This window comes from Mustela erminea, chromosome X, assembly GCF_009829155.1.
Source record: "Mustela erminea isolate mMusErm1 chromosome X, mMusErm1.Pri, whole genome shotgun sequence".
NCBI lineage: Eukaryota > Metazoa > Chordata > Mammalia > Carnivora > Mustelidae > Mustela > Mustela erminea.
Window position 1 is genome coordinate 33,306,106 of NC_045635.1, and position 248,285 is coordinate 33,554,390.

The 248,285-nt window shown below is 40.2% G+C and overlaps 3 protein-coding genes and 1 pseudogene across 8 annotated transcripts; 3 read left to right on the forward strand and 1 right to left on the reverse strand.

Annotated features, from left to right (window-relative positions):
• Positions 1 to 54,437: 54,437 nt before the first annotated feature.
• Positions 54,438 to 57,449, reverse strand: LOC116582229 (annotated as a pseudogene).
• A 37,389-nt stretch (positions 57,450 to 94,838) lies between these two features.
• LOC116582804 (huntingtin-interacting protein M) lies at positions 94,839 to 95,438 on the forward strand. Its single transcript, XM_032330568.1, has one exon. It carries the CDS (start codon positions 94,954 to 94,956, stop codon positions 95,293 to 95,295), a length of 342 nt encoding a protein of 113 aa, XP_032186459.1. The 5' UTR covers positions 94,839 to 94,953; the 3' UTR covers positions 95,296 to 95,438.
• A 7,908-nt stretch (positions 95,439 to 103,346) lies between these two features.
• LOC116582803 (histone H2A-beta, sperm-like) lies at positions 103,347 to 103,913 on the forward strand. The gene has a single exon (XM_032330567.1). It carries the CDS (start codon positions 103,448 to 103,450, stop codon positions 103,832 to 103,834), a length of 387 nt encoding a protein of 128 aa, XP_032186458.1. The 5' UTR covers positions 103,347 to 103,447; the 3' UTR covers positions 103,835 to 103,913.
• A 9,625-nt stretch (positions 103,914 to 113,538) lies between these two features.
• Positions 113,539 to 243,467, forward strand: SYTL5 (synaptotagmin like 5). Of its 6 annotated transcripts, none has more exons than XM_032330561.1 (18): positions 113,539 to 113,632; positions 137,882 to 138,093; positions 156,311 to 156,520; positions 184,601 to 184,716; positions 185,933 to 186,041; positions 189,017 to 189,151; positions 200,715 to 200,856; positions 203,926 to 204,058; positions 205,653 to 205,759; positions 216,285 to 216,377; positions 216,988 to 217,053; positions 220,316 to 220,494; positions 222,303 to 222,402; positions 225,002 to 225,163; positions 234,204 to 234,312; positions 235,742 to 235,877; positions 239,242 to 239,450; positions 240,382 to 243,467. In XM_032330561.1, exons 2-18 carry the CDS (start codon positions 137,975 to 137,977, stop codon positions 240,522 to 240,524), a joined length of 2,268 nt encoding a protein of 755 aa, XP_032186452.1. In that variant the 5' UTR covers positions 113,539 to 113,632; positions 137,882 to 137,974; the 3' UTR covers positions 240,525 to 243,467. The 6 variants fall into 6 exon arrangements, with proteins under 6 accessions (XP_032186452.1, XP_032186454.1, XP_032186455.1 ...); XM_032330563.1 differs by having other exon boundaries at positions 203,929 to 204,058; XM_032330564.1 differs by having other exon boundaries at positions 185,942 to 186,041.
• The last annotated feature ends 4,818 nt before the right edge of the window (positions 243,468 to 248,285 follow it).

The following is a 248,285-nucleotide window of genomic DNA, read 5'->3' on the forward strand; positions in this document are numbered from 1 at the left end:
CAGGGTTTGGCACATGAGCCAGAACAGCCAATCAGCATACACTATGTACCTGGCCATGGTTTTAGGTTCAGGGCTGAGGACATGGCTGAAGACAGCCAATCAGAAAATACTACCTATCTAGCCATGTTGATTGGCGCTCAGGCCAGCCTATAAGAACAAAATACCTACTTGGCCATGGTGATTGTTTCAGGGATGGACATGTGACCTAGGACAGCCAATCAGAATATACTACCTACCTGACCATGGTGATTGGTACCCAGGACAACCAGTCAGAATATATTACCTACCTCACATAGGTGATTGGTTCAAAGATGAGCACATGACTCTGGAGAGCCAGACAGAATACATGACTTACCTGGCCGTGTTGATAGGTGCACAGGAGAGTCAATCAGAATATACTACCTATCGGGCCATGGAGTTTGGCTCAGGGATGGACACATGACCCAGTACAGCCAATCAGAATTCCTACTTGGCCATGTTCTTTGGTTTAGGGATGGACCATGACCTAGGAGAGCCAATCAGAGTATAGTACCTACTTGGCCATGGTGACTGGTACCCAGGACCACCAATCAAAATGTACTACCTACCTCGCAGAGGTAATTGGTTCAAAGATGAGCACATGACTCAGGAAAGCCAATCAGAATACTTACCTAGCCATGTTGATAGGAGCACAGGACAGTCAATAAAAATACACTACCAATCTCGCCATTGTGATTGACTCTGGGCTGGGCACATGACCAAGGATAGCCAGTCAGAGTTTCTACTTGGCTATGTTGTTTGGTTTAGGGATGGACCATGACCCAGGCCAGCAAATCACAGTACACTTCCTATGTGACCACAGTGATTGTTTTAGGGACAGACACATGACCCAGGAGAGCCAATCAGAGTACATTACCTACCTGGCTAAGGTGATTGGTTTGGGATGGAAACATAACCCAGGACAGCCAGTCAGAATACAGTACCTACCTGGCCATGGGGATTGTTTCAGCGCTGGGCACATGACCCAGGATAGCCAATCAGCATACACTATGTACCTGGCCATGGTGATTGGTTCAGGGATAAGCACATGACCAAGGAGAGCCAATCAGAAAATACTACCTACTTGGCCATGTTGATTGGCGCTCAGGCCAGCCTATCAGAATAAAGTACCTAATAGGCCATGGTGATTATTTCAGGGATGGACATGTGACCCAGGACAGCCAATCAGAATACACTACCTACCTGACCATGGTGATTGGTACCCAGGACAACCAATAAGAATATACAACCTACCTCACATAGGTGATTGGTTCAAAGATGAGCACATGACTCAGGAGAGCCAATCAGTATACACTGCTTATCTGGCTATGTTGATAGGTGCACAGGACAGTCAATCAGAATACACTACCCATCTGGCCAGTGTGATTGGTTCTGGCCTGGGCATATGACCGAGGAAAGCCAATCAGAAAATAGTACCTACCTGGCCATGTTGATTGGCGCTCAGGCCAGCCTATAAGAATAAACTACCTAATTGGCCATGGTGATTGTTTCAGGGATGGACATGTGACCCAGGACAGCCAATCAGAATACACTACCTACCTGACCATGGCGATTGGTACCCAGGACAACCAATAAGAATATACTACCTACCTCACATAGGTGATTGGTTCAAAGATGAGCACATGACTCAGGAGAGTCAGACAGAATACATACTTACCTGGCCATGTTGATTGGTGCACAGGACAGTTAATCAGAACACACTACCTATCTGGCCATGGTGATTAACACTCAGGACAGCGAATCAGAATACACTACATATCTCACCATAGTGATTGGTTCAGGGCTGGGCACATGACCCAGAACAGCCAATCAGAATACGCTTCCTACTGGCCATCGAGATTGGTTTGGGGATGGGCACATGACCCAGGACAGCCAATGATAATTCAGTGCCTACCTGGTCATGGTGATTGTTTCAAGGATGGACATGTGACCCAGAACAGCCAGACAGAATATACTACCTACTTGGCCATAGTGATTAACACTCAGGACAGCGAATCAGAATACACTACATATCTCACCATAGTGATTGGTTCAGGGCTGGGCACATGACCCAGGAAAGCCAATAAGAATACGCTTCCTACTGGCCATGGTGATTGGCTCAGGGATGGACATGTGACCCGGGACAGCCAATCAGAATACACTGCCTACTGGCCATGGTGTTTGGTTCGGGGATGGGCACATGACCCAGGATAGCCAATGAGAATATACTACCTACCTGGGCATGGTGGTTAGTTCAAGGATGGACATGTGACCCAGAACAGCCAGTTAGAATATACTACATACTTGGCTATGGTGATTTGTCACACAGACAGCCAATTAGAATACACTACTTACCTGGCCATGGTGATTGGTTTAGGGATAGGCACGTGACCCAGAATAGCCAATCAGAATACAACACCTACCTGGTCATTGGGATTGGGTCAGAGATGGGTACATGACCCAGGACAACCAATCGGGATACACTATGTACCTGGCCATGGTGATAGGTTCAGGGCTAAGCACATGACCGAGGAGAGCCAATCAGAAAATACTACCTATCTAGCCATGTTGATTGGCACTCAGGCCAGCCTATAAGAATAAAATACCTACTTGGCAATGGTGCTTGTTTCAGGGGTGGACATGTGACCCAGGACAGCCAATCAGAATACACTACCTACCTGACCATGGTGACTGGTACCCAGGACAACCAGTCAGAATATACTACCTACCTCGCATAGGTGATTGGTTCAAAGATGAGCACATGACTCAGGAGAGCCAGACAGAATACATACTTACCTGGCCATGTTGACTGGTGCACAGGACAGTCAATCAGAATACATTACCTATCTGGCCATGGTGATTGGTTCAGGGATAGAACACATGACCCAGGATAGCCAATCAGAATATGCTACCTACCTGGCCATGGTGATTGGTACTCTAGACAACCAATCTGAATACACTACCTATGTGGCCATGGGGATTGTTTCAGGGTTGGGCACATGATCCAGGACAGCCATTCAGAATACACTATGTACCTGGCCATGGTGATAGGTTCAGGGCTGAGAACATGACCGAGGAGAGAGCCCATCATAAAATAGTACCTACCTGGCCATGTTGATTGGCGCTCAGGACAGGCAATCAGAATACACTGTGTCTCTGGCCATAGTGATTGGTTCAGGGATAGACACATGACCTAGGACAGCCAATCAGTATACACTTCCTACTTGACCATAGTGATTGTTTCAAGGATGGACGTGTGACCCAGGACAGCCAATCAGAATACACTACCTATCTGGCCATGGTGAAGGGTACCCAGGAAAACCATCAGAAAATGCTACCTACCTATCTCACATAGGTGATTGGTTCAAGCATTAGCACGTGACTCAGGAGAGCCAGTCAGAATACATTACTCACCTGCCCATGTCGATTGGTGCACAGGACAGTCAATCAGAATACACTACCTATCTGTCCATGGTGATTGGTTCCGGGATAGACACGTGACCCAGGACAGCCAATCAGAATACACTTCCTACTGGTCATGGTGATTGGTTCAGAGATGGGCACATGACCTAGGACAGCCAATGAGAATTTAGTGCCTACCTGGCCATGGTGATTGTTTCAAGGATGGACATGTGACCCAGAACAGCCAGTCAGAATATACTACCTACCTGGCCATGGTGAGTAACACTCAGGACAGCAAATCAGAAGACACTACATATCTCACCATAGTGATTGGTTCAGGGCTGGACACATGACCCAGGACAACCAATCAGAATACATTTCCTACTGGTCATGGTGATTGGTTCAGAGACAGGCACATGACTCAGAATAGCCAATCAGAATACAGTACCTACCTGGCCATGGTGATTTGCTTAGGGCTGGGCACATGACCCAGGACAGCCAATCAGAATACACTATCTATTAGGCCCTGGTGACTGTTTCAGAACTGGGCACATGACCCAGGGTAACCAATCAGAATACATTATATACCTGGCCATGGTGATTGTTTCAGAAATAGGCAATGACCAGGACAACCAATGAGAATACACTGCCTGCCTGGCCATGCTGATTGATTCTGGGATAGAAACGTGACCCAGGATAGCCAATCAGAATTTGCTAACTACCTGGCCATAGTGACTCAAAATCAGGTCAGCCTATGAAAATACACTACCTACCTAGCCATGGTGATAAGTTCAGGACTGGACACATGAACCAGGGCAGCGAATAGGAATATACTACCTACCTGGCCATGGTGATTGGCTCAGGGAAGGTCACATGATCCAAGGAGAGCCAATCCCTGCAGCTTTGCTGGAATTATCAGGAAAGCCAAGTCTTTCATCTTTAGAGCTGTTTTAGGCAGTCACTGGCTAAAGAATGATAGATCTCAAGATAAAGGAGTCACAAATAAGAGTTCATATTAAATTATTCATCTAGTCTGTATTTCTCCTGTTATTTTTTCTTGGAAAACTCAGTCTTTTTAAAAGACTTTATTTAATTGTCATTTTACAGCAAAATATTTCTGTACACTCTCCCCACTCACACCCCCACCTTCTCCTATGAGGTCTGTGCAGTCTCTTCTCATTCCCGTGGTACTTTGTACATATCCCTATTACAACATTGTTGAGTGACTTTGTTTGTTGTCTGCTCCCCCCCTTTGCCTGCTCTTTGGTGTGTGGCATTCTTGATGGTATTGACTTTTCTATATTCGTCTCTATAAACCCAGGTCCTAACACAATACCTATTACATAGTAGGTGCACAGAAAATACACGTTGAATGGATGGATGATGATATAATTGTAGAAATACTTTCGGTTGATCACCTTGCATGAAAAGACACACTTTAGGACACACACACATATTTGGGGGGAATGTAGGAATTTTGGTAGGTAAGAATTTTGATCCAAGTACCTAACAGCTCAAAACATACACTTCATTGAGATTACACTTGAACATATGATAGTAAGAGAGAATGCCGAGATTACACTTGAACATATGATAGTAAGAGAGAATGCCGAGTAAGGAAGACTTGAGAAAAAGAGAAGAAATAACGTTGGAAAACATGACTTTCTAGATTTAGAGAGCAGAGGTAGAGAAACTGAGGGGTGATATTATTCAGGAAAATAGCTGTAGATAAGGAAGAAAAACAAAGGAACCAAATGGGAAAAGATGGAAAGTATAGAGGTAGACATGAAAGGCAGGGGTAGGAAGGTTCTGGGTGTTAGATCTTCGAGCTTTCAATAAAGATTTATTTTCCACTGTGTGTCACGCCATGTGCAAAGTTATTGGGACATCAAAATGAATGTCATAGTGTGCTCGCTTTGGCAGCACATATACAAAATGAATGTCATAGCACCTTTCCAATTGTGAGAAAGATCTAGGTTCATAATGGTGGTAAGAAAGCAATGGGAAGGTGAGAAGGAGTGTATGTTGGGGGAGATTGCCCACTTTCTTAAATAGGCACCAACCTTCCATTCTTGACCAGAGTTCTAAGAAGCGTGGCTGCTGAAATGCTGTCCTCAGGCTGGGAAAATGCTCCACTCTTTCCCCATTCTTGTTCCTTTCTCTGAATTCTGTATTCCTTCACTCTTGCTGAAACGAACAGGATTCTTATTCTATAGGCTTTTCGTCCTGGTTTGGATATGTTGGAGACCATGGAATCGTCACCCTCCTCTCGCCAGCAGAACAAGGTGACCTCTTCCAGCAAACTGTCAGGTCCCAAGGCAGATTCCCAGTCCATATTTGCAGATGTTACTTCTATAAATGCTGTCACTCCATTCCATCTTTACTGTCCCAAATAAAGCTTGCGTAGGGTTTTGGCTACTATTCCCAACCTAAGTGAGAATGGGAGGGTGCCCCCCGGCACGAGGGTTCCATCATCAATACTGCCTTCTTCCATAACATTTGAGGATCTGAGAGGGGAGAGGCTTATAGCTACCTCGGCGAGGTAGGGGACTCCAAGCAGGTGGAAATAATTTGGGCATTAGCTCTGATGGGCAGTAGGGGGGACCCTGGACATAGACGCCAAGTGTGGGAGGGTTTGGGCATTGCCAAATCCAGCTGGCAGGTAGAAAGTGTGTCACATGAGCAGCTCTGGGTGTACAAGTCCCTGCAGGGTAAGAGCCCGGGGAAGAGGAAGTCTTAAGGAAAAAGATTCTCCTGGGATCCCTAGGAGTCAGCGGCACCCGTCTCTAGGCTGGGTGGGTTCTGGCGCCACCGCAAGGGGGAGACCGAGGGTATGGGGGTGCTGTGGGTAGAAGGTTGTGCTTGGGTGATCTTGCGTCCTGGAGCCAGCCGGCACTGCCTGAGGGAGGGCCTTGAGGGTGCCTTGTCTAGATGGCAGGTGGAAGGCGTGTTGCGCCCAGGTGAGGAGCCTTGGGGCATTAGGTCCTGGGGTGGCGGGCGGCGGAGGAGAAGGGAGACCCAGCCCGGAGGCATGCGTCCTGCGGCAGCTGGTGGTTGTCTTGAGGGGCGGGCTGTGCGTGGAGCGGCTGTGGCTGGAGGGCTCTGGCGCCGCCGCCTGGGGGCGTCGGGCGGAGGGACCTGCGGTTGGGGCGGCAGGAGACCGCCTCCCAGCGCTCCGACCCGGTACCTGGAGGGGCGGGCTGGGAGAGGGGCGCGCGGCGGAGAGGCGGGCGCCGGGAGCGTGAGTCACTCCGCTCCCCGGGGTGCGGAGCGGGACATCGCCTCCGGCCTGGGGTCCGCATTTCATCTCCAGCTTCAGCGACCAGCCGCCTCTCCGTCTAGGTGAGGACCAGGTAAGTTTCTCGTCTTTTGATGCCTCGGGCTTGGGTGACTCCGGCGGTTTGTGTGTGTGTTGGGGAGTGGGGGGGTCTCCCAGCTTGTGTCTCTGTCTGCCTTTGCTTCTTCCCTCTGGTTCTCTCCACTGGAGACAGAAAGTTAGATTTTTAAAACGCAACGGAGGATCTCAAATCCATGCTGAGACAGCCAAACAAGCCAAACTCTGGGGCCATATTCTTAATTTCCCGGGTTCCTTCAAAGGTCCAGATGCGGCATTTATGGGGCTAGGAATGTTTGGTTTGTTTCCCGTGTTTCTCTCCTCCCCCCACTTTCTTCCTGGATGATTCTTAGAGGTTGGGGCGGGGGTGGGGGGTGGCAGGAAAGCTAGAGGGCTGAGCTGGAATCCTTTGCCAAGGTGGTTTCCTCATTCTCGGCGAGGTGGCAGATGTCTCACTGTGGAGCCTGAGTTGGGATCTTGGAACAACCCTCCCCAGCTCAGGACGTGCCAGAGCTATAAGGTAACTGCGGTTACTGCATCTTAATCTCGTCACCATCGACGGAATCGAAATGTTCCGGAGGCCCAGTTAATGTGAATGTCGCGATAATGTTGAGACATTTCAGTGAGGACTCTTGAGTATTTTATTTTTAATGTATTGTACTCCAGGAACATTTTAGGAGACTCCTGCTGGTCTTATTTTCAGAGATGTTTCAAAACCTATTATTTCCCTTGCAAGAAAACCAATGAGGACCTATTCGGTTTCTTATGAGGATTTAACAATGCAAAGCTACATGTTAGTTTTTTTCTCCCAGTATTTGTGTGTGTGTGTGGGGGGGTGGTTGCTGCCGCCAGCCGCCTTTAGAAAAACCAGGGCAGGGAGGTTGCATCTCCTTTTCTCTATCATTAAGTGCAGGTGTTTCTGTGATTATTAAATAGGTACTAATTATTGCTGTTGTCTTTGCTTAAAAGTAGCAGCCGAGAGGAATCTCCTGGAATGTGTGTGTTTGTGGCTTCCGTTGACAACTGAATGCCTTATTATCAATGTTTGGTTTGCTGCAATGTTAACAACAGGTGGTCTTAATTCACAGCACAGAATTCTGTTCGACACAAACATCCCTGCTGATGTGGGAGGAAAGCACTCACCTTCTCCCCCTGCCGCACCAAACCTTGTCTTTATCCAGTTTTGTTGGGAGAAGGACAGTTGGGGAAGCTTTTCTGGCAGTTGATCGAATGGCCTATCATAAATTACTCTTTCCTGAAATGTCATTTGGCCTACAGTCTGTGATTGTAGAAAAGAACCCCGACCCCTAACCTTGGAAGAAAAGTAAAACTTTACATGTTTCATCAGATCACAGGAGTAACTTTTTAGAGTGGGATGGAAACTTCCATGATCCTCTCTTCCAAAACTCTTTATGGGGAACCCCCCCAAATTGAGAGGTTTTTCACTTTCCTGATAACATGCCTCCTCTCCTCTACATTGTGGCATTTCCTGTCTCAGCCCTTACCATCCTGTCATTCTTGTTCTACATATCAGTCTCGTTCAAGAGAGGAAGATTTTATTCATCTTTATATCCTGGGAGCCTTCCAAAATGGGCTTCTGTTAAAAGAATGAATGAATAAATGACTTTGGAAGTGTAGACTGGGTTTACCATCCTTTGAGCACCCCCTGGGCTTGCTTTGTCTTCGTTCCTAGAAGAAATTCCTCTTAACTCAATATATCTCAAGGTGTGGGTACTCAGATAACCATGTGTCCTAAGTAAATGAGTCTGGCGTACATGGAAAACATATATGGTGGGTTCCCCCCCCCCCCTGGAAGTAACCGGAAAGCCAACAGAAAGTGGTTTTAACAAGTAGAGAAACCTGACAGGTGATCACTGGAGTTGGTGGCCCACTGGTGTCAGGGTTCTGGGTCAGTGACTTGCGCTCATGGTTTCATGATGGTTCTGACAGCTCCGGACATTACATCCTTAGTCCGTGTTCAGAGGTGGGACACAGGCAGTGGAAAGGGGTAGAATAATTTCCCTCATTCAGCTTCCTCTCAACAGAGAAGAAATACCTTTCCTCAACAGACTCTCTCTTGTATTTCATTGGCCAGAGCTGGGCTACAGAGCAGTGTTTAGTGGCAAAAGAGGCTGGGAAAGTGAGTATCAGGCTTTTCAGGTTCTGTTCTGGAAAGGAGACTGGGGAGAGGGAGGTTGGAGATGGCTTGGGGAACTAACTTGCAAGCATGCTAGTTTATGAAAATGGTTCTATTTTAACCAGTGACAGTATTAATGATTGGTTTAAGTAAAAAAATATTAATATAGCAAAAGCACATTCAGAACAGGGGTTTCCCCCCAAGATGTATAGTGTTTTAAGGGTGCTAAATAATGGCTTTGTGGAGTATGTTAACTTTTAGATACTCCAGGTAGAAACACACACACACACACACACACACACACACAACTCCTATGGTTTCCATCAGGTATGGGTCAGATCCTTTAGCTCCTGAACAGCATAAACACTAAATAGTTTTCTAGTGAGTAGACTGTGGCGTTTGGGAGCCTCACAACTTCACAGGGGCAAGTGGAAAGGGTTTAGCATGAAAAGACTAATTAGTGGTTTGGCACCTCTGCCCTGAAATGCTGGTTTGCACAACCTTAGAGTCTTAAATTTGAAGGCGAGGAACCTGGAGGGCAACTTCACAAAACAGACAAGAAGAACATAAGGAGAGGTACTGGGTACTGACAATGTAAGTTAACAGATTTCTTTGGCGGGGCGGGGGAGGCTTCCCTATATGTGTACTGTGGAATATTTACTACAAAAAATGTTAAGAACAATCCTAGCGCAAAACATTTTAAGTGGATGCATGAAATGAAGAGGGCATATGTTACTACCATCTTTCACTCTCGACTCTTTCACAGTAGGAGTCCTGAAAAATCTACAGAAGGACTAGGTTTGGAGACATGATGATGGGACATAAGCTAAGCACGTATCAAGAGATTGAAATTTAACAGTTGAAGGACCCTGTGTCTTAGATTTCTCTCCAGTCGAAAGAATGAAGCAGACCATCAGTGGTTCTTAAACTTTGTTGTCCTTTTAAAAAAAAAACAAAACACCTGGGAAGCTTCTTAAAAATCCAGATTTCAGGGCTAATTCCTCATGCTACTTAAACTGGAAACTTGAGAATCGGGATCCAGGTGTCAAGGTGTTAAAAACTCCCCAGATGATTCCAATATGCACCTGAGTTTGGGAACTATTAGTTTCCTTGGGCTACCATAACAAAGTACCCCAGACTAGGTAACTGCAATCCCATTTTTCCCCACTGTTCTGGAGGCTAGAAGTCTAAGTTCAAGGTGTAGGCAGGGTTGGCGATCTTCTGAGGTCTCCTTGACTCTTACTGCCTTCCCACTGTTTTCATGTGGTTTTTCCTCTGTGTATGTCCGTGTCCTAATTTCCTCTTAAAAGGACACAAGTCATATTACATTAGAGCCCACTCATTTGACCTAATTTTGCTTTAATCACCTCTTTAAATGTTCTGTTTCCAAATACAGTCACATTCTGTATTTAGGGGTTAGGACTTTAGCCTACGAATTTGGGGAGGGGACATAATTCAGTCCACCGGACAAGTAGAGCACTTCTCGAACTTTGTGTGCATGCTTATCACCTGAAGACTTTTTGATAATTTGGATTCCAGTTTAGTCCAGATGGGGGCTGAGAGTCTGCAGTTCTTCTTTTTTTTTTTTTTAAATATTTTATTTATTTATTTGACGGAGAGAGAGATCACAAGTAGGCAGAGAGGCAGGCGGGGGGTGGGGGGGTGGGAAGCAGGCTCCCCGATGAGCGGAGAGCCTCATGTGGGGCTTGATCCCAGGACCCTGGGATCATGACCCAAGCTGAAGGCAGAGGCTTTAACCCACTGAGCCACCCAGGCACCCCGAGAGTCTGCAGTTCTAATGAGTGGTTCTGGAGTTTTACCAGGCATTCCAATCACCTGGAGCACTTGTGAAAAGCAGATTGCCCAGTGCTGGCCTCAGAATTTCTGATTCCCTAGGTCTGGGGTCGAGCCCAAGAATTTCCATTTCTAACAAGTCCCCAGGTGATGCTGATGCTGCTGGCCTAGGAACAATACTTTGGGAGCCACTCATCCCTGATATTTTGAGACTTTATGGGATTGGTTAGCCTGGTTCATTACATACATCACTAGATGTGAAGTTTATCTGTGGTATTGGCTATCCTAATTGCTGATAGTGTTGTACATTTGCTTTTGCCAAGCTTAATGGCTTTTTCTGCTCACAGGACAAAGGATGAGGAAATGGGAGAAAATGCTACATGGAAGTCTCTCTTAACCTCTTACATAAATGGAGGTGAATGAATATGGAGACTATACATCAGCCCATTTGTTTCATTGTGTTTAGATTCCAGTCCCAGAGCTAAATTAAAGCTTGCCCTTGGACCAGCTCAAAGATGATTTTACAAGGCTGGTTACTTGTGATTTTTTTTCAAGGATTAACTATTCTATGGATGGAACAATCTCGAGGGGCATTGGAAATTTCTCAGCACACATTAATAGAAAATCCTAATTTAATTGCATTTTTTTTCCTACTTGAGACCAACAATGAGCTTCCTCACACAATATCCCCCCTCCAAAATAGAGATGGGAAAATCTTTCTCCTTCCCTTTGAGAGTTAAGTTCGTAAAATTCACATTCTGTGGATGTTAGCATTCACTTGTGGGAGTAAAACAAGAAATTGTAAATATGAGAGTAAATAGCTTAGAAACATCCAAAACTTGAAGCTATTGATCTGGGCGTAATATTAAGAATGTCATTGTATTTTAGAAAGTAGAAATCTGTCAAAAGTAAGAATAGCTATACAGTCTCCAGCTTAATAATTGTTCAACTTAGGATTTTTTTTAACTTGATGATGGTGCAAAGGCCATACACATTCAGTAGAAACTGTACTTCAAGTTTTGAATTTTGATCTTTTGTCGGGCCGGTGGTATACAGTATGATTCTTTGTCTTGATGCTGGGCAGGGGCAGTGAACCGTGACTCCCTGCCAGCCATGCCATCACCAGGGTAAATGACCCATACACTTAGAACCATTTCGATGTTCACTTTCAGGACATGACTCAATAAATTACCTGAGCCAGTCAATGCTATGTTATAAAGTAGGCCTTGTGTGAAATGATTTTGCCCAACTGGAGGTTAATGTAAGTGTTCTGAGCACATTCAGTGCAGGCTAGGCTAAGTAAGCTATGTTGTTTGGTTAGTGAGGGGTTTGAAATGTCTTTTCAATTTATGATATTTTCAACTTCTGGTGGTTTTATTAGGATGTAACCCGATCATGAGTCAAGGAAGATGTATATTTTTGATATTGTTCACTATGGTATGTTACTCATTATGCATAGTATCTCATTTAACTCTTGTAACTTATATCAGGTCTGTATAGCAACCAACCGCAAAATCGCAATGGCATATGACAATATGCATAAGCAATCATTGCTCATGTGTCTGGAGTCAGCTGGGCTTTGGCTAAAGTGCTTTGCTGATCTTGGCTGCAGTTGTTCACTTGTCTTGAGGTTCCCTGGATATTGGCTGATGTAGGGTAACCTTGATAGGAGAACCTGGTGTGCCTGGGCTCTCTTTCACCTGTTTCTCATCCTTCTAGTCATGTTCTCAAGGCAGTAGCAGAGGCACAAGTGAGAAAAAAAATGGAAATATACAGGCTTCTTGAGGCCCAAGCTCATCACAGGCATATCATCACTTCTACCTTATTCTGTTGGCCAAAGCAGGCCACATGGTCATGTCCAAAGTTAGAGAAGGCCCTACAGAGTTATATGGCAAAAGGCGTAGGTGGAAGGAGGGGTGAGGAAAATCAGTCATTTTTGGTAATCTATCTTAGAGGAAAAAAGGAAGTCCAGAATATTAAATAACGTGTTCAGATGGCATTACTTAGAAGAGGTGAAGCCAAGACTCAGACACAGCTTTGATGCCAGAGCTTAACACTCTTCCCTCTCTAGCACATTGTTTTTTTTCTTTATACTGTATCTTGTTTCGAGAAGAACTATGTCAACAGGAGGTTTATGGTTAGCTTAGAGGATAAAATATCTTTGGGGTGCCTGGGTGGCTCAGTTGGTTAAGCGACTGCCTTGGGCTCAAGCCATGATCCCGGAGTCCTGGGATTGAGTCCCACGTCAGGCTCCCAGCTCCACGGGGAGTCTGCTTCTCCCTCTGACCTTCTCCTCTCTCATGTTCTCTCTCTCACTCTCTCTCTCTCAAATGAATAAATAAAATCTTTAAAAAAAGGTTATTTTTGGACACCTGGATGGCTCAGTTGGTTAAGCAACTGCCTTCGGCTCAGGTCACGATCCTGGAGTCCTGGAATCAAGTCCCGCATTGCTTTCCCAGCTCCTTGGGGAGTCTGTTTCTCCCTCTGACCTTCTCCCCTCTCATGCTCTCTCTCTCACTGTCTCTCTAATAAATTAATAAAATCTTAAAAAAAGTTATCTTTGTACATTGTCACAATTGAGATTTTACATACATATACACACATATGTATGTATATATACACATTACATTTTTCCATTAGCTCAGTTTCAATTTTATGTTTTTAATTTTTATTAATGTGCTCTATTATGTCTCTATATGAAACAACTGAAATATTTCCATTTCAAACTTAAAAATGGGTTCAAGTTGCTGCCCCATTTACTCTGGGGCTGTTAATAAGACACTGGGTCTTGCTAAAATATTTCGCCTACTTCTGATGTTTCCAAAGCTATGCCAGGCACATAGGGCTTCTATTCAGAATGTATTTGCTGATGGCTTAAGTGTTTTGCGTTTACCTTCAAGGATTTCACACATTTTTCACATTCCTCCTGAGTTTGGCCAGCAGTTGATGCTGGATCTCCCAGCACGGTACAGGGGAGGACGTTACCCGTTATGTTTCCAGCCTGATTGTCTAACCCGCCAGATGATGCGGGCTCATTTGTAGAGATGGGTGCAGTAGGCCGTCAGAACCCCATGCCCTTAAACATTCGAAGTGTGTAACAAATTGGGTTTCTCCTGATTTTATGCTCAGCAGTCAGTCTTTTGATTCCCTATGTACATTGCCTTCAGGGAGAGAATAACCTGGTCAAGCTGTCTGGTCTGCCTGAAAGTTACATTTCTCATTGTAAATTACTAAGCCACCACTCTGGCTTTAAATGCTTATGAGTGTTGCAGCTGTGAGTCAGCGTCCAGCACCTTCGAGCCTGATAGATGCGGCGACGCTGATAAAATCAGTTCTCCAAAGTTATACTGTTCAATGCCAGGCCTGATGATGATGATTCACCCAAGCCAATTAACAGCAGCTAGCATTTATTAATCATTTTCAGCATCCCAGACACTGTGCAGTTTTACTTACATGATCTCATTTAGTCATCATAACGACTTTGGAGTTAGTATTTTATTTCCATTTTATAAATAGGAGGACGGAGGTAGAGGTTAAACACTTACCCCAGAGCAAATGGTTCCTTAGGCAGAGACTTCTTGTTGCCACTCATCCTTTCCTGCCTTCTCCCTTAGTGATGGAACCTAGTTTTATTCCTGGTGGTGATGCAGCGAGTGAACAGTCTCTGTTAGCCAGCATCTCTTGCACCGAGCTGGGATCCTGTGAGTTCTGCCAGTGAGCTAGAACTGTGTTGTGTTGTGCAGGACTTCTAGGCCCTTCTATATACTCTGTTGCCTCCAGCTACTAGCCCGGCATGCTGGCATGTTGGCTAGAGACCTCTTGGACTATGGAGTGGACTGCTTGGATGTACATCACCATTTAAGTTGTTAGAGAGGTAAGAAGAAGGAATCCAGGCCATGATAGCACCATGAAGCCATTGTGCAGGGTCCATTCCAGATAGGCCTGCCTGCTTCCTGAACATATGTGTGTTGTCTTAGCAGAGGTAGGAATGGCACCTCGGTAGGCAGTGGGCTGTGTTTACACACTAAGTGCCAACTGTGGTAGATGCACATGTTTTGGTTTCCATCTCTGCCGCTTACTGGTGTGTGGATTGGGTACATGTTATGCCTCGTTGTATGTCTTTTCAGCCAGCCTTTTGGTCCAGCCATTGGTCCAGGAACCAGTTTCATACAGGAGTCATCAGAGAGTGTCTAGCCTTAGCCTCACAGTGAATATTTCACTTTTCACCCCAGGACTTCTTCAGTGTTTCAAAACATAGAGGCCCATTGGACACCCCCACCCCCGACACCAAGTGTGTAGATTACAGAATGTGAGGGCCTTAAAGGCCTAAGAGTCGATATTTGACTAATGTGGGATGGGAGCCAAGGATAAATGTTCCCTTCTTCCATCTAGATGTTTCTGAACTTCATTTTAGTATTGTTTGCGTCTAAGATTCTTGGAGGGTCTAAGCAGGATTAAGTCCAAGCTGCGTACAGTTGTGGCCAACTCAAAATATATACTCCTATATTTGTTTTCTCTTTTTCCTATTTCCTTTCCTCAATTACCCACTTCTGTTCCCTGGAATCACTTCCCAAAATGAGGTACTTGCATCCAAATCCTTGTGTCAGGCTCCGAATTCCAGGGAGAATTCAGTTTAAGACATTGTATTACCTTCAGTTAAGCTATACTGATAAAACTTTGGCACTTGCTGACACCTTCATGCCCCACATGTGATGGAGCAGTACACTGTCTTTCACATACAAAGATGATAATACATTATGAAATCTGTATCAAGTTTTGGCATGGGCATGGATCAATAGGGATTGATATACCTTGTTGGTGGGAGTACAAATTTGGTAAAGTCATTTTGGCAAAGGAAACTTGACACAATCTTGTGAAGTTGAAAGTCCACATACCCTATGGCCCAGGAATTTTATTTGTAGGTATAAACCTTAGAGAAATCCTAATGCAGGAGAACCAAGAACTTTCCTGAGGAATGTTTTGAGCAATGTGGCTCATTAAAAAAAAAATACTGGAGTATCCTAATTTTTCATTGATGGGGAGAAATAGGCAAATTTAAAAATCTGATATGATTTCACAATAGAATAAAAATGAAATAACCACTATTATATGCAAGAACCCAGATGCATATTAAAAACAATTGAACAAAGAACTAAGTCACCAGAGGCTTCATGCAGTTGGGCATGACTTTTACAAAGCTCAAAAATAAACAATACTAAACAGTACTTTGTAAGGAATTATATATATATGAGAAACTATAAACCTGAAATTCAGGCTAACATTTTCCTGTCATAGGCAGGCAGGAATGGGATAAGGTGGGAACATACGGTAGATGCACCGGCATTAGTAACATTCTAGGTCTCGAACTGGGCGATGGGGTCATCGAGACTTATTATTATTCTTTATAATTCATTTAAATGTGACATTGAGGGCGCCTGGGTGGCTCAGTGGGTTAAGCCGCTGCCTTCGGCTCAGGTCATGATCTCAGGGTCCTGCGATCGAGTCCCGCATCGGGCTCTCTGCTCAGCAGGGAGCCTGCTTCTCTCTCTCTCTCTCTCTCTCTCTCTCTCTACCTGCCTCTCCATCTACTTGTGATCTCTCTCTGTCAAATAAATAAATAAAATCTTTAAAAAAAAAAAGAAATAAATGTGACATTGATTCTTGTGTATCAGATATTACATAATGATTTTTATAAAGGGAAACCACCACTGGTGAGGATGCCATACCGACTGACCCCGGCCCCGTGCGTGCCTGCTCTGGCTCTTGGTCCAAACTCACAGTTCTGAGTCCATGTTCTTCAGCACATGGGGCATTTTTTCCTTTGTGGTCTCAAGTGTACTGTAATCAATTAGGATGGCAGTGCACAAGATTCAGCTTTCCTTATGGCCATTAAGGGTCACGTCCTCTAGTATATTTAGAAAAGAACCGTCTGTTGTGCCCTTTCTGCTCTTGCGTCCACTTGCCCGTGGTTCCTGTGTGTCCTGAGGCTCCCCGGTGCTCTTTGCCCTGCACGATCCAATTGCATTTTATTGCTGGTTTCAGCACCGCATGCACGGGCTGCGATCGCCCTTGTTTCTGTGTGTGTGTGTGTGTGTGTGTACAGGGAGATAGTATTGCGAGGTACTATTATTATCCCAATACTAGTATTATAATACTCTGGTTTCTCTTCAGATCGCATAAATCTTTCGCCTTTTACCAATACTAGTATTATTATATATATAATATATACTATATGTAATATTATACATAATATGTACTATAATATAATATATGATATATATAATATATAATACATACTATAATATATTATTATGTATATATAGTATTATTATAGTACTAGTCTTATCCCAATACTACTATTGGGAGGTATCCCATACTACTATGGTAGGGAGTGGGGAGACTCTTAGCAGGACAATTCTCTTCATAGTTTCAACCTTCTTACTGTGAGGTGGTAGCAGATTTTAAATCCTAGGCTAGAGTTTATAACCTTTAAAACGTTTTTGTGCCATTGACTCTCTGATGAAATCTAAGGCCTCCTAATCAAAAGGATAAGGCCTCCTTATCAAAATAGTGGCGTCATTTGCAACGATGTGACTGGAACTAGAGGCTATTATGCTGAGGGAAATAAGTCAGTCAGAGAAAGACAATTATCGTATGATCTCTCTGATATGAGGAATTTGAGAGGCAGGGTGCGGAGTCGTGGGGGGCAGAGAGGGAAAAAATGAGACATGATGAGATCGGGAGGGAGACAAATCATAAGAGACTCTTAATCTCAGGAAACAAACTGAGGGTTGCTGGAGGGGAAGGGGGTGGGAGGAATGGGGTGGCTGGGTGATGGACACTGCGGAGGGCATGTGCTATGGTGAGTGCTGTGAATTGTGTAAGACTGATGATTTACAGACCTGTACCCCTGAAACAAATACTGCATTACATGTGAATTTAAAAAGATAAAGAAAATAGTGGCTTTAATACATAGAATCTAACACACTGGATTACAAAGGAAATGAATTCTATATCAATATAATTATCAGAAATACAAAACAAATTTGTGACATGGTAATGTATTTATTTATTCACTTATTAAACGATAAGTTCTCATGGTGACTCTAACGAGCACCCAAATTTTAAAGTGGTGATGAGCATAAAGGCTACTTCATAGTGTTTGCAGTCACTGCAGTATGACATGAGAAACATCTGTGTTTTCTACTGGTGACAGAGTCGTAGGTGCTAATGGTGTTGTGCTTGGTTGCCTACATTCATGTGTGAAAGAAGTGGACATTTTCACTTAGAGAGATCAGTGAACCCAAGAATGTAATCTTTTTTTCTCATCCAAGTTCATGGAACCTCTAAATTCTATCCATATGCTCTTGGGGGTCCATGGACCACAGGTCGAGGACCTGCCTCCAAGGTAACCAAAGAAAATGACAGAGGAAGGAAATCATTTTAAAGTGAACACCCAATATTATCTGAACCATAGTCCACAAGAGAAGCCCTTTACTCTAGCCCTTCGTGGGTGTTGGGGGAGACCTACAAGGTCCCAAGTCCCATGCTCATGTCAGAGACCTTTGAGATGAACTTGCCCTTTAGGTGTCCTGCACATGAGTCTCCATACTTCCATTTGGAGGTCCTGCCTTCTTCTCAGAGGAGGTGGACTTCCCCTTGGATTTATCAGTCCCCCTTCCTTATTTCCCCCACTTTTGAGTAAGTCCCTAGTGACTCCCACATGACAACATAGGGTGGGCTGTGGCTCCTCGAGTTTTCTCACTTGAAGGCTTTATAACCGTGGGGAGTTACAGTGAGCAGAGCACAGGCATCCCCCTTAACCCTCCACTGAAAACATTCTTCTCAGAAAGAGCCCAGTGTGAAAACATAAGGAAAAGGAGGCATTTTCCTCGACTGCTTCATAAATTAAAAGGCTGCCCAAGTGTGTAGTGAAGCTTGTATTATACAGTTATTTTGCAGATCAAGGATAGTTCTTTATTCATCCCACAGCCCCTTTCAGATGGGCTTATTACTGAGCTATAGACCTTTTAATGTCGGTTCTCTGAGATACACAAACACCTGGCTGCTGTTTGAAATTTCTGTTGGTACAGCCTGATTATGTACTTACGTAATATCATTTGTATCCCCCACAATACCTACTGATTGATTGATTCATTGATTTCTTTTAACTCTGTTTTGTAAGTAGTAATTTTTAACAAACTTTTTTGGAACAGTTTCGATTTACAGAAAAATTGTGAGTATAGCCCAGAGAGTTCTCCTACACCTACACGGAAATCCCTCCGTTATTATCTTACCTCAGTATGGTATGTTTGTTATGGTTAATGAACAGGTAGTACTGCATTATCATTAACTGAAGTCCATACTTTATTCAGATTCCTTAATTTTTGCCTAATGTCCATATTCTGTTCCAGAATCCCATCTAGGACTCCACTTTATATTTTGTTGGCACGTCTCCTGAGCCTCGTCTTGACTGTGACAGTTTCTCAGAGTCCTCCTTGTTTATGGTGATCTTGACAGTTTTGAAATATATTGGACCAGTGTTTCTAGCATGTCTCTCACTTAGGATTTGGTTAGACTGGAGGTATGGGTTTTTGCGAGGAGGACCACAGAGGTGAAGTCACTTTCTTACCACATCCTATCCAGGATACATACTCTCAACATGACTTATTGTTGTTGAGGTTGACCTTGATCACCAGGCTGACATAGAGTTTGTCAGGTTTCTCCACTGTCAGGTTACTCTTTTCCATACTTTCTTCTTCAGGAAGAAGTTACTATGGGCAGCCCCCACTAAGATAGGGGGAGTTATGCTCCATCTCCTTGAGGGTATAATATCTACATAAATTATTTAGAATTCTTCTGCACAGGAAAATTGTCTCCTCTCTCCGATTTACTTATTTATTCACTAATTTATTTATATCAGCATGGGCTCATGGTAATGTGTTTTTAATAAAATAATCCCAATCTTATTGATGACCAATGGCTTGAATTGCTCTACCTAACTATGGTTAGCCTTGTAGTTTCTAAGCACAAAAAGAGTACAATGCATGGTTACATGTGCTTTTTGTTTCCCTATTTGTCCGTCATTCCATTTTGGGGCCAAATTTTTGTTTTAATCCTTAGCTAAAAGAATAATTCAGTAATTTGGTAAAAAAAATCAACCATCAAAGAGCACGCAGTGAAAATTAAGACTACTTTTTACCATATATCCTTGTGTCCCTCTTCAGAGGCATCTTCAGTTAACTGTTAGATATTTTTCCAGAAAATTTTTTAAAAAGATTTTTATTCATTTATTTGACAGACAGAGATCACAAGTAGAGAGAGAGACAGGCAGAGAGAGAGGAGGAAGCAGGCTCCCTGCTGAGGAGAGAGCCTGATGCGGGGCTCGATCCCAGGACCCTGGAATCATGACCTGAGCCAAAGGCAGAGGCTTTAACCCACTGAGCCACCCAGGTGCCCCCAGAGATTTTTAATGCATATTGTACCATATATTTACTCTGTTCCTTTAAACTCTAAAGAAAATGGTCAGGACAGGGATGATGCAAGAGAAGTAAGAAAGGGAAGGGCAGGAGCAGACCAAAGACGGTTAAGTCAGTCACAGAATTCTGAATGCAATCAATCCCTATATTTGCTTGGAAAACAGGTCATTTTTAAAAAGATTTTATCTATCTATTTGACAGACAGAGATCACAAGTAGGCAGAGAGGCAGGCAGAGAGTGAGAGAGGGAAGCTGGTCAGGGAGTCCGATGCGGGGCTCGATCCCAGGACCCTGAGATCATGACCTGAGCTGAAGGCAGAGGCTTAAGTCACTGAGCCACCCAGGTGCCCTGGAAAACAGGTCATTTATCCAGCTTTGTTTCTGATGGAGTTTTGTCCCATGTGTGCATTTTAACCCCTGATTATCAAACAGGGTGGCTGTATCTGTCATTTCCTAAGTGAAAACAACCAAATTCTCTCCACCTAGTTTAAGCAGAAGGGTTTAGTCAAAGGTATTTGGTGATAGGGTGTTTCTGGCCCCACTTTTTTCCCCACCTCTACCCATGCCTTTTGGAATTGTGACTTTATAGTTTTTCTCACTATGGGAGAATATGTCTGTGTTCGTTGAGGCTGAGGTTGACCACATGACTTGCTTTGGCCAATGGAATGTTGGTATATCTGTGCCTAGAGGCTTACAAAAGCATTTGCATGTTTATGCCTTTGTTCTTGCTTGTCTGACATCTGCGAGAGGACCCGCCAAGGCTAGCTTGCTGGCAGATGAGAGACTTGGGATGCAGGGCCAAGTCATTCCAGTTGTCCCATTTAAAGCTATCCTGGACTGGCTCCCAGCCAGCTGGCCCCCAGACTTGTGGGCGAGCTGAATTACAGCTGGCCACAGACACGAACCAGCCTGGTCCAGCCTAGCCCATCTGAACCCCGCAGATTCACAGGCCAAATAAATGCTTATTTTTGTATGTCACTGAAATTTTGGGGTTCCTTAGGTAGCATTATCATGGCAGTGAGTAAATAATACCGGTAACTGACAGAATCCACAGGCAGGCCAGAGACCTGGTTTGGATGATCCTTGGCCAGGAGAGCTGCCAGTTCTACTACAGAATGTTTCTAGCAGCATCTTCCCACCTACTGCCTTGTAGTACTCAGCACTCAGCACCCAGGCTGCTACAGAACAGGAAGAACCTTCAGCAATGTTCTTCAGAGGAGCCGAGTATCTCCTGCCTGTTGCTTTTAAGAATCTCCGATACCTCTCACAAAAAGTTTACTTCCTCATTTCGGTCTTCCTGTGGCACGTCTGAATGCTGGAATCTAAACCATGTCCGGAACCTTAGCTGCGAGAGAGTCTGGAAAATGTGCTTTTTCACTCTCTGGCCTCCGCAGTATGGGAAGACCTGCTAGAGCAGGTTTGGAGTGGGTGTGAATGAGCCCGTCTCCAGTGTCCACCACAGAGGCAGAGCGAAAAGAACTCAGTACCCTGGGCACCTGGGTGGCTCAGTGGGTTAAGCCGCTGCCTTCGGCTCAGGTCATGATCTCAGGGTCCTGGGATCGAGTCCCGCATCGGGCTCTCTGCTCAGCAGGGAGTCTGCTTCCTCCTCTCTCTCTCTCTCTGCCTGCCTCTCTGCCTACTTGTGATCTCTCTCTGTCAAATAAATAAATAAAATCTTAAAAAAAAAAAAAAACCAGAACTCAGTACCCTGATCCTCTGTGCAAAGGGACATGCACAGTGTTGACACTCTCAAGACTTGTCGTCTCAAGGAGAGGAACCTTGGAGCCTTTAATTGCTCTCTACCAGACTTGCTGTGGCCATTTCAGTTCCAAGAAAGCAGTTTGGTTCTTCCATTGTTGACTGAAGGCACTTACTCCTTGCCCTTTCCTCCCCTGGCATCGGGCAGAGAAGCATGTGAATAATTCCAGGGGAACCAACAGTTTAATTATATTGGACACCGTGAACAAGGAGTTTGACCCATTTTCACTTTGTGTTTAATGAGTAAAAAGCCACAAGCAAGGGCATATAGAAAATCATGTTCATGCTCTCCTGGGTCTCCCCACTACTCCCACTAGAATCTTCTCTGTTAGCCAACTGGTAGAATTGTTAATCACTGAGGGTATCATATACCTTTCTACTTTTGTCTGTACCTTTTGACCTGCCCAGAGGACGTCCCTGGACCTCTCTATACGTCTTTGATCTACCATCTAAAGGCTGACCTAGACCGAGGTAAAACTGGGCCATAAATCCAGAAGTTTCCCGGTTTGCTCAGCCTTTGCCCACTGCTCCCTCCGCCGAACTTGTAACACATCTCTACTTTTTGCATCTAGAGTGTTTTGTGCCTTTGAGATACCTACTCACAGCTAAAATGTTAGCCCCTAGAGGATACAAACAGACTGACTTGGAATGCTGTGTATCCTCAGCCCCACGTCAGGGTCCTACGGATACAGTCAGTCTTCAGTTGATGGCGTGCAATGCCTTGGATCTCCAACACACAGCTGCAGAGTTTGGGCTGCGAGAGTCCTTGCATTTCCCCAGAGTTTCCTGCGCTGCCATTTCTGACTTGTGACTTCACCCTCATTTTTAAAAGGGGTATATGATCCTTTTGTTACAAAGGGGCTCAGGATTTGTTTATTGTCTCTTTCCAGTCATGGAGAAGGATGGTCTTTGTTCTCCCTGGTCTTTTGTCCCAAATGCCTGCTTATGCTTTCTGTGTATGAGGTACTGAAGCGGTGTGCCCTTTGGTTTTTGGGCTTGGCCAATGGCCTCAATTAATCCTCACTAGCCCTGGGAGGTTGGTACCATTATTATGGGAGATGGGGAAACTGAGGTGTGGAGAAGTTAAGGAATCAAATGTCACAAGCTATTAAGTAGAGGAGCCAGGATTTACATGGGTACATTCTGGCTTCCAGGTCTGTGCTGTTAACTCTTAAAAAAAAAAAAAAAAAGATTTTATTTGAGAGAAAGAGAGCAAGCAAGCAATGGAGTGAGCACGGGGGCAGGGGGCATGTGGGGTAGGTGCTGAGGGAGAGACAGTCTTTAAGCAGACTCAGCACTCAGAGGTGGCTCCATCTCACGACCGTGAGATCATGACCTGAGCTGAGACCAAGAGTCAGAAGCTCAAGCACTGTGCCCCACTTGGTGTTACCTTTTACACCCCCTGCCTTTCTGGATGCCTGGGTGGTGTCCATTAGATGAGCCTATGAGCCTCAGAGTTTCCCGAGTTAGAAAGTCTGAGCAAATGGGAGACATGGCTGATCTAGGAACTTCTTCTGTTCACTCTCGTTGTGCTACCCACAATCCTTGAACATCCTCGTGGTGGAAGAACTAAGTGGGGTGAAGTTAAGTAGGATGCTTTTCTAAAGCCACAAACTACAAGATTTCAGAAACATCCATGTCATTTAGCTCAGATCTGGTCTAGAAGTAAAGACAGAGCCAGGATGTGAATCTGCACCAAGTAAAGCCCAGAGGCCGGGATGCTGTCGTTGTCTAGTTATAACACGGGTGTGTTGCTTGATCTCCCCCACATAGCACTTGGTAAATGCTAAAGTGTTAGCTGTATTATTTCTATACCACAGGGTTTCCTCAGCCCTCTGTCCTTCCTTATAAAAAAAGCACAGTGTAATTAGGTTTTACATCAATTAGAAAGCTGCCTCTGCTTTGCACCTCACTGAATTAAATAAACATGTTTGTAAATACGAAACAGTGATGATGAACAAATGGATACCCCAGAAGTCTAGATGGTCAGGGTGACTTTGTCTCCTTTGCTCATAGAATGAAGAGTTGGATGGAAAAAAGAGTGAGTCACTCTAGTGTTGAAATGCTACCAGTTTGGGATTTGTTTTATTATTTTGTGACTGTTGCTTGTTTCCTGTTGCTATTCATTTCTTATTCTTTGGGGGAACAATGATCCTTCTTTGGCTCTTTGAATTTCATAGCTGAGCCATCCCCTGTAAAACACATTAACCAAACCTTTCCCCCTCCCCACCACCTCATCACCTGAGATCTCAAACATCAGAAATCAAATTTCCAAAATTGTCCAGAAGTATTGGGTGTGCAGAAACGTTGGCATGTGCTTTCTCTTCTTTCTCTTTGAGCTTCCTTCCTGTGGAGGGTTCAACATGGAATTATCACAGGGGCATGACCATCAAGGGTGTTTGGCGATTGTCACCTCCCCTCTCTTAAAATGATGTTGGCTGGAGAGTTTCTGTGTTAAAGAGTCTCACATTTTCTGCCATTATGAAAGCCAAGTATTGGGGAAAATTTTTCAAAGGACCATAAAACAAAAAAACCAAAAACGTAAAAACAGTTGATGATCCATTTTATAGGGGAGAGTTGGAAGTAATGACCTAAGTAAATATTACCCGAGGGAGAGTGTGGGTATACTTTACAGAGTGATTAAATACACATTTCCTTGGTGCTGTGCCTTACCTGGGACTCTTGAATGCATTTCCCTTTTGCTCTTACATCAAGCGCCTTCTGGCAAGGCCCCTGATTAGCCCTGGAAACAAAGACAACTCTTCGGTGATGTAATTCAGATGTATCTAAGTTCTTTAGTCCTCAGAGACCCAGCATTACCTCTCCCTTTAATAAATTGGGAAGTGGTTTTTTAGGATGTTGAGAGTCCGTCTCCTTTCCCAGTGTGCTCGAGGAGCCCTGGCTATTATTCTGCGGGTCACTTGTTTTTTGGGATGGTCCCTTGTCCCTCACGTGGCTCAGGAGGCATACAGCTTCCCTCTCAGCGCCTCTGCTGTCTGTTCACTGAGCCTCCATGCTGATGCCTCTCCCGGATCCATCCTGTCCCCGCACCAGACAGAGGTTTCTTTCTTCCAACCCCGCTTACAAAAAAATGGCTGGATTAAGGCTTGGACAAAGAATTGGGGAAGTACAAGGGAGAAAGGAAATGTTATTAAATTTTTATTTAAAATTTTAATTTTATTTATAATTTTATAATTCTGGTATAGTTCTCACACAGCGTCGCATTAGTTTCGGGTGTGTAATAGACTGGTTCAGCACTCGTGTACATGAGTCAGGCTCATCGCGATAAGTGCACTCTTGATCCCCTTTTCCCATTTCCCCCTCCACCACCACATCCCCTCTAGGAAACTTCAGTTTCTTCTCCATAGTTGAGAGTCCACTTCTTGGTTTGTCTCTTTCTTTTCCCTTTGTTCATTTGTTTTGTTTCTTAAATTCCACATATGAGTGAAATCATACAGTATTTGTCTTTCTCGGACTTCTCTTAGTATTACACTCTCTAGATCAATTTGTGTTGTTTCAAAAGGCAAGATTTCATTCTTTTTTATGGCTGAATAACATTCCACTACACACACACACACACACACACACACACACACACACACACCACGTCTTTTATTCATCTATCGTTGGGCAGCTGGGTTGCTTCCGTAATTTGGCTGTTGTAAATAATGCTGCAGTAAACTTACGGGTGCAGATAACCTTTCCAATCAGTGTTTTTGGACTCTTTGGGTAAATACCCAGTAGTGTGATTACTGGATCGTAGGGTAGTTCTATTTTTAATTTTTTGGGGAGACTTCATATTGTTTTCCACTGAGGCTGCACCAGTTTGGATTCCCACCAGCAGTGCAAGAGAGTTCCTTTCTCTCCACATCCTTGGCCACACCTGTTGTTTCCTGTATTTTTAATTTCAGCCATTCTGACAGGTGTGAGGTGACAGCTCATTGTGGTTTTGATTTCCATCTCCCTGATGCTGAGTGATGTTGAGCATCTTTTCATGTGTCTGTTGGCCATCTGGGTGTCTTTGGTGATGGGAGTGCCTGACTGGCTCAGTCGGTAGAGTGAGTGACTCTTGATCTCACAGTCTTGAGCTCAAGCCCCACCTTGGGCATAGAGGCTAGGTGTAACAGAAAAAAAAAGTAGGAAGTCATGTCTTTGAGTCTGAGGGTATTAAAGTTTTATGACATACTTCAAACTTTGTTTATCATGACTGCTCCATATAAAATAATAACATGATATCCCTGACTTCTTTTCCACTTTATTTTCTCTCTTTTGTCTGAATTATTACATTGAAATATTACTTGTTTCCTGGCTGTCCACCCCACCTCCGCCCTGAATAGGATGTATATTTCACAAGCCCAGGGGCTTTGCCATTTAGCTCACTGATACAGCCCTGGCACCTAGGACAGTGATTAACACATAGCATGTAAGAAACATTTATTAAATGAATGATCATAGGGATAGCAAATTGTGATCCAAGCACATTTAGTTCTTTTCCTTTCTATTGGGTTTTGTGGAAGCATAGGAAACTTATTGGCATGTGAGCCAGTATCACTGGTACATTGGATACTGAGGCTTTGTAACTCCATCATGTGTGTTATTGATGGCCATCTCTACGCTATTTTAAATTTCTTCCTGTGTGTTATTCGCTCTACCCTGAACCTTATCAATCTTTGTCAACTTTGGTAATTTCTTTCCTGCCAGGGGTATCCCCAATTTCACATTTGTAACTTCAGATCTTTGTTTCTTTTCGCTCTCGGACACAGTGGTCCCAGTGTAATAGCTGCTTTGCCACATTTTCACCAGTAGATGCCAGTATCTGATATGACTTAGTAGAGACAGAGCTACCACTTATGGAGGACCCTTTTTCTGGAAAATGTTCTATCTTTTGAGAATTGAGAAAAAGCAAAACATTTTCTCTGCTGATAGGAAGATTTTTCTCGCATCTTCTTGACCTCTTATAAGATGGCATGATGGGAGGTGTTATATTTCTGAACTAAAAGTTCTGACACAATTTCTTTTACATCAATAAATGCAAATTCTTTATGGAATCTTTCCAATGGATACATCTACACACTGTAAGTTCTTTTTTAATTTTTAATTTTTTATAAACATATATTTTTATCCCCAGGGGTACAGGTCTGTGAATCACCAGGTTTACACACTTCACAGCACTCACCAAAACACATACCCTCCTCAATGTCCATAATCCCACCCCCTTCTCCCAACCTCCCTCCCCCCAGCAACCCTCAGTTTGTTTTGTGAGATTAAGAGTCACTTATGGTTTGTCTCCCTCCCAATTCCATCTTGTTTCATTGATTCTTCTTCTACCCACTTAAGCCCCCATGTTGCATCACCACTTCCTCATATCAGGGAGATCATATGATAGTTGTCTTTCTCTGCTTGACTTATTTCGCTAAGCATGATAATGTATACTTCAGTCAGCCTAAAAGGCCATTCCCTTTCTCAAATATCCAAGGAACTCTTTCATATATTTGGGCTAGTTATCAACAAATCAACAATTATGATTCCCAGTTTGCCTCTTTGTTTTAGAGAGTTTTTTTTCAAGGCTCTCTGGTTTGGAGAATAGTTTAATGTAAGGCAAGCTCACCCAAATCGAGGCACTTCTAAGAATGAAAGGGATTGCTATTAATGGTACCAGCACCATAGGCATAAATCGAGGCCGTTGCATGGACGTTGAGATAGATATATAGTTCCCCTAGTTGGGTGGGACATGTGAGGGGAAACTTTCCAATGACAGTAGCATTTGCCTAGGAGACATCAGAAGTACATGTTGTGTTTCACTACAAGTGGTCCTACCCATGTTTCCAGACAAAGAATGTGAACTTTGAATGACCTAGAATACTAGACCCTTCCTTGACCTGACTTAAATCTCTTTATTGACCAGTGAACAAGGGGACCTCTTTAAGCTAATTGTACTGTCAGACACCTAAAGACTTACTCTGTCCTATCCTAAGGGCTACCTTTGAATTTGATCCTTAATTAGCATAAGCCACCATGAAACTCTCTTCCTAGCCCTTAAAAACTACCGATTTTATCCCCTGCTAAAATAGTCAATGAATTCCTTCATGAGCATGAGGTCCTTGACCAGCACTGGTCCTCTTTGTTTTGTTACATGACACATGAGTTCAAACCTTAGGGTCTTCTCTTTTACCCTTCAATTATTTGGTGAGAGCCAGAGACACCCTGGCTTGTGATACAGACTCTCATAGCTTGATTTTAAAACTTCTAACTCTTCAACTGTATTTCCTCATCTTAAAATCTCCCAAGGAATGGCAAGAAGAGGAAAGTGTATGCCGATGTAAAAGGCAGGAAACTGTGTCCTTGCTCTAACTCTAAGATAACCAGTCTCTCCTGTCTTACTAGGACTGGTCCTTCTGGGAGACCAATGCAGGTAAATGAAGGGAGCCCAGACAGATAAAATACCTGTTTGGCTGTGTAGGAGGGAGAGTCAGTTGTATTCAGTGATATCAACCTGGCAGAATTCATTCAGAAGGACTCCTCGGGTGTTTTCTTGTGTTTCCTCTGGATTCAGTTCCCCAGGATGTCACCCCATCCTAATTTTTAATTTTAATTTTTTTAGTTTTTAATTTTTTAAAGATTTTATTTATTTATTTAAGAGAGAGAGAGTGAAAGAGCATAAGCAGGGGGAGCAGTAGAGGGAGAGGGAGAAGCAGTGAACAAGGGGACCCGTTGGGCAGAAAGCCCAATGCAGGACTCAATCCTAGGACCCTGGGATCACGACCTGAGCCAAAGGCAGATGCTTAACCATCTGAGCTACCAAGGTGCTCCCCACGCCATCCTAACTTTAACAGGAAGTAAAATGGATATGGAAGTGAAAAATGGATATGGCTAATCCTTACAACAATTTTAGAATACTTTCAAGAACAGTGTCAGAGAAGACACAGTGGAAATGCTAAGGCTGTATAGGTCTGGCTTAAACCTTGCACAAGCTGAGTATAGAAAGGGAAACTGGATTTTTATTACTTAAACATTTCACACATGTTGCTAAGAGAAAGTGGAAGTGTTGTATATATACTTGTCCAGAATTTTCCCCTGATTTTTTGACATTGCTATGCTGTATAGCTACCTGTCCACTGTGTATACACAGGGAAGTATCCAGAGTTTCACGTCACCTGAAGCTTGTCTGATTTAATTGGCTGCCTTTGAGAAAAAGATGGCAGAATAAGTACCTCACCCATTTAATCGGGCTGGTGTCCCTGCCCAGAGAAGGAGGCTTCTCATCCACATACTCACTGTGGTCTCCCCCCTAGTATAGTGCTTTACACGGGGGTCGGCAGAATAGCTCCTGTGGCAAATCTGGCCCACCACGGGTTCTTGTATTGGAACATAGCCACAGCTGTTTGTTCCACATCATCCACGGCTACACTTGTCCTGCAGCCTCTGAGTTCAGTAACTGCCAACTCCAGGTGTGGGTTCCAGCCCCCTTGTCTGTGAACCAATTCAAGAGGATCTCGAAGGACCCTTCAACGCATCATGGTAAGGGATATGGCATGTTAGATAACATCAACTAGCCGGACGCTCACATTGGTCTTTTGATCTCATCCTTTAAGAAGTCCAGAAACAAATTCAATCTTCGATATGATAACTCATCCCTGGTTACTAGCACAATTACCTTTTGATCTTATTTCGTGAAATGTCTGTTTTATATTTATCTTAGCGTTAGTTATTTGGAAGGTAGAATTTAAGTGGTAAGTTAATAGCGCCATGCTTAATTGTGCGTTAGACTATATGAAGCTGGACCAAACTGCTATTTTAAAAAGGTATCTATAGTTTGTGCTTATAACTTCCAGGGTGAAGATGGAATTTATCATCGGGATGTCTGAGCTTTTGTGTATGGGGAAAAATATCACTTTAATCCATGGCTTTGTTGTTCATTGGCAAGGCCCAGGCCCTATTATGCATAAAAATGTAAAATGCTGTCTTCTTTGGAGCGGGGCTTTGTCTCTGAAGGATTATTATGCTGTTAATGGACATTTCTCCTTTTTCCCTTCCTTTAAGGGAAGTGAGCTGTGGGCCTAGGGATTTCTGGGAAAGAATACAAGATGGAGATCTATGATCTGAGTAGGAAAGGGCTTTCCTCCTCAGCAGCAGGATAGCACACTGAGTGGCTACGGAGGAAGGGGGTCAGTATGAAACTCCTGGGAATGGCTGTCAGCTGTGGGTTCTAGGAAAAAATATATCTAAGAACAAGTTCTCAGGTTTTCTAGATTTGGGTAGAAATTCCCCTCCCTCTGTTTGTCACAAAGCTTTAATAAAGTTAGTGAAACAGTGGCTTGGTGTCTACTCTGCTTTAGTAAAAACTGGATGGGCCCATGTCAATGGTTTCGAGATAAGTGGAAGTGAGGAGAGCAGCGGGTCAAGGAAAACTGAATGGAACAATTATAAGTTGGATGGAGGTGGTCTGGGGAGGATGAAAGAGGTCATCCTCTGAAGATCTAAGACAAGTGACCACCTTTGGGGGAACGTCAGAAGCGTTTCAGAAGGGAGCTGGCTATTTCCTTTGGGTAAATCAAAAGGGATCTCCGAAAGCTGGAAAATTGGAATGCAGACATAAAGCACTTTCACATACGGTTATTAGAATGGCTTTGGCGTTACAACTGACAGATATGAAAAATTTAACTGATTAGGTTTTGATCCCTCTAAAGAGGAAAAATGTGACAGAAATTCAGAATTCAGTTGAGCTGCGCAGAGATGATCTGAAGAAAGTTAGCTGCAAAAATAATTGGAATTCCCTGTTGACTTCTAGGGAAGACAAACAGATCAATTATTTTAGGGTAAAACCTGAAACCAGCAGAGGCAGACCCCCCTCAAAAAAGTATTGAGAGTCTCCTATTTTGTAGCAGGTATAAAAAAGGCTTAAGACATCTTATAGGGCCTCACACAGAATGATTACCCTAAAACTTGGATCTTGTATCCTGACTGCCCGTGTGCTGAGCTGGTAACCCCAGTTTCACCAGTTGGTAATCTCAATATGGTTAAGCTTTGTAACTGTGACATTGAGATAAAGAGTTATCCATAAATGTTCATTTTTTTCCTTTTATAAGTTAACAGTTCCCCCAGCTTTTTAGCTGAGAACAAAGATGTTCAGAATAAAGATTACATTTCCTAGCCTTCTTTGTAGTTAAATTTGACCACATGAATACACTTTAAAATTTTTAACTCCAGTGCATTAACATACAGTGTTATGTTAGTTTCAGGTGTACAAGAGAATCAACACTTCCATACACCACCCGGAGATCATCATCAGAAGTGCCTTCCTTAATCCCCAACACCTCTGTCACCCATTATCCACACCCCCACTTCCTTTCTGGTACCCATCAGTTTGTTCTTTATAGTAAAGGGTCTGTTTCTTGGTTTGCTTCTCTTCTTCCCTTTGCTCATTTGTTTTGTTTCTTAAAATCCACATATGAGTGAAATCATATGGTCTTTGTCTTTCTCTGACTGTATTATTTTGCTTAGCATTATACTCTAGTTCCGTCCATGTCATTGCAAATGGCAAGATTTCATTCTTTTTATGTCTGAGTGATATTCCATTGTGTATGTGTGTCTTCCTTATCCATTCATCTATCACTGACCACTTGGGCTCCTTCCATAATTTGGCTGTTGTAAACAATGCTGCAATGAACATAGGGGTGCATGTATCCCTTTGAATTAGTGCTCTTGCATTTTTTTGTGTGTGTCATTAATGGACTGTAGGGTAGTTCTGTTTTTAACTTTTTGAGGCCTCCATACTGTTTTCTGCAATGTCTGCATCAGTTTGTTTTTCCACCATCAGTGCAAGAGGGTCCCTTTTTCTCCATTTCTTTGCCAATGCTTGTTTTTTCTCTGTGTGAGATGGTAGCTCATTATAGTTTTGATTTGCATTTTCCTGATGATAAGTGATGTTGAGCATCTTTTCATGTGTCTGTTGGCCATTTGTATGTCTTCTTTGGTGGAATGTCTGTTCACATCTTCTGCCCATTTTTAATTGGTTTATTTATTGTTTGGGGTGTGAGTTGTATAAGTTGTTTATATATTTTGGTTACTAACCCTGTATTTAATATGGCATATGCAAATACCTTCTCCCATTCCATAGGTTGCCTTTTAGTTTTGTTGATTGTTTCCTTCACTGTGCAGAAGCTTTTTATTTTGATGTAGTCACAGTTGTTTATTTTTCCTTTGATTTCCCTTGCCTCAGGAGACACATCTAGAAAGATGTTGTTACAGCCGGCATTAGAGTAATTACTGGCCTGAGCTCTCGTCTAAGATTTTTTTGTGGATTCAGGTCTCACATTTAGGTCTTTAATCCGTTTTGAGTTTATTGAGGTGTATGGTCTAAGAATGTGGTCCAGTTTCATTCTTTTGCATGAAGCTGACCAGTTTCCCTAATATGATTTGTTGAAGAGACAGTCTTTTTCCCATTGAATATACTTTGCTGTTTTGTTAAAGATTAATTGACCACATAGTTGTGAGTTTATTTCTGCGTTTTCTATGCTGCTCCATTGATCTGTGTGTCTGTTTTTGTGCCAGTACCATACTAGTTTGATTACTACAACTTTATAATATACCTTAAAGTCTGGGATTGTGATAGCTCCCATTCTGCATTTCTTTCTGAAAATTGTTTTGGCTATCTCAGGTCTTTTGTGGTTCCATGCAAATTTTAGGATTGTTGGTTCTAGGTCTGTGAAAAATGTTGTAGGTATTTTGATGAGGACTGCAGTAAATCTGTAGATGCCTTGGGTACTACAGACATTTTAACAATAATTTTTCTTCAATCCATGAGCATGGGATGTCTTTCTGTTTCTTTGTGTTGACTTTGATTTCTTTCATCAGTGTTTGATAGTTTTCAGAGTACACGTCTTTCACCTCTTTGTTTAGGTTTGTTCCTAGGTATCTTGTTATTTTTGGTGTAGTTGTAAGTGGGATTGTTTTCTAAATTTCTCTTTCTGTTACTTTGTTATTAGCATTTAAAAGTGTAACGTATTTCTGCATGTTGATTTTGTATCCTGCCACTTTACTGAATTCATTTATTAGTTCTAGTAGTTTTTGGGTGGAGTCTTTTTTGGGTTTTCTATATAGAGTATCATGTGATCTGCAAATAGTGGCAGTTTTACTTCTTACTTACCAATTTAGATGCCTTTTATTTCTTTCTCTTTTTCTGATTGCTGTGGCTAGGACTTCCAGTATGACATTGACTAAATGTGGTGAGAGTGGACATGCTTGTCTTGCTCCTGAACTTTAGGGGAAAGCTCTGTTAAAATTTTTTATTTCTTTCTGCTTCAGTTATGGTAGGTTATATGTTTCTAGGAATTTAGTCATTTTTTTCTAGGTTGTTTAATTTGTTGGCATATAGTTTCCCATACTGTATGGTGACTAATATAACATATGAAAATAGAATATTCGGGGCACCTGGGTGGCTCAGTTGGTTGAGCGTCTGCCTTCGGCTTGGGTCATGATCCCAGCATCCTGGGGTGGAGCTCTCCATCAGGCTCCCTGCTCAGCAGGAAGCCTGCTTCTCCCTCTCTCACTCCCCCTGCTTGTGTTTCCTCTCTTGCTGTGTCTCTCTCTGTCAAATAAATAAATAAAGTTTTTTTTTTTTTAAATAGAATATTCTCTTAGAGTTGTTCATATGTCTGTCGTGTTGGTTCTTATTTCTCTTTCATTGGTGATTTTGCTTGAGTCCTTTCTCTCTCTCTCTTTGATGAGTCTGGCTAGAGGTTTATGGCTCATGGTTTCATTGATCTTTTCTTTGAGGTTTTTGAGGGGTTTGCTATATCATTTATTTCTGCTCTAATCTTTATTATTCCCTTTTGCTGGTTTGGGGTTCTGTTTGTTATTTTTCTAGCTCCTTTAGGTGTTAGGTTGTTAATATTTGAGATTTTTCTTGCTTCTTGAGATTGATCTGTCTTGCTATAGACTTCTGTCTTATAACTGGTTTTGCTTTGTGGGTTGTTGTGTTTTCACTTTTGTTTCTGTGTACTTTTTGATTTCTTCTTTGATTTCTTGGTTGATCCAGTCATTGTTTTTCATGTTATTTAACCTCCATGTACTTGTAGTCCTTCCATATTTTTTCTTGTGGTTGATTTCTACTTTTATAGCACTGAAGTCAGAAAAGATGCATGTTATGACTTTGATCTTTTTGAATTTGTTGGGACTGGTTTTGTGGCCTAATACATGATCTCTTCTGGAGAATGTTCCATGTGTACCTGAAAAGAATGTGTATTCTGCTGTTTTTAGGATGAAGTTTATGATTATATCTGCAAAATATATCTGGTCCAATGTGTCATTCAAAGGTACTGTTTTCTTGTTGATTTTCTGTTTGGATGATATGTCCATTAATATAAGTGGGGTGTTATAGTTCCCTACTATAATTGCATTGCTATCAGTTAGTTCCTTTCTGTTTGATTTTAACTGTTTTATGTATTTGGGTACTCCCATGTTGGGTACATGAATATTTACAATTGTTATGTTTTCTTGTTGGATTGTCCCCTTCATTATTATGTAGTGTCCTTTGTCTCTTTTTATAGTCTTTAACATCTATTTTGTCCGATACTGTTACTCTTTCTTTTGACATCCATCTGCATGGTAAATGTCACTGTACCCTCTCATTTTCAATCTGCAGGTGTCTTTAAGCCTGAAATGAATCTCTTTTAGACAGCATAGAGATGGGTGTTTTTGTTTGTTTGTTTGTTTTCCTCTTTGTCACCCTATGTATTAGATGGGAGTGATTAGTCCATTTACATTCAAAGTGATTATTGATATGTATTGGCATTTTGCTACTTGTTTTTATAGATTTTCTCATCCTTTCTCATCTTTCTCTCTTCTGTGGTTTGGTGGTTTTCTTTAGTGATTCTCTTGGATTCCTTTCTCTTTAGTTTTTGCATATCTATTACTGGTTTTTGAAATGTTGTTACCATTAGGTTTATATATAATACCTTATGCAGAGCAGTCTATATTAAGTTGCTGGTCACTTAATTTTGAACCCATTCTTTATTCCTGTCCCCCCACGTTTTGTGTATGATGTCATAATTATAGTGAAAAGCAGCATCCTAACAGCTGCTAGAAGGTATAGAACAGAGTTGGAATACTTTCAAAGCCACATTTCCAGAGAATTACCATTATTTGACCTGTCTCGTAGTTACCTGGAAAGCTCCACTTTTTACCTGCCCAATGTGCAAAGGGTTTTCTTCACAGCACTTGTTAAAAAAAAAAAAAATCCAAGGTACTTGTTGATCCTTGTGGCTACTTAAAGTGGTAGATGACATCTGGGGCAAGTGGTTAACCAAAAAGCTTCAAGGGAAAAACTGGTAAATGAGAGGTCTGTAGGGAACTTTGAAAACCTCTGACACATTTATGGAAAGCTAGAAAGCCATGCACATACAGAAGGCTATGTACATGCTCAGGAGAAACTTGAGAAGATGCTAAGCTCTTCTGTCTGACTAACCTTGAGGCCCTGTGCAAACAGGAAGTGAAGACTAAGGTGGAGCTGGAAACTGGCTGAGCATTAGAGGCTTGCTCTGCAGGCACATGTAGCCCCTCAGCAAAGCCTAGGAGACATTGGTTTCGGGTCTCTAAGGAAAATTTTCTGCAACCATTAACTGAACCCTAAGCTAACAAAGGCTTAGTGGCAACACATGACAAAGAAGACAGAATTCACAGAATTTGTTCATGAAAGTCACTAAACTAAACAAACAGCAAAAAATCCTGGGAAGAGGAGAAATTGACTTCCAGAACTGCCATGTTATACTACTTAAGGTATCCAGTTTCCAAGAGAAGTTACGAGGCGTGCAAAGAAAGAAGAAAGCTTGGACCATCCATGGGAAAATTGTAGTCAATAGAAACTGTCTTTAAGGAAGCTGAGATGTCAGAGTTACCAAAGACTTGAAAATAGCTATCTTAAATGTTTTTAAAAAATTAAAGGAATCCAGGGGGCCTGGGTGGCTCAGTTGGTTAAGTGTCTGCCTTCGGCTCAGGTCATGATCCCAGTGTCCTGGGATCAAGCTCTACATCAGACTCCCTGATCAGTGGGCAGCCTGCTTCTTCTCTCTCTGCCTATCGCTCTGCCTACTTGTGCTATCTCTTTGGCAAATAAATAAATAAAATCTTTTTTTTTTCTTAAAGAAACTTAAAAACACTCAGAGCTGAGTTTGATACTTAACCCATGGAAGAAGAAATTTTCCTTCTCTTCTTCTCTTTTGCCCCTTCCTTCCTTCTCCTGTTTTTAATATGTATCCCTCCCACACCTTGATGCCAAATGGCTTTAAGCTGAGCATAACTGTCACTTGGGCTTTCCTCTTTTGCCAATGAATTTCAGAAATTTTCAAAGATAAAATATAAATTACTTTGAAATAGTGAGGCACAGTTTTTTTGCAATAATCCTTACATCCAAAAGAAGGTTGAACTTTTGAACAGTTCATTTACAAGGGGGGAACCTATTCAAACTTACATAAACATTTTTTTGGCATGAGGTTTTGAGGTTGAGAGATAATAAACCCATTCCATGAGAAAAATCCATTTCCTTACTAAAGGATTACTTAGTCTCTTAGATAGAGTTTTATCCCTCAGGCTTAACTTCTTTCCATGTTTTATTCCTCCAGCCTTCCTCTGCCATGCTAGTTCTGATATAGAAATTATCTGGGGGAAGGTATTTATAGGACAGAGGCAAGACCTGACTCCAGATGGGACCAGAGGAATCTTGCTAGGACAAGAGGAAGCAGATTGACAGTCTTAAATTACTTCATGTGCTGTACCTGTTTGTCCTAGACACAGTGGCCGAATTCCATCAATTACACTCACGAATGCATTCAGTAAAGTCCTAGAAACCTGTATTCCTGGTGAAAATTCTCTGTCTGAAGCATCTGTTTGCATAAAAGATGTGCTACATTTCCAAAGCTTTGAGTCCAAAATTACACTTACTATGTTTCATGTGGGTCACAAACTTAAATGCCTCCAGAGGCAAGGAAGGTAGACAATAGAAGATAGTGGGGACTATGATACATTGAGAGCACATACTCTGTCTTCCCATTTTTGGGAAATGTAGCAAGCATTTGCAGTAAGCAGCCTTTGCATCTGAGGGGAGTACTGGAGGAATAGGGAACACCGCACTGACTGCCACTGCTATGGTCCCCAAAGCTTTTATGAGAAAAATCTAAAATTTTATGACCTCAGTCATCGTCATCATGTTAATGTGAGTGATAAATTCCATGATCAGAAAGGGATAAGGGGTCTTAGGTGGTAGCTCATGTATTACATTACAAAACGGTAATCAGCCACTTTTCATTTTTCTCTGTGACTATCCCAGCACAAACTGGGTGGCATTAGGACTCAGTCGCAGTTACTGCTGGGCAGTGAATCCAATAAGCATGACTTTTTAGCAGGGAATCCCTGAAGTTGAGGAGCTTTGCTAGTCCTTCTGAGACTTAAATTTAATAACTTAGTGATTCTAAAACTTTATTTAAATATTGTTTCAGAGCATAATATATTGTACTCTTGATTTAAAACAAACTTCACTCTATCCAGTCAACAGTGATTCTAACAGTGATTCATAGCAACCCCACAAACTGCCAGCAGGAACCAGAAAAGTTTTCTTCAGTAAGTCTCATTTAGGCAGCATCCTTCCCTAAATTTTTACTTCTAAAAACACCCTTGGAGAATGGATATCCTCAAGGAATAAATTTTTTCCTCAGACTCTGTCATTTACCCTCTGTTGGGGTTTAGTCAGGCTTTCCAAGTAAGTCTCCTATCATTGTCCAGCTGCACCTCATCAGAACTCTTTCTCCAGAGTCATCATACAGTATAATAATAATAATTAAAAAAAAAACAAGAAAATACAGTGCCCATATGTATTACTGACTTCCCATACATTTTCCAGCCCCAGTTTATACATTCAGGTTAATGTTGATGTAAAAGATCACATCCTTGTTCAAATTATATAGTCCGTTATGTACCTATTCTTTGCTCAGATGACTTGTTTTTATATTCAACATGCACACCTTCTAAGAGGGCACTAGCGAGGAAATGAGATCACAAATGAACCCTTTGTTTCAATCAAAGTTCACCAACTCATCCAGTTGCTAAATCCAGCTTGTAGGAGTGAGTGTTTTGTCTTGACCATTGCTTTTAATTTTTATGAAATAATAGCAAACATTTATCAGTGGGGGAGATTTCATAGGAAAATCCATATTTTTGCTTCCTCCTTCAAAAAATCTGGATCAGTCAATACTGGTCTCAAAATCTGCATGTCCTTCAGTGTTTTCCTCAGGTACAGAAGGCTGCTTACTGCAAATACTTGCTATTCTCTGAAAGCTTGTGTTTGGGAGGCGGGCAAGAAGGCAAGCTTACCTTATGAGGGCAAGGTCCCAAGAAGTAGCCTTCGACCAATGACAGGTGGGCTGTTGGTAGATAATAACAACCCAATTTCCTTGTTGATCAGCTGGAGTATAAGGTGTGTTCTCACTGCTTCCAAGTATTCTCCAGAAGGACTGAGCCCCAGTTGCCCACAGTAGTAGGTAGCTGGCTTGATAAAATACCCTTTACTGGTTTTCTTTCCTTCCTTATCCCCACTTCCCTACTTCCAAACTAGTGTTTACATACTTCCTAAAGAAACTACCTGAACACAAATCTTTGTCTTAGGTTCTGTATTTTTTTGGGGGGTGGGGGGGGCCTAAACTGAGACAGGAAACCTAGTGCTTCAAAATTCATTTTGACTAAATTAGGTCTAGTGCTAAAGAAGACTTGTTTACAGTTTAGAATCACTTTACAACTTTAAAATAAAAGTCTGTGAAAGACTTCCTGTGTCTTTTATACTTATTGATGTTAATAAAATGCAGTGTCTGGATTTAGGGTATAAATCACTGTTGAATGCATGTGAGATTTCTGGGATACAGAATTCCTAGTCGATGGCAGGAGAGCTCTTAATACAAGGTCCATATCAGCAAGGATGGATGCTTGAATACAATAATGTGGAGCAGGTCCTTGGCACAGAATAGGGGCAAAATACAGCCTATGGAACAATCAACAAAATGAAAAGACAACTTAATGATTGGGAGAAGATGTTTGCAAATGACACATCTGATTAAGAGTTAGTGTCCAAAGTATTTAAGGAACTTATACAGCTCCATGCTTGAACAACAACCCAACTTAAAAATGGACAAAACACATAAAATTTTCTGAAGAAGACATAAACATGAAAAACAGACACATGAGAAACAGACTTAACATCACTCATCATCAGGGAAATTCAAATCAAAACTACAATGGGGTATCACTTCACACCTGTCAGAATGGCTAAACTCAAAAACACAAGAAGCAACAAGTGTTGGTAAGGCTGTGGAAAAAGGAGCCCTCTTGCACTGTTGGTGGGAATGCAAGCTGGTGCAGCCACTGGGGAAAACAGTGCGGAGGCTCCTCAGAAAGTTAAAAATAGAATTACCTATGACCTAGTAATTGAACTACTGGATATTTTCCCAAAGAATATGAAAACACTAATTCAAAAGGGTATCAGCACCCCTATTATTTATAATAGCCAAATTATGGAAGCAGTCCAGGTATCCATGGAGAGATGAATGCGTAAGAGAAGATTTGACATATACACAATGGAATATTACTCAGCCACTAAAAAGAATGAAATCTTGCCATTTGCAACAACATAGGTGGATCCAGAGACTAAAACGCTAAGTGAAATAAGTTAGTAAGAGAAAGAAACCATGATTTTACTTATATGTGGAATTTAAGAAACTAAAAATTGAACAAAGGGGAAAAAAGCAATAACCCAAAAAACAGACTCTTAACTCTAGAGAACAGATAGTTACCAGAGCAAAAGTAGGTAGGGAGATGGCAGAAATAGGTGATGGGGATTTAGAGTATGCTTATCTTGGCAAGCACTAAGTAATGTTTAGACTTATTGACTCACAATATTGTACCCCTGAAACTAATAGAACATTCTATGTTAACTAACTGGAATAAAAAGCTTAATTTAAAAAAGTCCTTGGGGAAGATTATCATCAAAAAATAAAAATGCAATTAATTGATCATGAGAAAAACCTTTTCCTTGTTCTTTTATATTTTTCCTGTCTTCCTACCTGGAAAATGGGAAGATGTGATGAGTGGAAGTACAGCAGCCACCTTTTGACCACGAGGGTGAAAGCCATACACACCACGTGTGGTAAGGCAGGAAAATCAAAGGAGCATGGGTGCTTGAAAAGAATATGGAGCCTCCCAATACCATAAATGACCTATTCCTAGTCTTTTTGTGCATGAAAGCCACTGTTCAGAGGGTTTTCTTTAGCTAGCAGCCATGTGTAATCCTGACCCATTAATCCCTTCCATTTGTTTAAAATATATCTCTATCTCTATCTCTATCTCTATATCTATACCTATCTATGTCTATATATATGTAGCCTCTGGGCCAAATCCAACCTGCTGCCTGATTTTATGAATAAAGTTTAATTGTGCTATAGCCCTGCTCATTTGTTTATATGTGGTTTGTAGCTGCTTTGGTACAACAGCAAATTTGAGTGATTGTGACAAGAGATCACATAGCGCACAACGCCCCAAATACTTACTCTCTGGTTCTTTTTGCAGTCAAATGCTCTACCACTGAGCTATACCCCCATCTCTCTGGTTCTTTTTGGAAATATTTTTTCCAGTCTCTGATATAGAATACTTTACAGCACTTGTATAATATTTTAACTTTTTGTTTTTTTTTAAATAAGCTAGTAAGGGATCTAATTGGTCATGGCTTGCTCTCACTATCTCATACCAGAGGATAGCTTAATAATCTCACCCTTGGTGTGTCTACAATAGCTTTAAAAAATAAGTGGTGTGTAGTGGCTGTGTGGAAATGCAGCATAGAGCATGGGGTTTTGGCTAATTGAAAGAATGAATGTTAATTTCTGCAAAGTTTAAAGATACAGATATGATTTTGCTTATGAAGATTCAAGATGGTGGTATGTAGAGTGAATGCCTAAGAATGTGGATGTATGGGGGCACCTGGGTGGCTCTGTCAGTGAAATGTCTTCCTTCAGGTCAGGTCATGATCTCAGAGTCCTGTGATCAAGCCCCTTATTGGGGTCCCTGGTTGGCAGGCAGTCTGTTTCTCCTCCCCACCCCTGCTCCCTGCTGCTCCCACTTGTGCTTGCTCTCTCCTTTCTCTCTCAAATAAATAAGTTTTAAAAAAAAGAATGTGGATGTATGTGCATGTCTGTATCTATTTAATAAATCTGTTTTGAAAATCTCAAACCTGTAGAATAACTGTAAGAATCGTACCATGGGCACTCATGTACCTTTGACCTAGATTTACCAATATTTTACATTTGACTGAATTTCTCTTATGTCTCTCTCAAGAATGAAGACATTCTTTTTTTTTTTAATAGAACCACAAAACATTTAACAAATTCAGGAAATTTATCCTTGATAAAATATTATATAGTCACATTTCAGCCATGGTCCCAATTTTCTCCTTTGTAGCAGTGCCTCTCAAATGTTAGCATGCGTCAGGATTACCTGGCAGGGGCTTGTTAAAGCACAGATTCCTCCTGGACCCCATCCCTAGAGATTCTGATACAGAAGATCTGCAGTGGGACTCCAGTATTTTCACTGTTACAAGCTCTTGAGATTTGGTCAAAATGCTTCCATCCTCCGTAACATTCCTGATACACTTTCCACCACCCCCACCCCACAGATTCGGACTACTATCCAGGATCCCCTATGGTATGCAGTATCATGTTTCTTTAGTCTTCTAGAAGCTGGAACAGGTCCTCAGTCTTGCTTTTCTTTGCTTTTCATGATACTGACATTTTAAAAGAGAATACGCAAGTTTTATCCCCCACCCCGACATTTCAGTTTGGGTTTTTCCTGATGTTTTCTCATGATCAGACTTTGATAATGCAACTTGTGGTAAAAATGCTACAAAAATGTTAATTAGTTTGTCCCCTTTGATGGTGATTTAACTTTGATCACTAGGATAAGGTAGGGTCTACCTAATTTCTCCCCCATAAATGTACCTTTTTTACCTTGTAATTAATATGTAACTTGTGAGGAGATAGTTTAATTCCATTCTCCAACAAACCTGCATCTAATTTACTTATGATTCTTGCCTAAATTTTCAGTACATTAAATTGCTAAATATTGCTCTTCTAATATTCCCTTATATTTGTAAGTTTTCATTTTATGGTAAAGAAAGCTTTCCCTCCTTGTCCCTTACTTGCATTTTAAAGACTCAGTATAAACTGATGGTGTCTTATTTTGTTCAGTGGGTTAGAATCCTTTGTTTTCATTATTCATTTTTGATGCTCAGATTGTCTCTGATTTGACTAGCGCTAGTTTCTGTGTCCTTTTAACATGGCTCCATCTATTTTTTGACTGTTCTAGGAACAGGAATTATAAAATATCTTATTAATGTGTACATTTTATCTGCCACTAAACACTTGATGTGTCCTTATTAGTATATATCTCCAGTACTCTTTGGTGTATGGAAGGGTAATATAAGACACATCTTTCTCCACCAGAGAATGAAAATCTCATTTAATACAGTAGTACCAACATAGATAAAGCAATTAGAGACTAATTTAAGATGGTATATAATATAATCCAGTTTTATTGATTATTTCTAGTTTATTACTTCTAAACCTGATTCATATCACTTACAATAATAATGCATCTAACCGTTGTGAAATAGGAAACAATCCTTGTCTGTAAGTAAGGCTTATTTCTTACTATATGGGAAAAAGTTAATTAGCAAGCTACCTGAGATTTGTCTCTCTGCCTTCAGTGTATAAAATGTAAATTTTGATATAGTTGGATAAACAATTTCAGGTGTTACAATGTCACATAGCGCATAAGTTTGTGGAATGCTATCTGGTATAGTAGATGTTTGACCAATTTTGTGGTTAGCTGGTTAATTCATGCAACCAGTTCTATACACTCCAACTTTATATAGCTTAATTACCTAAGATTGTCTTCCTGTATCCTCTATGTCTCTCAACCGTCTCTTTGTATTTTTCATCCTTTTGTCCTTCTGTATTTTTTTTCTAGAATAGTTTCTTCTGCTCTCTCTTCAAGAATACTAACTCACTCCCATTTTATCTGCCTTATAATACTCATGTATTGAATTCTTCATTTTGGCTATTGCCATTTTTTTTTCCTGTTCTAGAAATTCTCTCTTTTTCAAATATGCTGTAGAACTTACAGTTTCCAGTTCTCTCCTGAAAATTTCAGTTTCATGTTTGTTAACATCATAAACATAGTCATTTTAAGATCTATATCTGATGTTAACTGGACCCAGTATAATGAGCATTTCACAAAATATACAAATATAGAATTCTTATGTTGTACACCTGAAACTAGCATAATGGTTTGTGTCAATTATACCTCAATTTAAAAAAAGGCAAAATAGTACAGGTCTATGATTCCCAAACCTACATTTGATGTGAAATGTTGGGCACCTCTGTCTAGGTTCTAAATTTGAACTCAGTTCTCCTATGCAGAAGGCATTGTACTTGATCGACTGGGAGAATGGATCCTTCTGTAGTCTGGCTCTAACTTTCACTTTTTAAAAAAGTCCAGGGCTTTTCAGTAGATACTAGTTTTCCTTGGAGTTAATGGTTAGAACAGGGCTACACAACAGTGTTTATACAGGAGGTGAAGACAAATTGTTACTTGGGGAAGAAAAAGAACAATGGCAGGAGTTTTAAGTGGAACTGAGTGTGCAATAACAGCTCTGTGCATATCTAATCAGGCTACGATTGATAGGTTGATTAAACATGGCAAGTGAGCCAATGTATCAGAAAGACAAATTCCTCCCTGTCCTGAGCTAAGATGGCAACATGAGTAAATGGGGCCAAAGAGTCATAACATTACACTATCACAATGATAAATAGTGTCAACGATGTTGTGTTACTTCGAGGTGCTTGCTTATGTTCTAAGTGTGAAATGAGTAATAATCTTAATGATAAGCATTATTTTGCTGATGTGGTTGGTGATGTGTGTCCTTTCTGGGTTAAAATAAGGAGAGCATTTCAAGACAATTTCCTTTTTAAGGCAAAGGAGATCATTCTTTATCTTAAATATGAAGTTGGTGGATTTTTTTTTTATCTTTTGAAATTATCTAGATAAGACCCAAGTGCTCACTGTGTGGATCTAGGTGGATAGGATGATGATAAAAGATGCCGCTGAAACTCCTACGCATTTGCCAGTTCCACAGTGGGAAGAATAAATCACAGAGGGGGACTCAGAGCAAATTCAAATAAACCCCCAAACTCTGTGGTTTCTTCAAAGTCATCACAGATGTCAGAGTAGTAGAATAATGTTCTTCTAAAATAGAAGAATTCACGGTAAGTCAGGTCAGGAGCCCTAGCTGGGGGAGAATTGTTGGATATCATTACTTAAGTTTTTTTTTCCCTTCTTCTTTATCCGTAATGTCTAAGATGAAAGTATTCTCTACTAACCTTCCTCTCAGCTGACCCCCTATCCTAAAAAAAAGGAAAAGACCTCTCTGTCTGGTAATTGTAATACCTAAAGCTCCGTGGCTCTGTTTCTGTTGTGTGATGTTTGTCTAAAGATGTTTGTAAAGACTTGAGTCTTTAGCAAAAGCCTCAGTTATTCCTGTTTGAGGATCCACACTTCCAACAATGATGTTAAAAGAATCCATTCTTCTCCTGGAAAAAAAAGTGTGTTTGTATGTGTGTGTGTGTGTGTGTGTGTGTGTGTGTGTGTGTCTGTGTGTGTGTGTGTATGTGTGTGTGTGTGAAGAATGAATGGTAGAATTACAGTGGAGTAGGATTATACTCTATAAAATTGCAGTCAAACATATTGGGGAAGGACAAAGGACTAGATCCATGCTGTGTCCAGATTGCAGCTTCTTAATACCTAAATGATACTTAATAATAAATGAAATATTAACAGCAGTTACTTCATAGAGTTGTCATAAGAAGTGGAAGAGGTAATACATATAAAGGACACAGCCCCAGAGCCTGGCAAGCACTCAGTAAATGTTAACTGTTCTTTATCTTAGATATTCAGAAGAGAGTCTCAAGTTTTGCATGTAGGAAGTACTTGAGATGGCATTGGCAAATGTATTCATGTATTCATTAATTTTTTTGAGATTTTATTTATTTATTTGACAGAGATTACAAGTAGGCAGAGAGGCAGGCAGAGAGAGGAGGAAGCAGACTCCCCACTGAGCAGAGAGCCCGATGATGCGATGATGCGGGGCTTAATCCCAGGACTCTGGGATCTCAACCAGAGCTGAAGGCAGAGGGTTTAACCCACTGAGCCACCCAGGTGCCCCCATGTATTCATTAATTTATTCATCAGTTATTTTGTTTGAAAGATATACAAGAAATAGTTGTTGAAAGAAAGAATTGGAGCAACTGGTAGAGAAAAACAAGGGTGGAATCATAGAGACAAGCATAGAGGTGCATAGAAAGAGCCAGGGCAAAGCTGAGAGTCAACATGATTCACATGCGGGATAATGGGAAGATTGGGATGTTCCAGAGAAAGATAATAATCTACAGAAAAATGATGGGCGAGTGTAAGATCTTGTAATGGTCTGTGATTATCTTCAATACGTGGCCACTTCTGGGTCATCTTCTCCTGTTCCTAACCCAGTCCTATGATATTAAGCTGATTATGTGTACAATAATGCTGCTATCCCCTATCAAGTAAACGAATGGGCTTTTTCGCCTGACATAATAGGTACTCCTTGAGTAATCCGAAAGGCTCCGTTCCATTAAAGTCTTTTAGCTCGCGTGCCCTGTGTCTTTCTATATACGAGGAGAAGAATCTTTGAGAGCCATTTTATCTGAAGCTACGGAAGCAGTGATTCTCAAGCTTCTGCATTCATTAGAGCCACTGGGAAGAGAGCCTCATGCTGAGAGACGCCGGTTTCTTGGGGTGGAATGGAATGTATAGAATTTGCCTTTCTAATCAGTTCCCCGGGGATGCTGAGCTGCTGGTCCAGGGACTATGCTGTGAGAGCCACTGGACAAATGACATTAAGGTACATCAGGTACTGAAATTGATAGACTTAGAGCGTGTTTTCTTTAGGTAATTTTCTAAAATCCATATTTAGTTGTGCCTCCTACTCATGGAAGACAATTATTTGAAATAACTTATAAGGAAAAAAAAACCTTTTAATTTATATTTTATCTTAGCCCTTCCCTTGCTGTAATTTTGATTCTGATTGTCTTGCTGTTAAGGTTAACTGTTTTGAGAGGTCTAAGCTACCATTGAACTCCATTAGCAGTAAAAATTTTCTAATACTTCAGAGAGATCCTGTTGCATTATTCATAAATCTGAATGGGTTGAGTGGGAGTTTTTCTACAAGTGATTTTTATAATAGGCCTTTCACAAATGTAAGCATGGATTCTTTCATCAGTGCATTTTTGCTGTTCATAATATGTCAACATTTTAAATAAAACACATGTGCAAATTTAATGGCATTTTTCCTTTATGATCGTATATCTCTTTAAAGGAAAATACACACCTCCCTTCAGACTCCTGCTAATTGTACGTGCTGTCACCTCCGACCTAAATGAGTCACACCAGGATTTACATGCCACTTCTTCTGACAAGTACCTGAAAGTTGAAGTAATTTTCACACATTCCGTGTCATTCTTCCCTCACAGTTCTTGAATGCATTATGAGCAGGAAATTACTTTGACTGATGAGAAGAGTTCGGGGGAGGTTTCCCCAAAGGGTGCCCTGTATATCCACTCGCCTCCAGTCTTCTCTGTCACTTCCTCCCATTTCCCTATTGGCTGGGCCTCACTTCATCTCCTTCCTCAAATAAAACTAACAGAAGGCTTTGGGGGCCCCGTATGCCTCAGTTGGTTAAAATGTCTGACTCTGGATTTTGGCGCAGGCGATGATCTCAGGGTCTGGAGTTGGAGCGGGTTTAGGGCGGAGCCTGCTTAGGTTTCTCTTTTTCCCTCTCTTTGCCCCTTCCCACCTTCCAGGTGCTGGCTCTCTCTCAAGCATAACAAAACAAAACAGAAACAAAAGCTAAAGGCTTTTGTGTGTGGCAGACTTCTAAATCTTGGTAATAATAGGGAAGGGAATAGTGACAGCCCAGCCCCGCACCACAAAGAACTTCTAAGTGACTCTCCTACTGCCATGTTCCCAATTCCTCAGCTGTGCCCTGTCATGAGGAATTTCTCCTTAGGCCTCCATATTGCTTATGTTTAGTACCTCCTCCCCCCTCCCCTGCTCTCATCCCTACTCCCCTTGCTACAGGCCTCCGTCTCAGCTGCCTTCATGTCTCTTACTCTGTTTCACAGACTCATTCAACTCTCTTTTCTGGCTCTCAAACTTTGTGCAAGGGCCCTTGTAGTTCTCCATTACAAAAGCTAGTCAAAATCCATCACCATAGTATTCTTCTTAACAAACAAGCTATCTGCCTCTGTGCTGATGTGAGTCATTGCCCTAAAGAGAAATAAGGGGCTGCAGTCAGTATTCTTTTCTGTACCATTTTTTAAAATTTTATTCCTGCCACATTGGTTAAAGGAAAGATGATAGGGCTGCTTGCCACCCAGAGTGTTTCTGTGGATTGGCATGAGTTTGGAAAAGAACAATGAAGGTGAATTAGGAAGAGCACTCCTGGCTTAGAATTCAGATTCCTGGTGCTAGCCTTGCTTTTCTGTGGCAGCGGGGTCTTGAAACAAGCCACATGGTCTGTGTTTCTTCATTTGTTCATTGAAGGAGTCCGGTCAGTATAAGCTTAAGCAGAAACCTAAAGACAAACAAAACCAGGGCCGCCTGGGTGGCTCAGTGGGTAAGCCTCTGCCTTCGGCTCAGGTCATGATCTCAGGGTCCTGGGATCGAGTCCCGCATTGGGTTCTCTGCTCAGCAGGGAGCCTGCTTCCTCCTCTCTCTCTGCCTGCCTCTCTGCCTACTTGTGGTCTCTGTCAAATAAATGAAATCTTTGAAAAAAAAAAAGATAAAACCAACTCACAGTAGGGCCTCCTGAAGCAGGGTGGCCAGACCCACCCCTTTAATTCTCCCTCCTCCTCAGGCCCCTTGAGCTCCCTCACAGCACAGTTCGGAAAACACTGATCTGGATGGTTTTCATCCACAATTGTTCCCGGCTTTTCTCATGTTTCTGACCAGAATTCACAGTTGACTATAACTGCTCCTTGTAAGTAGAATGAGAGTAGGTAGATGGGAGCCTGAGAGAGAAATGTTCCATGGCCTGACAGAGCTGAGGAATTTTGGAGTTGTGTGATGTTCAGTCATGAGTTAGTTGTCTGTGGCCCTGGGCTAAGCCCTGACCAAATCTCCTTTGTCCCCACCCTATGTATTCACCATATTTGAAGGTAATCCAGTCAGAACTGTGGAATCGCTATATTGTATGCCTGAAACTAACGTAACACTGCTCGTAAACTATACTGTAATTAAAATTTAGAAAATAAAAAGTCTGTCACAGATCTAGCCTACTTAAGAAAAGATGTCCCTGTTGAAAAACACTTATCTAGAAAAAGAGGCTGGGGATGATTTTGATTGAAATTCGACCTTTGGAGCACTGGGTGGCTCAGTCAGTTGGGCACCTGCCTTCAGGTCAGGTCATGATCCCAGGGTCCTGGATTCGAATCTTGCATTGGGCTTTCTGCTCAGCGGGGGGCCTGCTTCTCCCTCTCCCACTCCCCGGGCTTGTGCACTCACATTCTCTCTTTCTCTCTCTGTCAAATAAATAAAATAAAAAAGAAAGTTGACTTTTGGTATTTGACAATAACTGATTAACATTTTGTTGTCTGATAATCCCTGTGCAATCAACACTATTCTTAAAAAAACCCATTGTCTGACCGTTGTGGATAAAATTTCCAGGACTATGTTTAACAAAAGTGTAAGAGAGGACATCCTTGTTTTGTTCCTGATCTTTGGGGGAAAGCTCTTTGTTTTTTCCCATTGAGTTTTAAGTATGCTGTGGGTTTTTCATACATGGCCTTTATTATGTTGAGGTATATTCCCTTAAATCTACTTTGTTGAGAGTTTTTATATTGAATGCTTTTTATGCATCTATTGAAATGATCATAAGGTTTTTATCCTTCCTCTTGTTAATGTGAGGTATCATGTTGATCGATTTTTAAATATCAGAATGCCCTGGAATAAATCCCACTTGATCGTGGTGAAAGATTTTTGAAATGCATCAGTGGATTCAGTTTGCTGATATTTTTTGAGGATTTTTGCATCTATGTTCATCAGAGATACTGACCTATAAGTCTTTCTCTCTCTCTCTCTCTTTCTGTTTGTTTTTTGATGTTTGTATCAGAGTAAGGCTGGCCTCAGAGAATGAATTTGGAAGCTTACCTTCCTCGTTTAATTTTATTTATTTTTTGGAATAGCTAGAGAAAGAATAGGTATTAACTCTTCCTTAAAAGTTTCATAGAAAGTTTAAAACTTTCTTTAAAAGATGGCTTCACAGGTAGAATTCACCTGTGAAGCCATCTGGTCCTGGATTCTTTTTGTTGGGAGTTTTTTTTTTATTACCGATTCAGTCTCCTTGCTGGTGATCCATCTGTTCAAATATTTCTATTTCTTCCTGTTTCAGCTTTGCTAGGTTTTATGTTTCTAGGAATTTACCATTTCTTCTAGATTGTCCAATTGTTAGCGTATAATTTTTTATAATGTTATCTTATAATCCTTTGTATTTCTGTGATGTCAGTTGTTATTTTTCCTCCATTTCAGACTCTGTTTATTTTAGTCCTCTATTTTTTCCTTGTTGAGTCTGGCTAAAGGTTTATCAATTTTTCTGATCTTTTCAAATAACCATTTCCTTGTTTCATTGATTGTTCTATTTGCTTTTTTTTTCCTTTTTTTTGCCTCTATTTCTGCTCTAATCTTTATTATTTCTTTCCTTCTACTGGTTGTGGGTTTTATTTGTTCTTTTTCTAGCTCATTTAGGTGTAAGGTTAGGTTGTTTGAGATTTTGTTTGTTTCTTGGGGTAGGTCTGTACTGCTATAATTTTCCCTCTTAGGATAACTTTTGCTGTCTCCCAAAGATTTGGGACCATTTTGTTATATTTATTTTTCTACATATTTTTAACTTTTTCTGTAATGTCTTGGTTGTCTCATTCATTGTTTAGTAGCTTTTTATTTATTCCCCATGTATTTGTGTTCTTTCCATATTTTTATCTTATGATTGATTTTCAGTTCCACACTATTGTGGTCAGAGTAGATGCATGATATGATTTCAGTCTTTTTTCATTTTGCTGAGTTGTTTTGTGGCTTAACATGGAATTTGTTCCAGAGAATATTCTATGTGCACTTAAAAAGGATGTATATTCTGCTGTTTTTAGATGGAATGTTCTGAATATTTCTATCAGGTCCATCTGGTCCAATATGTCATTGAAAGCTACCGTTTCCATGTTGATTTTCTTTCTGGATGATGTATCCATAAGTGCAGTGTTAAAGTCCTACTGTTACTGTATCACTGTCAATTTCTTACTTTATGTCTGTTATGGGTTGCTTTGTATATTTAAGTGCCCACATATTGGGTGCACAAAATTTGTATTTGGTATATCCTTTTGTTGGATTGTTCCCTTTATCATTATGCAGTATCTTTTGTCTCTTGTGACAATATTTCTTTTAAAATCCATTTTGTATGCTATAAGTAGGGTAATTCTGTTTTTAAAAGAATTCTATATTGATGTGGATATGAATTACATGATTTTTAAATTTACCATTTTATTTCCTGGAAACAGTTTGTTGAGTATTTTTAATTCAGGGGAAGTAATAATATGATGTAGCTTTATTTTAACAGTCAACTGTCCCTCAACTGTGTTGAAATTTCTTTCCCATAGATCAAATAGTACCATTATGATATCTTAGCTAGATTCTATAATTCTCATCTTACTTTGCATTCCTGGGAAAGAAGATTCATTTCATTTCAGAAATTAATGTCTTCCCTATTGGCCCTATAGGGAATAATCTATCTTTCCTAGCATCCTTCAGTAGGCCTGAAGGAAAGAGACTGGCCTCCAATGTTGTTGGCTTACAGGTGGTTTAATAAACTTAGAGTGTGTCTTCAACCTGGTGGCTTAAACTTTCATCTACATCCTGCTATAGTATGTTTACTTACTCTAACAGTAAACTAATTTTTGCCTCTTGAGTTCACATCAAGAAACCTATTATTGGGATATGTCAATTTGAGTTTTTAAGATTTATAGGTATAACATACACATGAGTCAGTGTGAGCTGGCTCAGGTTCAGAATAAAGGGAATGATAAAATCAGAATATCAAAAATCATGGCTAGAATAAGACCACTGTTGGTATAAGTGCTGAGAACTACAAACAGGTTAAGATCAAATTCAGGGATATTAAGGATTAAACAATCAAACAGTAAAATGCTGGACCCATGGACTTACTTGAGGGATGACTGGCAGAGGTGAAATGATTATCTCCAGAAAAGTTATGTTAGTGACAGCAGTACCTGATAATTGAATGTGGGAGAAATGTAACAAATTCAACCAGGAGAGTCCTTGCAGCCTCAGATTCTCTCTGGTATTTGGCCTATTAGGACTGCTCTCAGAAGACATACAATAGGGAAGAATTACTTTTGTTAGTAGAAAATTGATCTTTCTTACTGCAGATGATTTCATCTTGGTCATCGTGACACAAGGTCTTCTGCCAAAAGTAGCTTTTTGCTTGTTGGAATTTTCTAATGGTTTTTTTCTTGCCCAGCCTTTCTCTTCTTCTTCACTCCATTGCTCTGACCCCTCTTATGTCCTACTTCCTTCTTCCCTTCACTTCCACCCTTACTTCACTGTCTCTTCCTTCTCCCTCATTTTTTAGGGACTAAATTAGCTGTCTTCCTATTACATGGTTCACCACCCCCACCTTTTTCTTTTTTTGGGGTAATCTCTGCTCGGTTAGTTTTATTTGTGATTGCTTTGTGAACTGCTCTGTGATTGCTCTGTGCATGATAGGACATTTCTTATTTCCTTCAGAGAACTGCTACCATTTTAACTGGGCTTTACATCTTTTTTGTTTTATAGAACCCTTCTGAGGAATACACTTATTTTGGGTATGTGTGATGGTTACGTTTTCCCTGTTTAGGAGAAGTGAAAGATACATAGATTTGGCAGGCAGACTTTGGTGTAGATTTTTCCATCTTGTAACCTTAGTCAAGTTATTTATGTATTCTTTATTCAGTTTTTTTTTTCTACAAGAAAGGATAATAATAACTGCCTCCATAGAATGTTATGATTAAATAAGATGAACTATTTAATGATTAACACTTTAATTTGAAAACTTTAATTTTCTTCTGTTTCCACTCTAACTTGTATTCATTTTTCTCGTACTTGAAAAGATTTTCAAACTAGGTCAAGGTACCAAACAACCCAGTCAGTTTAAGTCCAAACACACACAGTTCCAAATTTCCTTCTTCATAGTTTCATTTTTTTTTTTCAACTGAAGGACCATTTCTTAAGTGGACAAGACTTACTCCAAGAGGTTTCAGTTTTATTTTCTTGAACTTATTTCATTTAAATCTTGAGTAATTTTCTTCCAATTTTATCCTATTATCAAGCAGTATAAGGAACAATAATGATAATGAAAATCATGTAACAGAGTAGTAAAGGTTAACAAGAACAAGAAGTGGGGCCCTGGGGTGGCTCAGTTGGTTGAGTGTCTGACTTTTGGTTTCAACTCAGGGCATGATCTCAGGGTTGTGAGATCGAGTCCCGGGTTGGACTCTATACTCAGCGGGGAGTCTGCTTGAGATTCTCTCCTTCTCCCTCTCTCTCTGCCCCTCCCCCCAGTCACATTTTCTCTCTCTCTCTCTCAAATAAATAAATCTTTAAAAAAAATAAGGACAAGAAGTAGAACACGAGCAGCTCTTGTTTCTATGAATATTAGTTATTCTTCTGGAATTTTAGTGTACAAAATCATCCCTGAAATCCATTCTCTGCATTAGTTTAATATATCATTTTGACTAAATGTTGATTCCCTAGGTTAATCACTTCTCAGCCTGGCAATACTTTATAAAATACCTGTCCTCTTCTCGAATTCATACAGGAATCTTGATACTTTTTTTTTTTCAGATTAAAATATCCTGTGAAGGCTGGGTATATTGGAGTTGTGGAGCATGAAGTGAATTCCTGTGGAATTCATTTGAGGAGATTTTCATGTTTTATCTTCATTTGTTCCATGAATATTTATTAAATTTCTGAAGCAGAAATAACATGAATAAGACAGCCTCTATCCACCTAAAATCCACAGTTGGGTAGGAAAGAGAGATTTGCAAACCATCACAGCTTTATTTTAGTTGTTGTTGCTCCTTTTTGTTCTGTAAACCCTTCCAATCTCTGTTTAGTCTCAAGCGTAGCCTCTGGTGTGGCAGCCACATTTAATTTGCTTCCTAGAAACCACTGCCGATTCCTTTCTTTTCCAGCTCCCCTCCACTGTAGAAGCTGAACAAGCCTGAGACTCACTTTCCTATACTCCCTTGTCTAATGAAATACAAGGGAAATTTTTCTGGGGCTCATGAAAATTTGTGTCTTCTCATAAAAGGAACAAGGTACATGAGGAGAAAGTCTGTTTTGATTTCATTTCTATCGCATCCCACATTCAAATGTTTTCTTTTTATTGTGTTGCTTGGAACTGGGAAAGTATCTTGCAGTCATGAAGCAACCAGCCAATGGGTCAAATTCCATATGCTAAGTATGGTCAAACATAACAATAGTAAAAGCCTAGATATTTGGTGACATGGGTAAGCCACCAAACAAACTTGATGCTGCTCTACCTTAAGTAGTTCATGTCACTGTAGTTTTTTATCATTGTTGTTGCTTCTGTTGTTGCTGGTATTGCTGTTACTTGCTGCCCAAAGCATTCCTCATTGATCAATCTGGAAGGTGTTACTTACGTCATTAATATTTCAGCCTTAATAATCTTAATTTGTCAGACCTTGCAAGGGCTGGGCAAGATTGGTACATTCTGATTGCAGTTAGGGAGTAGAATAGGAAAGAGGTAAAATTAAAAAATGATCACCATGTTGAAGGAGGGTTGTTGGGCACTAGGGAAGAAACAGTGCCTTAAGAACAAAGAGAAGAAAAAAACTAAGAGGGAATGCCTAGTACACATTTTGCCCTTATAATTGAGCCTGGAGGGATCCTGAGTTCAGCATTAAAAAAGGATGACTTCACTCATGTGGAATTTAAGGAACAAAACAAATGAATAAAGAATACAAAAGAGATAAACCCGACTCTTTTTTTTTTTAAAGATTTTATTTATTTATTTGACAGAGATCACAAGTAGGCAGAGGCAGGCAGAGAGAGGAGGAAGCAGGCTCCCCACCGAGCAAAGAGCCCAACGTGGGGCTCGATCCCAGGACCCTGGGATCATGACCTTAGCAGAAGGCAGAGGTTTTAACCCACTGAGCCACCCAGGTGCCCCCAGACTCCTAAATACAGAGAGAAAACTGGTGGTTGCCAGAGGGGAGGGGGCGGGGGATGGGTGTAAAGTAGGTGAAAGGAATTAGGAGTATACTTTTTTTTTTTAATGGATCAGTTATTTAATTAGGTTCTTTGTAAGAAATTTAGACCACCAGTTTGTGAGGATAAACTCCATTTGGGAGAGAAAACACAGAGCACAACAGCCCTGGAGCCGAGGGAGAGCTTTGATTTTGGGCAGGATTTGCGAGACTGCAGATTTGGGATCAACCTTGCCCTGCTCTGTAATCTCTTTTTTCTCTTTCCCTGTGAGGAGGATCTCACTTTCCCGGTGTCCGGGTTTCTGCATCTTCTTGAAGTGAGAAGGGTCAGTGAGAACTCTGGGGATCTTCACAAGCCCCGGTACAATTTTGGTGGAGGTGGCAATGACAGATTGGTGTTGTGTTCCGCACGGAGGAGCTCTGCTGCGGCCAGAGGTCCGATCGCAAGCAGCGCGCCCCTGCTCAGCGGCTTCTGGAAAACAACCCGCTTGCCTCTGTGGCGCCCAGTCAGAATGATCACACTGGCCCCAGGAGTGATGCCATTTCCAGTTTTCCCACGTGCTAACGGGGAGGTCTTTTTGCCGAGGATCAACAGCTTTCGAGACACAACTTGAGTAGGATCAAACCTTGGCATTTTGTGAAGTTTAACCATTCAGGCTCCACCGTTCTTGTCGCCACCAACTGGTTTTGTGACAGTAGCAAGAATGAGATTAATCCTGGATTTAACTCCTGAATACTTCCTCTTGTACAGGAACTTTCTAGAATACATATCGGATGGGGGAAATCTGCCAATTCCTCTAACTGGGACAGGGGTTGAGCTGCAAATAGGGCTGTTGTTTCTTGGCGTTTTAGCCTTGGAGTTACCCTTCTTAACCTTGCCACCAGCATCAGTCTTCTTGGCTTCAGATTTCTTCTCCTTAGCATCTGAATTCTCAACTTTCTCACTGGCCACCTTGCAAGATGGGAAAGGGCAAGAGTACACTTCTCTTGGTGAGCACTGAGAAACGTATAGACTTGTTGAATCATTCTGTTGTACACCTGAAACTGACACCACACTGTATGTTAGTTATACTTGAAAAAAAATGGAAAGGAAAAAAATGTAGTGTTTGGTTTATAATTCATTCTTTGCTGTTTAACATCCTAATTACATGTGAACTGTGGTAGATTTTTAATTCTACCCTGGATCCATCCTGTTGTATAGATGGTACATTGAGTAATTAGAGCATGGAAATCAATTCTATGACTGGTCTTATGTATAGATCATGAGAAAAGAATATCTGTTGTAAAAAAAAAAAGTAAAAATATGAGCTGTGATATTGTTATTACTATTTTGGACTATTGATTATTAATGATCCCAACATTTTTGAGTTTTTAGGAAGTCTTCACTCAATGCCTATTTTGAATCTTCAAGGAATGCCATTTTAATGAGGTTGGAACTTCAAAAAAATATTAGAACACTTCTCTAAGTAGATTGAGTTACAAATATCTTTCTCTTGTTTTTCACCTTTCTCTCTAGTTAAGGAAATTTCAGTTATGGTTTTGGTCATCCTCTTGCTCTTAGATAAGTTATATGCTGGTGTGACTTTCTGTTAACACCTGTTCTACTCTATTTCTTATTTAGAGAAAACTTGGCAAATGTAAATTTAAAAGATATCACTGTATTCTGTTTATGTATTTTAGGGAATAATTATTTGCTCAAAATATCTTTAGAGGAGTTCTTTTAGGTAGAAAGATTTTTGAATATCGTTTGATAACATATTTGAATTAAAACGTTTCAGAAAATGATGTAAAGCAGAGTAGATCTTCATCTACTTTTACCCTTCTGAAGGTTTGGTATATGCTTTCGGCAGAATTTATATTTAGAATTCTCTTTACAACCAGGAGATACATAATGCTTTCCAGTAAGATATTCAGACCAGGGGAACCTGGGTGGCTCAGTCGTTAAGCGTCTGCCTTCAGTTAAGTTCATGATCCCAGGGTCCTGGGATTGAGTCCCGCATTGGGCTCCCTGCCCAGCAGGAAGTCTCCTTCTTCCTCTCCCACTCTCCCTGCTTGTGTTCCCTCTTTTGCTGTCTCTCTCTGTCAAATAAATAAATAAAATCTGAAAAAAAAAAAAAGAAAAAGAAACTGAGACCAGCATGTTGCTATCTTGGTGGCTCCAGTAGTGATTGAAATTACCTTTAATGTGTGATGTGTATTCAGTTGGTTTACATAAGCTATCCTTTATGCCATAATAGTTTTATTACAGAGGTTAATAATTTAGCATGTACTTTTGACTAAATAAGTACTTTTTCTAAAAAGGTACCAAGTAAGTACCTTTTTATGGTATGATAGTTGTAAAAATATTTGGAAACTTAACCTTGATTTTGTGTGGTGATTTTCTGGTCTATTGAAGTTTTTGAATTGTTTGATCAGTGGTGTACATGATGGATATTATGTATCCAACATGTAATACTAGTTTTACTTTTATAAGAATTACCAAAGCTGAGTAGAGCTTGGGAAAGAGTCTGAGTAGAACAATAACCATGGAAGAAATTGGAGTAGGTAGAAATTGACATGATCTGGGAGGGTAGAAAGGTTTTCAAAGGAAAAAAAAAACAAATTATGAATCCATAAAGTAAAAAAAAAAAAACAAAAAAAACCGACCTGTAAGTAACCATAATTTCAGAAGTTTGGTACATGGGTATATACCAAAGAAAAATAGAATCTAAGAGGCCCAGTTCTCTTCTTACCAAAATACTGTTTAGATATGAAAATAAATGCACGCTCCCAGCCTTGAAGCTTTTGCAAATAAAGAGAAAGAGAGATTTTAAAGCTCTTTAGACAGGAGGATTTATAGATATGTTAGTCAAGGTTCTCCAGAGAGAAAGAACAAATAGGAGACATAGACATACGTATTATATATATATATGTATATGTCTATATGTGTACATATGGAAATGTATGTATGTACATATATACAAAATATACATTTTACTATCTACATATGTGCGTATGATTTATTGCAAAGAAGTGCCTCACGTGACTGTGGAGGCTGAGAAATCCAGACCCTGAAGAGTCAGTGGTACCCTGAAGTTCCATTCTCAGTCCAAAGGCCTAAGAACCAGAACAGCAGATGGTGTAGATTCCAGGTCTCGCCCAAAGGCAGAAGAACCCTTATGTTCTAGCTTGAAGACTGTCAGGCAGAGAGAGAATTCTTTCTTACCCAGTCTTTTATTCTGTTCAGGTCTTCAAGTGATGGGATGTGGCCCACTCACATCTGGAAGGACTACCTGCTTTATTTAGCCTACCAATTCAAATGCTAATCTCCTTCAGAAACCCTGTCACACATTCACCCAGAATAATGTTTAGCCACGTATCTGGACACCCTGCAGCTGGCAGTCGAGTTAACACTTAATTTTTAACTACCTCACAGGACTTAGTAATTGACTGGTAAAGTAAAGTGTAAAATCTAAGTGGGATCCCGAGTTTCTGAATGGGGCAATGAGGTTAATCTTATTATTATCTTGCCTTCATATCTCTAATATCAAATCTACTTAAGGAGCCTATGCAAATACATGGATTTGTTTCAGTGGTAATTTTTAATCGTATGTATTCATAGCAAGAAAAAATTACATAATTTGAGGTTAAGAGGAGAGAGTATTAGAGGAGTGTTTTAATAAACAAGTTTTATGTATTTTATATAAATATGTTTTATGTATTTTACCACACTATTCACTCATTCCTTCATTTACTCATTAAATATTTGTTGAGCACATTTCATGTGTCAAGTTGTGCCCTAGAGTAAGATTCTTAATTAAACATGAGTAAGACAGTCTTCCCCCAAAAAGCCAGTGGGAGAGAGAGATCGATAGGTCATTATACTGTGGGTAAGTACAAATGAATGTGTACAGTATATTGTGGGAGGCACAGAGGGGAAATGCATAATCAGGGATAGATAAAGGGGGCAGGGAATACTTTCTGGAAAGATATTATGAAACTGTAAGCAACATTGCTGTAAAGTATATTGCAGGATGGGAATGGGGAGTGGTGAGTATGAGTAGGGGTAAGACAATGAATATGTTAAGGAAGTTTGATTTTGTTCTGTAGGTGATGGAGACTCATTAAAGGGTTTTTAGAAGGTGGAAGAAGAGTTAAAATGGGCGGAAATGGTTAACGTTCCATATAGGAAGAACTTTTGGTGCCTATGTGAATCACGTACTTAAAGAGGACAGGACTAGACACAAGGAAACCAGGTCAGTTTATTTTTTTATTTTTTTTATTTTTTTTTTAAAGATTTTATTTATTTATTTGACAGACAGAGATCACAAGTAGGCAGAGAGGCAGGCAGAGAGAGAGAGAGAGAGAGAGAGAGAAGGAAGCAGGCTTCCTGCGGAGCAGGGAGCCCGATGCGGGGCTCAATCCCAGGACCCTGAGATCATGACCCTAGCCGAAGGCAGCAGCCCAAACCACTGAGCCACCCAGGCGCCCCCCAGGTCAGTTTATTGAAGTAGTTTAGAATCAGAGAGATACAGGTTTGAACCAGGAAAGTGTCAGCAGGAATAGAGATGGACTCTGGATTCAAGAAACGTTTAAAAGATAGAATTGTAGGGCACCTGGGTGACCCGGGTGGCTCAGTTGGTTAAGCATCTACCTTTGGCTCGGATCATGATCCTGGGGTCTTGGGATTCAGCCCTGCTTTGGGCTCTCTGCTCAGTGGGGAATCTGCTTCTCTCTCTCCCCCGCTCCTCCCTTTTTCTCCTCCCCTCTGTTTGTGCTTGTGCTTGCTCTCTCTCTCAAATAAATAATATTTATAAAACAAAACAAAAAAACCCCATTATTTATTTGTAAGACATAATGACTATTGGAATGTGAAGGTCTGAGTGAGGCATAAGAATCAAGGATGACTTTAGATTTCTATTTGGGTTAATTCAGTACTTTGATCTAAAATAGGGAGGGGAAATTGTGCCAGTCAGCTAATGTTTCATAACCAATCACTCCAAAATTCTGTGGCTGAAAACAACAATATTTATTTTCCCTCATTCTTCTGCCATTTGGTTGGGATTAACTGTTCTAGGCTGGACTTGTCTACACTTGGCTATGAGTTGCAGATTGGGTCTAGTTTTTTGCTGACCCAATTCTCTTCTTTCTTGGACCTATGGCCTAGTGAAGCAGTGTTTATTTTCTTTTTGAAGATTATATTTATTTATTTGACAGAGAGAGATCATAAGCAGGCAGATAGGCAGGCAGAGAGAGAGGGAGAAGCAGGCTCTCCACTCAGCAGAGAGCCTGACATGGGGCTCGATCCGAGGATCCTGAGATCATGACCTGAGTGTAAGGCAGACACTTAACCCACTGAGCCACCCAGGTGCCCCGAAGCAGTGTTCTTTCATTGGCAAAGTCAAGAGCCCAAGATCAATCACATAGTACATTTCAAACCCCTGCTTGAGATCTATCTATCTATATATATTTCAAATAAATTAGTCTTAATTTGGCACTCTTTTTTATTTAAATTCAATTACTTAACACTATATGTTAGAGGTAGAGTTTAGTGATTCATCATTTGCGTATAATACCCAGTGCTCATTCCGTCAAGTGCCCTCCTTAATGTCATCATCCCTTCCCCCCAACCCTTGGGTTATATTTTTAAACATTCAGTTGGTTAAAACAACCCACATTGGTAAGCCCAAAGGGAAGAGGCAGGGAAATATAGTCTATCTTTAGTGGAGGGAACTTCGAAGTCATGGCCAAGGGCATGGATAGAGAGAGAGGTAAAGAATTCGGGTTAAAAATTTAACACCCTAATGGCTATGCGGATGATGTATATGAGGAGGATAAGACTGGAAGTTAAGAGACTACTGCTGTACTTCAGAAGTGATAAGAGACCAGGGCATTGGCAGTAGGAAAGGAGAGGAGATGGTGAATTCAAGAAATGTTCAAAGACTGGATATGGTTGTAACCTGGAGGCCAGATTTAGGAGGAAGAGTCAAGGATGACTCTAGGCCTCTAGTTTGTATGACTACAATATAGGAGGAATAATATTGGGTTCAGTTTGGGAAACACTGAGTTGGAGGTAGGATGATCATGTACTTTATCATTCAAATCAGGATACTTTTGAAAATGTAAAAGATTGTTACTAATAATTATGCCTCGAGGATAAACCTGTCCTGAGACTGACCTCAAGAAAACTGGTAGATAGTCATTCCATCATAAGTAATCGAGGTGAAGTTTTCTATTTTTATTTTTTTATTTATTTACTTATTTATTAAAGATTATTTGTTTATTTATTTGACAGAAACAGATCACAAGTAGGCAGAGAGAGAGGAGGAAGCAGGCTCCCTGTCGAGCAGAGAGCCCAATGTGGGACTCAATCCTAGGATCCCAAGATCATGACCTGAGCTCAAGGCAGAGGCTTAACCCACTGAGCTACCCAGGCACCCCTGGAGGTGAAGTTTTTCAGCATCAAGGTGATACTTCAATGTGAAGGACCAGGGAGAGATCTGGTATAGAGATAAAGACTCAGGAGTCATCAGTACACAATGAAAAGTTTGAAAGCCAGAGCCCAATTGAAATCATCCAAAGGAGCATATGTGGAGTAAAATGAATAGAATGAAAAGAAGATAAAAATTTGGAGTAGAAGATGGATGAGAAGTTTAAGAACAAATAAGTATTGGGTTATGCCAAAGAAGAGAATTTAAAGGATCAAATAATCATATCAGAACAGTCAGGGTCACAGTTGGCTTTGAGTGTGACTGAAACCAGGAATATGAACATGGTTAAGTTTTTTTTTTTCCCTCTCAGGCTCTGTATATATTGGTTTTTTTTTTTCTTTCTTTCTTTCTTTCTTTTTTGTGAGCCTTTGAGGCTGGAGCCATGGTATCAGGCAGCTCCAGGCTCATATTTTTTTAGCTCCAAAACCAGAAAGACGAGAGCATTTCCTTGATAACTCCAAATACAAAATATCCCTGGAGGAAGGCTCTGATTGGCAGAGTGTAAGTTGTATGCTCATCCCTGTACCAATCAATGTGGCCAGGTGCCATGATTGGCAGCCCCACCATAACTAAAAAGTTTTGCTCTCAGAAGAATGATGAGAGATGTACTGGGTGGAAAGAATCAGTGGATATCGTCCACAGTGGAGATTGGAGAGCATTACAGAGGCACAAAGGTCAAGGGAGCAGGAAGTCTCAAGAAAGAGGAATTAAGTACAACTTCAAATGCAGTAAACAGGTGCAAGAATACAAAGACCTGGTCCCTTTGTAGTTGACAGTTGCGATTTATTATAGCAGTTGCAGGAGAGCAGTGGGGTAAAAGTTAGATTATAGCAATTTGAGAAGTGACTAGGTGGGTTAGACACAGAAGGTGTAGACAAGCATTTCAATAAATTTAGTAAATGTGAAAAGAGACAAAAGGACAGTAGACTGATGGCAATGTATGAGTGTTTTAGACTTGTTTTTAGGCTAAGGTTTAGGATTGCAATTAAGAAGAGCATGTTTATGTGGTGCCTGGGTGGCTCAGTCATTGAACATCTGCCTTCGGCTGAGGTCATGATCTTGAGGTCCTAGGATTGAGCCCCACATCAGGCTCCCTGCTCAGTTGGAAGCCTGCTTCTCCCTCTCCCACTCCCCCAGCTTGTGTTCCCCCTCTTGCTGTCTCTCTCTCTCCCTCTGTGTCAAATAAATAAATAAATAAAACTCTTAAAAAAGAAAAAAAGAAGAGCATGTTTGCTGGAACAATGCTGTAGAGGAGGGATGAGGTCAAGGACAAAGCAATGAAGAGACTAGATTTGAAAAGGAGGAAGGACATTTGATCCTAGTGAGGAGGTACAGCTAAGAGAGGACATGGAGAAGTTAAAGGAAGTACATGGAGAGGAAGAGCTATCTTCTGAGAGGGAGGACTTCAGGACATGAGTAGTGAGCATGAGAGCAGCACTGGAAAAGTCACTGGAGGAACTGACTGCAGGAACTGACCAAGCTGAGGAAAACAGTTCACAGGTGATTCTGGGGCCTCGCTGATTTGTAGACCATGAGTCTGTAAGACTGAGTGATTTTTCTCCAGTTGTCCTGGATGTGAATACGAAGAAGGCAGCTTGAGCCAGGGTTGGAACTTAAATGAGATCCCTTAAATGGAGACAAGATGTTCTCCTCAAGAAACTTAGCAGATTTAAAGTCAAATGGAAGGTCTTAAGAAGATATAAACAAGAACAAGAAGGAAGCTTTTTTTTGTTGCTCTGGTGTTCTGCCACGGTCATGGTAGATCTCTTCATGAGATTGCATTACAGTTTATCTTTGCTTTGAATTTCTGTTGTGACAAAGAGTTTGTAATTCTCAGACCATGGGAGAGTAAATTGGACCTTTACAGATGTTTCACAATTTGCAAAGCTGATTTCATGTTGTGTGTTTCATGTTGTGTTATGTTTCTGACAGTTAGCCTCTTCCTTCCCAACCCCCAATGTACACACACAGATGGATGTTACAGCAACATTAAGTGCACAAAGCCCTCTTGGTCAGTATCGCTCTGAAGCTCTATGGAATTGATCAAGTCCGTGTAACTAGCTAAGTGTCAGGATAGAACTTCAGGTTTCCAAGTTTCAGGTCATTATGCCATATCAGAAAAAGATTTATTAAAACTGTAACAAATAAACCTTTATTCAGTGATGCTGAAAGTCTTAGAGTTCCTTGAAACAAAGTCTTCTCAATAGCTAGAAATATTTTAGGGCATAGTGTAAAGAACATGGAATACCTTTATAACAAATTCAGTATGAGATCTAGGGCAAATGAGTCTCTCCCTATCTGAAATTGGGGTACAGTTTTTTCTTATATGTCTCACAGCATGGTTATAAAAAATCAAAGAGAGAATATAACAAAAACTTTAAAAATAATAAGTGAGATTATAATTTATTGAGTAATATTTTTTGTTGACACCACATTTGTATCCATTTGGTATCATAGCATAGATTATTTAGAAAACTGTTGATTACACATTGGTCTCTTTCCAGGGAAACTTGGAGGAGCAGTGTAAATTGGCTACCCACTATATGTAAATTTGTTTTAAAATACCTAAAGTCTCCAGACTTCTTTAATTTATGTAACAGATTTTAGCGGTCGAAAGATAAGGATTCAAACTATTTACTATGTTTGTAAAATTAATGAGGAGGATGACTGGAATTATCTTCTACCACCCTCTGTATCTCTTTATCCTGGAAAATATAATTAGACTAACGTCTTTTACTTGTTTCTGTCCTTGGTAGGATTTAGAGATGCTGGCCTCAATTTTTTTCAAGTACAAGGGAATTGCTCACATCTTGAGTCTCACCTTTATTTTTTTATTTTTAAAATATTTTATTTATTTATTTGAGAGAGAGAGAGAGAGAGATCACAAGCTGGCAGAGAGGAGGCGGGGGGGGGGAAGCAGGCTCCCCACTGAGCAGAGAGCCCCATGCGGGGCTCGATCCCAGGACCCTGAGATCATGACCTGAGCTGAAGGCAGAGGCTTAACCCACTGAGCCACCCAGGCACCCCTTGAGTCTCACCTTTAGCCAGTAATTTCCTGACTAATCAGTGTCAGGAGGGGGCTTAGATTTCAAGTAAGTAAATTTATGATTACTTTTCCCCATTATTATTATATAATTGTATGTAATTATATATCATTATTACATAATTGTAGCCAGACTGCTCAGAGTTCCTGATTCTTGTTTATACTCAGTACAGTTTGGGGCACCTTTCTAAAAATGTGTTCTTAAGTCATTTTAAATGGAATAGAGAAGTTTACTGTTAAAGTAAATTGAGTGTGAAACTTTTTATGAAGCAAATAATCACTTAATGTGCATGTCCAAAATTTCATATATCAGGTTTTCTTAAATTAAGATTTTTTTCATTTAGACACATAATTTTATCTTAAGGTACCTCTATTTTTAATATATTTGAATCGGAGAATTTCTTTTATTTTACTTAAAGAATGATTCACTTTGTAAATTATAATGAAATACTGCTCATAAATCCTTTGTTTTTAACAGTTTTTATTTTGGGACTATGTTGAATGTTATTTACACTGATCTTATTCACAACCAGCTTTATGATAATGTTAAATGTTTTTTGAAGAATTGTACATCTTAAAGTTTCAGTACTCCAAAATTTGCATTTTTTAAGAAAATCAGACAGTTGAACCGTTTCTTCAGACGGAACCCATAAATGATTGTTTTGAAAAAGCAGCTTCACTGACGTATATATTGCATACATTAAAATTCACCAATTTAAATTGTACGGTTAGATGAATTTCAACAAATGTATGCAGGTATTTAATCACCACGAACAAGATATAGAGCATGGCCATTACTTCAGAAAGGCCCTTCCTGCCAATTTGCTGTCAGTCCTCTCCACCCTAGGCCCTGGTAACTACTGACATGCTTTCTTTCGTCGTAGTTTTGCCTTTTCTAGAATTTTGTATACAAGGACTCACACTGTATGTGATCTTTTGAGTCTGGCTTCTTTCACTTTAAATGCATTTGAGATTCATCCATGTTGTTACTTTCATAAGTGGTTTGTTCCTTTTCACTGCTGAGTAGTATTCTCTTATATAGGTCTATTACCTCGTACTTAACCATTCACTGGTAGATTGGACATTTGTGCCGTTTCCGGTTTGGGACCATTATGACTGAAACCATCATGATCACTGGAATACAGATATTTCCATGGACATACATTTTTGTTTCTCTTAGATAAATACCTCCTAGAGGGATTCTGTGCCTTATGGTACTGTAAGTTTTAGCATTAAGAGAAACAGCCCGATTGTTTTCCAAAGTGGCTATACCATTATTAATTCCTAGCAGCAAAGTGTGAAAATTTGATGGCTAAACTACAGTACGGTCAGTCTTTTTAATTTTAACCATTCCTGTAGGTGTGTGGTGGCATCACATTATGGTTTTGTTTTTCCATAATGAATAATGGTGTTAAACATATTGCCTTGTGCTTATCAGCTGGCTTTGGTAAAGTATTCGTCCAAACCTTTTGCCCATTTTTATTTTATCATTTTTCCTTTTGCCCATTTTTAAAAGTTAATTTGTTGCTTTCTTATTATTGATTGTAATATTTAAAAAAAAACATGTTTTGGATACAAATCCCTTATTTAGGGCTACTACTCATATTCCAGTATAATGCAAAGCTTGAGATTATTTTTTTTCCATATGGGTATCCAATTGTTCAAGCACCAATTGTTGAATACTATCCTTTTCCCACTGAATTAATTTGGCACATTTGTTGAAAATCAGTTGAGTGTGCATGTGTGTGTGCGTGTGTGTGTGTGTGTGTGTGTGTGTGTTGGAGCGGTTCTGTTTCTGAACTCTCTAGGTCCCAGTGTACACATAAAATAGTTTCTGAGCTGTGAACTTTGTGAATAACTCATCTACACCATATTGTTTCCTCTGTTCTCTGTGCTAAGACTGTATCTCATATGCATTTCTGTCACTGGATATATGTAATGCATTGTAATTATTTGTTTACATAGTCATCTGATCTAGTAACTTATGAGCTTCTTGAGGGCAAGGACAGTGTCCTCTTCTGTGTTCTCATGTGCTAATACTGGGCATGTAATAGACATCCAAATATGGTTGTTGGATTAAACTAAACGATATGGAAATTAGAGTATTAAATATTTTACCTATTTGAGTATAATTGGTGCTATTTTTGTAAAATCTAAGCAACTTTTCTTCCTTTGTTAGTTACCTAGTATTGATACGTAGCACCAGTGTCAGTGTTTGTCCTGACATTATGGACAGCTGATTTTGACCAGTCAGTTAAGATTTGCTTCTTAGAATCTGTTCTTTGACCCGATAATAAAAACAACTCATATCTGTTAGTACATGTCAGTCACATGTATTATCTCACATAATGTTCAGGACAAACCTGTGAGGCAGGTACTATCCAGATGCTTATTTTATAGACGAGGGAACAGAATTAGGAAGCTCAGTATTTTGTTCAAGTTCACATAAATGATCAGTGGCAGAGAAAATGCAGGTATCCTCTACTGCAACAGCATGCTATAATAATTGCCTGGCTTCATTCAGGAAGGTTCGGATGTAAATTGATCTTCATCTGAATTAAGTGTTGGCAGCCCCTGGGGTCTGGAATATGGCACAGTGTCCTTGTTCAAAATCAGATGCTGAATTTGTTGTCTTTGAATATACATGCAGTTATTTCCTCAGGCAAAGTTAGTCATTTCATATCCTATTTCTCAGCAAATAATACCAAATGTCTTTTACAACTTGCTCAAGATAGTAGAGAAAGTGTAATGATGTGATATGTAGCCTGACATTTTTCCTTTGGAAAGACCATCCTTTGGGCATGAAAGCTGTTTATCCTCCTGAGCCTGGTTTGAAATACAGATGCCACAAGGCCAACTCCCTCCTTATCAACCAATACTTCATCTATTTTCTTACTTTACTAACAGAAACTGGAAGTGGAATATGCATTTGGATGGAGAGTAGATCACTTTGGGAAGGACGGGTCTTACAAGAAAAAAAAAAAAAGGCCTGGAAATATCTGCAGTTTGTATCTCAGTTTTTCCAACCCCAACTCTAATACAGACCCAAATCCCAGCCCTTCTCAACTCCAATCTTTCTGACAGGTGTGAGTTTCAAACCCATTTTCTCTGATCCCAGGACTGGTGCTTCTTAGGCTATTCCAAGACTGAGGAGTTCTTGCGTCTTGCTCCCATTCTCAATATGGTACCCGTCATGGTTGGGAATTTCTCAGCACCTTCCTGCTTTACCACACCAGTCTCTGAAGTCTGGCTTCGTGGTGATGCATTAATTCTAATACTTAGGACGGTGATAAGAGGAATATCCAAAGGTAACTAAATCGCATTCACCATCTTCTGTGTGCCTCCTACTGCATTTATCTTCTTTAATCCTTACAACTTGGTGAAGCAAGTACTGTTATCACCTCCATTTTACACATTTGAGAAATTCGAGGCTTATGTGCTTAGGTTTCTTGCCAAAGGTCACATGGTCCTTAAGTGGTAGATACAGGGTGTGAACCTACCTTTCTCTGATGGAGGAATGGGTAGTTTCAATCACTACCTCCTAATGTCTCCAGAAACCTTGAGAAGGCCTCAGAAATGGATCTGGAACCAGTTTTTGAGCCAAACTGAACATAGCGTTATAATAGTCAAAACTTTCATATCATCCATTCTTGTTCATAAAGCACTGTTATATCCGTTATTGGCATATGAGTCATATGCTTCCATTGTTTTGTCAATGAAGCTACATTTGCAGCTTAGCAGAAATATTAGGAAGATACTGGGGAATTTAGGAAGTGTCTTCTTCAGGAGTAAGAGGAAGGATCTGACAAGGTGACCTTGAGATGAGTGACAAGATCAATTTCTTTGCAATTACTTTAATGGGGCATCTCCCTACGTTGCTTTGAAATAAATAGACTCAGCTTCTTTACTAAGTGATAGGAGAGGGAACTTGAGAGATAATAATTTCATTAAATTTATTTCTAGCCTTTCTGATTCAGAATGTGTCAGTTGATTTCGAATGTGTTTTCACAGACAGATTCATTCTCATGTCCCCAACACATCTGTATGGTTCCACCTGAAGGTTAAAGAATGAAATGGATGGTCTGTGACAGGACTTTGTGAGATTCAAAAGAAAAAACAAAAAAACTGCTAAACATTTACATGTCCTGTGTTCTAATCCTGCCCTTTCGTTTCCTACCTCTGTAAGTTGGAGAACAAATATCTCTGAATGCCATTTTCCTCACCTACTGAAATAATGATTAGGTAACAACTATAGGCCCTTCTACCTCTAAAATATTTTGAGTTAAATATATTCTTAATGTTTCCTAAAGTTATCTAATCTTTATTTGTAGTAGATGCCTTGCATCAATATTACTGCTGAAGTATACCATAGAACAGTGATTCTCAAACATTTTACCCTTGGACTTGTTAAACATTATTGAGGACGTCAAAGAGCTTTTGTTTATGTGGGTTCTCCCCATCAATATTTACCAGATTAGAAATAAAAGCTGAGAAAACTTGAAACATAAGAACACAAAAACACATGTTCCACTAGCTGTCAGAGTGATGGCATCCTTGCAGGTCATATAGCCTCTGGAAAATTCCACTGTACACTCATGAGAAAGTGAGGGCAAATAAAGCAAATAAAATCTTGGTGTTATTATGAAAATAGTTTTGACCTCATGGACTTACTGAAAGGATCTTGGGGATCTCTAGGGGTTTTTGAACCACATTTTGAGAAATGCTGCCATAGAACTTACGTATTTAACTTCTTTATGAATGAAAGCAGATTGATGTTTAGACTATCCAGTTCACTGTTCTCTGCCCCACATCCATTCTTGGTTCCTCCCTCCATTGTGGGTTACTGTATTAACAGGACAGACCTTGTTCGAGAACTATTTTATCACAGTGCTCTTCATCTCTTCTCTGGACACCAGAATCCAGATGGCAGTTGCTGGTTGGATGCAAAGGTTTTATTAACACTTGGAGTTCCTTTAAGAGTTTATAATAATAACTGAAGGATTAATTTGAAAAACATAAACACATGTTGTGGGGTAAACAAAACAGTATGCACTACATAATTTGAGATGAATTTAGATATAACAAATTAGATACAATGTAGAACATCACTGTAATATCCAGATATACTGTACTAGAAATGGGTGAAACCAACAACATATAAGAATAATGTCTCTTTGGTTCATCTTGGAATGTTCTTCTCTTTTAGTCATCTGGATTCTAAGACACCTGTTAACCCTGTGCTGTGGAACCTCCCCATTCATTTCTGCATATAAATTATTTTCTTTCAGTTTTAGATGATTCTCATTCTTTCTAACTGTAATTGCTTTGGGTTCAAACTTGAATTCCAGAGTTTTTCCTAATAATTTTATTGTTCTAGCCACGTTTTTCTTAACATTCTTTTACGCAAATTTCTTAATGTTTCAATGTAGTGACACTCACTGCCCTTCAAAATTACTTGCAGTGGGTTACTGGAGAATGACCTCAGTCTCCACTCCAGTGGAATGCTACAGGGGTATGAGGATACATCTTGGCTTTTGGCTGGAAAAGAGCAATCTGAGGCTGAATATCCCTAGTCAAGTGTCTTCTCCAATGCTGAGTCCATGCCATTAATTTCTTTGTCATATTATTTTTTTAAAGATTTTATTTATTTATTTGAAAGAGAGATCACAAGTAGGCAGAGAGGCAGGCAGAGAAAGAGAGGGGGAAGCGGCTCCCCGCTGAGCAGAGAGCCCAGTGCAGGGCTTGATCCCAGGACCCTGGGATCATGACCTGAGCTGAAGGCAGAGGCTTAACCCACTGAGCCACCCAGGAGCCCCTCTTTGTCATATTATTATCCTTCCTTAGCAGATACTTACTATTCTTCTATGGGCCAAATGTTTCTTATCATAAGCACATGTGATTCTCCAAGAACTTCTCCTGGCTACAGATGTGTGCTTTGGAATATAGGGATAGTTAAAAAAAAAAAAATCTATGGACACAAAGCCCGCAGAAACAGCTTAGTCAATGTTAGGTAGGAGTTGTGGATCAATACCTCAGCTCCCTCATGTTCTGTTGAAACAGTTCTGAGGCATGTTCTATACAATCTCCTGTGTATGTCCAGTGGAACTGGGCCTCAGGTGCCCATAACCAACAGCAGCTCATTAATGTGCCTTGCATGGGTTTTCTTCCCTTGTCTGACTTACACTGGTGTTCCCCTGGATCACCTCCCAGCTTCACTCAAAGCTGTGTCTCAGAGTCTGCCTTGAGGTAATCCTAAACTAGAATATACCACCATGAGAGACTGTGGACTCTGAGAAACAAGCTGAGGGTTTTGGAGGGGAGGAGGTGGGGGGTTGGGTGAGCCTGGTGGCGGGTATTGTGGAGGGCACGTATTGTATGGAGCACTGGGTGTGGGGCATAAACAATGAATCTTGGAACACTGAAAAAAACCCCAAATATTTGATAAGGGGAGAAAAATAAATATTTGGTAAGGGGGAAAAAAATAAAATAGACCATCCCAGACCTGTTTTTTCCCCCTCTTTTTAGTGTTCCATGTTGTCCACTTATAGAGTACCTACATCAATGCTTCTTGCTCCACATAACACTAGTGCTAATTTTTAACCTAGGGCTGGTCACTGTTCCATGGTAGCAGCTGGAGCTTACAGTCAGTGGTGTCCCAGGAAATGTTTAACAATCAGTACCCCCAAAACTCCTTCATTTACAACTTTTGTTGATTACTGTGGTATATGGAATCCTACTCCGGCTGATTTCAAACTACCAATATGATGTCACTGAACTCAAGGTTGAGAAGGGATGCCCACAGTTGACTTGAGAGAGCCCATAAAAGCTGGCTTTGACACACCATTGTTTACTGGGGTAAATTGTCACAAAATGGGGTGCTGCAGATAGGAGTGTTTGACAGAATTTCGAATGCTAGAGTGTCAGTATCACCCCATCATATTCCCTCTGGTATAGATGAGGACCCTGAGGGCAAGGGGAAGAAGGGATCTGTCCTTTATGTTACACAATTAGTTAAGGAGACCAAAAGTCAGGGCTTTGTGGTTTTTGTCCAGTGGTACAGATGGTAAGGAGCAGAGAGCTTGGGTCATGGGCACAACAAAAAAGATCTGGTTTTCCAAGTTCAGTGATAATGGTGAAGTGTGTGTTGAGGGTATAGGATCAACTAGGAGATAGGGTGAGGTAAGGAAAAATGTGACTAGTGCCTTAATAGGTTGTTTTTCTACTTCCCTTCCATACTTCAATTAATATTGATTGATTGCTTCTGATATGCCTAGAATGACATGAAGTACTGGGAATTCAACATTGAACTAAACAAAACAAATCCTGCCCCTGAAGCCAATATTGCTCTGTATGTTACCTAGATAATATTTAAATTGAAAAAACCAGTACCTATCCTCACACATTTTATGTACTACTAAGAATAAAGATGCTAAACTATCAACTGCAAATAAATACTAAGGAAAGAGAATTACAAAGTGTTCTGTGTTCACAGAGGCCTAATCTAGTCTAGGACTTCAGAGGAGGAGGATTCTAGGGAAAGCAAACAGGTCTGGGGCTCAGAAAGACTGATTTGCAGAGTCCAATTAAAGGCAGAAAAACAACACTGGAAGTATAACAAGATAGAGAAAATTAAAAGAATTCTCAGAGAGATTACTGTATATGATTGTAAGGAATATTTAATTTGCTTCTTGGTGTGGGCTGGGTTTGGGGAGTGAGAGATGTGGAGTCATTGAATGGATTTAACCAGGCAAACAGCATGCTTTTGCTTACATTTTTAAAAGGATCCATCATGGGGCACCTGGGTGGCTCAGTGGGTTGGAGCCTCTGCCTTCAGCTCAGGTCATGATCCCAGGGTCCAGGGATTGAGCCCCGCATCGGGCTCTCTGCTCATCATGGAGGCTGCTTCCTCCTCTCTCTGCCTGCTTCTCTGCCTACGTGTGTTCTCCGTCTGTCAAATAAATAAATAAATAAAATCTTTAAAAAAAACAAGGTCAAGGACACATAGATAATAAGCTAATTGGGAATCAAACCTAGGCAATCTGGCAGTGCCATACTTGCAACCTCTAGATTGCAGTCTTTCTTACACAGAACAGTTAGTACAGCCTAATCCTAAACAATTCTATTTTGTTGAATGGTGCGACAAAAATACTAGACAAAATACTGGTCCTTGACAAAATACTTTGAATTCTTCCCATCTTTCCTGATAGTACAATTTGGCACTTAGGTGCACTGTTATTTTCAGTTTGAGATAGGAAAGACAACATTAATAAAGTGAAAGCAATATAGTATTATTCTGAACTCTTAGTATAGACTACTTGAAAGTTAATTGTATAGCCTGTAGTTCTTTAAACTTCCCAGAGACCCCAGGATGAAGGAGCCATTATAAATGCTCCATAATTTGCTTCTTGATTGATTGATATGTCTTTGATTTCCATACGAGAACTGATACACTGACAGTCTGTCTAATTTTAAGTCCTATCACATGAATAACAACAAAAGCCTCTATATTTTTTTACCAGATATATCTAAATATGAATTACAATGACTTCTATTATAGTTCTTTTCATACCAAGTATATAGGCTAGAAAGCAGATATCATCTTTTAAAAATTTTGTAGTTAACTTTTGTATGTAGCTGTAATGGCTTATAATTAAGGAAAATCACTTATCAATGTCATCCATCAAATTAGCTCTTCATCATTGTTATTATTTCTTGAACAAATACATGAAACAAGTGCAAATCTGCCCCATGCATTCTGTGACTTGATGGACTCGGGTAATAAGAATATCACTTTGGCTTTAAATAATATTTCTAGTTTTGGGAACATTTTCAGATGCATTATCTCTTTGGATCTCTTCTGACATTTCATACTGCTTTCACTTCATTGACGTAGTCTTTCCTATCTCAAACTGAACTCTAGGCGTTGTTGCAATAACTGGAGAGGATGTGATGTGGGATTGTACTGTAAATATGTCAGGTTGAGCTTCAACTCCATAAAATGCAACCCTGTACATGCTGTCATAAAGGACAGCATGACTCATAGTATTTATACAGGTGACTAATGCTTCTCAGATGTGTGATTGTTTGGTGACTACAATTACAGAGAATGATGTCGCCCCCTTCCCTGAATTTAATCTATTTCTTCCTTCTCCCTATCTCCCTTGAGCTTGATAAGATCCACGGTGGCTGTATAACTGTTTTCGCTACCCGGATTCTTCATATGGCCTCCTGGCTGGCTTTTGTTTTTCTTGTGGTTATTGTTGAACTACCCAGTGGAAAAAATGAGCTGCTTGAGTTGAAGAACCATCCAGAACTTTTGGGGAAAGGCACCCAACCAAGATCTCCTGGGTCACTTAATTATTCAGCAAACAGTATTAAGAGCCAGTAAGTTCTTGGCACTGAGCTTGACATTAGATATTCAAAGATGAATAACTGACCAAACCTCAAAGGGCTCTTGGTCTTGGGGAGTTTGTGAAACCAGAGTGAGAAGTACTTGAAATTGATATCTGGATGTTCTTCTCATTAGTTGTCTTTCATGTATAAACTGAGCAGTAAGAGTATTAATAATTATTAAATATTTAACATAAACTACATGCTTGATACATATTATCTTATTTAACTTTTCCCCAATTTTTCAAGAAAGGTATTTTACAGATGAGGAAACTTAGAAAGGTTGTAGCAGCTGAGACTTAAAAAGTACAGAAATGTCAATCAATGGAACAAAATGTTATTTTGTACTATGGATTAGCCTATAGCATGTCATGCACATCTGTGTGCTAGAATGTGAGATGAGAAAATGCATAGAGTCTGAAAGTTGGAACTTTAATGACCTTAAGTCCCTTTTACATTGGTATGGTTGGCATCATCTGCTATTTCATGGCAGAGGGTCAATCAACTATTTCCAGCAGTTCCAGAGACAGGAAATGCATATAATATTTGAGAGAGTTGATCCCATTTTTGAACTACTTTCATGGTAATAATGAGCAAACATCTAATACCGGTGATTTCTACTTATGGGTTTCAGTTCTGTTTCTTTTTTTTTTTTTTTTAAAGATTTTTATTTATTTATTTGACAGACAGAGATTACAAGTAGGCAGAGAGGCAGGCAGAGACAGAGAGAGGGGGAAGCAGGCTCCCTGCTGAGCAGAGAGCCCGATGTGGGGCTAGATCCCAGGACTCTGGAATCATGACCTGATCCGAATCTGAAGGCAGAGGCTTTAACGCACTGAGCCACCCAGGCGCCCCCCCAGTTCTGTTTCTAAAGCAACATAGAATTTCCTAATTGAGTAAATTCTTTCTACCCATGTCCCAAGTGTGAATTGAAGACAGTTTTTGGTCTGCAAGGGAAGAAAACCTGCTGGTTATCTCGATTTGTGGTATTTTGGTTCCTGAGATAGTTTTTTCCTTATTATGTCCTGTGAACTTGAATGTACTTTTAGTGTGCTGACAAAGATCATGTTTCTGAACCTGGGCTAAAGATGAAATCCTTGAGATATTTTTACCAGAGTTATAACTGATACTCTAGGAGATCTCTCAGTAGCCAGGCTGTTGGGACTCTGGAGGGAACTCACCACGCTGACTTTGATAAGGGGACAGGAGCTTTTTATGATATTCTTTCTCCATGTGTTGATTAGGTTCAACACAGAATGCTATGGGAACAATTAGGAGGGCTGCTAGCTCACATTTGGTTGAGAAAATGTTTTCAGGTCAACAGACATTAGAACTAATTTTATCTTATTTTTTTAAAGATTCATATTTATTTATTAAAGATTTTAATCTTTAATAAAGATTTATTAAAGATTTTATTTGTTATTTATTGGAGAGAGAGAGCAAGCAAGCAAGCATGAGTGGGGATAGGAGGGGAAAAGGAAGAGGGAGAAGCAGACTACCTGCTGATCAGGGAGCCTGCTTCATCCCAGTGGGGCTTGATCTCAGGTCCCTGGGGCTCCAGTTAACTGACTGAGCCCTCTAGGCAACCTAGAACAAATTTTAAAAGAAGAAGAGTTAGCCAGGCAAAGCTGGATATTTGGGGTGAGGGGGTTAAGGGCATGTCCTACGAGAAGGAAGACTATGTATGAGGACACGGAGGCATGAGAAAATATGACATGTGTGAGCAACTGCAAAGGATTCAATATGACTTCAGAATTTAATGTTTTTTAACTTTATTGAAGTATAATTTATGTTCAATAAACTATCCATTTAAAGTATTGGTAAGATTTTTTAAAAAAAAAATCCATTTATTGTTTTCAGAGGTTTTCAATTTACTTTGCCCAGATCCATCAGAGGAATCACTATGTAGGGCAGGTAAAGTCTTACAAAATGAATTTTTTAAATAATAAGACTTGAAAGTCAAAATTCCTCCTTGATTTGTGTGCTTCAGAATGGGTGTGGTATTATCTGGCACAGAAACATTGAACTTGTTGTCCATCTCCATTGGAGCTCTTGCGTGACCAGGTGCATTGTGAGTAAGCAGTCATACTATGAAAGAAATCTTTGTTTCTGAGTAGTAGGTCCCATCCATGGGCCCAACATATTCAGTAGACCATTTGCAAACAAATCTGCTATCATCCAGGCTTTGTTCCATTTATAGAGCAGAGGTAGAGTAGACTAAGAATAATTGCCCTAGGATATTTGGTATGGTAAGTGAGCATTGTCTTCAACGGCAAGTCCCCAGCTGCATTAGCCCCTAACATGAGAATCAGCCCATCCTTGAAAGCTTTGACACCAGGCATTGACTTCTCCTCTCTACCTATGAAAGTCCCAGATGACATCTTCTTCCAATTTCATCTACACTGAAAATCTGTTGTTTAGTGTAACCACCTTCACTGATTACCTTAGCTAGGTCTTCTGGATACCTTCCTGCAGCTTCTCCATCAGGACTCGCTGCTTCACCTTGCACGTGAATGCAACGGAGATGGCTTCTTTCCTCACACCTCATGAACCAACCTCTGCTAGCTTCCAACTTTTCTTCTGCAGCCTCCTCACTTCTCTCAGTCTTCATAGAACTGAAGCAAGTCAGGGCCTTGGTCTGCATTAGGCTTTGGCTTAAGGGAATGTCATGGCTGGTTTGATCTCTATCCCAAACCACTGAAACTTTCTCCGTATCAGCAAGAAGGCAATTAGTTTCACTTTGTGGAAGGAGGAGGAGTGCTCTGGAGGAACACTTTAATTTCCTTCAAGAACTCTTCCTTTGCATTCACAACTTGGCTAACTGGCACAAGAGGCCTAGCTTTCAGCCTGTCTTGGTTTTCAACATACCTTCCTCGCTAAACTTAAAATCACGTCGAGTTTTTTATTTAAACTGAGAGACACGCAACTATTCCTTTGAGCCCTTAGAGGCCATTGTAAGATTATTAATTGGCCTAATTTCAATACTGTTGGGTGTCAGGGAATAGGGAGGCCTGAAGAAAGGGAAAGAGATGGGGAAATGGCCAGTTGATGGAGCAGTGAGAGCACACGTAGCATTTATTGACGAAGTTTGCCATCTTATGTGGTTTATAGCACCCCCAAACAATTACAGTAGTAACATCGAAGAACCCTGATGACAGATCACTATAACAAGTATAATAATAATGAAAAAATTTGAACTATTCTGAGAATTAACAGAATGTGACACAAAGACATGAAAAGAGCAAATGTTTTTGGAAAGTTGGACTTGCTCAACCTAGGGTGGCTGAAAGCCTTCAATTTGTGAAAACACATTATCTGCTAAGCGCAGTGAAGTGAAGTACAATAAAAAAACATATGCTGGTAGTTTTTTTTTTCTTTGTCCAATATGGAGTTTGAGCCGGCTTCACAACTTTTTCTCATCGCTTGTAGATAACAGAAAATCTTGTTACTATAAGGCCAGGGATACAGAAAACTTTAATAAATTATTTGTGGTCAAGAAATTAGTAGGTAGGACAGGCCATAATCAATATGAAATTCCTTTGATTCTGTATGGAAACCTTTTCCACACTCTTTCTTAACACTATTTGGCACTGAGAATAAATCTGAAGAAATCAGCAATCAGTGAAAATTGTCATTGGCTTCTGGAGCTGATTCTCCATTGATAGGGTATGGTTTAAGGAGTTTATTTTTATTGCTGAATAAAGTTTCATGATATAAGCATAGCACTGTTTATTCACTATTTTTGAAGAACTATCAAATATTCTGCCACATCAAAAAAAGACTGCAGCAAACTTTTTTTTTTTGGGGGGGGGAGCTTAGGGCTTGTGCCTGTGTGTGCGAGTTTCTTAGATAACTGATCACAGTTAAATTCCTGGGACCTAGGGGATGAAAATCTTCAACATTTAAAGATATTGCCCAGTTGCTCTCTAGGAGTTTTTCTGTTACTGTATTTACAAAACCCTTTAAATGTATACCAGTCTGATGGGTATGCAATCATACTTCAGTGTCATTTTAGCTTGCATTTTACTGACTATGCATGATACAGTAGCTCAGGCTGCCATAGCAAAATCTCACAGACTGGGTGGGTTAAACAATAGAAAGTTATTTCTCAAAGTTCTGGAGGTTGAAAGTCTGAGACCAGGATGCCAGTATGGCCAGTTATGATGATAGCTTACAGATAGCTGCCTTCTTACCACACCCTCACACAGCAGAAAGAAAGAGAAGAACATGGTGTATCTTTTTATAAGGGTGCTAATCCCGTCATGATAACCCCACCTTTGTGACCTCATCAAACTCTAATTACCTCCCAGAGGCCCCATCTCCAAATGTCATCATACGAGGGACTAGGACCTCAATATAAGGCAATTCAGGAAGGTCTGATCCATGTGTACACCTGTGAAATCACTGCTACAAAGAATTTACAGAATATTTCCAATTTTCTAGGACCCCTGGCCGCCTGTCCCTCCCTCCAGCCCTGGCCCCAGGACAATGATGATCTACTTTTTGTTTCCATGGATTCATTAGTCTTTTCTAAAATTTTATACAAATGGACTCCTACAACACATACAATTCTGTGTCTGGCTTCTTTCACTCACCAAAATGATTTTGAGATTTATTCATATTGCTGTGTATGTCAGTAATCTGTTCCTTTTATTGCCAAGTAGTATTCCATTATAAGGATATTCCACATGTTGTTTATCCGTTCATCTGTTGACAGACATTCACTTTGTTTTCACCTGGGGACAATTATGACTAAAATGGGCATGAGTATTCAGGTATGTGTCTTTCTGGGTTCATGTATTTTCTTTTCTCTTGGGAAAATACCCAGGAGTGGAATGGCTGGACAGTATAAGTGCTTAACTTTTTAAGAAGCTGACAGAAGTTTTCCAAAGTGGTTTTACCATTCCACTTTCTCACTAGCAGTGTGTAACAGTTCCAGTGTTTCCAATGCATGATGTCGTTCTTGTGGCTGTTGACTTTTTATTGTGGTCCTCCTAGTGATCATGTAGTGGTATCTCATCATAGTTTCATTTGTGTTTCCCGAAAATTCCGGATATATTTTAAAGATGTTAAATATGTTTTCATGTGCTTACTGGCCAATTGTTTATCTTCTTTTATAAAGTTCTTGTTCAAGTCTTTTGTCCATGTTTAATTGGGTGGTTTTCTGATTTTTTGAGTCATAACATATTTTTGTATATTCTAGATCTAAGTTCTTTTTCAGATGTTATGTATTATATTTTCTCTCATCTTTTAGGCTTACCTTTTAATTTTCTTAATGGTGTCTTTGATGAGCAAAAGTTTCTAACTTTGTTAAAGGTCAGTTTATCCATTTTTTAAAAAAGATTTTATTTATTCAACATAGATCACAAGAAGGCAGAGAGGCAGGCAGAGGGAGAGAGGAAGGGAAGCAGGCTCCCCGCTGAGCAGAGAGCCCCATACGGGGCTCGATCCCAGGACCCTGAGACCATGACCCGAGCCGAAGGCAGAGCCTTTAACCCATTGAGCCACCCAGGTGCCCCTATCCATTTTTTTAATGGTTTGTGTTTTTCATGTCTTATCTAAGAAATCTTTCCCTAAAATGGAATCACAAAAATTTTCTGATATGTTTTCTTCTGGAAGTTTTGTAGTTTAAGCTTTCACATTTCCATCTGTGATCCATTTCTAATTTATTGCACATCATATATATATACAAATCATATATTATTATACATATAAAATTACATGTATAATACATTATTCATATGTACTATGATCTAAAGTGATATATTACATAATATATTAATATAATCAGTATAAAATTATTCATAAATAGCATACTATAACATAATATAGTATATATTAATGTATATGTATTTGTTTAGATCACATTGTATATGACGTGTGTGTATATATATGTATATATACATATATATACAATCTGGTAAGATTTATTATAGATAAGGACTGAGCTTTATTTATTCATTAAATATATTTCTTTTTTTAAAATTGTTTTTATTCAAACTGAGGGTTGCTGGGGGGCGGGGGGGAGGGAGAGGGTGGCTGGGTTATGGACACTGGGGATGGTATGTGCTATAGTGAGTGTTGTGAAATGTGTAAACCTGGCGATTCACAGACCTGTACCCCTGGGGATAAAAATATATTATATGTTTATAAAAAATAAAAAAAATTATTAAAAAATAGTTTTTATTTATTTGACACAGAGAGATAGAGTGCACAAGGAGGAGAACAGCAGTTATTTTTTTTCCCCATATGGATACCCAGTTGTGTAAGCACTGTTTGTTGAAAAATATTATCCTTTGTCCACTGAGTTTTCTTGGAGACTTTATCGAAAATCAGCAGACCATATATTTTGGGTCTATTTCTGGACCTTTAATTCTGTCCCATTGATGTGTCTACTGTCTTTATCATTCATCTCATCACTGTCTTTATCACTATAGCTTTATAATAAGACTTAAATTCAGGTAATGTATGTCCTCCAACTTGTTGTTCCCTTTAAAATTGTTTTGGCTGTTCTAGATCACACTACTTCAGCATGTGATGCTGTAGAGTGAATTGCAAAAGATTAAAGCTGAGAGTTAGGCTAGTGCCACATAATGTAGGCTCTTATTAGGGTACAAAAAATACAGTGGAGGGGTATTAAAGAATTGTTAACAGAGGACTAACATGGTTATATTCACATTCTGGAAACCATTCTGGGAAACCAGTGGAACATAGACTGAGGAGTTAGGATTAATGGCTGAAAGGCTAATACCCAGGCCATTTCAGTAGTCTAGGAAAGAGATGATAAGGATCTGCTCTAGGACATTGAAGCTAGAACAGTGCTGTCCAGTAGACAGCAATAGACAGTGACAGTGATGTTCTAGAGCTGCTCTGATAGCCCCTGGTTACATGTTTCTACTGAGTTCTTGAACTATGACCAGTGAGACTAAGGAACGGCATTTTAATTTTCATTAATTTAAATCTAAATTCAAATGGCCACATATGGCTAGTGACTACTGTATTGGGCTGTGCAAAGTTCAAGGACGGAATCGACTTTAGAGATAGAAAAAATAGAAAGGATTTGATCACTCATGGAGGTCAGATTAGGGAATAAGGATAAGGGAGAGAGAAAAATTAAAAGTGACACCTAAGCTTGTATACTGTAGTGAATTATTTAACATCTGTGTTACCCACGAGAGTATAAATCTAATGAGGGTTGGGATGATCTGTCTTAGTGTTTTCTCCCTAGCACCTAACACAGCACCGTGCATATAGCACGCATTTAGTGAGTATGCGTTGAAGGACGAAAGGGAGAGAGGAGGAACAATCTGATAGGGCCTTAGCCACGTTCAATAAGATAAAGGATGAAAACGAGAAGCAAACCCAGAAGGAAGGAGCTAATTGTCCTATCTGCAGTTTATCGGGGACCTACTGGGGTCAGGCATTGCTTCAGTACTCCCACTTGCATTGCTTCATTGAATCTGCCCAGGACTCCTCTCAGTCAGCTGTTATTCCCATTTTACAGACACAAAAACTAGAAATTAGAAAAGTTAACAAAACCAAATAAAGTGACTTCACTAGGTGGCAGTCAGAATGAGGTTAGTTTGGGCCAATGTGTGGGACAAACTGTAGCTCTAAGAAAGAAGTTGCGGCTCCAGATAGAGATTTTGGAATCATCAGTAAAAGATGTCTACTGAAACATGTGAATGGAAGTGTTCACTCAAGAAGAGAGATTAGAGAAGGGAAATAGGAGTCTCTGGGGACAGAATGTTTGAAAGGAAACTAAGAAGTCCTCAGGAAAGATGAATGTAGGTAGGAGGAAACCCAAAAGGGAGAAGAAAGGTTGAAGAAGGAGGGGCATGGCCCACTTCTCGAAAGTTGTAGAGAAATCTCACGAGGTAAGGACTGAAATGTGGCCCATGTATTTCATGGATGCAGCATCTAGAAGGTCACTGGGTTTGCTGCAGAAACAGTTTCCTGAACGATGGAGACAGTAGATTTACAAGGCACCAAGGAATGAGTTGAAGATGCAGTGATAGGAAGTGAAAACCTTTGTTCATAGAGATAAAAAGACAAGATGGTACCCAGAGATGGGACTGTGAGTTGTCATTGTTGTTTTAAGAAGGCAAATATTCGAGCATGTTCATGAAAGAAAGGGTTATTGTGGTCAAAGGGGAGGCTGAAATGTCAAGGTTGAGGAGTGCGAACTCTGACAATGGATGTTCACAGCAGTAATGCCGCACATGGTGGTTGGTGGACGCCTGCCAGCCCGGGAATTGTGAGTTACTGGTCTGAAACATGATAAATATGGAAATGGAAAATAAACATTTAGAAATTTTTAGAACTATTTGACTGTTATTTGATACCCAGGGAAGCTAAATATTTAAAAACTAGGAGCTTGTATCTTGTTTATCTTCTTTGGTCATGGTTGCTTTTCTGATTCATTTTTGTTATGTTGTATAAAAGCATAAAACAACAAGATTAGTCCTCAATGTGTTGGATAATTTTTAAAAAGGTCCTTCCTCACAGTTTAAAAAGAAATCCAGTGAGAAGGGTACCTGGGTGGCTCAGTCATTAAGTGTCTGCCTTCGACTCTAGTCATGACCCCGGGGTCCTGGGATGGAGCCCTACATTGGGTTCCCTGCTCAGCGGGAAGCCAGCTTCTCCCTCTCCCACTCCCCCTGATTGTGTTCCCTCTCGCTTAAATAAAATCTTATTTATTTATTTATTTAAAAGAGGGAAGGAGAGAGAGAGAGAGAGAGAGGGAGCATGAGAGGAGAGAGGTCATTGGGAGAAGCAGACTCCCTGCTGAGCAGGAAGCCTGACTAAGGGCTGGAGCCTAGGACCTGGAGACCATGACCTGAGCCAAAGGCAGTTTCCTAACCAACTGAGCCACCCAGGCGCCCAAATAAATAAAATCTTAAAGGAAAAAAAAAAAAAAAGGAAAGAAATCTGGCAAGAGAGTGATGAAATAAACATAGTACACTGTTAACATTTAGGAGATCTGGTAGAAAGGTATATGGGGATTATTTATACTTTTAAAAAAAGCTATAAATCTGAAATTACTTCAAGGTAAAAAAAAAATTCTTTTTAAAAAACTCTACATCTGGGTGCCTGGGTAACTCAGTGGGTTAAGCCTCTGCCTTCAGTTCAGGTCATGATCTCAGGGTCCTGGGATCGAGCCCCGCATCAGGCTCTCTGCTCAGTGGGGAGCCTGCTTCCCTCTCTCTCTGCCTGCCTCTCTGCCTACTTGTAATCTCTGTCTGTCAAATAAATAAAATCTTAAAAAAAAAAGTTTTACATCTAATGAATGTAAATAACATACCAAGGGAGTAATGTTAAGTAAAAGAACAGAAACCTCTTCTACTGAAGTTGAAAGGTGGGAGGGAAGTATGGGTGTAGGTTTCATTAACTGGGGTACCAGGGTTATAAGACCACGTCTGCCAGGATTGGGCTGGCATGTCTGTTCTCTCTGTGGAGTAGGAGATAAGTGCTTTCGCTGAAAGGGAGCATCTCAGCTTTGTACTCCCAGAGACTGACCCTGAGACTGGGTTTGTGTGCGGGTAGTTTATGTGAAAGTTAATTCCAAGAATGACCATTAGGGTAATTAAGGGATTTGAAGAGGGAAGAGAAGTAAGCTGGTGAAGTATGTGTTATGGACCAAGTTCCTGCCATGAGCCACTGGGACTTAATCCTGCTGGGAAATGGTAGAAAACAGTGCAGAACATGGATCAGAATTATTCCGTCTTAGGGTCAAGAGAACTATAATATTTATCCTTCACTCCCATATGCCGTTGGCTGACAACGGTTCCCAGGGGGCATCGTCTTCCCTGAACTCCCAACCTTTCCCAGGCCAACTGAGAGAAAGGCTTTCGGTTGAGAATTGCAGGTACTTGCAGTAGAGTGACGCTGGGAGCTGTGGTGTCATTTGGAGGCACCGACAACACCTGCTGTGATGAGAGGAAATACAGGTGAGAATGTGGTTTGAAGAGAGTGAAAAGCTAAAAAATGGTGCTAGTGGAATGAGCCGAGGAAGCAGTTCGGGAACATGAGCTGGATTGCCATGATGCCATGCAGGCTTGGGAACTTGGTGAAGGTTGGAGGCCGCACATTTATCGTGGTATCGGTCTCCCAGTTAACCATAACAATGGGTCATTGATAGAAGTTGTGAGAGGAGTCAGGGATGTGACTGTTCCCATTTACCTTAACAACTGCACAAACCTATGAGCACATCTCAAAAGAGACTTTGAACCAAGAAAAAATTTGCGCCTATCTTTTCAGATGAAGGACTCTTTTTTTTTTTTAAAGATTTTATTTATTTATTTGACAGAGAGAGATCACAAGTAGGCAGAGAGGCAGGCAGAGAGAGAGGGGGAAGAAGGCTCCTGCTGACCAGAGAGCCCGATACGGGGCTCGATCCCAGGACCCTGGGATCATGACCTGAGCGGAAGGCAGAGGCTTTAACCCACTGAGCCACCCAGGTGCCCACGGATGAAGTACTCTTCAGTTGGTTCTTTCTCCTATATGTATTTAGGTTGTTGATTTTGTGACCCTCATCAGAGAAGCTTGTATTTATATTATCCCATTACTTTCAGAATTCCCAGTCTTTAAGTATTAGGAAGTCCCATAAGGTGATGAGGCCAAATCTCCTTCAGCACTGGACCCATGTGCCAACCCAGTATGTAATAGCAGATATTACATGAAAATACTATATAATTCCTGCCCTCAGAAGCTCCGAGACTTGCAGGGGTAGACTAAAAAGAGAGTGAAGAGATAAACAGGGCACAGTGGATTGAGTGCTGTGATAGAGATATATAGTAGATGCTCGATTAATATTTGCTGTGTAACTGAATGAAATGTGGTCCAATGTACCATTCCTCTAGTCAGGCTAAGCTTATCCTCTAGGTTGTTATCTAGGTTCTTGATAAAATGTTATAAAAGCCGTGTCCTTAGATGAAGTTGGCAACTATGAATTTAGAGTGATTTCAAGGAAAGATGGAGGTATTTGCAATCAGATGGTGAGAAGTTTTTCTTAATTCTTCTGTAAGCACACTGGCTAAAACAAAAAGCACATTTGGACTCATAGTTTCCAAATTTGTTTTTATGAGAGTGGAAAATGAGGCACATAGTCCTTTTCATTTCTGTTCATTAATTATCTCATGATTATTGAGCCATAGAGGTCACATTGCCTTTTTATGGCTATTAATCTTAACAGAGAAACATCATTTAGGTTTCAAGGAATCTAGCTCAGTAGTGATGAAATGTTTATGATCTGAAAATGATAAATAACTCATCTCACCTTGCTACTTCCCTAAAAAATACAAATCTTTAGCAGCTAGATTTTAACTACTTTGCGCTTATTTCATTAGCTATGCAATAATTTCTTAACATTCATTGGCATATAACTCTAGAAACAAATATAGAACAATTCTAATTCTTGCTCTGTCTCAAAGAGTTCACAATATTGTGTTTACCAACATCCTTTCATCCTTAAGATTTTCACTTTATTTAAAAAAAAGTAGTCAACATTATTCACCACTGATGACATTCATAAGAGTGTACTAGAGACAAATCATATTAGATGAAGAGAGGAAGGTCTCTGCCATCAAAATGTTCAGAGTCTTACAGGGGAAGACAGGCCTATAAGCAGGAAAGAACAGTGATTTAAATATCATTGTAGACCAGGAAAAGAAGAGAAGAATCTCTGCCTAGTAAAATTAGTGGAGACTTTAAGAGGGCATCACATTTTACTTGGTCGTAGGGCATGGAGAAAACATTTTGTAGATATCAGAGAGAAAGAAGGTAGCTTGGAAGTTGGAAAAGGAAGGGAGAAGTGGAAGCAGGAAGGACATTCCAGGCAAAGGTAAAGCAGATGTACAATCAGAGATCGTGACAGAGCACAGAATATTCTGGAAATAGATAAGCAGAGGCAGAAGCATAGGTTCCTGTGGAAAGGAAGAGCCAGGAGAAAAAACTAGAGCGGTAAGATAGGAAAAGATGATGAAAAGCCCTATGGGATGTGCTACAAGCTTTGTACTCCACTTTGCAGTGCAACAGGGACTCAACAGTAGCTGAATACTGTTGACTACGCAGATACAGGATTGATTCCCACCCAAAACTTGGTTGAGATGCTGATCTCTCTCTCTCTCTTTCCTTTCCTCTCTCCCTCCCTCACACCACATACACACACACCCCAAGAGGATATGAAAAGATGTATCACTTACATAATGAGGCTTTCTGGGTAGAGCAAGGTAGCTCCAAAATAGGTCCCAAAAGGGCATGAGAGCACAGGAACAGAAGACTGACTTGCCAGTTTTGTGGTGGTTACGGAGTGGGGTGGGGGAAGTTTCCCATGTATTGGAAGCAACTTGTATGGTTTGAATTTCTCACTACCACCAAAGGAAGGTTAGGAAATATGTCTTATGCTTAGGAAAGACCAAATTGGGTGTTCTTGAAGCAGGTTTCTGAAACTGCTGTTTCAGAACCGTGAGCCAGCCTGCCACAATGGCAGTGTGTTATCACCAAATCCCTGTCAGGTTCTGAGTGTCGAGCTTGCTGGCTTTTCTGCTGACTTAGGACCTAGAGGTCCACAAGCGTGATTGCCTGAATGGTTATTTCTCCTCATATTTGAAAATTCTGACATTTTGATAAATACTTCAATGTTTTCAGTTGTCATAATTGAAGATCTCTGTAGATCAAAAATTAGAATTCCCTAGGACTCAGAAAGTTATCTGCAAGTTTGGCTATGTATGTATTATTTTTATTTTAAAAGAAAGCTTTTAAGTCACTATCATTTTTTAAATCTTACACTAAGATACATTAAAACAAATATTCATATCCATTGGAATACCACTTAGGACTCTCTCCCATATCCCCAGAGGTACTCATTCCACATGTTCAACTTTCAGCAATATACTTAAACCTCAACTCTTCCTCTGTGTATTTTTTAAATTAATTAAACTATTAATTTTTTAAAAAAGATTTTATTTATTTGTCAGAGAGAGAGAGAGAGAGCGAGCGAGCACAGGCAGGCAGAGGCAGAGAGAGAAGCAGGCTCTCTGCTGAGCAAGGAGCCTGATGTGGGACTCGATCCCAGGACGCTGGGATCATGACCCGAGGCGAAGGCAGTTGCTTAACCAACTGAGCCACCCAGGTGTCCCCATTCATTAACTTTTAAATGTTAGTATAATTAATGTACAGTGCTATTAGTTTCAGGGGTACAATATAGTGACTCAGCAATTCTATACATTACTCAGTGCTCATCATGATAAGCATATTCTTAATTTCCTTCACCTATTTCATCCACCCTCCCACCCACCTTCCCTCTGTAAGGGGAGCTTGTTCTCTAGAGTTAAGAGTCTGTTTCTTGGTTTGCCTCTTTTTTTCCTTTGTTCATTTTTTTAAAAAAATTCTACATATGAATGAAATCATATGGTATTTGTCTCTCTGACTGATTTCACTTAGCATTATACTCTCTAGATCCATCCATGTTATTGCAAATGGCAAGATTTCATTCTTACTGCTGAGGCAAATTTAAGTTTTTAAACAATTTGAATACATTTTGGCACAGAGGTCAACTGCCAGGCTATGAGAACCTTGGGATGTGTACTCTTGTAGGTCAAGAAAAAAAAAATCTTGTGATGGAAAAACATCTGTTGATAGTGCTCTTGGATTCTTTAGCTATCCTTACTGGAAGATTCTGTTGATAATTAGATGTAATTAAATTCCTGTTCAGTGATTGTGGCTTTTTGTTTGTCTTATGGGTGAGGTATACCAGATAGTCTATATTTCTGACTCTGGAATTAAAGTAAGGATATTCTTAGATGTGACACTATTTATTCCTCTTTACTTTCTAAGTTAGACTTGATCAAATGTTTGGAGGAGGAGTATATCACTTTACAAATTCAGTTTTCATAAAATGATGTTTTCAAATGTAGTGTTGACTCTGCTCTGTTAAAAGCAGATAATCGATCTTATTGTTTTATGTGCCACTGAATTCTGAGAGTACTTTATTCTATAATGTAGTAAATGATAGGCCATTTCTTACTGACTAAAGAATTACACCTTATTTAAGCCTCTTCATAAGTCAGATTCTTCCAGTATGACTCATTTTATGAGAATTATTTTTGGAAACTGTATGCTGAAGTGTTTTTGGTATTATGGTATTATTTACCATATAAGTGGTTTATCTCACTAAATCCCTAGGGTGGGTTTCAGTTGCAATGGAGGGAATACTCTGGATCCCATAAGAAGTACTGAGAGGCCAGTAACTGAGAGGAGCTGTTCCAGCAGCTCCCTATTGACCTGTATGCATCATTTATCTATTGCTACAGTAATGCTTTGTAATAAACTACCAAACCTCAGTAACTTAAAAATCACAACCAGAGATCTGCTTCCAGCATGAAAGTGAGACATCTCCATAGACCAGTTCCCTAGAAAATTGGTGAAAATTATTTCTAAAATATTAAAACTGTTGGAAGTCTTTGGAGATGGTCCTAATGGCATACTGCAAATGAAGAAATATTTAATCAACAAAATCTGTTAAAACTTAGGGGTTGCAGCAAGAGTGTATGGTGTCTGTACTGATGCCCACTCCATTCTGCCCACCCCCCCAGCTCAATGAAATGGAAGCCACACTCAAGACTGGTGTGGCAAAAGCACAGGGCTCCTTCTCCCTCCAACTCCTTCCAACTCCTATCTTTGAGGGATGGGCACAACAACTTTTCTCATTCTGCCCCCCAGCTACTTCTTGCTAAGACTGAATTCTGGGCAGGTATGGCTGAGAGATGGGGGCTTGCTTTTGCCTCCCAACCCCCACTCATGGGATGGAGGTTCTACGTTGGGTGTTGAGTGTACTGGGACCTTATCACCCTTACAAGTACTGTCATCCACATGTGAGCCACACTAAGAGTCAAGGAAAGAACCGAAGCTACTCGCCCTCCATAGGGGTTCAGCTCTTAAAGCAGGAGTGTCACTCAGAGAAAAATGTCCTGTTGTCCTTACCCCCAGCTTCAAGGCCAAGGCTCAGGAATTTTTGCCCTGGAGGAGAAGCAGGCCTTAAAACAGAGAGTGCTGAATCCCTTATTGAGGGAGTTGACTTCCTTTGCAACAGAGTATGGAGATGTTTAAACACAAGGGCACTCTCAAAAACAGTGGAAGTTGTGATGAAAAGCCACTGGGAAGAGATTGGCAGATGGATTGGAAATACAGGCAGAACCATAGACGGGCTGGTTTTCTGGAGAGTGACTGAGAAAGAGACACCTGGGAGGAGCCCTCTTGGGGGCAGAACAAATTTAAACATTGACCTTAGGAACTGATCCTTCAAGAGAACCTGGGTTCAGTCTGTGGAACAATTTACACTTCAGAGCATTTGTTAAAAACAATAGAACAATCAGCTAGTAATTTGTGGAGCTTAACAGTTGGGTGTGTTCAGAGAAAGAAACGATGCTACCAAAACCAGTGTCATCACAGGGTGACAGGGATCATACTCAGGTCTGCACCCCATGAGGAACAACATAAAAGGCTTCACAGTGTGAAGGGAGGCTGTAGACTCCACGATGGTAATCCAGCCAGTCACTAAACAATTCAGTAGAGAAATCATAATAGGCCTTTGGTGGTGGAACCAATACTCAGAGTTGCTACAATATATTATCTAAAATTTCCAGTTTCCAATAACAAATTGTGGGACATGCAAGAAATAGAAAAATATGACCCATACACCAGAACAAGGGCCCTCAACAGAAACTTGTGAGGTCATCCAGAGGTAGGACTTAACAGACTTCAAAGTTACTCTTGTAAATGTGTTCAAAGGACTAAAGGAAAGTATGATTAAAGAATGATATGATTAAAAGAAGATATGATGACACTGCTACATCAAATAGAAAATACCAGAGAATCATAAAGAGGAACCATATGGAAATTCCGGTGGTGTTGAAAATTACAGTAACTGAAATGACAAATTCATTAGAGGGTGGACTAGTAGGTTTGAATTGGCAGAAGAAAGAAACCATGAACTAGATAGAACATTTGAGATTTTTCAGTTTGAGGAGCAGAAAGGAAAATGAAGTTTTTCAGACTAAAACAAGCAACCCTAGGCAGTAATTAAAATCCACACTCCACCCCAGCAGAAAAGTCCTGGTTAAGGTAACTACGTAATTTTAAAAGACAGTAGAAATGCATATTTATTTTCCTTTCTTCTTTTAATTGGTTTTAAAATTAGTTGTATATTGTGCACAAAAGATAGAAAACCATATTTTCCAATAACACAAAGGGCATGGGTGGAAACAAAGCTGTATTAGGTTAAGAAAAGGACTCCATATGGTGACTAGAATAGGCAGGAACAAATGAAGAGAACCATAGGTGACAAATAAGGAGGTTAATATAACAAAATCTGTATAAATACATGTTTGCTCCTCTTCTCTCAGCTTCTTTAAAGACACAAAGACATAAAATAATATAATAATTATGTCAATGTATTAGTGAGTCTATGAATCTACAATTTTAATATGTGTAATAGTAATAATACCACAAAAAGGGGATGTGTTGACTTTGCGGATCATGGCCAGGCTTACATAGATAAGGCCTTAGAAGGGACAACTAGGGTGACTTGACTCAGCTCAGTATGGTCTCTCATCCTCTAGCTGGTAGCTTATGCTTATTGACAAACAGAAGTAGCTGTTTTAAGTGAGAATGAAAGAATACAAAGTTTCTTGAGGACCAAGCCCATTACTGCCTACTCTTACGCAGGCAACTTTATTTCCCCAAGTAAATGGAATGGCCAGTCCAGATTTTAGAAGTGGGGATATAGGCACCGTGTCTTGACTGGAGGGGCTGCAAAGTCACATTTTTCTTTTTTTCAAATGTGGCCACACAGAGTGAATGCGGTGAATGGGATCATTGTGGCCACTTCTGCAAAGTCTGCCGTACAGTATGACAATCATTCATCCTGCACTTGTTCGGTCTTTCCGAACCGTTTTCTGTTTTATCCTTGGTTAATTAAAATACAGTTGACTCTTGATCAACATGGGTTTGAATTGTGCGAGTCCACTTATATGTGAGTTTTTTTCAAAAAATGTAGTACAATAAATATTTTTTCTCTGTGATTTCCTTAACCTTTCTTTAGCTTTATCTTAAGAACACAGTATGTCATACATATAACATACAAATGTGTGTTAACTGTTTTTGTTATCAGGAAAGCTCTCAGTCAACAGTAGGCTATTAGTAGGCAAATTTGCAGGGAATTAACGTTATGCATGGATTTTGTACTGCGAAGGGGTCTACACCCCCAAACCTCCATGTTGATTAAGGGTCTTCTGTGTAATAGATACAAAAATCATGTTCATCCAGATATGGGAGATGGATCCAAGTTCCAAGAAGTCTGTTAAAGTCCAAACTTTTCATTGTTTGTGGGCAGATAGAAGGTCATCTTTTTTTTTAAGATTTTATTTATTTATTTGACAGAGATCACAAGTAGGCAGAAAGGCAGGCAGAGAGAGGAGGAAGCAGACTCCCCACTGAGCAGAGAGCCTGATGCGGGGCTCGATCCCAGGACCCTGGGATCATGACCTGAGCTGAATGCACGGGCTTTGCCACCCAGGTGCCCCAGATACAAGGTCATCTTAACCCCCACTCTTTTCTACAGTCTTGTTTGGTCACATTACTTTTATTTAGCATACCCCAACTTACCCTGCCAGTTTAGGAAATAGCCATTCCCATCTTTCTTAAACGTTCATTCTCTCACCTCTTCTCTGCCTCATTCCCCATTCTTGTGCCAGGTCTCTGTTTCATTGTCCCTTCTTTAGAGGATATTCCTTGATTACTCCATCTAAGTAATATCTCCTCCTTGTATCTTAGAATAATTCATTTTTAATATACATTTTTTATGTAATGTGGTTCTTCATTGAGGATACTTTTGCCCTTTAGGAGACATTTGATAATGTATAGAGATACTTCTTTGCATCATGACTGTAGTGTGCTATTATCATCTAGTGGGTAGAGGCCAAGGATATTGCTAAATGTCCTGCTATATACAGGAACAGCCCTTGTGCCCCACAAGAAAGAATGGTCCAGCCAAAAACACCAGTAGTGCAGAGGTTGATGATCTCTGCTTGAGATCATGCATGACAACTTGGAATTACATATTTCTTTGGGTATCTTTCTTTTCCACAACTTGATGCTTCACAAGGGCAAGATAGTGTGTTTTGTTCAACATTGAACATCTAGCATCTCAGTGCTTGACATAAGGTAGAAGCACAATAAATATTTGTTAAATGAAAGAAGAGCAGGCAGGAGATAAGGATGAAAGGGAAAGACTTGATAATGAAAGTATATGAACGTGACCGTGTAGAGGATGCTGCCAGAATCCTCCCCACATGGTCACATCACAAGCCCATTGCATGCATATTTGCCTGACTTTCCAATGTCAGGAGCTGCATTTCTTTGTGTGAGGGATTTTATTAGGCTTTCAGAGCCCACTGCCCAATAACATGACAGTCCAGAATGCTGGGGCAGTATCTTCCCTTGTTATCTTCTCTTGTCCCCTTAAGCTCTCCAGTGACAGTAAGGTGATCAATAGTGGACATTTTGTTTGCTTCCTTCCCTTCCCTGTCTCAATTCCTCACTTCCCTGTTAGTTTCCTGGGAATACCTCCCATGGTAGGCTGAAAACTGGTCCCCAAAGATAACCAGATCCAAGTCTCTTGAGCTTGCATATATTACCTTCTATGGCAAAAGGGAATTTACATATAGGATTAAGATCAGGATCTTGAGATGGACCATGATTCTGTATTATGTGATAGAATCTAAGTGCAAATTCACGTGTCTGTGTAAGAGGGAGACAGGGAAATTTGACACAGAAAATGGAAATTGGACCACTGAGGCAAGATGAAGGAAGGGAGCAAAGACAAGAAATGCAAGGAATGTGGCTCTGGGAGCTGGAAAAATCCAAGAAACAGATTTTCCCCTATAGCCTCCAGAGGCAGCATAGAATTGTTGGCAACATGTTTTCAGCCCAGTAACACTGTTACGGACTTCTTCCCTCCAGAGCTGTAGGAGACTAAATATGTATTCTTTTAAGCCACCAAATCTGTAGCAATTCCTTAGTGGTCATAGGAATCTGATACAGATGTTGGCACAAGGAAGTAGTTTACTGCTGTAATGAGTGTCTAAAAATGTGGAAGCAGCTTTGGACTTGGATAATGGCCCTAGGCTGGAATAATTTTGAGAAGCATGATAGAAAATGCTAGATTACCTTAACCAGTTAGTAGAAATATGGATGTTAAAAATGCTGCTGGTGGGAACTCAAAGAGAAGTAAAGAGCACAGTGGAGAAAACCTACATTGTCTTAAAGAAGACCTAATACATCATAAATAACCAGCTGATGGAAATATGAATGCCAGAGGTGTTGCTGGTAAAGATTTAGAAAGAAACTGGGAACATCATACTGGAAGCTAGAGAAAAGGGGATTCTTTTTTTTTTTTTAAATTAATATTTGTCAATCCTGGCCTGGGCCTATATATATATATATATATATATATATGAAGATTTTATTTATTTATTTAACAGACAGAGATCAAGAGATCACAAGCAGACAGAAAGGCAGGCAGAGAGAGGAGGGGTCCGGGGGGGGGGAGCAGGCTCCCTGTTGAGCAGAGAGCCCGATGTGGGGCTCAATCCCAGGACCCTGAGATCATGACCTGAGCTGAAGGCAGTGAGCCACCCAGGCGCCCCAGAAGAGGGGATTCTTATTATATGGTGGCAGAAATCTTGGCTGAATTTTGTCCTACAGTTACACAGAAAGCAGAACTCATGAATAGTGAATCAAAGATTTGGTTGAGCAGATTCGAAGGCCTGTCCTTGTTTCTTCTTGCTACTTAGAGGAAAATGCTAGAGGAAAGTAAATTGAGGGATCAGCTGTTAAGCAAAAAAGAACCAGGACTTGAAGACAGGAGCCATTCTCAGACTTTCTAGATTGCAAAACACAGTAAAATGAGAGGATTTGCTGTTAAGAAAGCATCCTGTGGAGATAAAAATCGAGCTTGTAGCTAGACACATCTTTTCTCTGAGGGATCAGATCAAAGTATTCAAACAGAGGGTTCTTTGAAGCGACATGGGGTGTGAAGCATGGGTAACCTCAGCCACCTCAACAGAAGCAAGGAGCTGAGATGGCATTTTCCTGGCGGGAATCTATGAACACGTCTCTTGTCTATGGGCTTGAATCCCCATGACGTACAGGGTGACTACACGATTTCTGATTATGTTAAGTCAGCACAAACAATGCCATCTTTAACTGGGAGGGTAGATGAAAGGCGGCCATGGAACTCCCAAGATTTGCTCAGAGGAAAAGAAGCCAATAGAACTACTTAGCTGCAAACATGTGTTGCACTCAGAATAAAGGGAGGATAATTTTGAGGACAGAGCCCAGGGGCTAGAGGGCAGAGCTAAGGACGAAGGTCAGAGGGGGGAGCCACAGTTATTCCCAGACCTTGAAACGTGTCAATGTCTGTAGGTGTCCCTGCTTGATCGGCCCTCTTGGATCAGAGACTCCTTGTTTCCTTATCCTCTCTTTTGGATTGGAAAAGTCTGTTATCAGCTATAAATGAACCAAAAATAAGGCAGAAACACAGACTCAGTGGAGAGGAAAATTAAAATGAGAAAAGAATGATGGGGCGCCTGGGTGGCTCACTCAGTTAAGTATCTGACTTTGGCTCAGGTTGTGATCTCCAGGTCCTGGAATTGAGCCTGGCAAGAGGCTCTGTGCTCAGCGGGTTGTCTGCTTCTCCCTCCCCTTTGGCCCCTCTCCCTGCTCATGCTCTCTCTCTGTTTCTGTTTCTCTTTCTCAAATACATAAATAAAATCTTTAAAAACTGAGGAAAAAATGAGAGGAAACATCTCTTAGTGCTTTGGCTTCACCTAAGACAGCCAAGAAGTCATGACTGAGATTAAACTAAGCCCAAGGTAAACTTCTCTCTCTCAACAATGTTTACCTGATGCTGATAGATAACTCCATGGTGCATCTCATTATGACTTCCAAAATGATCAAGAGATATTTTTCAAACAGTGTCAAATGAAGACACTTAAAATGGGTATGAAATAAATGTGTTAAAAGATTCTGTTTAATCAGTGAGGGAATGGGAAGATGCTCTGACTGGTTCATAGAGAATCCAAGAATTAGATACAGGGATATTAATCAAGAATATTTAAACGAATGTGTAAATGGAGGCGAAACTGGTTTCATTCCATCATGTGGTGGGGGGAACAATGTGGTCTCTACTAGCCAAGACATTTTACATATTTATCACAAAACTGCAACTAACAAAGGATTGTAAAAGACCTCAAAGACCTAGAAGGCTAGAATCAGATCATGTGGAATGGTGTCCTAAGACAGGGAAGAGTTTTCCACTGAAATATGTATTTATCTGTACAATGTTAAAATCAAGCAGAAAATGGCCATTTTCTCAAAATCAGGGCCCAGTCATTAGGGTGACCAAGTTCCTGTCATGGACATTTCTGGGCTGAGGCCTGATAGGGGCACAATGGGTACTGATGACATCTCAAAGTCTAGGATGTCACAAAGGCATCTCCCTGACCAATGAGGGGCCAGAGCATGGGGATATAGTGGGCGGATGTGACTGCTGGTGTCTTGAGAGGCCTAGTCCAGCTGAACAATCAAGTAGAGCTGATTGGAGCCCAAACCAGCCAACATCATGTCAGGAAAGAAAAACCATGGGAGCTCCCGTCAGACTCAAGCCCATCTTATAACAACTGAGCTCCGGTTCCCTGTGAGCTACGTGGACCGCCTCCTGCAGGAGGACCAATACACACATCGCCTGAGTTCATCCACAACTGACTTCCTCCTTGCCATGCTTGACTACCTCACTGACTACATCCTGGACCTGGTCGGCACTGAGGCCAACAACAACAACATGGTGACCGCCCCACAAGATGTGGAGAGAGCAGTGAACAGCGGTGGAGACCCTCATCCACACTTGAAGGATACAGCCTTCACACTGTTCGATGAGATGCCTGGATCCAGAAGAAATGGCTAAAGCCTGAGTTCCTGGAGACTTGTGGCAGTCCTCACAGCCTCAGTCCAAGCCAAGTCTTCTCATAGCTGAGGAAGTCTGGCTTCTGTCATCAGTAAATGATAATAAAGGTCTTAAGATCCAGCACAATTTTTCTGACTGGTGTCTGTTTCTGTGCTCCTGAGTGGGCGGTGTCTGTGGGACGTCCAGGAGGCGATCTCCCGTGGGGAGTGGAGGGTGGACGGGGCGGTCGGTGTGGGAAGCTGGAGTCCAGCATTTCAGGGAGCGGTTTCTCTGGGGACAGCACGGGGAGTGGCCATGGCCGGAGGGGCCGGTGGTGGGGCAGGAGATCTCCCACGGGGAGTGGAGGGTGGAAGGGCGGTCAGTGTGGGATGCTGGAGTTGGGTATTTCAGGGAGCAGTTTACTGGGGACAGTGTTTGCGGGCGGGGGGGTGGTGTGTGGCCATGGAGGGAGTAGGTGGCTGCGGGGGAAAGATCTCCTCCCTGGCTCTGAGCAAGTCCACGCCTGGGAGGCCAGGAGGTTGGCTGTGGGGGCCGGGGGTGGGAGGGCTCCTGGGCATGTTGAATTCCCAGAACAATGGTGGTAACCAGGGAGGGGCTGAAGGCTTTCTTCGTGATGGGGGGAATGTGTGGAAGTCAGGAGGAGATGGCGGTGGGGGTGGGTGGAGAGGGTGGCGTAGCAGTTGGCGTGAACCTAATGGGACAGGGGCTTTCCACGAAGATGGAGGAGCGACGGGAAACCGTGTAGAGGCATGTGGAAAGGAGCCATGCTCAGGGTGATTTCATTCGTTTAGACCCAACCTCATTCCAAAAAAGGACTTGAGACACGGATTATTAGTGCTGTGATGCTCTGTGAAGTAAATCCTTCTTTCCTCTCTTGTGGACGCTGGTAAACAGTATCATCAAAGGTATTATCTGGCCTAAGACATGCAGTTCCAGAAGTTCTTAATGGTTATTAATAGATTTATATTTTATTCATTTATTTTTTTGAGAAGAAGGGAGGGGGAGGGGCTTAGGGAGAAGGGGGAGAGAGAATCTTAAGCAGTTTCCACAGACATTGTAGAGCCTGACTCGGGGCTCTGTCTCACAGATGTGTCTAAACACCTAAACACCGAGTTTAGGCTGTGATGCTCTGTGGAGTATATACTTCTTTCTTCTCTTGTGGATACTGGTAAATTAAGTGGATATACACACACACACACACATATATATATGCATGCATACATACACACATACATACATACATACTACTCTCTGGCCTAAAACAGGCAATAAAAAGATTTCTTAATAGCTGCCTGTCTCCCTCCTCACCCTCCCTCTGCCTCCTTCCACCATCTGTCAAAGTGTGGAGCTGGCTTTGCCTTTGTCTACTTCACAGGAGTGTCCTGACACTAACAGCATCCCAGCTGTGTTTAGAGGTCATCAGGATATGTGCTTGTAGAAATCCAAGGAAATTTTCTTGCTCCCTAATGCCACTCAGCCCCATATTTTCAGAAACCTCACCGTCAAGACGTCCACCCCACAAAGTTGTGGTATGTTATGGAGAGCCAGGACTCCCTCCTAGCCTTAGCCAAGTTCAACGGTTACTCTTCTGTTCATCCGAGTAGCCAGCAGGCCTCTCCCAGCAGCTGCAGGTGAATCTCTTTCCCAGGAGGATCACAGGATAGCACCAGCATCGGCACCCCATCCCTGAAGGGGCACATCTTTGCACCCCGGGCATGGTTTCTTGTATTTGGTGTCCTTCAGCCAACAGGGAGTGCCTCCAGTGTGAGTGATGCTAGGGAATCAGTCGTTATGCTAAGATCTTGGTATGTTGGTTACGCAGCTGATTTTTAGAAGCTGTTGGTTTTGGCTTATGGCAGTGGCTTGTTTTGGCACAAAATAGTCTCCTGGGACCTCTACCAGAAGGCACAGCTAAGGAGGAATTAATTCATTAAAGGCCAGAGATGTGAGAGTATGTGCATAAGTTATGTCCGTGGAGCAGACCCGTGTGGTCAGGCGGTCACCTCACGGTCCGTGCAGTAGTGGAAACTAATGGTCCCTGTGACACCTGTAGGGAGCCAGGCTTCTTGGGCTCACTCGGACGATCTGATGTCCAAGGTCGAGTTTGGAGTTTGAGCCTTAGTGACTTTATGTTGGCGAGCCCTCTGCAGTCACGAGGGCATGGTAGAACCTGGCAGGGCAGTGCCACCGTCCCTTTAAGAGCTATGCCTCTGCTGTGCTTGTGGGTTTCCCAGGAAACATGGAGGCCATGATCAGTAGAGCGTGGGTGTAAATGCAGCACCCTGCCATGTCCCCCTCCTACATGGGCACAGGAATCCTACACTGGGGGAGGAAGGCAGGCAGAGACTGACAATCGCTGCCCTTGGGAAAGAATGAGCCACCCGAGTTTAGGCCCTTTGTGCATTTCCAAAAAGTGGGAGGTGGGGGATGGTGAGGAACAGTTAACTCTAGCTTAGGCCCTGGAAAGAGGACACCATTGATGGCTAGTGCCCTGTTGGGAGTGGAGAGCGAAAGCTGGAGTGAGTGGGGATGGTCTGGGAAGGATGTAGCTGCCAAACCAGGTCTGTGATCAAGGCAGTATCGGGACAGGCTGGGGTCAGACACGTTACCACAGCAGAAAACATAATGTTTGAGAAGAGATGAGCCCAGAAACCAAGCTGAGGGGAAGCTGGAGGGTTGGGGGGCCTTAGGGAGGGTCATGTGGGCTTGGGATTGGCCTGAGCACAAGGCCTGGACACTAGACTGGCCTCTTACTGAGAACAACCTTTGAGAATCGTGGCGTTTGAAGGCCCAGGCTTCCTTAGTCCCTGAATCTGACAGATCCTACAGAAAGTGGTCAGAGGGAGACCACCTAACTATTTGGAAAGAGCCTTTGGAGCCCCAAAATAAGATTCAAGAATGATAAGATTATCTATAAATATCAATAAATCATTTGCCTAAAGAACAAATTACAAAAGTGACTGCTCGCAGACATAATGGAGGTGTGCAGATGGAATCATTAGGCCTATAATGACTCTTTCAAAGGAAAATCAATCAGCTGCCAGCATTTAAAAATCAAGAACTTTTAACCTGAAAACTCCTCTGACTCCTCTGGTGAAATCACAATGTGTGGGCACATATGTTTGTGTGTCATGTGACACTGACTGGCTGCTGTCCCATTCATACTGGGTCTCTCTGTTTTGTCCCAGTACTCACCCCTCCTTGCCGGATCTCATATATGGCCCTGTTCACTCATTTACAATACTCATCTGGCTTTTAAAGTTCCTTGAGTTCATCATCCCCATCATAATTTAATTGTAAAACCACAGTTTTCTGAAGGAGGAAATTTTCTCTTTCAATAAATATGAACAGCACAGAGCTCGTCAAAATTGTCTTTGCTATGGGGCCAATATATTCTGTTGTTCAAATTCACTGCGAGCTGACAGGCGGTCATGTTTCAGTAGGACTATAGAAGAATTCACATTAGACTCTACTTGAGTTCGTCATCTGAACTAGTATAAACTCTGTTCAGCGAGAAGACTCCACTCACTTCAATGTTATGGCAAAACCTGACTGCTCTAAAGGTTACTGAAGGCCGACCATTTCCCACCCTGCTGTAGCTGATGGGTAACAGATACTTTCATGGCCTACAGCAGCCCCAAATCACATTTGAATAGCACTATCAGAATGATTTTTATTTTATCTTATTCTTTAAGGATTGTGGTTTTGAATCTAGGGAAAGGCAATGAATAGGACATGAATTTGGCTGTTCTGTTTAGTGTTTCTGCTTTCAGAGTCCTTCATGAAAACAGTAGATTGGTCTGTCATGTATTTAGTATTCCAGAATCACTGTGGGGAAATCCTTCCAAACTTCATGTGTTTAAACAAACTTTACTAAAGGAAATCAGTGTGCAGCAGGAAGGCAGGTTAGATACTGTGGTTGTGTGATATCTTGGCTTCTGCCACGTAGGATGAAAGCAGTTGACCAACTTGACCGTGGAGGAGAGGGTGTTCATGACATATTGGGACAAAATAGTGACAGAAGAGGGAGGGAAGTCTGGTTCTGGTCTCCCATAGGTGTGGTTTACTTGGGGTGGGGGTTGGGCACATCAGCTTCCACAGCTGTCAGATGAGGAGGTTGGACTAAATTGTTTCAAAGGTCTACTCAAGGCGTACAATTGCCAGTCTGAGCTTTTCCTAAGAGAAGTCCATACTGACAGTGGAGAAATGGGGTTAAAGGACAGGGATTCTTTCTGAGCATCTCTAGGTTACAGCTGGGGCCACTGAGGCCCAGAGATGATACTCCACTCTCCCAACATCACACGGCAAGTGGGTAGAACAGCAAATATGACAGTCACGTTCTGGTAACTTCGCTGAGGCCCTGCTGCTACTGTACCCTGAGAAATGAGCCTGAAGATAGAAAGTGTTTAATGTTCTCCTCTGGGATACAGAAGCTAATCTCTTCAACACAGTGTTGTTAAGGTCTCTTGGACTTCTAGGAAAGCACAAGGAACAACTCACTCCCTAAAATTGTCCTTTCTGTTTTGTTTGGAAAAGGCCAGACAGGTTGGGATCAGAGGACTGATCTTCTGCTACAGGTCTTTGAGCTTGGCGAATCCTGGTTCCTTTTGTTCCACTTGCAAATCTTGTCCCACTGAACATTGTGAGAGCCATTCCATGAACCCATCTCCTTCTCAAATAAGGTGTTCTCGAAATTCTCACTCTGTCTCCTGACGGGGTCTTAAGAGTGATTATGTGATGACATCAGAAGCCTGTGCTTAATAGTTTATTCTGGAAGCATCTTGAAGTTACTATCTTTTTTTTTATGGGGTTCTGAGACCATCCTTATTTGTTGAAGACAGTCTCTGGGCTGTAGATGATTATAGTGCCTTTAGAGAAGCCTCAGTGTAAAGCTGATGACAAACTGGAGGAGACAGATACTTATGACTGAGATTAACTTACTGATAATTTTTGTAAGTAAAAATTTGTGATGGCACAAGAGTAGTGAAGCTACAGGTGGAATTACCTTTTTTTTTTTTTTTTGTCACGCATGAAAGAAGATGACAAGACAAGAAAAGAGTTTTTGACCCAGTGTCTATAAAGGGTAATGATGTAACCAAAAATGTATGGTATAGGTCCTAGACTTAAGGATTTTAATAAAATCCCATTGGTGTATTAGAGTTCTCCAGAAAAAAAAAAAACTGAACCAATAGGATATGTGTGTGTGTGAGAAAGAATATGATTGGGTCGTGCAGTTATCTGGTCTGACAAGTGCTAATTCTGTAAGGTAGGTCAACAGGCTAGAAACTCTAGCCAGGTTTCTTTGTTACAATGTGGCTAAATGTTTCTCCAAGAAACCCCAGTTTTTGCTCTTTGCACTTTCAACTGATTGTATGATGCTAATTTCCTTTTCTTATAATAAACTGATAGTAGATGTTAATCTCATCCGAAAAGTGTAGACCTGCATAGGCTAGCAAAGTTGACACATAGAATTTAACCATTATTATAGGTAGGTTTGATGCGTGTACTTTGTCAAAAAGCACTGGCCTATAAGATGCTGGATTGAGATTTTATGAGGAAGGTTGCAACCAAATATTTCAAAGTAATTTGAAAATATTTCAAAGTAATGATGGCTGATAGCACTATTGTTTTGTTACCCAAATCACCAGCAGGACTCTGATAATTAGAAACATCTCATGGACAGTAAAGCCACTGACAGATCTCTAGAAACTGCCCATACAGAATAGAACATTTGAAACACTTATATTAGTATTTTCTGTATTAATATTTAGCCTAGGGAAGTCTGAGCACATCTTTTGATTTGGGAATTTTCTGTGCAACTCATCAGTAGCGATATGTCCAATAAATCTAATTATTTCTAGCGCTTCTCTTTTTTATAATGTGAAAAAATAAATCTTTGATTTTCCAGGGGCCCTGTGAGAAATCAGTTGAAAACCAAAGGCAGTTCTCAGTGCAAAAGATACTGCAAAGTATTATTTTATTTCAATTTTCATTTAAGATTGTATTTCGGGAATGCTAAAATCGAATGCTATGTGGACATTTGCATGCTTAAGGTAGAATCATGAGGGCCTGAGAAGGTGAATGCTTGTAGTTTGGCTATCTACTAATTCAGTGGCAAGGTATAAGTAAATATAGAATAGTCCATTAAGTAAAGTCCGTAAAACTTTAGAAATGCAGAACTATTGTTTCTTTTATTTTATTTTTTAAAGATTTTATTTATTTATTTGACAGGCAGAGATCACAAGGAGGCAAAGAGCCAGGTGGGGGGGGGGCAGGCTCCCTGCTGAGCAGAGAGCCTGATGTGGGGCTCAGTTCCAGGACTGGATATCATGACCTGAGCCAAAGGCAGAGGCTTAACCCACTGAGCCACCCAGGCACCCCTCTTTTATTTTATAGAGAATAATCAAAGACATGTTGAAGTCAGAACAAAGGGATATTCTGTCGAGATACGGAATCTCTGCTCCTTAGGCAGATTTTATATAAAGTAAAATGGGAGAGTGAAATAGGGCTTTCTAAAATACTCAGGTCCTATTCGGTGGAATCTGGTCATGTTCCTTTCTATCTTGCAAATGGGACTTTGTAGTTGTAAGTTAAAGACAGTGAGGTGGGAAGATTATCCTGGATAACTGAGGCTGGCCCTAGAAATCAAAGCGCCCTTCTAAGAAGGAAGCAGAGGGAAATTTGAATACAAAAGCAAAAGGCCATGTGACAGCTGAAGCAAGGCACAGCTCTGCTGGCTTTGAAGATAGAAGAAGCTGTGACTCAAGAAATTCAGCTCTAGAAGCTGGAGAAGGCAAGGAAATGGATTCTACCCTAGATCTTTCAGAGGTCAGGCAACATTGTCTACACCTCGATGTTAGCCTGGTGAAGCGGATTTCAATGTATGACCTAGAAGAAAATAAATGTGCATTGTTTAAAGCCACTAAGTCTGTGGCAATTCGTTACAACAGCCATAGGAAACTAACACAGGTGAGGAGTAATACTGTCACCTCCTCTGGAGAACAGACCCACACTCCAAGAAAATTGAGCCTTTTCCACAGAGAACAAACTGAAGTCTCATGGCTTCAATGTATCACTTGGTTCTGAAGGGCCCAGGAGCTCTTTCTGAAGATCTTGTGAACAAACCCACCAGAACTGATCCAGATTTTGAAAAAAAAATTAAACAGCAAGAAAAACACAAAGTTAGAGAAGAAAATGACCATTATTAAAAATTTAAATTAGAAAAATAACATTAACAAAGTACTATCTGTACTTTGGATTCACCTAGAAGAAATGCAACACTCAGCTGAGAACAAGGTACACTTCTGTGTCAACGAATATGTACCTGGCTCTCACAGGTGAACCCCCTGGGCATATCAGTGTGATCTTCAAAACAGAAGGTATTTTTGAGAGAGAGAAAGCGTGCGAGCATGACTGAGCAGGGTTGGGAGCACCTGAGGGAGAGAACCTTCCGCAGGCTTCACGGAGTCTGACGCAGGGCTTGATCTCAGATCACGACCTGAGCCAAAACAGAGTTGAATGCTGAGCAGACTGAGCCACCTACCCGCCCCCAGGAGATATTTTCAGAGTAAAATCATGACCCTTATGCGGATATGAACTGGAAATGCGTTAGGTTTTTTTTTTTTTTTAACTCATGAGGAACTGGCAGATATTGTAACCAATTCAAAAGAGAATCCAAAGAATATAGAAATATAATATTTAAATGTGTACATGGGGAAAAGTGGTTTTATTTTGGACCTCTACTGGACAGCATTCCGTATGTCTGTTGGTTACCAGCCATTTACAAAGGGCTGTAAGAGAGCTCAAAGATGATGCAAGGCTAGAATCCGGTAACCAGGAGTGGAGTGTCCTAAAGACAGGGCACTGATTATATTGAACATTCATTTCCTTTTTAAAGCTAGGCTATTAAAGTCACCTAGAAAATGTTCCCTCATACAGAGGGTTCAATAAACACGGAGACCAGGTTTCCATCATAGATGTTTCTAGGCGGGTCCTGATCAGGCCCCGTGTCATCAATGACATCACAATGTCCGAGTTGCCTTAAAGGCAGCTCCCGGGCCAGTGAGGGGCACAGTGGGCAGGAGCGAGCACTGGTATCGCGACAGACCCAGGCCCGTGGCACCATCAGGCAGGGCCAAACCCAGCTACCATCATGCCTGGGAGAAGAAGCCCCTGGCACTATCCTAGACATAGGAGGCACAGTCTGTCCCGCTCCATGAGAGCTGAGCTCCAATTCCCGGTTAGCCGCGTGGACCGCCTCCTGAGACAGGGTTGCTATGCTCAGCGCCTGAGCTCATCTACACCGATCTTCCTCACGGGCGTTCTCGAGTACCTGACGGCCAACATCCTCGAGCTGGCAGGCCAGGAGGCCCGCAACAACAACAAGATACGCATCACCCCAGAGCACATACAGAGGGCCCTGGGCAGCCACCAGCACCTGAGCCGCCTCTTTGAGGACAGCGCCTGCCCTCAGGTGGAGGGGGTGCCCCAGCCCAGAAAGTGCGGCGGCCTGGGTCCCAGAGCCAACAACCTCATCTAGTCCCTGGCCCCGCGCATAGACGAGGGAGGCCTGCTCTCCTGTCAGCAAAAGCCATTAAAGGACTTACGATCCAGTGCAATTTTTCTGACTGGTGTCTGTTTCTGTGCTCCTGAGTGGGCGGTGTCTGTGGGACGTCCAGGAGGAGATCTCCCGTGGGGAGTGGAGGGTGGACGGGGCGGTCGGTGTGGGAAGCTGGAGTCCAGCATTTCAGGGAGCGGTTTCTCTGGGGACAGCACGGGGAGTGGCCATGGCCGGAGGGGCCGGTGGTGGGGCAGGAGATCTCCCACGGGGAGTGGAGGGTGGAAGGGCGGTCAGTGTGGGATGCTGGAGTTGGGTATTTCAGGAGCAGTTTACTGGGGACAGTGTTTGCGGGCGGGGGTGGTGTGTGGCCGTGGAGGGAGTAGGTGGCTGCGGGGGAAAGATCTCCTCCCTGGCTCTGAGCAAGTCAACGCCTCCCAGGAGGATGGCTGTGGGTGGGGGGGGGGGGGTGCTCCCAGGTGTGTCGAATTCCCAGAACGATGATGGTAACCGGGGTGGGGCTGAAGGCTTTCTTCATGATGGGGGGAATGTGTGGAAGTCAGGAGGAGATGGCGGTGGGGGTGGGTGGAGAGGGTGGCGTAGCAGTTGGTGTGAACCTAATGGGACAGGGGCTTTCCACGAAGATGGAGGAGCGACGGGAAACCGTGTAGAGGCATGTGGAAAGGAGCCATGCTCAGGTTGATTTCATTCGTTTAGACCTGGCCTCATTCCAAAAAGGGACTTGAGACACGGATTATTAGTGCTGTGATGCTCTGTGAAGTAAATCCTTCTTTCCTCTCTTGTGGACGCTGGTAAATAGTAGCATCAAAGGTATTATCTGGCCGAAGACATGCTGTCCCAGAAGTTCTTAATGGTTATTAATAGATTTATATTTTATTCATGTATTTCTTTGAGAAGAAGGGAGGGGGAGGGGCTGAGGGAGAAGGGGGAGAGAGAATCTTAAGCAGCTTCCACACACATTGCAGAGCCTGACTCGGGGCTCTATCTCACAACCCTAAGATTATGACCTGAGTCACAGTCAAGAGTTGGATGCTTAACTGACTGAGCCACCCAGGGGCCCTTTAACAGGTTATTTGTAAATGTATTCCATTTACAAACACATTTGTTAGTCTCATTCTCAGCTGAAACACCTAGCCTGTGTATGGTCATATTTTGATGGCGACCTAGAGTTCTCAGTGGCTGAAAGCCTGTTTGGAGAGGTGTGAGTGTGTTCTGTGTAAATTCCCTCCCAAATGGTGAACTCACAAGTACGGACGATTCTTATAAACAGTCTTGTGCTGTTTTGGGTTAAAAAATAGTTGTCACATCGAGTGTTCTGGCAGTTTGTCCCCTTCCTGTGACTGTCGGCATCTGTCATTTTCTCTTGTTCGTCATCTGCTCAAGAGCCCCCCTGTCACTCCCGGCCTGTCATAGAGGGCTGCTCAGAGGTCATCTTGGTGGCTTCAACAGTGGGATCAGAGGAGCTAGGTTGGCCATCCCCATTCACCATTTTGTGGCCATGTGATCTGGGACAGTCCTCTCTTCTCTCTGAGCAGCACTGTCCTCATGTGTGAAACGGGGACAATAAGAGTTCCCCCATCTTTGGATTTTCGCAAAGATTAAGTTAATGTGTGCCTGGAAGCTGTGGCAGAGCGCCGTGCCCGGTACCGAGTGTGTCCTTAATGAGTAGCTGCCTGTCTCTCCCTCCCTGTAGACCAGAAGCTTAGGGTGTTTCCCAAGCACCCCTGGGCCTGGCTCTCCCGTGATGGCGGGGTGCCTGGGCCTCTGGTGTGGAAGCACAGCCTGCTGCCACCTGTGGAGAGACAGGAGAGTGCCACAGAGAGGAAGAAGCCAGAGGCACACACCCGGGAACCAGACAGGCCTCAGTCCCGTTTCCTCTCTGCTCTCCTCTGCCTGGTGACCCGCCCTCCGTCTGCCTCCTTCCTCCGCTTGTGTAAGCAGAAAGACCGGTTTGGCTTTTAGCACATTCACAGAAGTATTCCGAGAAAAATAGTATGAAGGTTGTACTTACAGCATGTTAGAATATGTGTTTTTATAAATCCAAGAAACCTTTCTTGACACATACTGCCCCTTCAACCCAGTATTTACAGAAACACCGTCAAGGTCTACCCCATGATATTATTTTCTAGACTTCATTACTCTCTATTTTAGTAAGAGTCTTCTGAGGGGGCTCAAGGAGCTACCACAGGCAGCTGTGGCCTCTCTATGAGCTTTCTTTCTTGTCAGCATCCTCTCCTTCTGTTTGGTCCTCAGTGGTCTTGGTAGGCCTTGGCCACCTGTGTGAACTTCTCTCGCTCCTTGGTCATTTGTTATGGAGAGCCATGAAGCCCTCCTAGCCTTTGGCAAGTTCAGCTCTCTCTCTCCTCTTCATGTGAGTTGGCGAGCAGGCCTCTCTCCAGCAAGTGGAGGTGGAGGTTTACTAGGTTCCGGTAGTTTCCTTGGGGACACATCATCCTCCATAGCCATAAAGTGCAGAGGTTGAACCAAATTTCTTTGAAGGTCTCCTTGAGGGATAAGTCCAATTATCAGTCTGTGAACTTTTCCAAAGAAAAATTCTGTATTAACAATAAGTGGGGCACAGGGGACAGGGCTTTTTTTAGGGCCTCCATTTTATTTCAGAGGCCGGTTTGGCCCCAGCATGGTAATCAGCTCTCCCAACATCACAGTGAGAAGGAGAATGTGTCTCTCCTACCTGTTGAGGTTCTTTCTGATATCCTGAGAAACAGGCCTTGAGATAGGAAGTGTTTCATGTTCTCCTCTGGGAAAAAGAAGCTAAACTCTTATTGTCTCTGGGATCTAGGGAAGCATTATCAACTTAGTTGTATTTTATTTGGGAAATCTGATAGGTTAGGATAAAAAGACTGATTTCATTCTTTGTTTTGATTTAAATCCAGTTAGCCTTCATATCAACATCAAATCAACATCATTAGTGTTTTATCTTTGTACTTTGCAAACACAGGTCTTGTTCCTTCTAATGTTGAGCAACATCAAGAACACTTCTGCTTCTCAGTTAACTTGTTCTCAGAATTCTGAGTCAGTCCACTGACCTTGTCTTTTTTTTTTTTTTAAAGATTTTATTTATTTGACAGACAGAGATCACAAGTAGGCAGAGGCAGGCAGAGAGAGAGGAGGGTAGTTTTCTCCGCGTGGAGCAGAGAGCCCGATGCGGGGCTCGATCACAGGACTCTGGGATCCTGACCTGAGCCTAAGGCAGAGGCTTTAACCCACTTAACTGCACAGGTGCCCCTGACCTCATCTTAAAGTTCATTATGTGATGACATCAGAAGCCTGTACTCAAGGGCCTATTCTTGGGAATATCTGATCTCTTCCTGGGGATTCTCAGACAGTCCTTCTTTGTCGAAAACAAGGTCTCTGGCGCGTAGCTGATTGTATGGCCTTGGCGGAACCACCAGAGTTAAACAAAAAACAATCCAGAGGAGACAGATAGTTGGCTGTGGTTAACTTATTACTGATAATTTTCACAAGTGAAAACTTTTGTGGGAGGCATAAGAATAATGCAAATGAAGGTGAAATTACTCCCCCCCCATGGTATGCAAAAGAAGATAATAAAGTCATCTCAAAAGAGATGAGTTTTGGACAAAAGGCCTACCAACCTAATTAAGACTATTTTGGAAAAAGTCTGGAGTGGGCTCTGAACATCTGTATTTTAATAAAATCTCTAGGGATAAGTTTTATATACATCCTCCATTTGAAAGCACTTGCCTAGAAGATGCTAGTTGCAAATTAAAATAGTAAGATTGCAATCAAATATTTTAAAGTAACTGAAATTACACTGATAACACCATAGTATTGATGCCTTAATATCATCAGGGGAAGTACCACCAGGACGTCAGTAAGTAGAAACAATGGACAGCGAGAATACCGACAAATCTCTAGGAATTTCCTATATATGCTATGGTTTCTAAAATATTTATGTTGATAATGTTATCCCTATTCAGATTTAACCTAGAGGAAGTTGATAACCTCTTTTGAGAATTTTCCCATGCAATTCATAAACAGTAGTATATCAAATAAACCCCATAATTCTATCACCTCTCTTTTTACAAGGTGACAAAATTTTCTGACTTTCAGGGCCTTCTGGGAAATCTCAAAGGGAGTTTTAAGTGCAAAATGTCCTTTGAAGTATGAATTTATTTCATTTTTCATTTAGGATTCATTGTGGGGAAGGAAAAAATAAAATTGCCAGAATATTTGAGCACTTAAGATCAGATTTTGGAAGCTTCAGAACGTAAATGGTTGTAGTTTGGCTACCTGTTTCTTAAGTGGCAAAGTAATAACCATTCAGAAGTTATGTAACTTCTTTTATTTTTTTTATTTTAAAGAGAATAATTAGGGTCATGATGAAGTCAGAGCAAATGGTAGAAAGTTTTTCTTTTGAAGTATAAAATCTCTGGTTTGGGTGGCAGATTACAAAGAAGGTAGTTCAGAGAAACCAATTTTGAACTTCTGACTTCCTGAACTGTAAGCAAATACATGTATGTGTGGTTTTCGTTTATTGTTTTTTAAAAATTTTTATTAACATATAATGTATTATTTGCCCCAGGGGCACAATTTATGAATTGTTAGGCTTACACACTTCACAGCACTCACCATATCACATACCCTCCCCAATGAACGTATGTGTTTTTAAGGCCATCACGGTTTTAGTAATTTGTTGGAGCCGTCATAGGAAACTCCATACAGCTAAGGAGTGACCTTTTGCAATCTCTTAGTAAGAGCAGATCCATACTCTTAACACAACTTGGTCTGTCTTACTGAAAGCAAATCAAATTCTCAGATTGAGTTAATATTCAATATACTGTTTGGTATTAAATTAGCTACACCTTCATTTTGAAAATCTTATAAACTTGTGAAAATTGAGTCCAGTTTGGAAATATTTTGCACAAATTTGTGTTCCTTTGGAAATTCTCTTTTTGTGACTTCTCTGCAGCTTTCTGTCCGTGCTCTCTTTTGTCTTTCAGCATCCTCATCCTCATTCCAATTCTGGAACAAAAAGCCATTTTACCTTAGAAAAGCAATACTTTCTGGGTTATAATGTATCCAAAATAAAATAACTGAGAGAGTGGATCAGAAAATGAAAGCTAAAGAAACAGAGGTCAGCATTCATTGCATTGGTGCTTTGGATTCACCTGAACCACCAAGAAAAGACATGCCTAGGCTTAAACTCTGCATGAGACACCCTTCTCTGGCAGTGAACTTTAACTAGCTCTGGTAGGTGAATGTATTGGGAATTTCTCTTTGACCTCTAAGATGATTAGAAGATAATTTTCAGAACAAGATAAAATCATGATGTCCATACAGATATGAAATGGACGTGTTAAAAGGTTTTTGTTACCTCAGGAGAGACTCAAGAGACGTTATACCCATTTAAAAAGAAATAGAAAGAACAAAGAACCTAGATGTCTATTAACAGATGAATGGATAAAGAAGATGTGGTGTATATATATACAATGGGATATTATGCAGCCATCAAAAGAAATGAAATCTTGCCATTTGCGATGATGTGGATGGAACTAGAGGGTATTATGCTTAGCGAAATAAGTCATTCAGAGAAAGGCAACTTTCATATGATCTCCCTGATATGAGGAAGTAGAGATGCAACGTGGGGGATTTGGAGGGTAGGAAAAGCATAAATGAAACAAGATGGGATCGGCAGGGAGACAAACCATAAGAGACTCTTAATCTCACAAAACAAACTGAGGGTTGCCAAGGAGAGGGGGGTAGGGAGAGGGTAGTGGGGTTATATACATTGGAGAGGGTATGTGTTATAGTTATAGTTATATAGAGGGTATGTGTTCACATACACATATAGCTGTATGTGAAGTGTGAGTTCTATGTGAAGTCTGTAAACCTGGCAATTCACAGACCTGTACCCCTGGGGCTAATAATACATTATATGTTTATAAAAAAAAAATAAATTATAAAAAAAGAAGTAGAACAGACACAAGAATACTGTTCTGTAATATTACCTGGAGTTTAGAGTCACATGTCCTAGGATGGAAGCCCTGTCCCAAAGGGTTGAGCCATAGGCCAAGGCACAGCTTTAAACCACAGATGACTATTTTCAGGCCTTCAAACCTAATGGATCTTGCTGGTTGGATTGAGAAATTTCTTGGAGATGGTGACTTTTCTTTCTTAGTTCTTCCTAGTTAAAACAGAATTCATGTAACTATTCTTCTATGCCTGTCCACCACTGTATTTTGAAGATAAATAATTTTTTTAGTTTCACAAGCCCACAAATGGAGAGGAATTTTGCCCCAAGATAGGTTGCTCCAGAATCTCACCCACACCTGATTTAGGTAATAAGATTTTAGACTTGAAGTTGGTACTCTAATGGGTTGAGACTTTAGGGGTTGATGGGATATTCTGAACGTGGAATGGACATGCATCTCCCGGGGCCAGGGGGTAGAATTTGGTAGGCTGGATATCCAAGTGTTAATCCATAAACTCATGAAAGTTACTTTATATGGCAAAAGAGATTTTATAAATATGATGAAGTAAAGAATTTTGAGATGGGGAGAATATCTTGGATTATATGGATGGGCCCTAAATGCAATCACAGGTGTCCTTATGAGAGGAAGCTAGAGGTGGATTCAGTACAGAAGAAGAAGGCATGGTGACCACTGAAGCAAGATGCTAGGCTTTTGACTTTGGAGTTGGTGGAAGGGACCACAGACAAGGAATGCATCCTTAGGTGTTGGAAAAGATGAACAAATTCTCCCCTAGAGACTTTGGAGAGAGTGTGACCCTGTCAACACCCAGAGCTTAGCCTGGTGAAAGTGATTTCAAACTTCTGACCTCTAGAACCATAAGATAATAAATGCATGCTGGTTTAAGCCACCAAGATTGTGGTAATTTGTTACAGAAGCCAAAGGAAACTAACGCACCTCCCGAATAAGCTTATATCCACTCACATCAGCGTCTGCTCCTAAGGGAACCCAAACTAAGACATTAGGTGAAGATAAAGGGTACAGCAGCTAGCTAACTTATCCCATCTCCACTGAAGTTGTCCCCCACTACTTCCTTTTCTGTGATTCATATGATTATGTTTTGAGATGGGTTAAAATTGTGCAAGACTTGTAAGACTGAACAGCAAATAGGTTTTTCATAACACTTAAATTTGGTAAAATGAATCCCTTGGGAGACTTTAATTTTTGATGGAGTAACTGGTACCATACTAGCCCTTCTGCCATAAATGACCATAAAACTGGACAAAATATAGGATCTCATTGTTTGGGGGGCATTGTACCAATAGGCAGCACAGTGCTGTAATCCCATAGAGAAAGGAAACCCACAAGGTAGCTCAACCATCCTTCCAGTTCTCTGCTTGTGGAAAACATCCCACTGGCATATTTTGCTCAATTTCAGACAGAACGACAGTGACGCTGCTGGGCTAAGAAGGCAGGAATCCGAGTTTAGTCAATTTGAAGAAGCTGGAATTTTCAAGACAAGGCATCATAGAAGAAAGAGCTATATAAAGAAAGGTCTTCATAAGTCCATTTGGGGGATTTCTAAGAATTTCTGGCTCAGAACTGGGTGTATGTTCATAGGGGTGGACTACCTAAGACTGACCAGAGGGTACAGATTTGAGAAAGGACAGAGATATTACCAGTTGACCCATGCTGGGGGATGTTGGAGTTCTAAGCCATAAGAGTGGAGAGACCTTGAAAATACCTCACTAATATCCTGGGCATCCAGCTGAGACACCAGAAACCTTAGCAGTTAAGACTATACCCTAAACTAAAACCTATAATAGATCCACCCTTAAAAATTGTAAGACCCTACCCTTATAAGATAAGGAGAGGAGATAGAATTTGGAGTCTTCTACAGTAAAATTAATTGGGTGGGGAAGACCTTAGGTTTTCTATATATCTACCTTAATAAAGCATAAAATCAAACCTCCCAAACTACCTACTAGAACAAAAATCAGTACTCTTCAGAGGAAGATAGCAAAACCCAGAAGCCCCATACATATCCACACTGTCCAGTGTACAGTAAAATTATTCAGCATGCAAAGAAATGGCAAAATATGGCCTATAGTCAAGAAAAAAAAAGAAGCCAAGATGCCCAGTTGTTGGACTTTTTAGATGGTGATTTTAAAGGAATTATTCTGTGGTCAAAGAACTAAAGGAGAATATGTTCAAAGAATAAAAGAACATAAACTTAATGAATGAATAGACAAGGAATTTCAGCAGGTAAATGAAAACTATAAAAAACCAAATAAAAGCTTTAGAACCCAACTGGGAATTGAAATGACTCACTTTTCCATAGCAGTTTCCTCCAAACTGCTTCCCAGTTTTTATACCCTGGATACAACTATGTCAGCTTCTGCACATCTGCCTGCTGTTTGTCTTACTTGCCTATTAAAATTCTTTTTAAATGCAAAAAACCCTTTAGAACTAAAAATTATAATAACCAAAATAAAAACACACTACCAGGGCTCAACATCAGCGTGGAGGTGGCTGAAAATAGAGTCTGTGAACTTGAAGACAGATTGATAGGAATTATCTGATCAAAAAAAAAAGCAAAAAGCTAAAACAAAAAACAAACCCAAAAAGATATCCTTGAGACTTTTTTAAAATGACGTATTGGCTTTTCCTGCATGACTCTTTGAACATAAGAAGTAATGACTCTCTTGGTACTTAAAATTAGACCCATCTTCTGCTCAATTTCCTGGGACCCTGAAGGGGTAAACTGTAACTAAAAAGAAGCCTGGTCTGAGCGTATAAATGAATAATTATGTTGGGGAAATAATCTTCCAGAATTTTTCCTGGCTCCAACTTAAGATGTAGTATAGTACAAGCATTAAGAAAATTTCACTCATTTTCCAGTGTTCAGCTGAGCAGCCACATTCTATCACAGTTATCTTTTAAAAATCATACCTACTGGGGGTGCCTGAGTGGCTCAGTGGGTTAAAGCCTCTGCCTTCAGCTCAGGTCATGATCGTGGGGTCCTGGGATTGAGCCCCACAATGGGCTCTCTGCTCACTGCTCAGCGGGGAGCCTCCTTCCTCCTCTCTGTGCTTACTTGTGATCTCTGTCGGTCAAATAAATAAAGTCTTTAAAAAAAATAAAAATCATACCTACAAAAAATGAAAATAAAAATCTTACATATATACTGTGGTGTCACGGTTAGACTCATGGACTGTGGTGCTGGAGTGCCTGAATGTAACTTCTGGCTCTACCATTTACTAATTGGGTAACTGTGGGCAAAATACCTAGTATGCCCATCTGTAACACGGTGGTAGTAACAGTTCATACTTAATAAGTTTTGGAACTTCTGGGAAACAATAGGCGTAAAGCACTTGGAATTGCACCTGGGACTTAATGTGTAAGTGTATGTTTTTCTCAGATCGTTTCTGAATAGAATATCAAAAGGAACAGAATATCGAAAGAATGAATCCCCTTTAAAACATTAATTTAAAAAGTATCTCATTTCCTTCCCAAATGTGCTTGAGAGGAAGAAACAACTCTCACCTTTCCCCTGCTGATCAACATAGACATTCCCTTTTGAAAGTGGACGTACTGCCTGCTTCTTGGACTAGCTGTCCACCGCAGGTAAACACCACTCTGTGCTCCTGGGTGTGTTTGGTGTGTAAATAGATTGTGGGAACATGAGAGGCTGGTTTTTCAGGTTCCTGCGCCTAGCACTGCTCGAGGGTCAAGTAGACCAGCGTTCTACCGTTGGTGTGTCTGAAAGAAAAGTGAGTTTACAAAATGTTCTAACCATCAGATTGAGGTAAGAATAACGTGTTTAGGGGTCTTCAGCATGATATCTGCTTTCTAGGTTTTTGTATTTTTCCGTGGTAGGGCTTTGGAATTTGCTTATCAGGAAATGAATGACTCCTTCCACCATTTGATATGAGATCTTACCATGAGGGGAAAGAGAGATGGATATATACAGAAGGGACATTTTGGCTGTTGGGCTGCTACGTGAGTTTGATGGCTTGAGGAAGAAAATCGAAGTATCTTCTTGTTATTAGCGCTTACTTTAATCTATAGATTGAAACACTGCACTAGATCCTACTGAAAAAAATGAGTGCCTCCACTTATATCCTCCTGACATAAACAAATCAGGTTCACAGCAAAAGTACTGTCCTTTTGGCAAAAACCTCTCACATCTCTCTGTATGAGATAGCAGTCCTTTTGTTCTGAGTTTGTTTCATTTGCTGGAAAACTCACATGTTTTATTTAGGATTGTTGAATAACAGTTCTGCTCTTGAAAGGGGTAAATATCCACTGTGGTTATAAATTCAGTAGTAAGATTGCCAAAGCCTGAAATCCCTGGAATAATTTCAACATGAATGTGATGTTTTTAACACCACAAGGAGACGAGATACTGACTGAATATGAATATACCCTAGAAAGAGCCATCACATTTTTTGAAAATTGCTCTTTAATGTGGATTGTTTTAATTAGCAATGTGATCTTCCACATTTAAAGGAGAAATACATTTTGCAGCATAATGTATCAAACTCTGTTCTTGGAGGAAAAGGAGTTACATATTTCCAGCATTCAGAATTGTGAGTAGCAAACATTACTCGTATATGATAATGTGTTTAAAAATATACCTTAAATCTTAGCCTCTTTAAGATGTCTTTTAAGCACAGGAAGTTAGTGTTTAGGGTTTGGGGTTTGTTTTTGTTTTTGTTTTTTTGCTTTGTAATAAGTTGCTTATATGTTGTTTAGGCAACAGCTTAAGCACAAGACTGTTATAATTTATACCCCACAACTTAAGTGCATGAAGACATTGGACTTGGGTGAAATCCTTAAACATCCCTGAGGCCGTGCGCACGCACGTGCGCACACACACGCACATATAGACAGCTAACACTGGGAAAATAGATAAGGGAGACTACAAGAAAATGTCTTTTTGTTGCCAAATCATATTGATTCCATGTGCTTATGATTTTCTGAAATTCTCTGCCAGCCTGAGTTTGGGAATTAGCTTTGTGTTGTCGTTCTGTTTATTCTTGTTTGATACTGTCTTCTCATAAGTTTAGGGGATAAAATAATGTTTCTACCTCTTTGTGTCCTGGAGATCATTTAGTATATTTGCTGAAACTACTTTCTTCCACTCATTTGGTATGTTAAGGAAATGCAACTTTGTGTGTGAAATGAGCCGTTTGTTTTACCTCACTGAGCTCTGTTACCCAATGGTGTATGTTATGACTGTTCAGCCAACATGTGCAAAAATTTAGCTCATCATCTTCGATAGTTTCTCTTTAGAATTCTTCAAAACTGTGTTTTCGTACATCCCATATTCTGCTTGTGTACATGCTCTCACTCTCACGCATTCACCCTGATGCGTACTTTCCCACTTTGGGATGATTTCACAGGATTCTGTGACTTCTCTCCACCTTGGTGCTGTTCCCAGCTCTGTCTCTCCGTGGGTAGTGTCATTGTTTCCTCTGACGTCTGCTCACCGTGCTTTCGCCACGTCTTCCATCACGCCCAGCCTATAGACTCCTAATTCTCCTGAGTACAGAGGTCATAAAAGAGGTGGTCTTGTTCCATCACCTGTAGAGCTGGTGACTCGAATGGCTACCTTAAGTTCTGGAAGATCCTCTAGAAGTCAGGCAGACATCTTAGAGGTACAAAATCTGTTAAATACACAGTGTTCTAGGATAAGTTTTCTCGATCGGTTGCTCTCCCCTTTCAGCAAAACACATCTCTAAGAGGTGCTTGCTAACATCTGCCCCTTCTTGCCTTACTACACATTTTCTCCCTTTTAAAACCCCACTTTCTTTCAGTTTCCCTGTGATATGACATCTACTTTCATCACTTGATTGCTATCCTACTTCCAAGGGTCACTTGGGGGTTGCTCTTAGGAGACCTAATGCCATTCTTTCATTCACTGATCCATTCGTTACGTATTTGGTGACAGCTACATATCACACGCTGCTACCAAGTGAAGTTACAGTATGTGGCACTCTGTGCCTTTAAGTGCCTCTAATTTACTTAGGAAAGATGTAAATTTCCCCAAATAATTCATTTCAGTTATGGTAAGTGCTGTGAAGGATACTTTTCCAAATCTTCACTCTGTTTGACGACTTTGCTCATTGTGACATTCACGATCACTTTCTACCTCTTGAATTCTCCCTTTCTTCTTATCTGTGACTCTATGTTATCTCTTGAACTACTTTTTAACCACTTTCCCTTTTGTCTCCTTCTCTTCCCTACTTCTTCACTCCCCCAAAGGCTTATTATTTGGCCCATAATCTATTACTTATTTTTCCTCGCCTGTGATGTCTCAGCAACCCATAGTTTTAAATACCATAGTTAAAAATATCATTTTCAATCATGCCTCTAAGATCTCCATTTCCAGGTTTTTCCATCTACTATGTGTGTTCCCACTTCTAGGTCCAGCTGTCGCCCAATATTTATCACAGTTGTAGCCAAACCCACTGTCTTTTATGTCTTTTATGTTCTCCTCTTTCATCCATGTTTTTGCTAATGGCATCAATGTGCTCCTGGCTTCTCACAGTTAAAAACTTGGAGTCACTTTTTGCTTCTGACTTTTCCTTTGCTTTCAATACCCAAACTATTAACAAGTCCTAGCATTCTTTTTATGACAGTATGTCTAGAATCTACCCTCTCCCCTGTGTCTTTTCTGTAATTTTTTTTTCTTTTATACTTTATTTTCTCATTCTCTCCTCCCTCAGTCGCAGAACCATCTAGAACTCAGGGTCTGAGTCAGACCCCACCTCTACCAGAAAGTGAAACCTCATGCATATTTTGTTTTCCCAAGCCCTGGGGACAGAATTATGAGTGTGATGGAAAGAACACAGACTTTTATAGCCAAAGATCCAGATTTAAGTTCTGATTTTAACATCGAGTGCCTCCTGTACATTTTCTCTCTCTGTGAGCCTCCGTGTCCTCTTACTCATCTCACACAGCAGTCACAGGGAACAAATGGGATCATGGAGGTGAAATAATTTTAAACTGTGAAGCACTCTAAGTATTAATGTAAGATTTGAAAATAGAAGACTGAGTTAGGGACACGGACCAGGGTTCTGGATCTTAAATACTGGGGCAGTATAGGGGAGGGGTTGAGAGCCTGGACCCTACAGACAGACTCCCTGAATTTGAATCCCAGCTCTATGACTTAACAGCTATGGGAAACTGGGAAATTAGTAACCTCTGTTCCTGAGTTTCCTCTTCTGCAGAATGAGGGTACTAAGAATTTCTATCCAAAGGGTTGTTGTAGGATTGGAAGGGTTAATAGTTGTACAATGCTTAAAACCAGTGCCTGGCACATTGGAGGTGCTTGCTAAGTGTGAAAGTGGTGGTGAGGGCCAGTGTGGCAGCACGTGGGTACAAGGTGGGAATGATTTATTAGAATGGAATCACCATATGGGGATTAGGTGACACATCGAGGTTGGAAACAGAGCCAGAGAGTACATACCTATACCTGACTGAATCTTTCATGACTCAGATAAAAAATGATCCTCGCACCAGGGACAGAAGCGAACAAATGCACGTTGAGGAGTCACGTATATTCTGAGCAAACATTTGAAGTTCAAGGATGGGGATACCGGTCTTTCAGACATTTTGGAGGGGCGTTAAGGAAAAAGGAATGGTCAATAGTTTGCCCTTCAGAATCCTGAAATGTGTCAGTATTTTGTGGAATCAGAATATCAGTATCCAAATGTCCAAATATTAAGAAAGCAGACTTAACTATTCCCTGTATTCTAGAAATTTCTTTCTGTAACAAGCATAGGTGTATAACACTGAAGAGTGCAAGGGACCTTAGAAATTCTATTCCTCTCTATCGACAGGTTCATTGACCAGAGTATGTAGTTTTACTAACACGGTAGTAGTTCGCTTTGTATGAGAGTTTTTCTTTTCCATGTTAAGAAAAGACAGATAATATCTAGAATATTCCAAGAGTGGTTCTAAGTGCTTCAAAATATTTTAATCATTTAATCTTCCCAAGAACACCAGGAGCTAGATCTCACCATTAGTCCATTTGCTTAAGAATAAATTTAGGATCACTGAGATTATGTACAACCGATGGATAACGGAGCTGGGTTTCAAACCCAAGGAGCCCAGAACCAGAGCCCATATTCTCCACCACTGAGTCCTATCATCTCAGCAGCTCTGTGCCCTGGCATTTGGTTAAGGGCAGCAGGCTCTGGAGTCTTGGGCAGCTGTTAAATGTTGCAGTTTGTTTTCCTTGACAACTGCTATTAAATGTTTGAGAGTTTTTCATAACATATAAAAATTGCTAAAATAAGATTTTTAAGTTTTTAAAAAGATTTTATTCATTTGAGAGAGAGACAAACAGGGAGAGGGAGGACAAGCGGGGGGTGGGGAATGGCAGGCAGAGAGAGAAGCAGACTCCCTGCTGAGCAGGAAGCCCTAGGCTGGGCTCAATCCCAGGCTCCTGGGATCATGACCTGAGCCAAAGCTCCGAGCTTAACCAACTGAGCCACCCAGGTGCCTCTAAAATAAGATTTATACTGTTTTCCAGTATCTATGTAAGAGGATTCTGATTTCTCTCATCCATGAATCTGTATGTGAGCATCAGAGGTCTTGAAGAGTGATCCCTCTTTTTCCTAGATAGCATATTGTACTGTAAATTGGCAGCCGCTTTGCATTGTACTTCATTGTGGCTTCTAGCCACGGGGACTTTTTCCTGAATGTGTGTTAGTTTCCATCTTTGCTTTTGCTGACATTTCAAAAGTTCAGGCGCAATGTTTCGAGTTGCCGTTTGCTTTCTATTTCCTATTTTAACTACTACTTACTCATTTACGTGTTCTCTCACCATAGAGTTTTTCTATTTTTACTTTAAGCGTTATCAGCTACAAAAATAATCGAAGAGGTTTTTACTTCATTTTCTTCTCCACTGAATTAAAATATTGAAATCAGTCTTACAGCCACTGAACCCCTTAATAACCATATTCATTTCCAAGTAGGCATAATACCATTCGTAACTCACATTGGAGTTTCATTTAGCAGTTTCCAGTCCTTGTAACAGTTGACTTATCCAGGCTAATTTGATTTCATCTTTCTAATCAAATGCCAGGAAGCACTCTCTTCCTACATTAGGAACACGTCCAATTCATTTCAGGGTTTGTGGTTCATGTAAATAGACTTCAGTGGCATTTTCACTATGATGTTGTGCGGTCAGAAAATATTTCCAAAAGGGCATCAGGGCTTGGAGGGAAATTAAGAAGATGCATAACCAAGCAAGTGTAAGGGGTACTTCATTTTAAAGCAAGTAAAATTTCCAAAACCAAACAATATATTTTTTTAACAAAATCATTGAACATTGAGAATGTATTCTAAGAACGGAAGTGTTGGATCTTACCAGAAAATATAGTTGAGATGAGATGGCAGGTGTGTGTAGAGAAATCATACTTGGGATGTAGCCATCAAATAATGACGTTCCAGGATTCAAAAATGGACTTTGAATCTAAACATACTTTTATCTGGGTCATAAAAAGTTCAGCAACAGCCCACTTGGCAAACACAGACCAAGACAGATCATAGCAAACATATTTATTTACTTCACCTATCAGACTATAGACAAATCCATTGATAAATTCTCCCAAGAGCTATATATAGACAGCGATAATGTTTAGTCTCCTGGCATAAAATCACATTAAAATCAATATATGACTAAAATTTTTGAAATTAATTTCATTTAAATCAATCGATATATCAAGGGTTTGTTTTCAAACAAGGCAGTAAGGACCTCATACAAAATAGACATTTCCCCCCCAATTTTCAGCAGTAATAGTATATCCAAAGATGTCTGTGCTTACGAACAAATATATATAATTTTAAAGTTTTGTATTTTGACTAGAACTAGATATATATTAAAACACATTTTGTGACAAAGAATCACTATCCTTTAATTGAGAGACCAGCCCAGGGAAAAACACTACAAGGAAGTCTAGTCAGTAACTTGGAAAAAGGAAAGGCAGGAATGTTTTGTTTGCATTAGCCATGTATAAGAAGGAAGAAGTCAGCTTACTTCAGACAACTCATAACTGTCATCTAATTTCATTGGCTGTTATCAAGTTTGAGCTCCAAACACAGGCAGGTCATTTCTAAATCAGTTCTACGCTACAAACCAAATAGCTATTGATTTTCTATCAAGTGAATTCCCGTTTGACTCTCTTACTGTGTTTGTGGGTAATAGTGATGTGTTTGGCTTTATACTTAGGCAGAACAGGATGTAACAAATATTCGCACCACACAGGTTCCTGAACAATGAGGTGAAAATCCATGGGTAATATTTGGTTGGTTATATTGGGAAACTATTGACCCTGGCTCAGCAAACATAAACTGTAGGTCCAGGGTTGCCACGAAGAATCTTAGTAACCGCTCACATTTTCCATGCATTTACTATGCCCCAAGGACTATTCGAGTGTTTTCCATGTAACCAAGGTGATGTCTTGGTTCAGTCATGTCTCCAAGATCCCAGAGCTAACAAGTTTCAGAGTATAGATTTGAACCAGAGTCCTTGCTGGCTGTGAGTTATCTTGGTCAAGTTAAGTCCTTCTCAAGGTGTCTCCCTGTGGTATTTATTTCCTCCTCTTCCAATTTCTACCTTTCTTCCTGGGTCACAGACTCACCCAATCTGCTGGCAGGTACAGAGCTGTTGCTGTGTTGTCCTTGTTCCCAGTGTCTCACCAGTTGGCCTCCTCTCTCTGACCTTTTGTCCAGGGTAGAGGGACCTGTGTTCTCTGGGTCCTTAGGTCTACCAGCCCCTGTAAGACTTCCTGTTGTCTCAGCCATGCTAGGTGCCCCTGTCCCAGCTGAGCTCTTTGGGCCATTCCCACGGGAGCCGAGTAACACCAGGCCCTTTCTAAGCTAATTCTCTTCTGCCCTCTCCACACCATGACCCACTGCTGGAGCTTTTATTTCCTTTCTCAGTCAGGGGAAGCTGCTCCTGTGTCATATCCTACATCTTTTCTGCATTGTCGTGTAATAAAACTTGACCTTCAGAACCCCAGGCTCTTTTTCTTGGTAGAGAGAACACCTAGCTTGAGGAACGTTGACCTTCAGAACCCCAGGCTCTTTTTCTTGGTAGAGAGAACACCTAGCTTGAGGAACATTGAAAGAAAACGAAAACAGATTGAGAACAGTGTCTCTGAAACAATCTGCGGCAAAGAACCAGTTTCTTTGTTTTTCATTTTCCAAGCCACCTCAGACCAGTGCTTTTGTAAAAAGGCATGGTAGGAAGAGATGAGTCCACGGATTACATACTTCTTTGTCATGTCAGTGTCCAATTCCTGTGACAGTTTGCAAATGCTCTCAGTTCTCTACATATCTTGTCACAGACAGTAAGAGTCTGCAGACCAGCACAAGTCCCTGAACCCACCTCTGCCCTGAGCCCCCCTCTCCCAGGGGCAAAGGGATCTGTATTTACAACAGTCCGTCGTTCATTTTTCTGGTGTGCCTACATGTCCATCTTTGTGCAGTCTTTCGGTCCATACATATGTGCACCCTCAAAAGCCAGAGTGCTGGGATTGGTACAAGATTGAGCAAGCCAAAACTATACGTGAGTATGATACATCTCTGAGTTACATATTTTATATATATAGCATTCTATATATAATTATATATTATTTTATAATTTATTATATATGTCTTTAAATACAAAATATAAAATTTATTATTTCTTTAAATGTGAAATATAAAAATTTTTAACATATATTAACAATTATATATGTATGTATGTATGTACATATGTATGTATATATGTGTACATATATGTGTATACATATATACATACATATGTACATACATACATATGTACATACATACATATGTATATATATATATACATATATATAAAATTCTACAATACCATATAATGGTCATGAACACAGTCACTGGAGGAAAACTTCTTTAGTTTGAATCCTAACTCCACCACTTATGAGCTGTGTGGCTTTGGGCAAGTTTCTTAGTCTCCCTCTGCCTTGTTGTGCCTATCTGTAATATGGTAATAATAAAAATAACTAATTCCAGCTGTTGATGTGAGGCCTGAATGAGTTAACATATGTAAACCAGCCCCACAGGACAATGACCGGCATATGTATGTAAGTGCTATGTGAATGTTTGCTGTCATTTTTACCATGAGCCATAAGGAAAAGGAGTTAAGGCAAGTATATACTAATGAAGCAGGAAATACAGAACCCAATATACAATAGAATACCTCATGGGTAATCGAACAGTTATGATTACTTATGACTCAGATAACGTAGCTTAGCTTCTTTAACATGGTAGGTAGGAAAGCTGGGATTTGAACTCCGAGCTTCCTGACTCCAAAACTTGTAGTTCTTGCAGTTATCTCCTTGAGTTGTCCTTTGGAAACCCACAGAAAGTTTTGAAAATCTAATGCCTTGGGGCACCTCAGTGGCACAGTTGGTTAAGCATCCAGCTCTTGGTTTTGGCTCAGGTCACGATTTCAGGGTCGTAAGATAGAGCCCATGTGGGGCACCATAATCAGAGTCTGCATGAGTTTCTCTCTCCCTCTGCCCACCGCCCCCATAACTAAATAAATCTGGTTTTTTTTAAGATTTTATTTGTTTATTTGACAGAAAGAGAGAGTACAAGTAGGCAGAGAGGCAGGAGGAGAGAGAGAAGAGGAAGCATGCTCCCAGCTAAGCAGAAAACCTGATGCGGGGCTCAATCCCAGGACCCCGAGATCATGACGTGAGCCAAAGGCAGAGGCTTTAACCCACTGAGCCACCCAGGTGCCCCAATAAATAAATCTTTAAAATAAAAATACAATGCTTCACCACCAAACTCAAATTCTTTAATTTGACTTTAAAAAGAGTTTTAGTAAGACATAATGCACATACCTTAAAATCTACCTATTTTGAGTATGCAATTCAATGTTTTATTCCTATATTCATAGGTTGGACACCATCCCCATAATTTAATTTTAGAACATATTCATCCTGAGGTGGGCCTGACAGCAGAGTTTCTGAGGTCTTAACTTCAGGGCTACAGACCCTATAGGAGTTCTTCAATGGACTTTGAATGGTTCGTGAACCTTTTCTAGGATCCATAGCTTTCCTTACCTTTCCGAAACTAATAGAGATGGAGCCCAGATAGTCTTACAAAACTTTAGACTGGTGGGTTCTCAAACTTTAGGGTGCTTGCAAATCATTGCGGGCGCTTATTAAAATTCAGGTTCAAATTTAGTAGGTCTGGGACACTGTCAGACCTACTATGATTTTGATTATAGGAATACCAACATTAGATAAGTGAAATATTATCTGCCCTACAATCCCATTCCTCTCATTAGTGGATCTGTGTTACCAACTAACCAATCAATAAACAAAAACCCACAACTCCCCCGCCGACACAAATGCAATCATTTTTTATTATTTTTTAAATTGTGTCAATAAAACATTTGTGGGCATTTTTTTTCTCTCTTGTTCAGTAAGTATGTACAAAATAGTCATGATTTTGCATCTTGGACCGAAAAGCCTAACGTATTCACTGGCTGGCCCTTAGTAGAAAAATTGTGTCAACCCCTAGGGTAGACCATGGTGTAAGACCTTGGAGGAGCGTACATGCTGTTCATCTTACTCTCCATAGCTCTTCAGGGCATTTGGCAGACACAGCATTACTCATCAGACTGAAAAAATACTAAGTATAAGAGGCAGCAAGTTGGCTGTATTTATGGATAATTCCTCCTCTAGAAGAGAGGTCTGGGCAGGTGAGAGTCAGTTGCTGGTTTAGTTTAAAAATAGAGCTTCCTGGGGGTTGCAAGCGACTTGCCTGAGTGGAAGGAATAGCTTTTCACAAAGGACCTAGTGTCTTCTCAGCTAGGTCATGTCATCAAGACATGGGAAGCAAGATTCCCTAGGAGTAATTTGCCGTTCTCAAGAGAGCTTGGTTAATTGGGGTTGGAGGCTAGTTAGCTCAGTTTATGGGTAGAATATTGCATCTTCTTATATCAGTCTTCAAGCTCCTTAAGACTTCAGAGTTTGAACTTCAGGTTTTGAACTTGCAAGAGCTGTCTGACTGTGTGTTTTACCTGTAGGAAGACATTTCTGCTTAGCTCACTTTGACTCCTGTGAAAAGGATCTACTGGAACATACATGAATCTTCAAACTTCTCCAGGCTTCTAGTAGTTTCCTGCACTATAATCTCTATTGTAGAACTTCTTCTCAGATGTCCATCTTGAAGTCTTCTTTCCTTTGGTCTTGATCAGTAACTTCAAATCTCCTAACCAATGGCTCATTTCAAGTTAGGTTGTCTGTCTATCTATCTATCTATCTATAATGCAAGAGGTTGTCTATTCTCAACACCCATCCCGAATAATCTTTGTTACTGCAGGATCCATAATTACTGGTGAGATTTTAGCATGTTCCAGGGGGACGAGTACAAAGCATGACCTTGAAGGAATTGGATTATACACTAAAATAATTGCAAGACTTACTAATTTATGTATTACTAGAAACTAGGATATTAGGGCAAGGAATATTTGATATAACACTGGATTGTGCTAAATTTATTGAGATAATACATTTTCCAAAGATTCTGGGTTTAGTATGGTATTTCAAGTAGCTGGAGGTGTTTGTAACAGTTTACTCAGTTGGTTAATTAAAAACTTAATGGTGGCCTATACAGACTCCAAGTGATATATTTGACTCCAAATCATTAGACTCAACTGCATCCACCACTGTATCGATAATCCCTTCTCAGTTTTCCATCAGCTCATTTGTTCCTTTGTCTCTTCTTTAATCATTGTTCCTTATGCTCCTATCCATGCCCTCTTATGTTCTCCCTTGCATAACTCTTGCCACCATATAGGCACCAGTGATTTCCAGTTAAAGGCTTCTAGTGTAGACTTCTCTGATAAACTCCAGTTCCATATTCCAGATGCCTTTCTGGACACATCTTTGTTGATGTTTGCCTTATAAGCACTTGGACCTCAACATGTATGGATTTCCATTTTTTTTCTCTCAACCTTTTTTGTCTTGTATTCTCAATCTCTGGCAATGGTATTACCATCAGCATTCCTAGGCGTTACTCCAGTCCTATTGAATCAGACTTTCTGGAGATGGACCCCCAGGAATCTGTTTTTGAACGAACCCTGTGGGTGATTCTTACATACACTAAAACTTAAGACCCATTACAGTTCCCCATGGTGGAAACCTTGGAGTCACACTCTTCTGTTCACCACTCACGTCTAGTTGGTGGCTGGATCTTATTGGGATCATTCCCAAATATCTGAAAAATGACCCTTAGGTTCTTTCTCACTACCACAATTTAGTTCCTGATTTCTCCCTCGCACCCCCTGCAGGAGCCTCCACATTGTCCACGGAGCTTCTGCCCTCTTTTTCATATGATCACTGAGAGCTGATGTCGTTCAAAACCCAGATCTCAGCTAGAAAGCTGACTCTGCTATTTCTTGTCTTAAAAGCATCTGACAGCTTGATGGCATGGGAGCAGTTTTCAGACTTGTTAAGGCCATGGAACTCTTTCTTCAAATAAAATCGGGCCAGGAAACCCAGCTTATAGACCTGATAAAAGCAGAGCTCCTCTGTTTGAAGCAGGGGTCGGCGCCACAGCCTTGGCCACTCAACTTGCCTTGCTGTGTTTCCTAAGAAACCATTCCCAGAGACACAGTTTGCAAAGCACTGCATGAAGTCCAGATGCTTTATTTGGATACCGTGTTCCTCCCTCGCTGGCATCCTCCTTCCTCGCACCTCTCCACCATTAACTCAGCCCCCAGCCCGCGGATTATTCACTATTCCCTGGACTAGTCATGTGTTCTTCTGACTTGTCCTATTTACTGTCTTCACATCCTCAAACAGTCACTCTCCTCTCCCTAATTGTTCTTTGCTTTGTGTTCTCAAAGCCAAGTTGGCATTTATAAAACTTCTTTTTGTGTTTATGTCTGTCTCCATTAGAAAAGAGACAAGCTCCTTGGGACAGAGCCCATGCTTTTTTCATCTGCGTATCTGCTAGTTCCAGCTCTGACACATGGCTTTATTCATGTTCATTGCATGACCATTTAAATAGTCTGTAACCCATTCTGTCCATCCTTTGGGTTGTTTTGTTTTGTTTTCCAGACAGAACATACTGTAATGAATTAAACATAACTTTAAAAAATGGCTTTACTAACCTCAATTGATTTATTAACCTATATGACTCTACTAGTGAAATATTTTCCTGTTCAATAGCCAAGCATAATAATCCATGGATATATGCATTGTATATCATGGTGTATGAAGCTGAGTTAATATTGGTAGAATACATTTTTGACAGCAATGACATTTGCTGCATTTTTTAGTGATGTTGTGTCGAATATGTGTTCATTGTCAAAACATGGAACTAAAGACAATTATAAAGAAGAAATTAAAATACAGCCATAATGTAACTCCCCAGAGATAGACATAATGTCTTGACTTATTTCTTTCCATTCTTTCTTCTGTAATATTTAGGTATGTATGTATTTCCTTTAAAACTGAAACCGTACTGCCTAAGTAGTTTTATATCCTGATTTTTTTCATTTCATATTATGAGCCTTCCAGCATGTTACCATATATGAGAATCTTAATATTGTTAAAAATCTTATTAATAAAAACTGTGGACTTTCTAAGCAATTTCCAAGAAGTTTGCAAATTCTTAGTGGAAAGTCTGGGAAGCTAGAGAGAGACCTGTGAATATTTTGTAACTCAAAAGGAATAGAGTAACATTTTGACTGATCTCTCTTGATGACGTATTGAAGTTAAGCAGAATGAATGGACAGGTCTCAAATGTTTTGAGCAACTGTTAGGTGCCAGATATTGTGCTTTAAGGACATTTCACATTTTATATACATTTTAATACATTTATATACAGTTTATATATTTTAGATACATTAATTCATTTGCATATTCACAACAAACCAAGGAAGTGGACATTAACATTCTCATTTGACCGATGAATCAACTGAAATGCGGAAGCTTAAAGTAACCTGTCCAAGTTATTCTCTCTGGGGAGCAGAATTTTAATTCCATTCATTTCTGAAGATTGACACTTTCTCCAACCCCGACTCTGAGGTTGCACTGAGCCTGCATTTGATTCCAAGGGCTTCGTATTAGCAGTGATTGAGTCTGGCATATAAGCTTTTGGATAACCGTAGTTTATGAACCCCTGAAATCTCTTTGTTAAAACATATGTATGCTTTTTTAAGGTAGAGAGTCTGTTGTTCTTACTGGTTGTCTAAGGTATCCTTCAGAAAGCTTTATGAATCTCTACTGCAAATAATGGAGCATCCACAAGTCTTGCAGAAATCCTTCGAGGAGACTTTCATTTTACTTGCCAGGCTCTGCATTGAGAACATTATCTTTTCTTGCTCTGTTACTCCTTCATGTGTCCCTGGAATCCATGGCATCTGTTTTCTCTGGATACCCGCCAGTACCCTCGTTCCTGTTTGTTTATAAGAAAGTCTCAAATAATTTCCATGTCTGCCAACTGTGCTACCATGTCACTGATTCATGTGCCTGCGTGTGTAAAATAATAATAACTCTTGCATGCTTCTCTCTTAACTGCTGAGCATTGCAAACCCTTTTTGCTTCTCTTTGCATAGCTAAAAGTGCCTCTATTTGTACTGATCCAGTACGGTAAATAGGCAGTCATGGTGCACAAGCAGTTTTTTTCATTCCTATCAAAGAGCTCAAAGAATGCATGACCCTTGATCTGCAAACCGCCCAGTAAACACAGTCTTATACATCTTATATATTAGGAAGTGACCTATGCTACATTTGAGAAGGCTACAAATTCTTCCCTACTCCCATTCCATTGGAATCGAATCCACCTCCTTTAATCTGGAATGACTTTAGCAATTTGTTTGACAAAATATGGTGGAAGTAATGTTCTGGGTCTTCCAAGGGCAAGCCTTAAGATGTCTTGCAGCTTCTGCTTAGATCTTTAGAATTCTTGGTCTATGGGGGCGGAAGACAGCTGCCATGTAAAAATTCTGCCTATGCTGAGACTACCATGAGGGAGGAATCACATATAGGTGTTGTGGTCAACATCTCCGGCTGTGCTCCCAGCCAGCAGCTGACATCAAGTGCCAGACATGTGAGTGTGTTGTCCTTACCATCCCACCTAGGCCACCCTTCAGATGACTTCAGCCCCAGCTGCCACCCGACAGCAGTCTCATAAGAAACCCAAAAATGAGTGCCTTCCAGTTAAGCCCAGTCCACCGATGAAACTACAAAAGATAGTGATAAATTTCTGTTTTAAGTCACTAAATGTTGGGGTGGTTTGTTATTGAGCAACAGATAGCTGAAACATGAAGGAATGAGTGCCCTTACTGTATGCAGAGATAATAAGCTCCACTTACATAGAAGGTTTCCAAGGAAAATTCCAATCATTGCTTTCCCTCTTATATTTTGTATGATGGATCTTTCCCTTGTCCTTATGTCCTCACTGACAATGTTTTTTTTTAATTAAGTGAAACAATTTTCTGTTCATTTTGCATACATCTGTTCTAAAGATGGAAATTTTTTATGACGTTCTGTAACAGAATTATTGGCAGAGAGTTAACTGTCTGATTAAATAGAACCTACCACAGTTTAAGAAGATGGCATCCGTGGTCAAGAGGCCACCATTATGTCATGTACAGTGATTTCAGTGGTAAATTCCACTCTAAACCCACTAACAGTGCAGTGGTTCTCACTGAACTGGAACCTTGTCCACTTTCTCCATCTGAAGCATCTGCCCTGAGTTTGGTTTCTTTTCCCCCTTCCATTTTTACATAGAGCATCACCTTAGGCTGATTCAATGTTCTCTCCTGAGATGATATTTTTATTTCAGTCATTGATTCTTCAATATTTTAGTCTTTATCTCATTCATTAGAAGTCAAAATGGGTCTCAAGTCTAAAATCATGGTGTTGACAGGACTTCCTTCTGGAGGCTCCAGGGAAGAATCCATTTCCTGGCCTTTTCCAGCTTCTAGGGGCTGCCTGCTTTTCTTGGCTCATAGACCCTTCCTTCATCTTCAAAGACCATCACTCCAGCCTCTACTGCTATCATTGCACCTCTTGTCCTGACTTTTAGCTCTACTACCTCCCCCTCCTAAGGACCCTTGTGATTACATTGGGCCCATCTGGATGATCCAGGATAATCTTCCCTTTTCAAGATCCTTAACCCAGTCACCTCTGAAAAGGTTCTGATGACTAGTACATGAGCCTCTTTGAGGTTATTATTCAGCATATCACAGATACCCCAGTTAGACCAGGAGTCAGTCCTTTAGGCAGATGCATGTGGATACTTAGGAGTGAGCAGGTGAAGAGAGGAAAAGGTGTTCCAGTCCGAGTCTTGTAGGTAGGAAGATGTGGAGGTAAAGAAACCATGGCTTCTTTAGAAGAATGAAGTGTTGAATGTGGTTAAATGGTAGATGCGTGAGAGAGGGGTAGGCTAGAGTCAGATCATAAAGGTTTTTTTAAACCATATTAAACAATTTGAATTTTAAGGAACAAAGGGAAAATATTGAAAGATCCTAAGCTTGGGAGTAACAATGATCCAGTTTGTGTTTTGGAGGAAATCTGAGGTAGGAGAACAAGATAGAAGCAGGAAATTGACACAGAAGAGCCCAAGTGGTATCACTTAATTCACAATATGTCTGAAACCAAAATTCATTATTGCCTATCAAAACCAGCACAGCTACCCAACTTCCCTATCATTGGCAATGTCACCTATATTCTTTTAAGGTCAAATTCTTAAAATTATTTTTGGCTTCTCTCTCTTCCTTCTAACCACACTCAGCCACCAAACCTTATTGTTTCTTGAAATTTTTTATTTTATTTTTATTTTATTTTTATTTTTTTTAAACATAAAGAATATATGATTACATGAATGTGTCTAAAATAATAAACAATATCGGGGGGTACCTGGGTGGCTCAGTTAAGTATCTGACTTCAGCTCAAGTCATGATCTCAAGGTCCTGGGATCAAGCCCTGCATTGGGCTCCAAGCTTAACTGGAAGTTTGCTTGTCCCTCTGTGACTCCCCCAACTTGTGATCACCTGTGCTCTCTCACAAATAAAATGTTAAAGAAAGAAAGAAAAGAAAATAATAAACAATATGGATATAAATTTCATTTCCTCTGTAACCCCCTAAGCTTTCATTGTTATAGGCAACTTGATTAACAGATCAATATGTATTATTCTATGCCTTTTCCTTTGCATTTGTGTATATTATAAATATCCATATATTGATGGCATTGTGTTAGACACATACATATTTGAAAGCATAACTAGATCCCTTTTTTCAACTAGCAATGTAGTTTAGACATCCCCATGTTGGTACACATTTTTAAATATCTCACTTTAATATAGAACCATGGTATTGCTGTAACATGAGGCAATTTCAAAAATTTCACTGGATAATTATGCTACCATGAATATCAATACATAATCTTCACATATACACACAAGGTATTTTTCTATCAGATGGATTCTTGAAAGTTGTCAAAAATGCACATCTTAAATTTTTTTATTTGAAAGATTTTTATTTATTTATTTGACAGAAATCACAAGTAGGCAGAGAGGCAGGCAGAGAGAGATGGAGAAGCAGGCTCCCTGCTGAGCAGAGAGCCCGATGCAGGGCTCAATCCCAGGACCCTGGGATCATGACCTGAGCCGAAGGCGGAGGCTTTAACCCACTGAGCCACCCAGGCATTCTGCACATCTTAATTTTTAAAACTTCGCTGAGGTATGATTTAAAAAAGCTGTACATATTTAATGTATACAACTTATTGAGTTTGGAGATAAGCATACAGCCATGCAATTATCACCACAATCAATGCCATAAGCATATTCATCACTTCTGAATGTTTCCTCCCATCCTATGTATGTACATACATACATGGATGGATGGATGGATGGATGGATGGTTAGTTGGTAAGGACACTTAGAAATTTTTTAAGTATATAACACAGTGTTCTTTTTTTTAAGATTTTATTTATTTATTTGACAGATAGAGATTACAAGTAGGCAGAGAGGCAGGCGGGGGGGGGGGGGGAAGCAGACTCCCTGCTGAGCAGAGAGCCTGATGCGGGGCTCAATTCCAGGACCCTGAGATCATGACCTGAGCCAAAGGCAGAGGCTTTAACCCACTGAGCCACCCAGGTGCCCCTATAGCACAGTGTTCTTAACTAGAAGCACGATGCTGTACAGTTGAACGCGGAATTACTCATCTAACATAACTGAAACCTGGTACCCTTTGACCAATTTTCAAAGATTCAACTCATCCTCTAAAAAGGGTGATGAGAGGGGCACCTGCGTGGCTCAGTTGGTTAAGCAACTGCCTTCGGCTCAGGTCATGATCCTGGAGTCCCAGGATCAAGTCCCACATCAGGCCCTCTGCTCATCAGGGAGCCGGCTTCTCCTTCTGCCCCTCGCCCCTTTCATGCTCTCTCTCTCTCTTTCTCTCTCTCTCTCTCAAATAAATAAAATCTTTTTTAAAAAGGGGGCTAAAGGCTCTGAGATTTTGCCTTCCTTTCAGGCTAATGAGTATAGGCCTGACATGGTTTTACAGATGATAGTTAAAGACCTGCTACTCTTGGGTCAGATGCAATGGACTTTTATTCAGAGCACAGGATGTCTCAAGGGGTTTCATGTTGGCATTGCTTGCTCTTGTCCTCGAGTGCTCGGGTGAAAATAGTCCATGTAGTGCATTTGTGTAATAGCTGAGGGACCCTGAACTTAGGGAACCTCAATTTTTTTTTTATTACAATGCCTTCTTCCCTGGAGAGAGACTTGCTTTGTTCAACAAATCATAAGCAAATCTGTTCCTTAATCCATACATAGACACAGTGTCTTCCAAGGCTGGTCACTAAACAAAGGTCCTTGGAAGGATTGTCCAGAACAGAAGGCCAGCTAGTGGCTCTGCTCACAAGACATGGTGGATATGGAGAAGACCCACAGAAAATGATCTCACCCAGGGATTGAACTTATCTCTCCTTCTGCCAGTGGGATATAAGCTTACCTATTTATGCACACCCTCATTAAACACTGGATGGTACAGATTTTTATATTTTACATTTTTATAATTGAATGGGAAAGCTAAAATGTTTTCTCCTTGCAATTTGCCTTTATATAACTAGTGAGCTAAGTGAGCATCTTTTCATGTTTGTGTGATTTACTTGTGAATTGCTAATACTGTATGATGCCTGTTATTTGCCCCTTATTTTATTATTTTCTTGTATTTATCTTATTATATTTTCAAGATATTAATATTTTCCTGGTTTATATTAAGGCATCACTTGGTTCTTTTATGTGTGGCGGTTTCCTTCGTACAGTTATTTTAAATTTGTATGTGATCCTTTCTATGATGCTTTGGGGGGACGTTATAGAATTTCATAGTCATAGTAGTTAAAAAGCATTTAGGGGAGCTGCCAAATGAGATTTAAGTATATCTTCTGATTTTTCTTTTGAATTTTTCTCTCTTCAACTTATTTAGATTTTTTCCTAACCATTTTTAAAAGATTTTATTTATTTATTTGAGAGAGAGAGAAGGAGAGAGAGAGAGAGCAGGGGAAGGGTCAGAGGTGGGAGCGAAAGGAAGAGGGAATGAATCCCAAGCAGACTTGTTGCTGAGTGCAGGGCCCAACGTGGGGCTCCATCTCACAACCCTCATGACCTGAGCTGAAATCAAGAGTCAGATTCTTAACTGACTGAGCCAGCCAGGTGCCCCACCTAACCAGTTTTTTTTTTTTTTTTTAAACATGGTTGTAGTCCTGTGAAAGAAGTAGGAAGATGTTTTCAATTTAGAAATAACAAAGTAGGGGCACCTGGGTGGCTCAGTGAGTTAAGCCTCTGCCTTTGGCTCAGGTCATGATCTCAGGATCCTGGGATCAAGCCCCACATAGGGCTCTCTGCTCAGCAGGGAGCCTGCTTCCTCCTCTCTCTCTCTGCCTGCCTCTTTGCCTACTTGTGATGTCTGTCTGTCAAATAAATAAATAAAATATTTAAAAAAGAAAAGAGCAATACCAAAATACAAGATGCCAAGATAAGAACTGAATAACATTAGACATTTTTTTTCCAAACTGAGTGTTCCATGAAACTTCACAGTTAACAATAGAACATCAGACACCCTGAGAAGTTCCGTAGGAGAAAAAATATTTAATTTGATTTAACTGGACAAATATGAAATTTTGTTGGACTAAAGAACTTTTTAAAAATTCTATATAATATCTTACGACATCTTGTGGGAGGCTATTGGTCAATGGAGGGACTGGGAGGCAACCTCATTAATCATTAGAAGCAGGGTCCCTGAAGCCAAACTGCGCTGAGTTACTTACTACTCGGGCATGTGAATTAACTTCTCTAGGCCTCAGCTTTCTCATCTATAAAATGGGGGTATTAGAACTTATTTAGTGAAGGAGTTCTAAGGATTAGTTGAGCTATTTAAGTGTTAGTCATTACTGTGAAACATTCCACTCTTGGAACATTGCTATAAAGCTGCTAATATAATTGGCCTCCCAATTAATGTTCAGAGAATCAATAACATTGTGAAATTTAAAAAAAAAAAATTCAGGGGCGCCTGGGTGGCTCAGTGGGTTAAGTCTGCCTTCGGCTCAGGTCATGATCCCAGGGTCCTGGGATGGAGCCCCACATCAGGCTCCTGGCTCAGCGGGGAGTCTGCTTCTCTGACACCACCCCCCCCCACTCATGTTCTCTCACTGGCTTACTCACTTTCTGTCTCAAATAAATAATAAAATCTTAAAAAAAAATAATTCAACTACTGCACTGCCATTGAATGTGCCACACAGTTGTCCATGTAGGAAAAAACTGCGCTACTGAAAATAAATGCATGTGATTCCATACCACCAGCCCTTGAGTCTTTCATCGTGAAAAGAACTCTTTATTTCACTCTCCACGGCATCTTTATCTCTGTGGTCTTTGACAGACACGTGGATTCTTGCTGGCTCAGCCATTTGAAAGGCACTCTCAGGTGCATTTTGCATGTGCTGTTTCACGTGTATCCTGAGCATCTCTAAGTGTGCCAGAAATCTCCCTCACTGTTGTGTTGTCACACCGTGACAAACAAGAAGCTGATTTTATTTTTATTCATTTCATCCTAAGAGCCCTTCCAGAAATAGTTCACTTTTAGAGCTGCATTTTAAGTACTACTTAATAGGCTGTGTTCAACTCTTTCCTTTGACTAGAATATCAATCGGTATTATATTTCAGTGTGTGTTGCTCAAAACATATTTGTGGAGCATAACAAATAGCATGGAGGACATGGGGAGTTAGAGAGGAGAAGGGAGTTGGGGGAAATTGGAAGGGGAGATGAACCATGAGAGACTATGGACTCTGAAAAACAACCTGAGGGTTTTGAAGGGACGGGGGGTGGGAGGTCGGGGTACCAGGTGGTGGGTATTATAGAGGGCACGGATGGCATGTAGCACTGGGTGTGGTGCAAAAATAATGAATACTGTTATGCTGAAAGTAAAAAATAAATTAAAAAAAAAAACAAAAAAAAACTCCATATGCTTTAAAAAAATGATGACTTTTGGTGATGCTGTGAGAATTTTTTGAAGATTTAGTTTTTTAGAGAGAGAGTCAGCGGAGGGGTCGAGGGAGAGGGAGAGGATCTCAGGCAGATTCTGCACTGAGCACAGAGCCCAATGCAGGGCCCGATCCCACGACCCTGAGATTATGACCTGTACCAGAATTGGGAGTCAGATGCTTAACGCCTGAGCACACAGGCGCCCCAAGAATTTTTTGTTGTTGTGTCTTTTCTGGTGCTCAGTAGTTAATGATCTGTCCAAAGCTGCCTTTGCTTAAAGGCAAAAGAATGACTTAGAAACATTTTTGTCATCTTTTTAAATAGTTTAGCTCAGTTTGGCAAGGCTGCTGGGCAGAGAGGGGAAAATTCACCTCTGAAATGTTCACGGAAAGATTTCTGTTTAAGTGAACATATTGAAAAATAAAACAAAAATGGATTTCTTCTGATCAGACTAGTGTTTTACTAGGCATGTTTAACTAAATAATAGTAATAATAATAATAATCTGGTATTAAAAGGCATTGCTGATTGTTTCACTCTTTTTTCTTACCTGATGAAAGTGTGAGGGGGCAAAGGATTCTCCAGAAGGATCTTTGAACTAGCTGAAAAGAGGCATTAAACAATTATAGAGATTTAGGTGAATTCATCCCAGCCCAGATGCTGTCCTCCAAAGGCTCAGAAATTTCTTTTGGTTGTTGTACAGATAACAGATTAGCCATAGGTTCAAATACAACCAAACACAGAGTGTTCCATTAGCAGGGCCCAGCATCCACTCCCCAGAAAGAGCTTTATGGCAAGCCAATTTACAATCAGAGGTGTCCAGGAGGAAGTGAAATTCAATGAGGAGGAAATAGAAATGGTTGTATGATTCGCGTGATTAATGTCATGAAATTTGCTAGATGGAGGCCCCATCACTCAACATGGACCATGCATGACAGGGAATAAATGGGTTACCTTCGTTTTAAGGCCCAAGTGCTTTCCTTTTGGTCAGCGCCTGGATGGACATCATGGGCATCTAGCTCCTTAGCTCTCCTTTGTCTGTGCCCAGGCTCACCGTCTCCTCTTCCTCACCCCATCTTTCTCCAGAAGGACTATTATCAGTTAGATTCCATGTTACTAAATTAAAATCACAATTCAGTCCTACTTCGTGGAGGAAACACCCTCATTTTCTAGATAAAATTTTAGCTCCTTCTAATCTCCTTGGCCACTCATATATAAATCCATTCTGTTCAGTCTTGGTACAGATGAGTAAAAATCTATTAGGGCTAATTTTGTTAATGAAACTCTCCCAGGGCCATTTCCTTTCCTTTATATCCTTGTATGATTTCCCATCTTCTCTGTCACTTTCAGAGGCTACCTTGAGGTGTTACTGCCTTCCCTTCTTTTATTCTCCAATGATTTGCATTTACGATCCATGGCAAGGAAAGCCATAAGCTTCAACTCAAACATTTGGTGGCTCCTATCCCCTTGAATAACTTCTAATTACAATTCTACAGAATATTCACACAGGGCATTCAAATCTGAGATTTCAAATATAAAATACATTCTAGGGGTGTCTGGGTGACGCAGTGGGTTAAAGCCTCTGCCTTCGGCTCAGGTCATGATCTCAGGGTCCTGGGATTGAGCCCCACATCGGGCTCTCTGCTCAGCAAGGAGCCTGCTCCCCCTGCACCCCCCTCCGCCTGCCTCTCTACTTGTGATGCCTGTCTGTCAAATAAATAAATAAAATCTTTAAAAACATACATTCTAAGTGAACCTGTCTGTAATGGTAGCATTTTCATCCATGAGTTCCAAGTGGCTTTTCCATTTCAGTGAGACCAGATGTACAACGAAAGGGGTGAAGAACCAGTTGTGTTCTTCATCTGAGGAGACCACAGTTGCCGATGATGTGAAAACCAAACCATTAACCTTTCTGAAGGCCCCCTTTGCTCTAACCTTGTTGCTTCCTATTCACGTCAACTTGGGACTCTCAGATCTCTGCTGCTTCTAGGATTTTGAAGATGGAGGAAAGGCCTGGAGTCCATCTGGAAAGTCTGTAGTGACCAGGGCAGTTTTCTCAGAGGGGGCTAGCTCCTGGCCATATCAGAAGAATTTCAGTTCTGAGTTATTTCAGCCAAGTTATGGTTTGGTGTACAACGTATAGAACAAACACCTAGGGACTTTGGAAAGTTAGGCTTTGGACAAGACCCTGTCCTTTCTGATCTCCTGAGATTTTGATGTCAGCCTAGCCTTGTGGCAACTGGGATGCCCCAAAGCAGCCTTTGGGTATCTGGTTATGCTTGGAAACCTAGCTATAATCAAGCAAACCAAGTGTAACTTGCACATAGACTCTAATTCATAGACCTGGGAGGGCGATTAAGGGACACTGTCAGGGTAGGAGGCCGTAGGCCTAGAATCTTCATTTTTATGGGGATGTACAGAGAGACTCTATCTACCAAGCTAGTAAAAGAATGCGCTCAAGAGTTAGGGTGAGGAACAAGGCCCGGTGAGCTTCTTATGTTGGTAAGGGGAAGTTTTGGAACAGCTACTTTGTGGTATGTAATAGATACCTTGAATAATTCACATATATGTACATCATGAGATATAGTCATCCTCACAGTAAAACATTATCCAATATGGTTGAAGTACCTGCATTCTCTTTGATCGTACCTCCGAATTCCCCTTGAAATCCCTTGTATCGATACTACAAATGTATATATTCCTAAATTAGACATAATGTTGCTACAGTTTTTTTCTTTCAGATATATGCTGTCATTCTGCATGAAGTCTTCTCTAACTTGATTTTTTTTTCATTCATTGCTACGGTTGTAGGAAACCTTCCAAGGGATACATGTAGCACTGGTTCATATTTGTTTTCATATTCATATTTGTTTTGCCAGCAGTGCTTTTCATGCAATCATCTCAGCTGTGGGGAGGAAGGGAAGCAATAGGGGGAGGCAGTTAAGGAACAGTCCAGACTCTGCACTTGGTGTCCCACAGTGGTAACTCAGTTCACCCATGGGTCAGCTGGAAGGGTGGTAGCAGGACCAAGCTAGTAAAGGAAACTAATTATAAGGCAGAAAAGCTGAATTTGCACAGAGAACCTGGAATCAACTAAATATAAATAATATTTCATGATAATAAGCCATAAAATAAAAAATAATTTATTAAATAAATTATTTTAATAATTGCCTGCTTACGATTAACATTTTTTTTGAGTTAAGTATATCACTATTTCAAACAGTAGACACTGTGTGTGCTCTTCAGGAAATGGTCTAATTAATGTTCCTACCTAGTTTTTCTCTCCTTTGCCTTCTCTGTCTTTCCTGCGTTTTCTGGATTCTGCCCCAGCAGATATGATTCCTGCTCTGTGCTATTCTGAAGGATTGGCTTTTGTCACCATTGGTGAAACTTAGCTGCCCCCTGACCGGACACTATAGCAAAGGCTTTGGTGATCTTTGTCAGTTAGAACAATAAAGACTTTCTTGGAATGTAATCCCAGTGGTGTCTCTTTTCTGTGTAGCCTGGAAGAATACCTGATTAGCATCCATAACTGTGGATATCAATTTTCCTGGAAGATTCAACCACCGCTGTTCAGAGCTGCTATTGGAATACCATGTCTAAGAACTCGGAGTTTATCAATCTGTCATTTCTGTTAGATCATGAGAAGGAAATGATCCTGGGAGTCTTAAAGAGAGATGAATACTTGAAAAAAGTGGAGGACAAGAGAATAAGGTAATATATTTTTTAAAAATTTTTCTGCTTTTCTTGACTACTGTCTCTTTGAAGCAGGTTAGATCAGAAATTGGGCAACTGTGACCATGCTGGAGACAAATGTTGGTCAGTGACATTATGGGTCCCCAGCAGTAGCCCACACATCAGAGAATGTCTTGGATATTTTATCATTAGCTAGACGGGAGGATGGAATTGAGCAGATGATATGGTGCTGATGAAAATGCCGTTTGCTAATAATATCGTAATAATACCGTTTTTAGCAATTATTTGCTAATAATATAGTAAGCGGTAGTGAAGTAGAAGGCCTGCCCGTGTTTGAATACCAGCTCTGAGATGTATTGTGTGACCTTGTTCGAGTGACTCAGTTTCCCCATGCCTTAGTTCCCTCATCCCTAAAACAAGGATAATAAAATCGCCCACCTCATCGTATTGTTGCGAGGATTAAGGGAGACAATACATGTGTAGTGCCTGGTACGTAAGTTCACAATTATTTATTTATAATGCCTTTCTCAGGTCAGTCTTTCTGAGAATTCCTTCCCACCATAGCTGAGAGCAGAAGGGGATCTGGAGAGATGAAAACTCTCATTTTATCCCATACATAACCTGAATTTTTAAAAAAATAAGTCTCTGTGTGAGTAATGTTGAGTAGAATGGGCCCAGTTGAGATTCCCATCCGTTGTAGGCAAGGCTGATATTTAGCTGGATTCCCAGGCATGACCTCACCTGTATTTCAGCTCACAGCCATTCTGATTGGTTGCACCACCTCTTCCGAACGAACGCTGCGAGCATTGTTCTGATTGGCTGTCACACCCACTGGGATGGGTTGCTGCTTGGGATGGGTTGCTGCTTGCGCTGGGTTGCTTGTTAAATATATTTGGCTATTCCATCTCACCCCTGACTAGAAGAGCAGAAATAAATATTAGAGTTCCCTTCTCAGTGACTACCAGCTGTGCAGCAGGTAGCTTCTGTGTCTTACATGTCTCCCCAAACTGTGATCATTTTGACCACAACGCTGTGAAACTGAAAGTCAACCATAAGGAAAATTCCACAAACGTAAGGAAACATAAGGAAAAGACCATTTCCACAAACATAAGGAAAAGACCACAAAAAGCTTAAGTTTATTGTATTTCATTTTTTATTGAGGAGAAAACTTGTCATATGGTTATCTTCTTATGTTGCAAATATATTCAATGTGCCTAAAGGAACTAGGATCCTAGAATTGGAAATACACTGAAATATTCTTGATTGATGCTTACTTCATAGTTAAGAGCCCAAAACTTTTATTTCCATCCTTCATAAGAATTCAAGCAATCTTAAAGGAATAAAGGCTTGGATGAAAATTATTGTAGTTTTTCTAGGCCTGGAATTCAGGTTAAGGCAGTTAATGATTTTTAAAGATATCAGAAATGATTTTTTTTGGCATTTGTATTCCAGTCACAAAAAGTGACTAAATTTCCTAATGGGCTGCAAAAAGTTATATTGTTTATGGGAGGTGAGGTACTAGCTGGTAACTGATGACATGCCCGGGGGAATTAAAAATCACTCTACTCAGGAGAACACAATTTTAATAGCCGCAGCCTCAGAAACACCGAAGTACAATGTATACGAATTTCTTCAGAATGTTTGCTTCTATCATTCCCAATAACTTTCCCTAATAATCTGTTACGCTCTTTTTCCCCTTTCCTGTTTCTTCTGTTGTCCTTTTTCCTTATTCTCCGTAAAGAAATTTAGTGGACTGTGTAACATACAACAGAGCTATTGTGGATGAAGCTGTTGATTTCCTGGTTCTTCAAACTTATTTGACGAAAGCAAAAGAAAGGCTCTGATAGACCCAAGTGATACCTTTATAGAAAATAGATTTTTTAAAGCTGCTGTATGTTCTTCTCATCTTTAATAAAAATAGTGGCTAATATTTTATTGAGGTTTTTTTTCCCCTGCACCAACTGTATTAAATATGTTATCTCTTTTTGTTCTCAGCTACCAACATATGAGCCCAGGCCAGATGACTTGGGTTCTGTCACTCTTAACAGTTTTGTATATTGAGAAGCCACACCGAAGTGAGTGGTGTGGTGTTTTGGGTACATGCTGTTGAATCACAAGCCACGTTTGTTGATTCACATCTCAGTCACACCGTGAAGTCTTTGTGTCAGTTTAGATAGGTTGTTTCCATGGATAAATCTAGTTCCCTCATTTGACAAAACAGAAATAATAGCATTAGGCACCTCATAAGATTGTTGTAGGGATTAAATAAACTAATACTATCAAGGACTTAGAAGAATGCTGGCATACAGCAAGTACTTAATAATTACTGGCTAGAATCATCGGCCCTATTGTTGGTATGTATTGTAGTGAACACTAGCAGTGCTCTACTGAGCTCCACTCAGGTCCCTTGTGGGTCTGTGCTCTCGTCTCCCAGTTTTCACACGTTTACTGCTAAGGATGGTGTCTAGTACCGTCTTTAGAGGACTACCCTTGGGGAACTAGTGTTGGCGGTAGGGCTAGAGAGCCACAAGTACCAGGCAAACTGGAGTTTCTGTCCCTGCTGGGCAGCCCCAAGCCAATGGCTGACAGCCTTTGCCGTGGAGCTTCTGTCTCACAGTTTGCGCTGGAATCTTGCTGAGATGGGACTTCCCCTAAAGACCACACCCTCACTTAGCCCCTCCCCGCTTTTCTCTCCTGCCTCCGCCCTTTCCTTCTGTGTTCCTCCTAAGGGTACTCCGTAAGTCGCTTGCACACAAATCTGCATTCCAGAGTTAGCTTTTGGAAAAGCCAACCAAGAAGTTTGCCAGACCAAACAGGGATCTTAATTACTGTTGTGGTGATTGTTTTTACCGTGTTATAGAAGTGTAGGTTGGTATTTTGTCAGTGTCCAGAGGAAGTGCAATTAATTATGAATAAGAAACTGAAGGAATGGTTTTCACAGAAGAGCTAACGCTTGAGCTTGGCCTTGAAATGTGAAAAAGATTTGACATTGGCAATTACCTGTCAACTGTGTTTTAGCTGTTTACCATGAACCACAAAACTGCCTTCAGAGTCTGCTAATGAGTTTCAGAAGGAAATGGAAGACCAAGAAAAGTTTTAAGAATTAGGATGATTATAGAGAAGTAAGTGATATGGAAAGTAAGTCAACAAGACTTTGGAAAGAAGTGAATTTATTGTTTCTTTGTGTGTTTATTCATTGCAGTAGGTTATTCTTAAAATAGAAACATAGAGGAATGTCAAAATTGTGTTGAATCAGTGCTTTAGGCCTGATGCCTGGCTGTGTACTACAGCCCACGTAGCCCCAAAGTGTGGCATTAATTAAAATGAGATATGTCTCTGGGTGTTCCTGAAGGTGCTCTGCACCCAGAAGGCACATGGCAAGCCTGATAATTACCTCCAGGCATGAACTGTATTCTGGAAAGAGGTGTCTACCTACTAACAGAGCATTTTAGGTTCACCCAAAAGGCTCCAATATATTTATTTTCCTTCAGCACAAGCAGGAAGAAATGGTAGGAGATATCTAGACCCAGGTTTCAGCTATTACAGACTGAGAGTATTTTAAATGTTCTCTGTGAAGAACAAATTACTTTGCTTTAATGATGGCTTTCATGCAGTGAAAAAAGAGGAAAGAGGTGATGCCAATAAAATCGAGCTACCAACAGTGAATGCAAATGGAAAAATAATAGAGCACAAAAAGATCTTTGTTGATCATTTTGTACCTTAGATTTTTCTAACTTTGGAAGAACTCGCCCTAACATAAAAGAAGACATGGTTCATAGTATCTCCTCCTAAAAAAAAAAAAAAAATCTTACTAACAAAATATTACTCTACCTGATCTTCCACGCCTAAAAACAAACATTGTTAAATGTCTACTTTGTGACTTCGCCTGACTAAGAAATCTTCAGTTTATAATTTTAGCAGTTCATTTGGGCTTTACTCTTACTGAGAAGATGTCATTTCCATTTGGCCACAGTACATGAAAACTTATCTGGACTTAATGTTCTCTTTGGCACCTACTCTTGGGCTTGTCTCAGTAATGAACTCTGCTGGTCTGACAGCATACATTTCTCTTTTCTTTCTCCCTACACAAATTTCAATTTTCTTCACCTCCAGCAGTGGATTTTTAAACATTAATTAATCATCCTTTGACTAATAGTCCTCAAAACAACTGTAATTGGTTTAGAGGTAGACATAAGGCCAACGGTGACCCACTCAAACATACAGCCCAGGTTTCTGGAAGGTTCTCTTTCCCACTGTACATATTCAATGAAACGTGTTATCGCAGTTGCTGTTGAGGATGAAAGTCAGCACAATGACGAAGCTGAGCCAAAACAATGGCAGAGAATTGTTGCCAACATCCTGGTGTCCTAGAACCTGCTATACCGCTGGGCTTCTTCTCTAAGCACTATACTATATTTCCATGTTGCTTATAGTGATGTCAGTCTGATTTTCTGTTACATGGAGCCCAAGGCATCCAATAATCTGTGATTCAGAAGTAATCAACATTTGCTGAGAACTTTCTGTAGGCCAAATGTGTATTTATTATTGGGGTAATAAAGGTGAGCAGAGGGGAGCCTGGGTGGCTCACTTGGTTAAGTGTCTGCCTTCTGATCTCAGGGTCCTGAATGGGTATGTGGGCCCAGCTAAGGATGTGCCCATGGTTACAGCCGCCCCTTCTGAAAGCCCAGCCCAGCAGGTGTAGCTGCCTCTAGCCACTGCCTGAGCCCAAAGCACCTGCTGTTCCTGGGAGCTGAGGTCAACATGGCCTGTGAGGATTCTTCTCCAGCGCCCGCCCTCCCCGAGGCTCTGCTGTCTCTCCATTCCTGTCTCTGTAAGGTTGGACCTCCCAGCTTCACAGAGCACTCCCCCAGTTACACACACACATACACGCGCGCGCGCGCGTGCCCGTACACACTGGCATGGAAACAGGACTGCCCTTGGTGCCTTGGAAACATCCTCCACCGTTGCCTGCTTCTCTCTCTCCCCATCCCCCCACTCTTGCACGCATACTATCTCTCTTTCTCTCTCCAATAAATGAAATATTGAAGAAAAATAAAGGTGAGCAGAGACACAATATTAATGTTCGTTGGACCCAGAAACCTAAAGAAGTTCGCAGTCATGAATCAGGCTTTATCCATGGTATAGACCAGAAGTCAGTACAATTTTTCTGTAATGGGCCAGATAGTAAATACCTTAGGTGCTACCGGGTATATGTTCTATGTGATGATTGCTTCAGTCTGCATTTGTAGTCTGAAAGCAGCAATAAACAACGTGTAAACAAATGGGTATGGGCCACGAAACTATATTTACTAAAACAGGTGGTGGGCTGGATTTGGCTCAAGGGCATAATTTGTTCACCTTTCCTGTTGAAAATACCACCTTGTAGATTTTAGCCTTGTGAATAGCATATACACCTGAAAGCCCCGATAAGCCACCTTCGTTGAGCCACAGGACATTTCTAGCCTAAGAGATAAGATGGAGTTGGACTGGAACCCACCAGCTATCAGAGATAGAACTCTGGCTTCTGTCTGTGAGGTTAGATGGTCTCACAGGGTCCTGCCATTATGGTCCTGCCATAACTACCAAGGGGTGATTATGCCTTACTCAGTCTCTCATGGCTCATGCTGGAACAGCGGAAATGCCTTTCATTGCCTCTCTAAAAGAACTGTACAGTGCATCCGGAGGTGGGCAAAGTTCCAAGAACCAGCAGAAGGGTCTGCAGAATTGTTAGGGACAGTTTACAAATTCATTTTCCAGACAAGATAAGAATTATTAATATCCCATTTTACAGATGGATAAACTGAAGTACCATGTTAAATAACTCATCCCAGTTTGCACAGCTAGTAAGTGGCCCTGCTCTGGTGTGTAGCCCCACCGGCTGGTTGTAGAGCTCACATGCCCCTCTTAGGTCAATTTTAACTTCTAGGGGGATGTATCTGACCCTTCAGGAGGTCAGGGAAAAAAGGGAATAGTAAACTCTTCACTGCCAGCCAGCCTCACACCAGAGAAGGGATTACTCATTCTCGAGTGATCCTCATTTAATTCCCGTGTCATCTGTATGATTCTGATAGCTGTAGCAACTGAAACTTAATTTGCCTAATAATTTCTCCTAAATAATTTGCCAAACTGGTAAACATCAGCAGTGAGAGTCTCCTGTCCCACGTTGATTCTCTTTCCTCTATGTCGTGATGTTTACACTATCAGGGTACCTCTTCCGACCCTGTTAGAAGTCCCCCCATCGCCTTCCTCTTGGAGAAATGGAACAAAACAGAAAACATTCCTTCAGCCTGGTGTTTATGGGTAGTTCTGACCTATAAGCTGCGTAACATTATCCAGAGTTGCTCTGACATTTACTGAAGCATCGCTTTCACGCAGTGAAAACTGACGGGAGTTCCTCGTGCTGTTCTAGTCTTTAGGCTGACTGAAATCCAAGTGCAAGTGTGTTATGTTTTGTTCCACACAGCTGGCTCTGCTGAGACCATGAAACAAGCCAGAGCTTAGTGTCGTCAGGAGACCCCCGATCCCAGCCTGGAAACTGCCATTACGGCTTTATTTTTATGTGGTTGATTCCACCATTTTAGAACAGAATAGGGAAGGAAAGAGGAGGGAGAAACGGAAGGGCAAAGCGTATTCAAATTGGCTATTTGGAGTCCTGCGGATAAGCTAAATATTCAGTTCAGATGGATTTGAAGTGATTTCAAGAGTTACACATTCAGCCTGGAAGTTAGAGTGACCAGTAAGTACCAAGCAATAATATCCTTTTAATACTCTACAAATGTTTGATCTGTGGGGCTGTTTGTTTTTCCGAATCTTATCACTACCACTAAGAACAAAATTAGTTTGACCTTCTGAAAACTCTAAAGGCTCACTGTCTCCATAAAACACCAGGAGAACTACTAGAGTGGACTTCTGGTTTGGTAAACATTTTGTTTCAATCCTAATGGGATTGCCACAAAGCTTCTTAGTGGATTAACAGAAACTCCCAGCATGAACATACTGGCTCCCTCATAAAACCCAAACTCTTTCTGAGTCACAGAGAAATGAAAAAAGAAAATCCAGTTCTGCTTTAAATGAATTTAAAACCTTAGAGCTTTTATTACTGGAGAACTTAAGAATTTCCATATATACACCTATATAGGGGAATGAACTTAAATTTGGGTTCTATAGCTCTTTCTTCCAAGTAGTTGTTACTTGGAGGGCTCACCCTGGGAAAGGGCCACACATACCTCTATTTGGGGACATGCCCAACATTGGATTATCCAAATAAATAAATATACTTGCCAGACCATATTGTTTTTTGTTTGAAATAATAGGGTCACTGTAGTCATAAGTAGAGTTGTCACTTATGTAGAATGTGTGTGTTCTCTCTTTCGTCTTTGACCCCTCTCCAAATTCCTTGCCTGCTGCTCTAGCCATGATTGGCATAGAGGACATGCCTCCCAGGCAAGCACGGGTTAATTGACACTCACATCCAAGAACTACCATTCTTTTTTTACTGGAAGTTGAAGAAATAAAGACCCATAAAGCCCATGTTGTTCTTGAGGGAGGATGTTGGGGCTGGGAGGGTGAGTGAGAGCACTTGTCCTCCAAAGGTCGTCAGTTCAGCAGGGAAGTTCTACTTAAGCAAATACCTACTATATTCTTGGGAAAATAGGCATTTTATTTCTAAGGAAATAATACAAATGAAAACTTCACTAGCAAAAATATCACGTCTGACATTTTAGATTTTAAGCACATGACCATTTTATTATATCAAGAGTTTATATGAATGTTTATATGTTAATAGGAATTAGGGTTTAATTGATTTAAATCTGTAATATTAGGTTGATATGCATTGACTGATTTTTCTTTTTTTTTTTTTGAGATTTATTTATTTATGGGGAGCCTGGGTGTCTCAGTCAGTTGAGTGGCTGCCTTCAGCTCAGGTCATGATCTCAGAGTCCTGGGATCGAGTCCCGTGTTGGGCTCCCTACTCAGCGGGGAGCCTGCTTCTCCTTTCCCTCTCCCTGTCACTCCCCTGCTTGTACTCACTTGTGCGCTCTCTCTCTCTCTCTCTCTCTCTCTCTGTGTCAAATAAATAAATAAATAAATAATCTTTAAAAGAAAAGAAAAAGATTTATTTATTTATTTTAGAGAGTGCTTCAGAAGGGGGGAAGGGCAGAGGGAGAGAGAGAAGCAAACTCTCTGCTGAGCACACGGAGCCCATCGCAGGCCTCAATCCCAGGACCCTGAAATCAGGACCTGAGCCGAAGTTGAGTCCGTCCCTTCACCGATTGAGCTACCTAGACAGCCCACATTTACTAATTTTTCTAATCATTCTTTCACTGCAGAGAAATTAAGCGTAATTCATAAACACTCCATGCAAATGTCAAAAATGAATGAAACTTCTCTATAGTACAGGATTTTTCAAAAGTGTTTAAACTCACTAGGATCTGTAATGAGCATCAGTGTCTACAATATATTTAATATCATAAATCTTCAATCCAATTAAATATTTAATATTTTCTTGTACATTTTCACTATAGAAGTGAATATCTTCATTATAGAAAATTAGCAAATACATGGAACTTAAACTTTAAAAACTCACACTCTTCCCAGAGACAATTTCCGGTTGTTGAATTTCTTTTCTGTCACATGACTGTACTTAGCTGCAAGGGAGCTTGAATATGTCACTGGGAAATGTATTCTTCTGCGTGACCATGTAAGCAACTCACATTTCGGGTTATTATTAGTATAAAAGAATAGAAGGAATATTGGGAAACAACTAGCAATCTGAAAAAAATGGGTATAATTAAGAACTATTAATTAGATTTGTTTATTGCTTAACACAGATCTCATCTTCCTTTTCATGGACTCTGAAAGCAATTGTCAGAGGTGAATTTCAGTGAAACAAACATCATGATATCTCTTACTGCAATTAAATGTAATAAAGTCAACTTTGGTTTAAAAAAATAACACATAAAGAAAATAATATTTGTATTCATCCTCCGTGAATTTTGAAGAAATGGTGGCTTGACATCGCTTATACTATGTACTGCTACTGATAACCAGGAAAATTGTTGGAAGTGGTTTGTATGTAATCACCTGTAGTTATGAAAATATGAGTTCCCATAAGTACCACCTAAAGAGGTAAAATGGGAAAAATTAAGTACTGACAATTGTCTTTGCTGAGCATGTAAGTCCTTCCTTGCTGCATTTAAAATAATTTAGTTTACCCAAATTCAATTTATAGATATTTTAGAATAAATGTCAATTCTGTGTTCATCAAAATTAAAACTAGTGTGTGCCCATATTCAGTAGCAGAAGCAGTTTTCAAGAATTTTTCAAAGGGCAGCATGTTCTCTTGAAGTTATCTTTCTTTACATATGAATGCCCAATTTCCTCCCATCAAGATAATCCTTGCAATGTTAGAGCAGTAATGTTGAAAAGCCCTGTAATTTGTCTGTTTTTTTTTTCTTTTTTGCTATGCTGATTCTGTCCTTACCCCTTCTTTTTCTGAGTGATTTGCCACATTGATAACAGAACTTTCTGAAGTTCTGGTACCAAAGGTATCTGGTACCAAAGGTATACTTTGGGTTTCAGATGAACAAAACACATCTTTGTTCCTCATGGGGCCAGGAAATTAAGATAATCATTATTAATAGTTATCCCAAGGTATTCCCAGACTTGGTTTGGTCATTAAATATGAGATCCGTTTCTGTTCTGATTTTCAGACCATAGCTAATAAACGGTTCATGGCTTTGTGAGATCTCCTGGTGTATTCCTGTGAGCTGAATGTTTTATTACCAGGAAGTGCTTGGCGTCATCTGCAGACATGAAGGTTCCACAACGCCCTCAATCATTGCGACAATTTTCTAAACTCATTAAATTGGCACAATTCCCAAGGTTTCTTTGTCTAGACAAGTGTTGTTTCAATCCTGTTCGTTACTTGCTCTGAAGCGGCTTTCTATCTAGACTGAACTTGTCCCCATTTCTCAGATGGTCTTGATTCTTTTTAATGGTCCTTGATTTGAAAGCTAATCAAAAGCTAGATAAAGTTTATGAGGACCAGAGGGGTGTTTGTTGAAGAACAGCCCCACTGGGGAATGTTTGACTTTGTGATAAGAGGCTACTTGGACAGATGGCTTTTGGTGGGAGAGGTCAGACAGAAGCAACCCTTCATGTTTACTGAGGTTTAACTCTGAGTGTGCTTTTTAGCACACTTTGCACAACTAGGAAAGAAATAGCAGTTGTTACGTGCAGTGTCCTTTCTGAGCAAAAATATGTTAACAGAATAAGAATCAAGAGGAATCTGGGGGGAAGAGTATAGATCTTGAAATCTAAAATGATGGACCTGAATCCTGATGGTGACACTTACATACCCTGTGGCCCACAGCAAGTTTCCTACCTGAGATTTCATTTTCTTATTCTAAAATGGAAATCATAATGTCTTTCTCATAGGATGTTGCCAGTGCTTAATGACATGATGTTAAAACGGAGTGTTTATGGTTATCTTGGCTGTGTTCTGCTGTTTAGGTTTTAAAAATAGGTTCTGCACACGGAAGTGACAATCAAAATGAAAAAAATGTGTTTTTCTTTTTTTAATCAGTACAGAAAGGAGATCTGATCGCCCCTGGATTTTTCCTTAAGTTATTATGAGCTAGCCCCCGTCTAGCACTAATGGCATTGCCTCTGGATGCAAATGGAAGATGGGAATGCTAGGAGCTCTGCAGTCCTTGGCATCAGGCTGCGGTGACGTTATTTTGCCTATTTTACGTATATTACATATATTATTTCAGTAATTTTTATCTCACTGTTTCTGGTTTGACAATATTTCTCATCAGTCACTGTGGTTTTGCTCTCTTAAAGGGATATCAGGCTCTAGTTCTAGAGAAGGAATAGCGTGCAGGCCTTGCAGCAGAAGCTGAAGCAGAACCCAATAGCAACATTTTTGTAAGTGGACAGTACTGAGAAGACCTAATATTTAATGAGTTATTATTATATGTTGGAAAATGGTTTTGGCAGTGGGTGACAGAGACATGTTATAATAACAGCTTAAGTAAGATGGAAATACATTGCTCTTTCTAGAAAAGCCTGGGTTATTTGGTAGCTTCATGATACTGTTCTTGTGACTCCATTATAAAACGGGTCTGGGCACCTTGTCTTTTTTTGTTGTTTCATTGCCTTGATGGCTTAGCTCATAAACCAAGATGGCTCACTCCTCTGTTCTCATCCCAGCCTCTGGGAGGAAAGAGGGGTTCAAGGGAAAGGGATAGCCCTTTCCCATTAGGGTCTTGACCTAGAGATTGCCTATATCATTTCTGATCACATCCTATCCACTAATATTTAGTCTCATGACAAAACTGAACTGCAAGGGATACTGGGAAATGTAGTCTTCATTCTGAGTGGGCACGAGTATAGCTAGACATGCCACTAATACAGAAGAGGAGAACAGGGGCTCCTGGGTGGCTCAGTGGGTTAAGCCTCTGTCTTCGGCTCGGGTCATGATCCCAGGGTCCTGGGATCGAGCCCCGTACCAGGCTCTCTGTTTAGCAGGGAGCCTGTTTCCCCTCTCTCTCTGCCTGCCTCTCTGCCTACTTGTGATCTCTGTCTGTCGAATAAATAAATAAAATCTTTAAAAAAAAAAAGAAAAAAGAAGAGGTGAACAGCTATGGAGAGACACCTACCAGAACTGCCTATTTCATACTCATGACACGTCAAGCTGGGCTTAGCACTTTACGTTCACAATCTTCTTTAATGCACACAACAACCTTACAAGATTGCAGCTATTATGATTCTTTTCTACAGGACTATTTTGAGACACTGAGAGGCTAAGTAATTTTCTTAAAGTCTCTCAGAGATAAAAAACAACAAGGTCAGGATTTGAACCCAGGCGGTCTGCCTTCAGAGCCCTATGCTCTGGGCCATGATACAGTCCATGCTTGTTTGTTACCTCTCTTGGGCCTTGATGTGCTCTGCTAGATGAGATGGGGGATTGTTGAAGGCATCAAGGAATCAAAGATGTTTTATGAATTGTTATTTATAGCTTCCTCTTCCCAGCAGCTAATTGCTTCCATTCCAAAATCCCTATCTTCTTTGGTGCAAAATAATGTGCAGTACAATTGAGTCTAGACAGGGTAACAAAAGAAAAAGAATGCCACACAAATGTGACAGGAATTTTAATGAAAGCAATTCCCAATTTGAAAGGAGTATGTCTATGCAATGATAAAGCAGGCAGTCTTTGTAATGCATTGGACAGTTTTGATGACGGGATGGGAAAGAATGAATTCAGTGTGTCACCAGGATATAGCAGTGAAAAGATTGTATCATTTGAGTACAGCTGACATCGTTCATCTGTTCAGTCTTTAAGATTTCAGTTAGGTATGGGTCATCAATTTGCATGTTAATATCAGCACATCTGTGTAGCAACAAGGAAATCTAAGGAATAAACTGATGTTTCAAAACGCAAGAGCATCCTGAATTCATCTCACATAAAGAATTGGTGTTAGCTGGTATTAAATGTCTTCAACATTTTTGTGTGTGTTGTTAGTCACCATATAGTACATCATTAGTTTTTGCTGCAGTGTTCCATGATTCATTGTATAACACCCAGTGCTCCATGCAGTATGTGCCCTCCTTAATAACCCATCACCGGGCTCTTATTTTTATTTTTCATCAGTTTTTAACAGTTGATTTGGGGCCATATTTACCTATACTACCCTTTTCCATTCATCTCCCGTACTCTTTGCTTATCTCCAGACAAGAACAAATAGAGTAATTGGTTAGATTGTTGATATCGGCAAGAATCGCAGTGGTTTTGCTTTCTGAACAACAGTGTAGGAATGAAGTTAAGGAAGATAGAGAAAGTTCTGGAAGTCCTTAACGAGTAATTGAGAACATTCTGTATTTTTCTCAGGCTTGGATTTCTTTTTCAGAGTGTGTCTGATCTCAGTTTTAGCCAATTTTAATTTGACTTTATTCTCAACAGACCCAACATTGTACATTTTTCTCTTCTCAAATTTCCTTTTAATAATGATGGCTTCATATTGTAAAACCTTTGTAATTTACAGAACACCCTACCACACTTTATTGCCTCTGACTCCTATAAACACCCTTGGAGGAAGATATAAAAGGAAACATTATCTTTATTTTGAGTTTTCCTTCCTTCCTTTCACTCTTTATTGCTTTTTTTTCCCCGCCTTCCTTCCCTCCCTCTTCCTCTTCCTTCTGATGCTTACTAACATCTGCTTCTGCCTTCTTTTATTCATTCAACCAAATGGTGTCTGCTAAGTTCTGGGCCCTAGGTTACGTGCTGTAATGTGCATAGCTAAACACACCAAATACGGTCTTGCCCTCACAGAGATTACAGAGGAATTGGCAAGACAAACACTAAACCAGCAAAAGCAGCCAAATAAATGTACAATGAAAAATTACAGTAAGTAAAAAAAATTACAGTAAGTGCCAGAAGGAAAAACAAAAAACCAAAAAAACAAAAAAACATGGTTCTTTGAATGAGAGTAAGACGGGAATCTGCCGAAGTTTGGTGGTCAGAGAAAACCTCTCTGGGGAAGCAGCAGTAAAAGTAGAACAAAATGACATACGGAAGTTAGATGAAGAACCAACCAGATGCAGGATGAGGCTGGACTTACCCATGAGTGCTCAGTGATGCTACAGGAACAGCCCTAAAGTCTTTGTGGCTTAAAACCATGAAGGTTTGGGGTGCCTGCGTGGCTCAGTGGGTTAAATTTCTGCCTTCAGCTCAAGTCATGATCTCAGGGTCCTGGGATAGAGCCCCGCGTCGGGCTCTCTGCTTAGCAGGGGACCTGCTTCCCCCTCTGTCTGCCTCTCTGCCTACTTGTGATCTCTCTATCTCTGTCTAATAAATAAATAAAATCTTAGAAAAGAAAAGAAAACATTGGGAAAAAAAAACCGTGGAGGTTTATTTCTCATTTGTGCTCCCTTTCCACAACAAAATGGCTGAGGACTCTCTTTCACAGCCTCCTCAGACCAGGACTCAGGCTCACAGAGTAGACAGTATTTGGGACTTTGTCATCTTCCATGAAAAGTAGACGGAATGTGGTAAAGCAAGCACTTGCTCTTAAACATTTTACTTGGAATCCTATCCCACATTTCAGGGACCAGTGCTAGTCACAGGAATCAGGTCCAGAGGGCAGGGCTATGCCATCTTTCTCCTTCCCCTTTCCTAGCCTCCCTTGCAGCTAGCGGTGTCCGATCAGCAGAACCTGAGGAGAAGTCTGATGGGGCCGGGGGAATGCCATGTCAATTTTCATGTTCTTGTTAAAAGACAGGTATTATAGAGGGCACGGATTGCATGGAGCACTGGGTGTGGTGAAAAAATAATGAATACTGTTATGCTGAAAATAAATAAATTTAATTTAAAAAAAAAAAGAGGTGTCGCTGACACAGCTTGCCCCTTCCTCCAGTCTTAAACACAGATGCTGTCTGGGAGCTCGCTGGCCATTTTGCATAAGAATGAGAAGCCACCACTTGAAGATAGGGAACCTTCAGGATGAAAGGATCCTGAGTCTCTTAGTGACCTGATTTGTAGCTGACCTAATGCAAGAACAACTACTTGATTCTGGATATCTTGTTATGGGACCAAAAAAATGAAGTTGATTTCTAAGCTTGTTGCTTGGAACCAGAAGCATTTCTAGCCTGTGTAGGTGCGGGAGATGAATAGGTATCATGCTTGAAGCCCAGAGAGTCACCTTCCTCAGATACGTTTCTCAGACTGGGTCGGTCAAGGCAGGAACCAAGTCCAAGGAAGGCCTACCCTGCTTTATTAATAAGCAGAGGGTTAGTAAAACAGAAGGAAAAGACATCTCCTGTCCTATTCCTCTCTCCAGGTTCCCTAGGTTCCCTTTCTCCTTGATACCAATTCTCCACTTACATACTTTCTTTCCTAGTTCCAGTTGCCCTCCCTTTTCAACCTTTTTCCTCTTGAGTGTCTGAAAATGGCTCTGTTCATTTCACGCACATCATCCCAGGCACGATTAAACTAGGTCAGTTTCTAAGAGCGATCTGAAAAAGCAGGCCACTTAGTATTTTGCCAGCCTCTGGGATTCTTCCCAGCCTCTCCCACAGTCTCAGAGATGGCTCCCAGAATATGTGCAACCATCAGCACCAATTGCCTTAGCGATGTCCCAACTAGTGTGTTGGGACCTTGAAATTCTTGTTTCCTTGTGGCCTGATTTACATGGGGCCCCAGGTCTTTTCCGATGCAAGAACTGAACTAGGTGAAACCTGATTGCTGAATAGAGTCCTGTCAGTAGAGCACAAAGAAAGATGCAATGAAAATGTTTCACTTTGGGGGATGCCTGGGTGCCTCAGCTGGTTAAGCATCTGCCTCTGTTTCAAGTCATGATCCCAGGGTCCTGGGATCGAGCCCTGTGTGAGCCTCCCTGCTCAATGGTTGAGGGGGTCTGGTTCTCCCTCTCCTCCCTCTGTCCCCCTCAACTTGTGTGTGCACTCTTTCTCTCTCTCTCTCAAATAAATAAAATCTTAAGAAAAAGAAAATGTTTCAGTATATGACCATAATTTCTCCAAGTGATTTCACCCAGTCTAAGGACCTGCTAAGTGATTCGGATACCTGCTCATGGAATTGTTTTCCAGAAGAGAGTTTGGCTCTGAAACGTCCTGGAATACCCTGTTTTCTCCACTTATTACTCTTTAGCCCAGGAGCTTATTCAAGTAGGACTGCTATTCATGAGTGGTATCTTTTTTTTTATATAAAGATTTTATTTATTTATTTGACAGACAGAGATCACAAGTAGGCAGGGAGGCAGGAAGGGAAGCAGGCTCCCCCCCGAGCAGAGTGCCTGATGCGGGGCTCCATCCCAGGACCCCGGGATCACGACCTTTACCGAAGGCAGAGGCTTTAACCCACTGAGCCACCCAGGTGCCCCTCATGAGTGCTATCTTTGTTCTTTGACAATGTTGAATGCATTGTTGTAGATTTCGAATAAGCAATGTTTTATGTCCCTTTCGCCCCGAGGTGTTCAAACATCTCTTGTCATTCTCCAGATAATACAATTGTGGTTTTCAAATGAGAACTCATTCTGTTATTTGAAAGCCTGTAGCTTCTACAGGTTTCAAAAGTAAATTGTGTGGAGCTTTTCTTACATTCAATTTCATAAGCCAGTCATTCATGAAAAAAAGGGCACAAAGACCCTTTGTAAGCTCTAAACCAGGAATGAGGAAAACTTGTTGTGGGTTCTTGCTTGTGGTTCTGGTGGATAAGAACGAGTTCTTAAGAGCAATCTGTATCTGCCTTTTGTATCCCATGTATCATCTTTCTTGGTTTTTCCCCTTCTTGACTAACATGAGGATCATGGGAATTTCTTAGCAAATACCTGTTTTGATTCATTCTTGTCTCTAAATGCCAGAAGGCCTGACACACAATATACACTCAGGAAATGGTCATTGGATAAATGGAGGAGACAGTTAAAGGTTTTAGAAACCTTCGCATTTAGAAATCTCTCATAAGGCTAGGAATGAAAAGACCTAGTTTCTGGTTTTATGTACACTACTCACAATCTTGAACTTGAATGACATTGTAATACTTCACAAGTTATTTTGAAGACCCCAAAGAAGCAGTAAATAGTTTATAACATTTAAGGACCTTAGAGTCTAGCACGGAGTTGGGTCATAAACAGTATATTCAAGAAACTAAAGTCATCATTCCTGCTTTTGGGGACATGCTAGTCTAGTCTGATATAACGAAGTGCAGTATCACAAATGTAAAAGGAAATGGTAGATGTGTACACTGATTCTGGGCTGTTTGTTTTTTCAGGAACATAGAAATATTGTGTTCAAGAAGAGACTGAAGGGGCATCTAGGTGACCCAGCTGATTAAGTCTCCGACTCTTGGTTTTGGCTCAGGTTATGATCTCTCAGAGTCCTAAGATCCAGCCCCACTGCACTCAGGCTCTACACTCAGCAGGGAGTCTGCTGGGGATTGTCTCTCTCTCCCTCTCTCTGCCCCACACCCTGCTCATGTGCACGATATCTCTCTCCCAAATAAACCTTTAAAAAAAAGAAGAAGAAGAAGAAGGGACTGGAGACGGATAGCATAAAGGAACAACGTGTCTCTGAAACTTTAAAGTGGAGATGAACCTATCTTTTAGAGTACTGTCTTCCAAATTTGGCAGTATATTAGAATAAATAGTACCACTTTAAAAATAATGCCATCAGAGTCTGGCAGAGAGAAGGGTGAGACTCGAGAATCACTATTTTTAAAATCTTCCCAGGTGATTCCAGAGTATACGCAAATTTGAGCTCAAATGTTCCAAAGCTTTGCTTCTCAAACTCTGATCACCTGGAGATTTTGTCTGAGGTGGGGCTTGAGATTCTGCATTCCCATAAGATTCCTTAATTGCTTTGTTGCATCCCTTTAAATAGCTCAATTCTCATGTGTGTATCTAAACAGATTGCATGTCAGGTAGTAAAAGAAGGGACATGGAACTAGCATTCACTTCATAATTGCAGGGCACCATGCTGGTATCTTTATATCTATCATCTTGTTGAATCTTTTTTTTAAATTACATTTTTTTTTCAGTGTTTCAAGATTCATTGTTTATGCACTACACACCCTGTTGAATCTTCAAAACAATTATGTAAGAACCTTATTACCCCCATTTTAAGAAATCAAGAGACCAAGGCATAGTGGGTGAATTGTTGCCTCCAGCTGCACGGCTAATTCATGACGGCACCTAGCCTAGACATATCTGACAGCAAAACCAGAAGTCAGTGGGAGTTGTTAGAAAGCCTCAAATGCAAAAGCACAGGTATTGAGATCTGAAATGGTGGGACCTGTCCTTGTAGAAAACTCTCTGTTGGATCACTGAAGAGAAGTTATCAGTGTTGCCAAATTTGATTTCAGACTCTTGCATCCTGTCTGTTGTGCGAGCTGCCAGGTCAGTGGTGTTCTAGTGTTATGTTGTTGAAAGTCTACTGGAGAAGTTTGCATAGAATGGCAATAAGTACTAAGAGCAAAATCGTAGCACTAGTGGAGGATGTTAAAATTCAAATGCAAGACACAAGCACTATGTTTTTCAACTACTGGTATCAAAGAATTGTTGATTCAAGAGAGAGAAACTGTGTTTTCTGAAAGTGACTGGCTCTGACTACTTGATTCTTTCAAGTCTTCTCCCAAATGGAAATACCCCTTCAATGAAGAGAGCTCCACTCCTGTTTGTTTGTTTTTTAAGTGATTTTTCCCCCTCTCTCCTGCTAGGAAGCTGAAAAATGAACTCTTAGAAGCAAAACGTAGAAGTGGGAAGACTCAGCAACAAACGAACAGAGTCTGTGTTCACTGCCAGAGAAACCTGGGCTTAATATTTGACCGAGGAGATCCATGCCGGGCCTGCTCCCTGAGAGTGTGCAGCGAGTGTCGGGTCCCGGGCCTCGATGGCAGCTGGAAGTGCACTGTCTGTGCCAAAGTCGCGTGAGTTTCTCGCCTGTGTGTGGAAAGCCAGATTTGAGGATTGAAGGGTTTGGTGTGGGGAAAGAAAGAAGGAAAAGCATGTTTAAAATTCAGGGATAGAGAGTAGAATTAAAATCTAGCCCCACCCAGGGTTAGCAATGCCTTTGTAGAATTCTGGGGGAGTAGGGGTGAGCATGAGCGAGCATACACGAGCAAAATAGAGACACTGAATGGTATTTTTAACTTAAAAAATTTTTAGTTTTAAAATTGGAGGCTTCACAGAATGAGGTCTCTTTCTACATGTGAAAACCACCCACAAGCTTTCTTCACTTCTAGCCCCACCTGACTTCACATGTCTTCTCGGAGCCACAGACAACTCCCCAAGGCCATCCTTAGATGTCTGGGGTCACTCGCAAGATGAGTATGAAATTACCAGCCTGCTCTCCCTAGCAGCTGGGGGGGGGGGGGCGCAAAGCTTTTTCTGCCTCTACTGAAATGATCATATGGTTTCTGTCCTTTCTCTTATCTATGTGATATATCATATTGATTGATTTGTGAATATTGAACCACTCTTGCATCCCAGGAATTAATTCCAGTTGATTATGGTGAGTGATTTCTTTAATTAAATTGTTGGATTCAGCTTGCTAGTGTTTTGTTGAGGATTTTGGCATCTTTGCTCATCGAATATATTGGCCTGTAGCGTTCTCTCTCTCTCTTTTAGTATCTTTATCTTGTTTTGGTGTCAGGGTTAAGCTGGCCTCATAGGATGAATTTGGAAGTTTTCCTTCTTCTACTATTTTTGTAGTACTTTGGGAAGACTAGGTAGTCACTCTCTGTAATCATCTGTGAAGGCATCTGGTCCTGGACTCTTGCTTATTGGAAGTCTTTCAATTACTCATTCAATTACAATTGCTGATAATCTGTTCAAATATTTTATTTCTTCCTGATTTAGTTTTGGGAAGTTACATGTTTCTACGAATTTATCCATTTCTTCAAGATTGTCCAGTTTGTTGGCATTTAATTTTTCATAATATCCTCTTATAATCTTTTTGTATTTCTGTCATGTTTGTTGTTATTGCTCTGTCATTTCTGACTTTATTTTACTTCCCTCTCTCTCTCTCACCTTTTCTCGACGATTCTGGCTAGAGGTTTATCATATTGATTGATCCTTTCAAATAACCAGCTCCTGGTTTCATTGATCTGTTCCATTGTTTTTTTTTTTTTTTAAGCTCCTATTTCATTTATTTCTACTCTAATCTTTGTTATTTCCTTCCTTCTGCTGGTTTGGGGTTTTATTTGTTCTTTTCTAGCTCCTTTAGTTGTAAGGTTAGGTTGTTCATTGGAGAGTTTTCTTGCTTCATGAGGTAGGCCTATATTGCTATAAACTTCCCTCATCGAACAGCTTTTGCTGCTTTCCAAAGGTTTTAGACCATTGTGTTTTCATTTTCATTTGTCTCCATATACTTTTTATTTCCTCTTGGATTTCTTGATTGACCCATTTGTGGTTTAGTAGCTTGTCATTTAACCTCCATGTATTTGTGGTCTGTCCAGGTTTTTTCTTGTGGTTGATTTCTAGTTGCATATTGTTGTGGTCGGTAAAGGTACGTGGTATGACTTCAGTCTTTTTGAATTTGTTGTGACTTGTACTTTGGCCTAGTATGTAGTCTCTTCTGGAGAATGTTCCATGTGCACATGAAAAGAGTATGTATTCTGCTGATTTAGAATGGAATTTCTGAATATGCCTGTTAAATCTATCTGTCCAATATGTCTTTCAAAGCCACTGTTTTAATTGTTGATTTTTCTGTTTGGATAATCTGTCTATTGATGAGAGTAGAATGTTAAAGTTCTCTACTATTATTGTGTTACTACTGATTAGTTCCTTTATGTTTGTTATTAACTGTTTTATGTATTTTGGGTGATGCCATGGTGGGAGCATAAATATTTACAATTGTTACATATTATTGGATTGTCCTCCTTATTATTATATAGTTTTCTTTGTCTCTTATAACAGTCTTTGTTGTAAAGTCTCTTTTGCCTGATAAAAGTATTGCTACCTTGGCATTCTTTTCACATTCTTTTGCATGATAAACGCTTTCCTATCCCTTCACTTTCAATCTGCCTGTGTCTTTAGGTCTGAAATCTGTCTCTTGTATGCAGCATATAGATCGGTCTTTCCTTTTTTATCAGTTCTGTCCCTCTGTATCTTTTGATTGGAGTGTTTAGTCCACTTACATTTGAAGTAATTGTTGATAGGTATGTACTTCTTGCCATTTTGTTATCTGTTTTGTGGTTCTTTTTGTCATTCTTAGTTCCTTTTTTTTTTCCTCTGTACTCTCACGGTTTGCTGGTTTTCTTTAGTGATGTACTTGGATTCCTTTCTCATTTTTTGCATGTGTATTACTGATGTTTGGTTTGTGGTTACCATGAGGTTTGCATAGAACATCTTGTGCATATAGCCATCTATATTATATTAAGTTGATGGCCATTCAAGGTTGAACCCGTCCTTTGCCCCCCTCCTACAATGTTTTAGGTATGTATTGTCATACCTAACTTTCTATTATTTTGTGATTCTCTTGACTGATTTTTATAGATGTGCTTAATCTTACTGCTTTTATGCTTCCTACTTTTCTTACTCCTGCTTATGGTCTTTGTTTTCCATCTGGAGTCCCCTTTCTTGTAAGGCTGGTTTAGTAGCCAGGAATTCCTTTAAATTTTGTTTGTCTCGGAAACTCTTTATCTCTTCTATTCTGAATGTCACAGCCTGGCTGGTTAGAGTGTTGTTGGCTACAGGTTTTTTTCCTTCCGGCATTTTGACTGTATCATGTCACTCTGTTCTGGCCTATAATGTTGCTGTTAAAAAAGTCAGCTAATAGCCTTATGGGATTTCCCTTTTATGTAACAGTTTTCTTTTCTGATGCTGCTTTTAAAATTCTCTCTTTATCACTGCTTTGTGCCGTATTAATTACTACATGTCTTGGGTTGATTTTGTTGTGGGTTCTCTGTGCCCCCTGGATCTGGATTTTTGTTTTGTTCTCCAGATTCAGGAAGTTTTCAGCCTCATTTCCTCAAATACATTTTCTGCCCCCTTTTCTGTCTCTTCTCCTTCTGGGATCCCTGGAATGTGAATGTTATTATGCTTAATGGTGTCACTGAGTTCCCTAAGTCTGTTTTTCCTTTTTTATTATTATTTTTCTCTTTCCTGTTCAGCTTGATTGCTATCTACTACTCTGTCCGCCAGGTCACTAATCCATTCTTCTGCTTCCTCTAGTTTACTGTTCCCTGTAGTGTATTTTCAACTTCACTTAAATTCTTCATCTCTGATTGGTTCTTTTTTTTATGTTTTCTATCTGTTTGCTAAAATCTCACTATGGTCCTCCACTCTTCTCAAATCCAGTGACTGTCTTTATGACCATTACTTTAAATTCTCTATCAGGCATATTACTTATCTCCAATTCATTAAGCTCTCTTGCTGTGATTTTGCCCTGTTCTTTGATTTAGGACCATCCTCTGTCTTCTCATTTTGTCTGACTCTTTGTGTCTGTTTCTGTGTTAAGAAAGTCAGCTACATCTCCTGCTCTTGCGCACGCTCTCTCTCTCTCTCTCAATCTCTCCCCCCCTTTTTAAAGTAGGCTCCATGCCCAATATGGGGCTTGAACTCATAACCCCAAAGATCAAGAGTCACATGATCTAAGAACTGAGCCCCCTATATCTTCTTCTCTTGAAAGTAATAGCCTTACAAAGAAGAAATATTCTAGGGCCCTACAATGTAACGTCCCGTGTTCACCAGAACCTGGTTCTTCACAGGTGTCTCCTATGTGTGTGGTGTGTACACTACGATTGTGACTGAGCTGCTTTTGCCTTCAGTCAAGTTGTTTGCAATGGTGCTCTCTGCTTGTGGGCAGGGTGTGGTCCCTGTGGTGTCAACTGACCAGTCTGGGGCCCCCCTGGACTTGAGTTGGGTCAGACCAGACATTTGCAAGAAGTATAGTAGCCCTGAACAGCAGGGCACCTTCCCTGTGTTGTCTCCCTTGCTTTTGTTGGCGGGCAAGCTCTATAGTCATACCAGGTGTCTGCCGCCAGCCCACGTTTGGGGCTGCCGTGGGACTGAGGTGTATGGTTATCTCCCCCTCTCCATGGGGTGGGAGTCGGTTTGGAGTGGTGCTGGTCCCTTTTGGGACTACTTGCACACTGCCAGTCTTACAGAACCACTTTGAATAGGGCCTGGTTAAAGAGCTTATTGGAGGGGGCAGGTTCACAGGAAGATGCAAGGGCATGGCCCACTGTTAGCAAGCTGGCTCTCCCAAGTGTCTGTGTGTCTAGGTTGGGTGGGGAGTGATGGAGGGGGAAATGGTGACTGCCAGCTCTTTTGTTCTTGGAGAAATCTCCCAGTGATCTGTACCCCTCTAGCACACGCTCTGAGATTAAACAGCTCATCACCCTCCCCTATACCCCCAGGCACTTTTCAAACTGCTGCTTCTGTGATTTATCTCAGTGGGGCTCTTTGTTGTGCTGTCTCCTCAAGGATGGGGATTCAGGGTCCTTTTGCCCTCCTGGCTGCTCCAGAACCAAGCCCTCTGTGTCTTAAAGTCCCAAGAGTTAAGCCCCGCTGATTCTAAGACCTCACAAAATTAGGTCCCTCTGGTTTTCAAAGCCAGATGTTATGGGAATTCGTCTTCCTGGTGCAGGTTCTCCATGCCTGGGATGCCTGGGGTGGGGAGCTCTGTTCCTCTCCCCTTTCCACGCCTGCAGTATCCCTCTCTCCCAGGGACAGTCCTATAGGTCCATTTAGCTCCCAACTGCATCTCTGCCCTTCTTTCTCTATTTGATGTGTCCTCTTACCTATATTTAGCTGTGGAGAGTCTGTCCTGCCAGGCTTTGGGTCATTCTCTTGGTTACATTCACTGATGTGGGTGTTATCTAGTTTTTTCTGTGGGAAGAGGTGAGCTTAGGGTCCTCCTACTCCACCACCTTCCCCAGAAGTCCAAAATGTGTTTTCATTTTCTAAGCGGAATTTAATCATCTGCAAGTTAGGATGCAAAAAGTAATTTGGATGTCTTCTTTTCCCATGAAATCAAATTATTTCCTTTGGCTATTTCTCCATCTACCTATTTGGAAAAACTACCAATAATGCACTTTGCTTTCTGGTTAAAAGTATCATGATACATCTGTGAGTCAAGTAAGTAATGTACAAATTGCTGTTTTCAATCTTGGACACTTCTTAGCTTGCCTGAGTGGGTTGTAATAGCTTTCTGCTATAATGGTATTATAAAGATTCTTGTACTTGTCTCTTGGTCCACACGTGTATGCATTTCTGTTGGATATTGACGTGGGACTAAAATGGTTGTGTCATTGAATATGTATGTGTTCAATTTCACTAGATGATGCCAGATGACTTTCCAAAGTGGTTGTGTCATGTTACCATCTTGCTAGCAATGCACCAGAGTGGTGGTTATTTATATTTTTACTTTTTGTTTTTTGTTTTTATAATTTTGTTGGGTGTGTCGTAGATTTACATTTCATTACTCATGAGAATATTATCAGATATTTGTCGACCATTTAAACATCTCTTTTTGTGAAGTGCTAGTTCAAGTCTGCTTATGTTTCTATCGTCTGTCTTTTACTAACTCAGTGGAAGAACCTCTTTATATATGCCGCATACAAACGATGTTGGTTCTTTCTGTTACAGATACGATTTGAAGAACAGAAATCTCTAATTCTTAGTAACTTAATTTATCTTTTCTTATTTGATTAGTGGGGGGGGTTCTGTATCCTGTCAAAGAAATCTTCCCCTAACTCCCAAGTCATGAAAATATTCTTCTATGTGATCTTCTGTATTGTTACTGAGTTAACATTTACCTTTAGACCTACAGTCTACCTGGAACTGATTTTTGTGTATGCTATGAGCTAAGGATTTATTTTTCTGTTTGAATATATATATGCACATGACTCAGGACCATTAATTAAAATGACCATCACTTTTTCACTGATCTACAGTGTCACTTTCATAAACCAAGTATTATTTATGCCTGCTCTAAAAGGTGTCTAACATTGTGCCAGTGCCACAGTATTTTGATTATTGTAGTTTTATATAAAAGTTTTATATCCAGTGGACTTGCAACCTGTTTTTTGTTCAGGTTGCCCTGGCAGTTATGGGCCCCTGGTATTTTCATATAAATTTTAAGAATCAACCTAACAATTTCCACAAAATAAACCCTACTGAAATTTCTTATAGGGATCATATTATATCAATAGATACTTTTGGTGAGTATTGACATCTTTTAAAACTTAGTCTCTCAATATGGAAACACTATGGCCTTTCCATTTATTTGCTTTTAATTTCTTTCAATAATATTTTATAGTCTTGTGGTACAAGTCTAAAACATTATTAAATTTATTCCAGGTATTTGGCTTTTATGTTATTACAGATATAATCTTTCTTAAATTTTATTTTTTAACTGTTAGTGTGTGGAAATGCAATTGATTTGGGTAGTCTGACCCTGTCTTTAGAAATGTTGTTGAATTTACTTCTAATCTGTAACCATTTTTGTGGAGCCTTGCAGATTTTATTTATATACAATCCTATCATCTGTGAAGAATGACAGTTCTATTTCTTGTTTTGTAACATTTGTATCTTTTTGCCATATTGCGTATTTGTTTTTAATTTTATTGCTTTCTGCCTTCTTTATTTCCTTCTTTTTACTTTCTTTGGGTTTATTATATTTTTCATTAATTTCTTGTGTCATGGATATTTAATTTAAAAATTGTGAGTATAATTGATATGTTTAAGAAAAGTCATTCTAAGCATGGCTAATCTATAAGAGAAGGTTATCTGAGAACACTGTCATTCAGCTTTTCCCTATGGTATTTGATGAATTTTAGGTGAATAAGTATTATATCCTCATGTCTCCATATGGAATCCTCTCTATGACTTTTGCTCTGGACTGAGATTTGGATCCCAGATTCTTCTCAAGTAACTCTAACACTGTGATAACTCAAACTTTTCCAGTTTCTATATTCCCTGATATTTCAATGGATATAGTCTTATCCTTTTGGTATATCCAGGTTCCATATGTTATATCTCATTCTGCTTTTTCTTACATTAATTATGTTTAGATGTTTGATTTTGTAGCCTTTGTATTCTCTAATATATGCATTTAAGGACACATATTTTCCTGTTTTCACTGCTTTAGCTACATCCCCTCCATTTTTATATCAATCATATTTCAGAAATTTATTTCATTCTGTTGTCTAATTTCCATCTTTTTCTTTAATTATGAGTTCTTTATAATTGTCTTTTGCTTCCAGTTCTGTGGGATTTTTCTGTATCTCTTTTTGATATCAATTGCTAGCTTAATTCCATTGCGTTCAAAGAACATACTTTATGTGATTTCAATCTTTGAAATTTGGCCCAGCGAATGGTCAGTTTTGCTCAGTGTTTCTTACACCATTGAAAAAAGAATTCTGCAGTTGTTTATTTGAATAACCTAGATATGTTTATAAATGATGTTTGTTAATTGTGTTGTCCAAATATCACGTATCCTTACTGATCGTTTTTTCTCTGTATTCTATCTGATATTGAGAGGTATATACTAAACTCTCTCAATAATGATTGTGGGTTTTCTATTTGATCCTTTTAGTTCTGGTAATATTTTCTTTATATATGTTGAAATGGTAGTCTTGCATGCTTAAATATTTTGGATTGTGATATTTTATGGGTGTGCAGAAACCTTTTTCGTTATGAAAACTCCATCCTGATGTCTAGTTCTGATTTTTTTCTTCAAGTTCACTTTGTTTGTTGTTATGGCAGCAGCAGCGTTGTGTGTGTGTGTGTGTTTCTTTCAGTGTGTGTTTGGTAAATCCTCTTTTATTCTTTTATTTTTGACCATTCTCTTTCCTTATATTTAAGGTGTATCTCTTATAAGAAGCATGTAATTGTGCATGTATGTGTTAAATCCTGTCCAACAATTGTTGTCATTAAGATATTTATTCCATTTGTACTAACAAAATTACTTATATATTTTACTTAAAATGTGTCACCTGCATACTCACTCTCTGTCCCATCTTTTCCATTGTTTTTTATATTTCTTTTCCTTCATTTCAGTTGTCTATATATTTTTTCTGTTTCTCTCCTCTATTATTTAAAAATTTTTTATCACTTATGTAATGATTACTCTAGAAATTACAACATACACTCTTGACTTATTAAAATCTAGTATAAATTAGTACCTTTGGCACTTCTGACACAGTACCAGAATCTTAAAATCCTTTAACTCCTTTTACTCCCCTTCTAGTGCTATAGTACATTTTAAATATCTGTATATCTGTTTGTATCTGTACACATGTACATACATATGGATTTATACTTAAAGAGATTTGCACACATACATACTTTCTCTTAGTCCATTCAGACAGCTTTAAGAGAATAACATAGGCAGGGTGGCTTATAAGCAACAGAAATTTATTTCACACAGTCATTGGACTGGGAAGACCAAGATCAAGGTTCTGGCAGGTATGTTGTCTTCTGAGGGCCTGCTTCCTGGTTCATAGATAGTTGTGTTCTCATCCTCACATTGTGAAAGGGGCAAGGGAGCTCCCTGTAGTTTCTTTATAAGGGGAGCAGTCACCCGCTAAAGGCTCCACCCTCAAATACCATCACATTAGGATTATGTTTCAACATGAATTATGAGGGGGACACAGACATTCAGATTGATATGACTAACGTATAACCTATACTAATGTAATAATACATCATGTAGACTAACAATAATATCCCACAAGATATTATTTTTTTATAGTCAGTATTCACTTAGATTTCCATTCCATTATTACTACATTTCTGTGTTTCTTTCTGGTTAAAGGAACCCTTCAGTATTTTTTTTTAGTGGAGTTCTCCTAGTGATAAATATTCTCAGTTTTTGTTTTTCTTCACAATGCTTTATTTTACTCTTAATTTTCAAGCATGTTTTTGCTTGTTATTGAATTCTAGGTTAGAAGTTATTAAGTTTCACTCATTTGAAGACATTATTCCATTGGCTTTTTGTTTCCAATGTTTCTGTTAAGAAATCCAAAGTCAGGGGCTCCTGGGTGGCTCAGTGGGTGAAAGCCTCTGCCTTTGGCTCAGGTCGTGATCCCAGGGTCCTGGGATGGAGGTCCACATTGGGCTCTCTGCTCAGTGGGGAGCCTGCTTCCCCCTCTCTCTCTACCTGCCTCTCTGCCTTCTTGTGATCTTTCTCTCTTTCTCTCTCTCTCTGTCAAATAAGTAAATAATCTTTTTATAAAAAGAGAGAGATCTGATGTCACTATGCTGTTGCTTTTTTGAAAGTACTGTTGACCCTTGAACAATGTGGATTAGGGACACTGACCCCCCACACACACACATAGTCAAAAATCCATGTATAACTTTTGACTCTGTGAAAACTTAATAGACTTTGTTGACCAGAAGCCTTACCAATAATATGAACAGTTCATTAGCATATACTGTGTATGTTACCAGTATTATATACTGTATTTTGACAATAAAGTAAACAAGAAAAAAAGTTTTATTAAGAAAATCATAAGAGAAAATACATTCATAGTACTGTATTGTATTTATCAATAACATAAATTTCCATCATCTGTTTATAGGATGAACCATCTGTCAGTCCCTATACCAGTATTGTCCTCTATGATATAAAATACTGTAGATGTTAGGGGCATATGGGTGGCTCAGTTGGTTAAGCAGCTTACTCTTAATTTCAGCTTGGGTCATGATCTCAGGGTCCTGGGGTCAGGCCCTGCATCTGGCCTCACACTTAGCAGTGTTTGCTTGAGGATGCTCGCTCTCCCTCTCCCTCTGCCTCTCCCTCTGCTCACATGTGCGCTCTCTCTAAAATAAATAAATCGTTAAAAAATACGGTAGACATTATATATCTTATTAACATTAGACCTCAAAAGATAATGTGAAAAAGAAATTTGCATTTATTTATAGGTATGATGACTCATGCATTGATAATGAGGAAGAAGCAATATGATTGCTTTTTGGTGGCCTAATGTAATTGATACTCTTGCTTTGTGGTAGCCTAGCCTATACAGGAATGAATGAATTGTTAGACAATTTTTTATGGTGTATGGTATTAGAGTTATATTAATAATACAGCTTGGGGAACATTGTTACTTTTTTAAAACCACTTACCTATAATGATAGGCTGATACACAATTTCTCCAACTAGGAGAGAGAAGCTTAATGTAAGGTAATATAACAGTAAGAAAACTAATGAAAGGCTTCTCCTTTAACAGTGATGGCATCTTCAGTGGTGTAGTTCTCTCATGCTTTCATGTTTTCTCTATCAGGGTTCTCTTCCATAATGTTGACAGTCCATTCCATAGAGTACCATGTATAACAAGTCTTAAATGTCCTTATGGCCCTCTGATCTGAGGCTGAAGTAGAGACATTGTATTTAGGGGCAAATGGACCACTTCAGTGCCCTTGGTGTTGAACTCATGGGATTCTGGGTAGCCAGGGGCATTGTCCAATATCAAAAGGACTTTAAAAGGCAGTCCCTTACTGGCAGGCTATTTCCTGACTTCAGGGACAAAGCATGGATGAAATCAGTTTAGAAGTAGGGTTCTCATTGATCAGGCATTCTTGTTCTACAACCAAAACACTAGCAGCTAATGTTTATCTTTTCCCTCCAAGTTTCTGGGGTTGCTTTATAGATAAGGGCACTCCTGTTCATAAACCAAACCGCACTTTCATAAAACAATACAGTCTGCCTATTTCTTCCTGCCTTAAATCCTAGTGCTTGTTTCTCTTCATTAGTAACAAATGTCCTTCGTGGCATTTTTTTTTCTCGCAAAATAGGGCACTTTCACCTGCATTAAAAACCTGCTCTAGCAAATATCCTTTCTCCTCAGTGAGTATGTAAGTAACATCTAGGAACTCATCTGTTGCTGCTTAGTTGGCCAAAGCTGATTCTCTTGTTATCTTGACTTTTTTTTTTTTTTTAAAGTGAAACCTCTTTATGAAATTATCAAGCCATCCTTTGTGGGCATTAAATTCTCCATCTTTAGATCAGTCACCTTCCTTTTGCTTTAGGTTATCATATAAGGATTTCATTTTTTCCCCAAATGATTAGAATCTATAGGTTATGCCTTTCTTCTAGCAATCTTGCACCTACATAAAATCTGCATTTTCATTATGAGCTAGGTATTTTGCAAAAAGCGCCAAGGTTTTTGCACCTGCTAGTTCTAACTGCAGCAAGGGCTTCATGAGTTTCTTTTTCTTTTTTTTTTTATGGTCTTCCACTAGCTTCATATGTCTTGAACTGCTGGCTAAGCACAGCTACAGACCTCAATCTTCTTACCTATCAAGCAATTTGTCCTTTCCTTATGATGCCATGTCTTTTCTCTGCTTCTTGGGAGCACTTGCAGCATCACTAGTGGCACTTGGTATGGGTCCAGTGGTGTTGTTGGAAGTTTGAGGTATTGCACTAAAACAACAAATAGGAAAACCATGAGCGATCACTTTTTCTTGGGATATGCGGTTTACTGTAGAGATAACCGTCCATGTGATGATGACTAGTGTCACATGGCATCTTAAGTGGGCACTTGCAACACTGGAGCTCACCACGGTAGCAACAGGAGGGGACTACAAAATTACTACATCGGAACAGTTTATACTACAGGTAATTTCATGCAGTCGTGCTTTAATCCTGCATCTTTACATTTGCTTACATTTTTCTCAACTGCAAAGAGTACCCTGTATGGTCTTTAAGTCTTTGCATAAATTCTAATAAACTTTAACTGTTGATAATATATTTTTATGTATTTTATGATATTAAATGATAAGACAGACTAGTGTCTGCATATATTTTATGCATTCATGACATACCTAAATTTTTCTTGATTTTTAAAAAATATTTCCAGGCTGTGCAGTTCATCTTTGAGTTTTTTCAAATTGTCACTAAACTTCAAAAATTTTACCAGTATTTTGGAAAAAATCTACATGTAAGTGAACCCATGCTGTTTAAAGTTGAGTTGTCCAAGAATCAATTGTAACAGTAGTTTCCATTGCCTCCTTTTAATATCTTCCTCTTTTCTGTTGGATTTACACGGTTTCTATAACACATCTAGCCTATGTCTGCTTTTCTTTATATTTGTCCATTTTGAGGTATCTAGAATGTCGTAAGTCTGCATCTATTAATATCTTTTGTCATATTTGAATATTGCTCACATAACATCTCTTCACATATTGCTCTTTCCCCTCTCTCTCCTCCAGATACTCCAAATATGTATCTTAGTTTTATTCAATAGCTTTCACGTATCTCTTATACTTCTTTCCACATTTTATCCCTTTATATCTCTGAATTCATTTTGTATATTTTTTCTGATCTTTCAATTCACTAATCTTATGCTTGACTATGTCTAATTTGCTGCAGAGCACATTTCTTTAATTCATAAATTCAGTTGTGTTTTTCAGTTTTAGATTTTTCTTTTTAAAAATTTTTAAATTAATTTTTTTCAGTTTTAGATTTTTTTGTTTTGCTTTTGTTATGTTTCTGGCTCTCTGCTGACTTTCATGCTTTCCCTGTAATTTTTTGGAAAAATTATAATTACATAAAAGTCTATGAATGATCATTCTATTTTCTGAGTCCCTTATGGGACTGATCTTCTGTTTGTTTTTCTTGGTTTTGGTCATATCCTGTTTTCTCATAAACCTGGTAACTTTTGACTGATGGACAAAGTATTTGAAAAATTGTAAAAATTGGCGAGACTCTCTGTAACAATATGTATCAATTGAGAGCGTGTATTTTACTTCCAGGAGGGGAAGAAAACAGGACCACTGAATATTCAAGGTTATATTAATCAAATCAGAGATTGAGCTGATTTCAGAATTGGAGTTCTTCCTCTGTGAGAGCTGATCTGGTTTTGGGTCCCATTTACTCCTCAGGAATAGTCCTTCAAGGTTTCAAAGTATACTGATTATGTAAGAGAGGCAATTGATTTTAGATTTTATAAATAGTGGAAATTAGAAAATTAAGAGGTTAGGATGTGTATAAGGAGTTAATAGAGTTGGGATGAGTATCAAAGTTTATTTCTTCACCCAGCTCTGTTTCCATAAAATGCTGTCAAGGTGGGGTTTACCATTTCAGGGCAATGAAGAAGAAAATGGAATTTTAATAAATGACTGACTTTCCAGTTGCAGAGTCTGAAGACTTATAAGGAATTTCTCAGTAACTATTTTTCTAATCTTATACAGTATTTTTATTTGATTCCTAGTATTAAATCATTTCTATTTCTTATTCCATTACTGTTCTCCCTCCAACACTGGACCCTCATTTGCTCAGACAATAGTAACTAGGGACTGTGAGTCATGAGCCCTTCAATCAATCAGGAGTTGCCTCGAGCTTCTGTATGGGAAGAGGAATTTTGTTTTTAGCCTCTGAATGCCACTTGTAATCACTGAAGCATACTTCTCAGTGTAAGACCCTAGGGTCTTACACTGGTGTATTCACACACTGGTAATTGAAAGTTTTGCCATCAGCTGGTCTGCTAGACAGCATAGATGGTAATTGCAGGTCTGATTGACATAAACTTTCCTCTAAATCTTGTCAGATCAACATTCGGTTATAGTAATAAGAGAGAAGTTTTAAATGTGGTAAGTCAATGGAATTTGGAAATTGTTTGTTATGGAAGCTACTCTACCCAAACTAATACACCCCTTCCTGTGTTTTTTTTTTTTCACCTTACTGCATGTATGCTATGTATTTTACTTATTATTCCTGTTTATTATCTTTCTTCGTCCATTAGAATATAAGCTTTATAACCACGAGGGCACAGATTTTTATCGACAGTGTTCACTGATGTAGTTCTAGTACCTAAAAGAAGGCCTGTAGTGAGTACTCAGTGTACATAGTGACTGTTAACGATGGATGGATAAGCAAAGGAATGGATACACGGGTGAGTGAATGAGTGAGTGAGTGAGTAGATGGCAGGTTTCCACTTAAAGCATTTCAGGTTTAAGCAATTTTGGAACAAATGTGGTTTTCTTCTGTCAGCAGCATGGGATTGAAAAAAATACAAAAAAATCCATGAGCTATACCAAGTACATTTATCCTCGGAACAGAGTAAATTCTCAGCTGTCACAGAAAGTTATAATACCAGTTGTTGTCAGAAGAGTGTAAGAATAAATAATAACGAATTGAAAGTGCTGTGTCTTCCTTAGTAGATATTAGTGCATTAATATAGAATTTCTGAATCACTGTACTACATATATTGATGAAATAATAACTTAACAAACACATCCATCCACCTGTCCAGTTGATCCATCCACCCATCGATTCTTCCCTTCTATAATATTTATTGATAACCTATTGATAGAGAAGGAGATGCAGATACAAAGATGAATAAAACATGGACCACCCTGAATGGTTTCACAGTCAGTGAAGGAAGATGATTTCATTACAGTATTGTCTTCTCAGTAGCATAAATGCTGTTTTTATGCTTTCAAATGTCTGGAGGCAGAAACAGAGCTTTCAATTAATTCTTATGCTTCTGCAACAACAACTTACATCCTTCTGTGACAGCTGGAAATTTACATGATGAGTGTCTAATTTGACTTCTCCAAGTCCCTCCTTATTTTTAAAGCTGAAAATAGACCATTGCTGCTCTACTATCCCTACTCCTAGTCTGTGTGATCTCTGAGACTTCAACTATTTGTCAGGATTAGAAGTATCTCATTTGCTGTCTATGGAGTGGTTTTCAAAAAGGAAGCATGGATGATATTTTCTTGGCAGTGAACACCCTTTGTTTGTTGGGAGGGAATGCTCCAACAGCCACTGGGCTGTCTCCATGCTTAATAGACCGTAAAATTGAAATTCTCACCCTGACCTCCAAGAGATGAGATTAGTCAGAAAGTGACTCATTCTCTAATCAGTTGGAAGCACAACCTTTATTGTAATTTACTTTGGATGGGATCAAAGTAAAGAGATTTTTATTGCTGGACCGCTGGAACAATTTATAGCAAGGACTCGTGGGTGGGGGGAGGCGACCTATTACAAAGGGCTGAGCAGCCCTTGACATTTTCTACAATCACTTCTCATTTTGACAAGTTGGTTGCTATAGGTCTAGTCTCAGATCTAACTCTAGGAACAGAATGAAAGAGACCCTGACACAGCCATTTCATTCATTTTGCTCTCTTAATGAGAACTACAAAATTCCACATAATTATACTAGCGGAGGCGGTTGCCGTCCAACACAAAGACAGTCATAATGGTCATTTTTCCTCATCAGTACTCCAGTTGAACTCAGACAACATGATGGAACCAAAAAATGAATTACCTTTATGGTATTGATGACTTGATCTTCTGTTCATGCCATGCTATGACATTTCATGCCATTGCATATCCTTGTGAGAGTCTTTCTCTTTTTAAAGAAGGAGGAAACTGATTTTGTTTTCAACAAATTAGTAATAATTACTGAAGTAGATGCAATATCACCGAAATAGCTAAAATATGAGTCTCCATCAGTAAACTTGAAAAAAGATAGTATAGAGAGTGCAAAAGGGAATGTATAGCCCTTTGTTATGAGAAAGAGACATTCAGCCCCTGACATCTGGAAACTGGCCTGATGTTTACATACAGGCTTTGCTGTTAGTAGGAGATGAGCTGACACTCACCAGAAGGCCATGGTGTTCGCCTGTTGGACATCATCTCAGAGCACGGGCATCCCACAGGATTATACTGCAACCATGATGAATTGAAACAAAGTAAAGACAATACATAGCCTTGTCCAAGAACAGAAAAAAATAAGATGACTGTTCAAGGCACAAAAAGCGAAACATCCCCCCTTTTCCGACTAATGTGAATGAACTGCTGCTTCTTTACCAGTTGAAGCTTCAGCCTTGTTCCCATTTGCCTCCTTCTACAGGAAACTCAAGACCCTGGTTGTAGCATTGTTCCCACTTCCTGACATCACCTAATCTAGACCAAATCCCTGCTCCCTTGAACTCTCTCCAAAATTACCTAACAAAAACCCAAATCCTATATTAACCTCTTACAAATGCCCTCTTCCTGAGCTGTCCCATGGTTCATGGCCTGTCTTGTCCTTCATTGTGATGAAAAATATATCAACTCGTTCAGCCATAAGTGGGTTCCTGGTGATCTTTGGTTTGATGGACAAATCACCCTTACTTTGTCAAATTTCCATAATCCAGATGCAAGGGAGAGATTCACATCAGAGTGATCCCACATTGACCCAGAGAATTTTGGAGTGGTAAGAAGCTGTTTTGAGTGCCTTGACATGCTATTTTTCAATCATATTTTTCAATATATGATTTCAATTTATTTCAATATATAATTATATATATGAGCACTCCCCAGTTTTTAGAATGCTTTGTTAACTATGGAATGGTCTCTAAACACCTACATAGACTAGGGGGTTTCTTTTAATGTGAAAGTATCATATATAGAAAGACACTCTGTAATGTGTATGTACAGTTTAAACAATAATAAAAGGAGTGTCTGTGGGGCGCCTGGGTAGCTCAGTGGGTTAAGCCTCTGCCTTCAGCTCAGGTCATGGTCTCAGGGTCCTGGGATCAAGCCCCGCATCGGGCTCTCTGCTCAGCTGGGAGCCTGATGCCCCCCCCCCCCAGCCTGCCTCTCTGCCTACTTGTGATCTCTTTCTCTCTTTCTAAATAAATAAAATCTTTTTTAAAAAAGCATTCTAAATAAATAAATAAATGAAGGAAGGAAGGAATAAATAAATAAAAGGAGTGTATCTTCATCATCCCGTTTAAGAATGAGACCATTCTCGTTTTGTATTTTTCATTCCCTTGCTTTGTTTTATGGTTTTGCTGCACTTGGATATGTCCTTAAATGATATGTTTTATAATCATTCATTTTTGAGTGCTACAAAACTGCAAACACTACTGTATGTATTCTTTGTGACATTTTCATCTCAGCCTTCTTTTGTGAAATCTACCCATGTTTCTGTGAATACCATTACATGCATCTTTATCGTCACTATTGTATCATCATGTAAGGTGTCTATTGTTGATGGGCATTTATACTGTTTTACTTTATAATGTTATAAAAATGCGGCCAGAATATTTTTTTCCAATTTCATTTTTTAAATTTTATTTTCATCATGATTAAGTGTACTCTCTAATCCCCATCCCCTAAATCCCCCGTCACCCTACCTACCTCCCTTCTGGTAATCATCAGTTTGTTCTCTTTAGTTAACAGTCTTTCTTGATCGATCTCTCTCTCTCTCTCTCTCTCTCTCTCTGTCTCTCTCTCTCTCTTTCTCTCTTTCCCTTTGGTTGTTTTTTCCTAAGTTCCACATATGAATGAGATCATATGGTGTTTGTCTTTCTCTGACTTATTTCACTTAGAATTATACTCCCTAGCTCTACTTATGTTGTTACAAATGGAAAGATTTCACATTTGTGACTAAATGACATTCCATGTGTGTGCGCTCCACATCTCTATCCATTCATCTGTTGTTGGACACTTGGGTTGCTTCCACAGTTTGACTTTTGTAAAGCTGCAATAAACATAGGGGTGCGTGTATGCCTTTGAATTTGTGTTTTTGTGTTTGGGGGATAAATATCCAGTACTGTGATTCATGGATCATGAGTAGTTCTATTTTAATTTTTTTGAGAAACCTCCATAATGTTTTCCATAGTGGCTGCAGCAATTTGCATTCCCACCACGAGTGCAAGAGTGGTCCCTTTTCTCCACATCCTTGTCAACACTTTTTGTCTCTTGTGTTTTGATTTTAGCTCTTCTGACAGGTGGAAGTGAGGTGATATCTCATTATAGTTTTGATTTGCATTTCCCCGATGATAAGTGATATTGAGAATCTTTTTATCTGTTGGCCATCTGTATGTCTTTTTGGAAAAATGTCTGTTCATGACTTCTGCCCATTTTTTAATTGAATTATTTGCTTTTGGGGGGTTGAGTTGTATCAGCTCTTTATATATTTGGATACTAACCCTTTATCAGATATGTCATCTACAGATTTCGTCTCCCATTCATTAGGTTGCCTTTTAGTTTTGTTAATTGTTTCTCTCAATGTGTAGAAGATTTTTCTTTTGATGTAGCCTGATACTTTATTTTTGCTTTTATGTCTCTTACCCCAGGAGGCATACCGAGAAATATGTTGCTGTGGCCATTGTCACAGATACTGTGGCCTGTGCTCTTTTCAAGGATTTTTCTGGTTTCAGGTCTCACATTTACTTCTTTCATCCATTTTGAGTTTATGTTAGTGTATGCAGCAAAAAAAAATTGTCCAGCTTCATTCTTTTGCAAATGGCTGTCTGGTTTTCCCAACACTATTGAAGAGACTGTCTTTTGGGGCACCCGAGTGGCTCATCATCCATCCATCCTTGTCTTCTTCTGCTTACTCTTGATTTTGGCTCCAATTATGATCTCAAGGTCAGGGGATGGAGCTCAGCATCCAGCTCCATGCTCAGCAGGGAGTCTGACTGGATTTTCTCTCTTCCTCTCCCTCTGTCCCTCCCCCAAACTCTCTCAACTAAATCTTTTAAAAAGAGACTTTTTCCCACTTTATATTCATTCTTCCTTTGTTGAAGATTAATTGACTGTATAACTGTAGGTTTATTTCTCGGTTTTCTGTTCTATTCCATTGACCTATATGTCAATTTTTTATGCCAGTACTATACCATTTTTAAATTACTACCACTGTGTAATATAACTTGAAATCTGGAATTGCGATACCTCCAATTTTGTTTTCCTTTTTCAAGATTTCTTTGGCTATTTGAGGCCTTTTGTGGCTCCATACAAATTTTAGGATTGTTTGTTCTAGTTCTGTGAAAAAATCCTGTTGGTATTTTAATAGAAATTGCATTAAATCTGTAGGTTGCTTTGGGTAGTATAGACATTTTAACACTTTGTTTTTCCGACCCATGAGATGGAATATCTTTCCATTTCTTTGCATCTTCTTGAATTTTTTCACGGGTGTTTTATAGTTTTCAGAATGTAGATCTTTCACCATTTTGGTTGAGTTTGTTCTGAGCTATTTTATTGGGGTTTTTTGTCCAATTATAAATGGGATTGTTTCATTAATTTTACTTTTTCCTGCTTCATTATTACTGTATAGGAATGCAACAGATTTCTGTACATTGATTTTATATCCTATGACTTTACTGAATTCATTTATCATTTCTGGAAGTTTTTTGGTAGAGTTATTATAGTTTTCTATATGTAGTATCATTTGCACATAGTGAGAATTTTACTCTTCCTTACCAATTTGGATGCCTTTTATTTCTTTATGTTGTCTAATTGCTGTGGCTAGGACTTGCAGTCCTATATTGAATGAAAATGGTAAGAGCAGACATCCTTGTCTTCTTCCTGACCTTAGGGGGAAGCCCTCAGCTTTTCCTCACTGAGTATGATGTTGGCTGTGGGTTTTGTATGTATGTCCTTTATTATGTTGGGATATGTGTCCTCTAGACCTACTTTTTTTTTTTTGACGAATTTATTTATTTATTTATTTATTTATTTATGATGATTTTATTTATTTATTTGATAGAGAGCAAGAGATCACAAGTAGGCAGAGAGGCAGGCAGATAGAGGGGGCAGAGAGCCCAATGCAGGTCTCGATCCCAGGACCCTGAGATCATGACCTGAGCCAAAGGCAGAGACTTAACTCTCTAAGCCACCCAGGCGCCCCTATTTATTTTTTATTATTATGTTATATTAGTCACCTAGTTTGTGCAGGGTTTTTATCATGAATGGATGTTGTACTTTGCCAAGTGCTTTTTCTGCATCTTTTGATATGATCATATGGTTTTTTCATCCTTTATCTTATGAAGTAATACATCACATTGATTGTTTTGTGAATATGGAACCACCCTTGAATCCCAGGAATAAATCCCTCCTAATTATGGTTTATGACATTTTTAGTGTATTGTTGGATTTGATTTGCTAATACTTTGTTTTGATTGTTGCATTTATATTCATGACAGATATTGGCCTATAGTTCTCTCTCTCTCTCTCTCTCTCTCTCTTTTTTTTTTTTTTTTGTGGTGTCTTTATCTGGTTTTGGCATCAGGGTGATAGTGGACTCATTAAATGAATTTGGAAGTTTTCCTTCCTTTTGTGTTTTTCATGTAATTTGGTCCAGGATTTTTGTTTGTTGTAAGTTTTTGTTTTGTTTTGTTTAGTTTTTGATTACTGACTCTATTCTATTGCTGGTGATTGTTTTGTTCAAATTTTGTATTTCTTCCTGCTACAGTTTGGTATCTGTTTCTTCTAGGTTGTTCAATTTGTTGGCATATAGGTTTTCATAATATTCTCTTAAAATTGCTTGTATTTCTGTGGTGTTGGTTGTTATTTCTCCTCTCTCATTAGAAATTTTGTTTACTTGGGTTCTCTCTCTCTCTTTTTTTTTTAAATGAATCTTCTTAGAGATTTATCAGTTTTGTTGATCTTTTCAAAGAACCAGCTCTTGGTTTCATTGATCTGTTTTATTGGTTTTAGTTTCTCTATCCTTTATTTCTGCTCTAATCTTTATTATTTCCTTCCTCTTGCTGAGTTTGGGTTTTGTTTGTTCTTGCTATGACATTCTTGTACATATGTCCTGACAAAGACATACAAGAGTTTCCCTAAGGTGGGGTTTTTAAAACTATAGGTCATGACCCATTGTCCCATTGATGGGTTGTGACCAGCACTAAAAAGAAAATAGAACAGAAAATGTCGGTATACGTATAGTTATATGTGTGTGTAAATATAATAACAAATGTGTTTGTATATATGTATGTAAATATGTATGTTTGTATTTTCTGGACTGTTCTGGAATATATTTTCTGATATAAAACATATTTTTTACTGTGACCTATGCCAAAAATGTTTGAGAAGACTTCTCTAGGGAGTCCACCTAGGAATGAACTTGTAGGACAAATGATATGAGCATTTTTCATTTTTAAAAAATAATTTAATATTGTTTTTCATAACGATTATAGCAGTTTAAACTCCACCAGCATTATATAAAAGCTTTGTTTTGTTTTGTTTTATTTCACAATCTGACCAACACTTGGATTCACAAAAATTTTAAATTTTTGCCAAATTGAGAGAGATAAGTAGATATCTTACTGTGATTTTAATCTGAAATTTTCTGATGACTAACGAGGTTGACCACATTTTCATAGGTTTATTGGTCTTTTTGGTCTCCTTTTTTGTGATATGACTATTTATGACCATTGTCCAATCTTCTGTTTGACTGTTAGTCTTTACTAATTTGAAGGTTTTTTAATGAGTTTCTTCACTTCTAGAAATGCTTTTGTCTTTGTCTATTTTGTCTGCCATTAATACAACTGTATCAAGTTTTTTAAATTAACATTTACATGGTATATCTTATTCTACCCTTAACTTTTAACATTTCTATGTCCATATGCTTACAGTGAGACTCTTCTATATAGCATATATGCTATTTTAAATTATGTAAATATTTTATATACTTGTATGCTATATACATAATACATGTATGTACATACATATATGCCATACATAATTTTTAAAGTTTAATCTGACAATATTTTTTCTTAAACTGTAGTTCAGTTTACTTATATTCATAGTAATTAGTGTAATATGTACATTTGTTTCTATTGTGGTCACTATAATATTTACTTTTATATATTATCTGTAGATTTTATTTGCTTTTATTCATACTTCTTACAGATTAAAATATATTTTTTTCATTCCATTTTATATTTTCGACTAGTGCAGATATTATATATGATTTTTTATTTTCAGTGGTTACTCTAGAAATCATAACATTCATATTTAATTTTATGAATCAGTAGTTTTATTTTTCTTCTAATTAAGAAAAGGAATTTGATATTCTTAAACTTTGAATATCTTCTCCCTGGCTTATATATACTTTTTTAAAAAAATTATTATTATTTTATTTTTTCAGTGTTCCGAGATTCATTGTTTATGCACCGCACCCAGTGCTCCATGCAATACGTGCCCTCCTTAATACCCATCACCAGGCTCACCCAACCTCCCACTCCCCTCCCCTCCCCTCCCCTCCAAAACCCTCCATTTGTTTCTCAGAGTCCACAGTCTCTCATGCTTTGTTTCCCCCTCCAATTTACCCCAATTCACTTTTCCTTTCCTTCTCCTAATGTCCTACATGGTATTCCTCCAGAGAATCTTCTGTGGGTCGTTATAAATAAGTAGCTGGGATGCACAGTCACATGAAGAAAGTTAAGGGTCAAATGCATGGAGGAAAAACTTTCAGAAAGTGGTTGATTTTCTGTTTCTAGAATTGCTGCTCTTCTCTTAGATCTCCTGTTGGATTTGTAGGTGTTTGGAATGGTTTGATAACTATCTAACTGAACTCCCACAACCTGATGTCATCTCACCTGCTACTCCTCCGCCATCTTGACTCCCACCCCCTGGCTTATATATACTTTTTGTTTTGTTTTAGACATATCTATTTGTAGGCTTTCATTTTTTAAGTTATTGTTTAGACATATCTTATTTTTTTAATTCAACAATTAGATATTTTAATTTTGTATATATATCACTGTTTAGATTTATCCACATGTTTTACTAATTTCATTTGCCACCATTTCTTTTTTTTTAAATTCTTTTATTGTGTTATGTTAGTTACCATACAGTACATCATTAGTTTTTGATGCAGTGTTCCAAGATTCATTGTTTATGTACAACACCCTGTGCTCCATGAAATACGTGCCCTCCTTAATACCCACCACCAGGCTCACCCATCCCTGGACCCCCCTCCCCTCCAAAATCCTCAGTTTGTTTCTCAGAGTCCACAGTCTCTCATGGTTTGTCTTGTTTCCCCCTCTTCACTTTTCCTTTCCTTCTCCTAATGTCCTCCATGTTATTCCTTATGTTCCATAAATAAGTGAAACCATGTGATAATTGCCTTTTTCTGCTTGATTTAATTTCACTCAGCATAATCTCCTCCAGTCCCATCCATGTTGATGCAAAAGTTGGGTATTCATCTTTTCTGATGGCTGAGTAATATTCCATTGTATATATGGACCATAGCTTTCTTCATTCGTCTGTTGAAGGGCATCTCAGCTTTTTCCACAGTTTGGCTATTATGAGCATTCCTGCCATGTCACCATTTCCTTTTATATCTGAGATCTCTTTTACTTCTTGAAGTACAGTCTTTTAGATCTTCCTTTAGTGAAAATCTGTTGACAATTAATCATTTCAGTTTTTAATTTACTGAAATTTCTTTTTATTTCATCCTCATTCCTGAACAGTAGTTTTCTGTATACACAATTTTCGGTTGGTAGTTATTTCCTTCCAGTACTTTGAAGATATCATTGACTGGATAGATTCCATATTTTATTATTACTATTGAAAGTCAACTATCATTCTAATTGTCATTTCTTTGTATGTAATTTGGGAAATTTTTTTCCTCTCTACCTATCTGTAAGATGTTCTCTTTTTCTGGGGTGTTCTGCCGTTTTACCATAATGTATCTAGGGATTTGTTTTTCAAATTTTGTGTTTGGAAAAAAAGAAAAAATATAGACTATCTTCTACATAAGGCCAGGGTTCCTGCTTGTCTTATTGACATTTTTACTCCTAGCCTTAACGGAAGGCCTAGTACCTAGTAGGAATGCAATAAATATTTGATATGTAATGAGTAAATTTGTAAAAGAATTCTTATTAGTTTCTTTATGAATAACAGGAAGGAAACTTCTTTCGTATCTCAGCATATTTAATAAACATGTCTTATCTCAGATCTCTCCGGTAGCTCATGGAAGATAACCAGGAAATGAATGTTTTAGTTATTTTCTTTTTTTTCTTAAGGGAAAGATTACAAATTTTCCCTCTATAAATCTAAGGAGAACTCGACTTTACATTTAAATAAGCTTCCAAGTGAAAGTTTGAAGTCCAAGGAGTTTGACCTTGAAAAAAAAGTAGGGCCTAGAAAACTCTGAATAGTAAATAATCATTAATGACAAATAATGAGTGTAACTCCCTTAGCTTCAGTCAGACTCATTCTTCAGAGTATGTTCTAGGGGAAACACCAAATATATTCCAAGCCTTGTATCTTTCAAATATTAGATGACGTAACAGAGAGGGATATAAATTTCACAGTCGGTGTCATGTTTATATCCTCTCACTCTGGCCCTAGGGTCCATGTGTGGATGTGCGGATGCACATCTGTGTGTAATCATAGCCTATCATATGAAATGCTATGTATTATTCCTTCACTTCTCTATGTTTTCATCTTTGTTTAAAGCCTTATAGCTGGCACCTATGTGTTCTTTTCTGGCAGTTTAGCCAAATGTAAAGAGTATGAGCTTTCAGTATAAATCCCGTTTCTGTCATAATACCTTTATACCTTTGGCAAGTTATTAAACCCTTGTCAGCTTTGGTTTTCTCATCTGAAAGAGAGAATAATAATAACTACTTCATGGTTTAGAGTAAGGATTCGAGATCTGTATTAAGCGCCTAGCACATTCCTTGGTACGTGGTATACAATCCCTCTGTATCGGTTCCGCATTCTTCCAGCAAGACTCCCATCTATCTCCAGGATCAGAGAACATGGCAAAGGCACAGTCCTGAGAGCTTGTTCTGATGTTTTCCAGAGCTCTGAAATGACAAATGACTCAAGTGCCCATCTGAGTTGAGCAAATACAGGGATTATAGTTATTGTTTTTACAAGGATAGCAAGAGGTAATGACTAACAATTCTGGGAAGATCTTATTTGTGTTAGGTGTTGGCAGCAGTTCTAGGCATATATTGTAAAGACGATATGGAGTACCATTTCCTGGGACATGTAGACAGGTGGTTACCCACTTTTCACTGTCACATATGAAACTGCTGTTGGTGTGCTATCCAGCTCACTCCATATCCCAGAAAGATTAACAAAACAAAACAAACAAAAACCACAAGTGTGATTTTGGTATGCCACTATTGGGTCGTTTTCAATTGCTGATTTATATTACTTCCCTTGTTCCTTTTTTTTTTCCATTGTGTGTAAACTCTGTCCTTTTGCAGAGGTTGGCAAATTTTTAAAAACTAAAATTTCAGAGAATAAATATTGTAGAGTTTGAAGGCCATGCAGTCTCTGCTAAAAATACCAAACCTTGCATTTATAGTGGAAAAACAGCCAGAGATAATACATAAACAAGTGAGCATGGCTATAATCCAATAAAACTTGACTTACAGATCCTGAATTTTGAATAGAATTCATATAATTTTCATATGTCATGAAATACTGTTCTTTTGATATTTTTTTTCCCCAACCACTAAAAAAATATAAAAACCACTCCTAGCTCCCAGACCATACAAAACATGTAGTAGGGATGAATTTTGTCCACACACCATTGTTTGCCAACCTCTGCCCTATTGGTCTCCTGAATTCCCTGTATTTATTTTATCACACATCATTTCCTGGGTTGACTATTAGAACAAATACGTTTCTACATTTGAGTATTGTTTTCCTTTTTCTTGCCATCATCACAAATTTAGCAGTTTCAAACAGTGCCAATAGATTATCGCCTGGTTCTGTAGCTCAGAAATCTGGGTTGGCTGGGTCTGTTTCTGTAGTCAAGGTTCACAAGGCTGAGATCAAGGTGTCGGCAGGCTGAGATCCTGTTGGAAGGCTTTGCAGAGATTTGACTTCCAAGTTCTCTTTTTAGACAGAATCTGATTCCTGATGGCCATAGGAATGAGGCTACTGTGTCCTTGTTTGTTGTTAGCTAAGAGTCAGGTTTAGTTCTAAAATCCTTTCTCTCTGGTCCTTACCTGTTGATGTGAATATCTCAGAACCTTCTTAGTGTGTTGGATCTTTCTCATATTTGGAATCCGACTTCCTGTTCCATAGCTTTGAAGTCTCACAGATCTGACTTCCTCCTGTTCATACCGATTTTAAGGGCTTTAGGATTACTTTGGGTCCACCTAGATCATCTAGGACAATCTTTCTATTTTACGGTCAGCTGATTCGTAAATTTAATTCTCTAACGACATGTGATCAGCAGTACCAAGCACTTGGGGGAATAATGAAGGGACAGGAACCTTGAAGAGACATGTTTAAGAATTCAGAGTAGCATGATTACCACCTCTGTTTCCAACGTAGGTAATGATATTTGTCTGTGGAGCACTACAGATGTATCCAGAAATAATTTATCCTATCTAAGCATTTTGTGTTGTTAGATTAGATCCTCTCAGATTTGATATATTCCATAAATATAATGGAAGTAGTTTGTAGCTAATCCAGTAGCCCTTGTTTCTTAACAGATGATCTAGCTGCTTGGGAATAAATCTGAAATATACATGCTATGGTCTTTCCTTTTAATGAATAATTTGCTCCAAGGGTAACGTTTTCACTCCCCCCCAACTAGTGGAACTGTATTTCATATATAATTTAATTTTTTTAGATTTTATTTATTTGACACAGAGAGAGAGAGAGAGATCACAAGTAGGCAGAGAGGCAGGCAGGGAGAGAGGGGGAAGCAGGCTCCCCACTGAACAGAGAGCCCAATGCGGGGCTCCATCCCAGGATCCTGTGATCATGACCTGAGCTGAAGGCAGAGGTTTAACCCACTGAGCCACCCAGGTGCCCCTCATATATAATTTAATTTTGTCTTTTATAATTGCTGGTAAGGAACATATTGACATATTTTCCTGGGGTGGTTTTTATCAAATTTAGGATCCAATTATTAATTTTTAAGTCCATTTAGTTACTGAATCATATGTATATGATTCTTAGGGCTAGAAACCTCTAGTTGATTCTCAGCTGCTTTCTTCAGCCACCATGTCTGACCTGTCACCAATCTTTTTTTTTTTTAAGACCTTTTATTTATTTGATGGAGAGAGAGAGAGAGATCCCAAGCAGGCAGAGAGGCAGGCAGAGAGAGAGAGGAGGAAGCAGGCTCCCCACTGAGCAAAGAACCCAATGTGGGGTTCGATCCTGGGACACTGTGATCACGACCTGAGCCGAAGGCAGAGGCTTAACCCACTGAGCCACCCGGCACCCCATGACTTGTCACCAATCTTGCTGATTCTCAGTGACCCAAGAATCTGTATCTTTCTTTGTATCCCTTGCTCCCATCCCTGATACACATCTTCATCATTTCCTATTCTATCTGTTGTAATAACTTCCTAATTGGCCTGTGTCTGGTTTCTCCTTTGTCCATATAATGACCCAGAGATGAAATCATCCAGCCTGAGCTTTAGAAAAACCGAGAATTCATTCCAACTCCTTAACATGACATTCAGAGATTTCCATTATATGACCCAACCCTACCTTTCAACCTCATTCCCATTATGGTCCTGGGGAAGAAGTGTTCAGATGGTGGCAGCTGAACACTGCTGTACCAACACTTCTACAAGCCATGGTCAGAGAATGGTAAAGGGTTTGTGTAGTCTTTGCAGGCCAGGCTTCTAAAAATGGACATGGTTGTCCAAAGATCCTTCCTTTCCACCTTCAACATTCAGTTGATTATGAAATCCAAGCAGGCCCTTCTACTTCCTATATTTTTAATTGATCTCATTTCTGTAAGTCTTGCCATTGCCCCAGCATGGGTCTTACCTCTCTTCTTGACGACTACCCTGGCCAAACCTGTCTCTTTGCTCCCTTTGCTCTTTATTCTAAGCCAGTCATCATATTACATCAAGGTATCGTTCTAAAGCAGAGTTCTAACTTTAGTCCCTTTGTAATTCAAAACCTTCATTCTTTCCCCATGGTTTCCACTGAAGAGTATTTGCCCACGAATATAGTGTTAACAATTTGAGCCCTAGACCAGGCTGCTCGGGCTGGGATCCTGGCTCTATTACTTACTTACCAGCTATGTGATATGAGACATGTCATTTTATTGTTCTAAGTGTCAATTTCCCCATCTATAAAATGAGGATAATAATGTTTACATGGGGTTGTTATATGGATAAAAGCATATGAAGTATGAAGAGCTATTAGCAAGTAACTGGTATATAGTATATATTCAAGTAATAGTAGCCATTGTAATGACTGTGAAATACTCAAGACATTCAGGTAGACTTTGTAAATGACTGGCCAGTTTTTACTCAATTAGGGATTTGTGAGAGTTAATGATTTAGCTAAATAACTCAATTTCAGTGGTCTCCCCTTTTCCCTTGAGCAGGCAGCTAAGGATTATAACTGGTGAATGGTTTTTTGAAGAAAAGGCAAAGCGTTTCAAGCAAGTCAACGTTCTGGGCACTGATGTAGTCCGACAGTCCATCTTAAGAAGAAGTCCAGGTAATTAAAGTAATTATTTGGTTTCGAAACTGTCTTACTCTTCATTTTGGTGGGCTCCATAATTTCCCTGGATATGTTGCAAATGAACATAGTTGAATTTCCTGAATCCCTTAGGTCATTTCAAAACTCAGTAGCATGAAATATAAATCTGCAATTCATACAAGGGAAGAGGAAGTCAGTAGAAAATAAAATCCACAGTGATTTTCCATATATCTGACACACTGTGATTTTCAAAGGAGGCATTTATCTTCATCATAGATAGTTCTTTCCCTGAATGCATTTCCAGTATTTTCCTAGACATTTAAGAAAGTAACATAAAACAGATGAACTAAATGATTCACATTTTGAAAGCAATCCTTGATTTTTTTCAACACGATGTATTTCCATAAAATATCTTTTACATGTTCCTTTTACTAATCCAGTGGTTCTCAACCAAGAGATGGTACTGTGCACTGTGCCCTCCTCCCTCAAGCCAGAGGAGCATTTAGAAATGAAAGGGGGGTGTTTCTGGTTGTTACAATGCCTGGGGTGGAATGAATACCCTTTAGTTCCTAGGGTGTCTCATCTTTCATATCCAGAGACAAATGCCCTTGTTTTTAAGTCTGGAAGGTAGAGTTGGAGATTTGGGACTGATTTCACTATCACTTTTAGATGTGGCCCCAGCAAGGAAGGGCTTTCCCACATGGGGAAGATCAATTCTGATGCCACAGGGAGTAGAGCTAGGGTGAAGCAGTTAGCTCTGGCTGCTTTCCCCACCCAAACTTCAGCACCATTCCGAATGTAGACTCCCTCAAGCCGTGAGGTGTAGACAAGCAGCTCACCCTCACAGGAGATCTGGTTTATGTGCTCAGAAATCAGGTATTGTTTCTATAATCCTGTCTCTAGGGATTTTGATTTCTCATGAACCCAGCCTCCTCTACCCTAAAAATATCTGTAGAGGGGGTGAGACATCCTTCCTCCATCATAGTCATCCCTAGAAAGCTTACCTCAGCAAACCTCCCACAGATGAGTCCTGATCGTCATCTTCATCTAACTCTAGAGCACTCAGCAGATTAGAAATAACTGTGTGACTAGGAGACAGGATGGCAATGTCATTGCCAATTATTATAGACTTCTTTGTCCCATGCGAACGTAGGAAAGTGAATGAAGAATAGAAAATTGCTCTCATTTCTGGCCATTTTGTATGGAAATTTGTCTTCTGATTGTTTTTAATGAGGAACTGAAGAAACACAAAGTCAAGAGCAATCCCGCCAGGACCCAGAAAAGGCAGACACTTCACCTTCTTCCGGGCAAAAGGCCAGTCGTGATGGACCCAGGAAAAAAGGGTAAGACACACCCTTTCCAAAGGAATAGTTGATCTTTATTCCAGAAACCTCTGAAAGAAAGACTCCATGTTTTTTTCAAGTTGGATATCATTTCAGTGACACAGAGAAGGTCATCATACCCAACCAAGGCAACGTTCTATCATTCCCCTCAGTAAATGCAGTCTTACTTACTTTTGGTCTTAGATAATTAAATTTCCCCTTGGACCTGAACCTGTAAAAGTTTTTATTTCATTTAACATATCTGGTCCTGCCCAGAAAGGTCCTCATTACTTCGGGGTAGAAGCTTTCCTGTCAGGACCAGTCTTGTCTATAAAGACATGACAACTGGCTTGGTTGTAGAATGTCGCCACCCAACCCCCAACCTGAGTGCTGATACAGGAAGTAACCAAATGAAAGACTGATTAATTGGGCTTAAAACATACTGTCCCCTGTTTAAAATGTGGGCTTCCTTAAGGAAGAAATCCCATTTGGCTACCTCATTAATTCAGAAAAGATATGTTTCAAGTACCAGAAATGAGAATGGGAGGCATATAGAGGAGCACAATTCAGAGAGGCACTAGGAAACCAGGGGTATAGGGGCTTCCTCAGGAGAGGAAAGAGACCCCCAAAAATGCAGGTGGAAAGGACCAAAAGGCCAACTTCTGCCTTCCAGCTCTACATTTTGCTGGTCTTTTTTTTCTCAGGCAACTGTTGGTCTGTTTTGTTGCTTAGGTAGTGAGTGTTCTAACACCTGCCAAGTCAGCGCATGATTCTCTCTAGGTAGCAGTGTTTTGTTCTCTCAGTGGGAAGCAGAGTGAGAGATTTCTAGTATCTGAGCCTTTCTCTGGCTCCAGAGAAAGTCTGGTTTGGTTTGGCTTTTGTTCTTTGAATCGCGAACTCTGAGTGGGAATGAAACCTAAATGTCCTGTAGCTCAGACACTCGTGACTAACCACGTTTTCATTAATTAGCGGGCATGAATGTGAGAGAGAGCCTGGAGTGACCAACTGTACATCCCACCCCACGGATGGGTCGTTCCTCCCAGGTTGAATCCATTCATCGCCCTTCAGCATCCCCACAAGGCCTTGTGCCTGCATATCCCTCCTTACCTGGTAGTCTGACACCACGCCCTCACTCGTCTTAGAAAAACTGAGAGTTCATTCCAACTCCTTAACATGACATTCAGAGATTTCCATTATATGACCCAATCCTACCATTCAACCTCATTCCCATTACAGTCGTCCCAGGACGTACTTAACTGTGAGTTCCCCAGCACTGGACCTGTGGCTTTTTTCTTTCTTTTTTTTTCTTTCTTTTCATGCTACAGTTTCTGGCATGGAAATTCCAGCCTGGCTCATCAGGCTTGATTGAACAAGCCACGCAGAGCACACAAGTGCTTGCAGGAGCCGTAATTTGCAGATGCTAGCCCAGGCTTCGCTGCATAGGTCACAGAGCTGGGAACTTGGAGCCGGGAGACAAGAAGTAACCCACCAGCACAATGAAGTGCAGGCGCTCTGAATTTAAAACAGTCACAGCACCGGGACCGTGCCCTGGGGGAACTCAGAACTGAGATCTGATGGAACTGTCTTCAATAACTGTAACAGCTAGTTGGGTAGAAAAGGTTCACGCCTGGAAAGTTAATCTGTATAGAGGAAGTTCGGGAAAGTGTAAGAGGACAATATGAGCTACCTGAAAGCCTTTCTAAATGGAAATGAGGTGTTAATTCCCTACAAGAGAGATCATAATGCAATAAATAATTAAGTAAATCTTAAGGAAGAAGCTTAGCTAATCAGTGGCGGGAGGTCACAGAGGCCATTGGGAATGACATCAAATTGTAAGTGTGACTAGATGAGGACCTGGAAAGATAGGCAGGGATCCAGGATAGCCAAACGTGGGGAAGAGTGATTCCACTTGGAAAAAACAACTTAAGTAGAAGAGTAGATGTGGGGTCACGTGTAAGGGGGCTCAGAGCAGCCCAGACTGATAGTATATTAAGTGTCATTTTTACCAAAATATGTAATTTTCCCATTAGATTGAAGCTTCTGACACTTTGACAAGACACTCTTGATATATCTTTGAAACAGAGGCATTTGGCAGCTTTTCTTAAGATTGTCCCCCTACCTTTGGAGTATACTTTTTTCCCCCTAGAAAACTAGAATATAAGGTAAAAGAACTGGCTTTTCCCAATGCTGTCACAATAAGAAGATAGCTTTGGTTCTTTATTAAAGTATATTTGAAAACCCCTAGGTTTTGGGCATTCAGTAGCTTGGATCATGACTCAAATCTCAGTTCCTGAAAAGCTATTTTTGCTCAGTTCTAAATAATTTAGTAAAATGGCAACGGAGTCAGATCTCATCGTACATGAGACGCTCCATTGTTCAAACTTCACTCCCACAGGGAGAAATGTCACGAAAGACAGAAAGATGGTTTCCACCACCTGGGTTTAGTCATTCATTCCGCAAGAATTGATTGGGTTCTCGTGGGTGCCAGGCATCACTCTCAGCTCAGGGAGCTGTCAGGAAACCAGCAGGGCAGAGCTGCTGTTCTCACGGAGCTGTAAGCTAATCTGTGGCCACCTCGGTTTGTCCCAGAGAATCATTTTAGCTCCCTTCTCTGAGCAAGGGGAGTCCAGGCTCCTGGTCCTTAGCATCCCTGAACATAGGCTCAACCCAGGCCATGTTTCTCCATTCTCAGGTGACAGTGGGGAGTTCGAAAGCTGATGGTCTTTTTCCTTTCAGGGATGGAAGCCTGGTCTACCAGCAAGTGGTATGGCCTTGGGACAATGTGATAACTTCCTCTACCCTCACCCTTGACAGTGTACTTGCAGAGGTCTCCCCAGGACCTCTCAGCCCAAAGGCCGTTTTATTGAAGAATTATTTACTGTTGAAAATATTAGAAATGGTATTTTTTTTAAGAAATGGTATTCTTGAAAGGATATCTTAAAATGCCTTTTCTCTTATGTTACTTTTTAAGTATAGACCTATTTATGTAATTTCAGATTTCTCCTGAGCAAGTTCAGATCAGCAACCAGGGGAGAGATCATGACTCCAAAAACGGAAAGTGGGCGGAGCTACAGTTTGGACCTAGACAGCCAGAACTTGCGGAGTTTAAAGTCAGTCCCTGGTTCAGACAGGTAAGGTGCATATAGATTAGGCAGTGGTAGAGCCTGAGAAGAAAACTAATGTATTTTCAATCAGATGGTACTTCTGGGTACCTATAAAGTATTACATCTTGGAGAACTCCCAACATAATATGAAAAGACAAGAGGATATTTTTTTAATTGAAATGGAAAGCACTTACCCTTCTGGAATTACAGCTCTCAAAATCTTCCGTGTTACCTGTAAGGATGAGACTTGATGTTCTGGTGCTTAAGGTTGCGGTTCGAATGGAGATATGCAGGAAAAATAAATTCTGCTCCTTGAGTTCATGATCTTTCTGTTTAAGTTTCTGAAAAAGAAACCTCTGAGGGATATATATACTCCTTGCAGCTTTTAAAAAATTGATAATAATTTCATCAGTTGAACTGCTCCAGAGAATTTCCATAAATTCCACTTCTTTCTAGTTCCACCTCTTCTAACTCATTAACAATGGGGCCAGTGGAGAATCTCCTATACACAGAGTTTTCACCTTGTCAAGAAAAGGAAAATGAAAGGGTAGCCAAGAGCATAGTCATCTCATATCTGGCTGGATTTTCTTTATCATCTCAGGGCATAAGCCAAGGCTTATTTTCGCGATGAATACATTATCAGAGGCCATGAGGAGAAAAAAAACATCTATCCTCATGTTTCACTGGTTTGTCCAAATGTTAACTACCTTTTTTTTTTTTCTTGGAGCTGCAGTAATTCTGCAAAGCCAGGGAGTGAAGCCTTTTTGGGTTACGCAAGCAGAATTGAATTCTCCCTTTTAATTCATTTTAGAATATGGAACACCAAATCCCCATAGAGAGGACCCTCTTTTTACTATTCATTTTCACCCCCCCCCCCCCGTGGTTAATCTCCATACCTGCTGCTTTTTTTCTCTATAGCATTGTTTCAAAGTAGTGCCCTTTATGTAAAACCACACAGGAAAAAAAACCGAGGAAGTAGGAGATAAATCCTTATCATCCACTATCAGAAGATCGTCACGATATTCAGTATTTTTTAAATTTTCAAGAATATAGATATACTGGGGCGCCTGGGTGGCTCAGTGGGTTAAGCCTCTGCCTTCAGCTTGGGTGATGATCTCAGGGTCTTGGGATCGAGTCCCGCATCGGGCTCTCTGCTCAGCAGGGAGCCTGCTTCCTCCTCTCTCTCTCTGCCTGCCTCTCTGCCTACTTGTGATCTCTGTCTGTCAAATAAATAAATAAATCTTAAAAAAAAAGAATATAGATATACTTCTTCGATGATAAAAAACAATTCAAACCCTGGTTTCTTTTATCTTTGAAATAGTTTCCTTTGACTGACCTTGGGGTAGCCTCATGCCAATTTCCACAGAATCTTTCTATAAAATTCTCATTTTTGTTTTTGGTTGTTGTTGAACTCCTGAGTCTCAGACACGCTCTAAATTATTTAGAGATGATAAGCAACTAGGTTAGTGTTGCTATTTTTGCCCAGCCTCTTGGGGACTCCATGGATGAACCGTGTTGGTAACGAATTCAGGCTACCATTTCAGAAAGACAATATCTATAAAAAGAGGAAAGATAGGATTCCTATTTGAAAAAAAAAAAAAAAAAGGAACTTGTAAAAAAATCTCCTGACTCAACCAACAGGTTATTTCATTTTAAATTAATTAGTCTTCAGGTTACTCAACAAGAATAAGGGGTATGATCTCTAGTATCATAGTGCTTTTGTTGTCCTTCCAGAATCTACTTGCCTGGGTTTATTTCTTGGGTCTTATCCACGGCTGGGTGTAAATAATCATTAAGTTATAAAGCCACATGGACGTGTTTCTGGTGCACTGACCCAGGATTTTCTTGTTCTTGTTGTAAACTGAAAGGAGGTGAAATAGATTGATCTTTAAACCTGAAATGGTTTCTAGAAGATCAGAATGTAGTGGTCAGGGATGGTTTGGCTTCAGCATGTCAAGAACAGTGTTTTCCCATTAAGAAAGGGGGGGGGGAAGCTGTTTGGGAGATCAGTAGAGCAAAATGTTCTTTTCCTAGAACGTGCATTTATCAAAGTGATGACTCATTAATGGACTGCCACAGTGAGATGAGCTACATCATCCCAAAATTATTCCTTAGAAAGTTGGGCAGGAAGTAGCCCATCTTTTCTCAACTCTCATCACCAAAAGACGTTAGCTCCTTTTTGTTTGCTTGAAGCTGCAGTAATTCTGCAAAGGCAAATAGTAAAACTGGCAGACTTTCTTTTCTCTTTAGGTTTTGCAAGCAAAACTGCCTTCTCCCCAGTAACTCATTTTCGAAGATGGAACAGCAAATTTCTCTAAAGAGAGTCTAAGAGCCCAGGCTCTTTGGTCTCGTACCTGACCCAGTTTAGCAATGAATTCCCCTTTCCCCTCCATAATGCCTACTTTTTCATGGTTCATTGCTCTTTTTCAGGAGCAGCTGGCCTTGGGCATTCTTGTTTGAAACTCCTATCTTACCAGAGTGGAAATGATGTTTTACCAGATACCTGGTTGACTTTCTCTTCAGTAGTTGGAAAGCAGGGGAGAGTATGAAGGGGCTAGGCAAGGCCCCGCAGCCTCCCAGGAGAGCATGGCAAATTGTTCTTCCCTTGTTGCTAGGGACTTGACAGAGGAGGCATAGGAGACTTTTGAAAAAAATAAAAAGAATATGCATTAAGCTATAGTTGTTAAACAGAATGCTCCTCAGGGCAGGGATACCTAATCCCTTTTACATTGTGATGAGTTGTTAATGTGGTCTGATTTGTGAGGTATCTGCCTGAAGTCATGCTCGCCCAGAACCATACCCTCAGACAAGGATTTGTAAGTGAGTGGTTTATTAATGAAATGATTCCAGGAGAAGCCAGTATAGGAGGAATGGAAGCAGAATAAAGAAAGGAAAGAACCCAAGCAACGGGCCATCTCAGATGAGGTCTGAATGTGAAAACCCAGCTTGATCCCACAAGGGATTCTGGATCCTAAATTGTGTCTCTGAGTTTTTTCATTTCGAGGAACTGGACCATAGCACTCCTATACCAATTAGCCATTGACTGTGGATTCTTGTGGAGAGGGTTTCCAGATTTAGTGAATAAATGTACAGGTTGGATGCCCAGGTAAACCTAAATTTCAGATAAACAACTTTTTTTTAAAAAAGTGACATCTGGAGTGCCTGGGTGGCTCGGTGGCAGCCTTCAGCTCAGGTCACGATTGCAGGGTCCTGGGGTCGAGCCCCACATCAGGCTCCCTGCTCTGCAGGAAGCCTGCTTCTCCCTCTCCCTCTGCCTGCTGCTCCCCCTGTTAGTGCTCGCTCTCTCTGTGTCAAATAAATAAAATCTTTTCAAAATAAGTATTTAAATAAATAAGTTAACTCCCATGAAATATTACTTTCATTTATACACTCTATAAATAGTATATTTTTATACTAAAAAGTATTCATTGTTTATCTGAAATTAAAATTTAACGGAAAGTTCTGTATTTTATTTGATAACTCCAACCATGGGGGTCAGAGGAGACACACTCCAAAGCATATCTAGGCCCCCGTGCTAAAGGGCAAATCTTTGAAGGCCATAGGTGCAAGTCATTAGCAGGAAAGCACTCAGAGCTGGTACAAGTGATCTGAGTGGATCTGGGTAAGACATCAACAATGTCCCTTAAAAAAAACAAAGGAAAAATGGAACTTTGAAGTTAAAATTCACTCTGTTCAGTAAAAAATAAATGAGGGGTGATGCTTTGTTTCTTAGCAGCATTTCTGTCCTCACACTGGAGAATGTGGCAAGCATAGCAGATTCACAAGGGTGTTTAACTTGGGTTGTGGCCATATCAGTGGGAGCAACACGAGATTTGGAGTTGTCAAACATGTCTTCAGCTAGAAACTTCTGCTTTTTTCTCACAGTCATCCCTTTTCACTCATCTTTTGCCCATCATACACACCCACCTTGATTTGGGCTCTCCCAGAAGGGACCCTGAAATAAGAATTTGAGAGCAAGGGGCGCCTGGGTGGCTCAGTGGGTTAAAGCCTCTGCCTTCGGCTCAGGTCATAATCGCAGGGTCCTGGGATCCAGCCCCGCCATTGGGCGCTCTGCTCAGCGGCGAGCATGCTTCCCCTTCTCTCTCTGTCTGCCTCTCTGCCTACTTGTGATCTCTCTGTCAAATAAATAAATAAAATCTTAAAAAAAAAAAAAAAAGAATTCGAGAGCAAGTCATTTCTTTATGATATGGTCTTGGAAACCCAGGAGGATTGGGGAAGTTATCCAGGGAAGAAGGAAAGGAAGCCAAAAAGACAGTATCATTAAGTCAGTTACCATTGTGGGTAATTGTAGGAAACAGTGTATAACTCCAGAACTATCCAGTCAAGAGATTGGGAAGCCGGGGTATGTATACACCAGGTCCCTATTGGTCACTGGTTGAGGACTATTTCGAGGGCACTAACTCTCTGGCACTTGGGACTTGTTCTGTGTACAGGCACCCCATGCTCTCATGATCCAAGAAAGTCTTCGGGCACAGACTTGTGGGTATTCCCAGTAAACAGGATTCTGTAGGTAGAGGTGAGGGCTAAGGGGCAATGAGTGGGGGCACTGCTCTCTGCTACAGCATCCCTCCAAACCACGCCCCCGTCCCTCCTCCAAAGGTGCGGTTGATCAGACCACCAGTTGCTCCATCCCTGATTTGTGTTTACCTTATATACACATGACTTTCCTTTTTATAATGACAGTAATGTGAGGAGTTACAGAGACTTGGTGGTTCAGCCAGACGCCTGATATTATACTTTGGTTGGATCACAGCTGGGTTCTTCACGTGCTTCATTGCTGTGGCCAAACAACTGTAAGCCCAAAGATACCTCCTTGCTATCTGATCTGTTTCTCCAGTCATTTCTCAAAGATTCACTGCCCTAACGTGTTCTGTTTCAATGAACTAAATTTAACACAATTCTCTCCTCCAGTATAATAATTTTTTTTTCACTCGGGTGTATTATGTGCAACATACTTTCTCAGGGTCGCTAAGATACAATAATGGCCTTTCTTCTTCACTGAGGAGTAGAGGTATATGACTTGCTCACCTATAAATTGTATTTATACAGATAAAATTCAATACATAATTCTGCCCATATTATAGATCTAGTACCGTATTCTAAATGGTGATTAAGTGTGGAAGAGTTTAGACAATGATCCTATCCAACCCCTTCACGAACTTCACAAACTTTGTAAGGGAAGATTGAGACAACCAAATAATTTCAAGACAATATTGTGTCATGTTAAAAAGATGTTCCGTGTGCTATGGGAAAACCAGAAGAAGGCACTTACCCTTACAGAGGATTCAGAGAAGCTTCAAGGAGATGACCTCTAAGCAGTTTTAAGGGATGAGGAGGACTTGGCCACGTGACCAAAGATAAGAATGAAACAGAGGAACAGACTACGAGTAGGGGGAGGAGCAGAGGGGGAGAGAGAGAGAGAGAGAGAGAAAGAGAAGGACAAGCAGACTCCCCACTGAGCATGGAGCCCAATATGGGGCTTGATCCCAGGACCCAAAGTCATGACCCGAGCTGAAGTGAGATGCTTGACAGACTGAGCCACCCAGGTACCCCTTGGGTATGGGGATTTTTAAAAGCTTCCCCAGTGTTTCTGATATGAAGCCAAGGATAAGGGCCACCCATCTCCCACAAGACTGTTGACAAAGATGAAGCATTTTGGGATCACCAAAGACTGGAAAGTTGAACTACGTTCACCTTTTTTCTCTTTTCTTTCTCATGTTTAACATCTCTTTCCCATGTAGTGGGATCACCTCACTTTCTCACTGCCACCTCCCTTCCTTTTTGTACATATCCGTTTCAGATCTGATTAACAAAGAAACATTAGGAGAGTGCATAAACCACAGAAAGAATACCATGCAGTCTCTGTGTCATGCTATGCACTAGCCAGTGAGTGGTAGTATCTCTCAGATTAATGCTGCCTTTTGGTTCACCTTCCTTAGGGGAGTACTTGTTTAACCATGCAGGCACAGACTCAACATTGTCCGTCCCCTCTGGGAAGGTTGCATCCTGGGAAATGCTTTTCAGACTACAACTCCTGGGAGACAGTTACATAATCCACAAAGGCAACTCATTAAATTATAGTCTCTCTCCCCTATCCTTAGAAAGACAGATAGAGCTAGGGGTACCTGGGTGGCTCAGTCTCTTAAGGGTCTGACTTTGGTTCAGGATATGATCTCAGGGTCTTGGGATCCAGCCCTGCATCAGGCTCCCTGCTCAGCAGGAAGTCTGCTTCTCCTCCCTCTGCCACTCCCCCTTCTCATTCTCTTTCACCCTCTTAAACAAACAACTAACTGACTAACTAAATAAATAAAATAGATACATCTAGAAAGCCATTATCAAGATTTGGGGCCAGCATGATATTAGAGATAATAAAATGGAAGGCTTTTGTTATATTTCATAAACCAAAGTAAATGAGACTCTTCCTCCTCTAGGAAATATGTCTTTCAAGTAACCTGGAATGTCCAAGCTCCCTAGGCATTGTCCTATCCTCATGCTTTGGGATCTATTAGAACAGGAAAAATATACCTCTTTCTTGCCAGTTTCCCTTTAAGCAAATTTTAGCTTGAAGTTTTGTTGATGCTGATTTGTAATACTTCTGATTTAAGTAACAATAACATGATATCTGAATCAGAATAGCTCTTTCAGGGATGCCTGGGTGGTTCAGTTGGTTAAGCATCTGCCTTCAACTCAGGTCATGATCCTGGGGTCCTGGGATCAAGTCTTACATCCGGATCCCTGCTCAGTGGGGAGCCTGCTTCTCCCTCTGCCTGCTGCTCCCACTGCTTGTGCTCGCTCGCTCGCTCTCTCTCTCTCTTGCAAATAAACAAATACAAATCTAAAAAAAAATAGCTCTTTCATTTTTTTAAGTACAGCTGACACCGGATCACGTTAGTTTTAGGCATACAACAGTGATTCAACCACTCTATATGTTATACTGTGCTCCCAGGAATGGTAGCTGCCATCCGTCACCACACAACACTGTTACAATATCATTGACTGTATTCCCTCTGCTGCACGTTCTATTCCTGTGACTTCTTCACTCTATGCCTAGAAGACTATCTCCCACTCTCCACTCATTTTGCCCATCCCCCTCCCCTCCAACCACCAGTTTGTTTTCTGTATTTATAGGTCTGATTCTACTTTTTATTTGTTTATTCTTTTGTTTTTTGAGATTCCACATACGACTGAAATCATACAGTATTTTTTTTTTCTGACTGACTTATTTCACTGAACCTTCTACACTCTAGGTCCATGTCTGTTGTCACAAATGACAAGATTGCATTCTTTCTTATGGCTGAGTAATATTCCATTGTATACATACCATATCTTCTTTATCCATTCATCTATCTGTGGTCACTTGGGTTGCTTCCATATCTTGGCTATTGTAAATAATGCTGCTCTAGACATAGGGATGCATGTATTCCTTTGAATTAGTGTTTTTGTAGTCTTTGGGCAAATACTCAGTAGTGAAATTACTGGATCATATGATATTTCAACTTTTAATTTTTTGAGGGACCTCCAGACTGTTTTCCACAGCGGCTGCACCAATTTACATTTCACCAACAGTGCACGAGGGTTCCCTATTCTCCACCTCCTCACCAACCCCTGTTATTTCTTGTCTTTTTTTTTTAATTTTTTATTTTTTATAAACATATATTTTTATCCCCAGGGGTACAGGTCTGTGATTCACCAGGTTTACACACTTCACAGCACTCACCAAAGCACATACCCTCCCCAATGTCCATAATCCCACCCCCTTCTCCCAAACACCCTCCCCGTAGCAACCCTCAGTTTCTTTTGTGAGATTAAGAGTCACTTATGGTTTGTCTCCCTCCCAATCCCATCTTGTTTCATTTATTCTTCTCCTACCCACTTAAGCCCCCATGTTGCATCACCACTTCCTCATATCAGGGAGATCATATGATAGTTGTCTTTCTCTGCTTGACTTATTTCGCTAAGCATGATACGCTCTAGTTCCATCCATGTTGTCGCAAATGGCAAGATTTCATTTCTTTTGATGGCTGCATAGTATTCCATTGTGTATATATACCACATCTTCTTGATCCATTCATCTGTTGATGGACATCTAGGTTCTTTCCATAGTTTGGCTATTGTGGACATTGCTGCTATAAACATTCGGGTGCACGTGCCCCTTTGGATCACTACCTTCGTATCTTTAGGGTAAATACCCAATAGTGCAATTGCTGGGTCATAGGGCAGTTCTATTTTCAACATTTTGAGGAACCTCCATGCTGTTTTCCAGAGTGGCTGCACCAGCATTTCTTGTCTTTTTGATTCTAATAGTTCTGACAGGTGTGAGGTGAGATCTCATTGTGGTTTTGATTTGCATTTTCCTGATGTTGCGTGATGGTGAGCATCTTCTCGTGTGTTTGTTGGCCATCTGTATGGCCTTCTTTGGGAAGATGTCTATTCAGATCCTCTGCCCAAAAAAATATCTCTTTCTTAATTGAACTTTAAACTTCTTGAATTTAAACTTTATCTTCTTCCTATTTAAGTGGCAAAGATTTATGTATTTCATGTCATATTTTTATATAACATCTGAAAGAGTTGGCATCCAAATATTTATGATATTCTGCCTCATTAGACTAAGTCCTTTTTAGTCTAACAAGCTGAGACAATCAGCTGAGAGGAAAATATTTTTGAGATGTTCACAGTAAATGTCAGGGACAAATGTGAAATTATATGTCATTTTTGAGATAATGATTCTGGCAACAGTTTTCAGTAGCTGACTTATAAGAATTTTTTTCTTATTACAGGATAGCCTTTTGAATGTCATCACCACAATTAATCAACATATGCTTGAGCTTCTACATAAGTAGGACTTTTGGTTCCAGCAAAGCTATTCCATGATGGGGACTTTTTCAAAACCACCTGGGTCAAGGAGAACCTTTAGGACAGGCACAAACAGATAAATCTACATGAGTCCCTTTGGGTCGTAACTTCTTGGCTCATTTCTGCAAAATTCATGTGTATTCTTTTTTTTTTCCCCAAGGAGATTTTACCTAAAAGTGTAGAGAGAGAGATTTTTTGTGGTAACATTGTTCTGAGAGTAGAGAACTTACTGTCACAGCACAGCATACCTGGATAGGTCTCTACAACCTTTCTAAGTAGGACTTCTGAGATGAGCAAAATCACTTGGATGGTGAACTGTTGTCAAGTGTGGAAGCGTAGCCCCTGAGGGAGATATTTACCAAGGAACTTATAATTTCAAATTATAGCAGTTTATTTAATCACAAAACTTTATATTCTCTTGTCATCAGAATCAAGACACAGTCTTGACCCCTCCTGAGCAATCTATAATTAATTCAGAGTGCCATCTCTAGACGAAGCCAGAGACCATTTCTATGTGGTATCAGAAGAATGCTACCCGGGGTGCCTGGGTGGGTCAGTCAGTTAAGCACCTGCCCTCGACTCAGGTCATGATCCCAGAGTCCCGGGATTGAGTTCCACATTGGGCTCCCTGTGCAGCAGGGAGTCTGCTTCTCCCTCTAACCCTCCCCCATCCCATGCTTTCTCTCTCTCACTCTCTCTCTCTCTCTCTCAAAAAAATTAAAAAAAAAAAAGAAGAATGTTACACAGAGGAATTTTTAGTTCTCTTAATCAGATTCCAAGAAACTACCTCCCAGCTCTCTGATCCTAGGATTATTTTCTGCATGATATAGCTCTGTCAATGTAGACCCTGCTTGTTGTATCAATTTGATTTGGGGGGAATAATGAGCAAGCAGTATGAACAACTGGAATGAGCACAGGCTTTGGGTAGACAGGCGGGTCTCAGTTCTTATCCTGACTTTCCTATGTACTACCTGGGTGAGAGTGTGGTAATCGTAGTGATGGTGTGTGTTGTGTGTGGACACAGACACATGTGTGCATATCTGGAATAATTGTTTAACCTCTCCAATACTTAGTTTTCTCATCTTTAAAAGAAGACTATTGGGGTGCCTGGGTGGCTCATGGATTAAAGCCTCTGCCTTCGGCTCAGGTCATGATCCCAGGTCCTGGGATCGAGCCCCGAGTCGAGCTCTCTGCTCAGCGGGGAGCCTGCTTCCTCTTCTCTCTCTCTCTCTGCCTGCCTCTCTGCCTACTTGTGATCTCCGTCTGTCAAATAAATAAATTAATTTAATTAAATAAAAAAAAACAAGACTATAGGTATCTTTTTTTTTTTTTTTCTAAACAGGGATGTTGGGGAATGGAGAGTGTCAAACACCTAGAAAATACTCAGTAAATGTAGCTTCTATTTACGTAGTGATGGAGGGCGGTCGTAGGTAGTTGTATCAGTCAGGGCATATTTGATTTGATTTTAGTGGCTTCTCTGGTGCACAGTCTTGAAAAACTTATAATCTGTGGATGATAGCTGCAGCGGTCAATGCCCGTTCTTTCTCCTGCCAGATTTGTCTTCCAGTAATGTCACATGCACAGTCAGACATTCTTTAAAAAAAACAAAACAAAACAAACAAACAAACAAAAAAACCATTTCTCTCTTCTTTAGCATATCTTTTCTTTAGCATATCTTTTCAGTAAGTTCTAATCACTGTTAACTATCACTGTGAGGCTTTAAACAGTAAAATGTTTATTGTTATAGATGCATTTATAACTTATTAAGTAGTGAATAAAAGAGGAAATTCGCAAAGGCTTCTATTTTACCACTTGGTGTATTTTGTGTTCACTGAGGATAAACAATGAAATAGAACAGGCACTTCTCTTAAACTCTAATTTGTCAAAAAACTTACACTGAGTTATGAAATTCCCATGTAATGAGAAAATTGTGTTCACCTCAAGGGCAGGAACTATTTTTTTATTAATCATTATTGAATGGAATTGAATCAGTTTTAGCAAACAAAGTGAGTCAAGCCCATTTACCAAATGTCATTATTTTTATACCACGTTTATTAAATCTGTACCGTGAGTCAGACACTGAAATAACACAGAGAAATACAACATAATTCCCACTTTTTGATTAAATATGTACTGAGTGCCTCCTTTGCACCAAGGTGTTATGAAGGTGGTGGAGATACCATGGTAAATATGAACTCTGTCCCCAGGGAGTTTAGGTTGAAAGAAGAACCAAGGCACACATACGTGTATCTCTTGGGGAACCAAATAAGACATTCTGTAGTCAAGGACTACACAGTTGGGTCAAGACTGTAAGTCAACAAGAACTGAGCAGAGCTTGAAAAGCCTTATAAATGTCAGGAAAACACTGATGGGGAGGCTGGACTTCAGCCAGGCCTTGAAGGATGGAGAAGATTTGCATAAACAGGGAGTGGCAAATAGAGCATAGCAGGTGGAGAGAGTGTCTGCAAAAGCTTTAGAGGTAGAAGCAGAAGCAGGAGCCATGAGTGTGGTGGGTTGAGAGGACAGTGAGGAGGCTGTCCGGGAGCTGGGAGAATGCTGGTGAGCAGTGGGAAATAAAGCTGGAATGGAAGGGCGAAGCTCACTTAGAAAAACCCTAGAGTCAGACAGATGGGCTTGAATCTAGCGAGTCTTTGAGGAAGAAAGGGAAATGGTAGCTGCTGACCATGTTAAATCCAGAATATTCTTTCTCATTTAGGGGAAGCACAGGTTCATCCGATCTTAATGACCAGGAAGCTGGCCCCTCAACCCCGAAAAGCAGCCGGAGCAGTGGTGTGACCCCCATCACTCAGAGGTCACCAGCCCCAAGCACACACAGTGTGGCTTCAGTCAGCTTTAGAGTAAGTACCAAATGCAAAAGCACCCCCAGCTTCTGAGACCTGACCGCACCATCATGGCCTGGTTGGGTTTGGGTTCTCTGTATCTCGAAGCATGCTGTTTATGCTGCTTAATTGTAGAAACTTCTTTATCAAGACTGAGCTTCCTACGTCCTTTGCTCCTGGTGGGAAGCCAGAAGTGTGAAGCAAAAGAGAAGGAGCAGGCTCAAAGGTGACGGTTACATGGTTTAAACAAAATCTGAATAATGTTTAGAAGTCTCCCCTTTAATCCTCCATGTTATCTGTCAAGGCATTCGTAAGTTGCCTGCATGAAACATTTTCCACACGGATTTAAATCAGGAAAAGTAGACTCTTGAAAATTTTTAATAGTTTTCCTTTCTAGAACACTGCCAAAATTTGGGACCAACACATAATGAAGACATAAATTGCATTATGCATAAAATATATATGGAACGTGGAAGTTGTTCTTTTGAATGACTGAGCATCTAGATTTTTTTTTTTTATTAAGCAGCAAACTCCATAAATGTAGCTGGCACGTATATTTAAGAAATCTTGGTCCTACTCAGGCAAAGGTGGTGGGAAGTGAAAGAATCAGCCATGCAGGAGTCTGTAGCAAGGTGTCCCTTCGGGCAGGAGCAGCACTGATACTCAGCAGGTACACATATGGGGAAGGCTGTTCCACTTACTTATGGCTGGGCTCCACCTTGAATGGCTGATGCACTTGTCCACCCAGCAGCTAAAAGATTTTTAATCCCCTATAGAAGCAGCCAGTGCTAAGACTCTGAAGTGGGAACATGCCTGGTATGTTCAAGGAAGAACAAGAAGGCCAACGTAGCTGTTGCAAGTGAATAAAGAGAGGGGTCCTAGGAAATAAGCTCAGGGATATAACATGGCCAGACTATTGTAGGCAATTTGACATTTAGCTGGGATAAGATGAGGCCAACTGGAGGGTTTGAGCAGATGTGGCTTTTCTTTTTTGTAATTTTTTTCTTGTTTTTCTGTCTGGATTAATTTTTTTTAAACTCCAGTATAGTTAACATACGATGTTATAGTAGTTTCCGGTGTACGATATAGTGACTCAACAATTCTATACATCACCCAGTGCTCATCATCATAAGTGCCCCTCCTTAATCCAGAATATATAAAGAACTTATACAACTCAACACCCCGAAAACAAAAAATTCAATTAAAAAACGGGCAGAGGATATGGCTTCTCTTTACATGGGATCTGGGGGCTGTGCTGAGAAGCATTTGTGGGGGAACAAATGGAGAAGCCCGGAGGCCAGTTAGGATGCCATCGTATTACTGCAGGCGAGAAACTAGACTTCGGAACGAGGAGATCGAAGGGGAGGTTGTGAATCCCGAGCCTGTTGGTGGGAACGCAGACTTGTATAACCATTGTGGAAAACATTATGGAGGTTTCTTAAAAAAAAAAAATTGAAAGTAGAATTACCATATGATCCAGTAATTCCACTACTGGCTATTTACCCAGAGAAAACCAAAATACTAATTCAAGAAGATATATGCAGCCCTGTGTATCATTATTTACAATAACGAGGATATGGAAGTGATCCCAGGGTCCCCTGATAGATGAAAGGATAAAGAAGCTGTGGTGTAGACACACACACACACACACACACACACACACACTCTCAATGGAATATTTCTCAGCCATAAAAAAGAATGAGAACATAGCATTTGTGACAACACAGATGGACTTCCAGGATATTATTCTTGGGAAGTAAATCAGACAGAAAAAGACAAATACCATTTATCTAATATACAGACTCTAAAAATCAGAAGAAATGAACCAATGGGACAGAACCAGAGACAGACTCCTATATATTAGAGAACAGACTCATGGTCACCAGAGGAGAGGGAAATGAGGGGATTGGTGAAAGAAGTGAAGGGGATTAAGAAGTACAAACTTCCATTTATAAAATAAATAAGTCCCAGAGAGGAAAAGGAGAAGATTAGGGAATAGAGTCAATAATACTGTAAAAGCATTGTATGGTGACAAATGTTGACTACACTTACTGTGGTGAGCGCTGCAAAAGGTATACAACTGTCGAATCACTGTGTTATTATCTACCTGACACTACCATTATATGTGAACAATGCTTCAATAACAAGAGTAGCTAAATACTGAATATAAAAACGAACTATTTATCTAAAATATCGACTCTTCCTAGAATGTAACTTCAGAAAAATAATCATGAACTTAAAAAAAAAAAAAAAAGCAGAGGCTAGGAACTGTCAGATTCTGTAATATTTTTAAGGAAATGCCAAAAGGCATTCAGAAAGACTGAAGAATAATAGAACATTTCTTTCAATATTTAAAGTCTGAATTGTACTTGCTGATAAGGTAAAAAGCATATTTAAAATTTCATACGAAGCTCGGTGAGTGGTACTGTTCAATAACCAGAAAAGTGTGTGGATATTTGATTACTTTTACTTCTTGGCAACCTAACAAGGAATGATATTCAAAATATTTAGTAACTGATGTGGCACTGAGCAACCAGCACAGACTCTGGACCAAGGCAGGGGCAGTGTCCTGGGGACCCTTCTATGCCATGCGTTCACCTGGATTGTGGGTCATGGTCTTCCATTAAGTGGGGGTAGAGGAGGCAAGGGTTGGTTGAGGAAAGAGGGTGTTGAAAGTGGGGATAAACATAGGAACAAGAAGAATACTAAGCTTGAACATGACTCTGGAGATGTGAAGCTAGCCAGAGTCCCATATATGGGTCCTGTAATATTGGAGGTACTTATATCATCTTTCTTGCTAACCCTGTAATCGAAAACTCACAATTTTGTGAATGAAGTATTATTTTGAGTGACTTCTGTGTTAATTAACAAACCTTTTGGTATTGATTTTATAGAGAAATTATCGATGGGTTCAGGGTTCTCTGAACTCATGATAAGGATCCTCGCCAATGTCCACCAGTCCTCCCTAAAGAGGAATATGATGTCAATATGGTTACACTGAAGTATATTCAGATGGGAGGCTTTTAAAGTAAATTACAGTCATCATAATGTTGGCTTTTTTTTTTTTTTTCATTTTTACTTTGTGAGAAGCGACATGGTTTTGAAAGTTCCGTGGATTTGGCTGCCATTGAAAGCACGTATGAGAACCTCACAAAGAGTCATCGCAGAAATGTTTCTGGTACACCTTCCATAGCGGTGTCTGAGATCTCCCTCTCCTCAGGTGGGTGTTTACAGCATGATTACTCTTCTTTTTTAAAAAAAAATGACTAAATCACTTGAAATTAACTGCCTTGTGTGACATTCCGTGGGTGTGCCATGCTTTAGAAAATCACCGTTTGTTCCTTGACTCATCATGGTAGTCCTGCTCCATAAGAAAAGCTTAAATCTAGACCCAGGTGATGCCCTGAGCCTCTTGCATTCATGCAAAATCCATTGATTAAGTGCACACTCTTGTCAGGCATCACTGCCAAGTTTCAGAGCTGTACCAAATGTCGGTACAGGAATGTAGGACATAGAATTGGTTTGTTTGATGGAAAGATAAAGGCACTTTCCCAGAATTCAAGGAAATGATTGTTCATTTGACATGGTAGACATAAATGCCTTATGTCTAGACAGATGAATTGTCCTGTGGTTTAAATAAAGAGCTATTTGCAAGCAGCAGTAAGGTATCAGTAACAATGTTTTTCATTTGTATGGTATATTCCAGTACAATATATCCTTCCACTTCTTCATCACAGCAACCCTGGGAAGCAGGTATTAATTGTGTTGTAATTTTATTACCTATGAATAAGAAAATTCTTTAGAGAAATATGCTGTAGTTATAAAGCTTATGTCCCTTGTGTAGAATTAAAAGCATGACAAAATCCTCAACAGGAGAAAGTTAACTGTTATACCTAATGACGATATTTACATAAAGCCTGAGGCTAGATTCTGTGTGCTGAGTTGGGGAGCCTTTCTTTGTCATCGGAGGGCTCCCAAAGCGCTTTCTAAATATATGTGGCTATTGTTGCATTTTGATTGGGACGACAAGATTAGTTCTCCCATTAAGAGGAAAATTTTAAACGAGCATAGAAGCCAACCTCATAGATCATTTTGCTCCTACTTCTGGTCAACAGCTCCTGTTTATGGAGTACATACTCTGTGTCGGGCACTGTCCTAAGTCCTTCTGCATTATTTAATTTACCGTTTCAAACTCAAGCGTGTGATGGCTCTCATTAGTCTTTCTCATTATGAGCAACTCTATCTATTTTAGCAGGACTTTGATATAGAACTGCTCTGTGTAAGTAAACCGTGCCTTAGTAAGTTGCCCACAGTATTACTGAGTTGTTCATCATTTTTTAAATTATATTTTTAAAAGCAAAGTATTCACCTTGCACCAGTTAGAATGGCCAAAATTAACAGGACTGGAAACAACAAGTGTCAGATGGGAGGTGGAGAAAGGGGAACCCTCTTACACTGTTGGTGGGAAACAAATTGGTGCAGCCACTTTGGAAAACAGTGTGGAGATTCCTCAAAAAATTAGTAATAGAGCTACCCTACAACCCAGCAATTGCACTACTGGGTATTTACCCCAAAGATACAGATGTGTGAAAAGAAGGGCCATCTATATCCCAGTGTTCAAATACTTTAAAAAAAAATACAAAGTACATTAGTGTATTAATATTAGTTACTGACTCTGACTGTTGCTTTCATGACACTCTATGCCCTGTGCCTAGAAGGAATGGGAAAAAAGATAAAACATTTGCAGTAAGAAGGAAAATCTTCTAACAAAATTAGCTGGATTCCTTTCTCTCCTTCTCTCTTCCTTCCTCCAGACCGGAGTCGATCTGAGTTAGATCTGAGTGGGTCATATCCGGAAGACTTAGAGAATACTGTAAACATAAGAAGCAAGTCCGTCCCTGGGGCTTTAGACAAAGACTTGGTAAGTTGCATGTGGAAGAAAGTCATGATCATGAGGAAAGAACAGTCTTGTTCCAAACCTTTCCAATTTTAGGGAAGAATAAAGTGAAGATATATGATAATCTGTTCCTATTAGTATTCACATTCAATACATTAAAAACAGCTAAAGAATGATTTAGGAAAATTAACTGGTAATCAGGTTAATGAGTGAAGGTTTTCAGTAAAGGAAAAAAAATACCTGTTGGGAATTTCAGTTCCTGGATTAACATCATTTTATCTAAACCTGGAAAGTAAAGGATCCTAACATTTCCTAAACCAAATTTTACGAGACTCAGCTGACTATATAGCTTGTATGAACATTTCTACATCTGAAGTTACCTCTAATAAACTGCCCCCTTAACTGAAACTAAATTATGTGAAAATTAATGTTTATGTGAACTCATTTATGAAAGGTGAAGGTTAAGTTAGATTATTCTTAAGGTTCCTTCCAGTTCTAATATCTTGATTCTGATTTCTCTAATGGCTGTAATGCAATTAGAATTCCTTGGAAGAAAGATATAGCACAAATGTTAAATGACATTAATGTAATTTTCCGAAGCAAGACAGGAAACTTATCTTTAAAACTCAGTGTTATTTACTAGAGTAAATAAACTTGGAAAGTATTTTCTTAAATCCACTAGAGAAAGCAGAGGGGGAGGCTATAAGATCAAATGGCTTCAAAGCTTACTTCTCTTCAACCTTTAAAGAACAGCTAATTCCAATGTTATTAAACTATTTCTGGTCCTAGAGAACTCAATAACTGGCATTAAAAATGCATTAAAGGGTATCAACAGCAAGTTAGAATATGCGGAAAAGCAAATCAACAATCTGGAAGACAGGGTAATGTAAAACAACTAAGCTGAACAACAAAAAGAAAAAAAGATTAATACAAAATGAGAATAAATAGCTTATGGGAAGTCAACACTATCATTAAGCATAATAACATTTACATTATAGGGATCCCAAAAGAAAAAGAGAGAGAAAAGAGGGCAGGAAACTTTTTAAAAGAAATAATGGCTGAAAGCTTCCCCAATCTAGGCAAGGAAACATACATTCAAATCCAAAAGACACAGAAATTCTCCAATAAAATTAACCCAAGGAGGTCCATATCAAGACACATAATAATTAAAATGGCAAAGGGTAGCGATAAAGAGAGAATTTTAAAAACAGCGAGAGAAAATAGTTAAATACAAGGGAAACACCATGAGGCTATAACCTGAGTTTTTATCAGAAACTTTACAAGTCAGAAGGGAGTGGCATGATATATTCAAAGTGCTGAAAGGGGGAAAAAAAAAACAAACCTACAACGAAGAATACCCAACAAAGCTTTTCAGAACTGAAAAAGAGATAGAGTTTCCTAGATAAGCAAAGGACTTCAACACCAATACTACATCCGGAAGAAATAGAAGATTTGATTAGACTATTTAGTAATGATGAAATTGAATCAGTAATAGAAAAACTCCGAACAAACAAAAGCCCAGGACCAGATGGCTCCACAGGTGAATTCTACCAAATATTTAAAGAAAAGTCAATTCCTATTCCCAAAAAATATAAGAGGAGGAAAACTTTCAGATTCATTTGTAAGGCCAGTATTATGCTGATACCAAAACCAGATAAAGACACGATGAAGAAAAATATTGTAGGCCAATATGTCTGCTGAAGACAGATGCAGAAATCCTCAATAAACTATAATTAAACTGAATCGAACAATACATTTAAAAAATCATCCACCACAGTATTAAGGAGGGCATGTATTACATGGAGCACTAGGTGTTATACAAAAACAATGAATCTTGGAACACTGAAAAAATAAAACTAAAAAAATCATCCACCATGATTGATTGGGATTTATTCCAGGGATGCAAGGGCGCTTCAGTCTTCACAAATCAATTAACATGATACATCACATTTACAAGAGAAAGGAAAAAATATGATCATTTCAGTAGATGCAGAAAAAGCATTTGACAAAGTACAATATCCATTCATAATAAAAATTCTGAACTAAGGGACGTTAGAGGAAATATATCTCAAATAAAAGCCATATATGAAAAACTTAGAGCTAACATAAGCTTCAGAACTTTTCCTCCAAGATCAGGAAAAAGACAAAGATGTCCACTCTCACCACTTTTATTCAACATAGTACTGAAAGCCCTGGCCACAGCAATCAGACGAGAAAAAGAAATACAAGGCATCTGAATTGGTAAGGAAGAAATAAGGCTTTCACTATTTGCAAATGACATGATACTGTGTATAGAAAACCCTAAAGACTCCATGAAAAAACTACTAGAACTGATGAATGAATTCAGTAAAGTCACAGGATATAAAATTAATACACAGAAATTTGTTGCATTTCTACACACTAATAATGAAGTAGCAAAAAGAGAAATTTAAAATATGATCCCATTTGTAGTTGCACCAAAAAGAATAAAATACATAGAATAAAATACATAGAAATAAACTTAACCAAGAGGTGAAAGACTATACTCTGAAAACTTATATAAACAGTGATGAGTGCTCACTTCGGCAGCACATATACTAAACAGTGATGAAAGAACCTGAAGAGGACGTAAGCTAATGGAAAGACATTCCATGCTCATGCACTGCAAGAAAAAATATTGTTAAATGTCCATACTACCCAAAGCAATCTACAGATTTAATGCAATCCCTATCGAAATGCCAAAAACTTTTTTCACAGAACTAGGACAAATAATCCTAAAATTTGTATGGGACCACCAAAAGACCCCAAATAGCCAAATCAACCTTGGAGAAGAACAAAGCTGGTGATATCACAATCCCAGATTTCAAACTATACTACAAGTTGTAATAATCAAAACAATATGGTACTGGCATAAAAATATTCACAGAGATCAAGGGAACAGAATAGAGGACCTGGAAATAAACCCACACTTAAATGGTCTATTAATCTATTGCAAAGGAGGCAAGAATATGAAGGGGGAAAAGACAGTCTTTCCAACGAATGAGGCTGGGAAAACTGGATAATAACATGCAAAAGAATGAAACTGGGCTATTTCCTTACACCTTACACAACAATAGACTCAAAACGGATGAAAGGCCTAAATGTGAGACCTGAAACCATAAAAATTCTAGCAAAAAACATAAACATTAATTTTTTACATCAGGTATAGAAACATTTTTCTAGATGTATCTCCTCAGGCGAGGTAAAAAACAAACAAGCAAGCAAACTATTGGGACTATACCAAAACAACAAGCTTTTTTCCCACAAAAAAAACCATCAATGAAAAAAAGAAAGGCAACCTACTGAATGAGAGAAGATATTTGCAAATGATTTATCCATTAAGGGGTAAATATCCAAAATGTGTAAAGAAGTCATACAACTTAACACTGGGGAAAAAAACCAATCCAATTAAACAGTGAGCAGAGGACTTTCATAAACATTTTTTTTTCCAAAGAAGATGTACAGATTGCCAACAGATGCTTGAAAGGATGCTCAACATCACTAAGCATCAGAGAAATGCAAATTAAAACCACAATGAGCTATCTCTTTCTATCTGTCAGAAAGGCTAGAGTCAAAAAGAAATAACAAGTGTTGGTGGAGATGTGGAGAAAAAGGAACCCTCATACACTGTTGGTGGGAATGCAAATTGATGAAGGCTCTGTGGAAAACAGTATGACAAGTCTCAAAAAATGAAAAATGGAATTATCATATAGTCCAGTAATTCCACTACTGGGTATTTAACCAAACAAAACAAGAACATTCATTTGAAAAGATACATGCATCCCTATATTTATCACTGTATTATTTGCAAGAGCCAAGATATGGAAACAGTCTAAGTGTGGATCCATAGGTAAGTAGATAAAGAAGATATGCCTATGTACAATGGAACAGTACTCAGCCTTCAAAAAGAATGAAATCTTGCCATTTGCAACAGCATGGATGGACCTAGAGGGTATACAGCTACATGAAATAAGTCTGAGAAAAGCAAATACCATATGATTTCACGTGTATGTGAAATCAAAAAAGAAATGCATAAACAAACCAAAAGCATAATTAAACCTATAAATGCAAAGAACAAACTGGTTATTACCAGAGTAGACCAGAGTTGGGGGGGATGGATGAAATAAAGGGGATAAGAGTATGCTTAACTTGCTGAGTGCTGAGAAATACTTGGAATTCTTGAATCATTATATCATACACCTTGAACAAATATAACATTGCATGTTAATTATACTTAAGTAAAAAAGATATTGAATTAAACGGGAGCCTGGAGGCTCAGTCGGTTAAGCATCTGACTCTTGATTTTTGGCTCAGGTTCTGATCTCAGGGTCATGAGTTTGAGCACAGCATCAAGCTCCATGCTGACCAGCGAGTCTGCTTGAGATTCTCTCTCTCCCTGTGTCCCTCCCCACACTCCACTTGCATGTGTGCGCATGTTCTCTCTCTCTCTCTCAAATCTAAAAACAAAGGATATTGAATTAGTAATTTAAAATCTTCCCCTAAAGAAATGCTGAGTAATAAACTGCTTCATTGATGAAGTCTATCACATATTTGAAAAGGAAATAATATCAATTCTTCATAAATTTGCTCAGAAAATTACTTCCTAATCCATTTTGTGAAGTCAGTATTACCCTGACACCACAGCTAGAGAAAGACATTGCAAGAAAGGAAAACTACAGAATAATATCTATTATGAATACAGATGGGAAAACCATTTATAAAGTATTAGAAAACTAAGTCTGGTAATGAAGAAGGATTGCACGCCATAACCAAGTGGGATTTATTCTATGAATGCAATATTAATTTAGCATTTAGAAATAAATTACTGTAATAAAGCACATCAGTATAATAAAAGACAGGAACCACATCATCTCAGTAGATGCAGAAAAAGCATCTGACAAAATTCAACATCTATTTATAATAAAACTCTCAAAAAAATAATAGTGAACTTTCTCAGTGTAATAAAGGGCCTCTACAAAATTCCTACAGCTAGCATCATACATGATGGCAAAAAAAAAAAAATGCTCTTCCCCCTAAGTGCAAGAACAAGGCACAAAGATTTTCGCCTTCATCATTTCTGTTCAACATTTTATAGAAGATTCTAGCCAATGCAGTTAGGAAGAGGAAAAGGAAAAGAAAGGAAAAATAAAAAGGAGGAAACAGGACAAAGGAAAGAAAGGCATCTCATTAGAAAGAAAGAAGTAATAACTGCTTTATATGCAGTTGACATGATTCTATATATGGAAAATCCTAAAGAATCTAGAAAAATATTACTAGAACTAATGAACAAGTTCACCAAGGTTGTAAGATATAAGATCAATATACAAAAATCAATTGTATTTCTGTATATCAGCAATGAACAATCTGAAATGAGATTAAGAATAGCATGAAAAAGTGCTCCACATAACTCGGCATCAGGGAAATGCAAATCAAAACCACAATGAGATACCACCTCACACTAGTCAGAATGGCTAAAATTAACAAGTCAGGGAATGACAGATGCTGGCGAGGATGCGGAGAAAGGGGAAGCCTCCTACACTGTTGGTGGGGATGCAAGCTGGTGCAGCCACTCTGGGGAACGGCATGGAGGTTCCTCAGAAAGTTGAAAATAGAGCTACCCTATGACCCAGCAATCACACTACTGGGTATTTACCCTAAAGATACAAATGTAGTGATCCAAAGGGGCACATGCACCCAAATATTTATAGCAACAATGTCCACAGTAGCCAAACTATGGAAAGAACCTAGATGTCCATCAACAGATGAATGGATAAAGGAGATGTGGTATATATATATACACAATGGAATACTATGCAGCTATCAAAAGAAATGAAATCTTGCCATTTGCAATGACGTGGATGGAACTAGATCGTATTATGCTTAGCGAAATAAGTCAATCAGAGAAAGACAATTGTCATATGATCTCCCTAATATGAGGAAGTTGAGAGGCAACGTGGGGGGTTGGGGGGATAGGAAAGGAAAAAATGAAACAAGATGGGATCAGGAGGGAGACAAACCATAAGAAACTCTTAATCTCACGAAACAGACCGAGGGTTGCTGGGGGAGGGAGGTAGGGAGAGGGTGGTTGGGTTATGGTCATTGGGAAAAGTATGTGCTATGGTGAGTGCTGTGAAGTGTAAACCTGGCGATTCACAGACCTGTACCCTGGGGCTAATAATACATTATATGTTAATTTAAAAATTTAAAAATTTAGAAAAAGAAAAGCAAGAAAAAGAATAAAATACTTAGGAATAAAATTGTCTAAAAACTGTAGGACAGTTTTATTGAAATTTAGAAAAATATTGCTGAGCTAAATTAAAGAAGATCTAAATAAATAGACATTGTATGCACATGGATTAGAAAATTCAATATTCTCTCCCAGTGAATCTATAAACTCAATACAAACCCTATTAAAATCTAAGCAGGCTATCTTGTGGAAATAGAAATGCTGACTCTAAAATTTACACAGAAATGTAGAATGTCCAGAATAAGAAAATAAGTTTCAAAGAGCAAAGTTGGAAGATTTTCTCTAGTAGATTTCAGAACATTGTATACAGCTATAGTAATCAGTGCAGTGCAGTATTGGCATAAACATAGGAAATCAAAAGAATATAATTGAGAATCTGGAAATAAGCCCTTATTGTCAGTTGATTTTGGGCAATTCAATGAGGGAAGGATCTTTCATCAGATCATGATAGGACAATTGGATATGCATATACCATAAAAAAAAACCCTCCAAAAACACACACCATGAATAAAAACTAACTCAAAATGGATTATATCCCTAAATGTAAGAACTAAAACTAAAATTTCTAAAATGAAGGCTAGGAGAAAATCTTTAAGACTTCATGTTAGGCGAAGAATTCTTAGATATGACACCAAACGTATGATGCATGACACATTGAAGAAAAAGATAAATTTTACCTTAGTTAAAATTTTTGTATCTAAAAAGACATTGTTATAAAAATGAAAAGCCATAGGGGCGCCTGGGTGGCTCAGTGGGTTAAGCCGCTGCCTTCAGCTCAGGTCATGATCTCAGGGTGCTGGGATCGAGCCCCGCATCGGGCTCTCTGCTCAGCAGGGAGCCTGCTTCCTTCTTTCTCTCTCTCTGCCTGCCCCTCTGCCTGCTTGTGATCTCTCTCTGTCAAATAAATAAATAAAATCTTTAAAAAAAAAAGAAAAGAAAAGTCATAGACTTGAGTAAAATATTTGCAAATCATATATTTGTAAAAGGACTTGTATCTAGAATATATAAAGAACCCATACAATCAACATAAAAAGACAAATAATCCTATTAGAAAATGGGTAAAAGATTTGAATAGATATTTTGCCAAAGGAGATTTATAAATATTCAATAACTATGTGAAAAGATGTTATTAATTATTAAAGAAATGAAATATTAAAACTACAATGAGATACCACTTAACATCTACTAGAATGGCTATCAGCTAAAAGAACTATTGGCAAAGATGTACAAAAATTGAAGCCCTTCTACAGTGATGTTTAGGAAGGTAAAATGTACAGACACTCAGGAATAAAAGCTTGGCAGTGTCTTTTTTTTCTTTAATAAATTTTTTTTTTATTTCACAGAAATCACAAGTAGGCAGAGAAACAGGCAGAGAGAAGGGGAAGTAGGCCCCCTGCTGAGCAGAGAGCCTGATGCAGGTCTTGATCCCAGGACCCTGAGATCATGATCTGAGCTGAAGGCAGAGGCTTAACCCACTGAGCCACCCAGGCACCCCTGGAAGTGTCTTTAAAAGCAAAACATACAGTTTCTATACAACCCACCATTTCCATTCCAGAGTGTCTAAGAGAAGGGAAAAGCTATGTCCCCACAAAGATGTGCACACAAGTATTCATAGATATATATATCCTAAAAGCCAAAGAGTGGAAATAATCCAGATATCCATCAGCTGGTGAGTAAATAAATTATACATTGTATTCCATACAATGGAAGAATATTCAGTAATAAAAAGGAGGGAAGCAGTGATTCACACTACGAGATGGATGGGCCTAAAAACCCAATGCTTAATGAAAGAAGCCAGACACAAAAGGACACATACGTATGATTCCATTTATATAAAATATCTAGAAAAGGCGAATCTACAGAGAAAGCAAAGCAGATTAATGGCTTCTAAAAGAGTGGACTTGGATTGGAAACAGGCATGAGGAAACATATTGGGCTGATATATTTTTAAAACTGCATTATGTTGATGTTTACACAAGTATAAATTTGCTAAAAGACAGTAGGGTATACACTTAGATTTAGCAAATTTTATGGTTTTAAAATTATACCTCAGTAAAGCTGTGGGAAATAATTAAACAGCATGAAGAGTAACTGACAAAACTTTGGCAATATATCGATCATTGTAAGTTGGGTGGTCAGTTACAAGGGTTCATTATACTGTTTCTCTGTTTTTGTGGATGTTTGAAAGTTTTCATATCTTTTTAAAAAATAAATATGAGAAGTAATAGTTTAAGTGCTATCAACTGGACAGTAGCATAACCAGAAAAAGCAGAAGATAAAAATATAGAAAAGGGACCATAAGAAAAAAAAAATGGGATTTATGCCTCGTATTAAAGAAAAATCTGTTTCAATTGGAAAGTGCCAAAGATGAGATGTAAGTAATAACTTACACATAGGTACATTATAGTGAGATGAAGAATATCAATTATAAAAGAAAATCCTAAAAAAAAAACAAACTTCTAGAGAAATCCTATTACATACACATGAACAAGGATCAAATTAATATCAGAGTTTTCAACAACAACAGTGGGTACAAGATAAAAAGGTTCAAAGTGAAATAGGTTTAAATGAAATACTCAGGAGAAAGAAATCCCAGGAAATGTTGCAAGGGATATAAAAAGTAAAGGTGATTAAATAAGCTAGTAAAGTTGCTCTCTTAATAACTATAAAGCTAAGACCAAAGAAGTGAGAGAGAATGTATACTTAATAACTCAGTCTTAAAATTCTGTTAAAAATCATACGCAGCATGTTCTCTGACCTTGACAATTATGGTGCTATTAATGACAAAACCATAAGTTACTCCATAGATCTGCCAAGTAAAAACACACTGCTCAATAATTACTGGGTTAAAGAAGAAGAAATCTTAATGAGCCTATAAAAACAATCCAAGCTATATGAAAATAACAATACTACCAATAAAAAGTAAAGAATGCAACAGAAGTCTCACTTGGGCCAAAATTATATAGCCTTAAATATCTATATGAGTGAGGAAGAAGGGGTGAAATTATTTACTATGAATTTAACTTGCAGTTAGGAGAAGAATTACTAAACTCGCGGTAAAGATACACTGAATGGGAAGAAATCAGAGAGGGAGACAAACCATGAGAAACTCTGGACTCTGAGAAACAAACAGGAGAGTTACAGAAGGAAGGGAGCTGGGGGCACAGGGTAACTGGGTGATGGCTATTAAGGAGGGCACGTGTGGTGATGAGCACTGGGTGTTACACACAGCTAATGAATCACTGAATGCTACATCAAAAACTAATGATGTACTCTCTGTTGGGTAATTGAACATAATTTTTTTAAATTAAATAGGAATGAAAAAATAAAGATATAATTAAGAATAAGAATTTGAAAAAATTAACTACAAAACAAAGATAAAGCACAAAACAACAAAACAAAAGTTGGTTCTTTGAAAAAACACTAACATGGTAAATAATCTCTGGAAAGGCCACCAAGGGAAAAAATACAGAAGCCAAAAACAAGTAATACTACAGATGAAAAAGTAAATGTAACTACAGATAAAAGAGATATAATATCAACAATGATATGCCGAGAATTTTGAAAACCTAGATGAAATGAATACATTTCTATAAAAATATAATTTCCCCAAATTTGAAATTTCCAGACAGGAGAAATAAAATTGAAATAGTTAGAAATCTTCTCATGAAGAAAAACAAGAGAGACCTAGATGACTTTATTGGCAAGCTCTATGATACCTTCTTTTTTTTTTTAATTTTTAAAAAAGATTTTATTTATTTATTTAACAGAGAGAAAGAGCGATCACAAGTAGGCAGAGAGGCAGACAAGAAAGAGACGAGGAAGCGGGCTCCCTGCTGAGCAGAGAGCCCAATGCAGGGCTCGATCCCAGGACCCCAAGATCATGACCTGAGCCGAAGGCAGAGGCCCAACCCACTGAGCCACCCAGGTGCCCCTCTATGACCCTTTCAAGGAAATTATAATTCTAAATATTACACAAACTTTTGTATTGTGATAAAATATATATGTAACATAAAATTCATTATTTTACCTATTTTTAGGTTTGTAGTTCTGTGGCATAAAGTATATTCAGGTTGGATGGATAGTAAAAGAAACCTCAGGATAGGGTGATTTCTAGATATTTGGATAGGATTTTTTAGGTATTTATTTTTAGGTATTTTATTTTTATTTTATTATTTTATATTTATTTTATTATTTTAGGTATTTTACTTTAGATATTTAAAAAGAAAACTTCTTTCTAGAAAAGAAATAAAACAAGCTGCTGATTTTCTCCTTCTTCCTCAGGACTCCTTGGAAGAGACTGAGCAAGGTGTTCATGGCTTAGCATCCTCCCGGTTTTCTGCCAACACCCACAGTCTAGCAAGTGGCCTGTCAACCGTAAGCGCTTCTCTAGCTTGTGACTGGAAGCTTCTTCTTTCCCTTTTTGGTTTTCTGTATTTTTCCCAAAGGGGAGGGGAATGTTCTTGAGAATATGTGTGACAGTGAGTTAAAAGACACTATAATCTCCCGCTTGCCCTTTGCCCGCGGAGTACTTTTTGGTCTAATTTTGTGTGAGCTTTTCCGTCTCTCTTCTTCCACGGTCCTCACTCAGTTTTTAAAACCTCTTCACTCCCTAATTCAGGCTCTCATCAGCGCAAGCCCATAATCTGTCACAGTTCTCTGATGATGGCTTTCTTTCCCTGCCACCATTCTGTCCGCTTTGAACCACCCACCATGCTGTTGCCCGTCATTTTCCCAAAATACGGAACTGGTCAGCTTTCTCTCCTCCTCAGACACTGGCCGTAGCTTCTCACTCACTGCCTGTAGAATAATGTCCCTTTTTATTTTCATGTTCAAGGCTTTGCTTGAGAGGCTGTCTTTAGGGGCCCCCGTGTCCACATACACGTCTGTGTGTCTGTGTCTGTAAATCTTTTTCTTTGGTCCTCTGATTTCTGTCCATTGCTTTAATACCCTTTTCTCTTTTGACCTTTGGGTGACTTTCTTAAAGAATTCTCAACCAGGCTGTGACAGGAAGTGGACCTACCTAAGTGTCCCTGATGCGGACTCAGACACTGTGAGTTTTCAGTCTTTCCTTTTCCTTCTTTCCAACCATGCTTTGCAAATTTCATGGTATGCGGAATCTGACTAGGTGGGCAGGTTTTCCAGCATGTATCATTTTCTGACTTGTGAACAGTTACCCAGAGTTTCTCTTTAAAGGGTAAACAACGTTATCGGAATCCAAGTATCTCAAGGAAAGAAAAATACATTAAATGTTAGAATCTAAGTGCCAGTCAAAGAAAATAGGGTTCCACATGCTTTACCACTAATGAGATACTTTTAGAAGAAATATTTCTATATTTTTTTATTTTTTTAAAGATTTTATTTATTTGATAGTAGGCAGAGAGGCAGGCAGAGAGAGAGAGGAGGAAGCAGACTCCCTGCTGAGCAGAGAGCCTGATGCAGGGCTTGATCCCGCCTCCCAGGACCCTGGGATCATGACCTGAGCTGAAGGCAGAGGCTTTAACCCACTGAGCCCCAGAAATATCCCTATTTTAAATCTCAACGTTGTCGCAGTTAAGAGTATAAAGTTTGGTTAGTAGGAAAATTGCCTTAGCTGCCATAACTTCTCCCAAGCTTCAGTATTTATGGCTTCTTAAGTTTCCTATCATTAGGGGCCCGCTGCTCACTGAGGACTGCTTTGAAGATGTGGCTACTGAGAGAGACGTGGTGTTGGCACAGCTGAGTGTTCAGAAGGTGTTCAGACTAAAAATCCAGAGCTCTTACTCTGTGTCTTGGCACTGCCAACAATTTCTCTGAGCCAGTGTTTCCTCCTATGTAACACAAGGGGTGTAGTGGCTTACCCGTGAAGCCCTTAGAAGTCAAAGAATAGTCCCGGGACCAGCAGCCTTGCCTCACTTGGGGCAGAGATGAACACTTTGTCCGTTCACAGAGCCCCTAGTGATTTTTTCCATCCAGCTCCTGAGCCAAAAGTAACACCTGTTGAATCCATTTATTAAGTAGCTAGTGATAGGTGATATATAGCGGAATGCTGTGGTTCAGGAACAAATTCTTAAGGCATCTTTGGTGCAAAAAGGGCGGTTTTATTCAAGCACGGGGACGGAGCCCGTGGACAGAAAGAGCGACACTAGGGTCATGAGGAGTGACTGATTATACACTTTCAAGTTGGGAGGGGGTCGGGGACAGCATAAGTCTCTAAGGAATTTGGAAGCAAGGTTTCCAGGACCTTGAGGGGCTGCTGTTGAAGATAAGGTCATTTACTACTGTCTAGTAAAACTCGAGGCATGAGACCCTTCAGATATATACCAGGGGGCCATACGTTTGGAGGATGATTGCTAACTGGTATCTTGGAGGCTGGTAGAGCTAAAGGAAGTTTCCAAGGGGATTTTTATCTATCAAAGAAGACTTATGGGATCCTGGAGGTCAGCCTCATGTCAAGTTAAGCTTGCCTTTTGACTCTAGCAAAAGTATGAACATTGAGATATTTGAGCTCCTGGAGGAAGGTCACCCTGTCTATCTGAAGTATTTGCCAATGGGCTGCAAGGTAAATTTAGTTCTTTTCTATATTTCTTTTGCCTTTGTTCTCCACACCAGTCAGACCAAAAAAACTTAGTAGACATGCAAAACAATAATACGCATACATTGAAAGAAAAATACTTTTATTCCATTCTTAAATAGCCCTTAATCCTTCCTACTGGGATGTGGGTATCTGTTGGGCATTTAACAACTCGTCAAATCTCGGCATCTGACTGGACAGCACCACTTTTATTTCCTGTTCCGTGTTGATTTTTATCTAGTACTTACTTATTTTTCACAGCAGTTGTCAAAAAGTCAACTTCACACAGATAGGACTTAACTGAAAAAGAATAAATTGTGATTTAATGTTGACACTGTGAACTACTGCTAAGAGTTCGCATGGTGTCTGATTGATGTCACTGCGTTTCTCTTGAAATTTTAAAAATGCCCCCGTGGTCCCCTTGGGAAGCTGCTGTGGTGTTCTGGGATGTCTCAATACACATTTTCAAACTGTGCACCTAGGAGCTAGAGAGGAAGACTCTCAGACCCCACCGGAGACTGATTGCATCAGAATCTTAATCATTTTAAGAAGATCCCCTGGTGATTTATGTGCAATTAAAGTTTGAAAAGCACCACTCAAAGCCACCTGTTGTTATGAAAATTCTGTTTTGTTTTAGGAATAGGAAAGAAAAATGAGATCACTCACTGGCTCCCATTATAATTTCTAAGTAATTATGAAATTCTTGGTTTACTCTTGCCCTTGACTTAAGCTTAGAGATACTGGCCACTTTGCCAGCATCCTGTTCTTTGATAAGTCTCTGTGCAACTAGAGAAATGTCCTGACTTTCATTGCACATAACAGACAAAGTGGGAAGTCTAGGCTCTCTTTGGACTTACTCTAGGCCTTCCCAGTGGTTCACCGACAGGGCTCTTGAAACTGCTAGGTCACTCATGAAAGCCTTCCACGTGGTCTCTTGTGACGGTCATGTTGCTAAGATACAGTTTGGGTACTAAAGGGTAATTTTGTTACATTTAATTTAAACTGTGTCTCTTGTCACTAGTGTCTAATCAGAAATTCATTCTGGTGGATCTGGACTTTTTTATTACATTTTATTTTGTTTGTCAGTGTGTTGGTTGTTCTGTGTTCTCTTTTGTGGGTGGTAATTTTGCAGAGGTTTGCAAAGCCCTAGTCTTTGACCTACCTCTGGAACCCAAACAGTTGCCCGGGTATTTCACGGCAGCCCAGGGTCTATGATGCTCTGGCATGCCCTTGGTAAAGCCACTGTTAAGGCTTCCCAGAGACTGCTGGAAGGCTCTCTGTGGATATCAGAGAAAGAAACTTGTGGCTCCTGCTAGTACGAAATATATGAGCTTCTCTTTGTCCAGATGGATGCATTCTAGACCTTGAAGTAGATTGACCTTGAGTCTTCCAGGGAGAGAGACAAAAGCTACAGGGATGGGAAGAGGACTCCAGATTGAGGAAATGCCCCTAATGACCCTGTATTCATTAGAAGTGAATAAACAAAGGCTATCCACTTGCCCAGAAAGGCAATGCTTCCCCTATCAGCGAGCTTCCTGCCCGCCTTTAGAATGCTTCTTTAAGTCTTCTTGTCCCTTGTCAGGCTTGGATTTTATATAATACCAGAAAACCAAGCAAAACAAGTGATTTTTTTTTCTTCACTCACCCTAGATTTTGTTGCTCATTATAAAGAATAAGAATTATAATTGAATAAAGGGGGTGGTTTCTGTGTAGAGCTAATTAAAATAACACTGGACACCTCTTTTCATCTTGTTTATTCCAGACCAGCCTTAACAGCATGATGAGTGTTTACAGCGAAACAGGGGACTATGGCAACGTGAAGGTCAGTGGTGAGATCCTTCTCCACATCAGCTACTGCTACAAAACTGGCGGGCTCTACATTTTTGTCAAGAATTGCAGAAATCTGGCCATAGGAGATGAAAAGAAACAGAGGACAGATGCGTAAGCACGCAGCGTTTTCCTCGGATTGTTTCAATCACTGCTCTCTTTGTCAGCGTGTGTGGTTTTGTCTTAGCGTTCTTCTTGATTCAGAGCCTTCTCAGAAGGTCGATTGTCCTTTTCCTCCTGTGTGACCCTTCTAAATACTCTCTAAGTGTATGTATAATGGTTGTGTCCATGATTATCTGATTTTTCCAAAGCTATGAGTCAACATGACTCAGGACTATTTGTAGTTTACCCAGAGGCCACTCTGAGGTAGAGGCTGGCTGACACGTCGTCATACCCCGGGATCACTGAGTATCCTGTTCTGTGAGACCCTCCAGAGAAAATCACCAAGCTGTTAGCCCAATTGAATGACTCGAAAGGACAATTTGAGGCTCTCAGGTTTCTAGATATCAGCGGGGAGGCAGGTATGGACCATAGGTACGTTGGAAGGGAGCTAGATGAAAGATGTGTCAGGGGCTCCCAAGGTCATTGCCAGGCTTGATGATTTACTAGGAAGACTCACAGCCACAAAGATATAAGGCATGTGTGGCGAAGTTCTGAAGAACTGTTTACTGGGGAAGCTCATTTAGAGCCTCAACTGGTCACGTACCAAAATTCCAGTCTCCGTGAAGGAAAGCAGGTGTTCTGCCTCAGCCATACTGTTTTTACAAATAGCTTAGTCCCAGTGAGCCACTAACATCTGTTCCGGGAGTGATGAGAATCCTCCAAGTTTCCAGATGCCTGTCAATGGCTAATGTTGTACGCAGGCATTTCCAAGGACCTCAATCTGAGGCCGGTCGGGATATCCTTCTCCTCTGTAACAGGTGACCTAGGTCCAATAAACAGCTCAGAGAAGCTGTTTCCAAGTGTCTAAAGATAGACAAATGGGAGTGGGGCACCTGACTGCCTCAGTCGGTGGAGGGTACGGCTCTTGATCTCAAGGTTTTGAGTTCGAGCCTCCACGTTGGGTGTAGAGATTACTTAAAATGTTTTAAAAATTTAAAAAAACAGACAGAAGAGTATAGACTCTGAGTATAGATTGGTCCACCTCCTTCCTTAACTAAATATCCAAGGGCTTCAGGACCAATATAATCATTCAGAGTAGCATGGAAGGAGGTCATTTAAAGCCCTGATCAATATGCTTTAGGACTCTGGTACATCTTGTGCATTTCTAAGTCTGCCTTGGTGCCCCTGCTCCAGGAAGCTCCTGGGATAGCTCAACACAAGGTGTCGGGTAGGATAGCTATTGTGACATTGGATTGTTATTTCCGATTTGTTCTTTTTCACTGTTTTCCTTCATTCATCCATTTCCACATTTCCATTGATTCCACTCATTGGAAGTCCTGACATCAGAATGGAGAGGACTATAACATTACAGTATTTGGGGAGAGAATTGATCCTATGAACAGATGACATCTGTTGAGTGATATAACATGTCAGCTCCTGTATGTATCAACCAATTTAATCCTTGCAAGGCCATAAGTTAGATATTCTTACTATCCCAGTTTTACAGAAGAGGAAACTGAGGCACAGAGAAGTTAAGTAAGTTCTTGAGTTTACCAAAACTGTTGAGGCATAGAGTAATTCAAGTCTAGTTGGCTGGACTTCAGAGCACACACTCTTCATCACTATACATTAACTGCTTCTCTCTTCTTGGAAGCCTGGAATTATATTTTAAGGTATCCTGCCATGTAGACTACATTCTCTTTGGTTCTCTCATGTCTGATGACCTGTTCCCTTCACCTCTTTTGTTCACCCAAGTCCCTTACTGTTCCTTGCAAAGTAGAGGTCTCCCAATAATTACTTTCACATTTTATCATCTACAGTTATGTCAAGTCGTACCTTCTTCCTGACAAATCCAGAAACAATAAGCGCAAGACCAAGATCAGAACAGGCACCAATCCAGAATTCAATGAGACACTAAAGGTATGCACAGGCTCTCTCATATTCACTCAAGTGACACCATTCATATCCTCATTGGTTTAAAATTGACTATGGGGGATTTGCATGTCCAGGTTTAAATATCTTAGAAAAGTAGAATTTGAATAATCTGTGTCTTACTCTTGGCTTTTCTAAGAGTTCTTGGAAAAGAAGAACTGTAAGCCATCTTTACTCTGTTTATTTCTCTGCTGCTGCTAACATGACACCTGATGGAAAGATGATCCAGTGAAATTGCATCTGAGCTGATACATCTTTTTTTTTAAAGATTTTTTTAATTTACTTGAGAGAGAGAGACGGTGAGAGAGAGCATGAGAGAGGAGAAGGTCAGAGGGAGAAGCAGACTCCTCGTGGAGCTGAGAGCCATGGGGGGCTCGATCCTGGGACTCTGGGATCATGACCTGAAGTGAGCCACCCAGGCGCCCCTGAGCTGATGCATCTTGTCAAAAAATATGTTTCACCCTTGGGAAAGAGGTTTTTTCCTAGTTCCCCTTAAAAGGTGTTTGTCACAGTTTTGACACTAACTTAGCAAGTCACTTTGTACACACTCCTTGATGTGCTCCCACAGCATGAGTCTGTGCTATTTCTTGTCAGATCTCAGAGTTGGGCTAAATTTAGGCCCATGGTTAATGAACAGTGGAGATGTACGGTTGGATTTGAGGAAGCTCAGAGAAAGTGGCCCTGGTAAGACACAACCGAGGCCACATTCCTGGAGACGTTACTTCCCCCATGGGCTACTGTGTAATGACCCCTTCTCCTACCCTGGACCAATCTAGCATGGTAAGAAGGATCCAGGGAGACTGGAATATAGAAGTTATTGCCAGTCTCAGGAAAATGTTCGGGCCTTGTACCCAGAGTGAGGGAGTCAGAATCCACCATAGCAGGAAGTTGGTGAGTGGGGACATCCATCAGTGGGGTCGTGTTTGGAAGCAGGAGCCAATATGAAGACAGATCAAAATGAGAATGAGTGAATATGGGCAGGGGGTGAATCTGGCAGCTCTAACAAGGTAGCAAAGACGAGCCTAGCAGAACAGATAGAGTGATGTGGCAAATTCCAGAAGCCGGGAGCCAAAGCCAGTCATGCCAGGAACAGCAAGGATGGGTATAGAAGCAAATCCAATATCCAGAAACAGCCTGCAGTGTGTCTCCTGTGGTAGTGATTGGCCACCTGTTGCCTGTTGTGAGGTTCAAGGGTGTATAGGCATGTGGCTGTGGATCACGTTCTGCTGAAAAGGAGAAGCTACCCCAGCAACATTGTCTTTCTGCTCCATCTCTGTAGCGGGTCTCTTCCCTCCCGAACTTAGGCGAGACTTGATGAAGTTCGGTGTTTGCAACTTCCTCACTGACAGGACTTTTCTGGATTTGGGGGTTCTCGTCATGATTAGAAGAAGACAGAGACACTATGGAGTATTATGCCTCCATCAGAAAGGACGAATACCCAACTTTTGTAGCAACATGGACGGGACTGGAAGAGATTATGCTGAGTGAAATAAGTCAAGCAGAGAGAGTCAATTATCATATGGTTTCACTTATTTGTGGAGCATAACAAATAGCATGGAGGACATGGGGAGTTAGAGAGAAGGGGGTTGGGGTAAATTGGAAGGGAAGGTGAATCATGAGAGACTATGGATTCTGAAAAACAATCTGAGGGATTTGAAGTGGCGAGGGGTGGGAGGTCGGGGTACCAGGTGGTGGGTATTATAGAGGGCACGGATTGCATGGAGCACTGGGTCTGGTGAAAAAATAATGATACTGTTACGCTGAAAATAAATAAATGGAAAAAAAAGGAGAAAAGAAAAAAAAAACAAAAAAAAAGAAGAAGACAGAGAAGTTGGAGAGTTGATACAGCAAACATTAAGCTTACAAAGTAGATTTTTTAAAATGATTCACATCACACACACACACAAAAAAACCTGAGGGTTGCTGTGGGGAGGGGGATAGGGAGAGGGTGGTTGGGTGATGGACATTGGGGAGGGTATGTGCTATGGTGAGTGCTGTGAAGTGTGTAAACCTGACAATACACAGACCTGTACCCCTGGGGCTAATAATACATTATATGTTAATTAAAAAAAAGAAGGGCGCCTGGGTGGCTCAGTGGATTAGGCCTCTGCCTTTGGCTCAGGTCATGATCTCAGGGTCCTGGGATCGAGTCCTGCATCGGGCTCTCTGCTTGACAGGGAGCCTGCTTCCCTCTCTCTCTGCCTGCCTCTCTGCCTACTTGTGATCTCTGTCTGTCAAATAAATAAATAAAATCTTAAAAAAAAAAAAAAAGAACAATTCACAGATGAAAACCAGGTAAAACTGGAAAGGGGCAATCATCATTACCTAACCCTTTTTATATACTATTTGAAGTTTATTGACTTTTTCTTAAATAACTGGCTGATACATCTTTCAGTTGAAGGTCTAACACAAAATAAGTGTATGGCCTAGAACCCCACTGTAGCACCAACAAGGAGAAATATGGTGGGTTTTTGTGTTTGTTTTGTTCGTATTAAAAGCGCATATGGCCTGAAAGTAAATTTCAGCCTGTCGTAGAACTGGGCAGAGCCATCCACGTGGAGTGTGATGTTGTGACTCTCGTTTGCAGTACACCATCAGCCACACCCAGCTGGAGACGAGAACTCTGCAGCTCTCGGTATGGCATCATGATCGATTCGGCCGTAACAGCTTCCTCGGGGAGGTGGAGATTCCTTTTGACTCATGGAACTTTGAAAATCCAAGTGATGAGTGGTTTGTGCTTCAGCCCAAGGTAGGAAATGCCTGGAGATTAATCAAACAGTTACGCAATGGGACAAGTTAGGAACAAAATTGATGTCCTCGGCCTAGAGAATCTGAAGACTTCTCATTTTCAAGCGGTAATCTGAACAGATGAATGCAGCTAATTTTGGAATAATATAAGACACGTAAATCCTTTCCTTGGAATTCATTCTTTAATACAGACTATCTGTACCATGCAAGTCACATAGTCATATATAATATTAATTTGACTTACTAAAAATGTATTCATCATTTGGAGGTCTCCATAGATTTAAAAAAGAAGGAATACATTATATGATCCTATCAGCAGGAGAAAGGATTCGATTTCATGGAAGTAAAAACAAATCCATAGAGGCAAAGAGTCTTAGAACATTCTCTCTATACCCCATTCTCCACAATTCAAACATAAGCAGGAGTGGTCTTGCCTTGCCTCAGGAAGCAATCAGTAGCTAAAGTATCTGGTTTCCTATATTCTGACTTTGGAGATTCATAACCCAGGTTTAAGTTATAGTCAGAAAAACAGTTTTGAAGCTGGTTCTAGAAATTAAATGCAACAGAGCGTGTTCTGAACTAGAGCAACAGTACCTTGGCTTCGCCCTATGCAACCGGAGTCTCTGTACATTTATAGTGATTTTTTAAGTCAAAAGTGGGATGAAAAAAGGTCACATTGATGTATCCGAAGATTGTTCTTTTTATTTTTTTCAAGATTTTATTTATTTATTTGAAAGACAGAGATCACAAGTAGGCAGAGAGGCAGGCGGGAGGGGGGAGCAGGTTCCCTGTTGAGCAGAGAGCTTGATGCAGGACTCGATCCCAGGACCCTGGGATCATGACCTGAGCCTTAGGCAGAAACTTTAACCCACTGAACCACGCAGACGCCCATGAAGATTGTTCTTTATATACAGAGAGGCAGAAAGAACATGAGGGTAAAGATAGTAGACTCAAATCAGACTTCCTGGGTTCAGTCCTGGCTTCATGACTATCTGTTGACATTTGACACATTAACTCCCCAGGCTTTGGTGTTCTCATTTGTGAGGTAATGCTTAAACATGTCTTACTGGGACATTGTGAAACTTGAAGAAGCACCCTGTGATACCCACAGTACCGTGTCAGGTACATTTTAAGCTCTCAATAAAGGCTAGGTGGTGTTTCTGTTACATCACAGCCCTTGTATCACGATTGACAGAAACCCTGCTCATACCACTCAAAAATATACAAGGAAATTATTGGCCAGTGATTATCAAACATGGTTTTACCCAGATAACTCACATCATATCTAGGCCTTGGATTCTCTTGGTCTCTCTCTCTCTCTCTCTCTCTTTTTAAAAGATTTTATTTATTTATTTGACAGACAGAGATCACAAGTAGGCAGAGAGGCCCCCAGAGAGATAGGAAGGGAAGCAGGCTCCCCGCTGAGCAGAGAGCCTGATGTGGGGCTCCATCCCAGGACCCTGGGATCATGACCTGAGCAGAAGGCAGAGGCTTTAACCCACTGAGGCACCCAGGTGCCCCTTGGTCTCTCTTCTCTGTGTTGGCTTCATTTTGAGACTCTGTGCGGTTGGTCTCCCTCAGTAGCTCCAGTATGATTCTCTTGGACATTACAATATGCGCGAGCCCCTCCTCCTTGCACTACACAGTCGGGGAGAGGAAAATGTTCTCCTCTTGCAGCAGTGCACTCAGCACCCTGGGCCTGGTTCTCCTCACTCGGATGACATCACTTGCTCACCCTGAGCTAACTGCCGTGGCCGGCCAGGGAGGTGAGAAGAACTGGCTGACTTAAGACAATCAGAACATACCCCTGTCCGGAAGATAGTATTTCCCCAAAGGGAACCCAGGTATAGTAGTTCTAAAACAATGGTGAGTGGAAGCTGGACAGCAACACATGCACCGATCATCAGCAGCAACACAGTGTCCACGACAAACATCGTGAGGTCTAAGTATCATCATTTCCGTTGTATCTGAGATCGAGGCTCAGAAGCTGAACACAATTTTCTGGTAGACTTTTAGAACTACGGACCTCAAACTTGGTGTAATCGTGGGAAATCTTTGGGAAGTATAATTGGGCTGTGGGTAAAATTAATAATAAAATATAATAAAAGCCCTTAAACATAAAATAACTGCAGACGTCTGACTAACATAAATATGATAGGAAGCACAAAAGTCACAAGAAATAAGTCCGCAGTAGTGTAATATTCCCTTGACGTTAAGTGTGGGAAATAATCAGTCATTAAACATGGAGTCTCTTGGAATGGAATGAGAAGCCTTACCATGAAGGATAGCACTTAATCTGACTTCAGCAGTCTCCTGGCACTTGCTTCCTTTTGTGTGTAATAGATGGGCACCACAGACTCATAGTTAGAAAATGTCTAAGACATTATATGAAGCATGATGTAGATGAAGAACAAGTAACGTTCATTTTAGTACCTGAAAATAACTGATCTGTCATAAACGTAACATTAAAGCCCATAGGGGCTCTTTGGAAAACAGCTTGGAATGTTCCAGTCAGTTTCCTGGAAATGGTGGAAGTACTTGCCCTGGGATGTTATCTAAACTCTCCCAGGTGCATCCTCTGTGCTTAGGGACCAGGCACTTTCCAGGTAATTACCTTCACATTGCCACTGAGTGATTTCTTTTTCTGTCATAAGAGATAGCTCTCAGGCTGCTCAAGGTAGAAAAGTTCTGATTGAGTGTAACGTCTGGAACTCCTTGGTCCTCTGCCAGATCTCCCTTGGATTCCTTTAACTGTGACTGTTAGGAGTTTGGCCTCCAATAGCCTTCACCTGAAACTGTTTAGAAGACTGTTCCAGACTACTGTAGCTTTTTCCATGAGCAGGGAGTCCAAAGCTCCTAGGAGCTTATGTACTACCTCTCACAAGGCAGTCCTTTGCCAATAACCCATACACTGGGGAGTTGGAAAGCCCAGTTCCCTTACTGAGAGTGGTGCGGGGTAAGGGAGTGGTGCCCCAAGGCATTACTTACACTCTACAGCTTTCCCACCAGATCAGGCTACCCTAACCCTAAACTTCATCCTTGTCACCCCTTCCCTGGTCTATCCTGGGAACAATTCTTTTTTTTTAATTTTTATTTTTTATCCTGGGAACAATTCTTAATAAGGCAGTGTGTAAGAACCCTCACCTCACGGTGAGCTTCTGGGAAACCCCTTAGAGGTTTGTGGTTTTTTTTTTTTTTAGATTTTATTTATTTGACAGAGAAATCACAAGTAGGCAGAGAGGCAGGCTGGGGGTGGGGAAGCAGGCTCCCTCCTGAGCAGAGAGCCGTATGCCGGGCTCGATCCCAGAACCCTGAGATCATGACCTGGGCTGAAGCACTGAGCCCCCCCAGGCGCCCCTAGGTTTGTGTCTTTAATCCCTGTCATCTTTCTCTTCCAAGAAAAAGATGACACATAGAGGCACACATGTGGTCTTTGACCCATGGGGGACGTGCATAAGTGTCTCTGACACATACAGAGGAAAGCCCGCAGAGTCAGCCTTGTTTGGGCACCATGCCTTCCAGAAATGGGAAATGGGGAAGACAGATGCAACATACTCCGTAGGCTGCCTTCTCTTATTGGTGGCTCATCCTCAGGCTGGGCTGGGCTCTCGGTGCTGGGGTATCAGCCTGTCACTTCGTTTTCAGTCTCCTGTCTCAGCCCCTTCAAGGCAGTAGTCACTTCAGCAGCTCTGGATAGAGTATGAGCAGCCTTGGACACTCGATGTTTCCTTCTAGATTATCAAGCGGGAGACGTGAAGTGTAAACTACAGGGACCAATTTCCTTAGTGACAGAGGATCAGAATCAATAGTCCTTCGGTGTTCGGAAATACTGACATCCCTTTGCAGTGGGAATACTGGAAAGACACAGTGCCTTATTTCTTACTGACTCTGCGTTAGCGAATGTCCTTTGACACCGCCTTTGGTTTTGGTACGTCTTATGGCCCTAAGCCAGTGGGGAGGCTGGGGCGGACAGAGGAAGATCTCAAGCTGTCAAGCGTCCTGTAAAGTAGTTTCACAGTATGACTTCCATTTTACTGCATGATATGAGACTGTTTATTAGCTGTAACTCATTATCTCTCTGAAAGGCATATTAGGTAGTTAGACGAGAAGGGTTTGTCAGTATGAATTGCCTTTCATGTCTTCCCAGAAGGTGCTATTATAAAAACAAGGAGCTTTGAAAATCACCGGCAAGCTCGAGTATTTTCCAAGTAAATCTGTGTTCTGCCTTCAGGCAGGGAGTTGATGCAAATTTCTGTGAAATTATTCCTGAGCTGAAAGGCTCTCTGTAACTGGTGGTTTGGGCAGACTCTTGTCCATAATTTATTACCCCCACCGTAGTAGACCTGAAAATGTACAAGGAGCTCTGCTTCCAACACTGATGTAATGTGGATCGCTCTTTTGAAAAGGCAGATAATGGGGGTTCCCTGGTGATGCCACACTCCCTGCTCAGTCAGATACCCTCACTGGTTCCCTACTACTTTTGCATATGGTTTGAATAAATCTTGACCCATCATCCTGGCACTTCAGTGCTCCTTGATATGGCCCCGCCTTCTGTACCAGGGGAGGATGGCAGTGCTCTACCCGGATCCCCAGCATCATTCGTATGTGGCTCCCCATGGCTTTTGCTCACACCAGCCAGCACCTGTCCGTCTTCGTAGGAGAGGAGCCCTCAGGGTGCTGATGTGGGCTTGGTCTGTGGTCATGAAGAGGCAGAAGAACCTGGGTATTTAAGTTTTCTGAGGAGTGGAGGGCAGAGCCCTTGTTCAGTAACTGATGGCCGAAGGAGTGTCATCAACACTTCTATTCTCTTGTCTCTGGTTGAGACAGCGCTCAGAGATGAGATCTGCCTTGTTCGCAAAGCTCCCTTGCGGAACTGGGAAAAAGCTACTCATCATAAACCTTTGCTTGATATCACAACTTCTTAAGCCTCCTTGACTTTGTGGTCCCATTTCCCCACTCCCCATCCCAATAAAACACACTAAGATAAATTTGTGTCTTAGGGTCTTCTGGGCAACCTAGATGAGAACCCCGTTTTGTCTTCCTTGCTACCACCTCCCTTCACACAAACCTCTGATCTATTAAACCTGACTCCCCGCCAGCTTTTAAACACAGCACAGTCCCAACTGCATTTTGATATTAGTGTTTTCTTAACCCAGGCTGACCTTCTTCCCATCCTCTATCAGTCATCCTATCTCCCATTGGGATAAAGGTCACCCCTTTATCCCAATCTAGGTGATTCTGTCTCTTCCCACAGTAGTTTCTTTGTACCTGTATTGGAACAACTGTCATCCTTTGTCAGAACTGACCTTAGGTCAGTTCATAAATCCACAGAAATCACACTTACACAAACATACACCCCGAGTGCATTTCTTAGTCATTTATTTTAACTTAAACCAAATACGCATTGATTTTCAAGTCTTTGAACATAAGGATAATTCATTTTGCTTGAGGATAGTTTCGGTGATTAGAATTCTGTCCTGTCTTCTGGCTTAAATTCTGACCCTAGTGCATTCTAATCAGTAGTTTCTAGTTTGAGCTTTTCTAAAGTACAGCAGGAACTTGAGAATGCTTTCAAAGTAAACCAAATATAAAAGCTTTCTAAATATTCATGATTGTTTTTTAATCTTTTACAGCTTCGAGCCCAAATGTAATCCAATAGCGAATTTATTTTCAAATACTTAGTTCTTTGAAAGTATTCAGCTTAATGTTTATAGTAGTAGCTGTCTTTTTGCATTCTTTAGTTTACTGATATTAAATTATATAATTAGAACCACAAACGTGCCCAGCATAGAGAACCTGGGAGATGAATGCGGCTGGCTTTTGGTGAGCATACAGTTCAACTGACAAGAGTAGGCATGCATGGTCTCTTCAGTGGGAATAGAGAACATTAATCTGATGAGTCAGTTAAGGACAGATTTATAGAGCTTCTATTGAATATATGTCTCCTGGATAGATTGAAAGCTCAGTAAGGTCTGTGTCTTATATGCCCCTGCAACACTTAGCAAAATGCCTTCAAAACATTACTACAAGAAGGCATCCCGTATGTGATGATAGGATTGAATGAGTTTAATTGAATTGAATTCTACCTTTTTCAGAGCAAAAGGTGGTTGAATGATGTAAAATGGTGGTATATCAGGAGATGAGACATTGCCTTGGAATTTCCTTGCAAGAATATCAAAACTATCCCAAGATATTAGCTATGCACAGGCTGTAGAATGACTCCCTTCCTTGAATTTCTTTTGTATGTGATTATAATGCTACAAGTCTTCATCTTTACTCTTTTCTACTCTTACAAGTTTTCAAGACTGTATTTATAGAAAATCACCAGTATATTTTAATTAATATAAGCTAAAGACCAATGGAACATTAATAAATCCCAGTATTGGATATTCTAACCTCTACTGATATGCACACACCTGCATACATCACTTTTTCCTACCAACATATTTTCCCATCCAAAGCTCTCAGCTAAAAGCAAATAGAGCCTGCATTGGTTAATTTTTATAAAGAAAACTACTCTAAACCTTAGTGTCTTAAAATGACAATTTCTTATTGCTCATGATTCTGTGGAGTGACTAGGCTCAGTTAGGTAGTTCTCATTGAAGGTCTCTCATTTGGTTGCAGCTAGATGGTAGACTGAGGCTGAAGTCGTATGACGGCTTGACTGGGCTGATTGTTCGAGTTGGCCATCTCACACTTTCTGTTAGCTGCCAACTGGGAATTCAGCTAGGACTGCCAACCAGAGCACCTACATGTGGCTTCTTTCTGTGGCTTGGGCCTCAACACCATGGGTACTCAATGGGAGCATCCCAAGGATGTTCATTCTAAGAGAGGAAGTAGAAATTGTTAATCTCGGGCTTGGGGCCCAGAAACTGGCACATTGTCACTGGTGCCATGCTCTCCTGGTCAAACCAATTACAAGGTCCACTCAGACCCAAAGAGAAAGGATAAACACCAATGAGCTGTACCTCATTGGCTATAGCACTGAAAAAGTAATGACCTTTTTACTTTGCTATAATGTCCATTATAACTTTCCATTTGTGACATTCACATAAAGTAAAATGTACTAAAACTGTCAAAACAACAAGAAATGTCCTTTTTACAAGGCATGTGACTTAATTAGATTAAAAATTAGATGGATAGTCTGTTTCACTGTCTAATCTCATGTTTGCCCCTAGCAAGAAGGTTGAATAAAATACTTCAAATGATTTTCCCACCTTTACTGATTAAGTTTTATCACCAACCAGGAGGAAAGTCAGGTAAGGATTCCTTTGCCTGGTTTCCATCATCTTTGCTGAGGCTTGAATAGCCTTTTGCTTCTCAATTTAGTTTGGGGGTTTCTGAATTCTTTCGGTCTACCCTCTTGGAAGACAGTAGTTCCCAGCACCCAGGAGCCAGTTCCTGAAAGAAAGGCCAAAGAAAATATACTACTTTTCTTACCCCTTTTATAAAAAGTCAGTTGAGTTGACTCAATGGCAACGAGGAGACTTACAGAACAGTCTCTGGGTATGTGTTCACATTGAATTTCTGAACTGAAACTTTTGATTTTGAGATGATTACAGAGCCACATTCAATTGTAAGAAGTAATACAGAGAGATCTCATGTACCCTTTACCTAGTTTTCCCCAATGGTAGCATCTCGCAAAGCTATAGAGCAATGCCACACCTGGAGTGATGACATTGATACCACACACCCATCTTCTTCAGACTTCCTCACTTCTCATGTGTGTGTGTGTGTGTGTGTGTGTGTGTGTGTGTGTGTTCTATGCAATTTTATCACATCTGTACCTTTATCTATCACTATAGCCAAGATACAGAACAGTTCCATCATCGCAAAGCTCTCTTGTGATCTTTTATAGCCACACCCACCTCCCTCCTGATACCGCTCCCTACCTCCAGAGACCACTAATCTATTCTCCATATCTATTATTTTGTCACCTCAAGACTGTCATTTAAATGAAATTGTATGGTACTTAGCCTTTTGAGCTCGCTTTTTCACTCGGCGTAATTCAGTAGAGGTGCATCCAAATTGTCTTGTGTATTGTCTGTTCATTCCTCTTTACTGCTAAGCAGTAGTCCATGGTATGGCTGTACCACACCTTGTTGCACAAGCCACCTCTCCTCTTGAAGGTCATCTAGTCCATTTCCGGTTCGGGGCTGGTCCACAGAAAGATGATATGAATATTTGTATACAGGTTTTTATGTGGACATAATCCTTCATTTCTCTGGGATAAATGCTCAAAAGTGCAGTTGCTGGGTTGTATGGTATCTGTATGTTTAGTCTTACAAGAAACTGCCCTACCATTTTCCAGAGTGGCTACCCCATTTTACATTCTCACCAACAATGTTTGAACCAGTTTTTCCACACTGAATTTTTTTAAAAAAATTCCAGTGTGCCCAGTGTGGAGCTCAGTGAGGGACTTGAACTCATGACCCTGAGATCAAGACCTGAGCTGAGATCAAGAGTCAGATGCTTAACCAACTGAGCCACCCAGGTGGCCTTCCACATCAAATTTTAATCATGTGAATTACAATATAGCTTTGAATAATTAGTGGCTGGGCAGCCCAATGTGAATCATGCATTCCTGGCTATTTCCCCCTCTTGGTCACTTAGGAAAGCTTTGAGACATCAAGAGCAGACAGGGAGACATATCTTCTGGAGCTGTTCTCCGTGGCATCTTTATTTATGCCTCATACCCCAAACTCTATGTTCACTGATGGGTTCTGGTCCTCCTTGGCACCACAGGCAGTCAGCAGCCACTGATGACCACACGTGTGTCATATATCTCCTCTCAAATTCCTCTTATTTTAATGTTAAACGTTACACACAAATACCTTTTGTACAAAGAATATGAAGTTTTCTGGCCTCTCTCTTTTCTTATCTAAGGCATATCTTAAACCAGTAAGTACTAACAGTTGAATAGGAATGGACTGTCGTGTTTAAACCAGCAAGTAAATATGACAAGGCCATTCAAACATGGACTACAAAATAATAAACCAAACATTCTCACTTTTTGTCTTCACCTGTCTCCCTTTGGCCAGGTGGAATTCGCTGCAGACATAGGCCTTCACTATAAAGGAGAGCTAACAGTTGTTTTACGTTACATCCCCCCAGAGGAGAACCTGATGATTCCTCTAGAACAAGTTCAAGGTAGAGTAAAAATCAATGACTTTGACCATGGGCATTCTGTGTCTAGATGTATGGTAACAGGGATCAGGAATTGGTTGGATTATTTTACTTTGGCATTACACAGATGAAAATGTATAGGGTTGGGTGTCACTGTCTTGGAAGAGAGTTGAGAAGTATGTCCTACAAATGGGGAAGGGGGCAGGATCTTTACGAGTAAAAGGCAAAGTTTATACTGGAAACCAGGCTCACTGGTGGCATTTGTTTCCTGGAAATCCCAGAGATCTAGGATGTTCCCCAGGATGGAGAGGGGAGGTGGGGAGGAGTACAGTCTGCGGAAAGGAGAGATGTAAAAAGCTGCTGTATAGATTTCTGACAGTCACAGTTACTCAGGGAGTCTGGAGGAAGAAGTTGACCTAGAACACAGGATGTAAAGGAAAAATCCAGATGGAGTCAACTTTTAGGTCCTTTTGGCCTTCTGCCATCAACTGATCCAAGCAGCCTTCTCCAGCCTTCCATTCACTGTCACCCTCTTCAGTGTGACCCTGTGCAAGTAATTCACTGCCTCTTCGCCTCCGTTTCCTCACTTCATAGGGATAGTGCAAGGATTAAATAGGTTCATTCATGGAAAGTGCCTAAAGCAGTTCGGAATAAAGGTGGTGGCCGTGGTTATTACTCGCGTTGAGCCATTTCCTCAGAATAAAAATGTGACGTGGGGAGAGTTGTCTCTCAATCAAAAACATAGTTGTGCCTGGGCCCTGTATAGCCTTTGGGCTGGCCTTTGCACAGTTCTAAATTTATAAGACAAAAACACCCAAGAAGGAAGTAACGGAATTTTCTCTTTTGGAGTCTTCGCACTTCTGTGTGGCTTTCTCTGTAGCTGTTCTCACTGAGAGCAACAATATGGCTCAGGCAGCTCTCAGATTCACTTCCATTTTCTTCCTCTATACTCTGTAAAAAGGTACTCCTTGTTGGGAAGTATTTATAGTTTTACATTTATTTGTTCATTTTTTTTTTTTTTTTGCAACAAACACAAATGAAAGACCTATCCAGAGCACTGGGTGTGGTGCAAAAATAATGAATACTGTTATGCTGAAAATAAATTTAAAAAAAATTACCCAGAAAAAAAAGATAAGTATATTTTATGTAATATGGCACTAACTTTGAAAAAAAAAGTGTTTGTAATAAATATATAAAAAAATTACATAGGAAAAAAAAACCTATCCAGAAGGAATCTGGTGGGGTAGAAACATTTGAATAAATCATGGAAAAACACAATAACATAAAGGCCCAGTTCAGTCAGCAAATGAAATAAATCTCGGCAGGTTTTCCTTGTGAATTTTGAAATGGAGCCCATGATTTCTCTCTCTTCCCTTCTCTCCCTTCCGCCTCCTTCTCCCTTCCTTTCTTCCTCCCTCCTTCTCTGTCTCTATCTTTTCGATGGCTGATGCAGGAAAGAAGACCTTCAAAAGGGGAAAGAAGAAGGAGTCATCCGTAATCTTTGGAGGAATACTGGAAGTGTTGATCAAAGAGGCAAAGAATTTGACAGCGGTGAAGTCAGGAGGCACTTCTGATAGCTTTGTGAAGGGGTAATTTTGTTCTAACTCATCTTAGAAGATACTTAATGGGAGTTGAGAGGTTCTGTGACCCATGAGACAGGGTTGGCTGTGAGACTTCTGTGTTCATCTTACTCTAAATGGACAAGGAGAAAGCTACCCTTATATGCTGGCTTTTAGATCCGTAACAACACGAGGCGAGGGGGCTCCTAATTCTAGTTTTCCCCTTGCTTCCAGCATATCTCGGGATTTCCCATCATTCTCACCCTCAATACTGACAGATTTTCCTGTGAGATTCATTTCTCAAAGGAGGAGAAAATATGATTTTCTCTGTATAATATATTTATATTGTGCTTTGTTATAATTTGGTACTGGCAATAAACAACAACAAGAATATTGGATCCTTCATATTTTGCTCTCTTAGGGGAAATTGTAAAAAGTAGAAATTTCAGAGCATCCTCCCCAGAGATAGTGACTGGAGAGTGTTTTGGGGACGGCATATTTCTTTTTTCCAAGTTTTTTTCTTGTGCTTGATTTCTAGTTTCATAGCATCATGGTCAGAATAAATGCATGATGTGATCTCAGTCTTCTCAAGTTTATTGAGGCCTATTTCATAGCCTAACATGTGATGTATTCTGGACAGTGTTCCATATGTGCTTGAAAAGAATGTATATTCTGTTGTGGAATAGAACATTCTGTGTACATCTGTCATGTCCATCTTGTCTAATGTGTCATTCAAGGACACATTTTCCTTATTTATTTTCTGCCAGGATGCCTATCCATTGATGTAAGTAGGGTGTTAAAGGTCCCTGCTATTGTATTACCATTAATTTCTCTCCTTATGTCCATTAATATTTGTTTTTGATATTTAGGTGTCCCAATATTGTATTCATAGATAGTTATAATTGTTATACCCTCTTGTTGGATTAATCCTTTTAGCATTATGTACTGTCCTTCTTTGTCTCTTGTTACAGTGTGTTTAATTAATTTTTTTTTAATTTTAATTCGGTTAGCCAACTTCTACTACATCATTAGTTTCAGATGTAGCATTCAGTGATTTGTCAGTTGCATATAACACACAGTGTCCATCATAGGGATACCCTCCTTAATGCCCATCACCCAATTACAGTCTATTTTAAATTCAGTTTGGTCTGATATACATATTGTTTTTTCCATCTGCTTTTTTTTTTTTAATTTGCTTCCATTTGCATGGTAAGATTTTTTTCATCCCTTCACTTTCAGTCTTGTATGTATCTTCAGGTCTGACTTGAGTCTCTTATAGGCAGCTTATAGATGGATCTTGTGGGGTTTTTTTGGTCCATTCTGCCATCCTCTATCTTTTGGTTGGAGCATTTAGACCGTTTATGTTTAAAGTAATTGTTGCCATGATGTGCTTGGAACTAGAGGGCATTACACTAAGTGAAATAAGTCAAGCAGAGAAAGATAATTATATGACTTCACTGGTATGTGGAATTTAAGAAACAAAACAGAGGATCATAGGAGAAGGGAAGGAAAAATAAAATAAGATGAAATCAGAGAGGGAGGCAAACCATAAGAGACTCTAAACTATAGAAAACAAACAGAGTCCCTGGAGGGGCAGTGGGTGGGGAGATGGGATTACGGGGTGCTGGGCATTAAGGAGGACATGTGATGGAATGAGCACTGGGTGTTGTATGCGACTGATGAACCACTGAACTCTACCACTGAAACTAACAATATACAATATAAGTAGACACATATTGCCATTTGTTCATTGTTTTCTGGTTGGTTTTGTAGTTCTTCTCTGTTCCTTTGGTTTTCTCTTGCTCTCTTTCTTTGTGGTTGATGAGTTTCTGTAGTGTTATGTTTGGCTTTCTTTTTCTTTCTTTCTTTCTTTCTTTTTTTTTTTTTTTGGTCTATTTATTACAGGTTTGGGGCATGAGGTTAATTCTTTGGGTCAATAGCATTATTGTTCCTCTCATCAATCCTTCTTAGAAAACTGTAATTGACTCTGTAAGAAAATGAGTCAAACCTTTACCCTCACACATTCTAATTTTGGTAAAGCCAGTAGTAAGGTGAAGCAGATATCTGGGGCTTTCCTGCTGGTGAATGTGTGGACCTGAGTCCCAGTTCATCTGTCCTTCATTTTTTTTCACAATAGTTTTAAGCACAAAAAAAATGCTTTATTTGGATCCTGTGACTACGATTTGCCTCACCAGCCCCACCATCCTGTTCAGGCCTCTTCCTGCCCACTCTCTAATGGGATGAGGGAATGGCTCCTCACCTATGGCCTCATTGTGGTCTTGCAGGGGTGACTAACATCTTTTGAAATAGTTGTCACTGTATCATGTTGAACATTTACAAAACAGAGATAATAAAGGATGATATCTTTATTCTATAATGAAAAAAAGGCCAGTGACTTTCTAGTAAATTCCCTCTCTAATTACACTTAAATATTGAGCTGATCTTAAAGGAACCTCAGGGTTTTTTTATAAGAGTGCATTAGAAAGGGGGCACCTGGGTGGTTCAGTCAGTTGAACATCTGACTCTTTGTTTTGATTTGGGTACTGGTCTTGGGATCCTGGGATTAAGCCCTGCATAGGGCTCTTTGCTCAGTGGGGATTCTGCTTGAGATTCTCTCCCTCCCTTTCCTTCTGCCCCTCCCCAACATGCTCATTCTCTCTCACTCTCAAAATAAATAAATCATTAAAAAGGAAAGAGAATGTCAGAAAGCAAAATTTCTTTCTCTCGCATGTATACAAAGACAAAGGGTAAACCATCTAGGGCAGGTATGAAAGCATCATGATAATTAGGGACTCTTGTTTCTTCTATCTTGGTGTGGTATCCACCTCATGGCCAAGATCACTGCTGGAGTATCAGCTATCCCATCTAAACTCCAGCTGTCAAGACAATTCTCAGAAATTGCATACAGAACCACTTTCTATATCCTTTGGGCAGGATCTTAGTACATTGGCTATGCTGGCTACAAGGGAGGCTGGGAATGTAGTCTTTATTCTGGGCAATCTTGTGCCTAACTTAAAAAAAAGAGTCTTTTTAAAGAGTAAGGAGAGAATGAATATCAAGGGATAAGCAGTCTCTTCTTGGTACATGAAATGAAATCTTAAGTGTTGCAGGGTGTCTTCTTTATTGTAAGTACCTACTACAGGAGATATTTTCATTTTGAGAAGAGGGAAGGACCAAATAGGATTAGAAAGGAGAGTATAGGCATTTTGCTATTGTCCTACTTAAAATAAACAATAAAATCTTCCACTTAAATCTAGATGTAAGCATATAAGTACCTTGAAGAAAAAATGAAATATACACACACAGGCACCAAGAACTACGGGGAATGGAAATAACTACTCAAGGAAGCCATTTTCTGTTTTCCCCGATGGCTTGATTACATTTTCTCTTGCAGCTACCTGCTCCCAGATGACAGCAAAGCTACCAAGCACAAAACTCTGGTGGTAAAGAAGAGTGTTAACCCTCAGTGGAATCATACTTTCATGTTCAGCGGCCTGAACCCCCAGGATATAAAGAATGTTTGTCTAGAACTTACTGTCTGGGACAAGGAGGCCTTCTCCAGCAACATCTTTCTGGGAGGAGTTCGTTTGAATTCTGGAACCGGTGAGGGACTAGGGGACCCTGAGTTGTGTGTGACTAGTGGTTCCTGTGGGTTAGTATGTAGGAGATGTACATATAACTTCAATGTTTATATTCAGTCCTTTTATAAAATATCACTTACACTTTAGTCTAAGTGAATGTCAACTACTTTCGTGGGTGTTCTTTCAGGTTTTTCTCAGGGGAGGGTCACTGAGACAGCACAGGCTTCTGACAGGGGAGAGAATGATTCCCAAGACCAACTTTACTTCATCCTCTTCTCAGATGACTCACTGGTTGAATTGAAAGGAAACCCATTTTTCTCCCTAAAAAATAACACCTAATGTTGTCCAAACAGATTGTGGCAACATGCCGCTGATGTCACAAGACACGGCCACAACCGGCCAGATTGGAGGGAAATGGTGGGGGCAGAGCACAGGTAGCCCCCAAGACCCTCATTATCCCATAACTTACGTCAGACACAGAGGGTCGATGTGCACTGTGGTCAGTACTGTTAAGAACAACCCCACCTGTGTGGTGCTATGCGTAGTTATAGATTAAGGAAAACCAAAAATATCTATACCACTAAACCAAAAAGTCCCCAGGTTGGAGAAGCGGCCTTGTTAAAAAAGGAGAGCCCCAGAGCCCACTTCATCCTGTTCTTCTGTCCTGTTACCTCAGTCCCAATGAGCCAGCTTTCTGTGAGACTACCAGAGCAGGGGAAGAAATGAGCCATGAGGGCCATCCTGCTTTGTTTCTCATTATCTTGGCAGAAGAGAGTAGTACCAACTGGAAAGGGAGTCTGCCATTCTAACACTACTCACTAGATAGGGGGAGTGAAAACAAGCCAATGAAGGACTCTGCTCAATAACGCCCCCTCAGAGGTTGATAGGTGTCTTCTAGAAGATCCAAACATTTCATCTGTGAAGGGTAATGCTCCCTTGTCCCTTCCTCTCAGGTGTGAGCCACGGGAAGAGTGTGGATTGGATGGACTCTCAAGGGGAAGAGCAACGCCTGTGGCAGAAGATGGCGGACAATCCTGGGACTCCCGTCGAGGGTGTGCTCATGCTCCGGTCCAGCATGGGGAAGTGTAGGCTCTGAAGGTACCAGTCTCCAAAGTGAGGCCTCGAGGCACTGTCTGGCTGCTGTTTGATCCCAGTATTGGTCTTGCGACCTAGGATTCTGCTTCCCTGCCATTTTTCACCTGAGTGTATTGGGACACATGAGTAGAGATGTCCACGTTATGAACATTTAGGGTCTCACTGAGTGTCTCAAAGAGCATGTACCTCTGTGTTTCCAGGGACCAAGGCCTTTTTGATTGGATGGTAAAAAGTGTGCCACACTGTCCTGTCAACGGCAAGTTATGCGATGATTCATAGACTTCATACCATAAGGGAAATGGTATAAGCTTCTTTGAAACTACGGTTGAAATTTGGAATCCCTAAACTTTTTCTATTACTGAGTTATTTTACATTTCCTAAAATGGTTTGAGGGTTAAAGGGGCCACTCATTACGTAGTTCACTTGAAGAGTAAGAAGGAATACTGACTACGCTTTCCTCACCCTGGGAATTCCCATAATCCCTAAAAGGCATTGTGGGGATGGTTGCTTAGACAAGGAGATGGCCCTGTTATTGTAGCAAACTTGTGGATTAACCAGGTAAGTTTTCAAGATGAACGGACAGGTTTTTCTATGGTGATTATATAATCTATAATCTAAATCAGCCCACTTTTGAGAGTGGAAAGAACTAGATCTTTCTATCTGAACAATAGTTGGATCGACCAGGGAAAATGGAGACATGTTGTCACCCTAATTATGACTTAGGAATTAGAGAGATCCATTGTAAATATCTATTTTGTAAAATATTCTAAGCCACTGACTACAAGGGAATAAGAACTAATGTACATTTTCAGCCCCTGCATGTGTCGTATCTACTGATATCCCACTGGTCAAAGGAAGTCATATGGCCAAACCTAAAATCAGGAGGCAGCGAAATCTACTCTGTTCACGGTGAAGCCGTGACAAGCATGAGGATCCAGGAAGGGAAGAAGAATCAGTAGTTCAGTAGTTCAATCTACTTTACCTTCTATTACCTGGAATTCCAGGTGCGTCAGCCACCAAAGTTAGAGGCAAAGATAGTTAATGTTGAAAGGTACTTCAGACCTGGTTCCTCATTTTGCATGTTCCAAACCTGAAGCCCCTAGAGAGCTAAAGGACTTGCCCAAGATCGTATAGAAGCCATGACGGTATCCTGACTTAAATCCAGGGTGTGACTTGTCAGCCAGTGTTCTTTCTACAGTAGCCCTTGGCATAATCTTACACTTCTCAGGGTGGATGGGAGGGCAGAGATGAAGGAAGGTGAGCGGAGTTGGGTTATTTCAGTATGAAGTACCTGCCTCTCTCTTCTTCTGGAGTCCTATTCTAGCCCCTCAGTTCATTTTTTCACTTGAATTCATATAAAATCTTCAAAAAGGTAGAAACAGAATTTTACTGATATAAAAGCTAGAATCATCTTCAGGCTTATTCAAGCTATTTTTTTCCATATTCTGAATTTCTTCCTGAATTTTAAAAACTGAAATAAGAATATATTTAGCATTATTCTTGGGAATAAGCAGTCTTTTTTCAATATTATTCAAAAATAGGCTAATTCTCAAAAATTGAACTTATTGGTCAGTTGTAGCTTAGTACATAGAGAACATTTCTTTTTTTTTAACTCAACACCCATATCCCTGTGCTACTCTTCTTAAAAACAGAAAGCTAAAACTGTAAGATCATCACTACTTCCTATATTGGAAAAATTAATTGTCTTCAGACTTGATCTGACTCATTCTGTCTGCAGTGACATTTTTAGGGCACATGAGAGGGTGATGTTGGTGATGTCTGGAGACCTCTCCAGTGTAAACAAGCTAAAGTATATTTTATTCACTAATCACAGAAGTGGCAAAATAATAAATTCCAAAATGTATACCTTGTACTCTAGATAAGCATGACTTTATGAGTTCAGACCTTTGCCACCTTTAAAGCAATTCTCTATATTATGTTTTCATAAAATCCAATATCTAACTGGGTCTTTCCATAATGAAAAAACCCAAGTATGCAGAAGTCCATCAGAAACCTGCAGTGGTGTTCTCAGAAAAAAAAAAGGTGAATTGACCTTCAGGTCACTCTGTTTTACTAAGTGTTGTGTACAGGTACAAATATTTTTAAATATAGGTAATATATGTGAATGGCACAAAAGTTAAATGGTTCAAAACTGCGAAAAGTAAGTCCGCCTTCTTTATCTTCCCTAGCAGAAATGATTGATAGCCTCATTCTTTCTTATAGCTATATTAGATGTTGCATTATAGGGATATGGCACATTTATTTAACCCCACCTATCAAATGCCACATTAAATATGGTTAACTTCCCTACCTACATTTGGTGGCTTTTCTGAGCAACCTTTCAAACATCAACACTTCCACAATCAAAATGAGGCATATGTATTATACAGCCATTCCACTTTGGGGTGTTTATCCTCTAGAGGTGGATATAGATGTGAGAAATGAGTAAGTACGAAAGTATTTATTGCAAAAGATAGGAAAGATCCAACAGCCCATCAGTAGAGGCCTTATAATACCATATATGCCTACTTTCTCTGTTTCATTAGTCTCCCTCTCCTTGTCTGCTGAAGATCGCTCAGTGAGAAACTCTGGATTCTCTAGTGCTTATTCTTTCCTTCCTCCTCACTTCAAACACCCTCTCGGGCATTATCATGTATCATGCCTCCATGGGTTTCTGTGCTTATAACTTCACACTCGCAGCTCCAACCCACACCATTCCTCTCAGCCCCAGACCCAGATCCAGCTGCCCATATGACATAGCCACCAGCACAGTTCGTGTTTTCAACAGAGTCAAGACTGAACTCTTCATTCGAGCCGTCCTCTTGTACGCATTTCTATCTACTTCAGTACATCCTATCCTGTCTCTCTACCTCGTACCTTCCTCTACCCAGTCACCATAAGTAATAGAGTTTCAGCCCAAGACAGCTCACCCCACCCTGTGTCAGCACAGATAATGGCACAGAGGCTGCTCTCCAGCCCAGTTCTCTGTATCACCTTCTCAGAAGAGACCGTGGCCTTGCCTGGAATGTCCTCCTCCTTATTTGGAGATCTCGGCCTTCAATGTTCCCTCAGATGAATCAAACAAGTTGTAAAGGGCCATGGGCAAGCTTTAAAGCCTGACTTTATCCATTCAGTTTGTCAACAGCACTTGCAGGACACATGGAAGATTATCTGCCAACTCTTGTTTCATTCACACGGTCATTGGAACTGGAATCATTGGGATGCAGATTTTCCAGGTCACAAAAATGCCAAAAGCAAAGCTATTTCACGGGACTTCATATTCCTGGCCTCTTTTTTCCTTAATAAACTTATATGAATTTATGACCAATGATCATTAAGTATTTAACTAACTAATGGATGAATTGAACCTACCTGATTCACAGTAATAGGGGTCTCATCATCGCCTGCTACCCTACGGTTTCCATTTGCTGGGGGAGGAGAAAGTTATGGACGAAATAAGGGCAAACCCCACTTTTAGAAACAGAAGAGATTGAAATATCAAGTCACCCCAGAAGTATCTCAGAGTAAAAGCCTATGGCATTTGGGACTGTGATCAGTGTTTATTTTTTGCTCTGTATAGATATTTCACATCACACTGAGCATTGCCCTTAGGAGTTGGCAGAATGGCTTCCAGTAGCTTCCAAAGCCATGGAAATTGGGCCACATCAAGGATTCCAAAGGATTGTCTGAGTCATCTGGAGTGTGACTTTAATACACTGATTCCAGAGCATTGTCCCAAACCTACTGAATAAAATCTCCAGGATTTTAGCAACCTTCTTGGGTGATTCTAATACAAATGGATCACAGTTTGAGAAACACTGCATTAGAGGACAGAATAACTCCACTGTATTCTTTGGGCTAACTCTATGTCATGATGGCAGATTGGATTTGGTTAACCTGGACGTTGCTCATTGCAAGGCAACCGTGGTGAGGTGAAAGGAGCCTAACCTCGGACTTAGAAGATGTTAGCTCAGGTCTTGACTACTTACCAACTGTGTGACCTCGGTCAAGTTAATTCTCCAATCTAGGCCTTGATCTATTTGCCTGTAAAGTAGGACTAATTGAGTTAACTTGGAGTTATCGAAGATATGAAATAAAGTAATACATGTAAATATGCCTTGTAAATTTTAATGCACTGGCCGGGGGAAAGGTCATTGGTGAGCTAGTTATAAAACTCTGTGGTTCATAATCTCTTAGGCCCTTCTTTTCCTGAAGGCTTCATTAGGGCTTAATCATTCCATGTACAGAGAAGTGGTTTCAGTGTACAGCAGAGATATAAGAAAGAATAAAAAATCCTTATTTTGTGCCATGTGACCTATTGTGGGTGGTAGTAATTTATTTATTTTAGGCTGGAATTTCCTGCTTCATCTGACAAGATGATAAATATTTCAAAATGTGTTTTATTTGATGGACAGAAAAACTGTGGTCCATTTTTTAATAAGTTGTGGAATCTGCAAGCAAACCATGTTGTTGCACCTTTCCTTAATACCCTCTTCCATTGGGAAGACCAACTCTTTCTGTGGCCCATTGCCTAGCCTTCATGCCATGGAGATCAAACCTGCCTTCCTCCCAGGGATGTTGTTGAGAATCATGATTTTTATTTGCAGAAGGAAATGTACCATTCTGTTGAAACAAATTCCACAGAAATATAAGCCACTGTTGTCATTATGAGGAAAGCATAGTGTTTCAAAGATTAATAGTCGTACCTCATTTACCTCACAAGAATTCATCAAGCTATTCTGGTAGAGAGTTCCTTTCCCACTTGGATAAGGGATGTGGAATACATAGTTACTATTGCCTGTAGATTACAAAACACTCACATAGGGTAGTAGATCTTCTCTTTCTCTTTAGTAGTTCAGCACAAGAGGAGACTTAGCTCTGCTTTCCTTTTTTCCTTGGTTGAGGCAAAAATCAATACAGCAAACAAATGTAATATTATTATAGTTAAAGCAGAAGTTTAAGTCATTGGCATTTGTGAGGGGAAAAAAGTCTCCTTCTAGAAGGGCAGGGAACTAGATGTGTATTTGAATCTAAATATTTTGTTTCATCCCTTTATGGTATGATCTGCTTACTTCAGGGAAGGAATCTCATGCCTCCTTCCATGCATTTTTTTCTGCTTAGCCAAAGATTCCTTTTGTCTTAAGAAAGTTGAAACTTGTTTGTGCCAATCCATGAGAAGGGATGAGGCCCAACAATATAACTTTTAAAATCTTTCTCATTTGGAAACGAGGAAGGGAGGGAGCCATTCCGTTACAAGGCAGATTATGTCCATCATTTATGGTTCTTTTTTATCATGTCCCCATATTCTTTATTCATAAATGGACATTTTTGAAGAGAGATCATTGGTTTCAGTGGATGTGAAGAAATAGATGTCTAGGCTTTCTTGAATCTTTTTTTTTTTCACATGGATTAATGGAAATATTAATTATTAATTTTCTGCTTTTTCCTTTCACTTCCAAACCCAGCTCCCTAAGAGTCATAGGTTTGCAAAGCATCTGAATCCACAAAGCCAGTTTGCAGTGTTGGATGGGGACTGTCTTGGCTACTTTCCAGGGTGATAAGGGGCATGAAACATCCCTGAAAAGGTAATGAGGTATTGAACTTTTCTAAGGAAAAGTACAGTATTATGGTATTTCAGTAGGTAAGTGAGGAGGGAACCCCATGCCTGGAGAGCAATTCATGGTTGATAAGTTCTAAGAAAGGTCTCTCTAGAGGCAAGGTTTTTGTTTTGTTGAGTAGGGAATACAGTGTGGGCCAGACATGAATTGCTACATCCTTAGCAGGCAGGTGTTCCTCAAAATAAATGCTATATAAATATTTAAACAACCCCTTAGAGGGGCACCATATCATCAGGGCAGGAATGGGCCCAACTGAATGCATTAGATCCCCATCCCTACATTGAGGGTCGTTGTCACAAGCAGGTTAGGGATTTTGTTGTTGTTGCTGCTTTTTCTGGGCGTGAAGATGAGTCTAGGAGTTTAGCAAGCTGGAGAAGGAAGGTTAACACTTTCAGGACCCTGAGAGCAGCTAAAGATGACGGGGTCACTGTGACACTGGAACGGAGGCTCTCCTTGCAAAGAAATAAGAGGGGTAACGTTCCAAACAGCCAAAGACTGGGTCTTCTACTTGTGAGTCTCTTCATTCTGCTTTGTCCCTGGCCCCTACCTGCTTTAGTCCATTTACTCTCCTCAAATCCTGTTTGGATAGGAAGTTGATCTCTTGATTTGCTTTTGAATCAGTAAAATTTTATTGATCATTGCAGTATTAGATCTACAGAAAAGTGAGCAGAAAGTACAGAGAGTTCCTGTGGAACTGCCCCCTCCCCTGCAAGTTCCTCCTCTAACAAATCTCGTGGTGTGGCACATTTATTGCAATTGATGCATCAGTATTGGTACATCATTATTAATTAACGTCCATAGTTTATATTAGGGTTCATTCTTGGCGTTTTACAGTTCTGTGGGTTTTGACAAATGCAAAATGTCATGTATCTACAATTACATCATCGTGCAGAATAGTTTTGGTGTCTTAGACATCCCCTGTGCACCAACCTGTAGCAACCACTGATCTTTCCACCATCTGTAGTGTCTTGGCCTTTTCTCAGTATGTCATAGAGTAGAAATCCTACCGTCTGTGGCCTTTTCTGACCTACTTGTTTCACTTACTGATGCATTTAAGGTTTCTCTGTGGCTTGTGGCTTGATCGTCCATTTGTTTCTAATTTTTTTTTAATCGTAGCAAGAGCACTTAATGTGAGATTACCCCTCTTAACACGTGTTTAGGTGTACAATGCAGTATCTTTGTTTTCAAGTAAAGAGCAAAGGATGGAAAACTCGGAAATAATAATGTGTTTTAAAATCCCCTGGAGATGACGGGCGGGCTCTATGCATTGTGCTAGTTTTCTTGGTTCTATTTTTGACTCCAAACAATTGTTCCTATCCACTTGTCTTGCTGGGTTCAGTGCAAAATTGGTAACAATACTTAAATGTGTAACGTGCCTACTTTTAAGCTTCTGTATGGAACATGCACCCCAAACCAAAGCTTTGTGCCACCCTGTCCTTGCTGCAAAGTTTAATGTCTTTTCCATTAAATTCACTTTCCTAATATCTCTAATGTGTTCTATTGCAAGTTACTCCTGAGTTCTTGAAGATGGCCTGGAGACCCTTGAGGATTCATTGTATGTCACCTGTTCCTCCTGTTTTTATACTTATTTGTCTTCAGATAAAAACACATTTGCTGAACTGACAGATTGAGTGAGTGGGTTTTGTTTCTAAGGTGAGGGTGATCTTAAACACAACTCTTCCCTTTTTTTAAGATTTTATTTATTTATTTGTCAGAGAGCTAGAGAGAGAGAGCAAGCAAGCACGCACAAGCATGCAGAGTGGCAGACAAAGGCAGAGAGAGAAGCAGGCTCCCTGCGGAGCAAGGGCCCGATCCTGCACTCGATCCTGGACCCTGGGATCATGGCCTGAGCCGAAGGCAGTGGCTTAACCCACTGAGCTACCCAGGTGTCCCTGAGCACAACTGTTCTTGGTGCTCAGCTACAAATCCAACCATCATTGTGGGTCTAGCTTACTTATCTTCCTGTAAATCTGAATCCTGATTCAACAGCTCCCTTTGCACTCCCTGGAATAAATCATAGGTAGTGGTGAGGGAAGGGTTCCCAGGTGACATTTGTTGAGCCCCTATTATTATGTATTGGGTGCTTTTCCATACTGCTTTGTGCTTTGCTCCTTTGCCCTCTGGTTTTGAGCTGAGTTTGGCCA

Bases quoted from the DNA above. Each gene is read 5' to 3' on its own strand.
- LOC116582804 (XM_032330568.1), top strand. From the start codon at position 94,954: ATGTCAGGAAAGAAAAACCATGGGAGCTCCCGTCAGACTCAAGCCCAT.
- LOC116582803 (XM_032330567.1), top strand. From the start codon at position 103,448: ATGCCTGGGAGAAGAAGCCCCTGGCACTATCCTAGACATAGGAGGCAC.
- SYTL5 (XM_032330561.1), top strand. From the start codon at position 137,975: ATGTCTAAGAACTCGGAGTTTATCAATCTGTCATTTCTGTTAGATCAT. The intron at 205,760-216,284 runs GTAAGTTGCATG...CTTCTTCCTCAG, and splicing joins GGGCTTTAGACAAAGACTTG to GACTCCTTGGAAGAGACTGA. The intron at 234,313-235,741 runs GTAGAGTAAAAA...TGGCTGATGCAG, and splicing joins TCCTCTAGAACAAGTTCAAG to GAAAGAAGACCTTCAAAAGG.